This window comes from Manis javanica, chromosome 10 (assembly GCF_040802235.1).
Source record: "Manis javanica isolate MJ-LG chromosome 10, MJ_LKY, whole genome shotgun sequence".
In the NCBI taxonomy this organism is placed as follows: Eukaryota; Metazoa; Chordata; class Mammalia; order Pholidota; family Manidae; genus Manis; species Manis javanica.
In genome coordinates, this window is record NC_133165.1 from 76880251 (window position 1) to 77105618 (window position 225368).

The 225368-nt window shown below is 36.9% G+C and overlaps 1 protein-coding gene across 5 annotated transcripts; it reads right to left on the minus strand.

Moving 5' to 3' along the window:
* Window positions 1-52969: 52969 nt before the first annotated feature.
* SLC16A7 (solute carrier family 16 member 7) lies at window positions 52970-224663 on the minus strand. 5 transcript variants are annotated; one of them, XM_073213356.1, is made up of 8 exons: window positions 222827-223037; window positions 201953-202002; window positions 169515-169554; window positions 127476-127589; window positions 121396-121639; window positions 69613-69756; window positions 65751-66569; window positions 52970-62565 (listed from the first exon to the last, which is right to left on the minus strand). In XM_073213356.1, the coding sequence occupies exons 5-8, from the start codon at window positions 121607-121609 to the stop codon at window positions 62297-62299; spliced, it is 1446 nt and encodes a 481-aa protein (XP_073069457.1). In that variant the 5' UTR covers window positions 121610-121639; window positions 127476-127589; window positions 169515-169554; window positions 201953-202002; window positions 222827-223037; the 3' UTR covers window positions 52970-62296. The 5 variants fall into 5 exon arrangements, with proteins under 5 accessions (XP_073069457.1, XP_073069458.1, XP_036847864.1 ...); XM_073213357.1 differs by lacking the exon at window positions 201953-202002 and adding an exon at window positions 221434-221607; XM_036991969.2 differs by lacking the exons at window positions 201953-202002; window positions 222827-223037 and adding an exon at window positions 224464-224663.
* Between the last annotated feature and the right edge of the window lie 705 nt (window positions 224664-225368).

Sequence of the window (225368 nt, forward strand, 5' to 3'; positions counted from 1 at the left end):
GCACACAAAAAGAGCTGCTTTACTTCCCATCATGGTCAGTAACTCTTTGATCACCTCAGCCATTGGGGCAGGGTTTTCGGGAGAAGCCTTGGGTCACTCTCTATGGGCAGTTAGAGATCTCAATGCCAAACTTGAGGGAGCCCTGACATCCACTGCCGATTCTCTAGCCTCTCTCCAAAGACAGGTCACTTCACTAGCTAAAGTCACCATTCAAAACCGGTGGGCCCTAGATCTGCTTACAGCCGAGAAGGGTGGCACCTGCATCTTCCTCTGGGAAGAGTGCTGCGAATACGGCATTGTAGAAACTGACATTACCAAACTCACCGACCTTGCCTCCAGCCTCCACTCTGCTTCCAATTCCAACCCATTCTCTTCAATACTAACAAACCCCCTCCTCACCTGGCTCTAGCCCATTGCAGGCCCCATAATAATTATTCTTCTCACCTGTCTCTTCTTACCCTGTATAATAAAGTTCATCAAATCCCAAGTCAGAAAAATCTCTAATCAAGCTTTCAACCAGCTTTTACTCAGGAACTACCAGCTTCTGGCCACAGAAGATCCCTCACCCTCACGTGACCTCCTCACCACACGCTGAGATGGACCCCTCTCTCCACTGGAAACTGTTCCTGGAAACAATAACTGCAGACACCTGGCTCCTGACACCCATATCCTCTTAGCACCGTTGGAATCAACAGGTCCTCAACCTATGGTTACAGGGAACCTTCATTGATTTCCAAACCTGAAGAAGTCCACATCTACTCATCCTTACTGTGGGGAGTCCTATCAACCCTTTCCTCCCAATCCTCAAGCCCTCACTCCCTTCTCCGCCCCTGTTCAGCAGGAAGCAGCCAGAGAGAAAGCAACGTCCACAACCCCATAGAGGAGAAAGGGGGGAATGAAGGGCCCCCACCAGTAAGATGGCAAACTTCCGGCTTCTCTTCGGGGTCCTCAGTTCCCGCCGGCGCCACCTGAAGCCCAATCACCTCTCGCCCCCCTCCCAATCCCAGCACCTAGCCAACAGCCACCAGCCCCGTAGAAGGACACCTCAATCAATTCATGCCCCTTCCTATATAACCCAGCACCTTTCCCTAATAAAGCGGAACTCTCCGGTGAATTGCTGCTGTGTGTCACTCCTTTCCTTTCAGCTATAGTAATCAAGGCTGTATGGTGCTGGCATAAAAAAACAGGGACACACGACCAATGGAAAAGAAAAGAAATCCCAGAAGTAAACCCACTTAGATATGGTCAAGTAATATGCAACAAGAAAATTTAATGAAAGAAGTTTGTCCATGACTTGTTGTGGAATAAGTGTGTTGGGTTGGGGGGTGTCTATAGCCTCTCACTCTGCCTCTTGTCTCTCAGATAAATAGCTCTCAATATACAATTTAACTTCAATACAATACTATATACTCTCTCAAAGACCCCCAAAACAAGCAGGGGGAAAAAATGGTGGAGTCACTTTGGTAACAGTTTGACATTTCCTCAAAATGTTAAACAGGGTTACCATACCATATGTCTCAGCAATTCCACTCCTAGTGAAATACCCCAAAGAATTGAAAACACATAACCACACCAAACTTTTATATGAATATTCAGAGAATCACTTCTCACAATAGCCAAAAAGTGGAAACAAGGGATCCATGGGTAAAAAATGTGGACGTGGGAAGATGTTGGTCAAAGAGTAGAAACTTTCAGTTATTGGATGGATAAGTTCTTGGGACAGAATGTACAGTATGGTGACTATAGTAACCATTCTGTATTGTAAGCTTGCAACTTGCTAAGAGAATTCTCACTGTAACAATAACAAAAAAAAAATGGTAATTATGTGAGGTGAAGGATGTGTTAACTAACTTTATTGTGGTAAACATTTTGCAATACATATGCAAAGCAAATCATCCCATTGTAGACCTTAAACTTAGACAATGCTACATGTCAATTAGATCTCCTTGAAACTGGGAAAGAAAATACCTAAAAACAGAAAATGGAGAATGACTGCTAATGGCGTATTTTTGAGGTGGTAGAAGTAGTAGAAAATCCAAATTTGATTGTGGTAATAGTTGAACAACTCTGAATATGCAAAACAACACGAGCAACACTACCACCACTGGACTGTATATTTTAAATAGTTGAATTGCATGGTATGTATTGTATGTTTCAATAAAGACTATTTAAAAAAAAAACTCAAGGATTGGGGCATGACAAGTAAAATAGGTATATTTCCTCAAATACTCACAGATCAGTTATGTTCTCTGTTCTCTGGGAAAGTACCTGTGAAGTTAAATTGTATTCAAAAGGCTGATTGATACATATAGGTTTAGAACAAAGAATTTTGGTAATCTAAACAACCTTCTGGTGCATATTTGCTTAAGGAAATAGACCTGCAAGGGTTTGAGTATTTGGGTCCCTTTGCCTTATCAGACTTTGCCAAATGCCCAAAATGAAGCATAATTATCCTTTCTCACTTTTCTGTCTTTTACATTATCTATAATGCTTCCATGAAAGCAATTTTATTTAACACAGCTTGCTAATACCATAGGTTCAAATATGCCTAAAAAGCCAGACTTAACCTGTGTCTATTCACTTATTTCTTGATTAGAAGCATTTTTCAGCATTTTGCATGGTATTGGACTTTGAAGGGAGAATCAACTTTTCCCTGTTGATCAAGGCTAGGGCCCTCCCTGTTTGATACAGAACATTGCTTCTCAAAAGATTATTTGGAAGATCATTTATATGTACTGCTAAGAAATGGTACATATTTTGTTCCTCTGAGATAACCTTGGTACTTTCCTAAGCACCTGCCAGCCAGTGTGACGTTGGTGTTGGTCATCAAAAGGACATGACCACCATTTGATCTGGGTATTGGAGGCTCCTCACCTCTTCCCCATCCTTGAGATGTGCATTTGGCCCACCATTCCCACACCAGGAGCTGTTCCGGGAACATAGCCTTGAGAAATACAGTGCCGTTGAGACCAGGTGGACTGAATGAATACATGTCTGAACCCACTTAAGGCCTCTATGTAAACCTTTTAGGTTCTGGAGGGTGGTGTACAGATCTACTCACCTTGTAGTCAACACAAGACAAACCCCATACATATGTAAGTTTCTTTGCTTGTTAAACCTGCCACCTACCAGTCTGGAGTGGTCTCCTTCTCTTGGTCTATTCTTGCCCTCTATGCACGAAGGTCAGTTTCAGATTTCACCTGGGAAGCTCCCCATGCTGTGAACCAACACCTTAGTTCCACTGTGACCGCCTTTGCATCTCTTCCTCCTCCAGCCCATTCAGATGTGTATAGAGTCCCCCCATTCTCCTCAGCAGGAATGAACCAATTCCTTTACACTGAGGGGATATGATAGGCATATTCAGTACATGTGAGAGACTACAGTAGAAACAAAATGCTTGCTTCTCTTGAGCCTTTTGTTAGATTTCAGCTTCAAGGAGGGAGTATTCTTTAACTGCTGCAGTGTTCCCAAAAATTGACCCAGTTAGTGCAATCAGGGCACTGGGAAATCCTGGCTTCTGCACAGAGTGGGCTGGGGACATGAAAAGGGATAGATTAGGAACCACCTGGCTGGAAAACCCTGCAATGAGTTATAAAACAATCTGCATTTGCTTTCTAACAGTTGGTAAATGCATTGCCATGTTTTAAATGAATTGTCTGCAGCTACAGTCAACAATTCAGGGAAAGCCTAATTGACATAAGAAGATACATTGCTTTCTGTGGAAACCACAGGTTTTGGTTTTTCCTCTCCAGGTACTTGCCTGCAGGACTTGATGGTAACTATTCCCCATTATTCTCTGTAATAGCTTTATGATTCTGCAGATTGTGCTTATAAAAGTAAAACATAGTTCCTGAAAATGTTCTAGGCAGTTGCGTGCCTCTGTTATCCTATTTTTACCCTGATCCCATAATAAAAAATTATTGTAAAGACCAGTTACTTCCTATTTTATAATAAAGGTACTCCTTTCAAAGGCTGCAGGATGAGGGGATAACTGGATGGGCTTAAAATTCAAGAGAGGTCAGAATACGGAGTCTTCACAAATATATCATACAAGGCAGAGACCAGGGTTTGCAACACGAGAATAAAACCAGAGATGTGAGTCACTGAAATCTCTTGACTTTGAAAAAACATAGCTGAAGGGAAATTCAGCACTAGTTGAAAGACCAGGCTACCATCTGTACCATTAGCCCTAGGTCCAAACTTAAACCAAGATCAGGGAGACTCTGAAGTAGCAGGAGAATTTCCAAGGACAAAGTTCTAAGAGGAGGGGAAACTCCAAGGGCTTAGAGCCGCTAGTGTGACTGCAGTGGGAGTTGAGAGTTTGAGAGACCAGTACAGTACAAAGAACCCTGAAGTTCAAGGACAGAAATAAAGCCCAGGGTATACACTTGGAACTCAAAAAGATTTTCCACTTTTTTACCATAGCTAGTAAGTCACCAACTTCTTTCAATTAGAACTTCCTAAAGACTCTTCTGTATGATCACTGCCTGTATTATTCCTCTCAGTTACTACAAACGCTTCCCTACAGGTTTCCCTATCTCCTGCTTAAACTTCTTCTAATCTGAACTCCACACTGCTGTGAACATGATCTTTCTACAGTAGGAATTCCATGTCTTAACATCCACCACGGCTCACCACTGCCTTTAGAATGAAAGGCAAACTCTTGGCGCCGCGTTCAGGACTCGGCTCTATCCTGATTCTGATGAACCCCTCACAGCTCCTTGTCCTTAGCCACACTTGAATGTGCTAGTGTTCTGCACAGCAGCCATGGTCTCTCAGGTCTTTGCATGTTTTACTGCTTCTGCCTAAATAGAGTACCGTTCACCCACCCCCATTCTACCTGCTCAGTTCCTACTTGATTCTCTAAACTAAACTCAGGCTTTACCTCAAGTGGGAAGAGATGGTTAATTACTCCCTCATCTTCCTTTCTGAGTCTGACTTTTCTTATGTGTTCATATTTTTATGCTAGAATCTGTTAACACATTAAGTATTGCATTGTGTTTAATGGGTTTTTGGTCTGTCGGCCTCACTATTCTATGTGGTCAAGGAGAGTGTTTTTCATTTATCACTTGTCGTATCTTGCACAGGGGTCTTAAGTAGGCTGGCTGCACCATGCAAGCCAACACCCAGGAAGCAGCTATTGAGGACAGGCAGGTGACATGACCATACCAGCAAAAGCAAGATGATTGACAGTGTCTGGCTCAGGCACACACTGTAGGAATAGCAACAGGCATGTCATATATTTGCTGTCCCCCATCTTGTGTTCTCACAGCTTTTGGGGACTGATTTCATGAAACATGCAGGCATTAAGAAAGAAACAATAAAACTATAGGGGACTAAAAGCAAAACAGAGTTAATGTTGGCCCAGGAACATTAAGTTTCTTCATGTCTGTCGACAGGATTGGTATTGGAATCTGGAGAAGGCTGAATCAATATATTTTGATTATGTAGCTTTAGACCTTAAGGATACAGCACAAAGAATCTGTTCCTCATGGGCTGGCTGCAGATAAAAAGAAAGAATTATCATAACTAGCCAGTGGCATATACTAAAACTGAAGACTTCAGGGTGGAATGATAAAGCTTCCTGCAAATCTATCAAAAAGACAGATTTGTAGAACAATCACAGTAATTTTTAGCATCTCCATAAAGTTCAACTTTTAGATTTGGCGGTCACTGAGGACAAGGGGTGATTACTATAGCCTTTAGACTCAGGACAATATGAAGGCAAGTTTGAATAATATTAATATACATGTTTTCCAGAATTAGTAACTTCAAGGATCATGATTTAAAATTAGAATTCAAAGGAACTTTGTTATACTTTCGTCCCAAGGAAAGATGGCACCTTATAACTGAGGGGAGGGCTTCATAAGGAGGCAATTTGGGTCCTTCAGTAACTGAATATCCCTTGGATTAGATGTCAGCTTGCCTCAACTTTTCCCCTATAGATACGGCTTTTTTTTTTTTATTTTTAGGATGTTTGGTTCTTCCCATGAAGGTTTAATGCTACTCTTCAGGTATAAGATTGCATCTTTCAACATTCTGTGCTCCATCTGGAAAGTATATAGCTTATAGAATTGGTTGTGATAAGCAAAATATTCAGAAATACATCCACCCTACACACACATGCACACATACACAGGCATTTGTTTGTTTAGTAAGATACTGTAGATGGGCAGCTCTGCCCTTATTTCAAGTTTCTGTTTTTATGGCAACAGTGTTCAGCTAGATAGTCCAAACATGTAATATGTTAATGAAACAGTAATTAAGAATTTTCTTTGCATATGTGAGTTCAAGAGCTTGATAATATATATGACTGGTTTAACTGATCTTTGTTCTCTGTTTAGACTTAAGCTTACTTGTATCACTTCAGTTTATGTTGCTAGATGATAGAAACACAAAAGGACTATACCATCCATAGTGGGAAGGTTGGAGAAGCATGAAAAGTTGGCTTAAGCTGATTCAATGCCAGAAGCACCTACTATGATAGGCATAAAGTTACATGCAATGATAAATAAGCTTATTTTGTCCCTATCTAGCTATATAGTTCAGAAAAATTCACTTTACATTTCTGGGCTTTTTTCTACTTATGTGGAAAATAATGGTATTGGAATAGAATGACCAACTTTTAATGAATCTGTTCTTAAACTCTTAGAATCTCATGAGTCACTTGGCTGACATAAAATAACATAATTGCCTTATGAATATTACTCATGAATATTTTTGGGTTAGTTGTTATTGAGTCATAATGTTTTCCAAAATTCTCAGGTTATGCAAAAAAAAATAACTAAAGCATAATGTACATGAGGTCAATTAAAAATTCATACAACAGAATGATTTTGTACATTCATTATTAACTTCGCCTTTAAAAAAAACTGAAGGCACAGGCAGATATATTATGGCAAGGGTTGATGAGCAAACACTTAAAATAAAGAAGTCGAATTGCCTGATCATTTTTGCTGATGCAGCGGAGTAGACACTTGTCCCTTTTGTGGGGAGGGGTGCATCTCAATCTTAATGCCTTTCTTCTGGTTGAGGATGGAGGGAGGCAGAAAACACTTCAAAATTGCCTAATATTTGCTTTGCCAGTCTCTCCTAACTCTGGTCTGAAGCCCACTGGGAATTGGCTTGGAGGCCCACCGGTAGCAAGTTGACAGACAGAACACTTTCCCGGGGTCTCGGGGCCAGGGCGCAGTGTGCAGTGCAGAAGGCAGCGAGGCCCCCACCTGTGCAAGGCAGGTCACAGTGCTTGCAGGAGTGGGGGTCTCACTGAACTTGTTTCGTGCTATTTGACTATGGATGTTACCTTGTCTGCTATATTGTTGATGATTTCCATGTCTTTAGTCTTCCTAGTGAGATGGTAGATACTCAATATTCTTTCCATAAATTTCTTTTGCTGCTTTTAATGGGTTAGAACCAGCTCATAAGGCATGCAAATAATACCCTGGACTGGCCTGAGTATATATGGTTGCAGACACTTGTGCAAGAATTTCCAACTTTGATTTTATAATTCTTTAAAGTATTTACAGTTATTTTATATGAATTGACAAAATAGATTGATTACAGAAGATATCTATTTTAAAGCATGTATCATTTAATGGTGTGTTTACCTCCAGTAAGTTACCTTCTCTAAAAATCAGTTCTCTCATCTATAAAAAAGGGACAAAAATTCTACTTTCCTCAAAAGATTGCTTTTAAAGTTACATTAAAATATACAAATAAAATTTTAGGCAAGGTCTTGATTCAAGTAGACACAATAAATATAACTTATTTCTAATAAATATAGCTTACTATTCATCTCATAACTTAAAAAATTAATTTTAAATAAAAATTTTATTTCTACTTCATTCTAATATTATAAAGTTGGCATTTTTCCTTTAAAACCTCAGCCATCATTATCTTAATGTTTAAATCACATTTTTTAAAAAGTTACCTCATTGAATTGTTTTGTAGACTTACAGGTGTGAAATAACCAAGGCAAATAGTTAAAGGGATATTATTACAAGCTACCTATTTCATGCAATATTTTTGGAACACTGCATTTAGTCTTTACAAAGTTTGATTTTATGAGAATGAGGCTGTGCCTCACAGGGTTTAAATGATTACATGGAGCCACACAGGATTACCTTGGGTCAAACCCAAATTCCCATGACTTTAAACATTTGTTACATCTACTTCCTAACTCCTGGGTAAAGCACATGGTAAGCATTGAATATATTTTGTTTCCTATCCCATTTTCCCCTTAAATAACTGTATTTATTTGAAAAAAAAAACAACTAAGTGATGTTGTAAAAAATGAAGAGTGACTGGAGATAATTGCTCTCTAATTCCTCTTGGCTGGATGACTGGAACATTCAAGGTCATCACAGGGAGTGTTGGAAGGACATTTAACAGTCACTCCAAAAGGACTTTGGTTCAAATCCCCTTTCCCTCTCTTTGCTCTGTGGTATCTCTGGCTTCCATGACTTATCTGTATAATGGGGCTACTACTGAAGTTTTTATAAAGAATGAAGAAAGTAAATATCTTCTATACCTAGATTAAAAATAAAAGATATTAATTTCCTTTCATCAGAGGAAAGGAATGTTCAGTTAGAACCCTCAACCCAACTAAAATAGTGTCTAATTCAGTCTGACATTGGGCATCAGCAGAAACTGTGAACACCAACAATAGTAAACAAACCCTCAGACTAGATTTCTACCGTTATCATGAAGTTAGATCAAAACTCTATAGTGTGTTGTTTGCTTTTCTGATTTGTCAATGCAGCGGAAATAGAAAACCAAGACTAGATAGTCTGGCTTCATTGCCAACATGGCATTAAGATGACAGTTGGCAGGATAAACCCACCTAATTCATATCTTAGTTTCAATTACCCAAGGATACATTTACATATATCTATTCAAAATGACTAATTTTTCTGCAATCTCAGCTTTTCCATAAAGTAAATATTCAGTTTGCCTATTTTTACTTATTTTAGAGCCAAAAAAAGACCATTCTGTGATTGTGGTCTGCATATTATGATGGTGTGTGCTTTTTGTTTTCTTTAGGCAAGTTTAGAAATATTTTCTTTGCAGGTAACTTTAAAAGAATTTACTTAAAATATTTGATTTCCTTGTCATTACCCATGTAACCACTTAAATGATAAAACTTGAATTCATCCTTGATTTATCATACTCCAAATCCAAACAAGCATTGAGTTCTGCTGATTTCATGTTCTAATACCTTTCAAATTTACCCCCTCCAGCTTTACTACACAGCCTGTTTTTCAGTTTTTACCATCTCTGGCAACTACAATTCCTATAGGCTCCCCTACATCCATTCTCAGGTTGCTCAAATCTAGTCTCCATACAACTTACGGAATGAGGACGAAAAACAAGCCACCATAATTTAACCCCTTTCTGCTCCTGCCCATCCAACCCCACCTCATACCCTTCCACTGTGCATGTTACACTCAAGCAACCAGAACCACCTGCACGTCTGCAGACAAGCTGTATTCATCCTCCCTTCCATGTCTCTTTGCATGCCATATCCTCCTTAGCTAAATCTTTGGTCTAGCCAATTCTTGTCATCCTATAAGAAGACTTAGCTTTGGACTCACCTCCCCCAAGAAGTTTTCCTGACCTATCTCTCACCACGGGATTGGTTAGGGGTTTTAGCATTATCTAGTGCATAGCTCTGTCACCATCACTTTCTCAATCAAAAGAAAAGCGATTAATTTGTAAGTTAGCTTCCCCAAACTATTCCGAGAGCTTCTTTAGAGCAGAGGATGTATGTTCATTATTGTTGATCGCAGCACCTAGCACAATGCCTGGTAGGATGCCTAGGAGATATTCAATAAATGTTTGATTAAATGAATACACTCATGGCAAAATCTGCCCCAAAATTTGTTTTCTGGTTGATTATATAAATGGCTTCCTAAAATGTCTCACATTTATTAACTGATTCACATTTTGCTTCAAGTCCAATATAAAACCATCACAATCACATAGTCACAGAAGGCTGAACAGGGTCTATTCATAAATGCAGAAGGACCCTTTGAGAGTTTGCTTTGCAATGAACCTTCCTAGAGGCTATTTGGATAGAATTTTTATAATGAATTCTTTCAACTTTGGGGAATTTGTACAATTACCTAATGTACATCAGGTTTATATCTGTCCCCACCAACTTCTCAGCAAGAGCAATGATCTTACTAACAGCAAAAGAAACAAGAATCTGAAAATATATTGTCTCAAACTTTAGGAGAAAAGTCTTCTTTCTCAAGCAGAATGAGTAATGAGTTAGAGTTTGATAATGGTTTGTTTAAAGGAAAGAAAAGAAATAAAATTCAAGAAAGTATTTAGAAAGCACAGACTTCATACCAACGGCATAAATGGTCTATTTTCATATAAATAGGTTCATTACAATGAAACAAAGAATAACCTTTCTCCCTTCTGAGTTCAAGTCTCTCCAGCAATGGCTGAACCCTTATTCATTAGTTGACTAATGATGAAAGCTCACTTCTCACTAATAGTGTATAGAGGCCAAAGGCAGATCTTTGCATATGTAAGGACTGTGTTCAGGATTATAAACTAAAGGAAATAAAAATCAAAGCAAATTAGTCAAGCAGAAAGAGCTTTCAAAAAAGAGCATTATCTTTAGCAGTCCTGGGAGTAGTTCCTCTCCTTTGTTTTCATCTATTCAATAAATAATTACTGAGGGAAGCCTATGTGAAAAGTACTTGAGGTGGTGGTACTGGGGGGGGGGGCAGGGAGGATGAGCAATAATAGAGCAACGGGGCACTTAAGGGGTCATGCCAGTCATGCTTCTAGTACTTAATTAACTCATTCACAACCCCACAGCCCTAAGAAGCAGGCACTATTATCCCCAAATTACTTAACGTGGAAACTGAGACAGAGAATTTAAATAATTTGCCTCTTTTTCACACAAAGCTTGTACTCTGACTGCAGTGTCTGGGCTATGTGTAAAATGCTAGGAGAGAAACAGACATCACCCCCCAAATGCCATTCATTAGAATAAAAATATTACAAGCATGATCTAGTGAGTGCTATTCGTGTGTTTGCCCAGTCCCCGCATTATTCCTAGCATGGGAGAAAAGTGCTTGGCAGGTAGGAGACACTCAGTAAACAGTTGTTTGAATTAGTTGAATGAAGACACGGTTTTTAACAGTTCAGAACAAGGTAAGAAAATGAGAAGAGAAACAATGTTTATTGATTGGCTTTCTGTGGCACAGGCAATGCCACTACTCAATGGCTAGTTTGGTTGGAGGTTATAAGCAAGAATGCTGGTGCTAAGGAAATAGTGGCCTGTAAGGGAAGGAAACTTCTCCCTTATTCCCTCCTAGGTTCTTCTGCTGGCCTAGTAATTAAATTGACATAAAACAGATTAACAGGAGAAACCCAAACATAACGCATATAAATATATATATGGGAGCCTCAGAGGGCATGAGAGAGTTCCTGACAGTCAGGCAATTGCTTCAGGAAATGCCAGCCTCAACTAAGGGGAAGGTGATGGGGGTTTGGGATCTCAGAGGGGAGGGAGACAGTTCACCGGAGGATGAGAAGAGCAAATGTTTGGTAAACAAATGCTGGCCATGCCTGCAGAGAAGACTTTCTGGGTAAAAAGTTATCTTTGGCAATAGCTCTCTTCCTGGCAGGCACCCTATCTAAATTGTTTTAGGCAATTAAAGGGGAGTTTTAAAATTTCTTGAGTCCCTAGGCCTTAATCCTCTTCACCTAGAAATAATCCACATGCCGAAGTGGCACATTCTGGGGCAGCCTGCCCTGAACCCGTCGGCCCTAAAGTCCTATTAATAGAAATCTGTTTAATGGCTTATCGAGAGAACCAAACAGGCCTTAGAGCAGGGCCCAGTGAATTGGAGCGTGCCTTCCAGCTGACACTGTAATCGAAACCCTCAACAGAGCAGCACGGTAATCAACAGCTGCTGAAAAGGGTCAGCTCTAATTCTCAGCAGCACTCTCTGGATCGGGACTCAGCACAACGGGACGATCATGCAGGGCAGCCTGCTTTACTGACTTCAATGCCACATGCCTACTTTAAAGACAAGTTGGCTAAATGATGGTCCATGTGGCATCTCTTCCCAGACCTTCATTTTTTATTTTATAGTACCATTTTTTTTTTATAGAAAGTTTCTTGGTGCTCTATTGTTTTTGGCTGGGGACAGCTGCAGAATGCAAATGTTCTGGCCACCTATAATTGATTCTGAGACTAAAAGCATTCAGGCCCAAGCTCTTACCAAACATTTGTTTCATATGGTAAAACAAAATATTCTTATGTCCCTATGTCCCACCTCCAAACTAAGTTTATTTCATACCTGAACCAGAGAAAAAAACACATTAAATAATAATCATGTGCTCCATTTCAGGATGTAAGACTCTCGCAGTTGACCTTGAAAACAAATCATGGGGAATGAAGTCAGCAAATTAGGCTGCTAAGAAAGGAAGAAAAGAGCTTCGTACTTAAGCAAGAGGCTATGTTAAAGCAGCTTGCTGCATAAATATATTTAGTCAGTAAGACAGTGAACTGGAAAATCAAATTAGGATCTTTAACATAAAAATCTAGGTTTCATGGAAAATGCTTAAAGAGAAAACTCACTGAGCTAGTAGAGTGATTTGTCAGAGAGGGCAATCCAGTTGATCATGGCACAGGCTTTTTTTCCTAGTTTTAATAATACAGGAGAAATTTACAAGACCAAATAAAGCCTCTACAACTCTTGTCTAAGGATACTTGGGAGATAAACAGTCTATAAGAATGAATTAAAACTGAAGAATGTCAATTCTCTGCTTTTTATCCAGAGTGGGGAGAAACAGACAAGTTCAGACAATGCATGCAGTTAAACATAAAATATTAAAATGAAATACTTTTTGTTTGCAAATCAAAGGATGGCTAAAACAGTGTGTACGTTTGCAGATACTTGGCTGGCAAGTTCTTAAAATGGATTTTTTGCCAAAGTGAGAAGAGAAGAGATTACTAAATTGGAACTCAGGTGAAAGATTCTAAAATATTGAGGAAAAAGAAAAAGTTGTGTATGATGTTAATCACAAGTCATGCTTAAGCAATACTCATTAGAAAGATAATTCTAGTAAACGATCTATTTTATAACTGAAAAAGGCCTTCTCTGGTTTTAGGATTTCTTGATGAGGTATGGCATTTGTCAACGTGGGGCAGCCTGCATTTTTGTGTGGGCTTATCAACAGGCATCAAGAAAGAGCCTTAAATTGAATATTATCTCCAAGGAGAGAAAAAGAGGATCTGCTGTGGCAATATGTCAGAGCCAGAGACTGAGATTTCAAGACAAAGACAACAAAAAGAAAAGAGGATACGAGACTTCACTATATACAAAGACAGTAAGTTCCAAAAATAAGGCATGTGGCCAAAATTGGAAGACAAAAGAAGTAGAAAAAGGATCAGAAGAAACAGGAGTATGTGTGAATGGGCAACTTCAAAGGGTTCCATCAACAAAGTTCTGATGTCCTCTCACCACCATGAATGAGGGACAGGAAGGAGCTTCCCCAGTGGCAGGATGCCATGGTAACTGTCAACTCCAGCAGACAAATCATTCATTCCACAAAGATAATGCAAAGCAATATACTGAATGTCATGTATTAGTTTTCAATAAAAGATGATGGATATAATTGTTTTTCTTTGTTATGAGTATTACATTAGTATTAGAATTATTATTACTACTTGTGCCAACTGCCAAATTCTGTTACTAGACCACCAATTTTTGAGAACAGAAACTATGATAGAATTTTTTCATGTTTATTCCTTTAGCACCTAACAATGTATTCAGCCACTCTGACATAAAACTGTTTTGAGCTGAAGGCAATTGAGAAGCTTAAAAGAAAAGCTCTGTCCTCTTCACAACTTGTCTATAGCTGGATATAAGTTTACAGAGAGTCCCTCCTCCCCTCTCTACTGGAAAGGGCAAAGATTAATAATCCACAGAGACAACTTGAGACGCCATCTGTCTGGAGAAGGCATCAGAGGAAACTATATAACAAACTTTACTAACTTACCCCTTTCTCTGCCCTTAGTTTAATACTGCTTTTCATTGTCCTGTCATTTCTCCACATTTTTGCTTTTTGTTTGAAGATGCTCTATCAGCTGGAATTCTAGACCTCCTGGGGGAGTTACTCATTTTTTTCCTGGGTATCTCCCATGTATACATGATGTACACATGGTAATAAACTCCTGTTTGTTTTTCTCTTGTCAATCTGTCTTTTATTATAGGGGTGTCAGGCAAGAACTCAGAAGGGTAGAGGGAAAATTATTTTTCCTCCCCTATGCACAGCATAGCTGACTGGCATTCAATAATTGCTTATTGAGTGAAAACATGAATAATAGAAAAGTGAGATACAAAAGTGTTTGAAAAGCTACAGCCCTAGTGCCCTCAGGCAATTCTAAATCCTTATGAAAAGTGCTTTAGTAGAAATCTACACAGGGGAGTCTCAGATGACTGAAAAGGAATTTAACCCGGGCATATTTCTCTAAGGAAAAGACCCCTGACCCAAATTTGGAACCATGTGAAGATGTATATAGAAAGGATAAGAATGGAGTAAAAAGAGCTCCCTCTGTAAGAGGCACCTTAAACACAGAGCCATAGACTGAAAGAAGGCCATGACTTTCTTGTTCAAGGCAATGCAAGTGATTTGCCAGGGCTAGATCTTAGATGGATTGGGAGGTATTGCTGAAAGGCAAGAGAAACGAAACTGGACTTCATGAGTAAGGCCTTGCTCCCACAAGGCTTTGCATAGCAGGCCAAGGAGTGCACATTTTATTCTTAGTGCTGTTGGGATTTAAGGAAGACTTTTATACTGAATACCAACAATAAATCATGCATATTAGACAGATCCATCTGATTATAGGGTGAGAAATATGGGATGAGGAGAATAAGATATCAATAAAATCAATGAAGGGAATTTTTCAGGAGTAAAGAATAGACAACAGTATCAGGTGAGCAAGAAGAGGAGCTATTTCAACCTGGAGATGGATTACTGTGATCTCAGAAGGCAGTTTTAGTGGAGTTGCTGCAGTTTGTTACAAGGCTGAACAAGTCTTACCATATGATCCAGTAATTTTGCTCCTAGATATTTAACCAACTGATTTGAAAACAAGCCCATACAAAATTATGCATGTGAATGATAATAGTTTTTTTCATAATTGCCAAAATCTGAGAGAGCCCAAGTTGCCCTTCAATAGATGAGAGGATAAACTATGGTGTAACCATATATTAGATTATAACTAGGCACTAGAAATGAATAATCACTCCTTTTACAAAGAGGAGATTGAGGGTGAGAGAATTATAAATAACTTGGCCAGCATTCAAGAGATGGAACTGGGATTCAAACCCAGCATATCTGTCAACAAAGTTTTTCTTCTTTATTACTATCCTATATGGCTAAACCTTTTGAGCCTTCTTTTATTAACATTCTAGTACTTAGGTTTATATTATTGCAATCATTAGCACTAATTTTATTATAAGACTGCAGGCTTGAATGGAGGTTTCCTCCACCAATAAGCAAATTAATACAAAAGCACACAAGATATTACATTTATTATTGCTTGACCTTTGTATAGCCACTGTTAGTGAACTTGTCAGAATATCATCCAAGTTCAACTATTAAAATCTTAATTTTAAAAGTGAAATACAATTTTAGATGTAGAAAGGAATATATGAGGTGACATTCCAGCTTTTATTCATGTCAGTGAACATAAATAATCCAATATTTCTAAAGGGCAAATTTGAGTGAATTGGTGCTCAAAAAGTAAGTTCATAACATGAAGGAGTTTGACTTTGACGCCCTTGATTTTTTGGTTAATAAACCTATGAGTGATCAGTAGTTATTGTTTTATTTTAGCATACTTTCTAAAAAAAACTCTTCAAGTGGCATATGAGTTTATTTTTAAATTACCTTTCATACATAACATTCTTTATAATGGCATTATTTAACATCTGAGTGCCAATAATTTACCTTCTGTTGTGTGAAGAGAGGGAAGTGTGATTTTTTTTGGCTTCCAATCAACAGTGAAGTGTGGGGGAGTGAAACAGATGCTGAATATTTAATCATGCAGTTTGAGGACTGAACCACGATATGACTATTCTAGTTAACAGGCTGACTACCTATGTGGAAGGCACATTTCCAATATTTTTCCCATATCCATTCCAGGATGCGAAAATGTAGGCTCTGAATCTTAAGACAGAATAGTAGTGGGAAGAAGTGATGACAAGTATTTTATTACCGTAGTTACACCATTTAATTTTTGGTGACACTTTACCTATAACTCTTTCCCTCTAGGCCATTTCAAAGCACTCATTTATCCAGACTGCATGCCTCATTTTCAAGGGGCAAAGGAACTGGAATGGAATTCTCCAGTGCTGCGTTAGGTGGGATGTTTTACAAAATCTGAGTTTATGATAAAGGGAGAGATTTACCCTCTTTAATATATTTAAGCATCCTGTTGAGACAAAGGAGCAAAAGTATAGGATCTGAGAATTTGAAGTTGCCTCATTGTTTAACCTACAAGATTTATTAATTGGAGAACTAAATTCCAGATGGTGGAAGAGCCAATAGTAGCAACTACTTTTGCAGCTTCTGGCATAGCTTTGCTGAATAGTTCAATAAAACTTTTCATACATTCCAATTCCACCTCATTGAAAGCAATGTAAACTAAAAAATCTTTACTGTCATAATAGAAAAATTTCCCTCTGTCTCCAGAGTAGTCTCTCCTTAAATAATGTACAGACTACTTAGAGTTTTCATTATAAGATTGTCTTCCTTCATTCCTCGTGTTTATCAACATAGCAGCCCTATATTACACTCAGTATACCTGACTTTAGCCAATGTGCATACAGCCAAGAGAGGGTTTGTGAGCGTAGAGACATGACAGAAATTTTTATGCTATAGAAGGAATTCTTAAGTGCCATGATTTAAGCCACTCTCCCTCCCCAACTTTCTACTACTTTACTCTTGGGTCAAATGTTATAAAATATGAATTTTATAACATTTATAAATTTATGTGGGAAGCATTATGGAAGTCCCTCAAAAAATTAAACATAGAAATACCATATGACCCAGTAATTTCACTTCTAGGAATTTACCCAAAGAAAACAAAATCCCTGGTTCGAAAAGATATATGCACTCCTATGTTTATTGCCAAATTCTTTACAATAGCCAAGATACAAAAGCAACCGAACTGCCATAAATAGATGACTGGATAAAGAAAATGTGGAACATATGCACAATGGAATACTCTTCAGCCATAGAAAGAAAGAAATCCTGCCACTTGCAACATAATGGATGGATCTAGAGAATATTATGCTAAGTGAAATAAGCCATGGAGAGAATGACAAATACCATATGATCTCACTTATTTGTGGAATATAAAAAACAAAAAAACCCAAAATGAACAAAAGAACAGACTCATAGATATTGAGAAGTGACTGGGGGTTACCATAGGGGAGGGGTTAGGGTAGGTGGGTGGGAAGGGTGAGGGGATAAAAGGGCACAAATATTCTCAGTGATAATATAAATTGGTCATGGGGGCAGTAGCACAGCATGGGGAATACAGCCAATGATTCTGTGACATCTTTCTATGTTGACAGTAACTGCACTGGTGGGGTGACTGTTGAACCACTGTATTGTGTACTTGAGACCAACATAAGATTATCTATCAACTATACTTCAAAAAAAAAGTATGAATTGTGTAAGTTAGAAATAAATTGTGTTTTGAAGACTCTGTAGGATTTTTTCTTACAATTTATTTAGTTATTTATTATGCATTTTTGTTTTACACTTAATTAGCTATGTATATTTATCTCAGGTCCAATGTAGCAATTTTTAAAGATGAGGTGTGAGACAGAAGAGAAGGATTCTGGGTTGAGGCCTCCAGGAAATTTTAATGAGGTTAATGATGAAGAATTAAAATGATATGTGTTTCATTTCACTGCAGTAGTGGAACAGGAGACATAAAGTCACCTGTTTCTTTCAGTGAAAATTACTTATGAATGCATCTTAATGTGGGTTGGTAATTCAAGTCTTTTTATTCTATTGTGCATTGTTTATGAGAAACCACTTTCAAATAAAGCAATAGCTCCACAAAATTCATAGCCATTTGATAAGTGAAGGTACTGATCATTTGAAATAACTATTGGAATCTCAAAATAAACAGATTAAAAACCTTGTTTAGAAAGGCCTGGGAAGCAATTTACTCAGTTGCAGCAAAACTTAATGCCTAGAAAAAGAAAACTAATAATTCCAACATGTGAAATTAGGGCAAGTAAAATGCTATGACAAAATGCAGTATGATAAAACACAAAGGTTCCACTTTCAAATACTAGATAAGTTGACATATTGATGGTGTGTCACATCATGATGAAAAAGTTGGATATAATAAACTGAAAAACAACAGCTTCTCTCTCCAAGTTGATAAGTACAGATTTCACCAGTAAATGTCATGCTATAGCATTTGTAAGATTTGTAAATGATGTTGAAATTCAAAAAAACCTTTTTTTTTTTTGCTACAAAGGACTGCATAAAAATAGCAAAGTCAAGGTAGTCCAAAGTTTTGTAAACAATAGATTCATCTAGGAGGAACAGGGTTGGCATCTGTATTGATATTGCCCTTTCAATGGTTGGCTTCATGAAATGTTTCTCCTCTTTTAAAATAATATCACAACACATTGCTTTCTTCACAGATAGGTGCAGCCACCAAAATATTCTTGCAGAAGAAATTTTTAAAAAATAGCTGGGTGATGGTACAAATATGGTTAAACTTATTAAACAATGACAGTTCACTGGCAAATGCTTTTAAAATCTGGAAAAAAAAAAGGAAAAGTGCTCATAACTCTCCTGCTATATACAGAAATCTGGTAGTTTAGCAAGGGAAGAATTCTTAACAGGGGGTTTGAGTTGAAAGGTAAATTGCAGATGTTGCTGAGTGTTCTGAAGATGAAAAATGACTACAGAAACCTGTCTGCTTAGCACACATTTTTTATCCACAAGTGACCAAAAGGCCCTTCCAAAAATGTTTTAACTTCAAATGGTGAAGTCTTAGATTTAAAAGAAAATGAGATCTTTGGTAAAATCGCATTGCAAGAGGAAATCTTGAAATGTTTCCATTGCCTCTTGGTCTTGAGAATGAGAAAAGATAATGGTAGATCTCAAGTCTCATAGAAAATCACCTGAAGGAGTCACAGTACAAGCCCTACGGTGTCTCCCAACAACCCCCCTTCACCGTTAGTGCATAACAGGGTGACGAACCTTTGTTTGAATCTTAGCCTGAGAACTTGACCTGGAGAAAAGAGGAAGAACTTTGTGAACTGCCTTCTGATTATTCATTAAAGAGGAAATTTGCCAATCTGTTCCAAGACAAGTTCTCAATTTCTGTAAAAGGAGAATAACCCGCCACTCACATGAATGCACTGAGCAGTTTGCTGCAATTTACAACCCTTGCATGTGTGAGCAAGTTTACCCCTAACAAGAAATAAGAGCTAGGATAGAAATCATCTCATTTTAGTTGAAAATGAGATCTGTGTATACTTATCTCGTTTGACTACCTACAATAAAAAAAACAGTGATTTCATAATAAAGAAAATAACAGTTTGATATATTTGTGTGATGATGTCTGTATCTATAGAAGATATTTAAAAACACGTATGTGTAATAATTGTATACCTGTTAGGCCTATAATAGAACCTGATTATGTTACTCAATGAAAAAAAAAAGTTGTTTTTTTTTCAAATTCTTGTAAAAAGTTTAGCCTAACTTCATATTTTTATTCAGATTACTTTAGAAAATGTTTTAGTAGATGTACTATTAAACAATATCAATAAATTTTCCTGCTGTAAATAATATAAATTAAAATCAATTCATAACCTTTAATTTAAATCTACCTTTAGAAATAAGAAATCCCATTTTGACTTAAGCCAGTTATTTAATAGAAATTTATTATTTTGTTTTCTTTATGAAAAGAAAAAAGAAGGTAATATAAAAAGCAATCTATGTCTAAGTTTCTGATTTTTTTCCCCCAGGAAAACTGGACTATAATGTTAGTTTTAAACAGGGGGAAAAATAAACTCCTGCACGCAGCATATGCCATACCTCATTAGCATAGCATCCCATGCATAGCAGTCCGTGACAAGACTTTCAGTATAAGGTCAAAAACAAATCCAGTGGGAGATCTGAAAACAAAAAACAAAACTAAAGTTTCTTCTATGTGTGCTACTGACTTGCTTTCAAGTTGATTATCTTCTCTGGGGAGGAAGAAGTACACACAAAAGTAGGAAGCTATTAAGTCAAAATAAAAAGATTCACAGAAAAGTGACTATCCTCTACTCAAAATAGCACTGGTTCATATACATATTAAATTTGCATTGACCTAATTATTCAAAGGCCATCACAATTGGTTCAAGGGTAGTATAATAGACAATGAATATTCTTGTCTATTTTTTAATAGAGGCATCGAACAGAAAAGAAAGGGTTGGCAGCAAACGGTCCAGCTGCCTGCCAATAAACAACGCCAGAGCGAGAGTTTGCAGGAGGGACTGAAAGACCTCTAAGATGCTCTATTTGCTCTATTATCCCTGCACTCCGGGGAACGGCTGCAGTAGTAGCATTTTTCACAGTCATTAATTAATGAGGATGAGTGTGCCTTTGGTGACAGTAAGATTAAAGGAATTAAATATATATTAAATACAAATTCCTCCTAATCTATTTATTCCTCCTAATCTCTTCCTGAGTTTTACAGAAAACAGAGTATTTGAGTCTTAAGAAGATTTTTGTAAGTTAAAACACATGTAAAACATGTACTTTTCACTTCTAAGCTGGTGCTATCATTTAACAAATTAGTGTGACTATAATTCTAAATATATTCCACAGTTCATGTTTCTTGATGACACTGATAGAGCGTACAGCCATTAATTCTTTGAAAATTGGCAGCAATGACATTTTTGTGTAGTGTCAAACAGAAGTGAAATAAAAGAAATAATGAGGACATGTTCTGAAACGTGTGTGTTTAGAGTGTGCTCAGAGTTGTCTGTGGTTAGAGTGTGTCTAAAAAAAAATATGCAAGGGATTTGAAGAATATGAAACTTAATGTGATTAATTAGGAAAAATAATCCTGGCTGTATTAGTAATTCTTATATCCTGAATCATGAACACATACCATGAACACAATTCCCCCTTGAAGAGCTTACAATTTAATGCTTTCTTTCAAAGGAAAAGAAAAGCAAATAGACTTAACCACGGAACGCTGGGGTCAATGAGGCTTTAGTATGCAAAGCATTTCAATCTTCTCCAGGATAATATTGATTCTATATCGTCAGTGAAGATCTTACTTTTCCCTGCAAAAAACCTTAAAAATTGTTTAAAATTTTTCATCTGACTGTTAAAGACTCTATAAAAATACATTTGAATTTGTATAAACAACTCATTTATATTCTGAAACAATACATCCAATAAGGATACTTGTAGATGGTAAAACCACTTCCTTCAGTTCCACCACGCGGTTTCAATTTAAAAGATAGACTTTGATTATGGTCTCCCAGGAAGTGCCTCTTGACCAAGTTTTCCTACAAACTGTGCAGTTAGGGAAGCATATAATCAGAGTGACAGAAATATAATTTCTAAAACTAAAATTTCCCTAACTTAACGTTGAGGTCAATTTCTTTCTTTAGCTTAGCAGACTGGTTTCAGTATGGAGTTCCTGCTCTGACTTCTTCCCAGAGGCCTAGGTTCCTGAGATGTTGACAAAGGTGACCCCTAGTCTAATGGACTCTGCTAAAACAGAATTCTTTTTTTTTTTTTTTTTTTTGAGAGGGCATCTCTCATATTTATTGATCAAATGGTTGTTAACAACAATAAAATTCTGTATAGGGGAGTCAATGCTCAATGCACAATCATTAATCCACCCCAAGCCTAATTCTCATCAGTCTCCAATCTTCTGAAGCATAACGAACAAGTTCTTACATGGTGAACAAGTTCTTACATAGTGAATAAGTTCTTACATGGTGAACAGTACAAGGGCAGTCATCACAGAAACTTTCGGTTTTGATCACGCATTATGAACTATAAACAATCAGGTCAAATATGAATATTCGTTTGATTTTTTTTTTTTGAGAGGGCATCTCTCATATTTATTGATCAAATGGTTGTTAACAACAATAAAATTCAGTATAGGGGGGTCAACGCTCAATGTACAATCATTAATCCATCTCAAGCCTAATTCTCGTCAGTCTCCAATCTTCTGAAGCATAATGAACAAGTTCTTACATGGTGAACGAATTCTTACATAGTGAATAAATTCTTACATGGTGAACAGTACAAGGGCATTCATCACAGAAACTTTCGGTTTTGATCATGCATTATGACCTATAAACAATCAGGTCAAATATGAATATTCGTTTGATTTTTGTACTCGATTTATATGTTGATCTCACATTTCTCCTATTATTATTATTTTTATTTTTAATAAAATGCTGAAGTGGTAGGTAGATGCAAGATAAAGGTAGAAAACATAGTTTAGTGCTGTAAGAGGGCAAATGTAGATGATCAGATGATCAGGTGTGTGCCTATGGACTAAGTATTAATCCAGGCTAGACAAGGGCAGCAAGACATCCACGGATGCAGAAGATTTCTCTCAAAGCAGGGGGGGTGAGGCAGAATTCTTTTTTTTTAATGGAAAAAATTGCACATGTAACATTGTGTAAATCAGCTTGTTATTCTGATTCATTTGTATATTGTAATATGATTGTAAATATTACCTTTGTAATGATATTGATCACATTGCATATAATACAATATTGTTTATATTTATTATACTGTGTGTTTGATCTCTGTGGCTCATATACTACCCACTGCAACTTTGCACCCTTAAACAACATCAATCATACACTCCACTCCGCCATCCCCTGGTAACCAATCATTTTACTTTCTATCAAACAGAATTCTTATTTTCTACACCAGCCTCTTCCAATCCTGCAGCTCTCAGTGTTTCTCATTGGGTAGTGAATGGCATCATTCTTTTGCTCAAGTCAGTCATGAAGGAGTCTTACTTGATTTCTCATTTTTTATTTCTCAACATATCAGCAAGTTCTGTGGTTTCTGTCTCCAAAACATATTGCTAATCTAATACTTTCTCCTTATCCCTCTAACTTCTACTTCAGTCATGCCACCATCATCTTTTGCCTCATATTTGAAATGGCCTTTTATATTCTCAACAGTGTATTCTTTGTATAGCAATCAAAGTAGTATTTTAAAACATATATAATTATGATGCATCCCTGAGTACCAGCTTTTGGCATTTGGGCCTTTTAACTCTGACCTGATTCCACACTCTCATTCAACAGGAGAGGCCATCCTTAACCATCTAATATTAGGTAACTCTCCAGTAATTATCAGCATATAAACATAACAATATTTTTCATGGTACAATATTATTCTTCCTGTGCTTTATTACTTGTTCATTTACTTATGTATTTATTTTCTTGCTCGATGAGAAGATTCATAAAAGCAGTCAACTTGTGTGCTACCCTAAACACCACCGTACCAAGTACAAAGAAAGTGTCAACAAACATTTTATGTTAATGTATAAATGAAGAAGACATACTGGTAATTTGTTTTATCTTGCTGACTCATTATTGCTCTCAGGACTATATAACATAACAATGTTACATAACATTATTTTTTATTTTGTACTGGGTCAGTACATGAAATCACAAACTAAGACTTCAAATTAGACATTTTGTAAATTGTATGCCCCTAAACTTCCTAATCACCTTATTTGTATTTATTTTATCTTAAGTAATTGCAAATTGTAATATAAATTTAATTCCTTATTATGTTTTGGGTTTGTTGTCTATCTTAGCTAATTATAATATATATCACATATGGTCAAAAATTTTGTCTATTCATTTATATCTGAAGTACTTTATCATTTGAAATACTCCCTGGCACATAGTAGATGCCCACCAAATATTGTTGATTAGTGAATATTTGACAAGTTTAATTTTCTAAATGCTTGAAAAGCAAGGACTATATTTCAAAGTTCATGGGATATATTCCTATATCTATACTCTGATATTTCAGCCAAAATACTTAGTTAACATGTTACACAACTTTTGGATAAATATTTAAATGATGTAGAAAAAGAGGCAAAATGCTTTGTGTTTAAACTTAGTAATTAAGCTAGACTTATCCCAAAATGTACTGAAAGAGGTATAGAACCTCTAGCTATTGTGTGAAAAAATTCAGAACCTCCCTGTGATAGCTAACTAAAGAAGGAAAACACTATTTCATTAAACTGAAAGTACATTATTTTCTGAAGCATGACCTTCCCTAACTGTTACACAATCTCATATGTTGCTTTAATTTCATAGTATCCTACCCTTTTAAATGTCATATCTTGGTCTGAGCTATTTTAAGCATATACTTAAACTCTCCTTTTAAAGTTATCCACATGCCTGAAAAAGATCTGTTACTACAAAACTCTAGTTGATTTACCTTAGTTAGCAGTGTCAACAAGAAAGTAACATTATTTAGTTTTTATTGGAAAGTTTCTTGGTAAGCAACTCACTGTACTATTATTGTGAGTTATATTAATTCATCACCATTACCTAGAAAATACATTTGGACTGCCCTTAATAAATAAATATTCATTTGTCATCTACTTTTTGCAAGGTTCTTGGCTAAGTACTGTAAGGAATATAAACAATCCATAAGCCAATCCTGCATTCCCATAATTTGTCATCTGTAGAGGTCATATGTACATTTAACTAACAAAAGACAATGAATTGTTGCTCTTGGGTGGTACAGAAAACAAATTCTTAAGAGTTCAGAAGAGGTATAAGATAACTTCTAGAAGAGGAGATGAAGGAGGCTGAATAAGGGATGTGGCTGTTGAGCTGGGATTTACTTCTAAGTAAAATACAAGTATATAAATCAAGACCAGAAATACAAGCAACAGGATTGAACTGATCAAAGTTAACAGGACTGGACTGTGAGTGGACTCTTCTTGGCAAAAGTGCAGAGTTTGTGCTGAAGAATGTGAGCAAGGTAAGCTGGGCATGGATGAACTGAATGACAGATGAAGGACTCTGGACCTCAAATGATTGTCAGTTGCATGGTAGGAGAGACACGTGGGGAGATATCACTGTGATTTGGAGAGTGATTTGGAGAAGAGCTGGAAAGCAGGAAACCAATTAAAAACCTTTGGCAATGGACTGGTTGTGAATTCATAAAAGCCTGACTAGATAGATACTGGCAATGCTAATGGAAAAGAACATTATTTTTTTTCCCCTTGATTCCATAACTTTTTCCAGATGGACTTCATCAAAATATTCCTGGAACTCAAAATCCATCCCTGTCCTCACCAAATCCAATTCTGCAGGTCTGAATAAGTAAAAGGAGTTTCACAAACGTGATATGAACTCATTAACTTCATCAGGGAAGGTGTGAAAGACTGCAGTCTTACTTTTCCCAGCCAAGTGGATTGTCTATAATAAAACACCTATCACTGCAGGGATTTTAAATTAGCAAGCCATCTGGCAGAGAACAGAATTAATGAGGACAGCATTACTCATGAGGGAGGGCTTGGATTTGACTCAGAGGGCTCGGTAGCATTGAGGGTGATCTGGTTTTCAATATTTTTAGTTAAAGTTTAAGTCCTTATTAAAATATCCCCCCTCTAAGGGTCACATTTTTAAATTGATTTGTGTTGTAGAACCAAAAATATATGTGATCAAAAGCGGGTAAGTGACTATGAATTAGATGCAGACCCTGTTGTTTAGTTCAGGTCTGGACAGTGCCCGGCAAAGCGTTCAGGTTTGCTTTTACCACGAGGCACCTGCTAAGGCCCAGCAGAACACTACTAAAAGCACTCACCTGCAATATCCTCTTTATAAGGCTCCCCTGACGATCCAGGCCTATCCTGTTTAAGACACAACAAAATCTAGTGTTGGTGATGGTGGGAATGTCCATTCACTGCAAGCCAGCTAGAAAGGTGATATGTTTGTCCCTTCAGAAAAGCGGTTTGGAAACATTGTTAAAAACAAAAGTTTCTAACTTTTCACCTACTAGTCTCATTGTAAGTTTGCCGATACAGTGATAATTAGCAAGACTAAAATAATGAATTAATTCATAAAACTAGAAATATCCCAACTGTCTAAGAGTAGATCACTAAAACTATGTCCTATTTGCAGGCTGAGACATTATCAGACTTATGACAATGGGGAGTTTTGAGGAGACATTGGGCAAGGAGCAAGCAGGCCAGGGACCAGTTTATTTGAGCTCCACTTTCAGAGTCTGAAATGCTGGCTTTTCACTTTATACCCACCTTGCATAAATAGTCACAGATTTATATTCACAGAATTGAAATATGTATGTCATGCATTTTTTTGCACTACCTGATGGAAATTCTTCAGTGGTAGGCTTACAAGCAATATTTTTATATATTTTTGTAATATCCAAATTTTCCATGATGAATATATCACTTTATAAATAGGAAAACAAGAAATAATGCTGTATTTAAAAAACACTGAGGAGATAAGTGACTCATACAGTTGTGCTGCTTAGTTCATTTTAATTTGTGCATGAAGCATAGCAATGTGGGATGTCTAATAACAAGTATCTTAACACGAATGACAGGTGGACTTTTCCCCCAGCACTAGAATCCTTTCTGACTGTTCAACTTCTGTATACAAAACTTTTTTTATTGATGCTGAATAATTGTTCTTTGCTATTCTTTGTCCTATTTGGCTTCCTGGACACCTGAGTTAGTTGTTATATGCAATCCATTATAAATACATATCCTTATTTTCCAAAGTTACATCATAATTGTATGAGTTTGAGTTCTCCCATAAACAGAACCTGAGACACCAATTTTGGTACTCAAAGAAAAACCTTCCATTCTAGGAAGCTGGAGTGAGGGAACAGAGAAAATATGACATGAAGTAGGGAAAACCAACAAAAGGCACATTCTTGAGGTCACAGCTCTAGGCAAGAAGGGTTCAACTCAGCCAGGTCCTCTGATACATATATAAAATGCCTCCCAACAGTGTCCATTCAGAGGACAGCTAGAGTGTTTACACCTCAGATTCCAGCCCCTCCAGCATTAACACTTCTGTACTGCCAGGGAATGGCAGCATGTGAGCTTCTGCATTTTCTTTGAAGGTTATGAGTCAGAAGTGCAGCAAGATGAATGGTTAATGTTCAAGGATGGAGGCCGTGAGCATGTGCAGGAGTGCCTACCACCACTGTGACTAAAAGCAGGAGTCAGGTAAGAGGATGCGTTTCAGGCCAGCTAAAGCATCAGCTCAACTCACCCTGACACCACAGATCTACTTATAACCCATATTGATTACACAATGTCAATTCCTCTTCAAGGTGGTCACCAACCACATTCTCTTAAGACTCAGAAATTAGCGTTAATGAGGCAAACTACAGTGCCCCTTGCTGCAGATTTCCCAGAGGCCATAATGTTCATTATCTATCTTTAGAATAATTGAGGAAGACTTCTTGGATGGCATTTGAATCGAGAACAAAAGAAAGGAAAGGAATGAGCCATATGAAGAGGTAAGGGAAACAATTTTTATCTATACCGAGTATCTGGAGGAAGGAAGAAAGCACAAGAGAAGAACAGAGAGAGGAAAGCAGGAAAGAGCGCATACAGGGCATTGTTCACAATGGGAAAGAATTTTAGAGTTGTTATCAGTGGAAGGACAATAATTATAGCCTTTTAACAGTAACATGATTATATTTATATTTAAAGGAGGTAACCTTTTTTGTGTAGACAGTGCCAGATAGGGGCAAGAAATGAAGGAGAACAATCTAGGAAAATGTTATCATGGTGGAAGAGAGAAATGAAAGTAGGCTGAACAAGGATGGTGACATAGAAATAAAAGTACAAGGATCCTAGAACATATCTGTAGGAGGAAATAATAGACTTACTACCTGTACAGAAATCAGAAGGAAAAACATTTTGACTTGCTATGAAGAATATCTTTTATGTGGCAGCTTGCATCATTGCTGAAAATGAAGGCCATAGGAGGATTTTACTTCCTTATTCATTAGCATCAATATTGATCACATAGCTTGCTTCCAGCATTGTGAAGGAACATATGCTGCTTTTGAGAAGAAACCTACAGAGCCATCTTATGGCTCCATTCTTGCTTTTTTTCTCTGCCAATACAATAGTACATCCCAAACAGTGACTCTTCTGTCTGGACCTTGAAATAAGATAAAATTGTGGGGCAAAGCCACAGCTAATCCACACCACATATGTCACATGAGTGGAAAATAAGTCAGAGATGAAAGGCTTGTTTGTTACTCTAGCATAATTAGTGGCTGATAGTATGTACAACTATTCAAAAGTTGCATTTTAAGTAGTTTGTCACATTCATTATATCTATAACTTGATATTTTATTATTAAAATATCATTAGTTATTACATATCTCTAAGAAAATTTTGGAAGATCAATAGATCTTTTCTTTTCCAAATTTTTCCCAGTATCCAATTGATCAGTATCTGGTTATCTAATTCATCATCATTTCAATGGTTCTTTCTTTTTTTGACAATATGTCACTGACAAGAGAACATTTAGACTTGTCTGATTAAGAGCAGCATAAGAATAAATCGAATTCTTCCAGCAATATAAACCACTAAGGAGAATTCACTAGTGCCATATTACTTTCAATGTCACATAATTTAACTACCATTATGGTCTATGTAATGGCCATTCTATCTCCTTATTCACTACTTGCAGAAAGTATGGGGAACTGGGTTTTAAAGGGATCAGAATATGCCACCCAAAAATATGCTACTTTGGCATAAGAATTATTTTGAGCTGGGGGCAATTAAGAATCAGGACATGCAGGAAAAGCATTTTGCCCTCCACCTATCCTCCTGTCTCCCATACCAAGAGGAAGAAAAGTAACCCTTATCACTGCAGATGGAAAGTTGGCACCAAGATGGGTCTGCAAAACCTTACTAAAATTATCCTTGTCTTCCATTAGTTTCCCCCATATATTGACCTTCCCACAATTTATTAGACCTAGAAGCCCAAACTCCTTTTTCTTTGTTTTGTCACTTCTTTACAAATTTATCACCCTTTGTTAAGATAGTATATAAGCCCCATATTTTAAGCCCCCTTTGAGTTCACCACTGAGTTCTCCTCTGTGTGTATTACATGTGTAAATGAAGTGTTTTTTTCTTTCCTGTTAATCTGTCTTTTATCATTCTAATTTACAAACTGTTATAGGACTTAAGAGGGTAGAGGGTAGAGGAGAAAAGTTTTTTTTTTGTTTTTTTTTTTTTTGAGAGGGCATCTCTCATATTTATTGATCAAATGGTTGTTAACAACAATAAAATTCAGTATAGGGGGGTCAATGCTCAATGTACAATCATTAATCCATCTCAAGCCTAATTCTCGTCAGTCTCCAATCTTCTGAAGCATAACGAACAAGTTCTTACATGGTGAACGAATTCTTACAGAGTGAATAAATTCTTACATGGTGAACAGTACAAGGGCAGTCATCACAGAAACTTTCGGTTTTGATTATGCAATATGACCTATAAACCATCAGGTCAAATATGAATATTCATTTGATTTTTGTACTTGATTTATATGTTGATCCCACATTTCTCCTATTATTATTATTATTTTTATTTTTAATAAAATGCTGAAGTGGTAGGTAGATGCAAGATAAAGGTAGAAAACATAGTTTAGTGCTGTAAGAAGGCAAATGTAGATGATCAGATGATCAGGTGTGTGCCTATGGACTAAGTATTAATCCAGGCTAGACAAGGGCAGCAAGACATCCACGGATGCAGAAGATTTCTCTCAAAGCAGGGGGGGTGAGGTTCTGAGCCTCACCTCTGTTGATCCCCAAATTCTCACCTGATGGCCCCCCTGCGACTGTGCCTGTCTTAGGTTGTTCCTCCCTTGAGGAATCTTACCCGTCTCTGGCTAACCAGTCATCTTCCGGGGCCATACAGGGAAATGTAAAGTTGGTAAGTGAGAGAGAAGCCATATTGTTTGCAAAGGTTAGCTTTTTACTTCTTTGCAGATTTATGCCCTGTGGCTTCTATGCCCAGCACTTGTCTCGAGGTATCTTTACCACCTGGAGGAATTATGATACTCGGTAAATTCGATATGAGGCACGAATTCTATTTAAGGTTTGTAATTAGGAAGGAAGAAGAAAAGCTATAGATGTAGCATATGAAGGAAACTTGGGAGGATTGATTATTTCTTTGACATATCTTCTTGTATAGTACCTTAAGTATGTATAGGTTTTAAACTACTAACTAATTTGCACACACATATTAACATAATAGGAATACGGTGACATAAACAAAGCAAATCTATAATTACCAGCCATCTCCAGTGTAGCCAAGAAAACCATTTAGGCACCCTAGGCATTTGTGAAAATTTATCTATAATATGATGGATATTTTCCAACTGTACTTGAACCATCAGACAAATTAAAGCAGCCCATTTCTGGGATCTGTTCACATCCCATATGTTCTTTTAACCATAGATAGTCTATAGTCATGAGATTTTGGGGTGCTACAACTTGCACCCCTCCCAACTCCTGGTTGAGTTCCAACAGTACAGATCCAGTCAAATTCGTTGTCTCACTGTATGCACATGCCAGCCTAGACATCTCCCTCCTCCTTCTTATGGCAAGTCCAGGAGACGGTGGGCTGGATGCAGCCACAACCGCAGCATCGTCCAGATCCCTGGGGAGGCTTTTTGATGATCATCCCCCGGCACGAGTCCTCCAGAGAGTGCTGATGCCGGAAGCTCCTCCTCATATCGTATCTTATTTCATTTTCTGGGTATCCAAGCTAGGCCTTGATCTTCTGCGTAGAAACAAACAGACCCTTTGCCCACACTTTGACATGCCCTCTATACCACTGTGCAGAACTCATTGGAGGTCAGCACACAGTAACTGCTTTTTTTTTTTTTTTTTTAATTAAGAGAAAGGAATATTATCAGAAAAGAGTACCTCCATAGCTGATCATCTGACACCCTTTAAGTGATCAACATTAAGGATATTTAAAGCATGCGTTGATCTTTGATTTACCAATAGTTTTATCCTGTTAACGAGTAATCCCCTTTTCTTTCTTTCTTTCTTTCTTTTTTTTTTTTTTTTTTTAAATTTTTAATCTACCCTTACATGAAGAATACTATGTTTACTATGCTCTCCCCTATATCAGGTCCCCCCTAACAACCCCACTACGGTTACTGTCTATCAGCTTAGCAAAATGTGGTAGAGTCACTACTTGTCCTCTCTGTGTTGTGCAGCCCACCCTCCCCTTTCTCCCTCCCCCCCATGCATGCTAATCTTAATACCCCCTTTCTTCTTCCCCCCCCTTATGCCTCCCTGCCCACCCATCCTCCCCAGTTCCTTTCCCTTTGGTACCTGTTAGTCCATTTTTGGGTTCTGTAATTCTGCTGCTGTTTTGTTCCTTCAGTTTTTCCTTTGTTCCTATACTCCTCAGATGAGTGAAATCATTTGGTATTTCTCTTTCTCCGCTTGGCTTATTTCACTGAGCATAATACTCTCCAGCTCCATCCATGTTGCTGCAAATGGTTGGATTTTTCCACTTCTTATGGCTGAGTAGTATTCCATTGTGTATATGTACCACATCTTCTTTATCTATTCATCTACAGATGGACATTTAGGTTGCTTCCAATTCTTGGCTATTGTAAATAGTGCTGCGATAAACATAGGGGTGCATCTGTCTTTCTCAAACTTGATTGCTGCGTTCTTAGGGTAAATTCCTAGGAGTGGAATTCCTGGGTCAAATGGTAGGTCTGTTTTGAGCATTTTGATGCACCTCCATACTGCTTTCCACAATGGTTGAACTAATTTACATTCCCACCAGCAGTGTAGGAGGGTTCCCCTTTCTCCACAGCCTCGCCAACATTTGTTGTTGTTTGTCTTTTGGATGGCAGCTATCCTTACTGGTGTGAGGTGATACCTCATTGTAGTTTTAATTTGCATTTCTCTGATAATTAGCGATGTGGAGCATCTTTTCATGTGTCTCTTGGCCATCTGTATTTCTTTTTTGGAGAACTGTCTGTTCAGTTCCTCTGCCCATTTTTTAATTGGGTTATTTGTTTTTTGTTTGTTGAGGCGTGTGAGCTCTTTATATATTCTGGACGTCAAGCCTTTATCAGATCTGTCATTTTCAAATATATTCTCCCATACTGTAGGGTTCCTTTTTGTTCTATTGATGGTGTCTTTCGCTGTACAGAAGCTTTTCAGCTTAATGTAGTCCCACTTGCTCATTTTTGCTGTTGTTTTCCTTGCCCGGGGAGATATGCTCAAGAAGAGATCACTCATGTTTATGTCTAAGAGGTTTTTGCCTATGTTTTTTTCCAAGAGTTTAATGGTTTCGTGACTTACATTCAGGTCTTTGATCCATTTTGAGTTTACCTTTGTATATGGGGTTAGACAATGGTCTAGTTTCATTCTCCTACATGTAGCTGTCCAGTTTTGCCAGCACCATCTGTTGAAGAGACTGTCATTTTGCCATTGTATGTCCATGGCTCCTTTATCAAATATTAATTGACCATATATGTTTGGGTTAATTTCTGGGGTCTCTAATCTGTTCCACTGGTCTGTGGCTCTGTTCTTGTGCCAGTACCAAATTGTCTTGATTACTATGGCTTTGTAGTAGAGCTTGAAGTTGGGGAGTGAGATCCCCCCTACTTTATTCTTCTTTTTCAGGATTGCTTTGGCTATTCGGGGTCTTTGGTGTTTCCATATGAATTTTTGAATTATTTGTTCCAATTCATTGAAGAATGTTGCTGGTAATTTGAGAGGGATTGCATCAAATTTGTATATTGCTTTCGGCAGGATGGCCATTTTGACGATATTAATTCTTCCTAGCCATGAGCATGGGATGAGTTTCCATTTATTAGTGTCCCCTTTAATTTCTCTTAAGAGTGACTTGTAGTTTTCAGAGTATAAGTCTTTCACTTCCTTGGTTAGGTTTATTCCTAGGTATTTTATTCTTTTTGATGCAATGGTGAATGGAATTGTTTTCCTGATTTCTCTTTCTATTGATTCGTTGTTAGTGTATAGGAAAGCTACAGATTTCTGTGTGTTGATTTTGTATCCTGCAACTTTGCTGTATTCCGATATCAGTTCTAGTAGTTTTGGAGTGGAGTCTTTAGGGTTTTTTATGTACAGTATCATATCATCTGCAAATAGTGACAGTTTAACTTCTTCTTTACCAATCTGGATTCCTTGTATTTCTTTGTTTTGTCTGATTGCCGTGGCTAGGACCTCCAGTACTATGTTAAATAACAGTGGGGAGAGTGGGCATCCCTGTCTGGTTCCCGATCTCAGTGGAAATGCTTTCAGCTTCTCGCTGTTCAGTATAATGCTGGCTGTGGGTTTATCATAGATGGCCTTTATTATGTTGAGGTACTTGCCCTCTATTCCCATTTTGCTGAGAGTTTTTATCATGAATGGATGTTGAATTTTGTCAAATGCTTTTTCAGCATCTATGGAGATGATCATGTGGTTTTTGTCTTTCTTTTTGTTGATGTGGTGGATGATGTTGATGGATTTTCGAATGTTGTACCATCCTTGCATCCCTGGGATGAACCCCACTTGGTCATGGTGTATGATCCTTTTGATATACTGTTGAATTCTGTTTGCTAATATTTTATTGAGTATTTTTGCATCTACATTCATCAGGGATATTGGTCTGTAATTTTCTTTTTTGGTGGGGTCTTTTCCTGGTTTTGGTATTAGGGTGATGTTGGCTTCATAGAATGAGTTTGGGAGTATTCCCTCTTCTTCTATTTTGTGGAACACTTTAAGGAGAATGGGTATTATGTCTTCTCTGTGTGTCTGATAAAATTCTGAGGTAAATCCGTCCGGCCCCGGGGTTTTGTTCTTGGGTAGTTTTTTGATTACTGTTTCAATCTCTTTGCTTGTAATTGGTTTGTTTAACTTTTGTGTTTCTTCCTTGGTCAGTCTTGGGAGGTTGTATTTTTCTAGGAAGTTGTCCATTTCTTCTAGGTTTTCCAGCTTGTTGGCATATAGGTTTTCATAGTAGTCTTTAATAATTCTTTGTATTTCTGTGGAGTCTGTCGTGATTTTTCCATTCTCATTTCTGATTATGTTGATTTGTGTTGACTCTCTTTTTCTCTTAATAAGTTGGGCTAGAGGCTTATCTATTTTGTTTATTTTCTCAAAGAACCAGCTCTTGGTTTCGTTGATTTTTGCTATTGTTTTATTCTTCTCAATTTTGTTTATTTCTTCTCTGATCTTTATTATGTCCCTCCTTCTGCTGACTTTAGGCCTCATTTGTTCTTCTTTTTCCAGTTTTAATAATTGTGATGTTAGACTATTCATTTGGGATTGTTCTTCCTTCTTCAAGTGTGCCTGGATTGCTATATACTTTCCTCTTAAGACTGCTTTCGCTGCATCCCACAGAAGTTGGGGCTTAGTGTTGTTGTTGTCATTTGTTTCTATATATTCCTTGATCTCTATTTTGATTTGTTCATTGATCCATTGATTATTTAGTAGCATGTTGTTAAGCCTCCATGTGTTTGTGAGCCTTTTTGTTTTCTTTGTAGAATTTATTTCTACTTTCATACCTTTGTGGTCTGAAAAATTGGTTGGTAGAATTTCAATATTGTGGAATTTACTGAGGCTCTTTTTGTGAGCTAGTATGTGGTCTATTCTGGAGAATGTTCCATGTGCACTTGAGAAGAATGTATATCCTGTTGCTTTTGGATGTAAAGTTCTATAGATGTCTATTAGGTCCATCTGTTCTAGTGTGTTGTTCAGTGCCTGTGTGTCTTTACTTATTTTCTGCCCGGTGGATCTATCCTTTGGGGTGAGTGGTGTGTTGAAGTCTCCTACAATGAATGCATTGCAGTCTATTTCCCTCTTTAGTTCTGTTAGTATTTGCTTCACATATGCTGGTGCTCCTGTATTGGGTGCATATATATTTAGAATGGTTATATCCTCTTGTTGGACTAAGCCCTTTATCATTATGTAGTGGCCTTCTTTATCTCTTGTTACTTTCTTTGTTTTGAAGTCTATTTTGTCTGATATTAGTACTGCAACCCCTGCTTTCTTCTCACTGTTGTTTGCCTGAAATATGTTTTTCCATCCCTTGACTTTTAGTCTATGCTTATCTTTGGGTTTAAGGTGAGTTTCTTGTAAGCAGCATATAGATGGGTCTTGCTTTTTTATCCATTCTATTACTCTATGTCTTTTGATTGGTGCATTAAGTCCATTTACATTTAGGGTGACTATTGAAAGATATGTACTTATTGCCATTGCAGGCTTTAGATTCGTGGTTACCAAAGGTTCAAGGTTAGCTTCTTTAGTATCTTACTGCCTAACTTAGCTCGCTTATTGAGCTGTTATATACACTGTCTGGAGAGTCTTTTCTTCTCTCCCTTCTTATTCCTCCTCCTCCATTCTTCATATGTTGTGTGTTTTGTTCTGTGCTCTTTTTAGGGGTGCTCCCATCTAGAGCAGTCCCTGTAGGATGCCCTGTAGAGGTGGTTTGTGGGAAGCAAATTCCCTCAGTTTTTGCTTGTCTGGGAATTGTTTGATCCCACCATCATATTTAAATGATAGTCGTGCTGGATACAGTATCCTTGGTTCAAGGCCCTTCTGTTTCATTGCATTAAGTATATCATGCCATTCTCTTCTGGCCTGTAGGGTTTCTGTTGAGAAGTCTGATGTTAGCCTGATTGGTTTTCCTTTATAGGTGACCTTTTTCTCTCTAGCTGCCTTTAAAACTCTTTCCTTGTCCTTGATCCTTGCCATTTTAATTATTATGTGTCTTGGTGTTGTCCTCCTTGGATCCTTTCTATTGGGGGTTCTGTATAATTCCATGGTCTGTTCGATTATTTCCTCCCCCAGTTTGGGGAAGTTTTCAGCAATTATTTCTTCAAAGACACTTTCTATCCCTTTTCCTCTTTCTTCCTCTTCTGGTATCCCTATAATACGAATGTTTTTCCTTTTGTATTGGTCACATATTTCTCTTAGTGTTGTTTCATTCCTGGAGATCCTTTTATCTCTCTCTCTGTCAGCTTCTATACGTTCCTGTTCTCTGGCTTCTATTCCTTCAATGGCCTCTTGCATCTTATCCATTCTGCTTATAAATCCTTCCAGGGATTGTTTCACTTCTGTGATCTCTTTCCTGACATCTGTGATCTCCTTCCGGACTTCATCCCACTGCTCTTGCATTTTTCTCTGCATCTCATCCCACTGCTCTTGCATTTTTCTCTGCATCTCATCCCATTGCTCTTGCATTTTTTTCTGCATCTCTGTCAGCATGTTCATGATTTTTATTTTGAATTCTTTTTCAGGAGGACTAGTTAGGTCTGTCTCCTTCTCAGGTGTTGTCTCTGTGATCTTTGTCTGCCTGTAGTTTTGCCTTTTCATGGTGATAGAGATAGTTTGCAGAGCTGGTACAAGTGACCGCTGGAAGAGCTTCCCTTCTTGTTGGTTTGTAGCCTTTTCCTGGGAGAATAGCGACCTCTAGTGGCTTGTGCTGGGCAGCTGTGCGCAGACAGGGCTTCTGCTTCCTGCCCAGTTGCTTTGGGGTTTATCTCCGCTGTTGCTGTGGGCTTGGCCTGGCTGGGGCTGTTCCTCCAAAATGGTGGGGCCCCGTTGGAGGGGGAGCAGCCAGGAGACTATTTATCTCTGTAAGGGGCCTCTGTGCTCCCTGCTGCCCAGGGGGTTAGAGTGCCCAGAGATCCCCAGATTCCCTGCTTCTGGTCTAAGTGACCTGTCCTGCCCCTTTAAGATTTCCAAAAAGCACTCTCCAAACCAAAACAACAACAGCAACAATGAGAGAGGGAACAGAAAGAAAGAGAAAAAAAAAAAAGGAAAAAAAAGGAAAAAACAAGCGATTTTTTTTTTTTTTTTTTTTTTGTCCTCAGGTGCCGGTCCCATGCACCCGCTCACTGGTCCTGCTGCCCTGTCTCCCTAGCACCAGGGTCCCTGTCCTTTCAAGGCTTCCAAAAAGCACCCACCCACCGGTCCCGCAGGGAAGGAACGCTCAATATTCTTTGTCCTCAGGCACTGGTCCCACGCACCCGCTCACCAGTCCCGCCGCCCTGCCTCCCTAGCACCGGGGTCCCTGTCCCTTCAAGGCTTCCAAAAAGCACTCGGCAAAAAGAGAGAAAAAAAAGGGGAAAAACGCGCGATTTCTTCCGTCCTCAGGTGCTGGTCTCAGGCACCCACCCACCGGTCCCACAGGGAAAAATGCGGGATATTCTTTGTCCTCAGGTGCCGGTCCCAGGCACCCGCTCACCAGTCCCGCCGCCCTGCCTCCCTAGCACCGGGGTCCCTGTCCCTTTTAGGCTTCCAAAAAGCACTTGCAGAAAAGAGAAAAAAAAAAGGGGAAAAACGCGCGATTTCCTCTGTCCTCAAGTGCCGGTCTCAGGCACCCGCCCACCGGTCCCGCAGGGAAAAACGGGGGATATTCTTTGTCCTCAGGCGCCGGTCCCAGCCACCCGCTCACCAGTCCCGCCACCGTGCCTCCCTAGCACTGGGGTCCCCGTCCCTTCAAGGCTTCCAAAAAGCGCTCGCCCAAAAGAGAAAAAAAAAAAAGGGGAAAAACGCGCGACCTCCTCCGTCCTCAGGCACCGGTCTCAGGCACCCGCCCCCAGGTCTCGCAGGGAGAAACGCGGGATATTCTTTGTCCTCCGGCGCCGTTCGCAGGCACCTCCTCACCGGTCCCGCCACCCTGCCTCCCCAGCAACGGGGGCCCGTCCCTCTAAGGCTTCCAAAAAGCGCTCGCCAAAAAAAAAACCGCTCCGGTTTCTCTCCACCCGCCAGGAGCCGGGGGGAGGGGCGCTCGGGTCCCGCCGGGCCGGGGCTTGTATCTTACCCCCTTCACAAGGCGCTGGGTTCTTGCAGGTGTGGATGTGGTCTGGTTGTTGTCCTGTGTCCTGTGGTCTCTATTTTAGGAAGATTTTTCTTTGTTATATTTTCATAGCTCTATGTGTTTTTGGGAGGAGATTTCCACTGCTCTACTCACGCCGCCATCTTAATTCACTCTCGAGGAGAAAAGTTTTTTAAACTTTTTTAAAAAGATAAAAAGCCTTTCTCCTCTCCTAAGTATTTAAATGTCATAATAGAACATTGTTATTAATAGATTATGTCTCATATCAGACACAATTTTCATGCACTCACCAAACAGAAATATCTGGTGATATATTTATATAAGTCTTTTTATACTTGAGCTTTTCACTAGCATCTGATTAATAGTATATGGGGAGAAATCTGAAGGATGAAACACATTGTTAATCACCAGTTTTATATTACAGTAGGAAGCTTTAAAAAGTGAAAGAGAACATCATTTTTATTGATGTTTTATTATCTAATGAAATAGATGAGAATTCTGAAGATTATTACCTGGAAAGCATCACAGGAAATTAATATTTAGGATTAACTCACTAATGCTTGGCTCCACAGCAAGAGGTTAAATGATAATACAGATACATTTCCTCTGGTCTGCTGTACAAGCAGCTCTTGTTGGAGCTACACCCATAGATCTAAAGAAATAGTTACTTGGTACAGAACTTTTCCTTCCATAGTTTCCCCAAATTCTCTCTCCTTGATCATCCTAGTTTTTTCCTACTATTTTCTTCATCACAAACAAACACTTTTTTTTTTCAGACACCAAAGCAAATAATGTCTTTCTATCCAGTATGGGTTATTAATTAGGACTGGCTGTTATATTATCTCTGTTATTCTTTTCTAATGCACTGAACTAAATGGAAACATTGAGATAAGTTTGTGCACTTGGAAGAAGCTAGGTATTTAAAGTCCTTCTCTTCCATGATTTGTTAATTTCTATTTTCTGTTTCATTTATTTCATCTATAAGTGAAATATAGTTATCTTATCTAAGAATAAGATGGAGGTATGTGAGATTATATCTTTTTAGCATCTATCAATGGCACAGGGTTAACGGCCATGTTTCTGTTAAACAGACTGTTGGTCATTTTTAACTGATCCAAACAGTTCACCAATGTGGACTTGCAACATATTTTATGCATGTGCAATTCCATAAGATATTGAATTGACCCTCCCAAATCTAGTTATAGTGAAAGGTTACTAAGTATTTTAAATACCAATATTAAATAGAAAAATAATGTTACAGAGATATCTCTATGGTTAGTATTCTTTAATTTAATTTTAAATCTGGATATTTTCATCTCTACATTAAAATAAGGCCCAGATAAGAATGAAGACAGGATATTAAAGATATTAAGGAGATGTTCAATAAAAGGCATTCTTAACTTTGTGGATTTTAAAGCTTTTATTTTAATGCTGACAGTTTTTACTATCTATGCCCCAATGTCATCTCTCTCCAACATCCTATCTTATCTTTGCAGGGTGCATTTCAAAAAAATGATTTTGCCAGTCAAGCTTAAATGCAGGCACCTAGAAAGTTGATACAGCAAGGCCCCGCTGCCACCCACCCCACCCTGCCCAGCCCACTGCAACACACACACACACACACTTTATTCATCTTTGGCTCTTGCCCCTTGACAGCTGACAACTGTTTATCAGGTAAAATGTAATTCTCAAACTACTTCCATGGATTATTGTCCACCTGTACTTCATGTTTCTTGAACTGGGGCAGCCCCTGAGTCCACGAGAGTTCAGACTCCCATCACTGCCTGCATGAGATTTTGGTGACTCTAACTGGGATGGGATATTTCCAGTCAGACTTTCATAAGCTTTCACTTTTAATGGGCCAGAGTGGTGACTTTTATAGGACAGGCTTCAGTGTCCAAACATATTCTTGCAAGGCACAAGAAGAATTTCAGTGAATCTTCTTCAGGTTTGTAATTGATGTGACTTTCTTTCTCAGGACTTACAGAAAATGATCTCCGATCTTGTTTCAGGTCCTTTCCAGCAATGACTCTAACAGTTTAATTAATTTCTTGCATAGCTTTAATATGCAACAAAGTCTAATCAGCCCCACTTGTTTATGTTGCCTCAGGAGGCACAGCAGCGATTCAAAGGAAATAGTCAGAGGTGATATTTTTTTCTACAACCTTCTCTTTCACCTCAGCCACCCAGGCATGTATCCTGCCGGTTTAGAGTAATAAAGATTTTCTCCGAAAGTGTGTTCACTTCGTCATCTCCTCCTCCTCCTCCTCCTTCTCCTCTTCCTTTCTTTTGTCCTCAGCAAGAAGAAATTTGTTGTTTTTTTATGGTTTATTCTGCTAGATGCATAGATTCAATCTTTCTCTCTCCTCCCAGGGCAAATGAGAAGGTGCCTTCTAAATAACTACTTATTAATTTCATCATTAGTAGTAATGAGGTGAAAAGGATAATAATCATAATTTTTCCCTTTCCAAACTTGCATTTCTATTTGATTTGCATTAATCTATAAATCCAATCACTTTCCTTTAAAAGAGGAATACTAATTGGAGGTAGCAATCAGCACCTTGAAATTCTTATTAGGCAGAACTGAACTGAATTGAATCTAGTATTTTGAATATATCATAGAAATAAATGTAAGATACTATAAATGCATCTAAAAGAAGATGTAGTTTTATGGAATTCCATATGGAAATGATTTAGGTTTCCTTGTCTAAAATTAATAATGTAATATGTACAATGAAAAGGCTAATGTGACCTTATACTAGATTAATAAAAGTTGAGTGCTCAGAAGAAAGAATGTGATATTTCAACCATTCTCTGCACTTCTAAGGAATTCTGCCTTACTCTGGAGAAAAACATCTGAATAGTCAAAATGATGAGATGGCTTTAATAAAATTATCACTACATATTTTTAAAGCAAAAAAAGAGAATATTTTCTCTTAACTATATAATCTGCTATTTTTTTAAAAAAAGAGATGAAGATGGACTAGAAGGAATATTATTAGTTTATTTATGAAGGACAGGTTAATGAGAGGAGAATATGTTTATCCCATTTAACATTCCTTATGCCAAATTTTTGATTTAACTCAATTCATGTTTATTGTTTACCCTTTTCCTGGCAAGATACTGGGTCTGAAAATCAGAAATAAACTCTGATTCTGGCTCTTTTATTTGCTGTGATGTGATCCTGGGCAAGTATTTCAGTTTTCTGAGCTGTAATATTCTCAACTGCAATGAGGGCCTGATCACACCTGTTTCACAAAATGACACCAAGGATTAAATTAGGTAATGTTTGGAATGTAACAAAGGCCAGCTCATGGCAAGCAAATGATATATTCTTGGGAGTATTGCAAGTATTAATATTCAATGTATTTAGTAGGTCCCCAGTGGAATGAACTAGGACCTAAAATGTCAAAATTGCTGATATATTTCTAGTCAAATAAAAAATAACCTTTTGTTTTCCACATTCTTACTGGTCCTTATTAACTTTTCTTGGCTCACAGATGCCTTGGAAATTCTAATAAAAGCTGTGAGTCCTCTTTCCACATACGTGTGCATGCAAAAATGAGAATGAATATGTGCACAAAAACTTTGTTAAATATTTCAAGAGATGGATTGGATCTTTAAAATCCTTCCCTTAGTATATGTCTTCAATAAATAAAAATTAAACTAAATTGGTAAAATTAGAAAACTCACAAAGAATGGCAAAGAATACTCTATCACTGAAAAAATACTTGAGAATCCTGTTGGGAATGCTGCTAATATTGTGTTTTCTATCCTTAGTAATGATGCAGTGAGGACAAAAGATGAGAGATTGATATATTATCTCAAGCCCAATTGGAAATTAGAGTTCATTGAACAATATCCAAATTTACTAAATATTCCCTAGATAAAGGATGGCAAATGAGTAAAAAGTTAATTCTTGTTCATTTGCAGACTTTTAGCACATTTGTTTACAAGCATGACATTGGGATCAATGACACGAGTTTTTATTTTCTCAGTAGAACAAGTCCTGGTATACCAATTTTTCTAATATTTACAAACCCATGGTCTCTTGATAAACATAAAAATATTAATCTCTCATTTAATGCTACTTGAAATTTTCAAATAATTAAACATTTGAGTAAACATTAAGATACTGATGATTTTAAAACCACTTCTTAAAATTAAACTTGCTCTCAGAAATTCCAACATGCCTCTCTCCATGCTCACTACTCTCATGCCTTGCCCTCATTAACTCCAAAATTTACTATTTACCTAAATAATTGTTCATATTTTTGACCTGGAGGGAAATAAAAATCAATAGAGAATTAAAGAAGTTATCCAAATTCTTGTTACCAGCCTTTTTTCTTTGGTTACTGTGCTGCCTAATGTGTCTGTCTGCCAGGTGTCCTCTTCGCTTCTACTGCTAACAGAACCTGGTCCTCAATCCCAGGTGCAGCCATCTGACCCAAGTTGGGAGACTCATAATCCATAAACTATATTCAAGAGACTAGCCCCGGGGTAAGCTTAATAGTCCAAGGAAGGACAACTGGCATCCTCCCCTGGATTTTAACAGGAATTAACACGGCTGCATGTTGGAGCTAGGGGTGAGGATATCCCTTCTGCCTGAGGTCACAGAGTTGGATGGATATAAGCTCTGAGCATATTCCCTCATCACACAGATAATGAAGATGCACACAGAGAAAAGCAGAGATGTTAGACAACAGAGATTTCCCTGAGAGTGTCAGAGATGCACTGTTGGCTACAGGCCTTCCTTTAGTTCTGCCAGGTCCTGTCAAAACATTTTCTTTTTAGTTAAGCTGGGCTGAGCTGGGTTCCAATCACTTGCAGTTGAAATGGTTGCTACAACTACTAAGAATTTTAGTTTTTTTTTTATCTAAAACTTATATTTAAAGCAATGGAATTTTCTTTTTCTAAATGAATCAGTAGAAGGGTCCCCACCACACACACAAAAATTTGCTCAGATTGAAGCAGGTAATGAGGGGCCTGGTTTAGTGCCTCCTCAGACTTCTGTTTACCCCCGACTCCACTTTCTGCACAAAGGCCTTGTTTTCTGCAAACTGTTGTCTGAAAATAACTGGGAAAATCTACCTACAGACGACACATACATCACGCTTCATCTGTTTCTTCTTTTAAAAATTTTCAGCTTTACTGAAGTGCAACTGTCATATAAAATTATTACATATTTAAGTGTACATCGTGGTGATTTGACATACATTTAAATTGTGAGAGAACTGCCCCCATCTGGTTAATAAACACATCTATCATCTCAATTTTTTTATTTATTTAGGTGAAAACATTTAAGTTCTACTTCCTTAGCAAATTTTAATTAAACAACAGTGTTATCAACTACAATTACTATGTTTTACATTAAATCTTCAGAGATTATTTATCTTACAGATGAATGTTTGTACCCTTTTATCAACTTCTCCCTCTTTCCCTGCTCCCCAGCTCCTGGAAACTGATTTTCTACTGTTCCTATGATTTTGGAGTTTTTTTAGATTCTATGTTATTTTTTACATGCATAAGCATGAGGATAACTACAAAAATATTTTGCTCTGTTAATGATAGCTCTAGACAATTTTTTTCTCCTTATACTAGTTTGGTTGAAAGTATCCTAATATGTAATATGAAAAGTTTTGTGAAAGAATAATTAGCACTTTGGAGAAATATGCATGATCTTTCATTTTCCTAATGTAAATATAAAATTGATTATATATTTCTCTAAAAATAGTATTCAAATGATTTGTATCATATCATTATATTTTCAATGCAATTTTCATTTGCTAGAACATCAGATTTTAATATTATGTAAAACTACCCCGAGCTTTAAACTGATTTAATTTTAAAATAAAAGTTATATAAACAATATTTATAGACAGTTCCGTGAAGAAAATAAGTAAAACTGCACCAAATAGATTTTCTAGCTGATAATTAAGCCTGAAGATTGAAATACAATATGAAAGTTTAACTTTGTGATAGTGAATATAGTTATGCTTCATAGTCATTTATTCCTTAAAATAGGAAATAGGTAAATGAGTTTCAACTTTGGGTAATGAGCAAGCTTTGTTTTCATAGAGTACCTTTCATACAGAAGTCAGAAAAGTTGATACAATAATGATGATGATGGTTTGAATTTGAACATCATGAGTCATCAGTTATCATAATTAAAGAAAATTAGAAATGAAAAAATATAATCAATAGAAATATAGCAACTTGATCTTCAGCTTTTTTCATATATAGCAGCCATTTTGGTTTTTGTTTACCCAGCGCCTTCTCCTTTCTGGTACAGCATCCCGAATTTCCTTTGTGGAAATAATCCTCCACCCACACTCAGGAAACAAGGGTCAGAAGGGGCTCTGGCAAGACTGTATCTGAGATTCAGCATGGCAAAATACAGGTCTAGATTTCCTTAGGTGCAAGGATTGGTTGCAAGATGAGCATATGACCCAAATTCATCCAATCAGAGAGAACCCCAGAGCTTCTGAAGGAGTTACTAGGATGAGATGCTTTATGTTTTAAACTCGAATAGAAACCACAGAAATAAATCCATGCATCTACAGCCAACTGATCTTTGAGAAGGTTGCAAAGAACATAACAATAGGAAAAAGTCTCTTCAATAAACGGTGGTGGGAACACAGGATATCAACATGCAGAAGAATGAAAGTGGATCTTTATTTCATACCATGTACAAAAATCAACTCAAAATACATTAAAGACTGAAAAATAAGACTCGAAACCATAAAGTTCCTAGAAGAAAACACGGGAAAAATGTTGACATTGGTCTGAGCAATGAGTTTCTGCATATAACACCAAAAGCACAGGCAAACGAAAGCAGAAATAGGCAAGTGGGATTGCATTAAACTGAAAGGCTTCTGTGCAAGGGAAACAAACAAGAGACAGAAAAGGAAAGCTACCAAAGGGGTGTTAATATTTATAAACCACATATCCAAAGGGTTATATAAGGCATTACTATTCAAAATATACAAGGAACTCATAGAACTCAATAGGAAAAATAAATTAACTAAATGAAAAAATGGGCTAAGGACCTGAAAAGACATTTCTCAGAGGAAGACATACAAATGGCCAACAGATATATGAAGAGGTGCTCAACATCACGAATCATCAGGGAAGTGCAAATAAAAACCACAATGAAATATTACCTCATACCTATTAGAATGGCTGTTATAAAGTAGACAAAAAAATAACAAGCATTGGTAAGGATGTGGAGGAAAAGGAACCTTTGTATTCTGTTGGTGGGAATATGAATTGGTGCAGCCATTATGGAAAACAATATGCAGATTCTGAAAAGATTATAAAAAGAACTACCATATGACCCATCAATCCACTTCTGTGAATATATCTGAAGTAAATGAAATCAGTATCTCAAAGGGGTACTTCTTATGGTCATCGTACCATTATTCAGAAGAGCCAACACACATAAACAACCTAAACGTCTACTGAGAGATGAATGGATAAAGAAAATAGACAATAGAATATTAGTCATGAGAAAGAAATAAATCCTTCCATCTTCAACAACATGGAATGAAACTGGAAAATACTAAGCTAAGTGAAATAAGCCAGACACAGAAAGACAAATTCCACATGACCTCACTTTATGTGGAAACTAAAAAAGTTGAGCTCATAAAACCAGAGAGTAGAATTGTGGTTTCCAGGGGCTGGGGGTTGAGGGAAATGGGGAGATGTTGGTAAAGGGCACAAGGTTCATTTATGAGGGATGAATAAGTTCTGGAGATGGAGTATGGTAGCGTGCATGGAGATGGTATTTGATTTGTGTGTGGTTTCTCCTAGTTGCACTTTTTTTTTTTGTCTTCTGTCTTGATTAAAGTATTTAAAAAAAATAGTTTTCCTCAGTGTACAAGTCAAAGTCCTTTATTTGACAAGTCTCTGAAGTCTGTCTACTATCCGTTCTCTGATCTCATCTGCTGCTTCTCCCCTTCACTTTCTCCCTTCCTGCTAAGCCTGATGTCTTGTCCCTTATTGAACGTGTTAGACATGCTCCTGGCTGAGATTTCAACACTTATGTTTCACTTGCTTGGGATGTTCTTCCTTCAGAAATCTTGCTTTTTATACATTTTTTCATTTCTGTCATTTATAACCCTATCACCACCACTCTGTGAATTTGACCAAAATGGTGTACAGAAAATCCCTGAACACCAGATGCAACTCACCCTTTCCCACCTGACCAGGCCTACCCCACACTCCTACACACACACACACACACACTCTCTCTCTTTCTTTCTTGCTCTTTTTCTCTCTCAATCTAAGCATTTTAAGGAAAAAGGAAAGATTTTTTGTTCTGATTTAATAGCAGTATAGGTGAAGCTATATTACATAACATTTTTATTCCAAGTGGAAAGTACATATAGCATAGCATACTCTATCAAGTTCCATATTGGGTATCTGACAGATACTCAATGTTTATCAGACCTTCATTTACTGTCTTGATTTGTTAGAAATATTTAAAAGGTCCTTGAGCTCAGGGAGGATGGATTCTAACGAAGCCCTAGGAGAACCATCCTGGAATCCAAAGTAGTGGCTGGGTTAGGAGTCTGATGCAGCTGTGGCCAGTGGGATGGAAGTGGGGGGCCACTAACGTGGGCTTCAGAGGAAATCCTCGATTTACTGATAATAAGATCGAGTCCAATTGGTATGGTGCTTTACTTTTCTGAACTTCATCCTTTCTCTTTTTCCATTCGACCCATCTAGAATGTGAATGTGGTGACTGGAGGTGAAGCCATTAAGAGATTATAAACATGTGGAAATCCAATGTGCTAAGACTGACAGAGCAAAAAATCAGAACCACTGTTGATCTCTGATGGCATCATTCAGTACCTTCAAACAGCTCTTGGGCAGCCTACTCTTGTTATGTGGAAGATAAAAATCTATTTGCATAGACCACTGTAATTGGGTTTTCTGTATTTCTGAATACATTTCTAATTGATGCAGTAGTGAATAAGTGGCTCAAATATGTTGATGCAGTTAGCTAGTATTAATGCAATAGCACCATGCTACACACCTTACTTATTTGCAATAATTTATTCCTTGTGAAATATTTTAATAGCAATAAGTTGTATTAATGTAATAATGAGTTTTGGGGAATTTAATATATAATTTTAATTCATTAAAATTAAATTAATGGCTTCATGATGTAAAAGTATATTCAAAAGGACCTCAAAATAAATTATAATAGCTAATCTGTATTGTTTATTATAAGTAAGGCAGAGTTCTACATACTTTACATTTAATATTTCATCCAATGCTGTTTATATGAAATCAAATGTAAATCTATGGTACTTAATGTTTCTCCCAGTCTTTTTGTTGTACATATATTACTTTTCCACAAGAGATTCTCTAAATTTCAATTATAAAAAAAAAATTCTAAGGAGATGTTACATAATTTCATTCTAGATACATCTGTGTCAAGATAGTTTGGCCAGGAGGTGAAACTGGTACAAGTTTAATACCAATGCCCCTTTAAATGTACTTTATATATAAGCATACAAGTCTTCCCATTATCATGAGCAACACTTTTTAGGTTTCGCAGAGCCATTTCTTTAATTATTCTAAAAATGTAGTTTTAATCATTAATTTGAAATAACATTGTGATAAAAGTTCATGACAAAAATTAAAATGCTGAATAATATTCTTGAATTAAAAATAATGAATAGAAGGTGAGATCCATTTAAAGGCAATTAAAAAAAAGGAACTTCTGGTTTTGGTCTGTCATGGAAAAGTATAGAAGTTGCCACTCCATCTTAACAATGAAAAAGTTGCACAAACTGAAAAATCAACATTTTTTCTTCAATCCATAAGAGAGGTACCCAGGAAGACTGTGGCCCCCTAAACTGGAGAAATAAACAGGCAAATATAGAGAATAACAACTTACCAGAGCAGAACACAGTGAGTAGCAAATTCCACAGGAAGCAGCTCCAGGTTAAGGAAACCTGACCCAGACTTCACAAAACTGCTGGCAATGTGGTGTGAGCAAGTGTGAGTAAAAAATTCCAGGGGAGCACTGTCAGAGGGGAGCCCTATACTTTTTGGTTTTACCTTCAGGAGCTTTAAGAGGTCCTCACGGTGTGTAACTGGGAAAAATTCCCTCATGCTTCTGGCAGGGGGAAGGAAAAAGAACCCTTTTGTAAAATGCCAGAGCATTCTGTTCTTAACAAGGTCTATCCTCAGAAGAAACTATTTAACCAGAGCCTGACCCGCTGGGGTTTTATCAGAGACTAATTGAGTTGGGGGAAGGGAAGTATCCAACTCCAGCTGGAGGAAGTTGGAGAAGTCAACTCTAGCCTTCCACATGTTGGAAGGGAAACATCTAAGCCCAGCCCACTCTAGCCATCCTCACATAAAGAAGTATTTGTGAACTCAGTGTGGGGTAGATTCACTAAAGAACTGAGATCTAATCACAGGACTATACAAATCTTCACACCTTACTGTACCTTACCACCCCCCTCCACAACTTACCACAACATTACGGAAAGTTTAAGCAGTTCCTTTAACCCAGTACATTGTATCTGGCAATCAGGGGGAAGAAAAATTACAAGACATACTAAAAGGCAAAAAACCTTTTTTTTTTTTTTTTTGCCAGACTAATTTATGGCAAGGATGTTGAAAATATCAGACCAGGACTTAAAAACATCTATGCTAAGAGCTTTAATGGACAAAGTACACAGTATTCAAAAACAGATGGGCAATCTAAGCAGAAGACAGAAATTCTAAAAAAGAACCAAAAAGATATGCTAGAGATCAAAAACACTGGAACAGAAATGAAGAAAAGCTTTGATGGCTTATTAGTCAATGGACACAGCAGAGGGAAAAAAAATTTGTGAGCCTGATATCTCAGTAGAAACCTCCAAAACTGAAAAGCAGAGATAGAAGACTGAAACAAAACAAAATAGAATGGAATGTTCAAGAACTGTGGGGTTACTACAAAGGAAACATATGCATAATGGGGTTATAAGGAGAAGAGAGAAATGATCCAAATATTTAAAATAATAATGACTGAGGATTTCCTCAACTGAAGCAAACAACAGATTCAGTAATCTCCAAAAACACGAGGTAAATATGTTAAAAAAAAAACCATACCTGGGCATATTGCTTTCAAATTACAGAAAAGTAACGAAAAGAAAAAAAATCCTGAAAGAATCTAGACAAAACAGAAAAACCTTACGTATAGAGGAGCAAAGATAAGAATTACATCCAATTTCACTTCAGAAGCCATGCATGCAGGAATAGAGTGGGATGAAATATTTAAAATGCTGAAAGATAGAGTCCACCAACATAGAATTATGTACACCACAAAATTATCCTGAAAAACTGGATGTGAAATAAAAACTTTTTATGATAAAAATTGAGAGAATTTCCCTGCTTTTAAAGGTGATGTTAAAAGAAGTTCTTTAGAGAAAACGAAAATGATATAGGTCAGAAACACAGATTCGCAGTAAGAAAGGAAGAGCAGTGGAGAAGAAATAAGTGGTAAATTTAAATTTTTATCTTACTCTTAACTCATCTAACAGATAATAGTTGTCCAAAACAATAATAGCAACAATGTATTCAATTATGTATGCTTATAAGTATATATATGCTTCTGTGTGAGTGAAATGAATTACAGCAATGATACAGGGATGAGAAGACAGAATAAGGATTACTTTGCTATTATGAGATACTTGCACTACCCATGAAATGATATAATGCTATTTGAAAGTCGACTGGGTTAGTGTAAATGTAATTTGCAATCACTAGGACAACCACTAAAAGAAGTAAAAAGAAAAAAGTATAGACAGTATGCTAAGAAAAGAAAGAAAATGGAATCATAAAATGCTCAATGAAGGCAAAAAAGGCAGAAAAAGAGTGGAAGACAAACATAGGAACAAAGAACAAGGGCAACACATAGTAGTAACAAATATGGTAGATATTTGTCTACCTGTTCAGTAATCATGTTGAACATCAATGGCCTAAATGCACCAATTAAAATACAAAGATTGTAAGAAACAAGACCCAAGTATATACTGTCAATAAGAAAACCACTTAAAATATAAAGACGCATATAAATTAAAAGTAAATGGAGAAAGACATAACATACTAATATTAATCAACAAGTAGGAGTAGCTACATTAATTTCAGAGCAAGCAGACTTTGCTTATAGCAAAGAAAGTGATCAGTGATATGGAAGGACATTACATAATGATAAGGGGGTCAGTTCTCCAAGAACACAAAACAATCTTTAATTTGTACGTGCCTAACAACAGAGCATCAAAATATGTGAGGCCCAAATTGACAGAACTGCAAGGAGAAGCTATGAATCACTATTATAGCTGGACACTTCACACATCCTCTATCAAAAGCGGACAGATCCAGGAGGCAGATAATCAGTAAGGACATATTACACTCAACAACACTATCAAACAACTAACTGGGTATAACTGACATCTATAGACGGCTTCATCCAACAACCACAGAATACACTTTCTTATCAAGTTTACATGGTATATTCATAAACATGGACCACATACTGGGCCATAAAACATACCTTTATAAATTTAAAATAATAGAAAGCATGAAATGTCTGTTCTCAGACATCAAGGGTATTAAGGAATCAATAATAGAAGGATATCTGGAAAATCCCCAAACACTTCGGGGTTAAACATTATACTTCCAGTGACACACAGCTCAAGGAAGAAGAGACAAGAAAAGGAAATAAAAGATGTGAAAATTGGGAAAGAAGAACAAAACTGTCTCAGTTTGCAGGTGATATGCTTGTCTATGAGAAAGTTTGAAAAGAATCAACAAAAACACTCTTGGAACTTTTAAGCACATATAGCAAGGTTATCAGATATACAGGTTAAATATATAAAAGTCAATTACCTTCCTATATACCAGTAACAAGTACAATTTGAAATTAAAATACAATGCCATTTCTGCTAGCACTCAAGGAAATACAATATTTAGGTGTAAATCTAACAAAATATGTAGCAAATTTGTATGTGGAAAACCACAGAACTCTGGTGAACAAAACTGGAGGACTAAAGAAATGGAAAGATATCCCAAATTGATGGTGAGGAAGAGTCCATATTGCCAAAAGGCATTTCTCCCCAATTTCATTTACAGATTCAATGTACTCCAATCAAAATCCTAGCAATATTTTGTGGATATTGACAAACTGATTCTAAAGTTTATGTGGAGAGGAAAAGCCTCAGAATAGCTGACGCAATACTGACGGAGAGTAACAAAGGTGGATATCTTTTAGACTTAAGACTTATTGTAAGGCTGCAGCAATCAAGACAGTGTGGTATTAGCAAAAGAATAGACAAACAGATCAGTGGATCAGAAGAGAGAGTCCAGAAATAGACCCACATTGTCAAATGATCTTTGACAAAGGAACAGACATCCACATACAAAATAATGAATCCAGGACAGAGCCTACACTCTTCGCAAAAATGAACTCAAAATGGGATCATAGTCTAAGTAAAACTGTGAAACTATAAAACTCCTAGAAGATAACATAGGAGAAAATTTAGATGACTGAGGTTTGGCAATGATTTTTGAGACACAACACAAAAGGCATAATCCACGAAAGAAAGAATTGACAAGCTGTACCTTATTAAAATTAAAAACTTCTGCTCTATGGAAGACTGACAAGAGCACAAAAAGACAAGCCACAGATTGGGGAAAAAATATTTGCAAAAGACTTATGTGGCAAAGGATTGTTAATCAAAATATACAAAAGAACTCCTAACACCCAACAATTAGAAACAAAAACCTAATTTAAAAATGGGCCAAAACCTTAACAGGCACACCACCAATGATATACATGTGGCAAAGAGAAAGGATGCTTCACATCATATGTCATCAGGAAAATGCCGACAGAACGAGATACCACTGTACATCTTTTAGAATAGCCGAAGTCTGGAACAGTCAACAAATGCTGGTGAGGATGTGGAGCAGCGGGAACTCCCATTCATTGCTGGTGGGAGTGCAAACGGGATAGCCATTTGGGAGTGCAAATGGGATAACCATTTAGGAATACAGTTTGGCAGTTTCCTATAAAACCTACCATACTCTTACCATATGATCCAGTTCACACTAAAACCTGCATGTGTATGTTTATTGCAGCTTTTTCATAATTCCCAAAACTTGGAAGCTGCCATGATGTCCTTCAGTAAGTGGATGGACACACCGTGGTGCATCCAGACAATGGACTATCAGTTGGCTCCAAAAAAAATGGACTCTCAAGCCTTGAAAAAGTATGGAGAAATCTTATGTATATGTTACTAAGTGAAAGAAAGCTACATACTTTGAAAGGCTACATAGAGTATGATTCCAAATACATGACATTCAAGAAAAGGCAAAACACTGGAGACCGGAATAAATTAGTGGCTGCTGGAACAGAGCAGAAAGGATTTTTAAGGCGATGAAACTATTCGGTATGGTAATATAAATGCGGATACAGGTCATCATAAATTTGTCCAAACCCATACAATATACAACCCCAGCTGAACCCCCATGTGAACTTCAGGCTTTGGGTCACAGAGATGTCTCAGTGCAGGTTCTGTTGTAGCACGTGTACCACTATGGTAAGGGATTTTGCTAGTGTGGAAGGCTATACGTGTGAGGGACAGGGTATGAGGCACCTGTGCTTTCTACACAATTTTGCTGTTAACCTAAAACTGCTCTAAGAAATAGTCTATATTTTTAAAAAGTTAAAGGAGGGATAGCAGGCTGGGAAGTGGTTTGAGGGGCGATTGTCATATAGCTAATGTTCTCTTTGAGCTGAGTGTGGTTCCTTCTGTGTAAATCCACTGAACTGCATACTGATAAAAATAAAATAAAAACAAGAACCAGCAGTAGACTTTCATTTCAGTCCTTAGGAATGGCTTGTCTTTTGGCTGTGTCTGACTTTCACTGACATTCAGTTACGTCCACTCAGAAAATGTAATGCCCTCACAGTTGAGCTGATGTTGGAAATTATATTTTGATCAGCTCAGCACAGAATAGCATTTAGTGGTCTTTAAAAAAAAGGAGTGTAGATTTCAAAATTTAACATGAACATTTATTTGTCACTTTAACAAGCAGTACAGTTTTTTTTCTTACATATTATATAAATATATATGCATATACTTCCTAAGAAACAGCATAGGCTTGCAATAAAAATTAGTGAGCAATAAGAAATGATAATTAAAATACAATGATAAGAGTACAAAGGAACACATACAGTGCTAAACTGCATAATTCAGAAAAAAGAATATTCTAATTTTTTTGGTACTCCTCTGCCTGCCTGCTCCTGCCAAAAAAAAGAAAGAAATCTTAGCAGACAGGAGAGCTCGTGATGAATGTCAATTGGAAAATAAGTAGCACCTTCGGTCAATAAAATGATTGTTAACATTTATTTCCAGGAATTCTAACTAGCATTTCTGATTCTGTACAGAAAATAAAACTAGTTAATATGCACCATAAAGTTCAGCTGCTGCATATTTCAACATTTGCATAGAATGTTTACTGAGAATATAAAATTGAAATGTTCAAGATCTTTAAATTTTAAGATAAAGAAAATACGACAGGTGTTTGTTTTCTACTTTGTAATTTGAAAACTAGCCAGCAAACTCCTCTAATATACATTCAACCTGTGTCACAGAATACTGTAGAATTCAATAAAAGAATTATTCTCTGCTTGGCACTTTGCCAAGCATTAAAGCTGTTACCATAAACTAATACTATGTCCTTGTCCACAAGGAGCTCACAGTCTAGTAAGAAAGAGATGAACTTGACAATACATTCAAAACCACAGGCACAATATGTATTCCCATTGAGGAATTCGATATTTGGTTTCAAATTAGTTATGTAGTGAAACTTAGAAACTACAACACAGACAGCATAAATTAAAGGTAAGTGGTAAATGATTCAGTAGTCAAACAAGTTTGCTTAAAAGTAAAGTAGGAACATATTGAACTGAATATACTTTTAAAATGATCAATATAATATATTCCTGATTTAAATAAATCTACTTATGGTTCATTAAAACAAAACATGTACTCATATGAAAATTGCAGATCTTTCCTTTTCAGTTAATTTTTTCCATGTTTTATTGCCAAGTTCAGAGCATATGTGGAAAACTTACAGAAATAGATATTCCAAGACTAAATCACAATCACTTTAAGTACATTCATCTGTAAGAAGGCAAAAAGAAGAGGGTTTTTGTATTTTCAAACTTGGACAGGCATTTCAACTGGTTTATACCTTAATTTGATATTTTGAAAAATGAAATATGTACATGTAAAAACAACTAACTGGATCAGCTTAGTGTTAAGCAGAGCCACCCTAGTCTTTATTTCACTATCACAGCGATCATAGCTGGTACATCGTGATAGGATGATCACTTGGTCTTTAAGATGCCTATGGAACAAAGCAACTATATGTAGATTTTTTTTCACTTAAAAATTGTAAAAATATAGCCTAAGATATAATTATATTTAAAAATAATTCTACCTCCCAATCCAATCCCTGAATAATTCTTGGAAAAAGTAGCTAGGTGTGGCTATTGCCAAGGAATGTCTTATATATGTCTTGTTAGCAATCTGTCATCATGTGTAACTTTTATCACAATAATCTGACTTTTGACATTTTCCCAAATGTAATAATGGGATAAAAGAGACTTATCAAATCAGTCTTAGTAGTAAATAAAATGTTTTCAAAAATTCCCCCCAAATGGGGAATTGTTCATTCTAGGAAATATTAACCTACACACTAGTCTAAAATCTTTGGAGGGAAGGGCTTTTAAATAAAAAGTTTCAATTCAAATGTAAATTTTAGCAAATATTTGGAAAGGTCCTGCTCCTCCATCTTCAACATGGTAACTTCTTTAGTCGACACATATTTAAGTAACGTGCAACCTCACCTATATCATCACAAAGGGACCTTATATTTCGCTGATACACTCACGCCACTAGGGCTTGCCACAACGCATGACAGAGACAGTAAGGGCATTGCCACCTGGGCTGAGTCTAACCAAACATCACCGACTGCCAATGGGTTTAGGACCCTGTTCACTGAAGATTTTACTGTGATGCATCAGTTTATCCAAACTTTTATTAAGGTGTTTTCTTCGGGTAAATATCCTTGATGAACTAAGCCAACAAATACTGAATAGATTACTGCTTTTACACTTTTTACAGAGTGAATGCCTACAGGCACCTACTTTCCTTCACCAGGGATCTTTTATTTAGAAGTGACTTGTTGTCTTTTCTGGAAGGGAATCTAAAGGGATAAATCCAGATAGAATATCTCAATAAGATGGGGATGGAGGTAGATGGTATCTCTAAGATAGACGAAACTCTAGTTTTCCTGTTGCCAGGCACCTGTTACAGGTTTCAGTGTTAATTACATAGAATGACCTTTTAACAAGCAAGAGTTTTTTAGCTAGATCTTATCCTAACAATTTTAACCATCTTCAGTTTCTTAGGATCAAGAAATATTTTGGGGGTGTTCTCCTTAAGGTTATATGATGGCATCATTTCTTGCATATGACTTAATAATGTAAAAAACTTGTACTGTGTGTTCTGTACTCTGGCATTATTCTAGGAAACAAGTAAATGATGCTTCTAAAATAAAATATAAGCATAGGCAAAAAAATGGAATTAATGGAATACTGTCACATGGATTCTATAAACACATTATTGGTATTTTTTTAAATGACTTAGATATTGCTACAGCAACATATATTGTGCAAAATCCTACTAGTTATTAGGTTCAACTTGGAATTACCTGCTGTGGAAATCAGCAATTATTCTTCAAATTAAGTTTACAAGTATGATTCTGCAAAGTATGATTCAGTTAGGAGAAATATATTCATTTTGACAATAAAGATTTTATCAAGTAGGGTTAGAGTGTTTCCAGGAAAATATGTATTCACTCTATAAAGTTCATGATTACAAATAGGATGGTTTATGTACTGAAATGGAGAAAAAAATGGGTTAGGGGTCAAAAGACCTAGGTACAATTTCCAACCCTGTATTTACTCGAAGGACAGATACATGTTTAGGCAAAACCCCTAACCTGTTCTAGTCTTATTCTGTAAAAATGTGGGTATCTAACAAACCTAATGTAGATGTTTGAGATGCTCAAATGAATTATTTAAGTCTATCTTTTGATACACAAATACATCAGAAACAAAATGCAATACAAGTTAAATTGCAATTACATCTAACGCTTAGAAAACAAACATTTTAATTCACATGTCCTTTCTCCCTAAATTCAGAAATATTCTTTAGTTAAAAATAGAAAGCATATGGTAGAAAAATAAAGTCTATTAAGTAGTATGTCAAAATTTTTACTCTAATGACCAAGCTGTATAAGGTGGGTCTAACTTAAAAAACATTTTAGATGAATACGAAAAACAACAAATCCAGAATGAAAGGCTTAGTCAGAATATGTTTTAACATCTCACCCTGAAATTCACATAAGAATCCCACTATTCTGTTCATCTGAACAGCATTTATCAACTTAAGCCCTAATAGAATATTGAGTATGAGTGTTCTCATCCACAGGTTTTCTAACTTACCTTGACATGTTTGAGTTAAAAATAAGGAAACAAAAAAGCTTATTTTGCCATGTGAAGAAAAAATATTTGCTGAAATGGCATTGAATTTATGATCATGGAATAACTGCCTAAGAAAATACTCCTGAATATTACTAATCTTATTAACATTTATGTATGAAGAGTGAAAATCATGGAGCTCATGCAAATTGAAGCATAAGAAAGCCTGCTAAAGAAGCAAAAATTCTGTGCTAAGAATGTCCATAATTAGATGAAAAAATTTTGAAGAAGACCTAGACTTTGTGAAAACAATGAGAGGGAAATATTTTTTAAAAATAATTATAGGAAAAAAAGAAAAAAAAAGGAAGGTAGGAGGTAAAGCACAGGATTGGGGTGGGAAAAACAGTTTGGTCTAAAAATATTCCCACATGCTCCACTAAACTCAAAAATTCTTTTTTGCAATATTATTTTTCCACTTAAGGCAGAGACCTAAAATTGTGATTCTCAATGCTGTACTTCTTTCATGAACTGCAATAAATGAAAGTGAAAAGCAGTAGGAGAGAGAAGACTAAAATAAATCACAGATCACAGCACCTTGTAGAGAAACTCAGTGGACAGTTGATTGCAAAGAAGAGAAAATCTGAACTGCAAAAAAGAAGTGAGCTCAGCAAATTATTTATTTTCAGTTGTCAACAAGGAGAGTTTATAATTCTGGTTATACAAGCATTATAATTATTGATAATTGGCCTTCTAGTTTTTAAGTGCATTCTCAAACATGAGACCATGCACATGGGTATGCAGAAATCAAAACCAAAAAAAAAAAAAAAGTGAGATGAATAAAGACTGTAATTTCACTTTTTATCTGTCATTTTAATGCTCTTTGGTACTGTGAATTGTTGTGGTAAGGAATCTAGTTGATATGATGCCACCACACTGGAAGAGCCTACAGGAGGGTTTGTAATGGTGCTATGCTGTGATGGGTAAGCTTTGTTTCTCCAAGTTGTGATACGTCAAGAAAATTAGAAAGATCCACAGATAGCAAGTGCCAATGACAGGAAGATCAATTTTTCTATATTCTTAAAAATCATATTCAATTGTATATTTATCATGCATAAGGAAGACTCATAATAATAAACAGTCTTGTAGAATATAAGCACGCTTCCTTGTCTAGGAAACCTCAATTGATCCTAAAGTAACACGGGTTCCCTTGTTTGTGAAGATGAGTGGTGGTGGCCAAGAGTATATAGGGTTGACTCCAGGAATACAGCCATTCCTGCAAATCACAAATAAGGCCAGATGCAGCACGAGTGACTCTGTGATACACATAAAACATTAGAAGTGTACATTCTGAAACAGAGCTAAGGAGAACAATATTCTAAGGATGTGACAAGTCTAGAGGGACAGGACAAAGGCAGTGGCATGTGTTGCCTCTATACAACAAGTGGACAGAAAGGAGGATGGAAATACAGATGCTCTGGACACGTGAAAAATGAGTTAGGGTGTAGGGGGAGTTTGTATTAAATGATGAAAGTTAATATATATTGTACAGATGAACCAAAGCATTTGTATCTCACAAACTTTAAAAACATTTGTGGTAGTTTGGGACAATCCTCTATATGGGACTCATTATAGTTACGAATATAAAGTTTCATAGTAAGTACTTTTTATTTCGAATCATAATCCGTAGCAACCAAAATGGGAATTACTTATCCATAAAGAAAATAACATTTTTCTTCTAAATCCAACCTCAGGGAAAACACATTAGGCCTGAGTCATATAAGCATATCGTTATTCTTATGAAAAAGTCACATTAAAACAATCATGGCTATTATATAATCATTACCATTAGATGGGATAATTTGCATTGGCTAGAAAAGCAGGCAACCTGAAATTATATATTCAGGTTACAGAAAATGCAGTCATTAATAAACACTGAATAAATCAATGCAAATTGCTATTAAGCCTAATTGATTCACCATATAGGGTTTAATTTTTTCATATCTGTATTTTATCTACTTTCGCTTCTACAGTTTCTACAGGGAAGCAACATGGTAGTGATACCCCAGGGGTTTTTCCTGTTTTTATATAAACCTGAGTTTTTGTTCTGGTTCTCCCACACACTAGCTTTTAACTTTGGATAATTCGCTGAACTTCTTTGCATGCGTTTTTTGTTTTGTTTCAATTATTACATGAGGCCAACAGCCTCCACACGATTGGTTTGAATATCAAAAAGTAGTATGTAGGCAAAATACATGACACATAAATATTAGTTCCCTTCTCCTTTTGCATTAAATTGAGCCTAACAATCATGACTTTGTATTTTATTAAAAATCTGAAACATGATACAAATGAGAGCTTTTTTTTTGAGGTGTTTTTGGATGGGAAATATTCCAACTAACTGGTTAAGGATATCACTACATCCTACAACCTCAATATAAAAACTGACATTTACATCATCCATTTTTTTTTTCAAACTTGATTGTCATGTGCAGCCAGAGAAAAATGAGTAAAAAAATAACAATTTTTTAAAAGTGCATAGTCAAATATATCAAACCTAGTTATTTTACTTACTTCCTAGTGTCTGGGGTGGGGGTGGTATGAGATAAAGTGGGTGAATGAAACTGATGAGCCGTGAGTTTACACTGAGAAAACATAGTCTCCAAGGTGACATACACTAACAGCCTGATCCACTGCCTCTCAGTGTGTTGACTGAATCCAAAAAGGATCGGAAAAGAGGGTGGGAATAATAGGCCAGGACAAGTCTATACCCAATATTCTGTTCATTAACCAGTGTAGGCATATTTAAGGTTAAATGGTGAGACATACTGGGGGCTTATTCATCACAAACAGAAAAATACACTAGCCAGTGATCACAAATTATTTCAGTACCCTTGTTTATGATAATCTTCCTTCTGTACAATTCCATAATGGAGGAATGGGACTAAAAGGGATATTGATGGTATGTTCTGATCTTACTATGATTTCTTGAACATCGAAAACCTGTTAGTCCCTTGGGGAAGAAATATGTTCTACACCAATTGTTGCAGACACAGATGTTAACTGTACTTCCTCCTCCATTTATGTGACTACATAATAATTAGTGTTCTAGGCTGATAATTTCTTCTCAACCTTTGAAAGATTCTGTTCAAATAGCATATATTCTAACAACTGCAAGGAAAAGTGAACACCTAGAAAATTAATTTTCCCTTGGAACAATTTTGAATACCGTATGTGGGCCTACAACACTGTTTCAAGTGTGTTCTAATTTAATTTTCAACATTTATGTATGGGAATTATGTGTGTGATCTGTAGCTTTGTATAGTGCTATGCCAGGCATTGCTGTATACGTCTCCTCATGTGCTTTGAATGTGCAATTTCACTTCCCTTTTATTTTTTAATAATTTAAGATAATCAGTGTTAGAAATGAAAAGTTAATGAAGATGACCAGAGAGCAAAAGAACAAATACAAATTAGTTTTGACTTAACAAGAAACTCACGAGAAAATAAATGTCCTTCTATGGAAGGAGTCACTGGAACGTATCCACCAGCGTGTCTCTACCAGCATGTGTTAAAAGGGACTGCAGCCTTAGTCCTAACGCCCCTTGAAAATTACTTTGTTGTTTAATTTCCTCCTGGGGTCTGATAGCTATATTAATTTAAATATGTATTTTCAAAGAATTCAGTACATTTTCTGGAAATGTTTAAGATTGGAGACTTAGTACATAATTTATGATGCCACATTTCTTGTGATGAGTTACGGATGGATACAAAAACACTAATAATGAAAACAGCTCATTCAAGACTGAACATTGGGTGAAATTAAATTAAAAACAGCCAATACTGCCACATTTTTCTTGATTTGTTCACCTATGGTTTGGCACATATTGTTTTATCTAATATTTAAAAAATGCAAATACCTCTTCAAATTTAAAAAAGGGAATGTTAAATGAAAAATGAAATTTTATATAGCTTCCTATGGATGAGCCACATGCTTAAACAGTGCATAAATTTTACAAATCAATTCCCTAATGTTAAACATCACAAAAGCTTGGTATTCAGGTATAATTTTCTAGGAAATATGAAGAGCACTGGCCTCTACTGCAATAAAAAAAATTCCTTTTGATATCTTAAAGAGGGACATCACTTCAGTAATCAAGCACTAAATGCTTTTCATTAATCACGATCTTAAACCTCTGATGTATAGGTGTAAAAACTCACAAATCGAGCCATAATGCACACAGTATTTCTTATTTAAAAATACTTTATCACTCAAAATGGTTTTGAACACACAGAACTATCATATGCCTCTAGATTCAAGAGTGATTCAGATTCTAGGTGTTTTCACATAATTATGAAAATGAGAAACTGCTCAATTAACCTGGGCTGCAACATAGAAAACTTCTTGCTAATGTATTATAAACCATACCTACACTTCCCAAGTGTATACCAAGTCACACACAGCTTCCAGTTTACAAGTGTTTATTTCTCATCTCCTGGTTTAGTTGTATTCACAGGAAGCAGGAAGTCTAACCAGTAGAGGGCAGACTCTTCAAGTGCTGGTATTCCTATAATATGAAGCATTTTTAGTGGCTGAGTAAAACGCCTACTGGGGTTTGCTTTTTGCTTTTGCATTTTGGGGAGGAGAGGAAAATGAGGGAGCATAGAAGGCTCGTTATAAGCACCTCCTACTTTTAGTAAGCTTTACTCAGATGGATTACTTATAACAATAATCCTCTGATCACTGGCTATGAGCTGTGAAAAGTTAGAATTAGGTCTATTTGTAAGCCTGCCAATCAGGATTGTGGTTGATTCCACTATGATGTCTCAGTGTGACAATGAGTCTGGATTGAGTTCTGATTAAAAGAAGTCCCTGGTATTACTTTCTGGATTACTAACTAAAATCTTTTAAAAATCAATGCATATAGCTCATTGCTAGGAGCCATTTAGGCTTTTAATTTGATTTACATATTAGGTAAGAATTTTGAAAATTATTTGAGGGCTTTGTTCTCTAGCACCAGGTACTAATGGCCCCCCTTAAAGAAATCATGTTCATGGATTGATCAAACATAACAGTGCTCAGAGATAATAGTCTAAAATGGAGTTTTTTTCTTTTTTTCAGACTTACTTGGTATATGGAAATGTTCTTTTTACAACAGTTAGTTACATTTTCAAATTAAGATCATCTTAATCTTCACCCATGTTCTTATCTTTATAAAATCCACTTATAAAGTAGTATGCAGATACACATTTCTATTTTCTCCATGGATTTACAGTAAAATGAAAAGTACAGTGGTAAATATTTTTTGACATATTTGTCTTTTGTTTTCCAGATGCTCTGTGTGCATGTGAGTATGTGAGAATGAGAATGTGTGTGTGTTTTGGGCACACATACATGCAAAAGGGAAAAATTTATTTTCCTTCATTTCCATTTTATATTTAAATATCAAATAAAAAATGAAATATGGAGAGGGCTTTCTTATGGGGTTAAACATACTACTTCTACTACTTAAACCAGAGATAAGGGATTTAGATCTCTGTAATTAAATCTGGACTCACTGGAAGACTAAAAATGATTTTAATCACCACAAGCGGAGTCATGTATGGTAATAAACCCATTGCATGGATTCTTTATATGCATAGTCTCAAAATTTAACTGCCCAGATAAATTTTAAAAAGCAAACTTATTTAACATTTGCCACTGAGGAAAATCTCATCTCCATCCTTAATGATGACTCCACATCTCAATTAAAAACCTTTCCAATATTTTGGAAAAAAAAATACTCATAAGAAAGTCATAAACACTGAGATCAGCGATGTGACTCTTGCTAAATATTAGTTTCTCTCTCTGAAAGACTACTCCTTGGTCTCATATTTTGGACATTATCATCATGATGTTCAGATTTGTTCAACGGTTCAGATTCTTTGCACTCAGTTTTGTTCATTTTCTTCTTCGCTTGTTCCAAATTCTTTTCTTTGGCCAGCAATCTATAGTTTATAGCATTGCCAATAAGCAGCCAAACGCTTGATATGAACACAATAGATCCACAGGCCAGATACATGTATTTATATTGTCCAGTTTCATCCACCAATTTGCCTAAGAGACAAAGAACATCTTTTAAGATAGCATAGTAAAATAGCCATAAAATGATAAAATATTCAAATAAAGTCTCCCACAAAGTGTGTACCTAGTTCCTATTTAACTTAATATCAAATGAGACTTTAACAAAGAAAAAAAAATCTAAACTATGATTTCTATATGCACAGAAAAGGCAAGCATAGGCACATGCAACTACATTACCAGAATATTAAATTTAAAATTATTGCCTTGAATAAAAATGTACAACTAAGGCAAAGTAGGTATATAAATTCACAAATACACATGTGTGAGATACATTTTCGTATCTATATATGTAGAATTAGATATATCTATTTATTTACATATATACATTTTAATTGCTTCATTATTTCCACGCTTCACAACTTACCAATAAAGGGAAAACTACATTATTTAGGACAGACCCAAAGGCTTTTTATAAGGTTCCTGACAGGGCAAAATTTACTAAATGGTTTCTCTGTGCCCAGTACTAGCTAAACACTTTATTTCTAATAATCTCATTTAATCCTTATAATTTGACCATGGTTACCTTGTGAATGAGTGGCAGAATATGAACTCTAATCAAGGTCTGTCTGAATCCCATATTCTTAACTACTCTACAGAATGGCTTCAACAGACCTCTTGGTTAAGTGTCATGTCACTTTATGGGCTAATCACAATTTTTTACATTATCTCAATCTAGATTATAAGGGCCAAACCAATCAGGAAGTACTTATTCCATTTGATTATCAGGAACACTTAAAAACTAGCTTGCTGCTGTATGATCTGAAGGTTTACTGACTTTTGAAAATGTTTCACTCTATGCTTAGCTTTGCCTCTTGCTTCTGCAGGCATCTAATTCTTTACAATAATTATTATCAGCAAGATGTAGTGTACACAAATCTGTATTATTTAATCACATGCCTATTCCAGGTGATTCTGTTATAGATTTGTCTGTTTAGTCAGAATGTCTATCATTCTGACTAGCATCTAGTCAGTGGCTAAGTATTCAATTTAGCTACTTGTGAAATGATCTATGTGAGCAAAGTTCTCTGTTTTAATTAGGTAAATGGTGGAATAGGATTGTTTGATTCAGTATGACACATCCATAAACATAACAAAAATTGCATAATCCAATTTTCCCTTCAAACTGGAGTCAAACATTTCTAGTCAAACAGTGATTGTTACACTTCTAAATACATAACCAGTAGGTGTATGGCCCCATCAGAGTTAATATCATTTTGGCTGCCATATCAATGTATTTGCTACATGCTTTGGGAATTTTTTAGCATCATCAAGAAACCACATATGATTTCTACAACTAAAGCTTTAGCTTTCATGAGTGCAGCAGTGAAAGTATGGGCTGAAACAAAACTAAAAATCACACTGTACCTATATTACACTGTTCTACTAACAAGATCATCAGCATCAGCAACTGTTTAAGAATAACAACAATATCCATTCATTCAGAAGTGCTCACTGGGTGCCTACTTTCTGCCAGATGCCATTCTAGCAGTGACCTAATGCTAGAGAAGAGAAGCCAGGAGTGTCTAAAAGTCAAGGAGTGTCAAGGGTAGCAGGAGGCAGAAACAGGATGACAACAATGGATGTATTACAGCTGTCTACAGCCTGAGAACTTCAACGAGGTTCCCCAGACCAATTATTGCCATTGTCACTGCAGGTACAATGGTTTGAAACATTAGCATGTAAGCATTGAGGGACACTGAAACTGATGTAAATATCATTAATATAGACTCTCAGCACAGGTTGAGTTGGCCAAATTGGATTCCTTCATATCAATCCTTAGAGCCCATTCACTCTGTTGACCCGACTCAATTTGTTTTCATCCCCCTATGGTTGGTGAAATACAATTTTCTCTATTGATACTTGGAATTTTATTGCTCATGAATAGGCTTCTAAAACCCACTTGGCAAAACAAATTCTGTTTGAAAAGATAGGCCAGTTGTCCTTGTCTTATATATCAAAATCAATTGGCTGATAAATGAGACCCTCTGGGGCTTTCACTTTTAATGGAAAATTATTTTGCAGCCATGGTACATCCACGTTGACAGGGCTATCACCCTGGTGGACAGAAAACTCAACGACTGCACTCATTTCTGACCAAATGAAAAAACAAAAGGTGAGAAAGGTCAATGATGACTTAAGACTAACAAAGTAAACATAAATTTTCCCACTTTTCAAAATAATTCCTTGGCGACATGTAGGAAACAGTTTAAAAACTGACTTAAAGGCATGTAAACATTTACATTTAGCCAGGCAGTTACTGTGACCACCAGGGAGCAGGACAAGAGTTTCAGCAATCTAAGTTTAGTATTAACCAAAACAATGTTCAATGGTTACTGGAAAAGACTGGACTGCAAAAGCACTTAATACTTATGACATTAAAGTCAAAGACTAAACAAAGCCTTATCTTCAAAAATGAGCTTATGCATGTGTCCTTACCAGTCTTGTTACTGGGTAATTTAGTATAGATACTTTCATAGGCATGACTGAAAACATTTCAAATTTTAAAATCTAAAGGTAAGCTTTATAATTTACAAATATGGAATCTAAGTAGCTGATCAAAAAATGACCTTGAATTTCTCTTCATTCTTGCATTAGAAACATACACAGAACCCATTTATATATATATATATATATATATATATATATATATATAAATACACAAAACATACAGATATTCACATATTCCTATTCGTGATACTATAAAACTAATCCTTCCTTAAGCATGTAACAGGTTCCTTATTAATACAGCCAATGTATTCCACTAATAAAATAGATTCTGACCTCCTGAGAACATTCTTTTATATTATTGACTCATTTTAATATAAACAGAAGTCTGTTCACCAATGATTTAAAAAAAAGAGTCACTTTATTTTTATGATTAAAAGCACCAAGTAACTGATATGGGTAAAAACCTAAAAACTATGCTGCTAATTATCTCATTTAAATTTTTAAGTTCATAGGTCCAGGCTCTGAAATAAATTTATGTCTAAAATGGACTAAATATGAGATTGTAAATTATATAATAAAACCTAATATACCCAGTCTTTCAGGATATTGGTATGTATTTTAACAGACCCCATTATGCACTACCAGGAAGATCCTGGTGAATGCCTACCAATTTTACACTTTTTGCTGTCCTTGATGGAAATTACCCTTACCAGCAAGAGGAGGGCCAAGAAGAACTGGACAACATTCCACAATGGTGACAAGTCCCACTGCACTGGAAAACCTTTGTGCACCGACAAGGTCCATGAGCGTTTCGAAGAGGACACTGCTAACACTCCCAAATCCAAGGCCAAAAAATATAGCATATATCACCAGGCTCGTGTAGTCCTCTGCCAGCGGGCACAGGAGATGACACACGCCATTGAACATGACTGCCAAACTGAAGAAGTACTGGATTCGGGGTCGGATAAATTTGGAGTTTGCGATAAATCCTACAGAAGGCCTAGCAAACATATCAACAAAAGCCATAACAGACAGCAAGAAAGCTGCTGAATATTCATCGATTCCCTTGTCTTTAGCATAAGGAGCCAAGAATATGATGGGGGCAAAAAACCCTAGAAACATAATGACATTTCCAGATAAGTATATCAGAAATCCCCTATGCTTAAAAAGGGAGAAATCTAAATATTTATTAATTTTGTCCCATAGTGACTTCTTCTTATGGCTTTTTTGCACATCTGAATCATCTGCTCTCATGACAACCTTATTTTGAGGCTTGATAGTAGTTTGTTTGGGTCCAATGGGTCTCATGAGGGCCCCAGCCACACAGGCGTTCAACAGTATACCTCCCAAAATCAAGAAGCTTCCTTTCCAGCCAAAAGTATTAAAAAGGAACTGATTGAAAGGAGCCAATGTACTTAAGAAAACAGGACTTCCTGCCATGGCGAGTCCATTCGCCACGGGTCGTTTCTTATAGAAGTATTTGCCAATGATCGTTAAGGCAGGCTGCAGGTTGAAGGCTAGCCCTAAACCTAGAAAGAACAAAACAAAAGGAAGAAAAACATAAATACATTAGGCCACTCACAAAATAAATTACTCTTCAAAATGTACATTCAGGTGGGGAAGGCAGGCTGAAAGTGCAACAACAGGTAGTCATTTTTGATGATTATAAATATCAAGAGAATCGCACATAAACAGAAAGGTTCTCCTAACCAGACTCTTCAACTGTCTAACAGGTTCATATTCCTTTCATTTTAAAGCACAAACATAAAACACCAAGAGCTTCTACAGATGTTGATAGACTAGGCTGAAAGTAGGACACAATTATTAGTTCTTTATTATAGTCACTTAATTCCACAGATAAATTAATCTCTATATATCTATATTTATATACATAAACATATATATTTATATACCCATCTATAGAATATATTTCTTCCTTGCGGGAGAGTGCATTTAAAATGTAAGTAATTTTTTTATAAGTTGAGCAGAGTGAACAGACAAACAAGGAGGTCATATATAAGCAATCTTAGGTTTCTCCACAGATAGTTTGTTCAAAATCATGCAAATAATAAAAAAAGAGGAATAGACTCCTGCCTTTAATTTCATGCTCTACATCACTCACATTCCACATTTCATGAATATAGATGCACATGCGCGTTAACTAAAAAGTAAATAACATTTTTGCTTGAAAAATATTCTTATTTCAGGGAGTAAAGCCTATTTTTTTTTGAGTCAGAAGTTCCTACTGTCTAGGGAACTCCTGGGCAGTGCTGAGGTCACCTTTGAGAGATGAATTGCTTCTGGTAGCTTGCCAAGGTACTATTTTGGCAATAGTAATGAAGACATTTGTTTAAAAAGTACATAAAATTGATTTCTATAAACTAGCTCTTTCCCCCTTAGACTAGGCATTATTCTATACTATTTAATGGGATCTAGAAATAAGGATTTTTCTGCTTTTCCCAATTTATGTAAATTGGGACAGTATTGCAAAGTGGTTAAGTATTTGGATTCTGGGACACTCAGTTCCGAGTACAAATACTTACTGCAAAGCTTTAACATATATTTTCTAGGAATTGGGGGGGCCCCAAAGTTGACATAAAGGAGTGTTACTCTGGAGGAACAGGGCAGTAAGCTCTCTGAACCACCTCGGCCACACCGGTGAGATATGCAGAACTATGTATAATTAGATTCAGTTTATGAGTAACAAGACTGACCAGCAGTGGGCAGCAGCCTGTGAGTGGAAGGACCCCAGTTAGAACGCAGGAATTGTGTTCTGAAGTTCAAATTTCTTTATCTTATAGAACTGCCCCAGCCCCCTGCCCCCTCCCACCTATATTCTGTCACTTGAAATTTTACCTTCAGATGTTATTTCAAGCTCTCCCAAGGAAATAACAGCCATTTATGTCCTATTCTGTCACAGGACTTGAAATCAAAAGATCCGAATCTGCCTCAACTACTTACCTATGAGTACTAGTGGGCAAAACACTTAGATTTCTGGAGCTCCAATGCCCTCAATAACCACAAGAAAGGTTTTGCCAAAATCTAGTAAGTTTCAGAACTGTAAGATGTTATATAATGATATTGTGATTATTATTAAACTTTTTTATTTAAAAGTAACAAAATGTTGGGCACTCTGTAAAGCACTATATATTTAATTTTTACATTAATCATTCCAACAACTCCCAAAGGAAAGAGATATCATTTCCTCCATTTTAAAGATAACAAACTGAGGCATAAGGAGATTAATTTACCCATAATCATTCAGCTAATATGTGCTGACTCAGGTTTAAAAACTAAACCTGTCTGATTCAGATATATAACCAAAATATAGTAGCTGATAATGACTCAAGATAGACCCTTCCTAGGTATATTTAATGGTTGACTCTGGAAGCATCAAAGCTCAAGACCCAAAGGAATGTAATTAAAGTTGAAATAACATATAATGCTGTTGATATTTGTGGAAGAGTAATAGCAAAAATCATCTTTTCCCTAAAATATCCACTTGTAGTCCCAGCCTGATTTCTATGGTCAAATGCAATACACAGCATTTCTAAACAAAGGAAAGGGCATTGTCTCCATTATAACAACTCTTAGCTATACAGAGATTCTCATTTACAATGTTCAAAGGTGTTTTACCATATCAAAAGGGAAGAGAGTTGTCCATAGGTTGTAACATCGCTATTACTATAGGCTTTAATATATCTAATTTTTTTTCATTAAATGATACGTAAGTACAAGCTTAGAATGGCCTAAAGCTCTCTAAAAAGAGGATTTTTCTTTTTATCTGTAGACGTAAGGAAAAGATTCAATTTCTTCATATATTGAAGTCTAATTTTTCTTAAAACTTTTTGAGTGTAACTTGTTGAATGAAATTTATTGTTGAGGCAAATATAAATGGTATTTTCCAAATGGACATATTCAGTTCAGTTTGAGTCAAAAGACATTACACATGAGAAACAACTGTGATCAAGTAATGAATGGTATGTCATTTAAAAATACCTGTGTTTAGTGGCATCTAGAGCTTTACAACAGAATCCTTTCATAAGGAAAAGAAGGCACACGCATGCAGAGTTCTACCACTATTTAGACACAGACAACAACAATTATATTATTAAAGCTAAATCAGGGCATCTAAAAAACACCTTTTGGGCACCATTTTTAACCTACTGGGAGTATTAAGTCAGACTCCAGTAGTAGTAAGTAATGCAAAATAATTTTTAAAAACATGAAGCTATTTACAGGCCAGAAAGTGTGTCTACAGCAACACCTTAACCAGCTGAAGAGTAAAAGGTTAAACAAAAAAAACAAACCAAAGCTGGTTTATTTTTGACATGCATGTCATCACATGTGACATGTCGGGTAACTCGTTTTCTCCATTTCTTGAGAAGAGTTTGGCCATTCTGTAGCTAGTATTTCAACGTACTAGGTGAAAATACTTGAAGAGCGCATCTGATATAAAAAGAACATTCAAAGAAAACAGTAATAACATTCAGTTGTTTATGCTTCTCACAGAGCTTTGCAAACAACAGAATAACTAAGAAGAAAATAAACTGAAAATAAAGCTTGACTTACCTCCAATGAACCCCACAGTGAGGTAAAGCTCTGTTACACTGGTACTGAAAGAGGCTGTGACCATTCCCACGCAACACAGCAAACCTCCGGCCATCACCACGGGCCGGCTACCATATTTATTCACCAACACACTGCTTATGGGACCTGAGGAAGAGGAGAAATTAGGAAATATTCAGTTGCTACATCATTAATTCTTTTTAATATTTATTAATTTTCAAAGTTGAGAAAGCATGTTTTAATGATCAAAGAAATATTTAGTTCATATTGAATATAATGAAGACTTTTCAATACTCTCCAGTTATCTGGTTATCTTTAATCATATATGTATATATGAAAGCACATAAAATAATAAATTAGAAGTGCTTAACATATAGTTTGATAGGACCAAAATCATTCAATACTTGATGGGGAAGTTTTTCAACAGGAAATAAGCTAAAATATTTGAATATCTTAAAATGCAGGTGCATTTATGTAACAAAAATCTGGGGATTATATAAATGACTTGTCTGTGGTAGACTTTTATTTTCTAGAATACAATGTGTGCACAAACACATAAATGACCTTTATTAGAGCTCAAATTATTTTATTTTTTTATACCCCACTGTGATTTTTCCTTAATACCTTATTTCTTTGATTCTTAGACACCAATTGTTTTAATAGCTTATTATACTAGAAATGTCATATTTGAAATTATAGTATGGATAGTCCCTTCATCCCATTCCTCAGATGGCAGACATAGGTAGAGCTAATCATGGCTTCTGCATGCTTGAATTTGGTTATTATTTCTGTGGCTTGTTTGGACAATGGCAATACCTTACATTTTAATCAAACAATTAAAGGACTATTTAAAAAAAAAGACTTTGAATATGAACCCTGATTGTCATCTGAATAATATTCTGTTGACCTATGTAGGTGAGGTCAAGAGAGAACCAGCATCAAAACTTACAGGGTACGTGAAGCAGTTTAGATGGTATTATCAGACAAAATGGTACATCTCACTGGTAAAGAGAATAATTTTACGTGTGAAACATGAACAGCAAGGATTCTGACAAAAAGTGATTGAGAAGGGCCAGATATTGATGGGGAGAAGTCTTCAGAATGACTTACTCCATTTATTTAATGTACATTTTCCAAAGTATGTGTATGTGTCTGTATAAAATACTCAGGAGTAAGATAAGCTATGTTTATGTCTAGAAAAGCTGTTGATAATTACAAAATGAAAGTTCTAAATATTAATAAATTGTTGCTTCTTATGTTAAGCAAAGCATTTCTTTTACTTTAGTGGTGAACATAAAATAACAGGGCGACTTGACAGCTGACACTCTCTTCGATTCAGTTAACATCCATGCTATTGAATGAGACCTGCCAATGTGTAAATGGTTTGATTTGACATTTCTTTCTTAACGTAAATTTGTATTTCATCTGAAACTAGGAGCACTGCTTTGAGGAAAACATAGCACATTAGGTCAGAATTCTCAGTCTAATATTTAGCCTAGGGGAAAAAAATGGTTTTTAGTTAATACTATAACTAAAAAATTTCCTAAGTGCTGTTGCCTGTACTTACAAGTTTTTACATGAATAGTTTTTAAAATACATCGAGATGCATTTGTCAGTACAGCCTATTCTTTCCTACAAGTATAGTGATTTTTATTCTTTAAATATAAGTTTGAAATAAAACTTTATGGCCTAAGACTATTTAAAATTACTCCACAATATCTTTTGAAAAAATATGGGTAATAACACATAATTTTAGAAAAAGAACTGAAGAATAAAATACCACATATTGTACTTAATACCAAACAAAATAAAACTAAAAAGGACCCCATGAAAGATAGCTCTATAAAAAGAACAGGGTTGGGGGAAACAAAATCAGTGAAAATTATACATGATGATTTGAAAAGAATAGAATTCTGTCCCTAATATGGTAAAACTCATCTGAATAAATTATACATATATGTATGTATGTGTTTTTTATATATACATGTTTTACATATATCACACACATATATTATACATACACATACACATATATAAAATATTGTACACAATTACATATATACATACATATGTGCATTTGCATATGTTAATATAATAATATTACATACATGATTTAGGAAATTAGCGTTTTCATTCAAAAGCACATAGCTAAATTCAAAAAGCCTTTGTGAGAAAATGAATCAGAATAAATTGATTAGCTTTGATTAAGTATTGAATGTAGGAGTGGATTCCCTTTCTTAAAATTACTTAACCAATTCAATTCAATTCAACCTAAACCAGTACAAGATACTATTTCCTGAGCTCTTACTATAAAGCTAATTGACACACACCAAGGATAAAATAATGAAAGCACAAATATAATCCTCAATGTATTAGAGCCCAGAGGAAGGAATTATCAACAAGTTATTTTAAAAACTGTGAAGGATGCTTTGATACATATAAATTATCAGAATGAATTCAAAGGCATTTATCAATCTCTTGGACTAATAATTTCTTCTCAGTATCATTTATGCTATATATAGCATTTTCTATGTGTGGCTGGATAAATAACAAATGGGCTAACTGATTATTACATTTTATAAATGTGTTTGCCTAAAAGGTGAAAATTTAAATTTGAACATAGACTATGAATCACAACTTGCATGCATGGCAGATAATTATACACATAGGTTGAAATAACTACATTAAGGCATTTAATCACTACTGTAATTAATTAAAGGTAGCCACTAAGAGGTGTTGGTATTTTGTTTTTTGGGAAGGCATTGATAATTTCTACAATGTCATAAATAACAGGAGCTCTAATTTTAACAAGTAATCTTATTTTAAATAATATATTTTAATGAAGTGATATCTTGTAAGAGATACATTTACAAAATTCATCTATAATCTTTTTCTAGTAAAAAAACATACTTTATAAGTGATTTAGAAATAAAGCTGCACACCCCTTAATATTAAATGCTTATAAAATATCATAAAGTATCCCTACTTTATAATAGTTGTAGATCAAAATTAAAATGATGATACAGAATAAAATATATGTATTTTGTAAAAGAATTTCTAAGTGCTTAAAAGTAGCTTGAGGAGGCATCTAAATATTAGATATAAAACACAACATTACCCAATACCTCTCTCCAACTGACAAGCAGCTTAGTTTACTGTCTGAACAGGAAAGATGAAGTTTCAGGAGAAAAAGTAAATTCTTATCACAAGCATTTGTCAAACATGAGCTAGCCTCACAAGTGTCCCTTCTTGATGAATCTTAGACCTAATTATATTCTGAGCTCACTCATTCCCTTATTTATTAATTCAATCAATCATTTGAATGTTTTTACTCAGCATGTTTTCAAGTAATCATGATGTTTAGTCATCAGTCATACCATAAAAGGTAATTCCTACCAGCTAAGAATTATATTTGAGCTCATATCTAAGTAGAACAAAGGTAGTGTTCACCAAAATGTTTTGTGCTGTTTGCTTGTCAAAAGGTTTAAAAAAAAAAAGGTGTGCAAGACTAATGAGGTCATATGTCAAAAACATTCAAAAAAGTATCAAACTGTATCTAAATCAGACTCACCAGCTCACTAATTTCTTCTGATGCAGTTTCTCCATCGATTTCAGAATTTTTAGTGTCAATACAATAGCCACTTTCGTATTAGCTATAAAACTGTAAAGGGCTTCATCAGGGGACAATGTAAGGAACACAATGTTGTCACTCATATTTCAGTTACTTCTTTGTCATCTGAAAGCTGCTTCTTTCCCCTACTTCTGTCTTTTACGGTTGCAGCTCCACAACACTTAGCAAAAGAATACTTATTCTGGCAAAGAAGCTTTTGTGGGTTCTTATAAATTACAAAGTGTTTGCCCATTCTTAAAACCTGTTGCACTTACAGTTGGTAACACACACACGCATGCACACACACACACACATATTTATTCTCTGCCTTGTTCATACATTCTATTCTAAGCTCTGTGAAGATAGTTGCCATATATATTCTTATCATCAACATTTACTGAGTTACTACTCTTTGCAGGCAGTGTGCTAAGAATTGTACAAGTATTAGAGTGTGATTTTCAGGACAATCTGATAATAAAATTGCCTAATGAAGGCCATATAACAGATGGTGAAACAGTCATGAAAAGTGTTTAAATAACTTGTTCAACATCAATGTAAATGGTAGAATGTGGATATAAGCCCAGAGTCATGTGAACATAAAACATGTTTTTTTAAATGCTGTGCAGAAAGAGTTCATACCATGGCCAAGACTACTGTCCTCAGAAAGGCCTGCTTGAGAGGGTGGCTCTGGGCTGGCATGTGGGAACTTGGATTTCAGAAGTGCTCCCACCATTCCCTAACTGGTAGAGTGGCTTAGTGGGCCTACACTGTTTTACCAGTAAGATGATTTATGCTGAATATCTACTTTCCTTGTGGGAGTCTGGAATTTTGGTACATGCCAGACAGATAATACCTACGTGACCAGCAACCTAACAGGAACCTTAAGCCCCGAGTCTCTAATGAGCTTCTTGGTAGACAACACTTCACACAGCTCTTAGCTGGAAGAGGAAGCCTGTCCTCTGTGATTCCACTGGGAGAGGACTCTGGGAGGTCTGCATTTGGTTTCCTGTTATTTCATCCTGTGTCCTCTTTCCTTTTCTGATGTTCTTTTGCATCTTTTTGTTGTAATAAATCATAGCCACGAAGAAGACATTGTCAAGTCCTGTGAATCTTTATGGTAAATCATCAAAATGGAATGGTCTTGGAGACTGTGAATACAACTACGATACTGTATTTCTTCTGGTAATTTTGAGTTTTGCATAGAGTAATAAACAGATAATTTATTTTGTTAGATATTTTTTAAATGTAAGGCCTACATGTATATGAACTGATCTATTCTTTTGCATATTGTTGTTCTCTTCTGTCATCATAAACTCATAGTGCTCGCTTTTATTTCTTTTGTATATTGCATGAGTACATGATAAATGCAGTGAGAAAATTTGGAGAATATGTTATATAATGAACATTTCATAAAATACATTTGATCAATCTAAAACCATGAATTGGAATTGACTATCAATTTGAGCTATATAAAATTTTTATGCATAGCATAAACACTAACACAGGAAATGATAAACTGCTATAATTTATTTTTCATTTGCTTTATTTCAAATTTGTATATGTGCTATCCCATCAAATCAAATGATAAAAAGCACTAGTCAGTCCTGGGAGAAAGTTGTTTGCAATTACAGAAATTTATCTGCGTTTACTACCACAGTATTTTTCTTACTGACAGAGGCTTTCTAAACTCGAAAGAATTTTCAAAGAGATTTTTTTGAATTAGAAAACGGTTGCTACTTTAATTTGGCCAGAGTATGGGATCCTCCTCATTAACTACTTGCTTGCTGGAGGTTTCTCCCTGCCTTGAAGTTGGGATTGAAAATCTACCTGTTGCATTTACAGTTGGTAACACACACACACATACATACATGCACACACACATTTATTCTCTGCCTTGTTCATACATTCTATTCTAAGCTCTGTGAAGGTAGTTGCCATATATATTCTTATTATCAAGATTTACTGAGTTACTACTCTTTGCAGGTAGTGTGCTAAGAATTGTACATATATTAGGTTTCTTTCTTCATGTGATCTTTCATTTAAGGTCAGTGACACACGTGAGGGGAGCAGCCCTGATCATTAGGAATCAGCTATTGCACTACTTTAACAAGGATGGAACTATAAATGCTACCCAAGTAAATCATCAATTCGCATGTTGCTCAATGGCAATTAACCTAGTTTGATTTACTAAAGCTCATCCAGTTCTACAAAGATGAAGCTTTATATCAGCTGGAGACACTCATAGTGCATTCATTCAGCATTCAGCTAGCATTTTAAGCATACAAAGACTCTGAATGAATTGTTTGAACAGTTGTAGAAATCCTGAAAGGGGCTGATTAACATGGTAGGTATACTTGACGCATACAGACTGGGGGATGACATGGTATACAAACTCATCTTTGCATTTGTTGTCCCCTCTGTTTGAAATGGTCCCCTCTTTATATATAAATGGTTTAATTTTATCAGATTCAGGTCTCTGCAGATATGTACTCCTGAGAGATATATTTTCTTCTCACTATTCCAAAAGATGAAGCTACCAAACCTTAATGAGGTAATAAATGCTATTTTAAAATACAGCTATTCAACCAAAGATCATTTTCCATACCATCTATTTAATATTCTTCTGCCATTAGCCTGGTTGTGAGAAAAGTTCTGGAACTTTAATGAGCAGATAATTATTTTATGTTTCCTCATCTTTTCCTTTCTCTACATGAACTTTTTCCATTTCTGTACTCATTCAACCACACATTGGTCCAACTTGGCATTATCACCAGTGTTTAAAAGGATGACATGGCTCTTTGTCTGGGAGGTGGTGTGGGAAAGCAGACAAACTGACATCTTAACAAAATCTATTAATACAGTTCAAAGGGTTTGAAAGTAATCATTCTCTATACTTAAGGACAGAAATGCCAAGCCCTTCCTTGGTATTAATAGGTACACGATTCTCAACCAGGAAAAATATTTTCAGCTGTTTAAGGCTGGCACAATGGCTACATAATATTAAAAATCACATTTCTTGAGGATGTGGCATGCTTCCAAACTCTTCACATAAAAAAATCACATTAAATCTTTACAACACCTCTAAAAGTTTGCACTATTACTTCATTCCCATTTTATACATAAGGAAACTGAGGTGCAAAGTTACAGCTTTTAAATATTGCTCATGCACTCTGCCTTAACTGCCTAAACTAGCTATATATAATTCCTGTAAGTGCCATTTTTCCTGGGAGGAATGATTAAATCTTTTTCACATGCATGATGCTCATTCTTTAAAATAAAAATTTAAATTTAATATTTCATTACACAGACCTAATACTTGGCATTTCCTGTACTCTGGAATAATTTTTAAGAAAATGGGAAAAATAAGACTCTATTGCAGAAGCTGTTGGCTGCCTACCCAAGAGCCATGCCTTCTTCCTTCTCCCTAACTGAGCCCTGATTTTGGTATAATCTCTTCTGCGATGCCCCAGGCTTAGGGAGTGAATCATAAGTATTGTCAGCCAATCATGAGAGAACCATTCCAATTACCAAGTACTCGTTTTAACTTGAGCATTTTGGGACAATTTATATAGAGTACATTTTCTGAGGTCTTCTGGAAAAGGATTTTCTGTCTTATAAAGCAATAAAATGCCTCTGTATTTTCATGAGAATGTGAGGCCTGGAGATGCTAGGGTCATCTCTGGACCACGAAGGGTATTTGAAGATGAGGCAAGTACTCAACCCTTTGATTTGTTCAAAGAGCCAATAAATCAACCAAACCAGGAGCTACCTCACCTGCAGACTTCCTGTGATATTACATCATAAAGCTTTCTTATTGGAATTTTCCAGTTTTTCCAAATTCAATTCCGCTGAGTTTTTCCCTACTTGCATCCTAAGACATCCTAATATATAATAGAAAAAAATTCAATATCAATTAAAAATTCATAAAATCTGTGAATGCTATCTCACAATAATAGTAGTTAACATCTACTACTTTCTTTTTCTCTAAAGCTTGAAAGTTTAGTTTCAAAGAATTTTCTCAGTATGAACGAGCAGAACATGTAAAGTATCTTGACATTTTTCCAATTTATTATACTCAATTAACTACTGGAATAGTTTAATCTCAATAGGAATTTTGAAATGTGGATATGTAATTCAGAATGTATCTTAAAATATATGTATTTCCATTAACCAGTCAGGAAAATTCAATTTGTAAATTCAAGATTCATATCTGTCTCAGGCAACTAATAAGCAAAATGACTATTTCCAAAGGATGCTAAAATACATTTCTATTCATGGATATTTTTCCCTCATAAACTTTATTGTACATAAAATATGAAATTTTATATTCTTTCCCTCAATCTATTTTTCAAAATTAGTTTAAAATAACATGGTCACAATGCAGTCCATGAGCCCATCTAACATAATCACCTAACCTTTTAAATGCTATAGTACTTTGTCCCTATCTTTCTTAAGATTAATATTACATGTTGTGGTATATATACTTGCATATTTGTTTTAGTCATTAGAATTTCACTTCTTGGAGAGAGCTATACTGTTACTCATAATTTACTTAGGCATAGGACAACTTATTTCATACAGATAGTAATTACTTTTTCTTTCAGTACATCAAATTATTTAAAGTTGATTTAAGACTGTCACATGATGCCACCATCACCTCTGCGGTAAAGGGTATTCCCAAACTGGAACCAATCCCTATAAAACTGGTGAAACTGAAATGAGTCAACGTACAGTGTAGGTTGGAAGAAAGGCTTTTTATTTCTAACAGATTGCTCGAATTTGCTAGCTAGGCCCCACCCTGTCTCCTCTGGCTACTACTCACACTCTGCCCCGACAGCGTGCTCTCTACCTCCTGCCCACCCCTTCCAGGAGCAACTCCATTGGTGGGTCCTTGGTGACTGGCAGATGCCAGACCAATTACATGCCAGGAATGGAGGGGCAGAGAGAATGCCTAGAGAGGCTGCAGCAGTAAATACCTATTGATATGTAAATGGCCTAAGGCCAGTCAAGAGATTCTGGAAATTCTGCAGTTTACCCCACACACAGTAACAGTATTTATCAAAGTAGACAAGGTTTTAGAGAGGATATTCCATCTGCTGGTTCCTTTCTCGTATCTAAACCATATATAAAACAAAAAATACAACACATATGCTCAGTTAAAGTCACCTTAGAGATGTGTTAAATGATTTCCTTTATCTTAACTCTTTGGAGTGCCTTGCTTTATTTTTGAGTAAAGACTGGTCTTAAGCAAACAAAATAATGAACTAGTGATGTAAAACCCACTGCCCAACATCCATGCAATGATCTATTACAGTATCTAACTGTGTATATAGTGTAGGTGCAGATGTATTTGTGTGTGGGTCTGTGTGTACTGAATCCAAGGGTCATGGTGTAAGAGAATGTGCTCCTAGTATTCTTTGTTGCACCTTTTACATAAGTTCTAGTATACTATAAAGTGCTATAGAGTAATAATGATTTGTATTCTCCACTTATTTCAGGCACTAAAGAGTCACCGTCAGAGAAATAATAACTGATATTTAAACTAGTGTTCACTTGATTAATATTCTTGGTTATTTACTGTGTATCCATTTTCTCCTGCTTCTTCTTTTGGGAAAACATGAATACCTTGCTGGAGACTGCTTTTCACTGTGCAGCCATGCACCCAAAGAATTGTTTGGAGGAGGGAGTAAATCCTGATTTACAAACCCTGCCAATCACAATAATCTCATTCTTCTCTGCATTGAATAATTTAGGGCTAGGCTTATGACACAAACCTGGCCAATGAGACATGAGTGGGAACTGACTGGCAATTTCTGGGAAGAGTTCTCCTTTTCTTAAGAAACAATGCAAACAAATTACTAAATGTTGTCTTAGATGTGTATGTTGCCTTGCTCCACAGCAGCCATCTTGTGAAGATTAGTGCTGGCCTGAAGAAAAAGCTGAAACACAGAAACTAGCAGTTTCAAGAGAGTTGCAGTGAAGTGGACGTGGAATTCTAAATTTAAAATTAAACTGTGTCACCCCGTATTTAAAATTCTTGCTAAACAAGTTAATGTGTTTGCCTAGCTTTTAAGTCTACTGAGTGTTTAAGCAGAAAGCATCCTAGCAGATAAACCTGCAGTAAAATAGGTTATGTTTCCATAAATACTGTGGCAGAATGACAGATAGATTTGGAAATACCAATAGTAATTATAACAAAAAGTTTTGTTCAATCATGTCTGAGAAGCTATTATTCAACTTTACTTTGAAGAACTGGGTATTTTGATAATAGCTTGTTTTACAGGTTTCCTGAAGCATGAGGCACTTATAAATTTATTGCACTACATGCGTTTACAAATTAAATGAAAGCTTTAAGTTCACAAGGGTTTATTGGTATTCTGAACTTAATGGGTGTTTAGATAAAATATATGACATTGTCTAGATATGTCTTTATGTTTTGCTTATATTTTAACCTCTTTATAACAAACTGTCTTTACACACACACAAATTCAAAGTAAAGTTTTAAGAAAGATTAAGAATCGCCTCTGAATGCTCATTTATTATAAATTGTGGGACACATATGTTCTAGTCTATGTAGCATTGCTATCAATCCAGCAGACAGTATTATTTTTAAAAAATCATGATAAGACATCTTATACTCTTTGTCATCACCTAGAACTTCTGGGTGGATCTAGCTATTGTGGTGCTCACAAAGCAAGTCTAAAATGAATGCATGAATAAAACCCACTATTTAGCACACAAACGGTGTACACTATTCTTATCTTTCTGAGTGAGGAATCTACAAGTTCTAAGGAGTGCCATGTGCACTACCTGTGGCACCTGCAATGATGGCCTACAGAAAGAGTGACGGGCACATGAAACCACTATCAGCACTGGTTTCCAGAGGCAAGCATGTCACAACACCTAAGGAAAAGATGATGGTATTTGCAGTATATTTTTATTTTAAAAAGAGTTTAAAATATCCTGAACAGAATGTAGGAAATAATGTAAAAAGTGAAGGAGTAACTTGAAATGTCTGGAAAAGTAAGATCAAACCAAGACCAAAAGATTGGGAAGTATATAATCATTTGATACAGAAAAGTAAAAAAATTTAAGCAAATACAAAATAAACTTAAGATCACTGAGATCCAAGGCAAGTGTGGATTTCTGGAGGAGAAATGGAAACCCAAAAGAACAGAGATAATATAGCTGATGGGATTAAAACTAGGGTCTGGGAGAGTAACCCACGGAAGGGAAAAGATAGCGAAATGTGTGACATTTGAGATACTTGATAGGTATTAGATTACAATCATAGAAAATTAAGATTTTTATGGATAAAAAATATGGAAAAGCAAGGTGTATTTCTAAGCACAGACAGATAATGATGAAGTCATTAAATCATTGTGTTAAGATGAAGCATAAAGAACAGAGAAGATGTTACAGAAAAGTAAAGTCAGGGAAATGTAAGCCCAATTCTCAGAAACAAACAAAAATATGTTTTTCATAGATTAATGAGTAATAAATTCCAAAGGTTTCTAGGAACAAACTAGAAGAGATTATTAAAACATTTTTCTAAAGGAAACCTAGAATAGGACATTATGATCAACAGAACCCAACACACTTATCAATTAAAGCTAAACTCATTTTTTTCTGTTCATTTAAGTCAAAGAAACAAAAATTAGCATACTAGTCTTTCTCAAGACATTTTACCATATCTCTAATGAAATGCTAGTACATAACATGGGAAATATGGGTTGAATTTAGGGCTAATAGGCATAGTAGGAAAATGGTAATAATATTAACTAAGATTAAAGGAAGTATTCCAGTGGTCCAATTAAGATTGGCAAGTTCCAAGCACGTTAACATTTTTACACTGGCTTCAAGTAATACAGAACTTTTGACGACAAACAAACAAAAAACCCACCTACATTATCAGAGCTTATTTTTTTTAAGTTATATATATTTACGGTGTGCAACATGATGATTTGATATATGTATACATTGTGAAATAATTACTAGTCAAGCTATTAACATACCTGTCACCTAGTTGCTTTTTTTGTGCATGTGTGGTGAGAACACTTGAGATCTACTCTCAGTAAATTTCAAGTATATAATACATTATTATTAACCACAGTCACCATGTGGTACATTAGGTCTCCAGACATTAGGACCCTTCACCAGCATATCATTTCCTCCACTCTCCCCAGGCCCTGGCAGCTCCCATTCCAGACTCTGGATTTTATGAGTTCAACTTCTTTAGATTTCACATATAAGTGATAATATTTGTCTTTCTGTGTCTGGCTTATTTCACTAAGCATGATGCTCTCCAACTTCATCCATGTTGTACAGCTAACAGGATTTCCTTCCTTTTTAGGGCTGTGTAATAGATCACTGTGTGAGTGTGTGTGTGTGTGTATATACATATATATATATATAGTGTTTCCTACAATAAACAATCTGTAGATTCATTAGGTGAAGCGCTAAATCAGCTTTTCTACCTCCTGGTGACTTTGTTACTTTAGTTTTAAAGTAAGATCATCATTCATTACATATTCTGTTGATTTTGTTACGTTAGTATTAAAATAGCATTATCATTCATTAGATTTTACTATAATTTTATTTATAACATTTAAAAAACAGCAGGATTATGAAAAATGCTAGGAAAGTAAAGAACTTTAAAGAGATGCAAGTGAATCTCAGCATTCTGGAACACAGACAGTTCGTAGTTCATTCCTGTTTAAATTAGTAAGAACAATTCAATTAAATGCTCATCAAAAATTAGATGTTTAGCACTGCTGGGAAGATAGTAAGAGGGTTGTTTTTCTAAAAATTATGTAGTGAATAAGTAGTTCTGGTTTCAAAGGAAAATGAAGAATAAATGACAATGTGAGTTAGTAAGGAAGCAAAAAAAAATGGTTATGGTTCTATAATCTTGGGCATTATCTCTGAATATTTCTAATTATCAGTCAATCAGCCATCTGTGCTCAGTTCGTCATGGAGATATTCCAAGAGAGGCAGATTCTAACATCTAAAGAGGTTTTCAGAAAAAGCTAGTATTTTTATTTTTGTCAAAGAAGAATTTAATTCTCTTGATTGAATCACTAAGCTAAGTGATTTTTAAGCTTTCTTTATAAAGTTTGACAATCCTATGCCTTGCGAACTTGTTCTGGAATTCAATCAACAAATCAACAAATATGCAGACAATACTGCTTATATGCTGGGCATTTTTTAGTGCTTCCTTAGTTGCTAAGGATAAAGACCCTCCCCTCTCCTAACGGAGTGGTTCAGACATCTAAGAAAATAATTAGAAAAAACTGCCATATGATATTGTTATTATGGAGTTCTAAAGACAGTTATGAGAAAGAAGCACTTAAAGCTGCATCCAGGAGGCAAGAAAACGTAATAGCAGACAAGAGGAAATACATTCTAGACAGAGGAAAGAGTAGTATGACTCAATAATTGGACCTTCTCTAGTTCAGTGGTTTTCAACTTGAGGTGTATTTACCCTTGGAGGTAAGAGAAACTTTGCAAAGCACACAGATATGCTGGTAGTTTAGGAGATTCATTGATTTCATCCACAATTACATTTTTGGTAAACTCAGAAGTTGAAAGATTTACTGACTGAAAAACAATCCTTTTATAAATTAGATGGTTACCAATTCTCTGCTTTTCATAAAATCGAGGAAGATTTAAATGAATTGTTAGCTAATAGATAATTATAAATAATTTTTGATGACAAGTCATTATGTCATTTTGGGAAAATTAAAAAAACTGATATTGCTAAAATCAAATATATTTCCCATTGTTATCTACCTTATTATGTGAACAACTTACTCAGTGCTTGCATCTATAGAAACAAAAACAAAAAAGGGCTCTTGTGTCTTTGTATCTTCTTAGCTAGCAATAAAGAATATTCACCTTTACATAAATAGGAGGCTCATTCATTTCATTAAAAGACAACTTTCCACTAAATGTTTATTTTTTGTTTCTTATCTGATTTTGATCAAATGCTATAATATGATGAAGCTCAATCAGAATAATTCTGTTAACATGTAGTGCCTTATGATCACAGAAAATGTTGAAAAATTAATATAGATCTATATGCAATGTTTTTACAAAGGAAGAAAAAAGGGGATTAAAATACTCAAAAACATGAAAATGATTTGTAGAAATATAATGGAAATACAAGCTCATATAAGGATTCAGTGCAAAATTTACCATTTTGAAGTCCAGTGTGCATCATTCATTTGAACGATAAGGGTTATCAGATCATTTTGTTATTTAGATTCCACTGTTGCTTCAGGAAAAAGTAATTATTTCTGTTCTTTTCCTGTATAAACATTTGTACTTGAGAGAATTCAAAGAAAAACCCCTAGATTCTGAGTTCTGGGAATGGTTGCTTGATAGTGAATGTATCTCTGATGGACATTTTGCAAGGTTATTGGCTAATTTTAGGCATACAGAGAAATAATGAATAGGCAAATACATGGCTTTTCAAAATTTTGTAAGACCTTATATCCAATCACAGTCAATGTCATTATTTCCAAATACATGATCTAATAAAGGAAATGTAATTAGGAATTTCAGTTTATATGAGAAGGCATTTCAGCCAGAACTATATGATAGCTGTCTGGGAGGCCCTAATAAAGAAGTAAGCCCTGTAAGACCATAGTGAGAAAAGTTGGTGAGATCAAATACAACACTGCCCCAAGCCCCGTCTAACTTATTCCTCCCACGTAACGTCTGTCTTCGGGACTTGCGTTTGAGTATGTAACGGAACTATGCCCAGACACCATGCAGATGCTCTGAGTTTGTTTAAGGGTTTGACGTCAAGGGAACAAATAGAGAAACGTGAAAATGTATAGCCCTGCCAAGAGTGTCCTTGGGTATTCTGACAACATTTTCAAGGTATTATGCCTCGGTAGCAGGCATTTTTTTTTCTGTTTCTTGCCAAGAATGTGTGTTGTTCATTTGAAATAGTTACTAACTTGAAATGCCAAATATTCATTGGTACATACAAGTATTCATGGTATGTTTTAGAGAGCAATGCTTCAAATAAAACTGTATACTGATTTGTTATCATTATGATTAGTTAAAAAGAATAATAAAATAATTTATGTTAGCTAGACAAAGATAAAGGAAGTAAAATGGGTGACTAGACTCAAATGCAACAGAGTTTAAGGCAAAGCACTATTTCCTACATCTTTATAACACAGATTATTAGCTGGAGAATCACAAATGTATTGAGATTCTAGATGTTTCCTTACAAATAACAAAGAAAGCATGTGTGTATCTCCCAAGTTGAACTTAAGCACTAAATGAATCAACCCAAATACTGAAAGAGCTAGAAAGCTATTGTCAGATACTGAAAGGATACAAGTGTTTCTAACACAGGAAAAGGAAAAAAACAAAAATAAAATCTTATCTACATTTTATTTAACAATTAGTAGTTATTTCCATGTCCCTGAGACTCACTCTGTTTAGGCTGCACTGAATTAGACTGTAGAGATCAAGAGAAGTTTCAAATATTCTACCTATAAACACATGTACATTTGCCAATCATCTCTGCAATTAAAGATACATATGAATTTTTTGAAATTAAACATTGGAAGTACTGAGAACTAGCTGGTTAAAAAATACATTTGGTTTAGTACAGGAGAATCCATGTACAATGTTACCAAATATTTAACTAATGATAAAGATGCCCTTAACCTATCACCTTCTTGCTTCCCATCTTTTTACTATATCCAAATGTAGGTTTACTGTGAAACTACATCAGCTTAAGCTCCAGAGCTCTTGCAAAGCCTTGGGGAAACTACACATGCATTCACAAGGTCACATGTTTAATAAAATATGAAAATTTAAGATGCTTTTCTTTCCAGAAATTTCCTCCAAATGGTAAAATATTTCAGGGACAACAAAATCTATATCTACTCTTAGAAATGCCAATATTGGGACTGCAGAATAAACAAGTCTCAAGTTTAGACTTAGTTTAGTTTCACAAAATCGGTCTGATTGTTGTGTTCTTGGAAGAGTAAAGTTATACTGTCTGTGTACTTTTTAGCCACTATAATCTATGGTTTTTTAAACTGTGATACACATAATTGGAAAAATGCCAGGGTGCTAATGAATACAGTATTTAGTTTCTCTGAGAACACAGGCCATCTATTTCTGATCCACAAATAAATCTCATTAGAAAAACATAATGATTAGGTTTAATGTCACGCTAATATTAGCAACTTGTACAATTGAAGAAACAAAGAGTTTATAAGAACTGACCTAAAATAATTCTGCAGAAAGGACAGTTTTCAGTATTTGCGTAATTTATCCCTATATAGATAACTGCATTGTTCTTTCACTGAGAGGCAGAATATCAAAGCATTCTGAATTAAAATACTTTTCTCTGAATTTACCCAAATTTATCCAACAAAATGTTTCCTGTTGTGTCTTAAGCCCCCAAGTCTCTAAAGAGATACCTTTTTCTATTTATTTAAAAAAAATCTGTACTGCTCTTTTGGAGTCTGGGTATTTTTTTTCTTAGCCTAATAATTTGTAAAGACACAATAGAACATAGGTGGAATTTGTAACTTCACAATTCCCCTATTATAACCAACAGATATTGAGAAAAATGTCCATAAATATAAATTTTATTCAGTGAATAAGAAAATAGAGTACTATTTTAATGACTCTTGAATAGTCCTAAGACCATAACCTCATAAAAAAATAGACCTTTAGAAATGTAAACGTAGGTAGATAAATAATCAGATAGATGATAGACAGACAGACAAATTTAAATTTAGGTATTCTACCAGGTATTTCTTCATACTTTGTCATAAGTATTATGATAGGATGTTTGCTTAGTTTTATGATTCTTAAGGATAAAGGTTCCAAGTTATATGCTTGTCATTATTACATTCATTGTTATTATCATACAGTATATTAAACTATATCTGGGTTCAGAATACACAGAAGTCATTTCTTAAACAGGAAAATAATTCATCCAGACCAGTCATGATAAAAATTTATGACTGACCCCAAATTATCTTTATATTAAATTATATAATAAAGCTGATGGCCTTAAACATGGCAACAAGATGACTCAAAAATGAGAAATAGTAATTAACATAATGTTATCCTAAAGCAGTCTGACAAATTAAGATGTTTATTTTTCAGAAATGGATGCCCAGAACCAGTTAACTGTGAAGTACAGACTTACTTTAAAATAGAGGGAAAGAGAAATGTGTATTTGGAACAGCAATATGATGGATAATTATCACAGTTGAGAAATGTTAAATGTGTATGTCCTAGAAATTCTGCTAAAAACTCACATTAGTGTACAGTGGTTTACACATTATTTCCAAATATGCATTATGTACATATAAACTGGACAATCGTTAGTGACTCCTTCATATTCAATTGGGTATGTCTATTTTTTTATTGAAGTATATATAGTTGATATATGATCTCATATTGGTCTCAAGTATACAACACAATGGTTCAATAGTTACCCACATTATTAAATCCTCACACCAACTACTGCAGCTAGTATCTGTCAACAGAGGTAGACGTTACAGAACCACTGGCTATTGGGTATGTCTATTTTTAACTTGCTATGTATACAGGGCTTAAAGAGAATTCATACACACAAAATCAGAATTCTAATCTTAATACCATTCACCAACTGATTAGAAAAGATGCCATATAGCAATTGTACAAAATATTGGCTTTAAATGTTTATCTGCAGGTTGTATGTGTTAAATGCACAACTCAACACAAAAGATGGCTATGCTATGTTTGATATAAAGTGAAGTCTATATGTAATATAATCACACAGCATAATCACTCTGAGATAGTTCTTTTAAAAATAATCAGAAAACCTTTATGGTCAAATGTCAGATTCATGTTTTAAATTAGTGACTTAGGGTAATCATATGACCTCTGTAGTTCAGAGTTTTCAGTCCGTGGTGTATAGACTATTCACAAGATCTTGGGAGGATCAAATGAGATGACACGCATGATTTTGCAAATGTTAAAGGAATAAATTCCACACACCAAGATCACATCTGCTCATGTTATACATTGTATAACTCCTCAGTTATACAATTCCATCTACCTATTACCTATTCCAGGTGTAGACAGAATTATTAATCTAATTGTTTAGAGTCCGAAAATGGATTGAACACATTTGATGATATCATCTGCTTTAAAATATGTGAACCAGGCATCTTGCACTATGTCACTCATGATGTCTCACTTGAATGCTCTTTTTCTCATACTGGATTTTGTTCCTCCACTTTGCAAGTCAGAAAAGGGTAAGATCACAACCCCTGCAGTGGGGTTCAGGGAATAGGAGGATACAATCTAGCATTAACTCATTAGAATAAAGAGAAAACAATTAGAAAAATCTTCTATAATTTTATAATCAGAAAAAAATTACATACTGTATTCTTGTACACATATTTTGAATCCTTGTTTTCAATAATTTCATTGTTAAATGCCTAAAACAGTATTTAATGATTGATTTTTTCAAATGTATAGCATAATAACTAAACAATCTAACAGTTGTATTAATTTTTGCCTAAAAAGTAATTTAATTGTTAGAGCCTTTCTTTCATATGACTACATCACTATATGTTATGTATATGTATTTCTTGGTAGTGAATTATTTTTATTTTAAATATACAGAACACCACCATATTGCCAGGAAAAACAATCAGATTGCAAGGATATCTTCATCTGTAAAAATCTCCATCCTGCTGTCTCCTTTGTCAATGTTCCTTGAAGGAAAACTAGTTTTCTGCTAGATTCAGATACACAGAGGTAGAGCCCGTGTGGAATGCCCACATGGCCAGAACTAACTGGGATATTCTTTAGGATGCTTTTGATGAAGGTAACAATAGTAATGACACATTAACTTACAGTGTGCTTTTGCTTGGCTCAATATTAAATGTGAAGCCATCCTCTCACTCTACTCTCTCAGCTTTCTTTACACTCTAAGTACTAAAGGAGTCTCAAATCCAAAATTCTACTCTAGAACTCTTTAATGATTATAGAGCAGGACAAACAAGCCCTTTCTAGAATTTTCAGCTGTGTCTATCATTGATGCTTCAAAGTCAGTCAAGTCAGAAATATTGTTCCATTCAAGCCTCTGAAATGAAATTTGCTCTGCTCCTGTATTCCTGACTTCATTTAATGACATCACTATCCATTCAATCAGACTAGAACACTAGATAGCATCCTGGATTGCTCCTTATCTGACACCAAATTAATTACAAAGAACTGCCACTTCTAGTTCCTAAATAAACTTTTAAGCCATTTCCTTCTTTTCATCCTTGTTCTGTTTCCTCACTTGAAGTTTGTATCACCTTTTACTGGACACAAATAGATGACCAGAGTGCTCTTCAAAAAGCATAGTATTGATTATGGCTTTTCTTCTTAAAACCCTTAATCGGCTGCTCATCAACTTCAGAATAAAGACAAACTACTTAAAAATGATATATGGCCTACTCATCATGCTGTCTTCAACTTCACAATTTCCCACTTGGCTTTTTACATTCTTTCATGATCAATTTATCTTTATGCATGCTGTCCTTTTTATACATCTTACTGAGTGCCTTCTAGGCTTTAGACATAGTTCTAGGCAGTGAGGATTCAGAAGGAACGAGAAACCTAAACTTCCTATTTTTCTAGTGCATTTGTTTAAATTCCACTGCCTAGAATGTCTTCCTTACCAATGTAGAAAATGTCCATATAAACTCCAAAGTTTATAAATGTAGCCTCTATGCACACTTATTTTCCAGGAAGAAATACTTCTTTATTTTGTATGTATTGCATACTTATGTATCTATGCACAGTTATCTTCCAGGAAGAAATGTTTCTTTATTTTGTATGTATCGCAAACAGCACAAGTCTGTTTTACGACATGTCTTATTTTGATTCTGATATATCTGTCTCTCCCACTAGAATGTGAATTATTTTGTATCAATAATTGCAGGTTTGGTGACTAACAGAATTTATACTGTGTTGCTTATGTATAAAGTTTCTTCCATTATTTCATTTGTTGATTTAAATTTTAACTTTAAATTTAATAACTTTTTAAATTAATTTTGAGGGCAATTATCCTTCATCCCTACTGTCATTACCATCATTATAATGGACACTGAGATGAACTCTCCAGCTTCCATTCCAGCTCCAGATGAATAATAGACCTCAAAGCTAGTGACAGCAATCTCATCCTTCTTAAAAGTACTGTATGGGGGTAGCAAACCTAAAGTCATCTGAGCCAATGAAATGAGAGAAAAGACTTTAGACTTCTAGAGTGAAATGAAGTTAAAGATGTAGAGCTTGTCACGTGTGACTACAAGGCTGTCTCCTTTTCTCTCAGCATGTTTCTCTAGTATGGAGATAGCAGACTGCCTGAATTTTAAATGGCAAATGATGTGTTTTGTCAATACAGCTTTAGTGTTTTTACAATCAGTGGAGGAAAACCATATTTCAGTGTAGATGTAAGTGACTTACATGGTTTGATTTTGGTCATGATTCCTTAGTAATTATTCTAACTGCTCTTCCTCTAGGGCCAGCCTCCTAAGTTTCTCTTTTTAACAGAAAGCTGCTAATTATTAGTCAGGTACCACAATGGGTCCATTGAATAACTGGTGTTCCTATGTATTTTTCCTCTGGGCATCAAGCTTCTTCTGCAGCCTAATGTCCCACATACTAAGCTCTAAAAGAGTGGTTCCTCCTTTGTCAGAAAAATTCCTGTACATTGAATCATTACTTATTTAACAATTTACAAACACATGTAATTTCTTGGAAGTGGAAAGATCCGTTCTTAAACATCCAATAAATGTAACTTTAGGAACAAAACACAACTAAAACAGGAAAATTATGAAGAAAATTAACAGAAGTTAATTGCACAAAGATTTATAGAGAGAGGAAACAAATTATATGCTAAAGAAAAGAGAATCTCCAAAACAGATTTTATCCACTGATGAAGATGCAGCCCAAGGATATCATTCATTTTCCTTCCTTTCTTTTTGCCTGGTCTAAAAGATGTCTATACAAATTCATATGATAAATCACAGTTATTTTTCTATAAATTCATATTATTTTCAATTCATATTGTGTTTCTCCCATCTGAATTTATCTTTTAGATCATGATATTCTCTATAGATGCTTAATTGTTTCAACCCTCTCTATTTCCATCAACTTTCTTTAGAATACTTTTCCTTGTCTTGAATTCCTCTTTCTGCTGCGGAACACTCTTGTGAGTTCCCCACTTCCACAGTAATTTCTCATTTGCCCTCCTAGGTTGACATGTGGGACATGGATGGAAAGGGTACTGGCAGCTGAGGACAGTGACTGCATTAGCCTGCTGTCCCAGACAACCTACCGCTTATTTACTTCTGAAGGATGAATCACCCACTCTTTATTATATCTCTGGATTTTTTTTTGCCCTATTTTTAATAAGCATCTATGTGAAACCTAAGCAAGCTTATTGGTCTCAGGACTAACCCAGAACCAGCAGCAAAGAAAGAGAAGGTTCTGGCAGTTGTGTAGCACAGCTCTGAAAAGATTGCTGCTCTCTGAACCGCATTTGCAAGCACACCAAGTAAGGTTTCTCTAAGGGCTCAATGGTAGAAAGGGCTGCGTTCTACACCTACTGCATTCGAATCTTTGGGGCAGGAAAAAAGTAATCTGCTTTTAAAAATGATCAGTTTCTTCAAGTGATTCTTTTGCACCTAATGGTTAATTCTCCCAGGATTAAGCTATAAGATCATAGTATTTTGTTCCTCTGAGGCAAGGTTGTGGTATGGATCTGCATTATTACCGAGTATAGACACTCAGTAAGATAGAGACAAAACCAGCAGGAAGCAAAAGGTTGAAACAAGGGGAGAGGCAGCCTATGTCAGAATCTGGAGCTGGAAAGAAAGAACTAAAAAAATCAGCAGGACAATTGAGAAAAACATGCAGGCCACTCTCCCTTTAAAAATGTATCTTGTTCAGAAGTGCTTATCTCCAAACTGCTCAGCCATCCAATTCCAGTTCATGTCAAGTCACTCAAGTTATATGCAATGGCCCTTTTACGTTTTTCCCCAAATCTCTTCATATTTCCAAACTTCTCCTTTTCCTACCTTGTCATCACTCAGCATATTACTTTCCCAAACTTATGTGGAGAATACGGAAGGCACCTGACAGGAATTACTACTCCACTTCCAGTGACCAAATCTGTAAATTTTCTTGCAACCTGCCAACTCAGAAAATATTAAGAAGACTGAAAATTAAGTATTTTGCAATACTGAACACTCTCATTTTATTTTTCAATTTATCTATCCTCCTCACTCAGTTTTAATTTATAGTTGCACTTAATAGTCATTCCCACATATATTTTTAAGAATTATTATTTTCATTAGTAAAAGGTAGACTAACTTTTAAAAACGTATAGTTCTATACTTGGTAAATAAATTTAAACTTGTTTCTTGGAAGGAAGGTTTTGTTCCTGTGATGCTGTGACCTAAACTGCTACAGTGATTCCCCAAGTCAAACCCTGAAACATGTGGGAGATATGCTAAGCAGAGTGGCTTGGGCCAGATGTCTGTCCTGGAATTGTTGTGAACACATTTTTTTTTTCAAGTGCAATATTTCTGTGTATAAAGCGCCAGAGGAATGCAAAACCAAGAGCTCTTTGAGGATGTAATTTGATACAAATCTCATAAATAAATATTGAATTGAATTGAAATATGAGACTGGCAATCATTATCTCAGAGCATAGAGGCAAAGCATTACTAGTTTTTGCAATTCATGAGGTCTTTGCATGTACTCTAGAGCAATGACTTATGGGAAACAAGCTGAGACATTAAATCATTAAAGAGGCAAGGAACCAGTCCATTAGTTGGGCTGGTTTATGAGTTGGCAGGATAAAAATAGACCCATAGCCAAAGTATCAGTCAATTCAGCTATACCACCAAGTTCAGGAACACTGGTTCAGAGAGACAGGAAAGCCTTAACAGGGACAAATCTAGAGCCAAAGGCCCAGTCACCCCAAAGAAGTACAGGCTCTTCCTATCACAGAAATGGCATTAGGAAAACAAGGAAAAGACCCATTCAATTTGTCCACTTACTCAAAACATCAATTCACTTTTATTCCAGCCATAGCAATTAAAGAAGAGCAACACTTTATTAGTAAAATAAAATTATTTAATGATGTTACAAGAGGAAAGGAATTTGAAAGACTGCATCGATCACTTTAAAAGGTCCGTTACTAAGCAATAATCACTTCTAAGAACTCCAATAAAGTGGGCTGACATCCTCTTTCCCTATGCCATCAGCCAAGGTATTGGCATTTTAATTTATTATGAAACTTAAATTTTAGGTTGTTAATAATTTCACAGGATAACAAGCATCCTCTTTTATTATTATTCACTAAGCTTTAGGTATTTACCAATCCTCTGTCAAAGATAGCCCTGTGGATAGCATTAGGTAGAGGAGGCGAAATGACTGGTCCATCCTATTTGATGCCGACTTGCAATGTCCTTTGTTTCGCTTGCTATCTCTACCACATGTGAAATAGTGCTTCAGTCCACAAGCAAAAATACTGAGTCTTGGATTTTGTAGGTGGAGTGGTGGTGGTGGTGGTGATGGTAACACACTATTAAAATACAATGGGATGACATGCAGTCTCCACTTGAGAGGAAGTGTGGTCAGAGAAGAAACCAAGACTTGTTTAGGATGAGGAGGTGGAGGACTTAATCACTGAAACAGGCTGAGGATGTAGAGACTAGAGGATGACTACATCAAACAAAAGCAGTTCCAGAGGGCTCATTGGGAAGGCTGGAGAGATGTCTGTGTGGGGCTAGAAATCACTGGAGAAACACTGGTCAGCATGTGGAGGAAGGTACATATGAGGACAGATTATCAGGGGGATTCATGTTTCGTGCTAAGGACTAGACAAAGATAAGGAACCAAATGGCTTTAATTTCCAGGCAGAAGGCAGAGAGGTCTAATGAGGCTGGTCAAAAGTTCTTCTGTTAGGGTCCTCAAGTGACATCTTCCCAGACTGCTGTTTGGAAGGCATTATTTAACTGCCTTGGTTGCTTCATCTGCAGCAGTTCACAGGGCAGTGAGAGACCATCTGTGGCCTCCTGCACCAGTCTAGCCTGAAGTGATGCTGGAGCACAAGTTGGGGAGAAATTGGCTCACTACAGAAACTCACCCTACAATGGGCCTCTGTGGCTGGTGTGGTTAGAAATTTGCATATTGTGTCTGAAATTACTTCTGGAGAGTTTGTTTCTGTTTTTCGGTTTTGGTGTGCATTTAAACTATTTCACCCAGGACTACTCTAGCTTCTATTATTCCACATTTATGTAATCTGTGCTCCTAGATAAATGATTTGACTTAACACCCACCCTCTACCAACTCTTTTTATTCTTTTGCCTCCACCACGTTTTTGCACATGTAGTTCCTGCTCATATTCTGCTCTTCCTTTAGGATACGCCATGTCCATAAAGGTCTGTCCTCGGAGCCTTGCTCTCAGGTTTCCAGCCACTGAGGCCATCTATGGTCAGATGTGGGAATAAATCTCTTCACTGTTTGTTGGGAATAAATCTCCCTATCTGCTGCCTTTAATTCTTTTCGAAACTGTGCATTAAAATATATTTTCCTACCAAAATCTTATCTCAAGTAGATGGTAATGTGCATGAAGGACAAATGAATGTAGTTTGCCTCTCCTCTTTTCTTCTATAGTACCAATCACAGAGCATTTAAACTTGGTAAATATTATTTGAGTTTTATTCTAATGTTGGTGTGTACTTAAATATATGGCAATTTCCATTACACAAAATTTGTAATATTTTACTTACTCTGAAATATTTAATGATAAATATATATTAAGAAACAGTGTTAAAAAAACAGTGAAAAGTGCATGTTAAATACACATTTGAGTGTAATGCAGGACCATCAGGGCCACAGTCCTTCATTTAAGAACAGCACCATGGTTACCTGTGATGAGGCACAGTGAAACGCATGCTGGATAAGAACTATTACACAGCATTGATAGACTTCTGACCTAATTCCACTTTTACTGCAGACTTGTTCCCTTTTTTTTCCCCCTTTTGAAACGGGCATATTTTCCTACATGACATCAAGATACAAAACCCACCACAAACAACTTTTATTCGTCATGAACTGCTATAAAGCGGCTTATTTCTAATGGCTGCAATGCATCATAAATTCAAAATAAATTAGTGCCCATTAAGCCACAGGCTCCCCATCATTTGTATTCCAAATGATGCTTAGACATCAGGCATTACTGGAACCACCTTTCATCTGAAGAGCAATATTGATATTCTTCAGTCAGGGCACATTAAAATGATCCTATCAAATACACTGACTTCAGGAAGGATACAACATGCTATATTTCTGATGAGAACATTACTGAGGTTTCCTAGTAGCAAAAAGTATTTCTTTCCCTTATAAAAACTGTGTTTTTGAGGTAGAAGTTAAATATGTCTCAAATAAAAATGACTTTTCAGGAACCTGGTAGTGGTACGCTATTTATGCCTTAGCCGTTTTGCCATCTAAAATCATAAAGCACACAGGGAGCATTCAAAATATATTCATGAGCTAAAAAAGACAATTTTGCTTTTGCTTTTGTATCATGTTCTAAACTCTTTTCAAGATGATTTAATCATGTAGGAGATGCACTGGGCTTCATTGTTAGTGTCACAGAAAAGGAAACTTCAAGCTGAATTTTAAGAAAGTAATGTATGAATTTATAACAATATGTGAGAATTTTTTAAAATATAGTATAAACATGAAACTTTTCTTAATCTTCTTATAATTTATCTTTTGACTATAATATTTGAACAATATCCAATTGCATGAGTAAAATTGTTAAAATTTTCTAAATTAAGTTCCCAAATCCACATCAACTATAATCTTAAGGGAATTTTTACAAATATTGGTGATTCTAACCAGAATCTCCCAGATTATTGATGGATTCCCTCCCTAGTCAGAAAGTCAGGATTGAACTGAGACACCCCCACAGCATTTGCACACCAAGGGTGTAAATATATATTTAACTTTATCTGTTCACCTTAAATATATTCTGGTATGGTACGGGCAGAAGGAGAAGGGAGGGCCTGGCGCTGAAGTGGCGACACAGCCATGGCACAAACGATGGGTTTGGCATCTTCTATCCTCTGGAGAGAGCTGAGGCTTCCTGGAAGAGCATTTACAGGCAAGGGGAAGAGCCCTGAGCAGGAAGTCAGGTTCTGTGGTATGTCTCAGCTCAGCCACTAAAACTGACTATGGTTAAATCACTTATCCCGTTGGCCTCTGTTTCCTCCAATATAAGCCAAGGTGATAGGACTTGGTGATGTTTCAAGTCCCTGCCACTTATAAGACTTACTTCTGGTTACTTTTTCTGGAACAAAAGCCTCCAGCAACTTCCTGGGGCCTTAAATATACCTGTTGTCCCTGAAGAGCCCTCTGTGAGTCCATTTCGTGTTGGCGACTATGTGGATATTTTTCACACACCAGTGAGAATGAACTGCATACTTTTTCAACAGACATTTAAAAAGTGATGTCAATTCTTAATGAAATAACCCTCTATCTAACACCCTATATCCTCTCTCTTGCAAAATCGGTGCTGGCAGGAGGCGGGGAAGGTGGTCTAGAGTCCAGAGGCTAGAAGTTTAACTGGATAGGGTTCCAGCACACAGTCACTGTAATGGGGTGACTGGGGCAATGAATTATTCAAAAAGGCAGGAGTTGGTATGGGAGGTCAGTTCAAGTTTCATGAAGTTCCCTATAAAGCAGCAGAAAAATAAGAACTTTGGGTACTGGAGAAAGTTAAGAAATAAAGGATGAAAAGGCTGACATCCACTGAGAAAAGCAAAGGTATGAAAAGAAACCAGTTAGGAGCTGGCTGCACTGTACACTCTAGTCACATGAGGCCCTGGTTCCTGGGCACAGCACCCTTTCATACACCTGCTTTGGCATATTTCCTTCAGAACCCACAGAAATTCATTCATTCACAGGAATCATTGCACTTTCTGATATAAGGACTAAAAAACGGTAGCATTTTTAAGTATACTACACTCTAATGAAGGCTTTCTACATAGAGATGTATATTTGGATGGCATCACTTTGGTGTATGAAGACCTTCACACTTTTGTTTATTCCATTTGACTTCTCACAACAATCTACAAGGCATAAATATCACTAGTTTAGTGATGCAGATCATTCTGTTATGGTGGACAAAGCAGATTCTCACACTGGCTCAAGGACCTGCCCGGATTCACATCTCCAGAGACAGTTCCAACCTGAATTTGCATAAACAAACCTTACTGGAAGAACTCTTATCTTCCATCAGTGGTATAGCTCCCAGGCACCAGGTTGGGGTTTGACCCTGTGCCTTTTAGGCTGTGTGAAATCCTCATTACAAAATGCCACGGTGTTAACAAAATAATATTTGTTTCTACTACAGAAAAGCAGTACTGAAGTTATTTTCAGAGCACCTTCTTTTCGGAGTGTGGGTCACGTGACCTCTGAGGACTGAGCCGAGAGCTCCATTATGACCACAGTTCAAGGCAGGCTCACAGAGTTTAGGTGACTTGCATGATTGTCACGTGACTGACCAATAGTGGAGTGAAGATTAGAATGTGGGCTTTTTATTTTAAATCCAAAGTGCTTAGATGGCTGACAGCCAAAGAACTCAAGGACTTGAAAAATTAGAGATAAAAATTAATAGGACTTAGTATATTTGGGACTCTTATCTTGTCAAACACTTCAAAGTACTGGGCTTGGGGCTACCAGGCTTGCTTTCCTAAGACTAGTCCTGTGATTTTTGCCATTCATTTAACCTTTTTGCACTTCAGCTATGAAATTGAGAAAATGATGATCCTTTCTCCCCAAACTCATAAGTTGTTTAAAATTCAAATAAGGTAACCCATGTTAAAGAATATTAACTTTAAAATGCTATGCAAATATGAAATGCTACTGTTTTTGTCACTTAAGACTTTCTGAAAAAGACTTAAGGAGAGTTTCTTATTTGATTTTGAAATTTAGAACACATGTAAGAATAACATGTAAGACATGTTTGGGCTTGAATGTTTTGCATTTATTTTGTGGTATGCATTATTAAATGTTTATTACATAAAAGGAATTAGACCAGGCCAAAACAAGAAAAGGCACCTGGCATAAAGATAGGATCTGTCCTGGCAGAGAATAATAAACATATATTCTTTAGATTACATTTTTCATGATTGTTTATTTCCTGAAGTGATGTTTTCCTCCCCTTTTGTTTTTAATCTATTAGAAAACTCCACATGGGCCTTAGGATATGTATGGAAAGGCTGCATAGATTAACACTGCAGTAGATAAGATAGGTTGCTGAAAAAACTTCAGAGATTGAAAGTCATATTTTAGTGGAATAGAATAGTACTAAACTATTCTGTCCTGAAAAGCATGTATTTCAAGAGGGAGTTGTCTAAGCACAAAAATCCCACTGGAGTCTGAATATGTCTCAAAATAAATCAGGAAAAGAAACAGTCAGACAGATGGACTTTGGCCAAATATTCAAGCATAATGTTCTTGCTAAATTGCCACTAATCCAGTCCTCCTTAGCTAAGTCAGTCCTTGTATTATTTGGTGACCTCCTTTATTAAATACTAATACTTTTGCTTTACCAGTTTCTACTCTGCTGCAACCATAGAGCAGTAAACCTAATGCATACTTCCATGCTAACATATTTAATTCTCACACAAAATATATTTACACACTAGCACAGGAAATAGGCAGAAACTTGAAAACTCCAGAATTGTATCACTTTAGGAGCTGTTTTTCTCTCCTTATTTCTTATTTTAGAAAGCCCAGTCTTTTAAAGCACACTTGATGGGACTAGGAGATTAGAGTTCTCTCTGGTAGATGGTGCTGACAGAGATGTACCTCACTAAGTGTCAGAGAATTTTTTCCTTTTGTATTAGGGATCCCAAAGAACATTAGAAACATAAGGAAATATGGAAGCATTAGGTGGTGTGGACACTTGCAGGGTAAGGCTTCCATAGGTCCCAGTAGGCTGTGAACTAATGTTTGAGATCCCTGTCCTGAAAATTCAATCTAGATTCCCATAAGACGCTGGGTCATAATTGACCTCTGTGTAATGAAGTCTTTTTGCAAATGTGAAAGCTTGCAGGCCACCTACTATACAACAAAAGCAGATCCTCAATAATTTCAATAATTTTGAAGAATGCATCTCTTCTTACAAGTACTTTAAGCTTTTCCACAGAAACAGACAACTGGACACCACTATCCAGGCATCAAAGTCAACTCTACTGTCAGCAAGCCCCATTGTGCTATTTGGAAACTGTTTCACTTTTCCTGAACTGCCATTCTGTCTTCAGAGGGCTACTTGGACAGGTCAAGTTCAAGTGACAAATAACAACTTTGTCTAGACAAAAAAATTAATGAAACTCATCTGTTTACAAGGTGAGGACTCATCTGCTTGTTATGTGATCATTTTAAAAACCACAAAAGTATGTGATTAGTAAAACCTATCTACACAATTCTTCAATTACACTAGAATTTTTAGAAAGTTGGTCTTCTTGTAGAGAAAGGCAAGTCAGAAAAGCTTTGGTTTGCACAGATAATTAAAGCATCATGGCTATAAAATTGTAATCAAATGAGAGGAATGAAAATGAATGAATCATGATTTGGAAATTAGAAAATGCCATTTAATAAGGAGAAAGGAGAACAAGAGATACAAAGTGAGGACACCATTTTTCAAATTATTTTTCTTTTTTTGTCACAGGGGACTTATATGAACTCAGAAATCATAAAAAGTGATGGGAAGTGGAAAGAAATAACTACCTGATCTTCCTGGTAAAACAGCCCATACATAAGAGCATGGGTGCTCACTCAGTTCTAGTTTTCTGCTCCTAAAGTTATAAAGCCAGTAGGTTCCCTCACCTCCTAGAGATGCTATTAAATTCTATAGATTTTAACAGGAAGCTCAATATTAAGAAGAAAGGTCTTTAAGGGGGGAAGCGGACAATTATGAGCTTAATTACCCAAACCATGCACAGGCATGATAAATGAGAATGTGTTGAGTATCCAGTGATGATACACATATGGGGCATGACTTTCACCCAGCTTAATGGTACCACTAATAGTCTGAAGAGGAAAAGGATTTTGCATTTTTTAATTTACAAATATGCATCATAGAGTGAAAGTTTAGACAAACTAGAAAAACAATGTCAGACAAATATGTACATAGGTACCTTTCTATTTTATATTTCCTTATTTCAGAAGATGGTAAACTTGCAGAATTTCTAGGTTTCTATTTTCCTATATAACAAAGAAAAGTGCACCGCAATAAAAAGGAGTATGTGTCCTTTCAGGGGGAAATGAGGCTGAATATCATCCCACAGGTCTCACAGTGTGGTATTCACTATCTAGAACATTGTTTGAGGATAGATTCTTAGTCTTGTAAACTCAAATACTACTTTTGTCATAATCTGAGAGCATATCCATCTTCTCAGGAGTAAATTCATATGGACCATTTGCCATCCTAGTTCAAGCCACTATCACTGAAAGACTTTGATATGCTGCCTTGAAGGGCTTCTCAGCCATCAGAGCACAGCCTTATATGTAGCTAAAGGGAGAAAATGCACTGGATGCCACCACGTAGCAAAAATAAATATTTAGGAGCAGAAATCTAGAACTGAGTGGGTGCCCACACTCTTCTATCTGGCCTCATCCCATCGTGCTTCCAATCCCTGTGCATCCTAATCACCCAAGAAGTGATCACTCATCCCCAAGCTCAGTCAGGTCCATACCCAATGCTTTACTTTCCACCTTTCTCTAGTGAGCTATGGAGCAACCCTTCTTTGTTTGTTTCCTATTGTTTTGGCTTTTGTGAGTGTCACAGTTGTTCCATTACAAAACTGCTACCCTTTCACTTGGGAACTGTTTGATCCCCCAGCCAAGTGCTTCAGGGCCAGGAGGTAGCACAGTGTTCTCCCAGTACCTGTCAACCCCTGAACCCCCTCTCCAACTTTGCCCTCTTTGAAGCTATTTCTATCAAGTTACAGCATCTTCTCCAATGGCCTTTTTGCTGTTCTGTATTGGCCCCTGGGTTTCTCACCCACTCCACTTTCATGGCTGGCTCATGGCTAAGAGTCTAGCTCTGCTTCACTGCTAGTCACCTTTTTTAGGGACATCAATATACATGCGGACTTCTCAGTTTCTTGACCTCTTTACTCCCTGATATTTTGCCTCTCTTTCTTTTTTTTCATTGCTGCACTCTACCCTGATGATGCACTGAAATTGTCATTAGTTGGAATTTGTCATCAACAAATATGGCACTACTGTCCCCTCAATTCAAATGCAAATACCCCCCTCATCAACTTGGACATTCCCCATCATTTGTAACCACTCTGGCTATTACCAATTTCTCAGTCACATCAAGGTTTCCAACCCATAGATGCTACTGCTCCCCATCCAAGCTCTAACATTTATCAAGTTCTCCTACATTTCTTTCCTTGTAGAACTTAAACTTGATGACTAATTCTTATAACAAATTCTTTGAAAGCATCCTGGATTCATTTATTCCTCCCTCCATAATGTGCATCAGGAAAATACCTGAGGATGAACGTAGGCATATTCCTTTCTCACGCTTACACTGAAGACCTGAAAATTGCTGTAGAAACATCATAGAACTGTACTGACTGGTGCCTTTACATTTCATGATCTTAAGCATCAAATGGAATCTCAAGAGTGTCCCAATACTGCTGTGTGATTTTCTAATAATCTATCTTTCCGCTGTCTGAGACTTCAGGCACCAGGCCCTCTGTCCTCAGGGAACTTATCCCCTCCCGTCCAGTCCCACCTCTCCACAGTTAGCCTGCGGTAAGACCAGAGAAAGCATTACAGGGGCTAGTTCATCTTTCTGTGAATAACACCCCACTCTACTTAAATACAGACCCTTATTTCCCCTCAATACAACATCTGTACTCCATATTTTTAATGATTTTTCAAAGAATTGTAATAATATCTGTTGGCTAATATTCCAGTTATTATTCAGTATTATATTATAATTGTATAATCCAGTATTAGATTATATTGGATAATTATTCAATAATAGAATGATAATTCTATTACTATACTAGAATTGTAATTGTATCTGTTGGCTGAACAGGGTTTGGATAGATACTGACCAGCTTTGCCTTTTGAATATCACTTTTGTCTAGATTAAATAAGTAGAGTTTGTATGATTACCATTGCAGCACAGAGTTCCTTCTTATTTTTAAGGTGACTTTGCATATCTCAATTCTGATCCGTATATGAACTGGCCATCAAGCACAATCTCTGGACAATCTTAGACAAAATCTCTACGTTTTTTTCAGCGGTGTAGTAATGATTAGTGAGTGGTGAGCTTTTGCGGAGCTGCACTGAGGACAGGAAGGTGAGGCCGAGCCAAGCCTGGGCCATCACCCCAAGCCACACTGACAGCCCGAAGATGGAGGAGCCAAGACTAGACATTAGATTTCCTGGTGCCTCATTCTGTATCCTTTTAATTGTCAGTGTTACCTACTAACCTGCTCATTATTAGCAAGGGCATTAAATCCTAGTGAACCAGAAATCAGCCAATAAGATTTTAGACAACCTAATTCCACATCCAAGAGAGGGAGGATGATGACAAGGTTGTACTGAACGACCAGCCTGTCATAGTTCCTGAAATCAGCCTTTCTCTCCCTTCCTTTTCCACCTTCCTACCTTTTCATTCCTCTCTTCCAGAGTCTCACATCTGCTTACATATGTCTATCCATCTAGATCTAAAAACTTTAAATATTCTGTTTTCAAAACAGTTAAAAATACTGATCACACACACACACACACACACACACACACACACACACAAACACTTTGGCTAATTGAAAGTAGCCATTCTTCATATTCCAAAGATCTTTCCCAAAGAGTTGCAAGTTGCTTTTCTTTTCTCCATGAACGTCACCGGCATGCAGGGTAGCACTCTGGCGATGCACAGGTCCAAGGCAACCCAAATGAGCCACATGCACTCATTCCTCGCTACAGCTGAGTGAACTTTAGACATAGGGGAGAAATGAAAATGAGGCTAAAAAATGCTTCTGAACTCTACCCACAGTAGTTTCGTTCCCTTCCTCGTATCCTGGACTTGACAGCTTAGGCAGCAATCCCTCTGTGGTCCGCTGAGACCACACCGACAACATGGCTGTCTGAGATCGCCTCTCTCAAAAGAACGATGCTATGTTTTGAACAGTGCCCCGGCACACTGTCAACACTCAAAAAATAAATTACAATAATAAGAACATGTAGGAGGCAGTTCAGGGAGAAACAAGTGACATGTCGAAAAGGCTGAGGGACTCATTTATGAGGGATGATTAAGAGAACAAAGAATGAGTAGCTGGGCCCAGCAACACTGAGGAGGAGGACAGAATAATTGCTCATATGGTTTGACACACTCGAACATGCTGAAGAGTAAAAACACTTATTAGTCACCAAGTAGGAAACAAGAATAATCTCCATGTAACTTACATTTCTTTAGTATAATTTTCAAAACACATCTCACATATTTCAGAGTATAATTAAGCAGCACAGACATTATTTTAAATTCATAAGACTTTTTTTTTTGTGGTGAAAATAATTTGAATGAGGACAGTTATTTCTAATGGAAGAATGTTAGGTACTGTTTGTAATAGGAAAGATGGAGAGTGACTTACAACAGACACATAATCCTGAAAAATGGCATCACGAATGCCCTTGTCCTACTCCTGCTACTCGGTATGGCATTTAGAAAACTCCTAACTTTCTTAATCTGTTCTTTATCTTAAAGTAAAGCAGCAGTGAAGTGGAGGAAACATTCTTTCACTTTGTAAAGGTCTAGAACACATGTCATTATTATGCAAGGTGTAAAATGTGTCTTTAAGAAATATTAAATGATATAGAGTTGGAAGTGGAGTTTAGAGGTTTAATGATAAATTACACTGATAATATGATACCAAGAACCCATTGGCAACATTCTATCTATTTCATGATGGACATGAACAAATTATTTCTTGTATGTCCATGATTAAATACAGATATGCCATGGAATGTAAGCTTTCAACAATATTTCTGAACATACATTATTATTTTTTGTCACTGGACTATCAATATCATTATTTTTTGAGCAGCTTTTACACAGTAGGAAGCATATACTACATTTTTTATAATTTATCTAATTAACTGGAATTTTCAAAAACCAAAAATTTTCTTCTATCACCTTCATTTCACAGGTAAAAACTTGTATGGACTTTGTTATTGTTATAGTCTTAAATGCAGAAATTCCATATACATCTCAATCAAAAATATTCCTAAAATATACAAAAGCACCTGCACTATTTCTTTAAATACATTTTAATGAACATATTCACGTGACATCATTAACTGTTCAATAATGCTCCATATAGTTAAATCACAGTCATATTTGTGTCTTAAATTCTAGCCCCATTCTGTTTTGCAACTTGGCAAACATCTCAGATAGAAGCACCCACTGTTTCCAGCAAGTTCTATCATATACAACACAACATTTATTTACTTGGGAAATACTACATCAGATTAGCAAGTTCAATTATAAATCCTTTTTATTATCTACACTTGATATAAAAACCTGAAGACTAACCTCAAGAAAAATTTGAGATGCGGGTTTTTTAAAGCATATTATCAATGCTATTATTCTTATTTAATAACTTTATTTTCTTCTTTCCTTTTAGTTATATACCTCTGAAAACTGATACTGAACTATGACAATCAGGTAAGCTTTCAGGGGAGACACCTGATCTGGTGAAACAACACCCCACTGTACCACATTAACAGTGCCTTTATGCCACTGTCACCTGATCCTCAGCCCTAGAATGATGGACACAGAAGCTGTATTCCACCGAGGATCTATGAGAAGCTGCTCTGTACTTCCAAAGGCTTTCAGGCTTTTCTGCTCTCATGCTTTCTTCGAAAGTGTATGTAACTGCTTATGGAGCTGATGAGGTATCTGTATTAAGATCATTATATATCATGTGTAGTATGTATATCATATATTATATGTAATAGGCATTATATATATTTATCTCCATGATTAAATTTCTCATTGTCAGTTTTATAACCTGCCTGCCTGTTTAGGAGAGGACAAAGAATTTGTACAATATTCACTAATTATAACCAAAAAATACTTCTTATACACATGAAAATAAAGTCGACGGAAATAAAAGCAAAGCAAACAGGGAAACAATAGTAGCAAACAAATAACTACTGTTACTGTTTTAGAGCTTTGTAATGGAAAGCAGCTGAAGGATTTCAGAGTTTATATGAGTATTTTTTGCATATTTACACTATGACCTCATAATAGCACCCAGAGTCATATTATGCAAAGCCTTGCATTCAAATCCACACTTCCACATTTTATGTTATAGGTAGGAATTAATTTCAGGTATGGTCTCTGTTGCTCTTATACTAAAATGCAGACTCTGTAAACATTTCAAATCCTCTTTATTCTTCTGGAAGACCTGCCATTCCCTTTTCAACCAACTAATTCCCTTGACTGTTAAGGCTATCTTTTATTTGTTTTTCTCTTCTCCCACAACAGTTCATGTCTATGTCTTTAAAAGTATCACATAGATTTAACAATGTTTACTTCTCTTTCTTCCTAACTGGATGAAACTCCTTGTCAGGGACCATGTCTTTTTCATCTTCAGACACAGAAATCTAGCATAATTCCTGGCACATAAAAGGAGGGCAATACCTGTTTATTAAACAGAATTTTAAAATATGAATGAAGGAATTTAGTCCTAAGAACGTAAATGACCCCTGAAAAAAAATCACACTGCTATTGAGTAGCACAGCCAAAAACAGAATCCTGTTTTTCATGGCTTATTTTATGATTATTATGATAATTTTAGTAATGATTCATTTGTTCACTCCGTCAAAATACTCACCACCTAGTAGGTGCCCTAGAGCTACAACAGTGAGCAAAACAAGAAAAAAAAATCCCTGTTTCATGAGGTTTATATTCCATTGGGGGATTGAAGGTTTACCTTCTGAACCTGAGCTGTCCAACAAGGTAGCCATCAGCCAACTGAGGCTTTTTAGGTCTAAATTAATTAAAATGAAACAAATAGAAAATTAGTTCCTTTCTCAAACTAACTTCAAGTGTTCAACAGTTGCACGTGGATCTCATGTACAGAACAGTACCATTCTTATAAAAACTAATAGATAGTGTTAAGTGGTGTGCAAGAGGAAAAAATAATGCAAGGAAGAGGATAGCAGTCTGTGGATGTGCTGCTAATATTTTAGATGGGTGAGCTTTAGAAGACCTTTCTGGGAAGGTGAGTTTTGAGTAAAGACCTGGAAGAAGTAGAAGCCATTTATAAATTCAAGAGAATATCACTCCAGGTAAAGGGAGGAGAGGGAACAAACACCTGAGGTGAAAGCACGACTGGCATACCCCGAGGACAGCAGGCGGACAGTGCAGCTGGAGGAGTGAGAAAGACGGAGAATAATAGGATCAGGGAAGTCACACGGTCGTGCGACAGGAAGCCTTAGGTAGACGTACACAACTGCACTTGGGTTACAACAGGATCTCACCAAGAGTTATATTCTGAAACAGGGACACCATACAAGGCAACAGTACTAATCTGGACTACAAACAATCATGTCTTGAACAAGGTAGTAGCAGAAGCAGTGAGAGGTGATCAAGTGTTCGGTTTTTTAGAAGCTAGAACCAAGAGGAGCTAATCAGGACAGAGGGAGAAAAATAGAAATAAAGCAAAATCAAGGATGTTTTTAGGCCTGATCAACAGGTTTAGGGTTGAACCTGAAGAGGTAATTTTTAGATAGATTAAAGTAGAAATGCCTGTTAGGCATCTCAGTCGAAATGTTGAAAGAAAGCGTTGCATGCAGGTCTGGAGTTCAGGAGAGATTGGGACTGGAGGGGTAAATTTGGGAGCCATCGACATGAATGACAGCTAAGGTCATGAGAAATTACAAGTTACCTGTGGAGCAAGTACATTCGGAAAAGAGAAGAGATCAGACGCCTACCTTTCCAAAGTTGAGAACTTCAGTAAAAAAAACACCAGAAATAAATACAAACAAGGCATGGCTAATAGCACCAGGAGAAGAAAGCAGGTGTGGTTTTTACAAGGAAAATTAACAAAGTGTTTAATGGGACAGAGAATGATCAGCTAGCTACTCTGTCCAATGCTGCTGAAAGGCCCAGGTGAGCAGAGAGGAATGACACTAAACTGAAAACACAGAAGTCATGAACATCTTGCAAATGGCAATCTCAGATGAGCGGCAGGAATAAATACCTGAAGGGGTAAAGAGACTGGGCAGAGATAAATTAGAGATACTAAATAAATATAGCAACACTTTCAACAAGTTTCGCTTAAAGGGAAGGATATGAATATGGTTGTAACTGATATAAAATATGGGTCTTTCATTTATTTTGTTTTTCCCGAGTTGGAAGACAAAATACCGTGTTTATATGCTATGGGAATAGTCCTGTTCTAAGGGAACTATTGTTAATGAAGGAAGGAGAATTTCATCTGTAAGATGTCTTTCAACAAGTGAACAGTAAAAGTTCAAGTACAGGTGTAAAAGGGCTGGAGTCAGGCAGGATGCAGGCAGTGCCAGAGAGGGGGTCAGTATAGCGGCCCAACTGGGAAAACTAATAGTAGAATCATGTGACAGTTTGATTACTTCAACCTTCTGGACGATGTAAGGACCAAAGTTATCTTCTGGGATGGAGAATGAATGGATTTGAAGAATATGGATTCATCTCAGAGAATGTGAGAGAAAGGGCTAGAGGAACAGAATATGAGGTATAGGCTACAGGTAGCTTAGGGCGCCACTTGAGATTACAGATCATGAACTAAAAGATTAGTAAAACCTGCAGCATATTTTTCTTCACTTACATTCAGCTGTGTGGATGCAAGCACTGAGCAGGTGAAAGAGTCGGCTTTCAGCAGTTCTGGGCTCCTCAAGGGGTATAGGAAAATGAGTGGTTGATAACAAGTTGAGAATGTACACAAGGAAGTGATAATCAGGGACTCTGACAGTCAGTCAGGTTAGGAGGGTAAAGATGGCCTTGGGGGAGAATGACAATGTGGCTGCATCAGAAGTTGGAAGGTAACAGTGGGGCTGAGGGTTAGTGGAGGGGGAGGACTAGAGGAAAGGGGCTGGAAGACAGGAGAGAAAGACAGCAGAACACGATGATGAGGATTTGAAAGTTTTGGTAACGACAAGCATAAGGATGAGAATATGGAGTGAGGGGCTAACTGGAGGGGGCTGGATGATGATGCTGGTGATGGCAGTAACTATCACTTCATGCATTACCTTTTATGTCACAACAGAGTGTCTGAGCTGGAATTAAAAATGTCCTCCCATCTTATAGAGAAAACACTGAAACTTAGAGGGACAGATAACATGCTTAAGGAGATACTGGACACAGGACATTCCCAGGTCTATCTGACTTCAAAGTCACATTATTTTCTTTATTTTAGTGATGCAAAATTTCACACTACATGACCTGTCCTTTTCAAAGACAGAAAGATATATTTCCATTGGCATAAGAACTATGACTTCCCAAAACTACAATCTATTTTTTAAAAAAAAGACCAAATTCATGAATGTATGCTACAAGAAAAAAAAGTGACCTATTAGATTTTAAACAGCTATAGGTACATAAGTAACAATAATATAAGAAAATTCCAAACTAGGACGGATCTTCCAATTCTGTGTTCTTTCAGCAATGACATCATAATGGAATTGACAGAATATATGGCTGTTTAAACTACCCCAACCTGGAGATTAGGAAAGTAAATAATGAGGTATAACTTGACAATAAGAAATTCATTTACATCACTAAGACAGAAAATGAACATAAATATGAGCTTTAAAGTCAGACCAACCAAGGTATGCATCCTGTTTCCATTATTTCCTTGAAAGAGTAACATTCTATCTTGTTCTTAGTAAATTCACGGTTCAACAGCTCCAATAAGGGTGGATTGGTGAAGAATACCTATTTTAAATACCTATTTAAATATCAGTTTTTCCATTTACATCTAGATTTATCATTCATGAATGTATCTAAAGTTCAATTCTGTTAAAAATTTAGTCTAATTCATTTTTTATTTGGATCATAAATTCTATTGGATTATCACTCTCTTACATTATAAAAGTTATCTTCAGTCTTCTCTTGGGCCCTACTTCTTCTCTTTCTCACTACAATTGCAATATTGTGGAATTTAGCTAAGACATCTATTCACATATAAATCATACTATTCAGAACTTCATATTGTTTTATTAGATCTTTTCTTAGACTTGTAATTTCCACCCTGTAGAAACAAAATCAATTTGTCTGTTTCAACAGAGAGGTATTCTCTATTTCTAAACAAACACAAACTCACAGATAAGTGTTTTGACCATTTTGGCTTCTCTGTTTTGAATTTTCTCTGGCCACATTGTTATTGAGCACGGTGCTCATTTTGTGTACATATTGTGTTAAAGTCTGTTCAAACACACTACGAAGCCATTCACAGCAAAAGGTGATAAAGCACAATGGCTTCTCTGTAATTACAACGGATCTTGCAACTCAGGCATTCTCTCGTCAGGGAGCTTTTCTCAGTTGGTGGCACTAAAAAAAGATAAATGGGGGGAAAAAACCTAGAAGACAGAACCGAAAAACTAGACTAAAAATTCAAACATCTAATTTAGACAGCATCTAGGAGAAAGAGAGGCAAAATGTAGTCAAACAACAGAAAGATGCACATTTTCCTCATTTACTTCTTCTAGGTTGACACCTAAGGCAAAGTTGGCATTAGCATATGATTTCTTCCTTCTTCATCCATTTTTCCTAGTTTCCACATTGGAGATACCATCTTAGTTTGTCAGTAATTTTAAATTTTGAAAACAGCTTTAATAAGCTAAATTCTAAAACATCACCTCCACATAATCAAGTTTAGATGGTTTGATATGTTTGCCCAGATAACCACATTGTTCTTCCTTATCGCATTTAATTAGAGGAAATAAACTAATCAAACAGGGTCTAGATATATACATTCATAGAAAGAAGCATGGAAATTTTATGTGTAAGAAATTCAATCAGAGAGGTATTAAGTTATTTGCCAGAACTACTCAATTAGTAAATGGCAGTATTGAACTGGAACACAGCCAGATTCAAGTCCATGTCTAAACTACTATTCCACTACATTATACTACCTCTAAAAAACAAAAGGAAAAAAAAAGACCTTTTGTTTAGAAATTTAGTAAAATAAAAATCAGTTATTTGTCTTTGAAACAGTTTTGGGTATGTTTTGGAACAAGGAGTATATCTAGTGTCTTCACTTAAAAATCAGTGGTTAAGCATTGCAAAGGAATAGGTGAAACAGACCCAGAAAACAGTGGAAAAAGGAACACCTCTTAGAAAAAAACATACCAAATGAAGTTACAGTTGGAAGGTCATGAATATTACATAAGTATGATTGAAGGTGAAGTTAATACCATTCAAATGTTTAGCTAATTTAATCTGGACCTGATTAAATTCATTTTATGGTCAATAAATATTTATGACTTAGCTCAAGCACTGAAAAAGGATTGTCTGAAACCAAACCAAATTCAGATTCTTTGAGAGAGATGTTTTTCTTCCACTACTGTGGACCCCCCAGGGAGAATAAATGACTGCTGAGAATATCGAAACAAAACACATTTCTACTTTCAATTTTGTTTCTTCACAAGCAGAGAGGAAAAAAAATCTGTATCTAATAATTATTCAACATTAAGAGAATATCTAACAGAATAAAATTAGAGACAAAATAAAAGGTCACAAATATGAACTTAAAATATGAAGTGAATAAAAAATTGCTTTCCTTTTTCCTACCACAGGCATATTTTGGACTGTCTGTGGTATCATGCAGTTCAACAACACTTACAAATTGCCCCAAGCTTCTAGATCCGGTGTGTTTGAACTAATATGGGAGCCAACTTTGAGGAACAGAGGTTATGTTGCCCTTGGAAAGTCTTATCCAGCTTCTAAAACACATCATGTTTGATTTAAGGAACACTTCCAAGTAATATTATTGCCACGACATAAAGGCACTTAGTAGCATTTCTTGTGTGGAGCAGTGTTCAAGAGAAAGGCTTATAGTTCATTTTATCTGTGTCGTCTCATTAAGCTTGTTTTTCTTTATCTGAAAAGGCAAAATTAACTCTACATAGGTATTTTACATATATTTTAAACTGATCATGAAATATGCCTCCTAACAAGAAGCATTTGGAAGGTTAATGACAATCTCTAAGTGTTCAAGGACACTCTAAATAAGGTTATTAAAATTCAGCCTTTTGCTTATTTCTGAGAAAGGGGAAAAAAATTTTTGTCCCAGACAACAAGGGACAAAGAATACAAAGAGGCTTTGAAAAGTTTCTCAATCACCAGATCCATGTCCACTCTTTGGAAGATGAGAGAAACCTGCAACACTGAGACAGAAAAACAGTTTCTGTAGCCCAGGTCTTGCCCCAAAGTCAAATAAACAACTGTTTTTTGTGCCCTATGGATTTCACAGTTGTCATTCCACAACACATACCACTTTATCTTCTGCTAATATCTTCACACCAGTAGGGATAAAATCTCAAAGATTTTTCATTTATTCTCTGATTTTTTTTCTCCTAGTAGGACCACAAGGATACTTGAAATATTCTGGTTTCCAGATGAGCCTTAGACTGCTATATCAATGTAAGTCATGGACGTGAACTTTGGATTACCTAGTACAAGTCTGGAAATATTAAAAGAAACTCCAAATCACTAACATGCACAGTCTTGTTGTCTTCGTTCACTATCTAGATTTCACTCGCATTCGTATTAACAGATTCTTTGTACTCATCACCTGAAGACAGCAGATGAATCTGCAGTAGATCAGAGCTCTATATACTGATACCCTTTTTTAGCTTTCTAGGAATGCACACTCATTCCTGAGGTCCTGAGAAAATGAACAGTTTCCTTCAAACATTTCCAGAGTATGCAGAACACATGTTAATCAGAATAATCCAAGGCTATGGTGTATCAATTTAGCATCATTCTTCAAAAATCTGTCAAAGTTCCCATAGAAACCTTCCAAAATTCTAGACTTAATGCCATCCTGGTGACTATAAAGTGTAATTATTATTACTTCAGTAGCTTGAGAAAGTTGTATCCCTTTAAGAAGAACTTCGGTAAAATGCATGGTTATTGGTGATATGTAGCTACATATGCTAGTGTAAATAAACCATCTGTGATTAAAGCATCAGGTAGTTTTTTATATAGCACAGGAACAAGTAAGTCTATTAGAGAAAGTCTATATACTGTCCATCCTCATTATCTCCATATTCTGTATTTGCAAACTTACCTACACACTGAAGTTTATTCAGAACCCCCAAATCAACACTTGCACCACTTACTCATTCGTAGAAATGTGCAGAGTGGAGAAAAAAGCAAGCCACCTGACATGCACATTCCCAGCTGAGGTCAAATAAGGTAACACTCTGCCATCTCATTCCAGTTCTTATATTGTAAACACATGTCCTTTCTCTATTTAGTGCCAAGTTTTCCAGTTTTGCATTTTTTGCTGATGGTTATGCTATTTAAAATGGCCTTCGAGCACAGTAGTAGGTGCTGGCTAGTGCTCCTTAGCATAAGAAGCCTATAATGTGCCTGATGGAGAAAATATCGAGGTTATATAAGCCTTGTTCAGACATGAGTCACAGTGCTCTTTGCGTTGAGATCAATGTAAATGAATCAATAATACATATTAAATAGGATGTCCTCACACAGAAACATATGGAAACAAGATTTTGTATTGATCAGTTAATGAAAATGTGACCAGAGGCTCGTAGGAACCTAACCCTGCATTTCCCCTAGGAGCTCTGTATTCACTAAATCAGAGTCCACTGCAATTTTGCAGAATAACTAATATGAATAGTAAGGGTCAACTGTATTTCACTATGAATATGCCCTAAAATAGAACAAAAAAGGGGAGAGTACTCCAAGTTGTGATCTTGGTATGTTAGATGCCCATCTTCTGATCCTCTTCTCTTAAGTCTGCATAGACACAAAATAAGTTGCCCAGGATCATTGCAGTGGATGTTAGGCCATCAACTACTCCTCCCCCCACCTTGTCATCACATATCAATCACACTCAGATTTTGGGCTACCAGAACTCCCTATAACTCTTCCCTCTTTAGGGCTTTGACTTACACTAATATGTAACTCTGTTTCAAAGTTTTCCTTCCTTTGATTAATGCTACATCCTTATTCTTCAAGTTTAGCTCAAATAAATATGTCCTAATCACTCAGTTATGAGATCTGTTTCCTTTTTATATAGTTTCCTGGTAACTTCATGTTTCTATATTCATGTGCATGATAACTATAATTAAATAAATAAAGATGAAAACAGCGATTTCATATCCTATAAGCACAGCCTGTATCTGAGGGCTTGGTGTGTACTTCCCACACTGTAGATGCTCAATATATCTGCAGAATAAATAAATGAATGAGTGAAATTAAATAAGGTTTTCTCCCCAGTCATGACATTGGGTTAATCATGTATCACTACTTCTGATCATCACAAATATGTGGGCAATAATTAGGCAGAACCAGAGTTTCTGCCACAGACAGAGATTTCACCTTAGGTTCAGATCTATGAACCCACATCTGGGTATGTAATTTGAACCATCTCAGCAAATTCTTGCTCAATATCAACCACCTAGATTAATCATTTAAATACCTTTCAGAAATAGTGCAATTATTTGCCAAAATCACTACTGTTATAATAAAGGGAAGAGTATTCAAAGGGTATTTCCAATTCTCTGAAATAATCCATCAAACTCATGTTATTATGGAAATATGAAATTTAGTTTCTATTTTTATATGGTCATTTTTAAATAATTCATTGAAGAAAATGTATATTCTCAATCCTAGTATAAATGCTGTTTGAAGGGGCATAGAATGGCTCCTTCTTTTGAAAGAAACATGCTCATAAATAGTTTTCAAATTAACCAGTATAGTTCAGGAGAGTATTTCATGCTATAGCTCACGAAGACCTTTTAGGAACTTTACCTTACATATTTATTTTACTTAGTTGAAGAAATCATTCAGTGAGGACTAATGGTAGGTAACTCACAGAATATGAAGGAGGATAAAGAACCAAGCTGGATGCAGCCTCTATAGTCAGCTTGTGCTACCATAACAATACATAATAGACAGGCTGTCTTAAACAACAGAAATTTATTTCTCACAGTTCTGGAGGCTGGAAGTCCAGGGTTGAGGCCCCAGCCAATGTGACTCCTGGTGAGAGCTCTCTTCCTGGCTGCAGACTGGCTGTCTTCTTGCTTTGTCCTCATTGCCATGGTGTGTCAGCATTCTCTCTCTTCTTACAAGGCCACCAATCCTACTGGAGCAGGGCCTCACCCTTATGACTTCATTTAACCTTAAATACCTCCTAAAAACCCTATTTCCAAATACAGTGACATTGGGGTTAGGGTTTCAAAATATCAATTTGGAGGGGAGAGACAATTCATTTCATAGCACGGCTCAAATCACATCATAAGACTGATGGCTCCAATAGACACATCACTGCCACCACCCACGGCCACATACACTACAGTCTGAACCACAAACCACACTGACGCCAAACACCATGCTGCTTTCAGATCATGGATTATCTATGACCACCTCATCTGAACATGCTCCTCAAGGCATCTGTTTCTTCACATCAACCGTTTCTGAGTTGACTGGTTGTGTTGACAGGGCCTGGGGTGCACTTAGTGCAAGGAATTCTGCTTAAGTGGATTTTTGTTTTGGCTTTTTCCCTGGGGAGGCAGGAAATCATGAAGTTGGAAATTCCCTAAACCTTGCAAGGATTTTCAAAGGTATACAATGGCCCAACAGAATGACTAGTGTACATCCCACCACCAAAACAGCAAGAGGCTTGAGGGAAAGGCACCACAAATATGAGCCATGGAATTTATGCTAGAACTGATTATTAGCCAATTTGTTTCTTACTCCCTGTGTTTTCAAACCTTACTGGCACAGGTTTCTCTAGTCAGACTTACTAACTTCTTACTCCTAATCTGAGGTTTCATTCAGAAATGACTACTATCTAGATGAACAGCAGCAATAGGAGCAATGGCTGTGAATCAAATGCTAAAAACATTCCTAAGCATGAAACTGAGTACTTTCTATACAACAAAGCTGTTTAGTCCTGACAACGACCCTGAGCAGAAAAGATTGTATGTGCATATATATATTTTTTTCTTTTGTGATATTTACAGGTAGGGAAACTGAGGATCCAAGATCAAATAGGTGGGCCAAAGAACAAAGTGGCAGAGTCCACATTTCATATCTGTTGTTTTGGAGCTCATTATTTTAATTACAATGCTCTTCTGCCTCTCACTGGACTATTAAGCTGTTAGTGAACCCTCCTGAGATCTCAGGACTTTCCAAGCTCCACTCACGGGGCCAACTCTTAGAAGGCTCTTTGAGTACTACCAACAGCTACCAAGTATCCTCTTCTATTAGGCAATAGAGTTTCTAAATACACATGTGTATTTTGACATAATCTAGCTAGCTACTTAGCTATAAGGAAATTATCTAAATGCAAAGGTACCCATGAACGATCAGTAAAAAGCAACACATGGCTTTATTCTTAGGAAATCATATACAGTTGACCTTGAACAACATAAGTTTAAATAGCATGCATCCACTACATGCATATTTCTTTTTTCAATAATTATATTGGGAAAATTTTTGGAGACTTGTGACAATTTGAAAGAACATTTTCATCCCTCTGGCTTACTTTAAGAATACAATATATAATACATATAACATACAAAATATGTATCTACTGGCTGTTTATGTTTTCAGTAAGGCTTCCATCCAACAGTAGGCTATTATCAGTTAAGTTTTTGTGGAGTCAAAGGTTATATGTAGACTGTGGGTTTTCAACTGTGCAGGAGCTTGCATTCCTAACCCTTGTGTTATTCAAGGGTCATCTGTATTAGCCTCTTTAAAAAAGAATAGAGTAGTGGACACTTATTGTTTTGTTTCTTCAAAAACCTTCCTTCCTCTGAGAAAAGTGTCACCCTTCTTCTAGGGAACTGTCCATTTCCTATCTCAAATATACAGTTCCATTCAGGCTGCCAATGTTAGCCCTTCATTTGCCTACTGCCTGCAGGGGCAGATGTAAAGTAGGCCAGACTTTAGCAATCTGTCCTAGAATTTGTCAAATTATAACTCAGGGAAGGGCAGGCTCTCTCACGTCAAATTTGAGAATGAAATATGAGACTGAGATGCTAGTAATCATCTTCACTGGGTCGGGGGAGGACACCAAAATGAATAAACAAAGCCACTCTGGGAAGAAGCAGAGGGGAGAGGAAAGAGACCCATGGGACAGGCAGGAACCGTGGGGGCCGGCCGACCTTGGGGACAAGGCCCTGCGCTCCTCCTCTGGCTCCTGTGCAGGAACATTTCTCTTTAGACCTTAGTGGGGATGAGTCAAGTTTCTGTCATTTGCAACCAAAACACAATTGCATAAAATCTCTAATGACATAGTAACATATTTTAGAGGAATTTTATGCCCTGAATCAGGAAATTTATTCTTATTCTTTTCAGACTATAAATTAATAAACAGGTTCTTTTTATAAGTCAGTAAGAGAAATATTCCCTGTCTAAAGCACATATACCAAAATGGGTTTCAATAAACTTTCTTATATTTTTTTCTGCTGAAAATAACATTTAGTAGTAATCCAAAATTATTTGGACTGGATAATCAGCCCTCTGCAGAGAAAGTAACTCCTAGAATAGTTTCAAAGGCCTTAGCATGCAATCTGCCCTTGATCCTGACCTCTTTCCATCCCTGTCTTGGGAGGGACATAAAAATGTTTAATCATAGAAAGCTCCAGGGCATGACCTCATCCTTATATTGGTGTCTTGAAGTGCTTGCCTCTCACTTTTATTCCCATGAAAATTGATGATGATTTCCACTTAAAAGTCCTTTTTCATTTGAGATACCGAAGACTTCCTTTTCTCTACATATCTGAAGAAGGACATGTACATTCCTTCTCGGGATATAATATATATATATATATACTACACATAATATTAATATAACTTACACAATTTCTGTTATACAATATAAGCCTTCGTGTTTTTATCAATCAGTATAAACTAGGTTTTTCTACATAACAAACTGCAGAAGCTTAATAAAAATTCCTTTCTTACTCAATTCAAAGGGTAAGTGGGCCAAGGATCTTCCCCTTGTAGCTGCATCATAAAGTTGGGCTGCTGCTGTGGGGAAAAGGGAAAAGGAGACGCACACCAGCTGGAAAGAAACAGCTTTGTCCAGGTGCCCAGGGATGGTCTACATCCGTCCACTATCATGTCATTGGTCAGAACTACTCACTTGGCCTCTGCCTGTGGGTAGGGAAGCTGGGAAATGTGCAGGAGCCTCTGGATATATGATGAGCAGGACGGTGTCTGACACACTTTCCCACAGTGCCTAGGAACACTTCAGCTGTGTCTTTATTTATGAATGAAAACATACCTATCCTGGGGTAGACACAGAAGTACACAGCCTACTGGCAAAGGGCTGTCTAAGGTACCCAGTACTTTCTGGCTTTTATAAAGTTAAGATGAAAGTCCTAGGCAGCTCAATCACAGGAATGGAATGAACTTTTTTCAGTTGCTGCTAAGATACAGCACTACATGAATTGTTTTAATAGCATCCTTCATTCTGCAAAATATTTAGAGCACAAAGTAAAACAATACAGTTAGCTAATTTAGGCTTAAAAAAATAGAAAAATGAACATTATCTATTAGGGCCACCAAGCTCCTATGCCTAAAACCTTTTGCTTCTTGGCCTCCAGTAAAATAAGCTCATGGGCCTAATGCTCAGCCCCATGTAAAGTCGTCTGTCATACAACTATCACCCTTACTTCAGCACGGCTGGCAGTCACTGCTCACGGAAAGGAGTATATGTTACCATGGAGACCAAGCCACCTCTTCTCCCGAGAGTGGCTGAGTCTTCCAAGTCAGAAGAGCCATCACCAGAAAAATAGCAGGAGGTACTCACAGGGCCTGGCCGCCCCAAATCTGTATTCAGTCACTGTGGTGTTCCCATTATCTTTTGGTGTGGTAACAAAGACAAGCACTGTGCTAAAACATAATCCCGTGTAATTACTGTTTACAAAACAAATCCCTATATCCACCTAAACAATGCGGAAAGTTTAAATTGTAGTATGTTCTCTAGGTCTACTTAGTGCTTTATTAATGGGGTCAACCACTCTGCTTGACCTATCTGCTGAAATTTGTTAGAGCTGCAGGAGACCATATGGATGGCCAGATGGGTTGCTGTAATTAAATGCCATTATTACAAGGATGAAGTAAGGGATACACATAATTTGCATTACTTTCCATCCTTCCTGAATCCCTTTTATTAGTTTCATTGTTAATTCAGACATCAGAAGGGAAGATAATACCATTATTACCAAGGCCCAGATACCAACTAATTACTCAAGAGACTCCAGCCCTGACATCACAGGCCAGCCCTCTGAACACCCTCCCTCTTACCTAGCGACCCCACTGTGATTAATAGGTTGAGTGCTAAGACCTAATGAGTGTGTCAGATCTTAGATGTTCTCTAGGCAAACGCAATGAGCATTCAGTTGAACAGAATACTTGAGTTACTTGGTAGAGAGATTCATTATAGTTCATACATAGTAAACAAAATGCCTTTTCACCTTACAGTCTTTGAATTTACTTTATAGTCATCAACCTAAAAGGCCTCTATAATATGAGATTTTTTCAAATATTAGAGGAAAATTTAAATATTTTTAAACCAAATATTAATTTTCTTCTACAACTGTGGATCCCCCTGGAGTACCTAAACTGAAGTTTTTAGAGATACTGGTTGAAATTCTGATAAAATGGGGTTTGGGATAAGAACCATGACAATGTACTTTTAACAAGAGGTCCATGATTTAGAAGCAGGAAGTATGTGCATTATACTTAAGAAAACACTGCCATGTTAGGAACAGGACTAATATCTATGCCTTAGCTTCACTGAATCTACCAGACTTTTTGTTCCAAATAGTTACTATGTTTTTGAAAAAATGGTCTCCATCCAGGTAAGGGGAATTGTTTTCATAGTTACAGTTTTAAATGTGCCAACCTTTTAAATGTGCCAACTATTTCTGGTTAAAAGATTAAGAGCAAATTATTAAGGTAAGACCTGGGTGCTATTTCCAACAAACCATGCATGTTTGTGAGTTCTCCATTCAGCAGTGGACACTGCAGGTAGTAAAACTTCTATCCAGTGGGCAATGGGCCTGGAATGGTTTTCCCACCTTTATGGGAAAGACGAAAGGAGAACAGAATTTCTTCCATTTTGACTTTTCTCCATGGCCAAAGATGATACACAAAATGTCTCAGCCCTGATGAAGAAGGACTTTAATCTATTTACTTGGATCTCACCTTTATCATCACTGATACTATACACCAAGTATTTTCATGTGTCTAGCATTACTTTCTTCAAACAACCAGATGCAAATTGTTGATCTTTAATTTAGACCTATTATATTCATCCGTTACCCTAAATATTTAACAGCAGTTTTTTTCCAAATTGCTATTTTACTAAACTACCATTTTCTTGATGAACTTCAAAAGAGTTCTGTGCTTTTTTTAACACTATATGTATTAAAATTAGGAAAATAAGAGCATGAATTAAAGGAAACCATTCAGCTAATAAATATGTAAGTATTTATTTATTAATTATAATTTGATACTAGATTTAATGGTTTGAGAAAAATAATTATATCATTCTTCATTCTAAGATCCCTTTAGATCCAGCCAGCAAGTAGAAGGCTGTCTTATGACTGTGGCAGATCTATAAACACATCCTGCTTTCACTGGAGGGAGAATGATTACTGTGGTAGTGAGCTCTGTCTGAGACTCGCTGGATGCTGTCTTATTCCATTCCTTTCTCTAGGAAGCCTGCATTTCCTAGCAACCCCAGCCCCTGCCTCTAGATAGGGCAGCCTAAGAGTTCTGACCAGTAGAATGTGGGCAGAAATGCTGTTTATCCCTTCCAGCCCTGGCTCCTAAAATATCCCTATGATCTTCCATGCTGTCTGCACTCATTCTCTGTCCAGCTGGATGGAGCAGATTTAAGGAACACTAAAGAGTCTTAGGCGATGGCATAGCCACTAGATGAAACATTGTTTGAGGAAGAAATAAACATGCATTCCCTTAAGGCACTAGGACTTTGAAGTTGTTTGCTTAAAACTAATAAAGTCAACTAAGATTTCACTTAACTAAAAAATTACACAAATATTTGTCTTACTTCTGTGTTAGTCAACTATCTACTGAATAGAAAATAATGAATGTATAGGACCTGAAGTCAAATTTAATACATGCAGCTAGCTTCACTAGAGGAATCTGTTTCAGTTGTATTTAACAACAGGGGAAAAACTACGTATCTTCACATCTGCACATTTGGAACTCAAGAACTTTGTGTGTTGCTTTAGCAAAATATTAGTAAGTAACACCTGACTCTAGGATAGAGAAATGAGACCCCAGTGCACAACAGATACCTTTTGGCACTGGAATAAAAATGCATCAATTTAACTGAATCAAAGGGTTAGGGAAGCAAATTCTGGATTAACGTAAAATCACTGATATACAGGGAGCAGAAAACATACATCACACACACACACCAACAGACTCACATGGGCACACACACAGGATTAATGGAGGAACACATCTTCACCTTGGTAGTATAATAAAGAGACAATATCCTAAAGAATAATCACTAAACAGTTGACCTTGATGGGGACAGCACCTAAACCAGGTCTTAGAAAGCCTGGCCTATGTCTAGCTCTGTCACTTCCTAGAGGTAAAGAAGATTTGAGAAAGGCAGAACATAGTGTTTAGATGTTTAGGCTCACAATTTTATCTGCCAATAATGGGCTATTTAACTTGGGAAGGCTATTTTATCTCTATTTCGTCAGCTATAGAATAGAAGATAGTATTTCACAGATTGATAAGAGACATAGGTCATATGATACATAGAAAACATTTAGAGAGGCCTTAGCTGAAAGTAAATACTAATAAATATTGGATATTATTACTAATGGTATATCTCCATCACTATGAGCCATATTTTCCTCAGCTATAAAGTAAGAAATTGCATGATTTGTATTTCTTTAAGTGCTTTGATTCTAAGTCAATACCTGTCTCTTAAAGTCAAATATCCAGTTTAAAAAAGAAAATTCTAAAAGCTAAATATTTTAAGTAATGACTTAAAGAAAATCTGTTGACAATCTGGTTTGCTGTTGAGATCGATTTAAAGAAGATGAGTGACACAATAATGTACTAATATCTCCATTTTTTAACATCCAGAGGTGGTGATATAGTACTTTTATTTATTCATGATCTCATAAATCATACCCTCATTTGAACATGGAATGCAGCAATTTTTAGGAAACCATTTAAATTTTTTTTAATGTTATATTAATGAGTACTACAGAGATGAATTATTTCAATTACAAAACCCTGAATGTATCTAGAATGTATATGGATAACATTCCATTTTTGCAACTTAAGGTGTAGTACTTTTTAGGCTTATACTGTCAGGAACTTGAGTTTCTTTCTCATTCAGAAGAAAGCATCTCTACCAACTTCAGGAATAGTAGGAAATGATGTTAATACTATAGTACAGACTTTATTCCAAATTAAATGGAATCCAGAATTCTATTTATTCCAAAAACCTTACCTCCTGCGTACATAACAGCCAGCATAATGGAGTACATCCATGTATTTCACTGCCTTCCTTGGAAATTCCATAATTTAGTAAATCTTAGTTTGTGCAAAGAAATCCCCAATCAAATAAATACTCTAGTAAGAGTCAGAATAAAGTGAATGGTTCAATATGTTCAATTACTGAAATCATTAAAAATTCAGTTCTAATTATACTTTTGGTTGGTTTTAAATGACTGTAATATGAAAACATAGCTTTAATATACTAAAACATTACATGTAAAACACTGTGGCATGGGGAAATTGTTTTCTTTATCCAGAATTCTATTTATTCCAAAAACCTTACCTCCTGCGTACATAACAGCCAGCATAATGGAGGATATCCATGCTATTTCACTGTAGGTAGTGTTGAATATTTGCTGAATTTCTTTAAAGAATACTGTGACAGCTTTGGGGAATGCATATGAAAATCCAATGGAGATAAAAGCTGCTCCAACCACTACCCAGCCCCATCCTCCATCAGGAGGTGGATGGAGTGGGGCACCTACTGGTGGTGGCATTTCTGCTCCTTTATTTGAAATTCAAATAACCTAAAAAAAAAAAAAATTTAGACCATACTACCATTTTCATAAAGCACTTTTAATAGTCACCAAAATAGTATTTTTCAGTTATGATTAGAACTATATAAAGTTTCATGAATACTTTTAATACTCTTATACTCAAAAAATTATCAGAAAATTTACAAAAATGTTGCAGTGAAGTATGTAACTTTGACTATGATGGGCTAAAAACCAAAAGCATTTGTTTATGGAAACAAAATTAACCAACTTTTTAGCATTGCTAACTTTATGGTATTTAAGAGCACCCACTCTCCATTGGAAGAAATGATCACATACAGCTTAATATAACTGACATTAAGTAAAAACATTTGTCTCCCTACTATCACTGTTCACGTGTACAGTGATGTGTCTTGCTTAGCTTTAAGCTGTTAATTGCCAGTTATTTTTCAGTATCTTCTTTTTTACAACTTTCATTCCATTTCTGGATATTTTCCTATTGAATGTAGACAGAAAAGAAGCTTTTTCTGTTGGTAAAATAATACTGGAAGTAAGTTACTAAAGACCATTTTGCCATGTTTTCAGAAAACCTACAAAAAAACTCAACAGATACCTATGAAAACAGACATGGGTTTAATTTTTGTTTAATGCCAAAATATACCTAAAATATTTTCAGTGATCTATATGCAATTTTTATAGATTTTTCAGTGAAAGTATTCTCTACATTAAAGTTTTCTAATTTGTCCATGATTATACTCACAGGCTTTGCTTTCAGAAATTCATATAAGAAAAATGGTAAAAATGAAACAAAACAAGTACAGTAAATTTACCTAGGATAAATACTATCATGATGGGAAGTAGAATAAAAGTAATCATGTGGACAACCATAATTTTTTTGAATATTTATTTTGGCAAATATACTTAAGACTTTTTAATGTAATATTTTACAATAATTCATGGATGGAAGGAAATCAGTATAATCCATAATTACCAGATAACAGGACTGAAGGTTAAAATACTTATTGCAAGGAAGTTCTCAGACACACTTAACTTAAATCATTTTTTTCATGAGTTCTTTTCAGTTTTTTCTGAAGTATAAGTGACAAATAAAATTGTAGTGTGCAACATGATTTAATATGCATATACATTATGAAATAATTCCCACAATAGAATTAACATACTCATCACTTCACATATTTACCATTTTTGGTGTGAACAGTTTTCCTCTTTTAGTAAATTTCAATTATACAATACAGTGTTATCAACTATAGTCACATTATACATTAAATCCTGGGACCTCACTCATTTTATAACTGAAAGTTTGTACCCTTTACCAACCTCTCCCAATCTCCCACACTTCTCAGCCCCTGGCAACCCCCTTTCTGCTCTCTGTTTCTATGAGTACGACTGTTCTGTTTTTTATTTAAATTCCACATGTAAGTGATACCACATAGTATTTACCTTTCTCTGTCTGGCTTATTTTGCTTAGCATAATGCCCTCCAGTATCATCCGTTTTGTCCCAAATGGCAGAATTTCCTTTTCTTTAAGGTTGAATAACATTTCATTGTATATATATATATTACATTTTCCCTATCTATTTATCCATCAAGGGATACTTGGTTGTTTACATATCTTGGTTATTATGACTAATGCTGCAGTGAACACGGTAATACAGCTATCTCTTTGAGATAAGTATTTCCTTTCTTTTGGTTGTATACCCAGAAGCAGGATTGCTGGATCATACAGTAGTTCTATTTTTAATTTTTTGAAGAACCTCTATCCATACTGTTTTCCATAGAAGCTGAACCAGTTTATATTCCCACCAACAGTTTACAAGGGTTCCATTTACTCCACATCCTCACCAGCTTTTGTTATCACTTGTCTTTTTGATAATGGCCATTCTAACTGGTATAAGATGACATCTCATTGTGGTTTTGATTTGCGTTTCTCTGGCGATTAGTGACGTTGAGCACCTTTTCATGTACCTGCTGGCCATCTGTATGTTTCCTTCAGAGAAATATCTTTTCAGGTCTTTATCCCATTGTTAATCTGGGCTATTTATCTGCTATTGAGTTGTAGTAGTTCCTTGTATTTTGGATATGAAATTCTTATTGGATGTGTGTTTTGCTTATATCTTCTCTGATTATGTAGGTTGCCTTTCCCTTTTGTTGATAATTCCCTTTGCTGTTCAGAAACTTTTTAGTCTGAGTAGTCCCACTTATTTTTGCTTTTGTTCCTTTGCTTTTTGATATCAAATCCCCAAAAAATGATCACCAAGAGCAATATCAAGGAGCTTACCTCCTTTTTTCTTCAAGGAGTTTTATGGCTTCTGATCTTACATTTAAATCTTTCATCCATGTTGAGTGATTTTTGTGTACGTTTTAAGATAAGGATCAAGTTTCATTCTTTTGCATGTGGATATCCAGCTATCCCAGCATCATTTATTTAAGAGACTATCATTTCTCCATTGCGTATTCTTGGCACCTCTGTCAAAAATTAACTGACCATATATACATGGATTTATTTCTGAACTCTCTATTCTGTTCCACTGATTTATGAGCCTATTTTAATGTCAATTTTCTACTGTTCCAATTTTTTTATTACAATAGCTCAGTAATAGAATTGAAAATCAAGAGGACTGATGTCCCCAGCATTGTTCTTCTTTCTCAAGATTGCTTTGGTCATTTGGGGTCTTTTGTGGTCCATTCAAATTTTAGGACTGATGTATTTCTGCAAAAAATGCCATTGCAATTTTGATGAGGATTGCCTTGAATCTGTAGATGGCTTTGGTTAGTATGGACACTTTAATAATATTAATTCTTACAATTCATGAACAGAGTATCTTTCCATTTATTTGTGCCTTCAATTCCTTTCATCAGTATTTTCTAGTTTTCAGTGTATAGATTTCTCACCTCCTTGGTTAAATTAATCCTAAATATTTTATTCTTTTTTATGCTATTGTAAATGATATCATTTTCTTAAATTCTCTTTCCAATAATTCATTGTTTGCGTATGGACACACAGTTGGTTTTTATGTATTGATCTCATAGCCTGCAACTTTATTGAATTCACTGATTTGTTCTAATAGTTTTTTGTTGACTCTTTCAAGTCTTCTGCAATATAAGGTTGTATTATCAGCAAACAGAGACAATTTTACTTCTTCCATTTTAATTTGGATGCCTTTTATTTCTTTTTCTTGCCTAATTGGCTCTAAAACTTCCAGTACTTCATCACTATTTATTTGTCCTGAGCTCATTAAAGGATACTTATAGTTCTGGATTTTCCCTCCTGTCAAGGCTGAACTAAGGATTGGAACTATTCTTTGCATAGGCTTTTGACATACATATTGATTTTTTTCAATTGCCTTGTTATTTTGCCTTTTGGACAATTGTGGAGATAGTACTACTCTGCTATTTTAAGTTAGATCAATTTATACATTTTATTTAATTTTATTTAATTTATAACATTGATATATTATAAAGCAAAGGTCAGGAACCTCCTCCTGAATGGGCTGGATAATAAATATTTTAGGAATTATAAAAATTATAAATTTAAAACTTTAATTTTAAAATGATATGGGAAAGGAACCCTTTTGATTTTTCTAAGAAGGTACAGTAACAGTATAACAACAAGTTATTTCACTCTGTATATATACACACACATAGACAGCTCTAGAAATAGGCTCTAGAAATAATGATGTCAACTAGATGGAATAGTTTCAAAAGTTCAAATAGCCTGTGTCCTACCTCACTGATTTAAATGTATTATAATCAAATTAATGTATAATCTCATTTAGAGATATTAAAAAATGAGTAAGGGATCTCTGACTCAATGTAGAGTATTTATGCTAATGTTTGTTAAGTAAGTATTTATTCAGTTAAATTTTCACAAAGGCTATAAGACATTGCCCTTTTTTAAATGATGCAAAAGCTCAGAAATATTAAGAAACTAGACACAAATAAAATGATAATGTCAGGGACTTAATTGCAGTAGTCACTGCTTTTTCTCCTTTTGGATGATTATAGAGTTAGTACTACTCTGCTATTTTAAGTTAAATCAATGTATACATTTTATTTAATTTATAACATTGATATACAGCAGAGGTCAGGAAACTCTTCTGTAATGGGCTGGATAATAAATATTTTAGGAATTACAAAAATTATAAAATTATAAAAACAGAATTAGAAATAAGATTATTGGTTAGTGTAGGTATTTTCATTATATTCTTTTGGCATATTTACAATATTTTTATAGGTCAAAATAGTCAAAGATGTCTGATTCTCAAAACAGTAAGAAAATAACTTGAAAAATTCTCTCTCCAGAGGGATACATTTGTATGTTAGAAGTCTGCCAAAAATGTCAGGAAACCACAGCATCAAGGTCAAATGAAAAATAACATCAAGGTCACAAATAACACATACAATGTAGATCCAGGTCAACAGTGGTCATCAGGGCAGAATAAACTTCTGCAGGTTCATTCATATTCTACAGATGCCAATTGTTCAAATAAACCCAAAATACCACTCTTTTCAAGAAATGATTCTGAAAAGATTTTTATGTCTTCTGTATGTTTACAGTCTGCTTTTCTAATCATTTTTGCTTTCTTGGAAACAAGAAAAAGTATCTATTTAATTTGAATTAAGTTTCTCTTTAACTAGTGTTTGACCCATGGTGGTGGGTTTAGAGCACATGAGCACTGGAAATAGTATCTTTTGAAAAGTATAAAAATTAACAAAGAAACAAAAGGAAAGATAGGCTGCAAGTATTGACTAAACCAGTTGGAAACAAGTAATTGGTCTTTGGAAGCTGTCTACAGAGCCTTAATTTCAGAATTATTCAATTTTGTTACTATATTTTAAAGTAGTCAATTTTCTTACAGTTTGAAATAAAATCTAGAATACTGAAGAAACACCAAAGGGCATTTGCGATAAACTACTTTTTGTTGTATCAGAGTATAAAAATAATTATGATATTTAAAGTCCTCACTCTGCAATTTTCCTGCTTGCATAAAGGAAATGAAACCATTTTTCATTATTAATTCATAAGTTTAAACTATTGTAGCTTTTATCACATCTGCTATAATGAACACTCAGAAATATGACTGGATGACTTATTTTTCAGTCACTTAAAAAATCACAAATAACATTTCTGAATATGTTTAAATCCATTCTTAAATCATTATAACATGAATATTAGAATATACTAATAGAAAAGTAATATGAATATGAAAATTGAAGTTACTGATATTCAAATCTATGAATATGAATATTAAAATTTACTGATGAACAAGGTTGGTGTTGGGGTTTCCATTTTACAGACAAGAATCTATGCTCAAAGAAAATTGAAAGAGCCTTTTAAAAAGCATTATAAAAGGCATGACTGAGTTATTATTTTTCTCCTTAATCCTCTTTTTTTTTTCACAGTTCACTAGTTTATCTCGGTATGTGATCTTTTCTTCTCTGCTTTCAGGATATTCACTTGATTTTAATTATAACTGCACAGTTCACGTTGTGAGTCGACACTCATATTCTGCTTCACTACCTTATCTCTTAACTTGTTTTATTTCTTCATGTAAACTGACATCTTACGGCCTCTTCACTAAATCACTGCAAAGTTAATCACAGTGATTAACCCTTAAAAAATTTCACTGCCAAGATTATCACCTATTCATTATTAACAACTCTTCAGAGTTGACCAATAGCCAAGATCTAATTCATACACATTCATTAGCCTCATGCTACTTTCCTGTGCACAATACTGCCATACGTAACACAACTATGTTTGTTGTGTCTTGTTCCTTTTATTTGTAGGAATAACCAAGGAAAAACACAGTTAAAAGTTAAATTTGACCTGTTGACAGATGCCCACCTGAACAGATTTCTTTGGATGATATGTGAGATTGTCAAACTGAGTGGTTACTCCTTGAAGTGTGATATCTCAAGCCAATACGAAGGAAGAGGAGTAGAGAAGGCTCTGGGTTATCTAAAGAAACAGAAAAACAAGGGTTACATGCATAGTTGAGTTCTATGAGCCTCATTAGAGCCAAGAGCTTTACTCCTCCAACACATTGTGACCATGTTTTAACTGGAAGTTTAAAATTATTAGAAACATTATCAATAATATACATGTCTCACAATGAGACAGGCAATGAAAAAGAGAAACACCGTAAGGATCTTGTGATTTAAAATTCAAACTTCTTAATCAGAATTGAGTGACAGATGATCATGCTAAATCTCCCTCATACATCAAATAACTTTCTTATTTTTCTGAATATACAGAAGCTAGAACTTATGAGTTTAATTGTTTAGGCAAAGTGTTCCTTTACCTAGATTAAAGTTAAGAAAAAGTCAACCCTTTGAATCAAATAACCAGTTACCTGCCTTGAATCCAGGGCCACCTAGCCTAAAGTGCTGAATGAAGGCAATGTAGCTGCCAGGCCAAATGAGGTTAATATAGGAAGATAAGGAAAATATGTAATTTATTGCCAAGTCAGTGAGAAACTGAGGATGGGGACCAGAATGAAGGTTAGTACCAGAATTAGACAGTAACAAATAAAATCTGAGAAATGGAAAAAGTTGGAATTAAAGTTTTTCTTGTGATAGGAATGTAGAGTTCATGCTGAATGAGTCTCTCTTAGTGTTGGGGTTAACAGCAGAGAGGTGAGGCCCACATCAGCTCTAGTCCGACCAGGAGTCTGGGGAGTCTCGGTGGCTTTTTAAGGCCTGGTCTTTCAAGGTTGCAGCTCCATCCTATCACATGTAACTGGCCCATTCAAATGCACAAAACCCTATTTACATTTTGAGGAAATACATTGCGTTTCCCTGGCGATTAGTGACGTTGAGCACCTTTTCATGTACCTGCTGGCCATTTGTATGTTTCCTTCAGAAAAATATCTTTTCAGGTCCTTATCCCATTGTTAATCTGGGCTATTTATCTGCTACTGTGTTGTAGTAGTTCCTTGTATTTTGGATATGAAATTCTTATTGGATGTGGCAGAAAGTGCTGCTCTGAGTTCAGGGCAAAGCCTCAGAGGAAAGCCTGGGGTATACCTGAAAACTGGGCTCTGACCCTCCAGTCCAGGCTTAATTACCATCAGGGTTCATGGAGGCCAGCACAGGGGCCATGACAAGACATCCTGACAGCCCACGTTCTGAGTGCTCGCCAACACTTACAAAATTTTCACAATGCTTTAACCTAACTGGTCTCTTTTCTTCCAGAAAGACCAGCCCATATCCAGGCTTTTTCCAACAAACTGGCCCATAATCCAGGAATGCTTTGCTTGGGGGCCACAACTACATTAATCTATTTTACACCCCTTTCTCTACATCTATTAATCTATCCTATTTTTATAAACATTTATGCAGATATATATACAATGCATACATTGGTCTTTAGTTTTAAAAATGAAAAGCAGTTTTAGAATATGTGTGTCTGATTGAAAAACCAGTAGAAGACCAACAATTCTTAAGAATGTGGAAAGTTTTTCCTTTAATTTGGGAATGCAATTTTGGAGACAGGGTACTGAAATCCAGGTAGACATAAAGCTTATTCTCCCCTACAAAAGCAGGAATAATGACTATAACTAGAAGCTGGGCTATGGTATCAGCTAATTTGATCTCTTAGCAATTCACATATATACCACACATTTTATGATGGTTTTAACTTTTAACGGAGTGCATGGAAAAAAAAATAACAACACAAAGAACAATGTGTCAGAGTTTTCTACTTTTTCTAAAGATTCAATTATCATTAATCCCATGAACTATAAGGAAGTGGTATTCTTAAGTACACTTGAAGATAAGGGCATAAAGAGTCACAAGTGTGAAATTAATTTTGCAGAGTGTAATGTCCAATAAGTGATCAAATGGGTACTACAAGTATCTTTGTGTGGGCCCATTGCTGCTGATTCTACTTTGACACACCATCTTGGAGATGGCTCTTTTTGCTTACAAATATATCCCTTCAGTTTTATTTCTAGGGTTAATTTCCAAATTTCAATTCTTATATATATATATCCTTGCCTGTCTTGTCCATTGGAATTCAAATATCTGTTCTTTGGAATTCTAAATCCCAATTGTTCTCCAAAATCTTTAGAAACTCACCATTATTTCAGCTTATTTACACCTGTCCTTTCCATAATGTTTTGGAGTATATTAACTACAGTTTACACTATCATAAGTAAAAGGGTGACTTGATAACTACTGAAAACATCTGGTTATTTCAAGTGTTTTCAAAAACTTAACGTGGTGGGATATGCGGAAGCCCATAAACTTTGCCTTATTTCCTAGAAATCAACATGGATTGATTAATCTAGGATGAGATGCAGGACAAAGTAGTAATGAAACTATGAGCAATGGTCAATGGTTAGACTTTAGTATTATATTCAAGGCCCTTTCTTATTCAGTTGTACAAAATATCGAATGTTCCTTTATATACTTTGTGGGTCATTATTTCTTCAACTTCCTAAATCTAAATCAGGATACATCAATTTTATGAACACTTACCAACAATCTATGCTATCTAGAAGTTTATGCTTCAAAATACAGTCCAGAAATAAGGTCCTCAGCAAACCAAGTGGCAAATTAAATCAACAGATGTGAGGACACTACAGAAATCACTATAAATTCTTCTGACAGCTTATAGATAAGCGTGAGTGTTCTTCACATCTTAACTATATAGAGGCCTATATTTTCACCTGAAGGAATGAACAGGTTCCTTAAAGAATAATGGTCTTTTCCTTTCTGTTTCCTCTTTCTTATACAAAAGGATGCAGTAATGTCAAATTCATGTACAATGTTTACGCTCAGGTGACAACTCACCCAATTTTATGACAGGAATTAAACTGAACCAACTCTTTTCTAAAATGCAATTTAATTAAAATTGGAATCTAATTCTAGTAGGTTATTTTATTCTTCTAAGTGGACTATCTTTTAAAGCCTATTGGACAATTTACTTTGACAACTAGGCAAGAGAGATATCAATAGTGCACGGCCCACAAAATGTCAGTAACACAAAACCTATTTTTAGATGTAAACTGTTGGTGTTAGAAGAACTCTCAGAATGCTAATTGATACTAAGCATCAAACTAACTAAATACGTTTTTATAAAAGGCAAATGAGGAAAAATAATATAAACCAGCACATTATTTATGAAGAATATGAAATGAACATCCCATACCAAACAATTCCCCTGATTTCTGATACTATACTTTTAGAATTACATAAAAGCAGTTGTAGTGAGCTGAATAGTGGCTCCAAAAGATATGTCCATGTCCTAATCCCCAGAATCTGTAAGATACCTTATATGTATAAACTGAGTATTTGTGGTCCTTCAAAATTGATACTGAATCTCCAGTGTATGTGGTGGTAGGTCTTTGGGAGGCAATGAGGTCATCAGAATTAACCTGTCAATGAATGGGATGAGTGCCCTTACACATGAGACCCCAGAGAGCTCCCTCACCTTTCTGCCAGGAGAGGACACAGTGAAAGACGGTGCTGCCTAAGAACCAAAAAGAGGTCCCTAACCACTTGACCTTGAACTTCCCAGACTTCAGAACTGTAAAATACAAATACCTGTTATTTATAAGCCACCTTGTCTATAGCATTCTGTTACAGAACCCTAACAGACTAAAAATTGGTACCAGGAGTGGGGCACTCTTCTAACAAATACCTAAAAATGAGGAAGTGGCTGTGTAACTGAGTAATGGGTAGAAGCTGAATGAGTTTTGAGCTACATCTAGAAAAAGGCTGTTGCCACAAATGGACCATTGAGGGCAGTTCTGATGACAGCCAAATAAAAAGGAGGAAGGCTCTTCCGAAAGCTGCAGTCTTTGTAGAGAACACCTAAGTAATCCTGAACAGAATGTTGGTAGAAATTTGAAGATCAAAGGGCTCTCCTATGAGACCTCAGACGGAAATAAGGCACATTACTGGGGACAATGGGGGGAAAAGCAATCCTTGTTATAAGTTGACAAAGGACTAGGCTGAACTGTGCTCATCTTATAGTTCTACCATAGAACTTGTGCATTATGAGAATGGATGTTTAGCGAAAGCTATTTCTAAGCAAAGTGCTGAAGGAGTGGCTTTGGTTCCTCCGCACACAAGCCAGAAGAGAGAAGGGACTCAAAGAGGATTATTAACCTTCAGAAAGGAAGCATACCTTAGAGATTTGGAGAACTGTCTGCCTATCCACACTAAAAGAATGCCAGTGTAGTCAGGAGAGAACACCAAGGGTGTGGATAAAATCACTTAATGAGACTAGTCAACCAGCTCAATGGAAGGAGGGGCTTTTACTGAGGCAGTGCAAGGATAACCCCGAAGGCACTCTGAAATCCTCAGGGCTGTGCTTCCCATGACAGGCCCAGAGAAAAGGACCCCAGAGCAGAGAGCTTTCAAAGGAGGGGCTCCGAGCCTATGGGGTGCTGGGGGGACACTGCCTCGTGCTGCCCTGCACTGTGAACCCGCCAGCACGTGCTCTTTGGGTGCCCCATGTGCAGTTTCAGTGGAATCTAGCGTGAGGCCACGTGGCCACCCCTCGGGAGGACAGTAGCGGCAGACTCGGTGGTATCTGCACTCCTCACCATCTCTGCCAGTGTGCAGAGAGGAAGAGCTATGGGGACTTGGCAAAGCTAGATCCCAAAAGATGCCTAGCAGAGCTGCAGGCCCAGAATCCCACCCAAGGAGAGCCACGGATACAAGAGCTGATCCTGCAGGGGCAGGGCCCAGGCACAGAACTGCTGCTGGCGTGGGATCGCTGCAGAGAGCCCCAGCTGGACAACGCCAGCCAGGCTGTCCCTGAGAACCACTAGACTGCAAACCACACCAGGAGTTAGGACCACAGCCCCAGTGGGTGCAGAATGCAGAGCATCCAAAGATCATTCTTGATTCTTAAGATTTCATGCTGTTTTTTTCTTAAGGTTTAATATTACGTTTTAGACTTACACAGGACCTGTTACTCTTTCTTCTTTCCTATTTCTCCCTTCTGGAATGGGAATGTCTATCTTAGGACTATCTCACTATTACGTGAAAATTAATAAAGGGAAGCCTCACTAGAATGGAGTTGGGAGACCAGAAGGGGGAGCTCTCACACCCTACAACTACCACTCTTCCAACTGCAGAACCAACAGGCAGAGGGAGCTCGCAAGTGGATACTATTTTACTACCCCAGCAGGAGGAAGAAAGGTTTTCTCCTAGCCCACCCAAGACAGACCGCCCCTACACTTCAGACTCCTAGTTAAAGCGAATGGATTTTTTTGTTTATAACAGCCCCTCCCAACTCCTTCCTTCATAAAAGAGCTTTCCTCTCCTTTGTTCTCCAGACATGTCTGTGGTTTTGCTGTAGCTTGCATGTCCTGAATTGCAATTATCTGCTATTCCTGAGTACACCCATTTTTGCTGGTAAAATACTGACAGTTTTATGGTTAAGTTTGACAATTATATTTTGTTAACAGGTTCACAGCTGGACAGAAATTTGCTTCAAGATAAATCATACCTTAACTTTCACCCGTATTCAATTTTGGTAATACTGAGATCAGACTTTGGATTTTAGACTTTTGAGTTGATGTTGGAACAAGTTAAGACCGTTGGGGCTATGGGAAAGTCTTTATTGTGTACTTTGCATGAGAGAAAGGCATGCATTTCAGGAGGCCAGTTGTGAAGTGCCATAGACTGAATGTTTGCACAGTTCATACACTGAAACTTATTCTCCAGTGGATATGGGGCTGGATGGATATTCGCTGGAGGTGGTAGGACATTTGGAAGGTGACTATGTCATGAGGGTAGAAGCCTCACAAATGGTATTAGTGCCTTTATGAAGGAGGCCCATGAGTGCTCCCTCATCCATTCTGCCATAGAGACATAAGGAGGTGGCCACCAATGGACCAGGAAGCTAGTTCTCCCCAGAAACTGAGTCTGAATCTGCTGGCTCCTTGGTCTCAGACTTCCCAGCTTCCAGAAAGATACCCAGCTATGGTACTCTGCTGTATCAGCCCCAACAGGGCCTATGCAAAAGACAGGAGTAAGTGAAGGATCTTGAGAGAGAAGCTGATCCTGGATTATCCAGGTAGTTCCTAAAAGCAATCACATGTATTCTGATGAGAGGCAAGGGGAGTTTAGAGACAGACACACACAGAAGAGGAGACACAGAGAGGAGACGGTAATACGGAAATGGAGGCTAAGCAGAACATGAGTCGGCAATAAGCCAAGGAATGCCAAGGAGCTAGAAGAGGCATGGATCGAATTCTCCCCTGGAGCTTTAAGGCATGTGGCCCTGCCAACACTGGCCTCCAGAAGTGTGAGCATAAGGTACTATTGTTTTAAGCCACCAAGTAACTTGCTATAGCTGCCTTGGGAAATTAATACAGCAGCAGTGGTGACATCATTTATAAAAGCTGGGAACCCAACAATTCCACTTAAGGATGATTTTCTTATAGGCACACTTGTAGAAATATGCAAAGAAACATATACAGGATGTCAAGGGCAAACTGAAAGTCACTAGTAAAGTGGGTAAATCATTGCATGTTCTTGATAAAGTACTACACAACTGTAAAAAGAATGAAGTAGATCTATATGCACTGATAAGGAATGTTGTTAAAAGTATAATAAATGTAAAAAAATTATAAACAGGAAAATATGATTACATTTATTTTAAAGTATATGAATAGAAAGACTTATGGACATTTATTTGTATGTGCATACAAATGACCTAGAATAATACATACATGTAAAAAGTTATTAAGAGCAAGTACCTTTGGAAAGATGTTACATATACTTTATATATTTTTGAAATGTTTAAATATTATGTACTGAATATATCTTCTTATTAAAAACTTTACAGAAATGCAAAACCATAAAACGTTGGTATGCAAAAATAGATATTTGCTTAAAGGTTAACTTGGTCTTGAGTTGTAGCTGGAGCTTCTGTTTATGTTACATACAGAATTGTCACCTTTTTTCCTAGTGCTTTTCTCCTGTTAGCTAAATTTGCATTATGTAAATTTTAATTTACATTAGCTAAATTTTACTAATGTAAAAACAAATGGGCTCCTGCTTACAGATCTTATCAAATGGTTCTCACAGGGTGGCCCCTAGTTGAACAGCATAAGCATTACTTAGTATCTTGTTAGAAACGTAAATTCTGGCACCACCTCAGATCTACTGAAAGCGTAAATTCTGGCACCACCTCAGATCTACTGAAAGCTAGACCCAGCAAACTGTAGTTTGACAAACCCTCCAGATGATTCTGATGCACATTAATGTTTGAAAATTACTGGTCTGAGCTCTTTGTCTAGGACATCTGCAAGTGTTGGTTGTAACAATTGTAATAAACTGTTGTGTGTGTAGTTCTTGAGCCATCACGGTGTTTCACAACTCCATATCCTGTGTGCTATTTCCTCCAGATGAAATGTTCTTCACCACTATCTTCATCTTCCTACCTCCTGGCCATAATCTAAGATGCAGATAGACATCAGCTCCCATTTGTGAGGTCTGACTTTGCTCCCAATTCAAACTTCCCGTGTGCATACTTTCACCATAACACAGAGAATATTGGGCACTCTCCCTTATTCTTGAGGACAGGATCTCTAACTTTTTGACCTTATTCTCAGAACATATTAGGTGGTCAAAATATTCTTGAATAAACAGAAGTGAACGGGAAATGAATGTCTTGGAAGTAAGAATTTTATCACTTTTGAATTAACATATAGCTATGCAGTATTTATAAATAAAAAAAAAGTTAAACACCCTTGTCTCTAAAATCAAAACTCCCTGAAGTCAAACCATTTTTCCATCATATTCTACAAGTATCGTTTACCGTATTAGTTTCTACTATGTAAAATGAGGATTTTAACATGAACATCTCACAACCTTGGTGATCAATTAAGCATTCAACAAGGTTCTATAGTAATTATGAACAGACTTATCCAATAGCATTAACAGTATGCAATCCAGTCTGTCTGGATATGCCCAAACTTTTAAATATGTTTTAATGTTTAGAGAAAAACATGTCTTTTGTGTATTAGCATGTTCATAGTCTTTTCTTCTCTCTTAGAGGCATAACTTAGGAAAAATATGGATGCCTCACAATTAGGGAGGATGGAATACATCATTGTGGTTTTATTCTGTTCCCCCACCCCATTCCCTCCACAGGTTTCAAAACCAAAGAATGCTTCCCAGAAACAAACTTTTACTCAGAATCCTAATCCCAAACCAGTTGCTCTGGTTTATGGGGAAGTCATAGAGATCCTGGATATCTACCCATTAATATTCCTTGACATGGTCTCTGAGGTTCCTCTTAAAATGCTTAGAAGTCTTTAGAGCATAGTTGAAAGGCCATTTAATCTTTCTGACCTCTCATATTTAGTGACATTCTCCAGTCAGCCTGGAGAAAAATGGAATTCTATTTAAGAGATCTGGGGTTTTCCATTTTGCATTTAGTCTTCAAAGATTTTCTGGTGTTTTGTTTTTTCTCCCCAATTTGAAAAGAAAGTCACTTACTGTTACTAGGTAAGGGGAATTTTTTAAAAAATCCTGATGTTTCTAGGAAAATTATAGGGTCAGAGAATACCTTTCCTACTTTTCTATTAAAAAGCCCATTTTTAAAAATTGAATAAGAAAAAAAAATCCATATGATCTCTTGATACTAATAATGATTTTCAGAAATATGCTAAAGTCCCCTAGAAGTTTCTATAATATACAATATCACTGGGGGCAGAATTAAGAAATAGTACCAAATAAGGTGAATCAGCTTGGCTAGAGGCGTCAAGTAACATGATTTTCCATTTCACCAAGATAATCTTCCCTGGTCTATTGACTCTTCTGTCCACTGGATGGCTGAAGCTCCCTGTGAACCATTGTTCTTTTTTAGAATCCTGAGCATATTTAGTTCCATCTATGACATATCTCTTTGTCATTCAACACTTTGTTAGCTGTAGTCTCATGATTCTATGACACATGCCCCCAACCTGCCTTGAGTAATCATGTTCATAGTATGCAGAAACTAAAGACAACTGAAATGCCCAACCCTGAGATACAATTGGATATATTATTGTCCTCCATTTGATAGACTGTTGTATATATATTAAGTGATTATTAAAATTATGTAATAACATGGAAAATATTTATTATATGATGTTCAGTGGAAAAAAAGATGATATACATCTGTATGACAGCAAAATTCAAAATGTGACTAAGGAGAGGAGTACAAAGAAAATACATAGGCCACAGGGTTATGGTAAGGCTTGTAGAAAAAATTCTTTTCCTTCATTATGCTGATTTGGGATAAAACTATATTAAAATACATGGATATATAAAATATTTTAACATTACACATTTAATTATTTGCCTTAGTTTTGGGTTTTAGATTTGCTTTGAAAAATGGATGAATTTAGCTCATTTATAATTGATTCAAATGTTTATTGAAAGGAATACATGAAACGAAGCTTTATTTTATTTAAATATCATACCTTCAATTTTAAGTTTCCATTTTTTTTTTGGTCATTGTTTTACATTGTTTTGCTTTTAGTTATACCTAAATGAAATTTTGAGGCTCTTGGACAAGTTTTAAAGAGGATACCCAGAGGTGGTCCCCATGCATAAATTTAGACATAAATCACATTTGCTGATGACCAATTACCTATATAAATCACATTTACTCTTACTTGTTATTTTACAAGCCAGCATGACTTGACACTTGACACCTTAATATACATTTTCTTGTAATTTAATTTAGTAGCTACTGCTTCCATTCGTTTCACTGTAGGACTGAGCCTTATAGAGTGAAGAGCTACACACTCCCTACTATCTTCATGTTACTTTTCAGTCATGAGAGGCTTCAGGCGTTTGTGCATTCTCCCTTCGACTGCATTTTATCTGTTCTAGCACTTGCTTTTGCTATGGCCAATGGCCAATTGCCTGGGTTTTCTGTCCTCCACCCATTCCAGCCATGTGCATTACCAAATCCTTCAGGAAACATCCAATTAGTGGGTGAGCACCAAATTAGGAAGAGGAAACGAATGCTGGAGCCCACAGGAAATGAACTCTCTCAGCACACTCCACGAAATGGTACCAGTTGTCAGGATTATGAAACTTTGAAAGGAAGGACTGTGGAATCTTAGGAATTATCAGTTATTTCTTCCACAGTTATGAGGGAAATACATTGGTAATTTTATTTTTTGTTTATAATTCTTTGTCTCCTACCCATCCTTCTCATGTTTCTCTGTAGGTGAAATATATATTCCCTACCCCCTGACTTTGAGCTAAGCCATGTGATTTGCTTTGTTAATGGGATACAAGCCAAATAAGTACAGACGATGTTCAAGAGTCAGTTTAAAATGCATTTGCATGTTCTGATTCTACAACTGTAGCCTTACCTTTCAATATGAGAACATTTAACTTTAGCCTAGATCCCTGAAAACAGTATGTTTCAAGGTCAGCCAAGAGCCAACCAGAGCTATTAGCTGCCCTGTAGGCTCCAAGTAGCATGAATAGAAAGTAAATATTTACTGTTATAAGCCCTAAGATATTGGAGCTGTTTACTAGAACAAGATCTGTTTAATAAAACAAAATCCTTAAGTTTGTGGTATAGACCTCAGGGATGGACATCTGGTGGTGAGGCTCCTGTTGGAAGAGGTCGGAAAAACGACAACTTACGTTAGGCAGAGGCAAAATGTTTGGTAAAATGTTCACTTGTGATTTTTTAAAAGGCAGAACATGCATTCAATGCAATTGGGCTTATGGGAAAAATATATGGAAAAAGAATGTTGGTAGCATCAATGGCTTTCATTAGCCACATGTAATATGTACTAGGAGAGGCAATGAGGTCAGAGTAGATTTATCTGTCTGCAAGCAGGGATGAAAAGGAAAAGGGACAATCTATGTATATTACAGGACTTGCACTGTTGAAAGATTCATTTTTCCTCCCATCTTTAGCCTGGGAAAAGATTCTCAAGTTAAGACACTGCCTCAGAGCTGAAAAGTAAATTAACCAGTCACTAAAAGCGGGGGAAAAGACCAAACCAAGAACATGGCCACCGTACCTTTTCTTAAAATCTCTTACAGGCTTAAATCAGTCACCAGTAAGTTCTTTCAGTTTGAAAAATACTTGGCAGTCACAGTGGAGAAGAGATCAATGGTGCATTCCCTGAAGGTCTGGTAGGACAGACTCACATTTTCTCTAATTAAATATACTTAGGCATGTCATAAAAGACTTGAGAGTGTTAGTATTTTCACTAAATAGATTAAAATAATGTTTAAGTCATTTTTAAAAGTTATACTATAAAATTTTCCAGCAATTAAAGAGAAAAGCATAGTGATTATGTAAATATAAGCTGACCACATGATTAAAATCCCAATATCTTATAACTTGCCATGTGTGACATACAGAGATAAAACATGGAAAACTTAAATCCATGTATCACAATAAATGTCACTACAGTGTGCAACCCTTTGAGCAGGTGACATTCCCATTGGTGCTTAGTTTCCTTATTTGTAAAGAGAGCAGGCAGGATTAAGTGTTCTCTTTCATCCCTTTCAACTCATGTTTGATTCTGTGAACAAAAACAGTTCTGTTCTATAGACTTTCTTAGCAAGTTTCTTTCCTTCTCTGGGAAAATGCTACTGCCATTCAAATTGAACACATATACATTATTTGAGCAAGTCTTCCAATATTCTAAAAAACTGTGGGCTGAATAAGGAAAGTTCTTTTGAAAGCATCATCTGCTGGAATTCCACTGAAGGAATCATCCAAAGGTATACCCTTAAGAGCACAGGGCCATGTGCTTAATTAAATACAAGAGGCCCTTAAAGGCCAAGTATTAGTTCCTCAAGTGTGGTTAGAATTTTTTTCAATTCCCAAATCGCAATTTCATTTCCATAAAAGTTATTCTTTGTCATCTTCAGAGGATGTGGTATATGTTTGAATGGTTTTTCACTTACCAAGATAAAATTATTGAAGCATATTTTCATGTTTTCTAACAGAATTTGTTCTCATAAAAGTGGGACGATTTGGTTCAATGTTCCAAATAAATCACATGAAGATATTTTTCAAAGACAGAATGAGAACAGTACCTCACACATTATATATTCAAAATGTTTTAAAGAACTATGTAATACTTCAATTCATACACCATGCATTTTTATTAATATATGATTGATATACACTCTTATGAATGTTTCACATGAAAAAACAATATGGTTACTACATTCACCCATATCATCAAGTCCCCACCCATACCCCAATGCATTCACTGTCCATCAGTGTAGTAAGATGCCACAGATCCATTATGTGCCTTGTCTGTGCTACACTGTTCTCCCGTGATCCCCACACACCATGTGTACTAAACATAATACCCCTCAATCCCCTTCTCCCTTCTTTCCCACCCGCCCTCCCACACCCCTCCCCTTTGGTAACCACTAGTTAATTCTGGAGTCTCTGAGTCTGCTGCTATTTTGTTTCTTCAGTTTTGCTTCATTGTTATATTCCACAAATGAGGGAAATCATTTGGCATTTGTCTTTCTCCACCTGGCTTATTTCACTGAGCATAATGTCCTCCAGCTCCCATCCATTTGTTGCAAATGGTAGGATTTGTTTCTTTCTTATGGCCAAATAGTATTCCATTGTGTATATGTACCACATCTTCTTTATCCATTCATCTACTGATGGACACTGAGGTTGCTTCCATATCTTGGCTACTGTAAAAAAGTGCTGTGATAAACATAGGGGTGCATATGTCTTTTTGAATCTGAGAACTTGCATTCTTTGGGTAAATTCCAAGGAGTGGGATTCCCAGGTCAAATGGTATTTCTATTTTTAGTTTTTTGAGGAACCTCCATATTGCTTTCCACAATGGTTGAACTAGCTAACATTCCCACCAGCAGTGTAGGAGGGTTTCCCCTTTCTCCGCATCCTCACCAGCATTTGTTGTTCTTAGTCTTTTCGATGCTGGCCATCCTTACTGGTGTGAGCTGATATCTCATTGTGATTTTAATTTGCATTTCCCTGATGATTAGTGATGTGGAGCATCTTTTCATGTGTCTGTTGGCCATCTGAATTTCTTCTTTGGAGAACCATCTCTTCATATCCTCTGCCCATTTCTTCATCGAGTTACTTGCCTTTTCGGTATTGAGGTGTGTAAGTTCTTTATATATTTTGGATGTCAACCCCTTGTCAGATATGTCATTTACAAATATATTCTCCCATACTGTAGGATGCCTTTTGTTCTGTTGATGGTGTCCTTTGCCGTACAGAAACTTTTTTAGTTTGATGTAGTCCCATGTGTTCATTTTTGCTTGTTTCCCTTGCTCGAGGAGATGCGTTCAGGAAGAAATTGCTCATGCTTATATTCAGGAGATGTTTGCCTATGTTGTCTTCTAAGAGTTTTATGGTTTCATGACTTACATTCAAGTCATACACTATGCATTTTTAATTCCCATATTTGCTCAATTTATATACAGTTAAAAAAATTACACTATATACCTACAAAATGGGACTCATGTCAATCATATATTGTTCAGTAAAAATATCATGTTCAATACAACTTAGTCACTGATGATATCATTAATAATGCACAAGAGTTCCAAAAGATATTCCTCTCATCAAAGTTATATATAAATTTTTATGACACTGACATTGATAGGGACTGTTAATTGTAGTCATTTCATATAAAAGATCAATGAAACCTAACTGAAAAGAGGCAGAGCTAAAGACCATTTTCATCCCATTTTACAACATTCTCAAGGTTCACTATGAAGATCCTCACTAAAGGAAGTCTCACTGGAAATTCCATAGAATTCACAATTTCAAGCCTTCATATTTTGAATCTGATGCTTACTGTTATACAATATTCACTGAACACATAATGAAGTTGGTACTGACTGGAACAAAAATGAATGCGAAGTTAAATACAACTTAGGTGAGAACTACAGGAGCGGCTGGAAATAAATCGATTGGTTCAATCCTGCTTGTCACTTCTGGAAGGTCACCAGAAAGTATATCCCAATGCTGAGAAAAGGAAAGGTTTTCTTTTCCATACCCTTTCCTTACTATGCCAATCAAGTCTGTGAATCCCACAAAGATACATAAACAATGAAACACAGATGAGAAATGATGGCCTAAGTGGGCCACATAAAATCAGAACCAATGAAATTACTAGAAACCTCTGGCCTTTGCACATGACATCCTTTATCTCACCCTTGGCTTCCTCCTAAAGGCCTGTCAAGGTAGCCCTCTTTCAGGGAAGATGATCAGTAATTCCAAGCAACGTCTTGACCGTAATGTAATTTCTTTCTCTGTTTTAATTATTTTATTAGTTTAATTTTGTTTCCACTTTGCCCTTTCCTCAGAGATCCTGGCATATGCTCATCCTCCCATATCAGAGATTCTCCTGCCTGTTGGGTACCATTCTGTTCCAGGCAATTCATTCATGCTTATCCTAACTTGGCTGCAGCATGGATGAAGAGCTCTCACTTCCTCGTCCTAACTCTTCCTTTCTGTTCCTCTATGCTCCACAGGACAGCCAGCCCTCTTCTTTTTCTGACCTTCTGTTTGCCAGTCCCACACATTGCAGCCCAGATAGCATGACAAGCAGCTGAGATGGGAGCGACGGGTTGCTGTCCTTTCTTTCTGCCCTGCTCACTGGAAGGACAACATTCCAAACCTGGGACAGAGAAAGGGGATTTCTCTCTTTCCCTACCATCTCAAACAAACCTTTCCTTCCTCTTCTGTGCTAGAGAAAAAGGCATCCCTCTTTTCTCCTTACGTGAATTCATTTACTTATCATTGTTAATGAAGCCTCTCTTGCCTTTCAAAGGGATCTGGCTTCAATAACATTCACACTTTATTTTTAATTTATTGGTCTTATCTGGCTCTTTCCTTTAGCCTACAAAATGTGTTCATCTCTTCAAGTCTAAAAACAGTAGGGAAGCATAACCTCTAGATCCATCTGTACCTTGTGGAGCCACTCTAGTTTTCTCATCTTCTTCACTTCAAAACTTCAAGCAAGGGCCATCTTTCCTTAAAATGTCTATGTTTTCACCACCTACTCATAATTCCTTGCTTCTGACTTTTCTCTTGCAGATTTCACTCAATAAATTTTCTCTTGAAGATGAACTGTGACTTCCTAATCTCCAAAGCCATTGGGCATTATCTCATTAAAATGTTCTATGGTATTTAACAATATTTAATTGTACCTTGTACTCAAGACTTTGGCTTCTATTTCATTATATCACTATACCTCCTTCTGTGGCTAGTTTTCCTTGCAGGTTCAACACACGTGGATTCTCATAAAGATTATATTGCTGACTCACTTTTCTCTTTACATACTCTCCACATTACCTACCTCTATAATAAATTCAGCTACCACTTTTATGCTAGGTATGTTCCAATTCTCTAACCCTGTGGCAATCCTTTTCCTAAGTTATAATTCTTCATTTCTTACTGTTTTCCAGATATTTCCAAAAGGATGCCCCATTAAAATGTGGGATTCCCAGAAGTGTATTAATTGTAGTGACAGTTTCTAGGCTGAAAACCCCTGTGTCCTTTCTTTCATCCATCTTTTTTTTCTGTAACAGCTCTTGAGTGCATCTTTCCATTTCTCTTTTGACCACCAGGGTTCATACCCCTGTTCCCCTCACACAATCTCATAAGAAACTGTCTCATCTTCAGTTCCTCATCCTTGCTTCCAATCTCTCCACACACCCAGCCTCTCTCCAACACACCGCCCAGGGATTTATATACAAAGAGGACTCCTCAAACTGGCTTAATCCATCACTCAAAAATTTCAATGGCATTCCAAATTCTTGAATTCAAGGCATTATAAAATTTGACTACATTAAATCTCTCATTCTCATTTAGCATTCTCCATGTTTTAACCTGTGTAATGCTTTATCAGGAAACACCTGGCCCTTAGGATGTTTATAGGCATTAATGGAAATGATCACGTAGATTTGAGATATTCTCTACTAAATGGTGTATTTATTTCACAATTTCTCGAAGTCTTCACTGTGTTAATATGCATTTCAATTTGCTCTAGTCACAGAACGCAGAGCTCCCAGATCTGTTTCAGCGCAGAAAGTGTTTTTTCCAAGAAATCTACCTTCGCACGATTTACCCAGTCCTCCTGCATTGTCACATTATGAAGTAACACCTATCCTTCCACACAAATAAATGATGCCCTTTAAAATAAAATCATGAAATCTTTCTAATAATTCAAGAAAGGAAAACCTTCTCTAAACTCTCAAATAAAGGTATTTGATCATAACACACCATGTTTTGTTTTTGAAATTATTCATGTCTCTCTCCCATCCTGGACTGTAAGTATCTTAAAGTTATGAACCATGAATAAATCACATTTATATTTTCCACAGTGCTTACCACAGTAACTTCAGGCTGAGTAAGTAACTTCATTCCAGAAAGTACAAAATTTTACACTATTTTTAAATAATAGTTCACTTCTTCTAGCCCTTTAGGATGGAGAAATTTGTGTGCATTCAATATGTAAACTAGCAGTTAAAAATATTGTAAACCTAACATGTAGTCTGTTACTCATACAATCCTAAAGTAGACATGGTTCTGGAATCACCATCTGCAGATAATGATAAAATTTGTATCTCCTAAATGGATTTAGTTTAAAAGGCTGAATTTATTTCAGCAAATGGGGTACAAGATTCACAACAGATTTAATAAAACTAGGCAAATTTTGGTCTCAAAAGATATCTTTTTTAAAGCCAGTCAGCTTCTAGCCACATTATTTGGAGTTTCTGGGATCAGCTTCCCCCAGTTCTTTTGGGGTCAAACACATAAAATTCATTACCACGGACCTTGGGGAATGAAGCTGCCTTAAGGGATTCCTGAGGTCTCAGGACTCTAACTGGCTCTAAGGTGGCCCCACTAACCGATGGAAATAATTCGACCTTTGAACTTAACCCTATCCTGAGAGGAGTTCAGACTGACAAAGCTCTGTTCCTTAAGCACATAAAATAAAATGACCTGAATGTCACTGGTTCCTTCCATACCAGGAGCTGAGCATCTCAAAGGAATGAGTAACAGAAATCCTCATCCAAATAGAAGAGATTAAGAAATGCTAGAATGTAATCACTTTTTGAAATACTATGTTCATTCACACTTGACTGTAAAAGGGGCTGGAAAATGAGAACTACTCTTCATTCCTCTTCATTCCCCACCACTCATACACCTCTAATTAGTATGCATCTTCTGGTGAACAGAAGATTATTATAGCAGATAATTTGTGTAGGGAAAATGTTATCAACAATTTTTCTATAATTTACCAAGCAGTTTTATTTTTTTTAAGTTTGCAATGAGCTACGGAAGCTTCTAAATTCAAAGGAGAAGAGTATTTTTATACAGGGTTTTTTTCTGTTACAGGTAAAACTGAAGTTCCAAGCTACACTTACAGAGCTAGTGAATTGAAGATTATTCTGGGAATCCCTTTGCATGAATTGACAATTTTGCTTTTTGTTTTGTTTTATTTTTTGTTGTGCTGCATGGCTACAGGAACAGAGAAGAGTGCATGGATGCCCAGAAGAGAGTAAAACAACACAGTAAAGAAGATGGATGGCATGGTACCCACACTGTCCAGCCTGCAGACTCCAGTGGACAGAGGTTTAAAGACAGAAGCCCAAAATTATTTTCCCAAAAGGCTTTGATGATTTTACACAATGATATCTTAAGGTTCAGAAGATAAAGTTTGGTAAATTTGTACAGGGGTCATTTTTGCTATTACTGTCTGCAACACTGCTCTGGGATCTTGGCAATCAGTTATTTTTGGGAGAATCAGGAGACAAGATCTTTTACACAGGCAACATTTTTGTTGTTTCCACTGAGGGCATTCGCAACTTTGGAAAAACTCATTGAATCTCTCTGATCCTATGTGATCCCCAAAAATATTTGCTAAGACACTCTTCAGAGAATTCAAGCTCTTTGTGAAGACAATTGAAGGGTAAAGAGTCAGAAGAACTGGGATTATTAATATCAACCTGACTTACAGATTGATACCTTGTACAAAGAAAATAAACAGGGTACTATGAAAGAGACTCATCACTCAGACTAGGGGTAAACAAAAAAGAGTTTGCAACTACAATTATAAGGAAAATAAAATGTGGGTGATTTTTTTTACTGATGTCTAAAGGGTACGATCTAAAGAACAATCTTCTCTCCTCCCTGCCAACCCAAAACATAATAGCAGTCAAGATTATTATTCTCAGTCTAAGAGAAATCAGAGTAGTGGTTAATTCCTATAAAGTTCAAAGTTGTTTTTCAAATCTAATTAACTATGATCTAAAAAAATGGTATATTGGAAAATGCCCCTCATGCTCTGGGACACTCAGCCCCAGGGCTCTTGGAAGCTGTCAGGACCAACTCACATACCCCTTGCTTCATTCTTTCTTGGCTCTGGGTCCCAGGCATTCAGCAGGTTTTCTAATCTTCCTGTCTGTTGCCTCTCTGTTGTAAAAGTTCCACTCTTGCAGTCTTGACTGCAGAGTGGGACTGTTTCCCTAAAACTACAGGCTATTGGTGCCCCAAAAGTTAGCAAAAAATCCTTTCTTCTTCATGTTATTACTAATCATCATTGTGGGGAAATACTTGCAGATAGAAAAAATGATAAACATGGATAAATTCCACTACTTACAGAGGATTAACTTTGCTGGTCTTCAATTACTGATCCTGCCTCTCTTGAGATAAAAATTAAAGTGGAAATGAGTTTTCATCCTGGGCTTTCCTTCCTAGAGATAAGCCTTACCAAGCTTCTTCCTTCATTCTAATTCTGCCCTTATGATGAAACAAAGTAGAACACTGTTTTCATTTCTTCCTGTTTCTAGTGTTCATTCATTCATTCATTCACTCACTTAACATTTACAGGGTATTTACTTAACATGACTGGGTATCTCATTTTATGCCAAAGACTGAGCCAGACACTAGAAACATTGAAATGACTAAGACATAAGATACTGACTGACCTATGAAATAACTCAGTCTAGCGGGTAAATTATGAAGCAGGTGATTCAGCACGGTATGATAATCATCATTAGATGGGTAAATTCAGAGTTCTATGGAGCCAAGAAAAGGAGAACCTAGAGTACATGTGATAGTCAAGAAAGTGCCTTGAGGGGAGTTGATGTCATACTGACCAGGGTGAGCTGAGTCTTGAAAGATGAGAGGGACTCTTGGGATAGACTGGGTTGGGGTGGGGTTGGGAGAGGTAATAGATGACAAAACAAATAAATAATACCAGTTGGTACATCCTGGAAATAAGAGACAGCATGACATCAGCATATAGTTGGGGAGAAATGAGGGTAGAACAGTATACAGTCTATTAATCTTACAGCTTTTGAACTTACATTCTGCTTTTTGAGCAAGGGACTGATATAGTTAATTTGCACTTTAGAAAATAACCCTACAGATAGGGTAAAGAAGATGGATGAAGGGAGACAGGATATATCAACAAAGTAGCTAAATTCTACTGTAGTAATCAGAAAAGCCATAGCAAAGCAGTGGCCATGGGACAGAAAGAAGGAGAGCAGATTTATTAATCATTATAATAGTTACAGTAATTTGTTAAAAGCTACATAATATAAAACAGGCAAACTGTGACATCAAGCACATAAATTGTGGGAGGAGGGGGAGTAAAGGGCAGAGTTTTGCATTTGAAGTTAAACTGTTATCAGCATAAAATAGACTTCTTATATCTGTATGATATTTTACGTTGACCTCATGGTAACCACAAAGCAAAAACCTACAGAAAAAATACAAAGGATAAAGAGAAGAAAATTAAAGCATACTATTAAGGAAAATCATCAATACATACAGCAAGAGAGGGGGAAGAAAAAGAATTAAGGGAGCTACAAAATAGTCAAAAACAGTAAGATGGCATTAGCAAGACCTCATCTATCCAGTTATTTTAAATGTAAGTGGATTAAATTCTTAATGAACAGGCATACAGTGCCTAAATGAAAAAGAAAAAAAATGGGCCAACTATATGCTCTATATAATAGACTTAATTCAGCTTTATGGACATACATAGGCTCAGGGTGAAAGGATGGAAAAAAGATTTCCATGCAAACAGAAAACAAAATAGATCAGGGTAACTATACTTATCAGTCAAAATAGACTTTAAGTCAAAAACTACAAAGAGAAACAAATAAGATTATGATATAATGATAAAGGGGCCAATTCATCAAGAGGGTATAACAATTGTAAATGTATATGAACCCCAAAACAGAACAGTTGAGTACACTAAACAAATACTAATAGATCTGAAGGGGATAAACAAGCATCAATACAATATTGTGTGACTTCAATACCCAACTTTCAACAATGGATAAATCATCCAAAAAGAAAATCAACAAGAGAACACTGGACTTGAAATATACTTTAGATGAAATGGCTCAAACAGACACATATAGAATATTCCTTCCAATAGCAACAGAATGCACATTCTTCTCAATTGCATATGGAATATTACCCAGGGCAGATCATATGTTGAGTCACAAAAAAAGTCCTAGCAAATTTAAGATGACTGAAATCATTCCAAGTATCTTTTCCAAGCACAATGGAATGAAACTAGGAACTGGTAACAGGAAGAAAACTGGAAAATTTGAAAATGTATAATATTTAAACAACATACTTCTAAACAACCAATGAGTCAAAGAAGAAATCAGAAGCGAAATCAAAATTTATCTTGAAACAAAAGAAAATGGAACACAACATGCCAAAGCTTATGGGAAATAGCAAAAGTAATTTTAAGAGGGGTTTTATGGCAATAAACACCTACATGACAAAAAGAACTCAAACAAATTAACTTTACATCTCAGGTAACAAGCAAGAGAGGAATAAAATAAGCCCAAAATTAACAGAAAGAAATAACAAAGATTTCAGAACAAATAAATTAGAGACCAGAAAAAAATTATAAAATATTAGTGAAACTAAGAGGTTTGTTTGTAAAGGGAAACATAATTAACAAAGCCGATGGTTAGAATAAGGAAGAAAAAAACAGAAGATTGCAATAAATAATATCAGAAATGAAAGAGGAGACTTTACCACTCTTAGCATTGATATTACAGAAACACAAGAATAGTAAGAAACTCCCAGGAAATGTTATACCAACAAATTGGATAACTTAGAATAAATGGATAAATTTCTAAAAGGCTGAATTTCTACCAAGGCTGAATCATGAAGAAATAGACAATCTGAGTAGACCAATGAGTCAGGTCATTGAATTTGCAATAAAAAATCTCTTAACAAAGAAAATGCCAAAACCAGGTGATTTGAGGGTTGAATTCTACCAAACATTTAAAGATAAATTAAAGCCAATTCTCAAACTTTTTCAAATTGAAAAAGAGGGAATGCTCCCTAAAGCATTCTATGAGACCACCATTAACCTGATACCAAAGTAAGATAAAGATACTACAAGAAAATAAAATTATAGATCAAATTCCCTGATGAACATACATCTAAACCAAATATTCTCAACAATTCAATAGCACATTAAAGGGATCACACACCATGATCTAGTGGGATTTATCACTGGCATGCAAGGAAGGTTCAATATACACAAATCAATAAACATGACACTACATTAATAGAATGACTGATAAAAATCATATGATTATTTCAAAAGATGTAGAAAAATCATTTGACAAAATTCAACATCCTTTCATAATAAAAATTCTTAAGAATTAGGTAGAAAAGAGATGTGCCTCAACATAATAAAGGACATATATGGTGAGTTCACATCAAACATCACACCCAACAGTGAAAAACTAAAAGTGCTTCCTTTAAGATCATGGACAAAACAACAATACAACACCCTCACCACTTCTATCCAACAATACTGGAAGTCTCAGCCACAGCAATCAGGCAAGAAAAAGAAATAAAAGGCATTCATATCGGAAAGGAAGAAGTAAAACTATCTCTGTAGATTATATGAATTTACATGTAGAAAATCCTAAAGAATCCACCAAAAAAAACTATTAAAACTAATTAACAAATTCAGTAAAGTTACAGAACACAAAATCAATATAAAGAAACCAGTTGCATTTCTATACCTATCCATTAACTATCTGGAAAAGAAATTGAGAACAAAATTCCATTTACAATAGCATCAAAATAATAAAATATTTAGGAGCAAATTAACCAAGGAAGTGAAAGATCCAGAACTATAAAATTTTGATGAAATAAATTGAGCAGTATAAATAATAAACAAACAGAAATAACTGGAAAGACATCTGAGGTTTATGGTTAAAATGTCCATATCATGCAGAAAAAGTACAGATTCAATGCAATCCCTTTCAAAATATCAATGGCATTTTACAGCAGTAGAAAAAATCCTAAAATTCATGTGGAACTACAAAATACCCTGAATAGGCAAAGAAATCTTGCGAAAGAACAAAGCTGGAGCATCACATGTCCTGATTTCAAATTATATTACAAGACTATCATAATCAAAACAGTATGGTATTGGCATTAAATAGACACACAGACCAATGTAAAAGAGTCAAGAACCCAAAAAAACCTAGAAATATAGCCATTAATTGACAAGGGAGCTAAAGATACTGAATGGCAAAAGATATTCCTTTCAATAAATAGTGTTGGGGACATTGGAAAATCAAACTGAAAGGAATGAAATCAGGCCCCTATCTTATACCGTTCACAAAAATTAAGTTGAAATAGATTACAAACTTAAATATAAGAATGAAAACCAAACTACTAGGAGCAAACATAGGGAAAAAACTCATTGGCATTGATCTGCAAAATGATTTTTTGCATATAATACTAAAGTACAAGACACTAAAGCAAAAATTAAAATGTGAAACTAAACCAAACTTTTTAAAAAATAAATAAAATGAAAAGGCAACCTACAGAATTGGAGAAAATATTTGTAAATATTTTCTAATATATATTATTAGATAATTATCTGACTAAATATATCTTTCTGATAATATCTAGGATTAATAAATAAGTAACTCCTACAACTCAATGGCAAAGAAGAATCCAATTAAAAAATAGACAAAATACTGGAATAGACATTTTCTGAAGAGGACATACAAGTGGCCAACAGGTTTATGAAATGATGTTCAACATCACTAATTACCAGCAAAATCAAAACCACAATGAGATAACACCTCACACTTGAGAAGGGCTGTTATTAAAAAGATAAGAGATAGCTAGGTGTTGGTGTAGAAAAGGAAACCCTGGTGCAGTGTTGGTAGGAATATAAATTAGTAAAGCCACTATGAAATACAGCATTGAGCATCCTCAAAAAATTAAAAATAGAACTATTATATGATCCAGCAATATCACTTCTGGATATATATCCAAAGGAAATGAAATCACTATCTCAAAGAGATATCGGCACCGCTATGTTTATTGCAGCATTATTAACAAAGGCCAAACATGGAACATGGAAACAACTCATGTAGGTTGACATATGAATGGATAAAGAAAATGTGACACACACACACACACACACACACACACACACAATTATTTGATCATAAATATAGAAGGAAATTCTGCCATTTATGATGACATGAATGAGCCTGGAGGGCATTATGCTAAGTGAAATAAGATAAAGATAAATACTTCATGATCACACTTACATATGGCTTCTAGAAACACTGAATCCATAGAAACAGAGAATAGAATGGTGGTTGCCAGGGGTCATGGGTGGGCTAATAGGGGAGATGTTGAATGAAGTGTGCTAACATTCAATTATAAAATGAGTAAGTTCTGGAAATCTAATATACAGCATGGTAATGATACTCACTAGTTTCTTACAGGGCAGATCTTAAATGTCCTCACCACAAAATAAAAATGTTAATTCTATGAAGTGACGGAGGTGTTAACTAACCCTACTGTGTAGCAATCATTTTAGCATATATACATGTTTCAAATTATCACATACATCTTAAATTTGTACAATGTTGTTTCTCAGTAAAGCTGAGAAACACACACACACAATGGATAGATATAAAATTTAGAGTTGTGGTTCCTTCTGTCAGGGGTAGTTTGGGGATGAAACAAGAGAGAAATAGTCATTTCAAGTGATGTTTCTAGTAAATACTTCAGTTGAATAACTTTCTGAATAATCATTATATTCATATGAATTATAATTTGTATAAATGTTAAAAATCTTTTGTTTGTCAAATATGTTTAAATGATAAAAAGTAAATAATGAGCTAATTTTATTTTTTTCTTAGTAGATGAAAACACTATAGGAAGGAATTGTATATCCCCCTCTCCCTCTTGTATTTTAATATCCTCCTTTAATGTAACATGTTTCAATTATGTAAAAAAATAATTAAAAACATCATACTAATTAAAGTACTCCTGAGGAGTAAAAATGACTTTTTAACTTTCTTTTTTTCCATAAATGACAAACTCAATTAGTGAGGGCAGCACCTAATTGCCTATGATTTTTTTTCAAGTATATTTGCTGTACTTGAATAGATGATGGTAATAAAAATCCAATAATTTAGTAAACATATTTTTATATAAGTATGAGGTTTACTGTTTGGTACAAATTAAAGAAAAACCGAGGAGCTACTTGACATCAAAAAAGAAGAGTAAGGGATCACTGTCTAACCCCATGCACAAAAGTAAATTCAAAATGGATCAAAGACCTGAATGTAAGACATGAAACCATAAAACTCTTAGAAAAAAACATAGGCAAAAATTTCTTGGATGTGAACATTAGTGACTTCTTCATGAACATATCTCCCTGGGCAAGGAAAACAAAAGCAAAAATGAACAAGTGGGACTCTATCAAGCTGAAAATCTTCTGTACAGCAAAGGACACCATCAATAGAACAAAAAGGTACCCTACAGTATGGGAGAATATTTTCATAAATGACAGATCCGATAAAGGCTTGACATCCAAAATATATCAAGAGCTCATGCTCCTCAACAAACAAAAAGCAAATAATCCAATTAAAAAATGGGCAGAGGAACTGAACAGACAGTTCTCCAAAGAAGAAATTCAGATGGCCAACAGACACATGAAAAGATGCTCCACATCGCTAATTATCAGAGAAATGCAAATTAAAACCACAATGAGGTATCATCTCACACCAGTAAGGATGGCTGCCATCCAAAAGACAAACAAAAACAAATGTTGGCGAGGTTGCGGAGAAAGGGGAACCCTCCCACACTGCTGGTGGGAATGTAAATTAGTTCAATCATTGTGGAAAGCAATATGGAGGTCCCTCAAAATGCTCAAAATAGACTTACCATTTGACCCAGGAATTCCACTTCTAGGAATTTACCCTAAGAATGCAGCACTCCAGTTTGAAAAAGACAGATGCACCCCTATGTTTATCGCAGCACTATTTACAATAGCCAAGAAATGGAAGCAACCTAAGTGTCCATCAGTAGATGAATGGATAAAGAAGATGTGGTACATATACACAATGGAATATTACTCAGCCATAAAAAGAAAACAAACCCTACCATTTGCAACAACATGGATGGAGCTGGAGGGTATTATGCTCAGTGAAATAAGCCAAGCAGAAAAAGACAAATACCAAATGATTTCACTCATCTGTGGAGTATAAGAACAAAAGAAAAACTAAAGGAACAAAACAGCAGCAGAATCACAGAACCCAAGAATGGACTAATAGTTACCAAAGGGAAAGGGACTGGGGAGAATGGGAGGGTAGGGAGGGATAAGGGCGGGGAAGAAGAAAGGGGGTATTATGATTAGCATGTATAATGTGGGGGGTGGGGGAAAGGGGAGGGCTTTGCAACACAGAGAAGACAAGTAGTGATTCTACAACATCTTACAATGCTGATAGTGACTGTAATGGGGTTTGTGGGGGGGGGGGGACTTGGGGTAGGCGAGAGCCTAGTAAACATAATGTTCTTCAAAAAAATAAAAATAATTTTTAAAAAATAAATCAAATGAAAAAAAAAAAGAAGAGTAGGACCATGTCAAACATACTATGTATTGAAATTATGTTTTTTAAATAAAAAAGTTTAATTTAAAATGATTCATTTATTCAAAATGCCCAAGTTCTCAATATAAAAGAAATGGAACTTTCTCATACCATTAGTGAAAGAGTATAGTCCAAATACTAAAAAGTGAGGTAAACTGTTTTTACCTAGAAGCATAATAAATCAGAAGCAAACTCTGTCAAACGTGAGTCACTGAGAACATCAATCTGCACAATGACTCTGCTGTCAACTTCAGGTTTGAGGCTTAATCATTTTAGGAGCAACAAAGCCAGGAGTCATATTTTACCCAAGAGACACTTGAGAACACATATTCATGCTGCTACCCTCATAAATTTCTTGACAATTTGCCTGAAGGTCAATTGGCAATGAAATAATAGAAATTTTAAGTTTTGAACAGATTATGTCAAGGCGGATTTAATGAATACGTAGCCTGCACTGTCATTTGGTCTCATGTCTATCGCCACTGGGAAATATGAGATAACCTGCAAAACCAGTAAAACACATGATAGTCCTAAGGTACACTTGATAAGTAAGCGCATGATGTGTAAGCACTAATAACACCAGAATATCTGACTCCAGGTCATTTTATCTAAAGGGTTAGCTTTTTAAAATTGTTTTATATCCAAAGAAGCATAATTCATTATTTATGATACCTACATAAATTTTATTACATCATGCATTATATTTATCAAAGACTATGACACAATTATGGTAGATGGCAAAATTGTCCAGAATTTATTTCCTTGCCTGTATCCACCCCTTTAAATAGTTCCCTCTCACATTTACTCCGGGCTTGGCCATGTGAGTGCTGTGTATGTTAGGCTGCATGGGCTGCCATAACAAAATACCACAGGCTGGGTGGTTTAAACAACAGAAATTTATTTTCTCACACTTCTGGAGGCTGGAAACCTGAGATCAGGTGCCAGCATGATCCAGTTTGGGTGAAAACCTCCTTCCTTACTTGCAGAAAACCTCACTGTGTGCTTGCATGGCCTTTTCATGGTACATGTAGACAGAGAGAGATCATCCTCTCTGGTTTCTCTTCTTATGAGGGCAGTAATTCCATCTGACCATGTCCCCACCCTCATACCTAATTACCTCCCAAAGGTCCATATCCAAATACCATTACACTGGGGTGAGGTTTTCAACACATGAATTCTGGGGGGACACATTCAGTCCATAACACTGTGGCCAGGAGAGCAACAACAGATTTGAAACAAGTTCCTTGAAAACCAATTGTGCATTTGAGCCCCTTCTCTGTTACTGTTAGTGGGAACCTTGTTACCACTACCCTATTAAGAAACCCAAGCTAGCCTACTGGAAAATAAGATGTACGTGGCTTTGCCCTATCTGTGCTCTTGCTGACCCAGCCTGCCTTACAGATTTCAGATTTGCCAGCCCTCAGAATTGTGTGAGCCAAGTCCTTAAAATAAATCTTTCGGTTTTATTTCTCTGGAGAACCCAATAGAGATTTTGGTGCTATGAAATTGGATACTGCTGTAACAGATACCTAAAAATATGCAAGTGGCTTTGGAATTGGGTAAATGGGAAGAGTTTTGAGGAGGCTGATTGTAAAAAGGTTCTCTTGAACAGAATGTTATTAGAAATATGGGCATTAAAGATGCCTCTGGTACGATCTCAGATAGAAATAAGAGGCATGGTATTGGTCACTGAAGGGAAGGTTATCCTTATTATAAAGTTGCAAAGAGTTTGGGTGAATTGTGTCCTGGGTGGAAGGAAGAACTTGTAAGTGATGAACTTAGATATTTAGCTAAGGAAATTTCCAACAAAGTGTGGAAGACGTAGCCTGATTTCTCCTCGTGTACAGTAAAATGGGAGAAGAAAGACATGAATTGAAGTAGACATTGCTAAGCAAAATGGAGCCAGAACTTGATTTGGAAAATTCTCAGCCTATCCAGATAGTGTGCTCTGGAATCAGGGTCAATGACAACCATTTGCCAAAGGGACTGCATGTGTGACTCATGGGTCCAATCAACTATCTGAGCAGGAGTCAGGAATCAAGACACAGGTATCCAGAGAAGATCCCTGGAGAACCCTCTTGCCTGTGGCTCAGACCCCATGCATTGTACAAGGGGCAGACAGAGCTTTTAAAAAATGCATGCCAGTAGAAACATGGTCAGCCTAGACTGCAAGGAAGAGAGATAAATGAAATGAAATAAGAGAAGCTCTGAGGGGAGAACCACAGGTGGAGAGGCCTCAGCTACGGACCAGGTCAGTTCTGTGGAGTTGCTTCTGCCATTCCAGGGGGCAGATCATGGGGATGCACCCACCCCAGCAGGCCCACAGACAAAGCACTGAGCCAAAGAAAATTGTTCTCGTGCCTTAAAACCTAATGGAATTTTCTCCACTAACTTGAAGACTTGCTTTAGACCAGGGACCCTTCTCTCCTTCCAATTTCTCCCTTTTTAAAGGGGACTATCTATGCTATTATCTGTCCCACTGTTGTACCTCGCAAGCAGAAGATTTTTTTCTAGGCTTCAAAGGTCCACAGATGGAAAGGAATTTTGCCTCTGAATGGGCCTACTCCAAGTCTTACCCTTAAACTGATTTACACAGAATTTGGACTTTAGAGTTGATGCTGGAATGGCTGACTTTGGAGGATGTCAGGATTGGGTGAATATATTTTTTATGCCTAAAAGACATGAGTTTTGGGAGGGTCAGAATGTAATTATGGGTTAAGTTGTGTCTCTCAAAAAAGATACAAGTCCTAAACTCCAATATCTCAGGAATGTGACCTTATTTGGAAATAGGGCCAATGCAGATGTAATTAGTTAAATTACAAAGTTACAAAGTTAAATAGTTAAAATGACAAAGTCGAGTTACAAAGTTAAATAAAAGTTAAGGTCATACTAGAATAGGGTGCACTCCTAATCCACTATGACAAGTATCCTTATAAGGAGAGGTTCCTGTGAAGATGCTGAACCACAGGGAGAATGTCATGTGACATCAGAGGCATTGGATGGAGTCATGCCACCACAGCCTGGGTCTATTAGAGGGCAGAAGAGGAAAGGAAGCATCTTCTCCTAGCCAACACTTGGATTTCAGATTTCTGGTCTCCAGAATTGAGAGAGAATAAAATCTCTGTGAAGCTGCATATTTTGTGGTACTTTGTTACGGGAGCCATAGGAAGCGCTCAGTAAGGATTTATAGTCTGCCAGGTAAAGTTGTATGACTTGACTCATACTGAACAAGTGAAGATGTACTATTATTGTCATAACCCCCATTTATAGCCACTTAACAGAGGCTCTCACAGGTTAGGTGATTAACCTACAATTTGCAAAGTTAGTTAACTGTGATTCTGAGACACTGAGCTAGGTTTTACCTAGCTTTATGGCGCTGAAAGCATTGATGCTCTTGGTTTCCTCTCCCTTTTAAATAGATCTTGGGTGTTCGTTTGAGTTCACACACATGTGTTACTATCTATGGGTAACTGCCCAAGGACCTTGGGGATCTTTCAAAAACTCATGGAGTATATCTGATAATGCGCTAAAGGAAAAGGGACAAACTTTTTGATGGTAACTTGATTTGCATATTCTCAAGAAAACTGAGAAATAGGTGAATATCCAATGGACACAGTAAATTAGAGTAGCACTTACATGTTAGTAAGTGCAGCCAGGTTCTAAATATAAATATCTAACAGTAAAAGATGAGTTGAAGAGTCTACTAAATATATGATTAAGAAATCTATACAGACCTAACTTAAAAAAACAAAACAAAACAAAACACTGTCTTAATTGTCAGGGTCTCAAACTTAATTATTTCAATCATCATTAAGTCAAACAATTGTTTTATCTTTGGATTGCATGCTGATTGCTTCAAACTTTAAATGAAGATGCTTCATATTTATCTATGTGTTTTGATTTGACTCATATTTCTAATTTCCTTGATTAGTGAAACTTCAACCACTTGAATATTAATTTTCAAATTATGAATGTATCATATGGCTTTAATGTGTATTGAAACAAGAACTGGCAATAATTTCATCTCTAGACTTGATAACTTAAATATACATAAGCAAATCTATATACAGACAGAAGGATTGGATTATATAAATTATAATAAATTGATACAGAAATTTTAACAGTGACATGGTGAATCTAGAAAATATCACTACACAACTATACCTTAAGTGCCAGTGCTTATTTAGCTATACCTCTTGAAAATATATTATTGATGAAAATATATTAAGGAATAAAATATGATTTCTCTTTGAAAAACATCATGAACATTGACTAATAAACCATTAACCCTATTTGTAACCAAGCAAACAGGAACTTTGATTCTAGGTCCCAGCATTCCAAATAGCTATAGTTACTTTCCCTTTCTGGATTCAGTTTCTTACACATAAAAGTGATGTTCTTCAAGGTTACTATTAGCTCCAAATTTCACTTGCAAAACTGTCTTTTAATTTAATTCACCTTAGTCTCACACTGAATCTCAAGACAAATATAAATGGAAAACTACTACAATATAACATTTAACTTTTGATATTTACTTCTTTTTATCACTTGAGTTTAATACAAACCAACTAAGTTTTCTTGGGCTTGGATGCTTCCTAAGTAAAGGTAACACTGGATATACACTTGAGAAAGAACCAAAATTCCATATAAATTCTGTTCATCTGTGGCTCCACTGGCATAGACAATGTATCTCTTAGTTGGGAATTCAATGCAGAATATGATTATTTTACAACTGTACAAAAACCAGCTTGGAAAACTGTAAAATTTAGTAAGCCAGTATTCTTATATCTAAATTATATAGACAGTATCATCTGAAATATAACTGGACAATAACTTTATATCTTGCCATAATACAATCTCAACTGTTTGGGAAACAAATTACCTTAGCCCCATAATAAAACCCAATTTATTCTTACAATTTTTTCAGCAAAGTACACATAAACTTTTATAAAACATAATGATTTAATGCAAGAAAAATAAGATTACTTTTGCCATTGTTATATGATATCAAGTAAAAATGAAATTTTAGTGATTAAAGACAGTGTTACATGCAAAATTTCAGTGGTAAACAAACTTTAGGATTTAGATTATTAATGAAGACTTGTACTGTATTATATATATTTACTGTATTATTGTACGGTATTATTTTAAGTAATTATGATTAGTACATTTTTTGGTCAAGAGGTTGACAAGAATGACAACAGTTTTAAATGAACAGTTAAAAACACTATTCATTAAAACAAGCACAGACATCTCATTAGCCTTAACATGGTATAATTCAAAAATAAAATCTCTTTTTATCAGCCAACATTTACAGACTTTTTCATTATTCTTTCAGTAAGCTTAGAACAAGATATCAGTTAATATTAACGGAATAAAAAAAAGTGTCTATAACCTATAGCCTAACATGGATACAACCTGTATAATTTAAAAGTTATCTGAATAGAGACAGATCATGAATCTGCCACTTTTCTCAAGGTTCAGAGCTGAGAATAGAGGCATCTGATCATTGACTTTTAGCCAGCAGCAAACTTGCACATATCTCAAGAGACTCTCCTTTGCCTTTCCCTCTGTATTCTTTCAAATGGGGGAAAGGTAGCCTTGTCTTTTCTTAAAGAACTTGCTTGACATGCAAAATTAGTTCATACTTTTCACAGTATAAAGTTAACTTGGCTTAAATTATATCCTGGGTCGAAGAAGGTAACCAAGTCTGGCAAACTGAACTGCTAAATTTAATCTTCTTATCCACTTTTTCTGATACTAATATGAACCACATTTGCAGGTGTATTTACCTCATAAGATTTAATTTCCTGTAGAGAGCACACTGCATAAGTACCATAGTACGTAAATTAATGTGCCCGTTAATCTTCAACAAGTTTATGGCAAGATAACCCAATAGGTTATGAACAAAAATAAAGAGGCTAAGTTCATGAGCTGAATCCCTTGAGGAGCAGTTAGATGCCTTCTGTTGCCTAACCACATGTTGCACTTTTCACTCAGCCGATCACTCTGTAAACTCATGCCCTCTGTCACAAAGGGGCCTCCCCAAAGAGTGGACTGTGAATCTGACTGTGGGCAGTGTTGTCATCTTTGTATTTTAAGAAATTATAATAAACTTTGGAAAAATGAAAGCTATCATTTATTGGGTGTTTCTCATACCCTAGGTAGGTCATTATACCATACAATTTACATCCGTGACCTCATTCTCTAAAGTATACGGTATAGACACTTTGATGCCTAGTGTACAAGCACACTGAAGCTCAGAGTATGGGTTACTTATTTAAGGCCATATAGCTGAAAAACACTGGATCCTAGATTCCGTTCTAGTTTGTCTGGATCCAGATCCGTGAACAGCAAAACAACCTCTCAGTGGTCAGTGGGTGAGGGGAATCTGATTTCCCATGTGAAAGATCCAGTATTTAGGCTTAGACAATAAGCAATAGCTAGATGTAAATTATGCTTCCCAAAGAATTTAATAGGCTGTATTTCTGAATGTATATAGTGGTTATGATAGCCAGGCACTAGCATAAATAATCTCTGGACATTTCCTCTTAAGTTATTTAAATAAAGCAAATGTCTCTTCAAAATAAACTATGGTAGTTATTCGTCCCTTTTGTTAAAAAACTTAGTTCAAAAACTAGGAAATAAAAGTGTTAGGAAATTTTGCCAAGTATAAAATTAGATGTACAGTGAGGCTGCAGTACTCTGAACAAATTCACTAGGAAGTTTACAATTATCAATCAGAAACAAATAACTTCTTTATTGACAATTCTTCATATACGTTTGCCCCAACACAGCAAAGCGCTTAATAACAAATAGATGTTCAATACATTTACAAGCATACTTCATTTTACTGTGCTTCACTTTATTGAGCTTCACAGATATTGCAATTTTTACAAATTGAAGGTTTGTGGCAACCCTGGGTGGAGAAAGTCTGTCAGTGCAATCTTTCCAACAGCACTTGCTTACTTCATGTCTCCATGTCACGTTTTGGTATTTCTCACAGTATTTCAAACCTTTTCATTGTTACTGTTATATTTGTCATGGTGATCTGTGAGCAGTGATTATGACTCACTAAAAGCTTAGGAGGTGTTAAAATGCTTGAGTATTTTTTAATAATAAAGTTTTTTTTACTTAAAAACGTACTTTTTTTTTAGACATCATACAACTGCATAATTAATAAACTACATTATAGTGAAAACATAACTTTTATGTGCACTGGGAAACCAAAAAGTTAGTTTGACTTACTGTATTGCCAAAATACACTTTATTTCAGCAGTGTGGAACCGTATCTGCAGTATCCTGAGGTATATCTTATTTGGGGTAAAACTACCTAACATAATACAAGTGAATACTCAATAATGACTTCATTTTGTACTCTGTAGATACACCTTTCTTTTTCCAAAAAGGCAGAAGAATAAAATTTAAATCAAGTTGTTTGCTTTATCAACTACTTTTATATAATGCAAATATAACAATAAGACTCAATTTTATATAAGGGAATGATTATTAACTTTATTAAGTAAAAATGCTGTTAATTATACCAAGCATGCTAAATTTAAAAAGTTCTTCTATGTATAATGAATATTTTTTCATTGGGTATTATAAAAAGTTCTAAAGTTATATAAAAAGAGAAAGATAAAGTTATATTTAAGTTTGACGATATGTAAAAATTTTTTATCAAGGAAGTAACTTGACAGCATAAGATCCATAAATACTAGAATCTGCAGAAGCACAGACAATATATTTTGTACTTATTATACTGCATGACTTTGCTTATTGTTATTACAATATTAAGTCCTTAAAAACTTAATATCCAAGTGATAGAAACCATGGTTTATTTATGGAGCCTGTTTGAAAGCTCTAGCTATAAATTATATATTTTATAGTTTTCTAAATGTAGGATTTATTTTTCTTCACATACCCTAAGTTATTTTAGTATCTTAAATTCGTATTTTTAGAAAATCTACCAAAAAATTCAAAATTACCAAATTTAAATTAACTGGTTGCTGAAGTTAAAAAAATAGCAAATATAAACATTTGACTTCAATATGCAACTTTGGGCACTTATGCACAGTAAAATATTCAACAATTTGGCCCATTTTTTTTAATAAGAAGTATATCTCAGTTAAAGTGCAGAGAAATCATCCTATTAAAGTTGAACAACTGAGCTTTATGGGATGTAAGATACATACAGACAGTCATGCTTGCTACACAAACCTTGGAGAAAAGAAAAGCCAAATGCAAAAACAGACATTCATCACAAGCCCTGGGGAGAATATGGCTGGAGGTGACTAACCTTTGCCAAGGTTACAAATTCTCAAGGGTAATTCCAAAAATATGATAAAATGAGTTTTTTGTAAAAATTCCATTTTCCAAAATTCTTCAGCAATGTGGGGACAGGAGGGTGAGGAAATATAGTCTCTGTGGAAAACCTTGATGAATAGCATGTGTGCTTTTGGAACAGGTTATTAATCCTGCATTTGAAACATGACAATAAGTTCTTGGCCATGTATTTGTTTATAGCATTATTCCCAAGCTCCATGCAGCATTTGAACATTTCCCTTGTGAGAGTTTGATGTTTTTTGCATTATGACTAAGGAGTGAAAACTGAATTCATGTGGAAAAGACACGTTTTTCATCTGAATAAAAAGTGTAAGAAATTCCACAGAGCAGAAGATGCAGGTATATAATTTGGTGTGCAAAGCAGCAGTAAACTAGTCAGAAGACAAAAAATAAAAATCAAATACCTCACAAACATGATGGGAATCTTCTAGTGATTGCGGTTCTCATCTAGATAAAAGGTTCTTCTTACTCTTTTCCTGGAAAGAGCACTATAATCTTAACATTCACTTAGCACAACTGACTGTGAGCCTATTATTTTCTGAATTCCAGAATTATAATGGAACTGCAAGTCAGCATATAGCAGAAGAAAACAATCCATATGTATTATTCCCTGAGTTAATTATCCCTCAAAGTTATAATGTAAAAAAGAATCTTTTTTTTTTAAATCTTGACAAGTATAAAAGGGAAAAAGCTTTCAGTTATATTTCCTTCATAGAGTAATTCCCTTCAGGCTTCAATATACCACAGGAAAATATAATTGGAGCAACGTGGTCCTAAACAAAAAACATATGATGATTCTACCATTTCAACAGATGTGCCCCTTTTTGCTCACAACAGTGGCTCAACAACCGAACAGAATTATGAGAAGAGTGATTTGAGTACACGGACCATTTAAGACCCTTCCTTTTTTGACTGTTGTTCAGGTAAGAGAAGATCCTACAATATTCCAATACAGGAAACATGTTCAGAGAGATAGAGAGTGCTTTAAAAATATTCTTCTAGCCCAGAAGCTAGCTTCTGGCTTTGATTCTACTTAGCTCTCTGCCATCTACCTTGGCAGGCACCTTGGCCTCACAGGTTTCTAGTCAAAGTAGCCGCATTCTGCAAGTGACTCCACTCAGTCTCAGAGTCAGTAGCACTGTCTCCCCAAGCATCAAATCAAAACTGCGCATACATGTAGATTCTACCTCCACAAAGACTCAAATCTATCTCCTTTCCTTCTTTCCCACAATCCATTATTTCTCCTGGTTTTAAAAACACTACAAAAGAATTAGACATTGACAAGCTATGAATAACCGAGTTTCAGGCAACATTTCATCTACTGGCCCAGGGACATCTCACTGGGTATTAGATTCTCCCACACCTCAAAATAAGTTTATACCTTTACTAAGAGTTAATAAAAACCTTTAAAATATTTTAAATTAGTTTAAACAAAAGTATAAAACCTTCAAATGCTGATGCCTTGGAATATCAATAAGTAGAATGGCTATTATCAAAAAGACCAGAGATAACAAATGCTGTCGAGGATGTGGAGAAAAGGGAAACTCTGTGCACTGTTGGTGGGAATTGATGCAGCCAATCTGGAGGTTCCTCAAAAAACTAAAACTAGAACTACCATATGTTCCAGCAATCCCACTTGTAGACATATGTCTGAAGAAGATGAAATCACTATCTTGATGAGATATCTGCACTCCCATGCTCTCTTTAGCAATATTCACAATAGTCAAGATATGGAAACAACCTGTTTCCATTGACAGAAGAAGGGATAAAGAAAATACTTTATGTGTGTGTGTGTATATATATATATATACACACATACACACACTATATATATATATACACAAACATATATATATATGTTTTATGTTATATACACACACATTGGAATATTATTAAGCCATCACAAAGTTTGAAATTCTGCTTTTTGTGAAAACATGGATGGAGCTTGATGTCACAAAATTATGTTAGGTAAAATAACTCAGAGCAAGACAAATACTATATGATCTCATGTATATGGAGAATCTAAAAACATTAAACTCAGAAACAGAGTAGAATGGTGTTTGCCACTGAAGAATGAGGGAAATGGGGCTGATGTTAGTCAAAAGGTACAAAATTTCAGTTATAAGATGAGTGTTAGGGACTGAGATACTGCCTGGTGACTACAGTTAAAAACATCATCCCATGCACTGAAAAGCTGCTGGGTGAGTAATGTTCTCCCCAAAACCACAACACCATGAAAAGGGTGATTATGTGAGCTTATGGATATGCTGACTAACCTCAGTGCAACAATTCACAATATATACATTTATTAAATCATCACATTGTACACCTTAACTTACACAATGTTCTATTTCAACTATATCTCATTAGAGCTGGGGAAAAAAAAAAGTAATGTAAAGTCATATGGGAATGCCAATTCATAGGCGTTATAATCATGCCCGAAGACTTGCTAAAGTCCTACGGCTTCAATTATTTTATTCCTCTCTGGTCTCCCTGTGTGGACTGAACTTCCCCGGTGTCCCCTCGGCAGCAGAGAGAGGGCATGCCGCTCCTTTGCCTCTGTCTGGCCCTGTGACAGACTCCGGCCTTCTCACCGCGTTTCATCCCCTCTGGGAAACTAGCTGTTTCCTTCTATGGTATAGTCTAACTCCTTCACCTCCTGTAAAGGATTCTTCTTAAAAAGGATTTGATTTAGTGTTACAGTCCTTGGGTTCAGACCTACACTCTGTGCCTTCTACCTTGGACAAATCAACTAACGCTTCTGAGTCTCAGGCCTGTCACCTGCCTACTGGCTTCCTATTTCCTTATGGAGACACTTGGGTAAAATAACACTTCAGTCTGTTCCACATCTGACTGCTGGATTTGGAAGAAAAAAGCTAAGCAAGCTTGGTACAGACATTCCTGGCCTTTCTCTTTTTCCCTGCGTATCTTCCTACAGAGGAGGGATATTCAGGCTGGGACTACACCATGGAATGATTTCATAAGGGCAGGTTCTGCTCCTACAAAAAGGAAAGCCTCAGTTTTGGAGATAAGTTCAATTAGAAACCCCTTTGGTCCACATATCCAAGCCATATTCTCTAGTTTAGTATCAGTTTAAAGAATTAAATAGATGAGTCAAAGGAACTAGCTGAGTCTATTTTTCTCTTTGGGTTGACTAATCAATTTAACCAAAATTTAGTGAACAGCTAGCATACAAAAGCTATTATGTTATGAAAAGTAGAGATGACAGATAAATAACACAGGTTCTCTTTTAGTCACTCTTCCACAATAAAAAAATAGATTCATGTAACAAGTCCAAATTCCTAAAGCTAGAATAAAGATATAATGTATTATTAAAGTTGTTATATACTGTATAATCTTGCATAAGTGAACTCATCACTACGTATATTCACATATACTATAGACAAGAAACAAAATCATAAAACTACCTACACAAGGCACCTGTCATAACGTCACAAAGCTGTTAAGTAGGGTGAGGCTTTGATCATCACAGAAATGTTTCCTTGCATCTGAAACCAACATATTTGTGACTAAGTAGATTTTCCATGGGTACGTTTGCAGATGTGACTAATTTGCTCACCACTTTCATTCCATTACTTCTGGACCAGAAAAGGGACAAACAACTAAATATTCAATTTAACATTTTTCCTAGGTTTAAGACACTGTCAAAAATATATAAATGCAGCCAATTTAGCCTGAGAAGAAAAGCCTAATTATTTGGGCATCGGCATTGACCTCAACCTACAGACTCCACAGTCTATGTAAAAGCAGTGAGGACACAACGACTATGTTAGTGCTATTTTCAATAGGGAGAATATTGTTGGGCATATTCAGTTTACTGCCCCTCTGATTTCTTGATGTGGTTTTAAGGTGAAAAGGCATATAGAGATAAAAAGGTATGTGATATATAACTTACTTGAAACCTTCCACTAACTTCATTCCAATGAATGAATACTTTTTTGTTCAAATACTTCCTTTTTTTTTCCTGTTACTCTTCTGTCAACTTCTGGATTAAAGTTAAGCAGAGGCAAGAAAGAGTGATATCCTTTGTGGGTTCAGTGTTCACAAGTTTCTCTGAGGCCACAGAGAGATCCCCAAATTTCCACACAATCAAGTGCTTCAGGGGAAGCCCCTCCTAATTTTCTGTGCTTTTTAGCTGTATTCAGGCAAATGAGATTGTAGGAAGTGACATATGGGAGAAGAGGGGCTGTGAAATACAAGCTGAAGGAGTTACTCAAAGGCACCACTCAGATGCAAATATATTAAACAGAAATACCATATAACTGAAAGCACACAACATGATTACTGGTGTCTATTTCTAAAGCACATACTCAATAGGCCTGTGATTTATACTCTTTAAGTATCCAGTTGCCAGACAGTCAAAAAACAGACATAGACAAGCTATTCCATAAAGAACGATGCACAGTTAAAAACTATCTAAGAAATCATGGCATGCTGCTGATGGCCTTTCTGTTTGAGTAGCTAGAGTGAATACATCTTATGTCCCTTCCTAATTCTACTACTAGAATCTATGCTATTTCAGGGATCACTGTACTGGGAAAACCTTGTCAGAAATCATTTATCTACAGACACTGAGAGGTGTGTACCACATGTTGGTTGAATTAATGAATATATTGGGCCTTGGAATATAGCTACTGAGGCCAAAGTCTAAGAGGCTGATCAAATATATGCTCCTGCCAGGCCTCAAGGAGCCCCACCACACCACTGCAAGACAGAGAGAAGTGGAATCAACAGAAGCAGCAATCTCTAGCCACTGGCTTGAAAGGTTCCTCTCTTAACAGAATGTCTTTGAAAATTCAACATTCAGCCTAGGTTCTTCTCACTTGCAAAGTATTTTTTTTTAAATCTAGAACCTCTTTCACAGGGTGCTGTATATTTTTCCTAGTGCCAAGAAGTTTTCATGTTTAAATAGTGACATCAAAACCAACCTGAAAATTTGCAATATAAAATAGCTAAATTAGAAAGGTAATGAATTAAATGCAGTGAATTATTACAGAGTATGGGAAATTTGCTTCCTCTACATATTTGTGCTAATGAGAGCAGACATGGAAGAGTTATTTAAAAGTACAAGGGATTTTCAAAATAACATTAAATAATAAGTTATAAAACTGACAGAATTTAGTTGCATAAAAATGTAATCTACTCCAAAGGCATTCATCCCAAAGTTTTGGACACTCTCCTGTCTACACCTGAAAATATATACATAAGTCTAGAGAATAAAGTATTTAAGAAATAAAAGTAACAACAGCATAATAGCTAAAGCTTATAGAGCCCCTACAATATGCCAAAAACTTTGTAAGTACTTAAGAAAAATGAACACAGTTAATTCTCAGAGCAGCCCTCTGAAAAAAGAGGCTTTTCACTGTCCTCATTTCACTGATTGAAAAAAAAACTGATGCTTGAGCAGATTATGAATAAGAATCAGAACCAAGATTTGAACTCACAGACTCAGGATCCATAGTCTGTGCTCTTAACTAACAGGCAGGGACCCTTAGCTGACCATGGACCCAAAGGGAACCAAATGATGGTACACAAATTAACAAATCAAAGAGGCAAATACCCCGTGATGGTCCTAAAGTCATCCTGGTATAAATCACTTACTCTCAAGCTTTGCCTAATCTTACAGTGTTGGGCTGTAATAAACTACCACAAACTCAGAGGCTTCAAACAATACAGAGTTATGATCCTACAGTTCTAGAGGCCAGAAGTCTCACTAGGATAAGGTTTCCTTTCCCTTCCCATCTCCGGGAAGTCACGCATATTTCTTGGCTTGTGGCTGTCTTTCTCCATCTTCAAACCATCCTTTTCAGGCTGCATCTTTCTCCCATCTGTCAGACCCCTGGGGATTACACTGGGCCTATGCATATAATCAAGGATAATCTCAAGGTCATCTAATTAATAATCTTAATTCTCCCTCATCAGGTAACATAACTACCCATACCCACAGCGCACAGGGATTAGACGGGGGAAGCCATTATTCTGCCTATCACATAGATATTCCAAGATTTGTTCATCAGCTGGAGGTAGAAGACAGAATGTAACGATACTGTCTCTCTAGGAACTGTTCACGACCAATAGGTGATACAACTTTGTCAATTTATCACACTGCTCTTACAGTATAGTTACAATGTATAGCAATCCAAATGCAAAAAAGGAAATTTGGCTAACTAAATACACTTTCAAAAAAGAGCATGGACTGGTTATGAGAATATCTGATTTCAAATGATCTTTCCTTCAAGTTATGAATCTTGAACAAGACATGTTAAGTGCTGAGCATGAGTGCTCCCATATGAACAGGAGGGATAATAATCTGTAACCTGCTTTACATCAAGATTGTAAGGAGAATTAAATTAGATTAAATAATGAGTGTGGAGACTCTCTGAGTAGTAAAGCCTTGTAAAAATAAAATATATTAATGTAAGAAATCCCAATATAATCATTTTTGTTCAAAATCTAGTTACTTTGTTTAAAGGATACCAAATGACTAAGGTAAATAATACAGGTATATAGCTATAACTTTCTCATTTATTTTAAAACCAGAATTTACATTTGTAATAACATAATCTAATGCTATTATTATTGTTGAAATTTATCTTTTATTACCTGTTACACCCTTTTGATAAAGAGAGAATTTATATTCAGCTCTATTTTATATACATAGTAACTGAAGCTTAAGCTCTTGAACAAGATCACACAAAATCCACAGTCACAGAAGGACTAAAGGCTAAAAGTACCAACTTTACATTCTGTTCTATTTTTGAAAACAGATGTAAACACCAGCCAAGTCAATATTCCCATTCACATTAAGATCTATCAATTCCACAAGCAGCATGACTTGGAATAACCAGAGAGAAAACGGTATTACAGACAAAGCAGAATTATTGGCACAGAATATCCTAGAGTCTGGTTTCCAAGATTTCCATATCTAAGGGTTCACAGGAAAGCATCACATCTTAAAATAGACTCTTGGAAGAATTAGACAATAGAATAACCATCTACATGTTGAGATGCAGTTAAAATAAAATGAAAAAGGGATTCAACTCCTTTTTTGAGAGACTTAATAGCATGCAGCTTTCTAACACACTGGCTGAAACTGGAGTTTGCCTTCTCTAAATCAAGATTTTATTTAAAGGTCCTCTTTACATACGGGCAGATTATTTCGTAAAATTACTTCACATCACTGCTAACCCCATATCGTAACTGTGGTGCCTGCCTTTATTCGTGCCTGCCCTTACATTTCCTGTCTTACGTCAGATTTCCCAAAGTAGAGAGGAGTTTCTGCAAAAACACCAAAGAGATTCACTGCCGTCCAAAGTATTTGGGATTTCAAAATAACAACTTGTTTTTAACTTTTAGGAGACTTTTACCTAACTTCAGTAAGATAATGTATAACAGTGTGTGTGTGTATGTGTGTGTTTATAAAGCAATAACTTTGTTTTTAAATAAATACATTAAAACTTTATTTACAGTAATTCATTTAAAAATTTGAAGCAGCACTTCAGTAAGATTTCTAAGCTCTAACAATAAATAAGAAACATTTTTAAAAGATCATTAAAATTAGGGCATCAATTCTTACATGTTCTTTGGTTATATTTACCTTAAAACAAGTCTTTGACTTCTCTGTCCAATCCTCTTACCTGGAAAATAAAACAGAAAATAGTGATATTTAACTCAAAATTGTGACTACTAAAGTGAGTTAATATTTGCAAAATTCTAGCACTAATAATACAATAGTAAGAACAATTATTATTATTGATAGTTTCTACTTAAGATAGTGAAAAATATTAATTAATATAGATGCATAAATATTAGATCCTTGCTGATTCCTGTCTTGGAAAATATGAGACATTTAAGTATACAAGTCCTATCTTATTACTAAACCAATATAATTAATCAACTTTTAGATATGACCCAGAAAAATTAGACAGTAACATAGTTTTACAGTAGTAGCACAGTGTAGTACAAAGATTACTTAAATATATTTCATAGGGGCAAAGACAAAGAGAAGAGAATGGAGGTGATACAATGTCATTAAGACAGCACTTGTACTGTCACCTGATCTGACCAGGAAACTTGGACAACGCAGTCCTAAATGGAAGGAATTTAGATTGGCAGTTGAACTGCTTACTGTGTAAGGCCCAAGATTATAATGAGCAGACTATGTACGTATAATCACCTCATTTAGTAAATATCACATGAAAACTTGTCAGTTCTACCTGTGAAGAATGTAGAATCAATATCAAAATATACTTTATAAAAGTACTAGCATTATTATACCACAACAAACAAAATTTCTATAAAGTTAATATGTTTAAGGACATAATGTCTTACTACAGTTTATTTTCTTCCTTGCTTCAGGGACTACCACTGAAACACATAATTTTGAACTCAGTTCTTTTACAGATATATTGATACCTTGGTATTATTTGCCAATATCTGCTTTTGTCTGCATAACTACATTCCTTATCCCACACTGAAAAAAGCAACATCTCTCATATTATGATTCTCATGTGAGACAAAATAACCTAATTCATATTTAAGAATAAGTTTTTTTTCCCTTTTTTTGTATCTCAACTATTTATTTTATTTCCTTTGTATCAAAACGCACTTTGTATCTCAATGTCTAAACTGATTTTACTCTAGAAATTAGAAGAGTTCATTCTACTTTATAGTATTTTGCTATGCAAAAATAGGGTAGCTTTCTTATTTGCTTTAATATGCACTTTTTTTTTTAAACAGAAACAGAAATGGACCTAAAAAGGTGTTTGCAGACTGACACGTAAAAAACAAAAAGACTGATTTGACAGTTATATGATCATATCCATTAAACAAATATTTTTTTTAAAAAGAAATGGTAACAATGAAATGTTTCCTACCCTTTGAACTTCTGACTCATCTTCACCTTGTACAGAAGTTAACATACATGAGTTTCTGAAACATGCCTGCCTAATCACACACGTTTTACAAAGCCTTTTGTTTACTGAAAGAAACAACTTGTTTTATAGTTTCCCTAATATAAAACCAATATTCAAAGCTTAGATGTACTTGTAGAAAAGTCCAGAACCTAAGAGAATTTCCTCGAACCAATATACTGGAAATCAACACAAAAAAAAGGGAAGGAAAAAAAAACAAAAACAAAAAGAATCTCTAAGCCCCTGCAAGGCTATGCTAATGTCCAATCTCTTATCTAATTGTCAGGTAGGAAAAAGCATGATATTTTATATTCTGTACTTTCAGAATTAGGTGATTTAAATGGCCATATTCTTGAGAAAGAACCAGCAGCTACTTCAATATTGCTATTTTAATACTCCACAGTGTTGTAAAGTTCTATGGCATATGGTCATCTCATGATTAATTGACTGAGGAATTCAGTTGCAACTGAAATGCATTACCCAGGGTCATGATCTTTTCTAACTGATAAACTAATTTTAATTAAGACATAAATAAAAAATAATTTTACAAAGGTATTTATTAAAGGGGCTAAGAATGTACAGCACAGAAGAGGGAAATATATTATTCATGCTTATACATGGTTGGTTATCATCCACAATTATAAAATTGAAAAATTACATTACCTGAAATAAGTACTTTTATTGATAAATTTGAAAAAATGGACAAAAAGTCTTCCAAAAGCAATGAACTCTTTTAGAAAACAGGGTAAAGCTAAAAGGAATATTTAACACTATGTAAATCCACATTCAAATTTTCAGGAGAAACAGCAGCTAACTCCACTCTCCTAGGAGAGAATTTTTCCCTCTAATTTAGCAACATCATACAATCATGTTTGTAATACTCTGTGTTCATTAGGCTTAAGAAAAACTTCCTTGAATGAATTATTCATTGATACCTCAATCATACTTCCATACTTTATGATAATAGCTTGCATTAGTAATAAAGCCAAAAATAACTGAGGACCCACCAATTATTTTCTTTTAAATCTCTTCCCACTTTGCTCTCCTCATAAGACCAGAAAACAGGCTTGCTTTGGAAGCAAATGCAAACACTCCAAAAAGAGAACTTAAAGTGAGTGATTAATGAACACAACAAAAATGCAAGGTCACGTCAGCCGCTAAGTGGCTGACTGACCCAAGGTTGAAGCATGTGAGGGTGGGCAGTGCGGCAAAGCTAAAAAACAACATTCCTTTCGCTGTTAAAATGACAGGCATGAGACACCATGTCATACTTTTAGATATTCAAAAACAAATCCATCCTTTCAAGTTGATACAACCACCAAAGGTGATCTTTGAAAGTCACAAGGGACGGACTCTCCAGAGCCTTGCTATGTACAACCACAGAAATGTTATTTACAGCTATTGTGTGTAGCCATTTCCACCGCCAACTTCTGGAAATTTTTATAACCTAAAATTTTTAAACAAGCACAATAACATTACATGAGAACAACCTAAGAAAATGATTTACTGTGTTTTATAATGAACACAAAGTGAGAAAACACTAGGACAAGCAACAGAAAGTTCTGATCACAGAACTTTAGCAAAGTATTGATTACACTGATCTTGTTTCCTTATCTTGGCAATGGAGATATAAACTGTCTGCACTTCTTTATTGAGGAAGTCAAAGATAAAAGAAAATCAACAAATATTGAAGACAAATATAATTTCTTTAGTATTGTACTGAAAATACACCATCAAGAGGGACAAATCCAAAACAGTCAGCAAAAGCATATCTTAATGAGCCTGTCTGTTGGTGTGGTACCATGTTTATTTCTACAATGCAGGTGGGGGTGGTTTGAGGATGGCTGGCAGGGGAAAAAGTGAAGAGACACCAACAGCTGAGCTTCTGTTAGCTGCTGTCTCCCCTACAGCCAAACTGACATTTATCTTCTAATCTATGAAGCAAATTGTACACCAGAGCTTTAGCACTAATATTTTTACACGTGGGTAGGGTGGACAAATATGGCATGGTGCTCTTAAGAATGTGCCTCACAGACCTCCAACTAAAGGGAGTGAAATTGACAAAAGGTCCAGGCCGCTGAGCTGTAAAATCCAATGCTGAATTGCAGAGCATCCACACTTCCCACCAGCTGCTCTCAGCCAACACCTGAGCACAGCAGGGACATGAAAGCAGACTGTTCTTTTGGAAATATGGGACTCCTCTGAGAACTGATTTTGGCGAGGGGATACCACATACCCTTGCCAAGCCTATGTCTGATATTCAAGAGTTATCTCTGGGGAAAATAAGCCATTATTATTATTATTATTCAATTGTCAAAGCTCAGATTGCTGCATAAACATGCGGGTTACAAACTTTTAGGGGCAATATTTCAACCTCAATCATGCTCACCCTTTCCACATTTACCATAGAGTTAGGAGACATAACTTTCATGAAAAGCCCTGAATATTTGCATCAGCCATTGATGGGTGGTTGGACTATGTGGAATGTACGAACACTTCCAATTTGATGAATTTTATGAGAAAATTCATTTGGTGATGTCATATCACCTTTATTTTATATAAGCCACCTTTCTTTTTCATACACTGTGAAACAAGTAAATCTACAGAACCAGTTTAAATTTCTTAATTTGTGCCATATACGTACAAATTAATGTAAGACTATGCTGTTTTTAAATACAGTGATGGAAAGCAATATCATTAAGAAGGAATTTATCCTAATAAATCAAAAGATGATATGTAAATCCTGAGCACTAAGTATTAAGTCAATACAATGGAATGTTTGAATAACTGAAATATTATAAAAATACGTCTATGAAATAAGTACTATTATCAAGTTCAGAATTTTTAAAGTGAAATACTATTAAGTAAGGCCACAAAACCAGAGGTGAAGATCCAGCTAATTTTATCAAGATCTTATATTAAACAAACCAAGAGGGTTAAATGTGTCGGCCCAAAACCTATGGAACTTTAGACAGAGCCACCCTCCCTTAGATCAAATATTAATGTGGCTGAAGTTAGGTCGCAGCACTATTTGGAATCAAAATAACAAAACATCTTTAAACCAAAGCTCCACTTACAAATTTGAACCCTCAAATCCACTGATGCCTCTTGTCTCTATTACTCTCAAGACCTAAATAAATTGTCCTCTAAACACTAACCCTCTTTCTCAAGCTCATACTCACACAGCTATGTATTTTCTTCCCGTTTGGTTCATATTCTCCACCCTACCACCCACCTCTCGATATCCTTCCCAACATTTTCCACTTAATCCTCTAGAGCTCCCACTCTTTTCTATAAACAAACGTCCTCTTCCCTAATGTGGACACTCAGCTGTCTCCACATTCTTTTCTCCTAGAAGACCTAATCTATATGAAGTCCTCTGGAATGCACATCCATACCTTCAAATCCAGAACAGGGGCTCAACATAATCTTAGTTACACTCCAGCTTTCATATCACTACTTTTTCAACCCATTCTAAGAAATCTTTCTTCATTTGAGTGCGTTTCCCCAAAAGCTGTATCACCCGGAGTACTTGGACTCGTCAGCTTTTAGGTCATTTCTTCTAAACAAAGAATGCATGACCTCCACCGCCACTTAGATGGCTCTAATGGCCAAGCTGAACGTCCTGCCACTGGAGCCTTATATACTGAAATTCTACTTCCCAATTAGTTTGTTAGCTTTTAGGCAATCTTGAAAATGTTACTTCCATCAATCCTCTTCTGGAATTTCCTTGTAATTTTCCACCCCCTTGACACTTACATCTCCCAACCTGCCATCCCTTTTCCAATCTCGATTTCTTTTCTGCTCAGCTGCAATGTTGGGTCTTCAGTCAACTCCCAGTTCTGCCATTTATTAGTAAAATACCTTCGGGAAAATTGCCTAACTGGATCCTTAATTTGTTTTTTTAAAAATGGGTATTCTACTTATACCTGATAGGAAAGAAGGGAATAAATGTGGCAATGTATATAACATACTAAGTTCAATTACTAGCACACTGTAAGTACTAGGTAAACATTAAGGTCACCTATAATCACCAATATTATCACACCTTTGTCTTCCTATAACAAGGAACCTTAAAATTCCAAACTTGGAATGGGCCCTACAATTATAGCACTAGTAGAGTTTTAATAAAAAAGTTGAAACTGTACAAATTGATATCACTATATATTTCAATTTTAGCAGGACCATCAATGCCTCTCCAGTCACCTTTTTCACACTTGGTGGTATCTTCCTCTCCTTTATACTACAGTTGTATGCATCTTCCCCTCTCCTCAAATTACCTTGCCACCCTTAGACATCACCTATGGTCAATCAACTTCTTATCACAGAGAAAATGAAAACCATCAGATGAGGCATACATTATCTCGTTTGTACTGTACTCATTTCAGCATCTCTGTTAGTCCTTCATTCATTCCCTCTGGTACTTGTACAAAAGCCCCCTCCTGATCACCAAACAGGGCCTCACCTGATAAGAAACCATTTCCTCTTGCCTATTAATGGTTTTGCCACCTAATCTGGCCCCTTTCCCCTTCATTCTCCTCTAACGTCACTTCTTCCCTTGCACTATATGATCTAACAACACTGCATTTTCAGTTTCAGTTCATCCCATAATATTGTATACCTTTGTGTCTTCTACTTTAGTAGGTATCAAGGTCTATCAAAGAATCCTCTTCTTATTCTTGTTAGACAAGCTCCTATAGATTCCTCAAGACCCTATTTAAGAGTTCCTCCTCTGCAAGAGCAGTACATAAAAAGACAAAAGGAAGATGGCAGGGAGCAGAGTTGACAGGGCAAGGAACTCCCAGGGAAGTTCCTTGAAATATCTAGAATTGATAGATGCTAAAGAGTAAGGAAGCCTTGAAATATCTAGAATTGATAGATGCTAAAGAGTTTCAGTTATGATACTTTCTTGCTAAATTTCTATCTCCTACAGACATTTACTCTCATTTCATGAAAAGCATTTCACTGCTCCGACAGCTCAAAAATAGTCTTAAACTCTCAGATTTGCAGATAATTACAAAAATACCTCCAACTGTCCCAAAATCACCAGTTTTCCACGGAAATCTATCTATGAAGAGATTTTTTGAAAGGGGAGGACAGAAAGAGAAGTCCAGCTACAACACACACATTTGTTGGAGAGAAAATCAAAATCAAGTAGAGATCACTGGCTCTGATATTTCTGCAATTTTCACAAATTCCTTATATACCAGTTACTTGTAGTATCAAATATTAAATAGTAGTATTAAATAAGGTAACCTCCCAAACTGAATTTAGGGTTTTATAACCTTTGAACTACATTAAAAACAGGACTTAAGTTGTTATTAACATCTGGCAAAGTTTTACATTGCTTTGCTCTGCTTGTTTCATTTTGGCTGTCGCTTTATTAAGTCCTAACTGATATAAATTCCCACTTTACTGCTATTATGATTTTATGCCAAATACTAGCAATAACTGAAGCCAAATATTCAAACTTATCAAACACTCTCAACATTTCCAGTACAAAATCTCCCAGATGTCAGAGGTAAAGCAGAACAGATAATACTCTTCAACGGACAGTGGAATAACCATCTCCATGGATGTTAATGCTTTTTTGTGAACAGATATAGGCCATTGTTGAGATAGTTCCGAAGTCACCTTCCAAAGCTTAATTACAGATGTGACATTTGGTAAATTTTCAAAACCTGTTAGGTATAACATCATAATTTTCTTCAATTCACCAAAATTCCCTTTGTGCTATGGAAAAGCTGCTGGAAGACCAATGTTTTCAAACTGTTCAGCTTGATTACACTGGTGTGGTACCACTTATCTAAAGCCATTTTGAGCATATTCTTGTGTTACAGTAAGCTATAATGTAAATTACATTTGCCCACAGGAAAGCAAGTACATACAAATCCTGCTCTGTAATCTACTTAACAAATGGTACTGTATTTTTCTTGCATTTATCAAAATTATTATACAGTAATTTGTATTTCTAATGCCATTCTCTTCCATTATAAATTCCACAAAGATGTGTTATTTGTTGTATATACAGTACCCACTGCAGTGCCTAGGGGACCAAGAAATGTTTGATGAATGAACGAATGAGTGACTGTATAAGAGATAACTAAATTCACATACATTTATGTTTGTCCTTCTAAACCCATACTGAAATATATACATATCTCAGAGACTCACTCAGACATAGCTCGGTGTAGCATAACAAAGCACAGACTTTTCAATGTAAATGGAATGGATTTAATGCCAGACTTGGTATTTAATAGTTGTGTGATCAAAGACAAGTGGATTGAACTCTCTAACCCTGTTTTCTCATCTAGAGAATGTAAAGAACCTGTGATACTGGATAAAGTTAGAGACTCTCCCCAAAGGAGATATCCCTGCTAAAATGCCTCCCTTGAATGTAAAATTAGAAACATTATGAAGACATTTTCAGGAAAAAAAAAGACTAGCTTTATTTCTATTCTGATACATATATTATAATAGCCCTAGAAACTATTGCACAGATACAGAATACATTTGGACCCACCCAAAAAGAAATTCACTTATTAATACAACTAGTTTTATGTCCCATGAGGACAGGGGCTTCATCTTTGTTCATCACACCTTCCTCACCTCAAAGTTAAGTTTCAAGAAACACTTTTGAATGAATGAATAAAGGAATGCATACTATGTGTAAGACTAGACTCAGGAGAACTTGGTAGCAAATGAATACACAGTATCTCTGCCCTAGTAGACACAAACTGACAAATTAAAAGGCTTGCTTTGTATTTACTTTGTCTAAAGTAAACAAAAAAAATCATATAAATAAGGAGCACAGGGAATGGCTTATTTAGCTAATGTGATCAGGAAAGGCCTCTGTAATGGAAGAAGTGGGGGGTAGGATACAGATTTACCTTAGAAATACTTGGTACACTTCACACAGTTCTCACTGCACTGTATCCCGGCAGCTATAAGATCTCCAATTTACAGGCAGAGAAATTAAAACTCAGAGTTTACACATGATTGTTTCAAATAATACGTATGTGCATATGTTACATATATAATTTGTGTGTATATATATATATATATGCACATATGTATATACTAAAAAAATTATATATATAAATATATATACACTAAAACAAATACATATACTAAAGAATATTCATACAAATGTTGCCCCTCAATGTTTGTTCAACTGGAAACCATTTTTACTTCTGTTTCCCCATACCACTCATTATTTCATACATGCAGTTCCTCACAAAAAATCCGCACATCAGTTGAAAAGCTCCTGAAGGAATTTTTCTTAAGCACAAAATATTCTGTTTAAATTTTCAAAAAAGTTTTTCAGAAAAAACATTTGGAATATCAGGATCTCTATTAGGTTGGGTAGTTGAAGTCGTTAATATATGGCAACATTTGTTTTTGACAGGGGCTGCCAATGGCTTTCATTATATCTGCCAATCAAAATGGTAAAAAAGAAAAATATCATAGAAGAAATACTACAAAACTGCAAACACTTGGCATGACAAATATTTTAGTAGCCAAAAGGTGTGATCCTCCTGTTATTTGTGTAGAAAGAATCCAAGACTGTTTTCGGAAAAGCACTATACCTTTTTCAGAATCTGTCATTTAATTTCTCATAGCAAACAAAAATAACAGTCACTGCGTTTGGAAAAATGAAAGTCTAAAGTACTCTATTCTGTCACAGGGTAGCATTCAAGTCATTTGCAAAGACAAAAAGGGACATTCACTAAAACTGAATAGAATGGGTCATAGTTGAAATAATGAAATTAGCCCCAGAAGTCCAATATTAAAAACAGAATATATCACAAGTTTCCTTTTGATCTGCTTACTAATTGTGTAAGTCCAATGCCTCCTTTGTTTCTAGAAATATTCTTGAGTTTCCTTAAAACCATATAAATTGGGCCCAAGGCTGAAATATAGGCCAACAGCTGTTGATGATGCTGCAACACGTAGAGATGTGAATTGTTAAGTCGATGATGAGAATGATTCAGTGAAAATGACTCACTCTTCATTGACAAACCTGGCTTTTCATACATCACTTTGATTTTACTGCATGGTTAAACTCTCTTACTTTTACAAAGAGTTTTGTGTTGTACTTCTAGGTTGTTTTGTGCTTTTTGGTTTTTGTTTTTACTGCTTATAAATAGTAGTACCTGTAAGAACATTATAAGAGGAAGACTGAGACAGGACAGAACAACTGTGCACTGTTTTGCACCAAAAATTGCTGGAGCAAACTGCACACTAATCTCCAGAATAAACAATGGTAAAACCAAAGAAAGATGGTAACAATTACAAGAGCGTTATTAAAAGTTCACTTTCAGTTCCTGAATGAAGTCCTGGAGATTGCTAAGAATTTTTGGAAAATACAGGTAACATATGAGTTAAAGGCTTCAAGGTCAAAGCCCATGACCCAAAAGGGTTATAAAGTTTGCTCAGGTATGTATTACTGAGTTGATAGTTCCCAATGAAAAAAAATGGCTAGGATTGCAAGCAAATCGATAATTTGATGCTGAAATAAGAATTAATATTCTATTTCAGATCATGTCCAACAACAAGGCATAATGCAATGCAAGTACAAATAGAAAAGGTACAGAAACATGTACCAACCCATCAGGACATATGAGGATGCCTATGCTGTTCTTATAATTTGACATTCATATGAGTAGTGAGCACTGTGTTCCCTGTGTTAGTTAAATGCAACACAGCTATCAGAGATTCTAGTCCACCTTTTTTTTTTTTGAAACAGGTAAAACTTTTTTCTAGATTAACGTGGAAGAGATTTTAGTATTTATACTTGACAGCCTGGAGGAAGTATTTAGGACGTGTTTAAATCTAAGATACTCAAGAATTATTTGCAGAGTATTTAGGAATTAAGAGTCAGGATCTGTGTTTTCTTGGGTCAACCACTAAAGAGTTATGTGAATTTGGAAAGTTTAATTAACCCCTAAAAATCAAAGTCTTCTGATTTCTAAATAGGAATACCTCATAGGTCATTGAAAGAATAAATGATATGCTACTTTCAGACAGCTGAGTAGTAGCATGACACACAGAATTATTTTTTCCCCAAAAAATTAAGCCATCAGAATACAACAGGAAAAAGAATATTATTAAAAGCTTTATTTTAATAACTCTTCTCTTTTGAGAATTGTAACGTCTATAAAATAAGAAACTCAAGATTGGAAGATAATGGCAATTTAAAAGAAGGGAATGACCGTGACAGTAGGATACATTTCTGTTTACAGGGGACTGTGAGGCAAGGGGAGGAAGGAAAAAGAAAGAGAATGATAAAAGCAGTGAGGCCACAAGGGAACAAAGATGGAAATGGCCAGTCCCTATAAATGGTCAGATTATTATTAAATTCAAAATATTTGGGGGCAAAAAATCCTCTTGGCCCCAACAGCATTCTATTTATGTCTTTTGAGCTGTAGCCATGTATACAGAATACTTTAGATTTGAGATTAATATTTTGTAGCATCCTAAATTTATATACTTCTGAAAAATTTAAATATTTGTGACATATTTCTTTCTTTGTCTTCCAATGCACGCATAAAAAGAACAGAGCAGAAGCTCCTTCTGTCATTAAAGGCAATCTGAACTGTGTGTTGACACAAAGATAACATTCTACTAAATCAGATAAGACTGGATTTACATTTGAATGCAGTGACATGCTGATAGTTTCTTTTTAATACTCAAAAAGTGGAAGCTGACTGTTCTTAACCCTTAGTATGGTCTATTTTCTGTATAAAGACAGGAGCAAAGGGGTCCTTGACAGGTACAGACCCATACTGGAAATAGGAACAAAATTTTCTAAGTCATTTGAAACCAATAATTATTTTCTCATAATCTACAAATTATCTGAAAAATATGTCAAGTGGATGTGCTCAGACAGGAATGTTTGGCTTAGCAGTGTCTGATGCTACATCAAAGTTGAAATCTCTGACCTTAAATTCATGTAATCAAATTCATAATATATATTTAAAGTACAGACTGCCTGTAGACTTAAACCGGGAAGCCATTCGACTAAGGTAGCTGTAATGCTGAAATCTAAGCCTGTAAATGCCTGAAGGTTCCACAATCAAAACACTAAAGACAGCCAATCACAACCAAGCAACTAGGACTTAAGCTGCAGCCTGTCAATAATTTCAGTACTTTGCTTCCACCTTTTCCCTATAAATGTCTCTCCCAAGTGCATGTCAGTACAGAGCTCCTAATCCAACCCAATTGATACTGCCAATTTCCAACAGATTTTTGCTCAAATAAACTCATAAAATTTTTAATATGCTTATCTTTTAACCTATCTCCTGTCTCTCCAGCTGAATTTGCCCACCACCCCTGTAATTGCAAAAGTCAATATTAAACAGTAGATTCCTATTTTGTACACATAGATTTTGTCACCAAATAGAAGACAAGCACACAGTCTGAACATTCTGTCGAATAACTTTTTCAGAAAAGGCCTGGAAAACTTTTGTTCCATACATTGGAGAAAAGAGGATGTTAGCTGAACCTCAGATTTCTATGATTGGAATTTATCTAAATTAAATTTTTTCCTCTTGTTTCTTGACATTAATGTGGGGAAAAATAATTTCATCACAGGAAAAAAGAAGGGCTCATGTTTAATTTCTTGGAACTATCATAATTCTACATCAGTCTTAATTTAGAAAGTGTTATGATTTTGATCATTTTATCTCATGAGCACATGAAGCTCGAGCTTCCTTTATTTGAAAATAGTTTAATCCATTTTTTATAGAAAATAAAAGAAACAAGCAGAATAAACTCACATTCAGCAAATCTTACCTGTTTCAAAGAAAGTGGAAATTCATGAAATAATGATTTAAATATTTAAATATGGGTTAAAAAACATAAGTACTTTAAAGGTGGTACTTAAGATGAATCTTTATGAGGGAAACTGATTTCCAGAATGCCATTATTAATATAGGTAAAGAACCTAGAACATGGATGTTTGAATGTTTAGAGTTTCTAAGTACAGTCTATAGACTCCCTACCTCTTAAGAATATGGGAATAAACCACAGGGAAATCAACAGTTGAAACATATGACTCAAATAGGAAACAGAAAGATTCTTTCAGAGAAATATTTTTTCTGATGGATAGATGAATCAAGTTACAAGGAGTCTTGCCAAATTAGAATCCACCTGAAGTATAGGGAGGTTTCAGGAAACTGAAGGGCCCCCACCAGTAAGATGGCAAACTTCCGGCTTCTCTTCGGAATCCTCGGTTCCCGCCGGCGCCACCTGAAGACCAATCACCTCTCTCCCCCTCCCAATCCCAGCACCTAGCCAACAGCCACCAGCCCCATAGAAGTAACACCACAATCACCCCATGCCCCTTCCTATATAATCCAGCGCCTTTCCCTAATAAAGTGGATTTCTCCAGTGAATTGCTGCTGTGTGTCGCTCCTTTCCTTTCTTTGGTGCCGAAACCCAGCAGATGGGACACCCCAACTGGGCCCCGTCTTCCCCCCCGACACCAGCAGCAGCTTGCCCTCGTCCTCTTTTTCTGGCGCTGGCACATCACACTCACCACTCCTCTCTGGCCTTTAGGTAAGTTTTCCCCTGAAGTGGGCCGCTCTGCCCTGAGCTATCGCAGTGCATTGACCGCGATCGTCCGGCAAGGCCCTGACGCTCGGGGACGAGGAGGGAACTCTCCCAGCCTCAGGCCTTCACGGCTGCGGCGGACCCTCAGGCCCCCCTCCAACAGCCATAAACGAGGTGACTCCTTTGCGGATGAGAACACACCCTTTTTCCCCCCTCCTCCTTCTGTTCTGTCCGCCAAAATCCGTTCTGTCTGCCGAAAATTCCTAGTAATAGGTACCTCGTGACTCCAGCACTCTGCCTTCTTAGAGAAGTCTGGGTGACGACCCACACTTCCTAAGAAATTCCGACTCGTATACGAGTTTCCGCAGACCACCAAGGGTCATCGGGGACGCCCTTTGTCTCCTTGCGGTCTGCTCCCAGTCAGAGGATCTCCGTTCATCTTCCCCTGTTTGTCTCCTTCTCTGTCCTTTAGCCATGGGAGCCTCCTCATCCCTCCCTGAAAGTTCACCTCTTGAATGCCTGCTTAAGCATCTGGCTACCCTCTCCCTAACGCCTGATATAAAACCAAAACTTCTCTGTAAATATTGCTCCCAAGATTGGCCGACATACCCCCTAGACAATAACAACCAATGGCCTGCAGGGGGAACTCTTGATCCTAACATCACTCACGATCTTTTTAACTACTGCCAGCACCTGAAAATATGGAAGGAGATTCCCTATATCGAAGCTTTTTGCCTCCTAGCCCAAAATCCCAGCCTCTGCACCACCTGCTCCCCACCCCAAGTTCTCCTAGCCTGCAAGCTGTCTCCCTCCCCTCCCCACACTCCCAGTCCCTCTTCAATTACCTTTGACCCAGCTGAGGAGCCTCCGCCATACAGGTTTCCCCCTTCAGCCCCTCCCCCTCCTACAACCCCTCCACCCTACACGCCACTGCCTCCACCCCCGCAGAAGCCTCACGTCCTCTACCTTCCCCCTCCTCTCCCCTCTCCACCACCATTTCCTCCCTCACCTCACCCCCTCCTCCTCCGTCCCCCTCCCCCCCTCCCCCCACAGATCGAGCCTGAGCCTTTCAGTCCCCCTCTAACTAAGTTCCAGGAGCCTCCTCCATCTTTGCCCCTTCAGACTTGGTCCAGAGGGCCTCCCAAAATTATCACGTCTTTGCCCCCAGCACCTGTTTTCCCCCACAGACTGAGCCAGAACCCTTCAGTCCCCCTCAGACTTGGTCCCAAGGGCCTCCCAAAATTATCGCACCCCTCCGGGAGGTAGCAGGATCCAAAGGCATCGTGCGCGTTCACGTCCCTTTCTCCTTAGGAGATTCAGCCCACCTAGAGAAACGCCTAGGTTCCTTTTCCACTGACCCCACGACATACATCAGGGAGTTTCAATGGACCCTCCAGTCTTACAGCCTCACACATCATGACATTTTCATGCTCCTGGCCAATACTCTCCTCCCTGAAGAGCATAGACGAGTTTGGGACTTGACCCAAACGCACGCTACCGAAACCCACAGGACTGACCCCACCTATCCCCCTGGCCCCACTGCTGTCCCAGAACAACACCCACACTGGGATTATAACACCGCCGTGGGTCTCCGCTCTAGAGATATTTTTGCCTCCTGCTTAATAGCAGGTCTGAAAAAGGCAGCTCGTAAAGTGGTCAATTTTCAAAAGCTCCAAGACATAATTCAAAAGAGAGATGAAACCCCCTCCGAGTTCTTAGACAGACTCACTCAAGCCCTATTACAGTATACCAGCCTGGACCCAGAAACACCTGAAGGAAGACATGTCCTTATGACATACTTCCTAGCTCAAAGTTACCCCAACATTAAAGCTAATCTCAAAAAGTTAGAACAGGGCACCGCTACCCCACAGACTGAGATCCTAACAGTGGCCTTTAAAGTCTTCCATAACCGGGAGGAGAAGAAAGAATGCCGTAAACAAAAGGCTGATCAGGCCAATTTCCAAATGTTGGCCTAGCTGATAAAACCACAACTTGGGCACCCCTCTACAAACAAGTCTCCCACAGGAGCTTGTTTCAAGTGCGGAAAAGAGGGATATTAGTCAAGGGCATGCCCCTCCCCCAGATCTCCTACCACCCCATGCCCCAGATGCCACAAAATGGGCCACTGGGGGTCTGATTTCCCAACCACCCAAAGAAGGGGAGGCTAGAAGAACAACCCCCATCCTAAGCCCGCCGTAGTGGGGCTGGCAGAAGAAGATTGATGGGGCCCGGGGGATTCTCGCCCGACCATTTCCATCACCAAACAGGAGCCCAGGGTTACTTTAACAGTAGACGGTCGCCCCATCTCCTTCCTCCTAGACACAGGAGCCACCTTCTCAGTCTTGCGAGAATACCGGGGCCCTACCATGCCTGCCATTACTCCTATAGTCAGGGTAAGAGGTAAACAGATTTTCCCATTAAGCCCCCCCGCCCACCTTTTTATGCACAATCCAAGACAATCCCATACCTTTCTCCCACTCCTTCCTGGTTATGCCCCAGTGTCCCATCCCTTTACTAGGATGGGACATCCCTTCTCTCCTCCACGTTTCCATAACTATATCCACTCCTACAGCCCCCAGTACTCCCTTTCTGATGGCCCTCATAGCCGACAACCCCCTCTACCCAATGAAAGCTCCGGTTCTGCCTTCATACACCCTGTAAATCCCAAAGTTTGGGACATTACAAGCTCCTCCGTGGCCCTATGTCCTCCTGTCTCTATCAAATTACGTGACCCCTCTCAGTATATCTGTCAGGCCCAATACCCCCTAACCACCTCAGCCCTCATAGGCCTCCAACCCATCATTCAAGATCTCTTAAACAAAAATTACCTCAGACCCACTCACTCCCCATTTAATACCCCCATATTAGCTGTTAAAAAAACCAATGGATCTTTCCGCCTTGTCCAAGACCTTCACCTCATCAACATGGCTGTTGTCCCTATCCATCCCTTAGTTCCAAATCCATACACCCTTTTATCGCAGATCCCTGCCTCAGCATCCCACTTCTCAGTCCTAGATCTCAAGGACGCATTTTTTTCTATCCCTCTGGACCCCTCCTCCCAAGATTTTTTCGCCTTCACCTGGACGGACCCATGCACAAGACATTCTGAACAACTTACTTGGACAGTTTTCCACAAGGCTTCCAAGATAGTCCCCATATTTTTGGACAAGTCCTAGCTCAGGACCTCAAACAGTTTCATCTGATCACTCCAAGTCCACTTTATTACAATATGTAGACGATCTTCTACTCTGCAGTCCCTCGTGGGAACAGTCTCAACTTGACACTGCCCCTCTACTTAACCTTCTAGCTTCCAGAGGTTACTGGGTATCCCCCGTCAAAGCTCAAATCTCTTCCCCTTCTGTCACTTACCTTGGATTCCTTCTGTCTCAACAAAGAAAATCCATTACCTTAGACAGAAAACGACCCCTCTCTGACCTGCCCATTCCCAAAACCAAGACAGAAATCCTTTCCTTTCTAGGCCTGGCTGGGTATTTTAAAGCATGGATCCCTAATTTCTCCCTGTTGGCAAGACCCCTATACGACCTCAGCAAGGGCCCCCCTGAGGAACCATTATCCTCCTCACCCCGACACTCCTTCATTAAGCTCCGTCAAGCCCTTGTGGAAGCGCCAGCTCTCCATCTTCCTGATTTGTCAAAGCCGTTCTCATTATACATTCATGAGAGGTCCAGTCAAGCTCTAGGAGTCCTAGGCCAATATTATGGCCCATCCTTTGCCCCAGTAACTTATCTTTCCAAGCAATTAGACCCCACAGTTCGGGGATGGGCCCCCTGCCTACGGGCATTAGCTGCTGGGCAGCTCTTGCAGAAAGAAGCTCATAAACTAACATTCGGGGCGCCCCTTACCATTCCGTCCCCACATCACCTAAAAGACCTCTTAACCTACAAAAGTTTACAGACTTTCCCTCCCTCCAGACTCCTGACCTTACTGTCCTCTTTCCTCCAAAATCCAGACATTTCTTTCCTCCCCTGCCCGCCCCTGAATCCGGCCACTCTTCTCTGCCCTACTCTCCTCATACTCCCTCGCATGATTGCCTGGAAGCCCTTCACAACTTCCTTCCATGCCACTCCACGATCTCTGAAGGAGCCCTCTCACACTCCGACCTCATCTGGTTTACTGATGGGTCCTCCTTTAAACATGAGGGCACCCACTACACAGGATACGCAGTAGTCTCCCTCAAAGATGACATTGAGGCACGAGCCCTACCCCCTGGTACAACCAATCAACAGGCCGAACTCACTGCAGCCACCAGAGCTTGCACTCTGGCCCAGGACACATCTCTCACATTGTACACTGACTCCAAGTTGAAACCAAATACCCAGGACCCACCTTCTCTGGACACCCAAGACCCATCAGTCACAATCCAGAGTCCTTCAGATACAGCTCAAGACGCTGTCTACTCTACCATGCCTCATCCCTCTGATCACTTGAAACTCCGCATCTCCCGTTCACCCCCTTTGCCATCCATACCCAAATCATGACTTTTTCCTCCTTTACCACTCTCTCGCATTTTTTCCTCATTCCTATTGTCTTCCCCGCCACCCCAGCCTCCTTTGTATGGCGATTCAGTCAGACAGACTTACACACAGCATCAAACAAAAGTTACTGCCCTCATTGCCACATCAGACTGCCCTCTGAAAGGTTGCTCTGAGCCTTTATACCTCCACTTTCCTCCCTCCACCAAAGTGTTCACTAGCAGCTACCCTTATTCTCCCTACCTCTGCTTCCTCTATGACCAAAGACAAGCCTATTGCAGGTGATGGCAAGACACCTACAGGGGATGTCCCTACTGGTCTTGCGCCATTCACTACATGAGTAACTTCCAGTACCCACAGTATTACTCCTCCAACCGTTTCATGAAATATCCCAACGGCTCATTCTCCTTATCAATCCCAGATCCCTGGGACTCTCGATGGGCCGCCGGAGTCACAGCCTCAGTTTACTACGGGGGATCCTTGCCCCCCATGGTACCTTTCATATCTCTCAAGAGTATGTTCCCTCTCACTCCCAGATCTCTCAAGTTGCATCAGCTATCAGACATTCCGAAAAAGTCATTATCCAAACTCTTGACGGCACCTCTTCATCTTCTTATTCCTCCTACTCTTGGTTACAGCTCATTCAAGACACCACCATCTTTCTCAACCACACCCTCAACACCACCAATTGTTTCTTGTGTGCATCACTACAGCGCCCACTGCTGGCCGCCATGCCCCTTAATATTTTCAACTACTCCTTCCATGCAGAAGGACAACCCCTCTGCCCCCTGGCAGACATACCCCTATGGGAACCAGAATACGCAGATAATCTCACCATCCACCACTGTGTAGGCCCAACCCCTCCCCACTCCAGCACACTTCACTGCCTCTCTATCCACACCCCTACCTCCGGCTCTAAGACTTTTACGCAACCGGGACACTTCTTTTGGTGTAATGGCAGTCTTTTCAACTCACTGCCTCCCAACTCCGATACACCCTGCATTCTCGTCACCCTAATCCCACAGCTTACACTTTACAGCATGGCAGAATTCCTTGAGCTCCAACCTCCCTTGCCCTCACGCACAAAAAGGGCTGCTTTCCTTCCCATCATGGTCGGTATCTCTTTGACCACCTCAGCCATTGGGGCAGGGTTTTCGGGAGGAGCCTTGGGTCACTCTCTATGGGCAGTTAGAGATCTCAACGCCAAACTTGAGAGAGCCCTGACATCCACTGCCGATTCCCTAGCCTCTCTCCAAAGACAGGTCACTTCGCTAGCTAAGGTCACCCTTCAAAACCGGCGGGACTTAGATCTGCTTACAGCCGAAAAGTGTGACACCTGCGTCTTCCTCCGGGAAAAGTGCTGCTATTACATCAATGAATCCGGCATTGTAGAAACTGACATTACCAAACTCACCGACCTTGTCTCCAGTCTCCACTCTGCTTCCACTTCCAACCCATTCTCTTCAATACTAACAAACCCCCTCCTTACCTGGGTCTGGCCCATTGCAGGCCCCATAATAATCATTCTTCTCACCTGTCTCTTCTTACCCTGTATAATAAAGTTCATCAAATCCCAAATCGGAAAAATCTCTAATCAAGCTTTCAACCAGCTTTTACTCAGGAACTACCAGCTTCTGGCCACCGAAGATCCCTCACCCTCACGTAACCTCCTCACCACACGCTGAGATGGACCCCTCTCTCCGCTGGAAACTGTTCCTGGAAACAATGGCCGCAGACGCCTGGCTCCTGACACCCACATCCTCTTGGCACCATTGGAATCAACAGGTCCTCGACCTATGGTTACAGGGAACCTTCATTGATTTCCAACCTGAAGAAGTCCACATCTACTCATCCTTACTGTGGGGAGTCCTATCAACCCTTTCCTCCCAATCCTCAAGCCCTCACTCCCTTCTCCGCCCCCGTTCAGCAGGAAGCAGTCAGAGAGAAAGCAATGTCCACAACCCCATAGAGGAGAAAGGGGGGAATGAAGGGCCCCCACCAGTAAGATGGCAAACTTCCGGCTTCTCTTCGGGGTCCTCGGTTCCTGCCGGCGCCACCTGAAACCCAGTCACCTCTCGCCCCCCTCCCAATCCCAGCACCTAGCCAACAGCCAACAGCCCTGTAGAAGTAACACCACAATCACCCCATGCCCCTTCCTATATAACCCAGCACCTTTCCCTAATAAAGCGGATTTCTCCGGTGAATTGCTGCTGTGTGTCGCTCCTTTCCTTTCAGAAACTATAACACAACTTCTTTGCAAACTCTTCATGAAATGTACTATTGTATACCTGACACTTGGGCTTTTCAAGCCATAAAATGAGTTTCAGAGTGCTGAAAAATTCATGAATTTATTTCTATGTTATTATCTGAAAAAAGGGTGTGCAAGTAACTGATTAGTAAACATTTTAATATGCACTAACGGTAGAAGTATTAGACTATGTTCTCATTTATTGGCACTGCATGGTTTGAAATGTGTTCTACCATAAGTTCAGTTTGTATATAAAACAGGAATTTGTTTCAGCTGGACGACCAACAGAAAGAGAATTGAGGAAATAAGTCACAAAGGCAATGTTAATAAGGGGCAGACATTCAAGCTTTTTGTACCTGGATATAGCAGAGAACTTTCCAATTAGGACCAAAAAGTAGAAAGCTGATAACTCCAAGCTGAGATTTATAGAGAGAGGTCAGCAACATGTAATGAGAATTTGGAGCACATACATCCAGCTGTAACACCTTTAGTATAAGTATAGTTTCTAATGGCAAAAGTTAATGACTCCATGACAATAATAATGGTGAGAGGATAGTCTAGCCTAGGGCCTCAGAAAAAGAACTCTGGTGGTATTATACAATTTTCACTAACACCAGCTGACAGAAGAGTTCATTCTCCTAAGTGCACCAGCTGCACTAGAACCCAAACATCTTAACGATCTTTCAGCTGAGTTTCGTCCTTTCCTCAATGGAAATTACTTCTGGCCCAAGATGGACAGCAATTATTCTTCTTCAATGTAGCCAAGGCTTAGAAGTCAGACACGTTATTGATGGCAGCATGGATTCCCCACCTTTAGGTAACTTTAATACTAACCCTGGTCTCTTCCAATACCCATGCCCACCAGCCTATGAATCATAGCAGCTTCTTTTCACAGCTCTCTGGAATCCCTTACTCCCCATGGGTGTCTCAGGCACTCATACATGGTCCCACTTATACCTATATTTAGCTGCTACTTTGAGTAAAAAAGGGTCACACTGGTGGCTGATACTCTAGTCATTTTCCAAATGAAAAAGAAATATGCTGAGTTATTCCAGTTACTGCAATGGCTCTTGTCCCACATACCCCCACTCCAGCCACCCCGGGATCTTTGACATTGTTTGGAGACATATTTGGCTATTACAGACAGCTACTGGCTCTGGTGGATAGAGGCACTGCCTAGACTATGGTGAGGCAAGGGCTCAAAATTTAAGGGGGGCTCATGCATTTGTAGAGTCATGCAAAGCAGTATTAAAACCTACATGACCATGAGAATGAGTCCCTCTTGAAACATCCTGGCGCAGTCCTGCGTGAAGAACACAGGTGCCAACAACTGTCCACCACAATAGGACTTCTCTAGTCCATGACATCAACAGTGCAGAGGGTGAAAAGCCTAGACTGGTTTAAAGAATCCAGAGAAAGTCAGGGTTGGAAACCAGATTAACTCCCTTTTAAACCTAACGTTACACATTTAAAATAACATTTTGTTAAATATGCCTAAAAGTGAAATAATACCCAATTCCTTGGCTCTAATCCACCTCACTTCCATTCATTCAGTAATGAAGATAGAATTTAAATTAATTTGACCCTTTCATGCCTGGTCTTTGTGCTACAGTGCCAACCTTCCCTCTGCTGGTGTGACCTTCACTCATCCCATTTACCTGCAAGGTTCAGATGCAAAGGCACTTTCCCATCAACATGTGACCCCAACCTTTTCAGATTTGTTTCTCTCCTTTGCGTGTTTCTCACTTTCTGTCTTGTATGACACCATACTCACTTATCTGCCTACTTAACTCCTCCCCCTACATATATACACACAAACATGCACACAAATACACACACACTGATTACCTCCTTGTGGACAGAGAGCAGGTTTTCTTTGTCTTTACTTTCCCAACCACATTTATGCAGAGCGGTGCTCCACACATGTAAGTACTCAATATATGTTTTAAATGAACCAGTGAGCAGGGATATATAACAACACATAACAGACAGCACAAACCCTAATATTTCCTGGTGGCTATCTGAATGTAAATATAACAGTGCATTCTTAGGCTTTGTTGAATCCCGTACCAATTTTCTTTTCCTGGTAGATGTGTCCACCTATTTCAAGTTTGATATCTCAGAATTCTTGAGATTTGACTTCACTAGGTAACCAACGTGCCATTTTGCTACAAACAAAAGTACAGAATGGAATCTGTTTTCTTCCCAAACGCCTATTTGAGCAACAGAAGGGCTCCTCTCTTTGCCTGAGCTATGAACCCAAATGCAGGAAGAAAATAAATCCAATTCCTAATAAGAGTTGAAGGAACAGCCTTGTATCATGTCAGAACCTTCTGGAAGCCAAACTGATGCAGCTTGAGAGCATATTTCCATCATCTCTACCTCACCCCTGGCCTTAAAATGACTCTGAAACATTTCTAACTTTGAATTTTAACCATAAATAAGCTATGACTACCTAAATGATTGTCACATAACTATAAACATCTCCTGAAAAAAGAATACAATACACATACAGTCAAATTTGGGGGGCTATATGCCCTTGAAACAAATGTAGGATTTGTTTCTAAATAGATGACTTGACAAAAAGAAAACTGAAGGCTATGGGTTCCATGCAACCACTGATTTTAATCATTTAATCCTCTTATCAGAGAATTAGCTTAACCTTTCACTAGCATCTGGGGAGATTAAATTCTGATCTTACAAGTTTATCACCAGTTATTGTGAAAAATAACTGTAGATAATCAAATGCATGTATTCCATTGATGTGACAACTTTCAAAAGTTGAGGTTACAGAGCTATGCTGTTAGGCTTTCTCACAGCACTACTGAACTCCGTACTAAATCAGAATCATTGCAGTTGTTTAGCCCATGGCCATTCGTTGGAAGAAGGGAGTCGACAGTATGAGCCAAGTAATTTCCATGTGTTTCATTCAATGCTTGTAATACTTTCGACACCTACCTTTACCAGATGAGGGGACAGCCTCACAGAGGTTTAGTGGCAAGTTTGCATACCACCGGTCAACAGTGCTTCTAAAACATGATCTTCCAACTCTGCTCAAACTACTACTGCCTGTAAAATGTCCAGGATTACATTTTACCTAGGAAAGGCAGAAAATCTGCTCCTAGTGTAAGAGTATTCCTCTAGTGAATATATGCAACTGGTTGTTAAGCTGTAATAATGCTCAAGGTCAAGAAAGTACTATGAGCTTCCCAAAGGAAATGCGCCATGTCAAGGAAAAGTGACCCCAATAGGCAGCTGTCCTTTCTGTTGGATTTTCATGGTATAATAAGGAGAAAGAAGGGGGCTTCAGGGGGCAGAACAATTCTCACAGTGCTAATCCACTTCTCAATCCTTTGTCCCTTGTTTGAACAATTGTTGATTTGGGCCTACTATGTATAAGGCATGTTAGCACCTATTGTATAGCATAAAAAGATGTAAACAGGCTTTTCTTCAGAAGGTTTATATGAAATGCATAAAAAATTTAAAAATCAAGATAAAATACAGTGAGTTCCAAAAGCATTATTCCATCAGAGAGTGCTATGAAAATTCAAAAGGGGAAACAGATTATTCTAGCTGGGGTCATCAGGACAGGCATTATTAAAAAGGGTGGAATTTGAGCTGCCATTGAAGGACAGGCTAAGTATCAATGGTACTGACAGTAAATTTTACTAAATTGAGAGATCAGAGGTCTGGCTACAGAAAGTCATAGGGCATATATAAAGAATGACAATAAAGTTTAAGAAACTCTACATAAGCACACATTCTTAAGTGCTTTGTAGCAGAAGGTTTTTATAGCCATGATTTACAAATACCATCAGACACTTCCATTTAAAGGGTGCTTGTAAAAACTATTTTCTTTCATTTTATTACCTATGAGTAGGTAATTTTCATAGATTAATGCATAATACATACACTGGCCATAATATTTTAACCAATATGAGATCATTTTAATAGACATACAGTATCTGGGTAGAGAGTTTGATTATTATCATTTGAGAAAACTGAGTTCTCCAAGTACTATTCTCCCACTGTATACAGCAGGAATGAAGGCAGATAGACAGTTAGGTGAAAGATGTTATGGACCAAATGCTTGTGCTCCCCTCCCCTGCCAGGTTCATAAGCCATAATCCCCAGTGTGATGATGTTAGGAGGCGGGGCCTTCTGATTAGTTTCAGATGATGGGGGGTGTCCTCAGGATGGGATTAATGACCAATAAGAAGAAACCAGATAACTTGCTAGCTTGCTCCCTCTCTTTCTTTCTCTCTCATGTCATGTAGGACACGGCAAGGAGATGGCTTTCTGCAAGCCGGGTTCAGGGCTCTCACCAGGAACCACAAACCAGCCAGCACCTGGATCTTGGACTTCCTAGCCTCCAGAATTGTGAGAAATAGATGTTTGATGTTTAAGCCACAGTCTACAGTATTTTGTTATCTCAGCCCAAGCTGACCAAGTCAGATTAAGTTGGTAGATAGGACAAACCAACTAAAAGACAAATCTACCTCCAAAACACATAAATGAAACAGAAGACTCTTTTGAGAAGCCACATAATCATAAGAAATTATTTCTATCTCTAGTCTAAGAATGGGAAAATTTAACCTGAGTGCTGAGTGGGACATTGATTAATTAATACATACTATTCAGTCAGTAGTTGACAAACTACTACATTATGGTGGACCCTAAACTAGGTGCTGGGTTAAAAGAGACACACAGAAAGAAAATGATGTAGGGGAGATAGATATATAAGCATTAATTAGTCATATTTACAAGTTCCTATGAAAGTAATAAATGCTTCCTATGGGATTCTGGCATAATTTCACAAAGTGACAACTGAACTGAGTCATGAAAGACAAGCAGTCAGAGAAAAAGATTTGATAGGTCATTTCAGATATAAAGAACAGAATATTCAAAAACATAATTCTTGATGGGGCCTAACACCTGATGGCCCTGAGTCATTAGATGCGTGTTCAGAAGGGGCAGGAATGGAGGCAGAAAGCGTATGACATTGCTTGAAAATAAAAGGAAAGTGAAGGCCTACATCAGCGGGTGGGGTTAGTATAGACTGGTAAGAGGCGTGGTTGATTTTGTTTTTTTTTTGGTACAATTGTTTTGATGTGGAGATGTGGAGAATTACAAAGGAGAGGTGAGAGTTACTGAGGAATAGTTCAGGCAGATGTTACCAACGATCTCAACTAAAGCAGGGGCAACAGGAAAGGGGAAAAAAATGCTAGATTCAAGAAAACAGCTGGTGTGAAGGGTCTGATAAAGTTTGGCGATAGATGGTGAGAAATGTCAAGAATGCCCTGGCGTTTCCAATGTGGAAAATTGGGTGGATATTAATGGATGTGTAATGTTGGCACACAATGAGTAGAAGAATGTATTATTTAAGCAGTGGCCATAAAGGACTGAAGCAAAAGAGATGAGTTCGGGCAAGTGTTCCAGAACTGGAAGCAGTCAGCTTAGAAGGGCTGAGCTGAAACTCTGAAGACAGCTGTGGCACCTAAGAAATAGGTAAGGAAAGAAAAAGAGCAGAGGTTTCAGAAAAAAATAGTGTTGGGTGACAGAAAACAGTAAAGAGACAAAGGCAGGGAGGAAGACTGTCAACTGTATAAAAAACAAAACAGAGTGAAGATGATGAATTTAATCCAGAGAAAGTCTTAATATTTACTTTTACTTCCTCTTTAGTTTTCTAGGCAAAAATATGTCATTACCTAAAGGTAAAAAAATCTTCCCTCAGTAGACAAAGTTTCCCTCTAGAAAAATTAATCACAAACATCAGACATGAAAAGATAAATAAAAATCAAAAGACTAGTATTACACACATATGGATAACTGCATAACACAGATTACATACCAAATGAATACTCTGCACAACCCAAGAACTCTAAGTATTAATGACCTATCAAATTTTACATACTTCTGAAAAAAATTCATTAAAATTTTTCTAATTAAATGCAAAAGAAATTCAAAGATTTTTTTTTCATCGAGGTTGTAACATATGCCACAGGAAATTATTTCTGGTTTAATTCACCAATTGCACATAAACCCTCTTGGGGTGCCAGGTCAGTATATGAAGCATAGCATGGTGCAAGTGATGTGAGATCTCTGGGGAACTGCAAGATTGGCCTCATTTCTAATGTGGGAAAGGTTTTATTTACAAGATAACTCAGCTGTGAAACTGAAGTAATAACACAAATTAATTTATACACTCTGCATTTAAAGGTCCAGTACTTTTAACAACTTCTCTCCAAGTTCTTGAGAGTAGGTAAAAAAACTCTATTAAATAACATTTATAAATATTATAAGAACAAAGTCTCTTGTTGGTACAGGTTGAACTCCCACAGGATATATATTCAGATGGAAAGTTTCAATTTATTTTACTCAGTGGAAAAGGAATTAAAACCGTTCTGGTTATAAACCACATCCGTTTTGTTTATATCAGACAAAACCTGCTTACCCTACTATTCAATCAGACCAAGTTGTCACCATGGGCCTAAGTTCCAGAGTCAAAATAAGGACTATCATTATTACTAAATATATGATATATTGAAATAAAAAAAATTTCAGGTGTGAAATGTCACACATAAGATAGCTCAGTCAATTTAAGTGTTTTAGAGAAATCTGTTGCTTTACATAATAATTTTATCATTCAAGCATCTTTTTATATGAAGGAAACTGTAAAAAGGCTTCTCCTCTAAACTGGCAAGTTGTCTTGAATTCACCAGCCTATCTTCACCATATTTACTATCCTCTTCCTTTCTTTCATTTTGCTTCTCAGTGGTGAAATGACGCAAATCTAGGTAGACATGCTTGTAACCACACGATCCTATCCCCAGGCCATGATCAATCAGATGAGGGGTTACATCAAGAAAAGGGAAGGAAATAACTAATATTTATTGAATTTTCACTAGATTTAATGCATTACTCTTACTTTTTACTTTCCACAGGTAGTAACTCATTTATTATTCACAGTTATGAGGAATTACATCATCATCATCCCCATTTACACATAAAGAAACTGAGTCACAAACTCATCAAGAAAGTATCCCAAGATTACAGTGCTGGCAGGATTTGGAGCTGAGATTGAAATGCACCCAAGCCAGCTGAAGAACCTGAATTCTTACCTCTATGATATAACATACTGAAATAGTATACCACCTTACTACCACTTATAGGTGAGACAAAGACAATTTCTTTTCTATCTCAAGAATCTGAAGTAATACATGGAGAGACTGAGTCAGCTGGACTGTGTTGGATACTAGTGGTAGGTAATTTAACATTGCAACAGAATGAAAAATTGGCAAGCAACAGGGAAGCTCAGTCTTGCATTACCATTCTAGCAAGAACTGACTATGCTTCCTGACATTAGGCTCCAAGAAATTCCTCTGCATTTCCAATTACTGAGTTTATGACTTGAGTTAATTTGTGCAAGTCTGTCCTAAGTAGAACAAAAATCCCTCCATTGAAAGCAACTAAAAATTGCATGTAATTTAGGAAAAATAGAAAGAAATACCCAGGGAATAAAACTAAGTGAAGAGAAAACCAGTTGGTTAAGAGGAGTACTTTATTCAGGTTTTCTCTTGGGACATTTGATGAACAGGGTGGACCTGGACATGAGGTTTCACAGATCAAAGTCTCCTTGCAATAGATCACAAGGCCCAAGGAAAGCTAGGGCTAGAAAGCCCAAAAGGTGGTACACTTCTCTACTTCCCAAGACAGCTACAGCATCTTTGTACCAGTAATAGGTTTCAACAGTACATGCACCCATAAACATATGCACACACACACGCATATACACACACCATACACAGCTGGCAACTGCGAAGAAATCCATCTGCCTCTAAACTTGGCATAAATCAAGGGAACAAAAAGTATCATGTGAGGATTCATGACTGTCATCCCTCACATCACTTTGCAGCCCAATTCCATACTATCAAAGGAGTTCAAAAATATTTTAAAAAAATGTTTACAGTGCCAGGTAATGACCCAGGTCTGGCAAAAGGAAATGCAAATTTTCTCAACTAGGAATTCACCTAAGTCCAAACTTCGAATACTTCTCACGTGACATAGATCAAAGCAATGCTCATTTATAAGGCATTATTATAAAGCAAGAGGTAGAAGAGACTACAGATACCAGAATCAGGCCCTTAAAGACATTAGATAGTAACATTATCAGACAAAATACAAATTAAATATGCTTTAAACAGGAAGGATTAAATGTGATTATAGAGACCATGAAGAACTGCAGAACTAAAGAAAAAATAAAAAACTTTTGTCCATATATAACTTATTATTAAAACCAAACAAAGCCAAAATAAAGCAAGTGAATAATATATACAAAATGCACAATAGGGATTAACTCTGGAAAGGGGTGGGAGTGGGGGAGGGGGTATGAGGAATGAGGAGCAAAAAATGAGGCCAGGAGGTGTAGGTAGGTAGATTTTTGTTAATATCCTAATTCTTTAATTCATTGGGGAGTTCACTGGTTTTTATTATATGAACAAATCATTAAAGAGATGAATGTTGAGAGCCTGTCATAAACTTGAGGGCCAAAACACACACACATTTATGTACACATATAAACATACATATACATATATATATTTACACATATACATATACATATATATATATACATACATATATATTAAAAAAACAACTACTATAATTCACCACATTGATAGAATATAGGAAAAATCATACAATCATGTCAAAATCCTGCCAATCTAAAAATAGAAAATTTCTTAATCTGATTAACAAAATCTATGAAACCAACAAAAATCTGTGACTCCATAATTAATGTGATCACTTTAAGAGAATAGGAACAAGACAAGAATACTTGCTACTCTCAGACCTATACAACATTTTATTAAAAGTCCTGGGCAAAACAGTAAGTCACAAGAAAAAAACTGAGTGTAAAGGTTAGAAAAATATTTTTTGTATACACAGATTACAGACATAACTATCTATAGAGGATGCAAAATCTTCAACTAAGGCACTAGAATTAATTAGTTTAGTCAGTTTGATAAATAAAATATCATAATACAAGAATTGCGGTCGTATGTCCACAAAATATGAAATATGTAACTTTAAAAAGACAACATATATAATACCTTCAGTAGATAATTCTTCCTTAAAAAAAAAACAAAATATACCAAATCCTTTATAGAAAAAAACAACTTTTTTAATGCAAGAGTTGAAAGTAGAACTGAATGAGTCAACAGATGAACCATGCTCATGAATTCGAAGCTTCAATATCATAAAAATGCCAAAGTGATGTCCTGATTCAAAAGTAATGAAAAAAACATCCCATTTTTTGTTACCTGAAAACCTGAGTGTAATAGCGAAGATCAAAGTCCAAGAATAGCAAAGTCACTCCTAAACAGAACAAATGGAGGGGGATGTGCATTTCTAAGTATCTAGGTTTATTATAAAGCTGTGGTGAACGACTGTGAGAGGTGCCAGGCCAGGACAGATGAATTCACCAAAAAATAGAATTGAAAGCCAGGAGATAGACAAACACATACACACACACAACTTTTTTTTATTTCATAACTGGCCATCACTATGAGAAAACAGGACACCACATTCCACCCCATACTATGCAGAAAAACGAACATCAAATGAATCACCATTCATGAGAAAACAAAGTTGTGGCTGAACTATCCAATCTAATAAACAATAGCTACTTGAGCTACTTAAACTTAAAATTAATTAAAATTAAATTTTAAAATTTAGCTCCACAGTCACACTAATCACATACATTTCAAGTGCTCAGTAGTGACATGTGGTTAGTGACTATCATGTTGGACAGCGCCAGAGACAAAATATTCCCATCAGTGTAGGAAAGTCTATCAGATAGTGCCGAGACACATTTAGGATAGTATCTGTATGACCTTGTGGTTGGGAATAATGTTCTAAGCAAGAAATAACAAATTAAACAAACAAGGAAATTACTGATAAATTCAGCTGTTAAAATTCAGAACCATGTATCAAAAGACACTACATACAAATTGAAAAAGAAAGCTTTAATCTGATGGAAGGTACTTGCAATGTATATATATACATGCACACACGTAATATGTAGGGTATATAAATAACTTTTAAGCAATAAAAAAGATAATCATATAGAAAAATGGGGAAAAGATTTATCAGGTAATGCATTTTATTTGATTACAGAAAATGATAATTACAGTCTGACTTATTTTATCAATATACATAGTAAACTGAAATGTTTGACAAACTTCCATATTCTTTTTTAAATAAGAGGGGAATAACAAGCAATTTTCAACCTGGAAGAAAGATTCTACTGGTTTACACAGCAGCCCAGCAACACATAAGTAGGTTGATAACAATGTTTAAACATGTAATTAAATAGATACTTCTAATGTTAGCTTATTCTTATTAAAATATTGTTTTCTAGTTTCCTAAACAATGTATCTTGACGTTATTGTGAGCACACTGCAGAGTACTTGGGAGGTACATACTGCACTGATACCACTTTTGCACTCCAAGGGCAGAATTTGGTGGTAACTAAGGCATTAATTTCATATTTACTTCAATCAGAAGAATCAGAGAACACAAAGGTGTGACTGGGGAGAGAAATGGAAAAAATAGATAAAGGTACAAGCATGAGGAAATACTGAAAATGTAACTGCTTAGTTTCCTCAAAGCAAAATCAAATTTCCATCCTTGAATTAACATGAACAGGTATTACTCAGTGTACCATCTGCTTCCTTATCACCAGCTCTACCCACCAACCAAAAAATGGACAAGATAAAAAGCATGCCACAATTTCCAGCTCCTATATAGAAAAAGTCATTTTCATATTTTAATAAAACCAATTTTTTAAAACTGATGTTTATGTGTCTTAAAATCTAAAACAAAATGACTCTTACCACATATCCAAAGGGTCTAAAACAAAATTTTGGTTTTAATCAACTTTAAAAGAAGCATTAGAAGACTGTTGATCTTTTACTCTGGCATATTATAAAAACCTAATGATAGTCAACAGCTTCAAAATAATTAATGATCAGTTAGCATCATTAAGTGCCAAGCAGTAACACATAGCAGTTTGATCGCCATCAGGACAGTGTGAGCAACAGGCCAATGATTCTAGAAATAGACCCGATTTGTCAGAAAGAAACAAACACTGTGTGGATCCTAAGAAACTAGATATGGTTTCATTTTTCAAGATCTTTGTAATTGAAGGAGAGGAAAATAATTCATAGCTGGGCAATTCTAGCAGAAGGTGAACAATGTTAGCTGCAGAGAATGGAGCATGCAGCAATCACCAGTAACGATGAGGAAGAGACCACACCACAATCAGGATCCCGGCCCAGTGAATGGAGAGTGCTTGATTGACGGGTGACAGCCCAAAGTCTGCACAAACATGACCCACACTAGGGCAGCAGGACTTCAGCTCCTGGGCAACTCAAAGGCTTCTCTCCCCAGAGAAGGAGATTGTGAAGGACATATTCACAGGGAGCCTGAGGTTTCTACAATCAATAATCAGTATGTGGAGCTAAGCACAAAGTGGCTCTGATAACAGAAAAAAATGGGGTTGGGAAACTCAGGTTCATGAGTGCAGGCGTGTAACTCCCATTGTAAGAGAAAGAAGTCAAGACTTGAGAGACGATGGTAGAGACCTGTCGGTCAACCATGAGCACCAAGTCTTGAATCAGACTTGTTGGGAAACTGCTAAAAACAAATCCCTCCAATTTTCGTTAATGGAGCACACATTCCAGGTTAGCCTCAATGCTTCCTAGGATCCTAGGCAGAGACTGTCTGATTATGTATTCTGCCTCCATTGAGATTGGCCTGCCAAACCAAATTATATCGGGCTGGGCTTAGAAGTACAATCAGTGGGTCAATTTTACACAGCCCAGAAAAGCAGACAAAAAGCTATAAGATCAGACATTGGTATGATGGGTAATTTTTAAAACGTATTATGAGTAATAAAAACTTTAAAGATTTCTCCCAGTTTGGAGGTGGTGAACTTTTGTGCATCATTTTGTTTGATTAATAATCCCATATGGTACGCTTTTGAGTATATTCTTACTGCATATTTGATTTCTCTTCCTTACAAATGCATGCCTCCTACTTCCTCCTCTGCTGTGCAGATTCTCATTCATTTTCTTTTGCCAACTTCCTATGTTCTGTGCATTCCAAGAGACACACATTCGTAATTCTATCCTGTTGCAACAGGAGTAAAAGTACAAAAATGCAAAAAGACATCATTTTTTTGCAAGACCAAGAACAGCAAGTGACTAGAAAGGCCTTAGTCATCGACTTTCCAAGCTAATGAAAATGCCAAGAGAAATGTTATAACTTCTTGAGTTATAGAATACATTGTAAAAACTGCATTCTAAACCCATGCATGAGGCCACTTGGTTGATGACTGCCTCCTCAGTTTTAATTCTATTGCAGACTATATTCTTTTATCCTCTTACGAAATGTGATAGCAAGGCAGTAATTTCCCAGTTGATCTGTTTTGTTTGCATCTGGAATGCAACAATGAACTTATAACACTCAGAGTTCTTTACGTAGGCAAAACTTAGAATGACATGATTAACCAAACTCTTTCCATGGGCAGGTATCTAGGGTTGCAAGAAATCAAGATCCATTCAACATAGCTTAAGGAAAATGGGGGAAAACAAAAGAAGTTCTCTACACAGAACTCAAATGCCAAGATAAAGTGTTGTCAGGCAGCTGCCCTCTCTATATAGGACCCGCAACACTTCAAATGCTTAAAGTACAATTTAAATATTAAAATTTGGAGTCTAGGGTTAGAGTGTCTAGTCTCAAATGTTATCTGTTTTTTACTCACTTTGTGGACTTTGGTGAATCACTTAACATCTCAATGCCTTGGTTCTTTTTCTGTAAAAGACAATAACAGGATCTATCTTATGAGTATGGATTAAACAAAATAATAAATAATACGAAAAGTGTTTGGGTAGTGCCTGGGACAGCAGACACTCAGTAAATATTTGTAAATAACTATAATAACATTATTATAATGGCTTCTTTGGAGCATATGTTTCTTCTCTCTCCCTGGCAGTTTCTTCCATTCACACATATGCCAACATAGCTACCAGCTTGGAGTTAACGATATCTTGTAACTTCAGTGCCCACCACCTCTGATTCACTCACCCACATCATGTGATGTGTGGATGGCTACCTTCACTAGGGTGGTGGGTGGGGATATACTCCCTTAGAACCTGTCCTCAGGGAGTCAAAGACCTGCCTTTCTGGTATGAATGTTGCCAATTCATAGATTAATAAAAATGTAAAGAACACAATTCACAAGCACTTTCCCTCTCAGGCTAATATTAAACTACTAACAAATGAAGCTAGCTAAGAAAAATATGAGCTGCTTGTAAGATTAGTTCACTGTAGGCCTGCAAACCTTTTAACTGAAGCTGGGTAAAAAATTTTCATGGAGTTTGTAAGATTAATACGTGGTGAAGCACTGGGCTAAACAATCTTTGTGTGTGTGAACCTGCTTATAGACAGACTGTAAAACCCATGATACTAACTTGAAATGAAGTCTTCAACACAATCTAGAACTTAAATTTTCCCTTGCTTGAATCCTATGGATATGAATAGGAAAAGCGTATATATCTGGTGAATCAGATTTCATAAAGCCTAAATGTCCATTTCAACAAGAAGTATTTGTTGAAATCCTCATGTTAAAATGACAACTCACTCAAATATTTTTAAATGCTCCTTTAGATACATCAAGCATGTACAGTTTTTAGGGGAGTTGAGAAATATAGTAGATCCATGAAAATATACTTTAAAATTAAGAGTTGTAAAAGGGAAAATACAGGAATAGAAAAACCACAAAATTCTATCAGCATAAAACTCTACATAGAAAGAGATACCAGCTTCCAAGTAAGAGACCATTTCTGCTATAAGGGTATCATTTTTTTATACCAAAATTCCAGTAAAGATAGATAGTTGTTTCCCACAAAATGAAGAAAAAGAGTGAGTTGCAGGCAGGGAGAAAGGAATGATGGTGTCAGTGATCAAAAGTCACAACCGCTTCTCCTTGGAAGTCCTTGACCTTAACATCTAGGTGTAGGTTATTACCAGAACCACTATTAAGAAAGGAAGATCACAAATAAGACTGCTGTCATGCATTTTGGGCTTGGAAGGGAACATTCTACTTTAAAAGAATTAGCTTTGTATAATCCTTATTTTCCATACCTTGGTGATTGTAGGAAATGTGAAGCAAAAGTCTGGTGCGCTGTTTCAGTGGTGGGCAAACGTTAGTCAAAATCTAGGAAACTTGCTCTTGGGCTTCTAGAATGTGGGTGACTTTTACTCACAATTTAATCCCATAACTGAGGACAATAATATTTTTAATTCCATTAGTCTCAGTCATGCTAGAAAGAATGGAATGAGATTATATGGAAAAGCAGGAGACAAAAAGATACTAAGCATCCATATTTAAAAATCTAGGGCGGAGCCAAGATGGCGGCGTGAGTAGAGCAGTGGAAATCTCCTCCCAAAAACACATAGAGCTATGAAAATATAACAAAGAAAAATCTTCCTAAAATAGAGACCACAGGACACAGGACAACATCCAGACCACATCCACACCTGCAAGAACCCAGCGCCTTGTGAAGGGGAGTGCTTTTTGGAAATCTTAAAGGGGCAGGACAGGTCACTTAGACCAGAAGCAGGAATCTGGGGATCTCTGGGCACTCTAACCCCCTGGGCAGCAGGGAGCACAGAGGCCCCTTACGGAGATAAATAGTCTCCTGGCTGCTCCCCCTCCAACGGGGCTCCACCATTTTGGAGGAACAGCCCCAGCCAGGCCAAGCCCACAGCAACAGCGGAGATAAACCCCAAAGCAACTGGGCAGGAAGCAGAAGCCCTGTCTGCGCACAGCTGCCCAGCACAAGCCACTAGAGGTCGCTATTCTCCCAGGAAAAGGCTACAAACCAACAAGAAGGGAAGCTCTTCCAGCGGTCACTTGTACCAGCTCTGCAAACTATCTCTATCACCATGAAAAGGCAAAACTACAGGCAGACAAAGATCACAAAGACAACACCTGAGAAGGAGACAGACCTAACTAGTCTTCCTGAAAAAGAATTCAAAATAAAAATCATGAACATGCTGACAGAGATGCAGAGAAAAATGCAAGAGCAATGGGATGAGATGCAGAGAAAAATGCAAGAGCAGTGGGATGAGATGCAGAGAAAAATGCAAGAGCAGTGGGATGAAGTCCGGAAGGAGATCACAGATGTCAGGAAAGAGATCACAGAAGTGAAACAATCCCTGGAAGGATTTATAAGCAGAATGGATAAGATGCAAGAGGCCATTGAAGGAATAGAAGCCAGAGAACAGGAACGTATAGAAGCTGACATAGAGAGAGATAAAAGGATCTCCAGGAATGAAACAACACTAAGAGAAATATGTGACCAATACAAAAGGAAAAACATTCGTATTATAGGGATACCAGAAGAGGAAGAAAGAGGAAAAGGGATAGAAAGTGTCTTTGAAGAAATAATTGCTGAAAACTTCCCCAAACTGGGGGAGGAAATAATCGAACAGACCATGGAATTATACAGAACCCCCAACAGAAAGGATCCAAGGAGGACAACACCAAGACACATAATAATTAAAATGGCAAGGATCAAGGACAAGGAAAGAGTTTTAAAGGCAGCTAGAGAGAAAAAGGTCACCTATAAAGGAAAACCAATCAGGCTAACATCAGACTTCTCAACAGAAACCCTACAGGCCAGAAGAGAATGGCATGATATACTTAATGCAATGAAACAGAAGGGCCTTGAACCAAGGATACTGTATCCAGCACGACTATCATTTAAATATGATGGTGGGATCAAACAATTCCCAGACAAGCAAAAGCTGAGGGAATTTGCTTCCCACAAACCACCTCTACAGGGCATCCTACAGGGACTGCTCTAGATGGGAGCACCCCTAAAAAGAGCACAGAACAAAACACACAACATATGAAGAATGGAGGAGGAGGAATAAGAAGGGAGAGAAGAAAAGACTCTCCAGACAGTGTATATAACAGCTCAATAAGCGAGCTAAGTTAGGCAGTAAGATACTAAAGAAGCTAACCTTGAACCTTTGGTAACCACGAATCTAAAGCCTGCAATGGCAATAAGTACATATCTTTCAATAGTCACCCTAAATGTAAATGGACTTAATGCACCAATCAAAAGACATAGAGTAATAGAATGGATAAAAAAGCAAGACCCATCTATATGCTGCTTACAAGAAACTCACCTTAAACCCAAAGATAAGCATAGACTAAAAGTCAAGGGATGGAAAAACATATTTCAGGCAAACAACAGTGAGAAGAAAGCAGGGGTTGCAGTACTAATATCAGACAAAATAGACTTCAAAACAAAGAAAGTAACAAGAGATAAAGAAGGCCACTACATAATGATAAAGGGCTTAGTCCAACAAGAGGATATAACCATTCTAAATATATATGCACCCAATACAGGAGCACCAGCATATGTGAAGCAAATACTAACAGAACTAAAGAGGGAAATAGACTGCAATGCATTCATTGTAGGAGACTTCAACACACCACTCACCCCAAAGGATAGATCCACCGGGCAGAAAATAAGTAAAGACACACAGGCACTGAACAACACACTAGAACAGATGGACCTAATAGACATCTATAGAACTTTACATCCAAAAGCAACAGGATATACATTCTTCTCAAGTGCACATGGAACATTCTCCAGAATAGACCACATACTAGCTCACAAAAAGAGCCTCAGTAAATTCCACAATATTGAAATTCTACCAACCAATTTTTCAGACCACAAAGGTATGAAAGTAGAAATAAATTCTACAAAGAAAACAAAAAGGCTCACAAACACATGGAGGCTTAACAACATGCTACTAAATAATCAATGGATCAATGAACAAATCAAAATAGAGATCAAGGAATATATAGAAACAAATGACAACAACAACACTAAGCCCCAACTTCTGTGGGATGCAGCGAAAGCAGTCTTAAGAGGAAAGTATATAGCAATCCAGGCACACTTGAAGAAGGAAGAACAATCCCAAATGAATAGTCTAACATCACAATTATTAAAACTGGAAAAAGAAGAACAAATGAGGCCTAAAGTCAGCAGAAGGAGGGACATAATAAAGATCAGAGAAGAAATAAACAAAATTGAGAAGAATAAAACAATAGCAAAAATCAACGAAACCAAGAGCTGGTTCTTTGAGAAAATAAACAAAATAGATAAGCCTCTAGCCCAACTTATTAAGAGAAAAAGAGAGTCAACACAAATCAACATAATCAGAAATGAGAATGGAAAAATCACGACAGACTCCACAGAAATACAAAGAATTATTAAAGACTACTATGAAAACCTATATGCCAACAAGCTGGAAAACCTAGAAGAAATGGACAACTTCCTAGAAAAATACAACCTCCCAAGACTGACCAAGGAAGAAACACAAAAGATAAACAAACCAATTACAAGCAAAGAAATTGAAACAGTAATCAAAAAACTACCCAAGAACAAAACCCCGGGGCCGGACGGATTTACCTCGGAATTTTATCAGACACACAGAGAAGACATAATACCCATTCTCCTTAAAGTGTTCCACAAAATAGAAGAAGAGGGAATACTCCCAAACTCATTCTATGAAGCCAACATCACCCTAATACCAAAACCAGGAAAAGACCCCACCAAAAAAGAAAATTACAGACCAATATCCCTGATGAATGTAGATGCAAAAATACTCAATAAAATATTAGCAAACAGAATTCAACAGTATATCAAAAGGATCATACACCATGACCAAGTGGGGTTCATCCCAGGGATGCAAGGATGGTACAACATTCGAAAATCCATCAACATCATCCACCACATCAACAAAAAGAAAGACAAAAACAACATGATCATCTCCATAGATGCTGAAAAAGCATTTGACAAAATTCAACATCCATTCATGATAAAAACTCTCAGCAAAATGGGAATAGAGGGCAAGTACCTCAACATAATAAAGGCCATATATGATAAACCCACAGCCAGCATTATACTGAACAGCGAGAAGCTGAAAGCATTTCCACTGAGATCGGGAACCAGACAGGGATGCCCACTCTCCCCACTGTTATTTAACATAGTACTGGAGGTCCTAGCCACGGCAATCAGACAAAACAAAGAAATACAAGGAATCCAGATTGGTAAAGAAGAAGTTAAACTGTCACTATTTGCAGATGATATGATACTGTACATAAAAAACCCTAAAGACTCCACTCCAAAACTACTAGAACTGATATCGGAATACAGCAAAGTCGCAGGATACAAAATCAACACACAGAAATCTGTAGCTTTCCTATACACTAACAACGAATCAATAGAAAGAGAAATCAGGAAAACAATTCCATTCACCATTGCATCAAAAAGAATAAAATACCTAGGAATAAACCTAACCAAAGAAGTGAAAGACTTATACTCTGAAAACTACAAGTCACTCTTAAGAGAAATTAAAGGGGACACTAATAAATGGAAACTCATCCCATGCTCATGGCTAGGAAGAATTAATATCGTCAAAATGGCCATCCTGCCGAAAGCAATATACAAATTTGATGCAATCCCTCTCAAATTACCAGCAACATTCTTCAATGAATTGGAACAAATAATTCAAAAATTCATATGGAAACACCAAAGACCCCGAATAGCCAAAGCAATCCTGAAAAAGAAGAATAAAGTAGGGGGGATCTCACTCCCCAACTTCAAGCTCTACTACAAAGCCATAGTAATCAAGACAATTTGGTACTGGCACAAGAACAGAGCCACAGACCAGTGGAACAGATTAGAGACCCCAGAAATTAACCCAAACATATATGGTCAATTAATATTTGATAAAGGAGCCATGGACATACAATGGCAAAATGACATTCTCTTCAACAGATGGTGCTGGCAAAACTGGACAGCTACATGTAGGAGAATGAAACTGGACCATTGTCTAACCCCATATACAAAGGTAAACTCAAAATGGATCAAAGACCTGAATGTAAGTCACGAAACCATTAAACTCTTGGAAAAAAACATAGGCAAAAACCTCTTAGACATAAACATGAGTGATCTCTTCTTGAACATATCTCCCCGGGCAAGGAAAACAACAGCAAAAATGAGCAAGTGGGACTACATTAAGCTGAAAAGCTTCTGTACAGCGAAAGACACCATCAATAGAACAAAAAGGAACCCTACAGTATGGGAGAATATATTTGAAAATGACACATCCGATAAAGGCTTGACGTCCAGAATATATAAAGAGCTCACACGCCTCAACAAACAAAAAACAAATAACCCAATTAAAAAATGGGCAGAGGAACTGAACAGACAGTTCTCCAAAAAAGAAATACAGATGGCCAAGAGACACATGAAAAGATGCTCCACATCGCTAATTATCAGAGAAATGCAAATTAAAACTACAATGAGGTATCACCTCACACCAGTAAGGATAGCTGCCATCCAAAAGACAAACAACAACAAATGTTGGCGAGGCTGTGGAGAAAGGGGAACCCTCCTACACTGCTGGTGGGAATGTAAATTAGTTCAACCATTGTGGAAAGCAGTATGGAGGTGCATCAAAATGCTCAAAACAGACCTACCATTTGACCCAGGAATTCCACTCCTAGGAATTTACCCTAAGAACGCAGCAATCAAGTTTGAGAAAGACAGATGCACTCCTATGTTTATCGCAGCACTATTTACAATAGCCAAGAATTGGAAGCAACCTAAATGTCCATCTGTAGATGAATGGATAAAGAAGATGTGGTACATATACACAATGGAATACTACTCAGCCATAAGAAGTGGAAAAATCCAACCATTTGCAGCAACATGGATGGAGCTGGAGAGTATTATGCTCAGTGAAATAAGCCAAGCGGAGAAAGAGAAATACCAAATGATTTCACTCATCTGAGGAGTATAGGAACAAAGGAAAAACTGAAGGAACAAAACAGCAGCAGAATTACAGAACCCAAAAATGGACTAACAGGTACCAAAGGGAAAGGAACTGGGGAGGATGGGTGGGCAGGGAGGGATAAGGGGGGGGAAGAAGAAGGGGGGTATTAAGATTAGCATGCATCGGGGGGAGGGAGAAAGGGGAGGGTGGGCTGCACAACACAGAGAGGACAAGTAGTGACTCTACCACATTTTGCTAAGCTGATGGACAGTAACCGTAATGTGGTTGTTAGGGGGGACCTGATAGAGGGGAGAGCATAGTAAACATAGTATTCTTCAGGTAAGTGTAGATTAAAAATTTAAAAAAAAAAAAGAAAGAAAGAAAGAAAAGGGGGATTACTCCTTAACAGGATAAAACTATTGGTAAATCAAAGATCAACGCATGCTTTAAATATCCTTAATGTTGATCACTTAAAGGGTGTCAGATGATCAGCTATGGAGGTACTCTTTTCTGATAATATTCCTTTCTCTTAATTAAAAAAAAAAAAAAAAAAAGCAGTTACTGTGTGCTGACCTCCAATGAGTTCTGCACAGTGGTATAGAGGGCATGTCAAAGTGTGGGCAAAGGGTCTGTTTGTTTCTACGCAGAAGATCAAGGCCTAGCTTGGATACCCAGAAAATGAACTAAGATACGATATGAGGAGGAGCTTCCGGCATCAGCACTCTCTGGAGGACTCGTGCCGGGGGATGATCATCAAAAAGCCTCCACAGGGATCCGGACGATGCTGCGGTTGTGGCTGCATCCAGCCCACCGTCTCCTGGACTTGCCATAAGAAGGAGGAGGGAGATGTCTAGGCTGGCATGTGCATACAGTGAGACAACGAATTTGACTGGATCTGTACTGTTGGAACTCAACCAGGAGTTGGGAGGGGTGCAAGTTGTAGCACCCCAAAATCTCATGACTATAGACTATCTATGGTTAAAAGAACATATGGTATGTGAACAGATCCCAGAAATGGGCTGCTTTAATTTGTCTGATTGTTCAAGTACAGTTGGAAAATATCCATCATATCATAGATAAATTTTCACAAATGCCTAGGGTGCCTAAATGGTTTTCTTGGCTTCACTGGAGATGGCTGGTAATTATAGATTTGCTTTGTTTATGTCACCGTATTCCTATTATGTTAATATGTGTGTGCAAATTAGTTAGTAGTTTAAAACCTATACATACTTAAGGTACTATACAAGAAGATATGTCAAAGAAATAATCAATCCTCCCAAGTTTCCTTCATATGCTACATCTATAGCTTTTCTTCTTCCTTCCTAATTACAAACCTTAAATAGAATTCGTGCCTCATATCGAATTTACCGAGTATCATAATTCCTCCAGGTGGTAAAGATACCTCGAGACAAGTGCTGGGCATAGAAGCCACAGGGCATAAATCTGCAAAGAAGTAAAAAGCTAACCTTTGCAAACAATATGGCTTCTCTCTCACTTACCAACTTTACATTTCCCTGTATGGCCCCGGAAGATGACTGGTTAGCCAGAGACGGTTAAGATTCCTCAAGGGAGGAACAACCTAAGACAGGCACAGTCGCAGGGGGGCCATCAGGTGAGAATTTGGGGATCAACAGAGGTGAGGCTCAGAACCTCACCCCCCCTGCTTTGAGAGAAATCTTCTGCATCCGGGGATGTCTTGCTGCCCTTGTCTAGCCTGGATTAATACTTAGTCCATAGGCACACACCTGATCATCTGATCATCTACATTTGCCTTCTTACAGCACTAAACTATGTTTTCTACCTTTATCTTGCATCTACCTACCACTTCAGCATTTTATTAAAAATAAAAATAATAATAATAATAGGAGAAATGTGGGATCAACATATAAATCAAGTACAATAATCAAATGAATATTCATATTTGACCTGATGGTTTATAGGTCATATTGCATGATCAAAACCGAAAGTTTCTGTGATGAATGCCCTTGTACTGTTCACCACGTAAGAATTTATTCACTCTGTAAGAATTCGTTCACCATGTAAGAACTTGTTCGTTATGCTTCAGAAGATTGGAGACTGACGAGAATTAGGCTTGAGATGGATTAATTATTGTACATTGAGCATTGACCCCCCCTATACTGAATTTTATTGTTGTTAACAACCATTTGATCAATAAATATGAGAGATGCCCTCTCAAAAAAAAAAAAAAAAAAAATCTATAATAATACAGCAATTTATGTTGGTTAACCATGTGGTTTAATAAATTCTTGGGTATGAATTTATATGAAATAAAGCTTTAGAAGGTGGTGACGGATGACAAGGGTGCATATACTAATGAGAAGAAACCATCTGCCTTTACAAATCTTATCAATGTATACTAAATTAGGTAATATATGTGCATGACTCAAGATGGGCAGAATACTATAAGCAGACTAAGTTTTTTTGATTTTATCCTTTATGGAGAAATGGGACTAACAGTAATGTTAAAAAATGAAGTGTTTTCATGTACACACTATATATGAACTCAAAATACTATGCATTAAGGAAAAAATGTCTAGATTAACTATTTAATAAAATTAGCCAGCCACCTCTTCAAAGAATGCATTTGTATCACAACATGTAACAATTATAAGCTACAAAACCCCACTCATTCTCACTCAGGCAGAATATGACTTTTAACTGGGTAATGATTCTAGAAAATATGCTATTAAGTGTTAAAGTAGAAATGAGTTCTAGTTACCTTTTAAATAATGAATGTTAGGAAAACTGGAAATAAATTACATGTATCTTAGCTCTCCTCATATAATGGGCTTATTCTGGAAATGCTGAAATTCCTTTAATATCCAAGGACTATACTTTTCTCCAGAATAAAAGTGACTTGGTTCCCTTCCTGATTCTACAGAGCATTCTTTATTTTATAACCTTACAAACGGATGACTTGAGACAACTGAGTGACTTAAGGAATACAATCTAGCAGAATCTTAAGATGAGGCTGGTTTTACAGAATAAAAGCCAAATAAGTTAACTTAAAAACTAACTCAGAATATTTCTTTTTGTATTCATGAAAAACTTATTTTTTTCATTTAAAAACAAAAGAAATTATCCTATCAAAATTTAAAACAAATTCAAGAAAAACTATAAGCTTACTTGTAGAAATTTTAAATGCAAATCCAGACACTTTCAGTGATCTGCCCAGAATATCTGAATTGCATGACAAATGATTTTTATTGTTGTTGTCTAATTTTTTTGGTTTTGTTCAAACTAAATGATAAAATGCCCTGCTCAGAAGAATTCTCATAAAATGATGTTACTTGGGTGTTATCTAGAGTACTTCCTAAAATCAGTAAATACTTAAATAAGTGCCTCCAACTCTTATATGACAAGTAAACTGCTGTACAATGAAATCCCTCTTCATGTACTTACACCTAAAGGTTACAGGCCCCGGGGTGGTAAAGCTCTAAGCCAGTTACCATAGGCATCATGCTGTTGCTTGTCCCTTACGCTTTTCTTTGTCAGACCGGCTTCTGCAAACTCTAAGGTTTCCATGACTATTACTTGTAGTTTCCCCTTCCAGTAAAATGAAAGGGCATTTCAGGGAACAGTTACGAGGGCCTGGCCAGCATCAATGCCAAGATCCATCAGAGTCAAGTCCTGGAGCAGGAACCAGGCCAGGGTCCAAGATGAAGCAACAAGCAGGCTCCAACAGGCTCATCTCTTTAGACTCGCTGGTACTGTGTTGAGGTCACAAGATAAATCCACATCTTAGGAGCACAACGGTGAAGTACAGAAAACACAAGTGTCAGTGCACAAGTGTCTGTGTCAATTAGGACACTTTTTAGCAACAGGCCAAAAACAGATTTCTGCAACATCCACGACACTCCAAGGACAGAAACGGTCACCCAGAGAAAAGAATGCCTGGTGATTTTGCCTGTGTTACTGGAGCAACTGTGTGACTATACAGTGTTGGTTTCACCGAGGCAGCAAACTCAGCTTCTGAATGTTTGCTAATCTTGGCACACACTTCTCTCCACATACCTGTTTTCAACCCTACTAGGAAATTCCTCTTAGAAGAGCTTGTAAAGAAAACGGAAAAGTCAATGGCAGATGAAAGAAGAGAAAGTCTCTATTTGGTGATCATTGGCATATTTGAAACAGAAATTATACTAACATATTGTGAAATTGTGTGGTTGAGTGTGTTTTTATTTTCAGAGTTCTCTTCCCGGGAATGTAGAAAAGGGAAGACTGCATAGATAAAGACCATATGATTTTTTTAAAACAAAGTTTGATTCTCTAACGAAACCAAGTTAAATAAGCATGTCACTTCAACCAGATTATGTTATTCTGATGCATTTTAATTACAAAAAGAGCATATCAGAACCACTTCCTTTGAAATTATTAATGACTTAATTACAAAAGATGGTCCTTTCCAAGAGCCCAAACAACTCATACAGAAACTTTTTTTCATCCCAGTGGACTCTCTAGGAATATCATATTTATTTAACTCAGGATTAATGAATAATCCTTAATAGGATTATTGGTCATAATCTTAGCATGTTTTCCACTTGAATCTCTAGTTCCACTCTTGTGGAAGAAGCTCTGTGCACACAGGAACACCTGATTTGTGTAACTTCTCTTTGAATTATCCATCCTTAGACTCAGTTTTGGTAAACTGCAACTTAATTACTATACATTGTCTAAAAAAATAGATGGGTCTATGCTCTTAATCTGTCCACAAAAGGGTTCAATTAAGAAGGAGCATTTCCTACATTCCTCATCAACTCTTTCCCGTAAAATACTACTCAGTAGGTAGTAACGATACCTGATCATTTTCCCATGCCTCCTTGATTGTATATCTTTTTGGACTCAAGGAAGAAATATTTTAATTACAATGCACAAATTACATTTTCTTGTCATATGTGAAAAAAAGTCGCACTCATTCTGTAACAGTATTAGACATAATAAAACCTTGAACAAGAGACTGTTCAACTCAACCACCTCACATTTTGAAACAGGTGGTATTTTCAGTCATTATTTTGAAGTTGTTTTATTATGAAAGAAAAACATTTTTAAACCTTAATGCTGGAATTTCATTACACCACCATCTTCAAGGCACTGCAGTTGAATGGGCCTGTTCCTGCCATAAGGCTAAGGTTAACAGCTAAATTGCTTATAAGGAAGGACTTCCTAAATCTCTCTGAAAGGGTTTTAAGATGGACTCTTACATTGAATTTATATTTATATTCAAATTAAATGAAGCTCAGATATTTTAATGAACCAAATATTACTAGATATGAACAGCTTTTCCTAGTAAGGAATAATTGAAGCTGAATGTGCCTATTTAATTCAACATAACCAAGAATTCAGAAAACAGTAAAACAATATTCAAATCCCAACTATGTGAACATAACCCTAAAACAATAGTGTTATCCATGTCTACTTGATTTCTTGGTGCTAACATCAGCCTCAACACACAGAGTTCACAGGGTGGGCATTTTTGAAACAAGGATTATGTGTACGTGCTAAGATCTGAATGAATGCCTGTGCCCCCGCCCCACACACAAATTCATGCTGAAATCCTAATGCCCAGTGATGGTATTAAGAAGTGGGGCTTTTGTCAGGTGCTTAGGTCCTGAGGGGGGAGCCCTCTGAATGGGATGAGTGCTTGTATAAAGGAGATGCCACAGAGCTCCTGAGTTCCTCCTCCCAAATTCCTTCCACCCTTAGAGGACACAACCAGAAGTCTGCAACCCACAGAAGGCCTTCACCCAGCCATGCTGGCACCCTGATCTTGGACTTGCAGTTTCCAGAACTATGAGAAAAAGAAAATTCTGTTTATAAGCTATCCAAGAAGGTCTTCACCCGAAAATGCTGGCCCCCTGATCTTGGACTTGCTGTTTCCAGAACTGTGAGAAAGTAAGTATCTGTTGTTTATAAGCCACCCAGTCTGTGCTATTTTGTTAGAGCAAACCAAAGAGACTAAGAGAATGTGAAAGACAGGCAAAATAAAATATTGCCAACATTTTTCTTGTCCTTTTCTATCTTTTGTTTTTAGAGAAAGACTTCCAGGTGTGATTTTGATACTTAAAAATGTGATTTTTTTTTTGAATTAGCACATGTAAAAGGAAAAAATACTAAATATTTCCCTTTTACCTTCCCCGTAATTTCCCTTTTCTACAAAAAGAGTGCAGAGAGAGGATTCTACTCTACCTGGGAAGACTACATGGAGATGAGTGGAAAACGTTAATTTTGGAAATACAGCTCTGGTACCTAACCCACCTAAGATATCAGATGTTTCCTTTCCACCCTAAATTAGTGATAATGATGCCCACATTCAAGGGCTACTGAGGCTGTCAGATCAGGATTATGTCAGTGACTCATATAAAGTCCCACAGCCTTATCTCTGCCACACAACAGGCACAAAGCATGTGAACTGGCTTCTCCTGCCCCTTTCCAAAAATCTGAGTATGTAAATCCTCCCAAAAATACTTAAGACACAATACCAAAACCTTGCAGTTTTAAGTTTAGATTTTACAGACTACGACTCAACACATGAATGTATCACTAAGGACGCATTAAGTATCATTTCTTCAAGACAAAAGCTGGTAAAGTAATGGACCTAATAAAAAGTGAAATAATTTAAAATAGTTTATAGACTAAAAAAGTTGTATGGGCCATTCACTCTTAAATGAAAGTTATAGACCATATATGCATTATAATTTTGATCATAAATCTTGAAGGTATCCCAATAAATAGTAATAATTAGGTTTCTAAGCATTTAAAATAATTTTTTTAATTGGTGAGTTGTATATTAAAGTCTCTCTTCCTGTTTTTTGAACATTTGAGAACAAATGTAGATAATGGACCCAGGTATGTTACTGAGGTAGAAAAACAAACGTTACTGATAAAAAAATGAAAAAATAAAAATTTGCTTGTCTCCTCACCAAAGTATTTTTTCCTTAAATTAACAGCATATATTACTTCGAAAATTAATGACAAAAAAGGAAATAATATTTAGGTGAGCTTTAATTCCTATGTCTGTAAATCTCCTGTAGCAGACCTTAACTGTGTAATTAATACTCTCCCCATGGCACAGGTGGCCAGGTTACTCTCCACAGAGATGCTAATAGGATCCATGGGGGATGGGCTTACACTTCCTTATACTCTCTTCTGCTTCTGAATCATTCACTTTTTCTTATCTATCTACTTATTATTTTGTCATATCCATTAGTGATATGCAAATTTTTCTGAAGTATCTGTCCCTTTGCAATTCAGAAAAAGAAACTGGTGTTCCATTGTATTGAGTCTTTGTTTTTCTTCTGAAAGAGGCCATTGTTGTATGAAAATGCATTCAAGCACTTTATGACTACATCGAAGACACCATGCAATAAGTAACTGGGACCTAGATGAGGAATATGGTGGGGAAAAAAAGGATATTACAAACCACTTAACATTAAGAGGCAAGGAAAGGGAGAAAGAATTTTGGAAAAAAAGAGTCAGAAACAGAAAGAGAAAAAGGATATGGAAAATTCTGGTTCAGTAACACATCAGTATTTTCAATAAAATTCTGCAAAAGCATTTGAAGTGAACGCACACTCAATTTTTATAAAAATATGGCCTAATGCTTTTAATATAAAAGAATTAAGTCACACGATAGAGCAAAGTGGCAAATGCAGTTTTTTTTTAAGTTTCTGAAATTCCATTCCTACAGATGTCCCAGCTCCAAAAGTTTCTTTTTGTTTTTAACTTTAATTTCTTGGTCATAATAAAGATGATCTGTTTACTAGTATTATAATATTAAACCAATTATTTGTTCTTAATGTTCTCTTTTGTAAAATGGGAATAACATTATCAATTTCATAGGGCTACTGTAGGTTTCTAATGAGAATGTATGACATGCTTTTGGCACAGTGCTGGCACTTAGTTGTGTACTTAGATATCTAGGTATTTTTTCTTTAATAATCAGTGATTGGCAAAAATTATTAATGTATGGTTAGCATGCATGCCCTTCTTGAAGGTGAACACAACATATAAGAAAAATAATTTTCTGTGAACATAAAATAATCAATGTTATTAAATGAATAACCATTCTAGATCAATGATTTTCTCTACAGACTATGCTTTACTATCACAGATTACTAACTAAAACAAAAATCTTATTTTTAAACACTTCACCAATTGATTCAAAGGTATCATCATTTAAGAATCACTGTTCTAGATGATTACTAGACAAATGATTATAATATATACTCAGACATATATATGAATTATATATATAGTAATACGATCCTTACACTTCAGCAGACTTCTGTATTTATCTACGTTTGCTTTTGTTTTTGAGTTTTATTACACTTACGAGGATAATTTCCTCATTTCACTTCAAGACTCCCCATCTCGCAGCTCCAAAACATTTCCGCTTCTTTCATTAAAGCCTTTGACTCCTCTATCACATAGCAAAGTCTCCCTGTTCTGAAATCCTAGAACAGGATCCCATAAAACCCTTCCCTAAAGTCCCAGATAGTAAATATTTTAGGCTTTGTAGGCTTAGTCACAACTAATTTACTCTACCCTACAGCAGGAAATTGGCCACAGAAAATATAGAAATGAATGGGTGTGGCTGTATTCAAGGAAAACTTTATTTATGAAAATAGACAGCAGGCAATATATGGCCCAAGGGCTATAGTTCGTCAGCCTCTGTACAGACAATCACTGCTCTCCATTATTTATTTTGACACTTAATCCTACTCAGGATCACACCTTTAACTAGTACATACATGGAGAATATCTCTGAAATAACAGTCATCTCAGGGTGTCAGGTGCCATGTCTTATACATTCTTCTCAGGTCTCTCGGCAGAATATTTCATATAGCAATGCTTAATTATTGAGTAATTTGAATCGATTTAGATATGGGAGCAAACTCTAATTGCCATTAGTGTCTTATCTGCACTGAGGCATTGCCTCTCGGGGTTCTCTAACAGGCAGCCTCCTCTTGCTGAGTCTTTATTCTCTCTATCTGTAAATGAATGTAATCTAACTTACACTGTAATAATGTGGATTAGAATTACTACATATAAAAGATCAGACACATAGGGTGCACTTAAATGGTATTACTAAAATCAAAAACAGAGACCAGCCTTGAAAATTCCCTCAGCAAACAAAACCAATTTAGTCAGATAAAAAGTTTAATTTAGCTTGACTAACTTGACCTGGATTATTTCTTGCTTATGCCTCTGAAAAACATAAGCAAAACTTAATACAGTTTCCCAAGGTTGATATGAAGTAGCCACTGATCAATTCCCTACCTGTACTTTCCTAAAGTTGAATGCTTCCAAAAACACAGTGGCCCCCAAAAACAGCCAGGTCACATATAGAACAAGTAGAAAAACTTAATATGTTAAATTCATAGAAAAAAAATTTAAGACATATGAACTGTTGTCACATATGTACAGGCTATCAATCAACCCAGAAAGGGATTTATTTTGTGTGGTCTCAGGAAGCTGAGTAAGGACCCTAAGTAGAAGCAAGAATTTAGTAGCAACACCTTTAAAAAAGCAAGCATACTTAAAATAAACAGTACATGGTGGTTTATTGAAGATACTGAAGAAACTACATAAAAGTGGAAACAGATGTTCCCTAAATTCCTTGGAACCCTATAATCTACCACAGTGCTAAAGGATATGCAAATATGGGTACATTATTATTTCTGACACCCAGAAATTTGTATTAAGGGAACACTGAAAACTTATACAAACGTAACTATAATAAAATGCTTAAAACAAATAAGACTGATTCCAAATACAATGTTACTGAAATTTCAGAAAAACTGTTTTTACCTTTGCAGAGGCTTCAGAGGATATCTGAACATGGTGTTTAAGCTCAGCTTTGAAGGTAAGGATACAGCAAGAAGTTAGAGCATTTTAAGATGAAATAATGGTACCATGGTAAGAAACAGAATTCAGATGAATGAGGCACAGAGAAGAGTTCAGTTTGACTCAAGTATGGTGGCAATGGAAGATGCGGCTGAAAACACTCTTTGGAATTACAGGGACAAACACTGGTCCTTAAGACCTAGGGGATGGGAGTCACAAGTGTTAGTAAGAGGTAGATAAGGGGGTGTACTGCAGTAAGAGTAGCTGGTGGCATGTACAGAAAGAACTGGTAGAGTGAGAGCCATAGATGAGAGACCTGCCAAGAGACCAGTAATTCTACGTAATATGTCAAAAGTGTCCCCAACTCTGCGGCAGCAACAGAAAAATGGAAACTGGTCAAAGTATTTGGATATAAAATTGTTAGGACTTAGCAACTGACTGTGAGATTCAAGGCTGGGGGGCGGTGTGTCTAAAACACCCTAGACTAGGGTGTTCTAGACTAGGATGCTGATACCACTAAAAGCAATGGGGATCACAGAAGGAAGGAAGACACCGAAAGTTCAGAAGAGACCACAGGATCAGAGTCGTTAGCGCCACAGTGAAAGGGAGCTGTCCAGCAGGCACTTCAGAAGGTCAGCCTGGAGCTGATGTGAAGGTCACGGCTAGTGAACTTGGGAGTTATTCCTAAGGAGGAGAAAGCAGACACTAAGAGAAGATGAGCTTTGCCAACTGACAGAATATACACAATAGGCAAACTCAAAACAGAAATTGAGGCACACAGACTTCGGAGGGCTGGAGGTGAAAAGAGGAGCTGAGGGAGCTGCAAATGAACAGTCAGAGGAGAACAAAGAGCACACAGAAGCCAAGGGAGTTTAATAAGGTCAGGTGCCCATATTGCCAAAGCTGTAGATAAAGCAAATTAATATCTGGAGTCTAGCAAGTCAATGATTATCTGATTATTAAATGTTAATATTTAACAGACCTTACAAGAAAGAACTTAATTCCTTCAAATCAGAGTGTTTTCACATGAGATGATTCTTTTTATCCTTTGAAGAAAAAAATGAAAGAATCTATTTGAAGATTCTCAGATCTCAAGGATTATTTCCTTAAACATTCTCAGTTTGATCCTACTGGCCAATAGCTTTCAGCCACAGCTGGTTCCACTCTTCAAAGAGGGTATACTGAAAGGTAGAGGGTGTTTTTGATAATTAGAATGACTGTAGGGACATTATTAGTACAGGGAGGACAGGGGCCACAGACACTAAATGTGCCAGAGTGAAAGACGCATTGCCACACAATGAAGGTGTTCTGCCAAAAATGCCAATAGCATCCCTACTGAGAAACACCGTCACATACGTTGCTATCATAGACTGCACCTTTTGCATAGCTGAACAGATAAAACTTCAGATTCTGAAATTACAGAGAATCAATTTTAAAATGAGCCAAGTCTCATGTTATAGGTCATCCCTCAGAAACTTTTCAAGCATATGCATGCCTTTTAGTTTTACTGTGTATCCATAATACCTAATCTAGTTCCAAAAGAAATAAGGTCTTCAAGTAAATTACTTAGTAGGGCAGCTTCTTCTTATAAAGTGTAATTCTTTAGAAATTACTTGTAATCAGAATCTGTTTACAGATATACAGTTATACCAAATTAATCATCTACAGGGATAGAGTGATTAATGCAAATGCAATGCAAATAACATGCAATGCAATGTTATTAGGTGAAGAAACAGCCAATGATTGAAATAAAATGTTTTCCAAAAAATATCAATATTTTATACAGATCTTTTATTTAAACAAATATTTCTCATGATCACCATTCCATTCATACTAAATAATATTCATTTGAAAATTATTGTTTTAAGGCCACATACTACCATAAATTAATCACCAGTTTAGATAATTGAACCACATAATATGTCAATTTTTGTGGAACTATCCTAACTGCACAAAACTTTTAATGAAAGTATCTTTACACCAGCATCTTGTAGCTCTCACTCAATTACCCTGCAAGATTTTCATGAACTCACCTGGGATTTCAATGAATCTTAACGAAAACATTTGCAAGGGATTTTTGTTATTAAGACAAGAAAATTATTTTTAAAAATATTTGCATCAATTATTAACACAGCGATTTATGAATATGTTCCTATGGCTTACCTTACCAAGCACCAAGTAGTCCAGCTTTAGCTAAAATAGTTTTATTATAGTCAAGGTCAATTTGTTTAGTTTGTGGTTAATTTTTTCCCAGTGTTCCTGATGATTACAGTTTACACATATAATGCACATACACCCCTGCCTTCTTTACTAACTGCCATATATATGTGGTAAGCATTATTTCTTCCTCTAAACAATGGTCCACATTAAGTTACTCTCTCATATTGTGATTCAAACCACCAGAGCTCCCAAGAAGGTAGACTAGGCCCCTGGGTTCATCATCTAAAGGACAAGTTGAGAAAATGAAGCTTTCTCTGTAAGTTTTCTTAAAAAATAAGTAGTATTACTCACTGAGACAATGTGCAGTTGTTTCCCAACATATTTCCTAATCACTTTGGTCCAGTTTTGAGAAAGCCTGTGACAAACCAGGATGACCTCTCAGCAATGAGAATCCATTTAACGGTTTATTATGCAATCCAATACTGTTTTGCCATCTAATGGGAAACCTGGCATTTCAAAGGTTTCCTGAAATATATTAAGAAAAATAAACCAGCTATCCCTATAACAACCTAACAGCCATAAGGTCAAATACTGAATACCTAACAGTAGCTATTTCAGATTGAGTTATTTCTATGTACGAGCTCAGCACAATGTTAAGTATTTCACAGCTATTATCTCATTTAATCTTCACAACCAACACATCAAATAGAATATTATGCTCTTTTTACACACAAAGTAACTCAGGTTTCAAAAGGTTTTCACATATGAAGAAATCAAGATTTAGAGAGGTTTAACAACCTTCCCCAGGTAGTAAGTGGCAGAGCCATGATCAAAACCCAGACACGCCAGTCTTTAGAGTCCCTGCTTTTACCCTGCACCCTGTCCTGACCCAGAAACCTGTGTCCCATGGGTTTCCAGATGAATCACATATGGTTTCTACTCTCAAGGTTCATGTAGAGTGGAAATAAGGATGCCCACCCAAATATTAGAATTCGAAGTCAAATAGAGTAATTGGACGAAGGGAAGACCAGATCAGATATTACAAGGTAGTTCACTTGAACACAGATCACTTCAAGAGGAGGAAACCAGGAGCAGTTCTTTTGCTTTGGAATGGGTTATAGAGGAGGACAATGAAAGCCAACTGGATCGGAGGAAAATTAACTGGATGATTAGATGTGAATTTTTTGAGATCTGAATTCCAACCTCATTCACCTTGGTAATCACAGTGCAATTTCTGGAATGATTTCAGCGGCTCAAACACAGCTCGCCTATAGGTTAGATGCAGTCTACACCCTGTATTCCTCACAATAGCATTTCAGGGTAGGGACCACCAATCCCATCTTAGGGACAAGAAAAACCTAGGATGACACTGTTAAAGTTACTCAACCTTACAAAAGTGTAGAACTGAGCCAAGTCTGGATCCAACTCTAAAGGTAATTACCTTTTCCCATGTGAATGTCTCAAAAAAAAATGTTTAGTGAATCAATTCAGAAGTAAAAGCAAATGCAGACTTCCTGTTATTTCAGATACATGATCCTGGAATATGACACTGGATAAGGGCTCTCTCTTTAGGTCACTATGCTCTTCTTCCCTTCTGGAGGGCTCAAGGCCAAAAATATAAGCCAGATATTTAAAAAATATTAAGAAGAAAGAAAATGCATGTCTAGAAATAAACTGAGCACACATCAGAGGAGGCACTAACTTGGACTTCGGGAAATGGGTATTAAAATTTAAGATCACTTACCATTATTGAAAGTCTCCTTGGGGGAAAAGAGTAATCATTGCAAGCTCTTGATGTGAATTTTGCAAAACCCAGTTTTTGATTTTATGAGCTGTTACACAACACACTGAATTGCTTGAGGTAATAATCTTTCCGTCACTGAGATCATTCAGTCGCCGGCTCACTTAGACTGTTCTAAAGGCGAAGTACCCAGAAGTACAAAGTGGCGCTAGGATTGCTTCACCAAGGCTAAATAAGGGTCACCTTGTCCAACCCTGATCTGTTCTCCGCAGTCTCCACCCAGCTCTGACTTCAGCAACACGCCACCAAATGCACACTTAGAACTTGTGGTGCTGAAGACAGAGCACTTTGAAGCTAATGTGGCTGGCTGCTCAAAGTGTGCAGCCCTCTTGAGCTTTTGGTATGGGTTTAGCCATAAAGCATGGGGTGCCAGGAAAGGGCATCTTGCGGCCAGTTTCCTCCTGCCCAGTCTTTTTCACATGAGCCACAAAACTGCCCGCCGTTTTATTCCTTGGCTGTGTCTCTCCCTGAACCGGGGAAGGGAGGGCAGGAAATATTGGCTTTCCTACTACGACCAGTCCGCCCTCATTCAACCCAGCCCATCAGTACTACTTCTCCACGAAGGAGAGGCAGTCATTTGTAGAGAAAGAGCCTAATTTCCTATCCGTTGGGTGTGTGCGTCGGGTGGGGGGTGATTAACACCCTTGGCCTAGACCACAGAATTCCCTCTCCAGCCCTAGCGGGAAAGCGGCCTCGGTCACTGCCTTACTGGCCAGGGCGTTCTGCAATCTCTTTGGCGGAAGTAAGGGAGAAAAGGGGGTGGAGAGCGCGGCTGCGGCGCGGCATCCGCCGAAGAGGCAGTTCGCACGTGAGCCACCTCCCCAGCCTCCAGTGCTACCTGGCGGCCGGCTCCCCCTGCGCAGGTGCCCAGCAGACGCGGCGCGAGCCCGGGACGCAAGGCCCTCCTGGCCCTTCAGGTCACGCTCCCCTTCTGCTCGGGCGCAGGCCTCGCTCGCTCGTACCTCTCCCTCCCCGCCGCACCCGGCCATGCTACCTGGGGACCCAAACAGAAGGACGACTCCCAGCTATTTCGTCCCCTCCTCCCAACCTCTCCGATCATCTGCTAAAAAAAAAAAAAAATCTCCCTACACACATTCTCTCCAAAGCCCGTCCCCACCTTCTGCGGTAGAAGGCCACCCCACGGTGCTCACAGGCCCAGGGAGGGATGCTGGTGACAGGCGCAACGGGGACCCGCCAGGCGGGGACCAGCCCGGGGACACTCGTGGGCGAGCAGTGGGGAGCCCAGCGCCAACAGAGTCCGGGTGCCAAAGCCCGAAGTGCCGGCACCTCCCCTCCGGAAGCACGCGGCCGCGCGAGCGACCCCAGGGCTCCCAATCCGAGCGCGCGACCCGCGCCCCCGCAGCTCCCGCGTGGGGGCCGCGAGCCTTGCTCCGGCGGCCTCTTCGGGGTTTTGTCTATATAAGGGCTCGTCGCAAGCCGTGCGCTGGCGCGTTTATCACGGGCTGGCCATCAGTTTTACACACGCGTGAGGCCACCTGGGCAGCTCGCGTGGCAACGTGCGCTCGCGGCCCCTCCGGCGGCGCCTGCGCCTCCCTTCCCCCGGGGCGCACTCACTCTACCTGGTTTCCGACACAGGGGCGGCGCTGCAGCTCCCGGGTCGCCCCCGCCGCGGCCCGTTCGCCTCGCTGTCACTGAGCGAATGGAATTATTTATTTATTTATGCCCCTGGAGGCGTCGTCGCCCGCAGCCGGAGGAGGAGGAGGCGGCGGCGGCGGGGCGCCCTGGAGGGAGCCCGGGAGCGCGCGGGCCGGGCGGGGTGGAGGCGGAGGGCGGGGGCCCTTGCCGCCCGGGACTGGCGCGAACTGAGCATGCTCCAGGCGACTGTAGGCGCGGTAGACTCTAGGCGGCTGGGGCACTCCACGTCAGATATTAGTTCTGACCTCGAGAGAAAGCCGAAAGTCAGGTACAGAGAGCTGCGGCTCCATATCGGTCGTGACACTCTATCCCTGAAGTACGTGGTGCAAACCTAGCAGGCAGGTGTGCGGGAGCTCAGTTAGGTAATAATAGCCCAGGGAGTCGTGCAACCTGTAGGAGAGGACAGCGCGCGAAAGCGGAGGAGCCCGGCGGAGTGCAGGGAGATGGGAAGGCTCGCACTGTGGGTTTGGAGGGGAAGCTTAGGGACATTTTTCAATCAAGGTCTTTTTTGGAGGGGAGGGGAGGCTGGCGGTGTTGGAGGTTAGGCCCCTAAGCAAATCACGCTGAGAGAGAAGGTGAAATTCACAACGTGGGTGGTGGAGGCGTGTACAAAGTAGCACAAAAGCTGACACAGGAAACAAAAAGTCACTTAGAAATAATTCCTTCATTTTCAGTTTCTCAAATTATTTAATTCTTCAAAGTATACTTTAGTTTTTTGTCAATGACTACTGCTAGGGATAATTGTCATTCCACAGTCATTGATTTGGTTTCTTCTACCTTTATTCCGCCCCCACCCCACGCCGTCTGGAACAGGTTTCTTGGGGAAGCT

What these genes read in the sequence shown, in the direction of transcription:
- SLC16A7 (XM_036991969.2), bottom strand. Translation starts at nt 121,609, where the DNA reads ATGCCACCACCAGTAGGTGCCCCACTCCATCCACCTCCTGATGGAGGA. An exon ending in CACTGTGGGGTTCATTGGAG is followed by an intron (nt 66,570 to 69,612) that starts GTAAGTCAAGCT and finishes TGTTCTTTCTAG; the next exon opens with GTTTAGGGCTAGCCTTCAAC. An exon ending in TCTTGGCCCTCCTCTTGCTG is followed by an intron (nt 62,566 to 65,750) that starts GTAAGGGTAATT and finishes TTTGTCTCTTAG; the next exon opens with GCAAATTGGTGGATGAAACT.